The 280,409-nt window shown below is 43.5% G+C and overlaps 2 protein-coding genes across 2 annotated transcripts; both read right to left on the reverse strand.

The window, feature by feature from the left end:
• Positions 1 to 25,312: 25,312 nt before the first annotated feature.
• SHC4 (SHC adaptor protein 4) lies at positions 25,313 to 159,111 on the reverse strand. The gene is made up of 12 exons (XM_073568459.1): positions 158,010 to 159,111; positions 104,810 to 104,880; positions 90,639 to 90,702; positions 67,744 to 67,867; positions 61,768 to 61,817; positions 59,887 to 59,938; positions 41,824 to 41,941; positions 36,150 to 36,315; positions 31,349 to 31,409; positions 29,713 to 29,844; positions 27,346 to 27,578; positions 25,313 to 25,982 (listed from the first exon to the last, which is right to left on the reverse strand). Exons 1-12 carry the CDS (start codon positions 158,568 to 158,570, stop codon positions 25,836 to 25,838), a joined length of 1,779 nt encoding a protein of 592 aa, XP_073424560.1. The 5' UTR covers positions 158,571 to 159,111; the 3' UTR covers positions 25,313 to 25,835.
• Positions 159,112 to 184,372: 25,261 nt separating this feature from the next.
• On the reverse strand, positions 184,373 to 253,558 carry SECISBP2L (SECIS binding protein 2 like). Its single transcript, XM_073568460.1, has 18 exons — positions 253,033 to 253,558; positions 230,135 to 230,313; positions 228,796 to 229,120; positions 225,670 to 225,808; positions 224,484 to 224,713; positions 209,486 to 209,510; positions 205,539 to 205,651; positions 203,540 to 203,674; positions 202,145 to 202,225; positions 200,508 to 200,675; positions 195,797 to 195,938; positions 194,825 to 194,994; positions 191,995 to 192,127; positions 191,718 to 191,880; positions 190,368 to 190,588; positions 189,227 to 189,381; positions 188,519 to 188,738; positions 184,373 to 186,679 (listed from the first exon to the last, which is right to left on the reverse strand). The coding sequence occupies exons 1-18, from the start codon at positions 253,048 to 253,050 to the stop codon at positions 186,168 to 186,170; spliced, it is 3,129 nt and encodes a 1,042-aa protein (XP_073424561.1). The 5' UTR covers positions 253,051 to 253,558; the 3' UTR covers positions 184,373 to 186,167.
• Between the last annotated feature and the right edge of the window lie 26,851 nt (positions 253,559 to 280,409).

Raw genomic sequence — 280,409 nt, forward strand, 5'->3', positions numbered from 1 at the left:
ATTTGGGACCTGTGCTGCCTACTGGGGACCTGTGCTACCTTTTGGGGACCTGTGCTACGTATTGGGGACATGTTCCTGCCTATTTGGGACCTGTGCTACCTACTAGGGACATTTACCTGCCTATTGGGACCTGTGCTACCTGTTGGGGACCTGTACCTGCCTATTGGGGACCTGTGCTGCCTATTGGGGACCTATATCTGCCTATTGGGTACCTGTGCTGCCTATTGGCGACCTGTGCTACCTTTTGGGGACCTGTGCTACGTATTGGGGACATGTTCCTGCCTATTTGGGACCTGTGCTACCTACTGGGGACATTTACCTGCCTATTGGGGACCTGTGCTACCTGTTGGGGACATTTACCTGCCTATTGGGGACCTGTATCTGCCTATTGGGGACCTGTGCTGCCTATTGGGGACCTGTATCTGCCTATTGGGGACCTGTGCTGCCTATTGGGGAACTGTGCTGCCTTTTGGGGACCTGTACTACATATTGAGCACATTTTCCTGCCTATTGGGGACCTGTGCTGCCTATTGGGGAACTGTGCTGCCTATTGGGAACCTGTGCTGCCTATTGGGGACCTGTGCTACCTATTGGGGACATTTACCTGCCTATTAGGGACCTGTGCTGCCTATTGGGGATCTGTGCTACCTATTGGGGACCTGTACTTGCCTATTGGGGACTGTGCTGCCTATTGGGGACTGTGCTGCCTATTGGGGAACTGTGCTGCCTTTTGGGGAACTGTGCTACATATGGAGCACATTTTCCTGCCTATTGGGGACCTGTGCTGCCTATTGGGGACATTTACCTGCCTATTGGGGACCTGTGCTGCTTATTGGGGACATTTACCTGCCTTTTAGGGACCAATGCTGCCTATTGGAGATTCTTGCACCACACTAGTCTGAGCCTGTGGTAAAAGTGGAGTTCCACCAATATGGGCACTGGTGAGGCTGCATTGATGTGCACTGATCAGGCTGCATCGATGGGCGCTGATCAGGCCGCATTGATGGGCAGTGCAGTCTGTATGTCTCTGTGTGGGAAATTTTATTGCTGGTATATTGTTTTTGTAGCGCTGTATATATGTTGGTATTTTACTAATAGCAATTTTGAATCCCTAGGAAACAATGATATCAAGAAAGAGAAAAAATTGACTCGGTGTAGGATATTCGCAGAACCCCCAAAAATCTGTAAGTTTGATGATTTAACTACTTCTTCATTTTTAATATTGTATTTGTTCCTATTTTGTTTTATTATTTCTAAATAAGATATGTGCGGTGTGCATATGAATTTGGTCCTAATTTTTTTTAAACTATATTCTGGCCCTCCAGTGGTCCGAGGGACCATGATCTGGCCCTGTTTAACAAGTTTGAGGACCCCTGGTATATACTCATGTATAAGCCGAGTTTTTCAGCACATTTTTTGTGCTGAAAACGCCCACCTCGGCTTATACACAAGTCAGTTGTCCAGAAAACCGGTGGGGGAGCAGGGGTTCACAGGGGGCAGGAGCCGGCGACTGTAACTGTGCCCGCTGCTAAAGAGAAATAATAATTTCTCTTATAGTACACAGTGACAGCCACCAGCTTCCAGAAGACATCATACCCACCAGCGTGCCCTTGGAGCGTTTCGGTGGTTCCAGCATCTTTACAGCATCTACATGGTTCCGACTTCCAGCAGCTTTTCCGGCGTGATCATGTGGCGCCGCTCATTAAGGTAATGAATATGCACGTGTCTCCACTCCCATAGGCGTGGAGCGCATGCATACCAGGACGGGATGGGGGAGCCATGCATAGCAGGACAAGGAGTGGGGAGCCATGCATACAATGACAGGGACCGGGGAGCCATGCATACCAGGACAGGGATGTGGGAACAATGCATACCCGGCTTATACTCGAGTCAATAAGCTTACCCAGTTTTCTGTGGCAAAATTAGGTTCCTCGGCTCATACTCGAATATATATATATATATATATATATATGTATATATACGGTACTCATTGAACACCTAATCCCCGATGCCCGCATCTCCTGCAAACAATCAAAAATAATAAACCAACATATACTCCCTATCCGCCATAGACCATTTAATACCGAGTGTCCCATGGAGATCTCAGGTGTAGAACAGTCACGGTCAGCTGATGAACTCCGGTGAACTCTCACAGCAGCGCTGTGATACACTGCGGGAGTGATTACCTCCTGTCAGTGTATTGCCGGGTAGAGCAGTCACATCTCCTGATGTGACTGTTCTACATGTGAGATCGCTGTGGGACACTCGGTATTAAGTGGACTACATCGGACAGGATAATATATGTTGGTTTATTATTTTTTGATTGTTTGCAGGAGACGAGGGCATCAGGGATTAGGCGTTCAGTAAGGCTACTTTCACACTTGCTTTTTTTTGCAGCGCATTTTTCCCGCAAAAAAAGCATGGAAAAAACGTATACAAATGCTGCATTTTTTCCAAGCATTTTTATGCGCATGCATGAAAAAAACGCAGCGTTTTTATGCGTTTGTATGCGTTTTTAGTGCGTTTGCGGTTTTTTTCCAACATTAGTTGGCCTCACCAAAAAAATCAAGATAGGGTTAGGATTAACACTAACCCAAACCATGACTTTACTAACCCTTATCCAAACCATACTAACCCTTAACCAAACCATACTAACCCTAAACCCTAACTAACCCTAAATCCTAACCCTTAACCAAACCATACAAACCCTAACCCTAAACCCCCTTAACTAACCCTAACTCTAACCCAAACCCCTAATTTCCATTGTCTAACCAATGGTCAACAAAAAAACATGCGCAAAAAAACGCATACATGAGCATGCCAATGCGCACGTATGCGCACCCATAGACTTATAATGGGTGTCTTGCTGTGAAAAAACGCATTGTGCGCGCATGCGTTTTTTTGAGGCAAGTCGGATGCCCAAAAAATGCAACAGGATGCATTTTGTGCGCCCGAGCGCACACCACAAAAAAGCATGGCGTAAAAACGCATACAAACGCATGTCTATGCGCACATAAGCGCATCCCATGCAAAATATAGGAAAATAAAGCGCATGCGTTTTTTAGCGCTAAAATACAGCGCAAAAAAACGCAAGTGTGAAACCAGCCTAAGTATGGTGAATTTAGATTCACTAAAGGAGTCTGTGATTATTTCAAATAAAGGACTTTATTCTGGCTGTGTCTTTATTTACCATGTAACTATAGGATTAGTAATGGATAGGTGTCTTATAGATGCCTCTCCATTACTAACGTGTGGGCATGAGGTCACCTGACAATACAAAGGTGACATCAACCCCACAAATATGAACCCCACTTGCCACTGCTACAGCGCAAGTGGGAAGAGGGAGATTAAGTGCCATAATTGATGGATCTATAAGATGTGCCATTTCTGGGACGGCTGAGAGCTGATGTTTTTAGCCTGGGGGGTGCCAATATCCATGGCCCCCTCCAAGGCTATTAATATCAGCCCGCAGCTGTCTGCCTAGCCTTTGCTGGTTCGATTTTATAGGGGACCCTATGTCAATTTTTTTTCTGGGGTTCCCCTGTAAACTAGCCAGTAGAGGCTAAGGCCCCTTTCACACTTCCGTTTTTTACAATCAGTCACAATCCGCCAGGTTTTGAAAAAAACGGATCCTCAAATTTTTTTTGAGGATCCGTTTTTTTCCCCATCGACTTGCATTAATGGCGGATTGTGACGGATTGCTGTCCGTTGCATCCGTTTTTTTTGAGGATCCGCCAAAAATTGCTGTCCGTCACCATCCTCAAAATTTCAAAACGGAGCTTGTAACGTTTTTTTTCTGTGGCGGATCCTCCAGACACTCATTTTACCCGAAATTCTTTCTGGGTGCCGGACAAAACAAAAAAAAAATATTTTCTCTCTCTCTCTCCCTCTCTCTCTCTCTCTCTTTTCCTTTAAATTTCCGCATTTTCAGGATCCGTCTAAAAACGGATCCTGTGCCATCCGTTCACATCAGTTAACAACGGATCCGCTTGAATGACTTTTTGGCGGATTTGAACTGATGCAAAAAAACTGAAGTGTGAAAGAGGCCTAAGCAAGCAGCTGTGAGATGATATTAATAGCCTGGGAACCTTTGGCTCCTTCCCAAAATATTAACATCAGCCGTCAGCTTTCCCTCTGCTGGTTATGAAAATTATGTGGGAGCCCATGCAATTTTGTGTGTGTCTTTTTATTGAACTCTTTACCATTTTATTAATGAGGGTTTCTGGCTGACATGTGTTCATTACTAAACCTCAGGCTTGGTATTGCACATATACAGCTCTGGCAAAAAATTAAGAGACCACTGCAAAATTTTCAGTTTGTCTGATTTTTCTCTTTATAGGTATATTTTTGAGTAAAATGTAAACTGCTCTTTTCTATAAACTACTGACATGTCTTCGAATTTCCAAGCACTAAATTTTGTATTTATTTTCAGAAAATGAGAAATGGTCAAAATAACAAGAAAATGCAGTGCTTGCAGACCTCAAATAATGCTAAGAAAGCAAGTTCATAATCATTTAGAAACAACAATATTATTATTTATAATTATAGCGCCATTTATTCCATGGTGCTTTACATGTGAGGAGGGGTATACATAATACATACAAGTACAGTAATCGTAAACAATACAAGTCATGACTGGTACAGGATGAGAGAGGACCCTGCCCGCGAGGGCTCACAATCTACAACACTAATGTTTTAACTCAGGAAGAGTTCAGAGATCAATATTTTGTGGAATAACCATGATTTTTAATCACAGCTTTCATGCATCATGGCATACTTTCCACCAGCCTTTCACACTGCTTTTGGATGACCTTATGCCACACCTAGTACAAAAATTGAAGCAGTTCTTTGATGACTTGTGACTATCCATCTTCCTCTTGATTACATTACAGAGGCTTTCAGTGGTGTTCAGGTCTGGAGATTGGGCTGGCCATGACAGGGATTTGATGTAGTGATCCTTCATCCACACATTGATTGACCTAGCTGTGTGGCATGGCGCATTGTCCTGCTGGAAAAAACAGTCCTCAGAGTTGGGGAGCGTTGCCTGAGCAGAAGGAATCAACTGTTTTTCCAAGATAACCTTGTATGCAGCTTAATTCATACGTCCTTCGCAAAGATTAACCTGCCCAATTCCAGCCTTGCTGAAGCATCCCTAGAATTTCAATCTCTCGATGTACAAAACTGATACAGACATACCCCAAGCAACTTGCAGCTGTAAGGGTGGTTTCACATTAGCGTTTTTGTGCGCTGCGTTTCATGCGCACCGAAAAACGCGTGAAAAACGCATGACAACGCACACTTTTTCCGACGCATGCGCTTAAAAGCGCAGCGTTTACACACGTTCGTATGCGTTTTTTTGCATGCGTTTGCGTTTTTATGCACATGCGATCGGTAAAAAAAAGGACAGATGAAATTCAATGATAAAAACACAACCAATGGGACACAAGTGGGCGTGTCTCATGGGATTACTGTAAATATACCATTGCAGAGAAGAAATCCTCCCATTTTGCTCCTGTCTCCTGCATCAAGATGGATCTTCAAATGGACAGTTTGTACCGCAATCTTGATTTGGATCTTCGCTTGTTTTTTGCTTTTGTTGTAGCTTGTGATGAAGAACGGAAGAGAGAAAGACGGAGAAGCCGGCGTCGGCGATTTTGGCGACACCCTATTGTAGAAGTCCGGGAGAGCTTTGGAGCTTACCACTATTTATTCACCGAGCTAAATAACAATCCAGACAAATATTACGACTACACAAGGATGTGCCAAGACAGTTTTCGTTATTTGCTTCGACGCGTTGAAAGAGCCATCACCAGGCAGGATACCCAGCTCCGGAGAGCGATTCCTGCTGAGGAGCGTCTGTTGGTGACACTACGGTACGTAATATTTCAAACTGCCTCCGATAATTATTATTGTTTGGCAATGTACTTATTTTTTTTTTTTTTATTTATTTCTCTTTTTATTAGATTTCTGGCTACTGGAGAGACATTAACATCGCTCCATTTTCAGTACCGGATAGGAATTTCAACACTCTCTGGGATTGTTGCAGACACCTGCCGGGCTTTGTGGGACGTTCTTCGTGGTGAATTTTTACCAATACCCACCATGGAAATATGGAAGGACAAAGCTGCAAAATTCCAAGAATTTTGTGATTTTCCCAACTGTATTGGAGCAGTAGATGGCAAACATATCCGGATTACCAAACTCGCAAGAACTGGATCTCAGTACTTCAATTATAAAAAATATTTTTCAACAGTGCTCATGGCCATTGCCGGTGCGGACTGCAGCTTTGTGGCCGTGGACATCTGATCATTTGGACGTGCTAATGATTCGAGAACATTTAAAGACTCAGACATGGGCCAACGATTATATCTGAATAATTTCAATTTCCCTCAGCCACAACCTCTTCCCAACACTGAAGGACCTGCAATGCTGTTTGTTGTGGTTGGGGATGAGACCTTTCAGATGTGCGACAATCTCCTTAAACCATATTCCAGTCGTGACTTGGACCATACTAAAAGGATTTTTAACTACAGACTGTCCAGGGCAAGAAGAACTGTGGCGTGCACCTTTGGTATCCTTGTCTCAAAATGGCGCATTTTGCAAACATCAATTAATCTAAAAATTGAAACAGTGGTGAGGTGGTCAATGCGTGTGTGGTTCTCCACAACTGCATAATGGCTAAAGAGCGACCCAACGTTCAACTTGATGAACCTATTTCTAACCCATTGCCTGAATACCACTATACCCCCTGAGGTCAACAGTTGAAATAGGACAAATGAGGGATAGATTTTCGGCCTATTTTGTTTCCGATGTTGGGAATTTGTCATGGCAAGATCAAATGGTATAGTGTTTGGTGAAATTTACCTCCACATGTGAAATTTTGATAACATATTTAAAAAAAACTTTTGAAAAATGTACTATCCTGAGTGCAGTAGTGCCGACAACTGGCAAGGTGACCTGACCCCCCTCATCTTTGTGTTGTTTAGGACACCTCATAGCTCAATGAAAGATGCCTAAAGCTGCCGAGCTAAAAACAAAGAAAAGTAGAGGAGTATATTGTACATTGGAACTGACATTGAAATATGAGGTGTCAAAAATCTTTTGTCTATACGGCGCACGGTGTGTTGCCGGCGACGGGAGAGTCAGAGAACAGTCATTGGTTGGTGAAAAAAAAACCATTTATTTGTCAAAATTACTGATACTAAGGTGGATATTTACGGGAAAAAGGGGGATTGCTAATAAGTGGGAGATTCGTTTCGGCTTGGCGAAGGGGATGTGCCAAGTATGCTTGCTGGAACTTCAGGGATACTGGAGGTTGACACATTGGGAGGTGAAACATGGGAAGGTAAAGACAAAGGGGTAGGTGATGCTGGAGGGGGTGATGGTGTAGGAGGTGATGGTGGAGATACATGGACAGTTTTCCGTTTTCTGTTTTTTGAACGGTGGCTCTGCTGTGTTTGGGTACACGGCCTGGTGGTGGGTGTGGTCAATGTACCCTGTGTCTGCTCGGTGTGGTGGTCTGGCCTGGTGGTGGTGGTGGACCTCCGCGCATGACCTGGACCCAGTGTCTGCTCGGTATGGTGGGCTGGCCTGGCGGTGGTGGACCTCCTTGTATGACCATGACCCAGCGTCTGGTCTGTGTGGTGTGCTGGCCTGGTGGTGGTGGACATCCTTGCATGAGCAGCACTCGGCGGAGCGGTGTAGTGGGGTCCCCAGCACCTGGCATGGTGTAGTGGTGTTTGGCGGCTGTGGGCATGGTGGTGGACGCACAATGATATGCAGCAGAACTCGGTGTTAGACTTGACAGCTGTGGTACTGGTGGAAAGGCTGCAGCTGTTGGAAGCTGCATGAACCGAGTCTGCTGCATAGCATTCACATATGCTGCATTGCAGGCCTGCATCACAGTAAGCTGGAGTTCCGGCATTAGGTTTTCCAATATGCCCTTCTCTATGGCACTAAAGAAATGTCTTGTCGGTCTCTGGAGCTCGAATTCCAGTTGTTCAAGGCATCAGGTGACATTGGAAAAACCAGTTTGCACTGTGTCACCCAGTGCCTTAAAGCAATTCTGGAAGACCGTGCCCAAATGTACAAACTCAGGCATGAGTGGCCTGTCCGAGCCCCGCTGCCGCTGGCGGGAAGAGCCATAAAAAGGAGGGGCAGAGGACTAGGACAGGGGAAGACCGGATTGACCGGCTGCCGGTTCTCCAGACTGTGCTGCAGGCCTACTTACCCTTTCGCTGTGGGATGTCTGGGACGGGTCCGATGGCGTTTCATGAAGGACAGATCCTGATGCCGGTCCGGGTTCTAAGGTGCTGCTATGGGTTCTGTGAAAAGAAAAGGAAACATTACTATACAAAAATTTCAATTTTAAATTCGCCAGCTCCTGTGGAATATAAAAATTCTGATTAGGTAAACATAACACAATGGAATTCAGCAAGAAAATACTTACACTCTGCGAGCAAGGACCGGTCTCGGGAAGCTGAGGAGACGATGGTACATATACTTCCTGGTCCTTGCCCCAGCACCGCTTCGAACCTGGCCCTCCTGCCTCAGGTCCCTATTGAAGCGGTCCTTCATGGAACGACATCTAGTTTTGACTTTCTTCACTGTGAAAGGAACCAAAAAAAAATGTAACAATAGCAATTTTGGCTATGATAAAACAACCGTATGTGATGCAATAAACTCACAGGAGTTCATCACATCACACACGGTTGTGTGATCACGGCCAACTCTATCACTGCAGCGTTGTCATAATACTTACGAAAGTCCTTTTGACCCCTAGCTGAAGCATTGTCAACTCCATCCCACAGCGATTTGGCCACCTCGTTCCGCAGCCGCCGGATCACCACTGCGTCGGAATGCAGAGGATCACGGTTGTCCCACAACGGAATCCGTTCATGGACAGATGTGATGAGGAGGTCGTTATTCACCACCTCCTCCTCCTCATCCCGCTGTGGAATCTAGAATTGAAAGAAAGACATGAATGTTTGAATGATATAATATTTTAACCCATTTACTCGCAAGGGTGGTTTGCATGTAAATCACGGGGCCAATTTTTACAATTATGTCGAATGTCCCTTTATGAGGTAGAAAAATATTCAGGATTGAGAGTCCTCAGTAGTTGATACCTTTTAATGGCTAACTGAAAAGATGGTAATACATTGCAAGCTTTCGAGACTACTCAGGTCTCTTCATCAGGCTAGACTAATACAAAATCTGAAGTCACATATTTATGCACAATACAGCCTAGAAAAAATGCAATAGATAAGACAAGTGACGTGAAGCAGAACTATCAATATGGGAGAGGGAGAAACATAAATATAAACATTGGACCAGTTCATAGATAAGGAGTCTGGATGTTTTATGGTCCTCTGATTGGGGTCTAGTTCTGTGTTGCCCCGCAAGGTTTTAAAAGGAAATTCCTTAATTGATGTAAAAAGACATAAATCCATGCGACACATTCATTCCAGCACTGAGAGTGTCAAAGTTCGTCATAAATTTGTACTCCCAAACTCGTCTCTCTCTGAGATGTGAAGTTACCTTTCAATACCAGTAATTTCATATCCATGCTGCTGTGATCAGGGATACAGAAATGTTTTGCCACAGGTAGATCCATTCTTTTTTCTCTTATTGTGTGTACCTTTATGAGGTAATAACTCTGAAACGCTTCCATGGATACTGATGATTCTGACATTGTTTTCTCGTGACATATTGTACTTCATGAGTGGTAACATTTCATTCATTTCATTTTTCCTTAACAGGTGATAAGGGGGGGTTGGGTTTACTATTTAGAGCGGGTTTTTATTTTTGACAACTGTCGCACGATAAAAGACGCTTTTTATTGTAAAAATAGTTTCTGCATCACCATATTTTGACAGCTATAATTGTCACATATTTTGACCCACCGAGTCATGTGAGGTCTTATTTTCGGCTTGACCAGTTGACGGTTTTTTATTGGTAACATTTTCGGGCATGTGACATTTTTGATCGCTTTTTATGACAATTTTTGGGACGCAGAATGAACAAAAACCATCATTTCCAGAAATTCTTTTGTGGGGACAACGTTCCACGTGCTGTAAAATTGATATAGCAGTTTTAATGTTTGGGTCAGTACGGTTACAGCGATACCTGTTTATTTATGTAGTTTATGTTTTGCCGCTTTTATGCAATTAAAACAATTTGATATAAAAAATAATTATTTTGCATCACGAGATTCTGTGAGCTATAAGTTTTTCATTTTTTTTGCTGATGATGCTGTCGGCTCTTTTTTTGCAGGACAAGATGACGTTTTCATCGGTACCATCGTTATTTATATTCCTATTTCTATGATAATAAAGCATTATGGGTTTTTTTTATTTTTTTTATTTTTTACGGGGTTCGCTACAGGGATTAACTAACAGGACAATTAAATAAGGCGGGTCGTTACGGATGGGGCGATAATGGCAATTTCTTGTAAATTATTTATACCCTTTTTATAAACAATTTTTTTTTACATTGTCACATACAATGTCACAGGGGGGACATAACTGTCATGTGACAGATCGCTGATCTGTCATATCACACATCAATGTGACAGAGCAGCGATCTGTCACAGGCACTGCTGCAGACTTCATAATGGGGTTAAAAAAAAAAAATACTTACACGCCATGTTGCCACCGATGCTCGGCCCCGAGTTGGCTGCTCCTGTCTTTCCTTACCACTTGAAGACCTCTGTGAAGAAAAAGTAATTTTAGTGTTTTATGTTTTTTAAATGTTCAAAAAAAGAATTTATTGTGGAATAATTTTTTTTTAATTTCTTTTGCAATTTCTTTTAAATTATTTATACCCTTTTTATAAACGATTTTTTTTACATTGTCACATGCAATGTCACAGGGGGGACATATAATGTCATGTGACAGATCGCTGATCTGTCACATTACACATCAATGTGACAGAGCAGCGATCTGTCACAAGCACTGCTGCAGACTTCCTCATGGGGTTAAAAAGAAAAAAAAAAACTTTCACGCCGTGTTGCCACCGATGCTCGGCCCCGAGTTGGCTGCTCCTGTCCTTCCTCACCACTTGAAGAGCTCTGTGAAGAAAAAATAAAATTTTACACATGTGTAGAAGTGACAGTGAATACTTACAAACAGTTGATAATGTACTCACTTCACTTGGTTGTCCACTGTGGGAATTCTCACTGGTTGATGCCATGAGCCTCCTGCATTCTGCAAGAAAAATTGCACCAAAAAAAAAATTACAATATACTGCAGGGCAAAAAAACAAAAAAGAAAACATTAGCTGGTATACTTACATGTCCCAAAGCTGTGCTGTCCTTTCCAGAGTCAGTAGAATTGTGAAGTACAAACAATGCCCACCCACTATATTTATGTATCTTTTTTAGGGGGGTTGGTCTAGACAGTCCCTGCTCAGACAACGCAAGCGCACGCTAGCGCAGTCGTGCGCTAACGCAGTCGTGCGCATGTCACTGCGCACATAAGCGCTCCCATAGACTTTAATGCGGTTTTTTTGCGCAATCCGTGCGCAAGAGTGCGTATGCATTTTTTGACTGAAAATTGTCGCCAGAAAAATGCAGCATGTTGCGTTTGGCACCACACAACGCACTCGACCAGAAGACGCGCTGCAAAACGCATACGAGCGCATGCAAACGCAAGTCCATGCGCCCCAAATGTTAAAGATAGGGGCGCATGCACATGGATGCGCCACAAACGCAGCACACAAAAACTAATGTGAAACCACCCTAATCGCACCAAAAGGTGGCACAACAAAGTATTAAGTTAAAGGAGCCGAATAATATTGCACGCCCCACTTTTCAGTTTTTGAATTTCCACAAAAATGTAAAATAACCAATAAATTTTGTTCAACTTCACAATTTTGTTCCACTTGTTGATTCTTCACGAAAAATTTACATTTGGTATCTTTATGTTTGAAGCATGATATGTGGGAAAAGGTTGAAAAGTTCCAGGGAGCCAAATACTTAAGCAATGCACTGTATTCACTTATATTAGTTTTGAGTGTGTAAACATTTTAAATTTGAACATGATATGTAATGTTATTATGGTCTTCAATGGAGAATGAAAAAGAGGAGGATGAACAAGTAAATGACATCACAATTCTTTTTTTTTAATATCTTTATTTAGCTCTCTGGATTAGCAAATACGCATGAAAAAATGCATAAAAAGTGTATTTTCCACTGCGTTTTTCAGCCAAGAGATACAGAAACCTTGCACAAATTTCTGAAAGCAAATATACAACGTGCGCACATAGCCATAGGCAACTTTCACACTGCGTTCAGGCACTCGTTCAGTGGCTTAGTCGGGGCTTGCTTCTGAACCCCTCACAAAACGGGATTCAAATTTATGCGCAGACAGGGTCATAGACTATAATTGTACTGGCAAAGCGAGCGTGTGCTCTGCTGTGCATCAGTTTCGGGCGTATACGCCTACTGGAGACTGACACAGGCATGCAAGCTCGAAAATGAAGCACGGCAGAACACACATTCGCTCTGCCAACACTAGCATAGTCTATGGCAGGGTTCCCCAACTCCAGTCCTCAAGGCCCACCAACAGATCATGTTTTCAGGATTTCCTTTGTATTGCACAGGTGATGGAATTATCACCTGAGCAATACTAAGGAAATCCTGAAAACATGATCTGTTGGTGAGCCTTGAGGACTGGAGTTGGGGAACCCTGGTCTATGGTACCATCGGTGAATGCATCCAAATCCCGTTTTGCGGGAGGTTCAGACGTTAGTCGCTACGGGGCCACCGAACAGATGTCAGAACGCAATGTATAAGTACTGTGGCAGGGCTAAGGGTCGTGTAATTGATGGGAGATATGTGTCTCATAAATGGCTTATCTCCATAATGTAAGGCAGAAGTAAAGCATACCAGATATTGTTATTGTTTTTGTTTGAAGGACCTGTGGTGAGGTCACAGTCATGTGACCAGTCAGCTGCTGGGAACGTGGGTGTGGCTACAGCCTTATAATGTGACCTGCTCCTGAACCAGGGAGCTGTATGTGGGGAGGACTACACCTCCCAGCATGTGCTGAGACTCGCGGTCTGAGTCTGCAACCACGAAGGTTTATGTTTTGTTTGCCTAAGCTAGAGGCTATTTTTGGTGATACGCTGTTTTATGGTTTATGACAGAAATAAACCTCATGAACTTTGGAAGAACCGGTCTCCTGATTGTCTCCCGCTGCACCTGAGCGAGTCACATCCCCACAATTGGTGGTACACGTGCGGGCAGCGGTCCCAGCAGAGACTTGAGACAGTTGCTGCATGTCCTGGGTGAAGTTTGCAGCGGGGCAACAAGCATTGCCTGGAGGACCTCATGAAACACCTGGTCCAGTCCCAGGCACTGCAGCAGGAAACCAACAAGCTGTTGTTACAGCAGATCCAGCAAAGCCAGCAGGAGCAGCGGCAGCAGTTCCATCAGAGCCAGCAGGAACAACGGCAGCAGATGCAGCTTCTGGCAACCGCCATCCAGGAGGGCAGGACGAGCGCCCCAACCCCAGGTCGGGCTGATGCCACCGACGTCGAGAAGGCGGTAAGACGCGCATTACAAAAAATGACCCCTGAGGATGATGTGGAGGCCTTCCTGACGGTGTTTGAGAGGGTGGCTGAGAGGGAAAAACTTCAGCCAGAGCGGTGGGCGGAGGTACTGGCCCCTTACCTAACGGGGGAGCCCCAGAAGGCGTACTTTGACCTGACGGTACAAGATGCCAGAGAGTATCCCAAATTAAAAGCGGAAATTCTCGCACGCTTGGTGGTAACAATGACTACCAGGGCGCAGCGAGTTCATCGCTGGGCCTATCACCGGGACAAACCCCCGCGCTCCCAAATGTTTGATCTGTTGCACCTGGTCCAGAAATGGCTGCAGCCAGAGTCGGCTTCCCCTGCACAGATGGTAGAGCGAGTTGTGATGGATCAGTTTGTGCATTCTCTGCCGAGACCTCTACAGACTTGGGTTGCCCAGGGTGATCCCCAAAATGCTGATGAACTGGTTGGGCTGGTCGAGAGATACCAGGGGATGGAAGGTTCCTTGGGGAAGCAGCCCATTCCATATTGGGGGTCCCAGCAGGGGGCGGAGTCACAAAAAGGGGTGGTGCGTCCAAGGTCAAAAGGGGCGGGGGAGGCGGTGCCCAAGGTCCCCTCGGGTGTTATTTGCTGGAAGTGTCATGGGCCAGGACATATAGCGGCCCGTTGTCCCCAGACCACCGAGCAGATGGACTGCAGCATGGGACGCCGTAGTTCATACTACGCATATCCAGCTTGCAGTGTGAACTCGCTACCTAACAAGGAGCCACAAGCGTGTCCCGTGAAGGTGAACGGTCGAGCAGTAATGGCGCTTCTGGACTCCGGGAGCTTGGTGACCCTTGTGAGGGCCAGTTTTCCTCTAAACATACTCCCGGGTAAAAAGATTGGTGTTCGGTGCATACATGGCGATGCAAAGGACTACCCTATGGCTAGGGTGAAGATTGAAACGGCGCATGGCACCGAGTCGCATGAAGTTGGCGTTGTTCGAGACTTGTTGCATCCCATAATTATTGGCCGGGATTTCTGTCTGTTTTGGGATCTGTGGGGGATGGGTTCTGAGTGTGCTAGCAAGAGCAGGGAACCAATCCACCCCACTGAGGTATCGCCACCACCAGAGGCAGACGAGTTCCCTTTATGTGTCCTTGTTGGGGATGAAGAGGAAGGGTCCCCCTGTACCTGACATCCCGGAGTTAGGGGTGGCCGGGGAGAATTTTGGGACTGCCCAACATAGGGACCCCACACTAAGGGAAGCCTTTAACAATGTCACCGTCATTAATGGGGTTGCACAAGAGCCGGGAGCAGACACAAGGTTTCCCCATTTTATGTTGAGTGGGGAATTGTTGTACCGGGTCACGAAAATAAGGGACGAGGTGGCAGAGCAGTTAATAGTACCAGGCCCCTATAGACGAAAAGTGTTGGACATGGCCCATTCACACATCTTGGGGGGACACCTGGGGGTGGAAAAAACCCAGGAACGGATTGTACAGAGGTTCTATTGGCCTGGGTGTCACCGGGAAATAGTAAACTATTGCAGGTCCTGCCCGACATGTCAGTTAACTGCCCCCACATCTCATTTTCGGAACCCTCTTGTGCCACTGCCCATTATTGAGGTGCCATTTGAGAGAATTGCCATGGACTTGGTCGGTCCCTTAGTTAAATCAGCTCGGGGCCATCAGTATATATTAGTCATCCTGGACTATGCCACACGCTATCCTGAGGCCATTCCCCTGAGAAACTCCTCTGCGAAGAGTATAGCCCGTGAGCTGGTCCATGTGTTTTCCCGGACGGGTTTGCCAAAGGAGATCCTGACCGACCAGGGGACACCTTTTATGAGCAAGGTGATGAGAGAATTGTGCAGAGTCTTGCAAATTTCCCAGCTGAGGACTTCAGTGTACCATCCACAGTCAGATGGCCTTGTTGAGAGGTTTAACAAGACCCTGAAGAGCATGCTGAGAAAAGTCATAGAGGAAGATGGTAGAGACTGGGATTGTCTCTTACCGTATTTACTGTTTTCTATCCGTGAAGTTCCCTAGGCCTCCACGGGGTTCTCCCCCTTCGAGCTTCTGTACGGCCGGCATCTGCGAGGTCTCCTAGATATAGCCAAGGAAACCTGGGAAGCCGAAGTCACGCCCCACAGAAGCGTCATTGAGCATGTGGCACTGATGCAGCAGAGGGTTGCGAAGGTGATGCCCATTGTTAAAGAACATCTCCGCCAGGCACAAGAGGCTCAGGCCAGGGTCTACAACCGGTCAGCCAGAGTGAGGCAGTTCAATCCGGGAGACCGAGTTCTCGTGCTAATCCCGACGGTGGAAAGTAAGTTCTTGGCCAAGTGGCAAGGGCCATATGAGGTGGTGGAGAAACTGGGAGACGTAAACTACAAGATCCACCAACCCGGAAGACGGAAGCCATACCAGGTTTACCATGTTAACCTTATCAAGCCGTGGCAAGATAGAGAGCCAGCGGTAACTCCGTGCTTGCTGGGCAACCTAGAAGGGGAGTTTGGAGCCGTTACCATAGCGGAGACTCTGTCGAAGGCCCAGAAGCAGCAGTGCCGGGAGTTACTCCAGAAAAACCGCGACCTGTTCTCAGAGTTGCCGGGGTGCACGAAGGTGGTGTAGCACGAAATTCTGACCGAGCCACATGTGCGGGTGAACGTGAAACCATATCGTATTCCTGAGGCCCGGCGAGAGGTAATCTCCAAGGAGGTGCAGCGTATGTTGAAGCTCGGGGTCATTGAGGAATCCAAGAGCGGCTGGTCGAGCCCGATTGTCCTGGTCCCAAAACCTGATGGTGAATGGAGGTTCTGCAACGATTACCGGAAGCTGAATGAGGTCTCCAAGTTCGACGCTTATCCCATGCCACGCGTTGAGCTCATCGAGAGACTTGGACCTGCCAGGTACATAACCACTTTGGATCTGACCAAGGGATATTGGCAGATCCCCATGGCACAGGAAGCCATGGAGAAGACAGCATTCTCCACACCAGACGGGTGCTTCCAGTATGTCCGGATGCCGTTTGGCCTACAGGGAGCTCCAGCAACCTTCCAGAGGGGGATGGATAGAATCCTTGCACCTCATAAGCTATACGCTGCCGCATACCTGGATGATATCATCATCTTTACCCCGGACTGGGAGACTCACCTGGAAAAGGTCCAAGCAGTGTTTGACGCTCTAAGAGAGGCGGGGTTTACAATAAACCCGAAGAAGTGTGACTTGGGGAGAGAAGAAGCCAAGTACCTCGGATATGTAGTGGGGCGTGGCGAGATCAAACCCCAAATCAATAAAGTGGAGGCAATTCAAACATGGCCGAGACCTCTGTCAAAGAAGCAAGTTAAAGCCTTCCTGGGGATTGTGGGATATTACAGGAGGTTTATCCCAAACTTCGCCACAATGGCTGCACCTCTAACTGATCTGCTTAAAGGGACAAAGTCAGTGATGGTCAGCTGGTCCGAAGAAGCAGAGTCAGCCTTCCAAGAAATGAAGGGAGCTCTTTGTAAGCAGCCCGTTTTGGTGGCCCCAGACTTTAAACGTGAATTTGTCCTCCAGACAGATGCCTCAGATGTCGGGGTAGGAGCTGTCCTTTCCCAAGAGATACGTGGGGAGGAGCATCCTGTTCTCTACTTGAGTAGGAAGTTGACTTCTTGTGAGAGAAATTACTCAGTTGTAGAGAAGGAGTGTTTGGCCATAAAATGGGCAGTGGACACATTACGGTACTACCTGGTGGGACGGAAGTTTAGGTTAATATCCGACCATGCCCCACTCAGGTGGATGAGGGAAACCAAGGGCAAGAATGCTAGGGTCACCCGCTGGTTCTTAGCCCTACAAGACTTCAGTTTCCATGTAGAGCATAGGGCCGGGAAGCTACATGGGAATGCCGATGCCCTCTCCAGAATCCCTTGCCTGGTAGGTGAAAGTGCCAAGCCCCACGGCTTTAGGCAGAGGGGGGAGGTATGTGGCAGGGCTAAGGGTCGTGTAATTGATGGGAGATATGTGTCTCATAAATGGCTTATCTCCATAATGTAAGGCAGAAGTAAAGCATACCAGATATTGTTATTGTTTTTGTTTGAAGGACCTGTGGTGAGGTCACAGTCATGTGACCAGTCAGCTGCTGGGAACGTGGGTGTGGCTACAGCCTTATAATGTGACCTGCTCCTGAACCAGGGAGCTGTATGTGGGGAGGACTACACCTCCCAGCATGTGCTGAGACTCGCGGTCTGAGTCTGCATCCACGAAGGTTTATGTTTTGTTTGCCTAAGCTAGAGGCTATTTTTGGTGATACGCTGTTTTATGGTTTATGACAGAAATAAACCTCATGAACTTTGGAAGAACCGGTCTCCTGATTGTCTCCCGCTGCACCTGAGCGAGTCACATCCCCACAGTACCCATAGTCAGAATCATATTTTAACCTGACCTAAGTGTCTCATCCTCCTGTTTGATCATTATTTTCATCGTGCTGTCCTGTGATATTCATGTGTTAACTAGTGCTCTGCTAAGTGATCAGTATTATCCATGTGCAAATTGCCTCTTCAGAAAGAAAGAGGACTTTTACTCTACAGCGCCACCTATTGGTAGTCGCGATCCTACAAGTCACAATCAACCATTTAACGAGTCTTGTAATATGACTTAGGCCGGGATCAGACTTGCGATTTAAACGGCCGAGTCTCGCATGGTAATACACGGCGCTGCTGCCGGGACTCGGGAGCGGGGCGTGCAGCTCCATGTATTGCTATGCGGCCGCACGCCCCGCTCCTGAGTCCCGGCGGCAGCGCCGTGTATTACCATGCGAGACTCGGCCATTTAAATCGCAAGTGTGATCCCGGCCTTAGGATAAAAGCCAAATCAGAATCTCAATTTGCAGACACGGTGTTTCGAGCTATTGGCTCTCGTCAGTGCAAAGCATGAGAACTGATTTGGTTAGGTGAGAGGCTCTGGACTGAGGTCTAAGGGGTAAGTTTTCTCCTTGTGGAGAGTGACATGCCAGCTCTGGCTTGTCAAGGTAAGGGGGCTTATTCGCCGTGCAATGCTCCTCTGGGAAAATAATATGCCTTGACAAGCCAGAGCTGGCATGTCACTCTCCACAAGGAGAAACCTTACCCCTTAGACCTCAGTATTATCCATTAATCTTGTGCTAAAGTATATGTCATATAAGTTATGGTATTCTACTTATATACGGTATGTTTCCTGCTTTGCATTAATTAACAAAAGTAATGACATATTATCTATATAGAAATCTAATATTTATTGAAAATAATCATGTTTCATACAGGGAAAAAAAAACAGCAAAGACGGGTACATGTTTTTTTTAAATTTTTCAATTCCAAAGCTATGTGCACACGTATGCAGAAAATTTCTGCATGAAAACCTGACTCCTTCCCAGAAAACGTGCGGTTTTTTTCTGCAAGTTTTCCGCTCTGTTTTTGCGCAAAAAACGCACGTTTTTAATGCGTTATTTTCCTGAACGGTCCCAGCCTCATAGAAAATAGCTTGAAATACGGAATTTTCCGCGAAATTAATGAGCATGCTGCGTTTTTTCCACGATGCGTTTTTTCGCGGAAAAAAATGCATCAATATGCACAAAAACTGCGGAATTCATTAAAATGAATGGGATGCTTCTTCTAAGCGGTTTATTTGGTTAAAACGCATATGTGTGAACAAAGCCTTATAGTTATGTATTCGATCAAATAGACACAATTCATATTAAAATAATGGCCTATTACCGTATATTGTTTGGAAGGGAAAACTGAAACGCGCACACTGTTTTTCAGACAGTGTAGGTAAATAATTATTGTAAATGACTATTATAATCATGTAGCATGTTTCAGTGAGCTCAATCTGATGGTTTATAACTTTTTTTTTTGTTTTTAATCTTTCTGAACTCTCTGCTGACTTATGGCCAAACTAAATTAAAGTTGAATGTGTAAAGAAAAAAAGAGCCTGTGACAGCCAAACAGTTAAACATTTATAATGAAACCCAATTGTAAAAATTATTTTAGCCTAAGTGGTCGGCACACATAGCAAGTGAGTAATTCTGCGATATAGAAGCGATCTGATCATGGCCTCTATGTATCAGAGCCGATCGGGTTATGGCAGCTTCTAGTCTCCCATGGAGACTATTGAAGTAAAAAAAAATGTTTTTAAAATTTAAAAAAATAAAAGTTTAAATCACCCCCCTTTTGCCCCATTCAAAATAAAGCAATAAAAAAAATCACACATACACATATTTGGTATCGCCACGTTCAGAATTGCCCGATATATCAATAAAAAAAAGGATTAACCTGATAGCTAAACGGCGTAGCAAGAAAAAAGTTAAAAAGCCAGAATTACGTTTTTTTTGGTCTCTGCGACATTGCATTAAAATTCAATAACGGGTGATCTAAAAAACGTATCAGCATCAAAATAGTATCAATAAAAACATCTGCTCAGCATGCAAGAAATAAACCCTCACCCAACCCGAGATTTCCAAAAACGGAGAAGCTACAGGTCTTGGAAAATGGAGCAATATTTTTTTTTCCTTAGCAAACTTTGGATTTTTTTTCACCACTTAAATAAAAATGAACCAAGACATGTTTGGTGTCTATGAAGTCGTAATGACCTGGAGAATCATATTGGTAGGTCAGTTTTAGCATTTGGTGAACATGGTTAAAAAAAATTTTTTTTTAAAAAAACGTTGTGGAATTGCACTTTTTTTTTCAATTTCACTGCACTTGGAATTTTTTTCCCATTTTTGAGTACATGATATGGTAAAACCAATGATGTCGTTCAAAAGTACAACTTGTCCCGCAAAAAAACAAGCCCTCACATGGCCATATTGATGGAAAAATAAAAAAGTTATGGCTCTGGGAAGAAGGGGAGCGAAAACAAACGCAAAAACGAAAAAGGGCAGGGTCCTGAAGGGGTTAAGATCTGTTAATACTTGAATGCTCTATGCAAGGACACTTTTCCTCACATTATTATAATATTTCTTACTATGCATGTAATGAAATTATTTATCTAGTGGCGTTCCTATGTTGTAACATTATACTTAGTTCTCACAATTAGTCTTTGGTGCATTTTTCCACTACATATTTTTGTGTGCAAAATACGCAATATATTACAATTCCTGCAAAGTAAATGGGATTTAGATAAACCTCATGCCCACTGTACTTTTTTTGTGTTGCAGAAACTGACGAGGTTCGATTGCGAAATCTTCAACTTGTCAATTGTTCTTGTGGTAAATATGCGTTCTGTTTGCAGATTTTCCACACAGACTTGAATGAGATGGAAAAAAAAATCCACCGATAAGATACCTAGTGTTCTTATTCTGCACTGGGAACGTAACAAAAGCCACATGTAATCCACACATGGCTTCTTCAATAAAGGTTTATCAGAGCTAAATAAGAGGAAGTTTGCAAAACAGAAGTGTTATTTAAAGCATGACAAAAACTGTGCCTAGAAATAATGTGTTAAAAAAAAACGTACTCAAAAATGCAAAGAAAAACACAAGTAACTAATTTAGATAGCGGGGCAGAAATGCTTCAGAACATTTGCTACATCAAAAATGTACCAGATTCCCATTGTGGGAACTTAGCTTAAGGCTATATTCATATGTTGCATTCCTGCAGGGAAAACCTCTCTTGGCAGTAAAGAAGCTTCTTACCTAAAGCAGGTTTTGCTGCGTTTTTGTTGTCGCTTGTGCATGTTGATAAAGTTTAGTGGCCAAAAAAAGCATGATTTGCAAAACGGCAGCAGGTTGCAAAAACAGTAAGGAAAAAAATAAACAATGTGTGTGCATGAGATTTCTGAAATCTCATAGCATTACAGTTCTCCACATCAACATTAAACATTAACATTATTTCCTCATGAAAGTCTGTAGTGACTATGTGACTGCAGACTTCTAGGCTCCTTTCCTAGTTTTAGCTTACAAAGAATTTTGCAAAATTACTGACAAATAATACTGTATGTGTAAATAAGGCATATGAGTAAGTTTCTTGAGCCTTGGGCTATGGTTGAGTATCCAGAAGAATTCAGCATAGACATATAAAATGCAGGTTCTCATTTGATTTCATTCAAATACCACTGCCCAATATAAAGATATAAAGATATGTAATACCGTATTCGTTATTGAAATTACATTTCATGCATCCAGACATTTTGTTTATATTTATAAGTACATGAACAAAAAATGAAATCATGCAAATGAATGCCCAGCTGATGAACATTAGAATAGAGGCCATGAGTAGGATTGGTTTAAACTTACAAATTTCTATATTCAATTTGAGTCATTCCAAACAGATTAAATTGGTTATACAGGACTTTTTTTTTCTATGGCCAATGAACTAACAGGCAAGTAGTTGCTAACTACCTGCCTGGCAAAGATCTCTGCCACTTCAGAGTGGTCACAGACTACTCCTGCCAGCGCTTCAGCAGAGTTGCTTTGTTGATGTGATGCAGCAAAATGACCAAACAGGCAGGTAGTTAGCAAATACCTGCCTGCTAGTTGTTATGCCTATAGTAAAAAAAAGACTCGTTCCGGATAACCCCTTTAATGGGGTTACCCCAGATTTTTTTTCCTATGGGACTAAGGACTTATCGACAAGTAGTTGACGGATCAGTCCTAGCAATGAGTCTCTTCCTGTAACTTCACGTCTACAGAGCTGTTCCTTCTCTTCCACTCTGCTTTATCAATGGGGCATCACTGCCAATGTCATGCTGATGATAGCCAGCTCCCTGAAGTCAGGCAGCGAGGAGTCATTCAACATGTTGGTAGTGATGTCTCATCAACAGAGCAGAAGAGAAGGATCTGCTCTATCGCGATATGTCACAGGACGCAGGAGAATCGTTGCCAGGAGCGATCTTCGCACAGCAGAACAGGCAAGTAATTAGCAACTACCTACTGATAAGTGCTTAGCGCCATAGGTAAAAAAAAACTCCCAGATAAACTCTTTCAAGGGGGTTTGCCCTACTGGTTAAACCCCAGCCTAATCAATTGAGTAACAAAATAAAATAATAGCATATACTCACCTCCTACAGTAGCGCTTTCCATTTTCAGCATCGCTGTCCCCAGAGAGTAACATGGCTTGTTGTGCCACATGTAGGATGCAGCCAATGAGAGGCCGCTGTTCTTTGGCTGCACCTCATCTATACTCCCTAAGGTTGGATGTCTGCTCTGATGAAATAGTAAAGGCTGTAGGCTGATGAGTTGCTGACATGTGGCACAACAAGTCACGTCACTCTCTTGGAAACAGAGATGCTGACATCGCTGGAACGACGCTGTTTCGGGAGATGAGCAAACACTATTTACATTTTAATTCAGATCCTCAATTCATTAATATGCAATTGTCCAGTAGAGGATACCCCTTTAAAATTCTATGAGAAACATATTTTCTAAAGATAAAGTCTAGTAAGAGAAATAAGTCTTCCTATAACTTCAATATGTATTGCCCCCCCAATAAACATCTACTGTAAATGAATTCAAAGATACAGAACACTCTAGTATGAGCCCAGTTCTCCAATTTGGCACATCCAAACTGTGGATGAAATCCACCACATTTAGGGTGTGTGCACACGCTGTAGATTGGGGTGCGGATTTGGCCGCGCGGATTTTGGAAAATCCGCAGGTAAATCTGCAGGTCAAAAGACCTGCGGTTTTACCTGCGGATTAGCCTGCGGTTTTGCCCTGCGGTTTTTCATCTCCACAATGGAGGAGATAGCAAACCACAGCGGAATCCGCAGAAAGCTTTGACATGTCAATTCTTTCTGCGGTTTGGAAACCGCAGGAAAACCGCGCGGAAAACTCCGCACCGTCTGCACTGCGGTTTTTAATATCCATAGGATATTATAGTACTGTACACCGCAGCAGAATCCGCAGCGTGTGCACACACCCTTACTCTACATCTACAGTTCACTCATCCAGGGAAAAAATAATATTTAATGTTGCATTAAATAGGACTGTAATATACTGTAACTTATGCACTCGCATGATTGTTTTTGTCTTTGTGATCAATGCTGGGTAATGGATTCTGAATTGATGTAAGACGACTTTGAAAAGTGTAATTCAGACATTTTCCCAACTCACATTCCCACTGTTTCCTTAACAAATATAATTGATAAAGAGGCACAATAATTAAAGAATATGTACACTTTACCACAAATTTTTTTATAATTGTTCTTTTGCTTCTGAAATCCAAAGTTAGGTAAACTTTGTAAATAGGAAAAGGACTGCAGATAGAATCTTAGTGCAGTTTTATTATGTAAAGGTAACTACCATCATAAGTAAAAATCAATTTTCCGTGTCAGGTGTATTCATAGTCTTTAATTGACTTATACTGTATAAAGAACAAGAACTTCCCTTCTGCAAGTAATTAGAAATCAGAAGGTCCATCGTCTAGACTCCAAACATTGCTTTATTCTGCAATATTCTAGCAATTTATGTATTGGTTCACTGTTACATTGCCACTTATCACATATGGCGTCTTTCCCTTATATAAAAAAAATACAATTTTCTGAAGTGTAGCAATTGTTACCATAAGGGATCACAGAGAAATAGGAAATTTTATAATGATCCATATACACTCACTGGCCACTTTATTAGGTACACCATGCTAGTAACGGGTTGGACCCCTTTTGCCTTCAGAACTGCCTCAATTCTTCGTGGCAGAGATTCAACAAGGTGCTGGAAGCATTCCTCAGAGATTTTGGACCATATTGACATGATGGCATCACACAGTTGGCGCAGATTTGTCGGCTGCACATCCCTGATGCGAATCTCCCGTTCCACCACATCCCAAAGATGCTCTATTGGATTGAGATCTGGTGACTGAGGAGGCCATTTGAGTACAGTGAACTCATTGTCATGTTCAAGAAACCAATCTGAGATGATTCGAGCTTTATGACATGGCGCATTATCCTGCTGAAAGTAGCCATCAGATGTTGGGTACATTGTGGTCATAAAGGGATGGACATGGTCAGCAACAATACTCAGGTAGGCTGTGGCGTTGCAACGATGCTCAATTGGTACCAAGGGGCCCAAAGAGTGCCAAGAAAAAATTCCCCACACCATGACACCACCACCACCAGCCTGAACCGTTGATACAAGGCAGGATGGATCCATGCTTTCATGTTGTTTACGCCAAATTCTGACCCTACCATCCGAATGTCGCAGCAGAAATCGAGACTCATCAGACCAGGCAACGTTTTTCCAATCTTCTACTGTCCAATTTCGATGAGCTTGTGCAAATTGTAGCCTCAGTTTCCTGTTCTTAGCTGAGAGGAGTGGTACCCAGTGTGGTCTTCTGCTGCTGTAGCCCATCTGCCTCAAAGTTCGACGCACTGTGCGTTCAGAGATGCTCTTCTGCCTACCTTGGTTGTAACGGGTGGCAATTTGAGTCACTGTTGCCTTTTTATCAGCTCGAACCAGTCTGCCCATTCTCCTCTGACCTCTGGCATCAACAAGGCATTTCTGGCCACAGAACTGCCGCTCACTGGATTTTTTTTCTTTTTTGGACCATTCTCTGTAAACCCTAGAGATGGTTGTGCGTGAAAATCCCAGTAGATCAGCAGTTTCTGAAATACTCAGACCAGCCCTTCTGGCACCAACAATCATGCCACGTTCAAAGGCACTCAAATCACCTTTCTTCCCCATACTGATGCTCGGTTTGAACTGCAGGAGATTGTCTTGACCATGTCTACATGCTTAAATGCACTGAGTTGCCGCCATGTGATTGGCTGATTAGAAATTAAGTCTTAACACACAGTTGGACAGGTGTACCTAATAAAGTGGCCAGTGAGTGTATGTCTATTTACATTACGAAAGAAAGCTTACACTGTTAGTAAAAATATAAAGTTACTCAAATGTCATGTTGCGCTCATTAGATGGATGTATATACATGCCGGCTTTTCTTGTTTTCCATTATTTAATTTTAATATGTTCCATATTTTACAACTTCCAATAATATCATAAAGCTTTGCACAGGGTACTGAGTTTTGTAGCATGATTGTAATATATACAAAAACATTTACCCTGCTAACAGTTTTCCTTCCAAGGCACATACCTCTGATTTTAGCTGTCTCTGACGTACTATTGGGGGTTTGTGCTTTCAAGTATTATTTATATATTTTTACATAAAACCTTGTCAGTTTTTACAGCAGTTGTTTTGGAAAAAACTCTTCCTGAACACAAATTACATCTCCATATGAAAAAGAGTCCTTCATTTATCACGTCTCCTTATGTTTGCTTGAGGTCCATAAGTAATGTTTACATATGAAAAAATATGGTACCTATCCCATAATTTATATGCAGGCAATATAACTGCAGTTCTTTCATCCCTGGAGAGCACCAGCTTCTTGCCTCCTTACTGGCTGCTTCAGACTAAGCTCACTTCCAGATGAAGTAATCGGCAACTCGTTTTCCATGTGGTACTTTATTAGGTGGCTCACGTTGTTAAAAACACGATCTTTAGTTCTCACCTATTAGAAAAAGAGAGTGTTTCAATTACAGCATTGTAATATTCATTAAAATGTGTTTAATGTAACTTAATATTATGGAGAACTGCATGATGAAGACTATAGATAGGTCACATTGATATTATTCCAAAAATTCTGCAGTCAATAAAATCCCGGTTCACACAGTGCAGTTCACGATGCCTTTTTGTAGGAGAAGAAAAGTATCCATGTTTTTTCCCCATTTTTTTTTTTTAGAACCCCCATTCTTGGCTTTCTATAAATAAAATTAAAGGGGTTGTCCATTCCAAATCGATAAGTTCGCAGTCACTCTGTGTGACTCCAGACTTATGAATTCCCCCAGGGCGGGCAGTATATGCTGTGGGGATTCTCCGGTTTCTGTGTTGGGACCGGAGAGTGTGTATGCGTCATACATACTCCCAGCCAGGGCCCGTCAAACAGTATGGAGCAAGGCTGCGTCCACTGGACGGGCTCTAGCCGGGAGTATGTATAACGCATACCTACCATCCAGTCCTGGCTCAGAAACCGGTGAATCATTGTAGCACACAGTGCATGTGTTGGGGGGGTCATAAGTCTGCAGTCACAGAGAGTGGCTGCAGACTTATCAATTTGGATCTGACAGCCTCTTTAATCTAAAATCATACTGTTCTATGTTAACCTGACCTAAAGCTGTCCATATTGAAATCAGCCAAATTGATTGGGATTTTGACAGATCACAATCTACGTGTATTTTTTGCGTTTCCGTGCGGTCGCCACACACATCAAATCGCCGCATGCGGACAAATCCGCATACAACGCATGTCCCTGCATACCCAATGTTAAAGATAGGTATGCAGGGAAACGCTGGATGCATGTGGCAGTGGGCGGAGCTTCACGGAGGAAGAAAGGAGGAAGTAGGCTGCCATCCGCAGCCCTCCTGAACGCTAGTGTGAAACCAGCCTTATGCAGTCTTCTCCAGCTATTCCAAAAAGAAAAGCTTCTAGTTTCTCTGCTGGGTATTATAGAGAGCTTTGGCTCCATCTATTGGTCACTGCAGCTACATCTTTCCTGCATATTCTCCAGAAATCTCTTGATGTTGCAGTACGTTTGCCATGTTACAGGAGTTAACAATTATAAACCTGACCCTTTATGAAAACTGAAAAGCTTGCTAAAACTAATATGCATAACTATTTATAATGTATTTATGTCTACATTCCTCATTTTTTTTCCAAAAAATCCTTCCCATGAGATCTAAAAGGAAAATGGGTAATTAGGACAGAAGACAAAGTGCCCTCTATGATTATTTTAAAAGTATGACATTTCCTGTTCTGTTAATAGTAGCTGTCTTAACTTCATGGGAAAGTAGACAGCAAGCAAACACTTCACTTACTTTTCCCTCTGGGTCCACTAGCAGGAGATGCTTATGATGTCCACCATGAAATCCACTCAGTACATACTGGCCAACTGATGTCGTGCTTTCTCGAACTAAAAAGTCTCCATCATGAATGAGCATGCTCTCTGCAAGCTTTCGATTCATTTTCCCATGATACCATACTTCCCTCAGCAAAGAGTTGTTGATGGGTGATTTGCCTGCCTGGCAAAGCTTTTCAGGATCTTGAATTACTAAGACATGAAGAAAATGAAAATATATTCTGTTTCTATTTTTTATAAAGAGTAATACATTTGTGATCAATATAGTGTAACTACCCATCATGGCTATGACTATCCATATTACAGTGTCCATTACTTAGCACATATTGCATTCGTCAACATTGTTTGCTTTTTTCATTTCAATTATCATTATGTATTTATTTAAAAGGGGGCTTTTTCTCAACTGTTTACCTCTGTAAATATTCAAATGACTTACAGTTGAAACCAGAAGTTTACATACACTATATAAAAAGACACATAAGCATGTTATTCTCAATATTTGACATGAAATCAGAATAAATCTTTCCTGTTTTAGGTCAATTAGGATTACTATAATTATTAAAATTTGCCAAATGCCAGAATAATGAGAGAGAGCGAATGTATTAAGGCTTTTTTATAACTTACTGCAAAGTCAAAAGTTTATATACACTAAGATTACTATGCCTTTAAAGAAGTCTGGACAGCCCATATGATGATGTCATGTGTTTGGAAGCTTCTGGGGTTTTTTAAGCAAACTCTGAGTTAATTAGAGACACACTTGTGGATGTATTTTAACACACACCTGAAACACACTGCTTCTTTGTGTAGCATCATGGGAAAGTTAAAAAAAAATCAGCCAAGATATCAGGAAGAGAATTGTGGACTTACACATGTCTGGCTCATCCATGGGTACAATTTCAAGATACCTGAATGTGCCTCGTTCCTCTATACAAACAATTATATGCAAGTACAAACAAGATGAGAATGTCCAGCCATCATACCGCTCAGGAATGAGATTGGTTCTGTGAACTTGCTTTGGTCCGAGATGTGCATATCAACCCAAGAACAAAAGCAAAAGACCTTGTGAAGATGATGGCAGAAGCTGGTAAGGCGGTGTAAACTATTGTTTGGGCGCATGGCAGAGTTTGGAAGGGAAGGAGCACCGTTTGACTCTTTCAAAGCAGAATTGGCTGGGATTGAGATTGGACACCATGTCGCGTTTGGAAAGCCCCTGATGTGCCAAAACAGTGGAAACCCCCCAATTCTAACTCCAACCCTAACCCCAACACACCCCTAACCCTAACCCTAGAAAATGGAAATAAATACATTTTCTTAATTTTATTATTTTTCCCTAACTAAGGGGGTGATAACGGGGGGTTTGATTTACTATTTATGGCGGATTTTTATGTTTGGCAGCTGTCGCACGCTAAAAGACGCTTTTTATTGTAAAAATAGTTTTTGCATCACCACATATTGAGAGCTATAATTTTTCCATATTTTGACCCACCGAGTCATGTGAGGTCTTATTTTTTGTGGGACGAGTTGACGTTTTTTTATTGGTACCATTTTCGGGCATGTGACTTTTTTTATCGCTTTTTATTACAATTTTTGGGACGCAGAATGAACAAAAAACAGCGTTTCATGAATTTCTTTTGGAGGGTGTGTATACACCGTTCCGTGTGCAGTAAAATTGATAAGGTTGTTTTATTCTTCAGGTCAGTACGATTACAGCGATACCTCATTTATGTCTTTTTTTATGTTTTGGCGCTTTTATGCAATGAAAACAATTTTATATAAAAAAATAATTATTTTTGCGTCGCTTTATTCTGTGAGCTATAACTTTTTTAGAGTTGAGCAAATTTGTTCGGATTCGGTTCCGAATAAGATCGGCAGCGAATATTGTTTTGCAATGTTCTTCGAACACATCTGAAAATCATTAGAGTAAATGGGAATAGACATTACCGAATATGTTCGGAAACAATTATCAAACATACATTCAGCACAAATAGGGAACCAATATGGCAAATTCAGATTCGGCGAGCAAATCTGAACAAATTTGCTCATCTCTAGTTAAGATCATGGCTTCAAAAGGTTGATGTTGCTTTCATCCTCCTCCTAATTGCGAAAACAAATAGTGGTTCAGCAATGTCCGTATGTGCCACAGATGATGAAGACATTTCATTGTGTAGTTCATGTAACTCATGAAAAAAAAACAGGCAGTAATGCTTTGTCTCACTGGATATGCAGCTTTTCTGGAACACCTGGGAAGCATTGATTATAGTAATGAAACGTCACTACATATTGATGCAATAATGGAAAGTAAGCTTTATATATTTTGTTTGCATACTTGATTTTGCACACGCTTTCCCTGAAATCTTATCCTGATGTTCAGTTTTTGGCACTGTGTTCATATAACATGGATCATCCATGTCTCTGCTAGGAGGTATATCTTGCTTGTCTTCATTCTGTGTTGTGAGACCTGAAAATACAAGTTTGGTTTGATTTATTTAGTAACTGAACTAAAGTATGTATACTCCAGTCATATGAAGGTTTTATGAAGCCTATACAGGGGTCTAGAGGAAGCCTATGCGGCTGCTTCACCATACCTCACAACTTTACAGAATAGAAAAGGGAAAACTTATGCGGTAGTTGCAGTGCTACGGAAAATTTTTGGCCGTGTCCCTAGTCATACACAACCTAGCCCCCCACCCTTCACCATTTCCTTCTCCCCTGGCAGGAGGAGATGCCAGAGGAGGCATGGTGACAGTCAGTAACGTTCAGCAGATGTCCCGGACTGTAGGTTGTAGACCAAATCAGTTGAAACCTGTGTATTTTTTATTCATTTATTCATAGTTGTAACAACCATTAATTCACAATTTCTAAATAAGGTCTACTATATGAGGACTCGCTTTTGTGTGTCTGTTAGGTCGTGTTCACTCGTAGGGTAAATTCTGCTTTATATCTGCATGTTTTCTGCACCAAACTGCGCAATAACAATCTTCTGTGTTTCTGATGCTTTTTTTAAGTTTCTTATTTCTCCCTTAGTTGATGTGTTTTTGGTGCCGATTTGAACCTCATTTTTAATGTATATTTATAGTACTCAAAAGCTTTGATTTTGCATTTAAAAAAACAATAGCTTTTTTATGGGGTTTATTCAAGCTCTCTATAGAGATCAATAAAGAAAAGCACCATAACAGCATGGTTCAACAGCGTCTGTAGATGCACTGTCGGCATGACTTTATGGATTCGCTTCCAATTTGCGTGCACAGTTAAACGCAGCAGAAATTCTGTGCAAACAAAACGCAGTATTTACGCTGTGTGTGATCACAACCTCATAATTACATTTTTATAGGTTTAATGGGAAAAACAATTAACCTCGTTTTTTACACCATTTACTGATTACCGTAAACTGTTCACTGTATTATACGAATTCCTCCGATCACAGGCATAACAAATGTCTAATTTGCTTATTTGTGAATTTTTTTTTACTTTAAAGAGCGCCTGAAAATGTTGTAACTGTTTTTAATTATTTTTTTAGTAATTTAATAATAAGAAAAAAAATATTTTTCTTTTATATCTAGAATACAGGTGCATTGAAATGTACTGCTATGAGGAGGCAGAATACAATGCACACTGAAGTACAGAAAATTCTCCAATACTTGTCATGTGTCCGCTTTTTTACATACTTAATGGCATCGTTTTTTAAATTTTAGCAGTTAATTAAACTTAAAGACCAAATACAGTTTCTTATCTTAAAAGGTCCCTCATGGCTGATACTTGCTACCCCATCCATGGGCAGCATGTATCAGGCACTGGTGTATGATCTGATCCATGTATGTTTGACTCTGGAATGTCAAAATTGTAAGATTTCTGAATTGATTATGAATAGTGATATGGAAAATTGGACAAAATATGTTATTCATGTGTTTAGTGTAACTTTGTACTGTTACAAAGTAAGCTTTAAAATATAATGAACATCATACCTACTGTCTTCTGGTCCTCTAGACAATTCTCATATATATTGGCACTTTTGGAGCAACCCCCCTAAGACAGAAGACACCAGTTCAGAAAATGGAAATAGATGAAAAGTAACAACCTGCCTCTGGGATTTATTGTATACAATGCAATTTTTATTATACATTTTTCTATTCATTATTTAGTATTCAGCTGAAATTCTGTCCTGAAAATGTCAACTAAGACCTATTTTAATGCCACGACAACTGAGTCACTGGTATATCTTTTAATATGAGAAGAATCTGCAGTTGCCAAGGGAAACCCATATAATCTAAACTTTAGGGTCCCGTCTCACTTAGCGACACACCAGTGATCCCAACAACGATGCGACCTGGTCAAGATCGCTGGTGCGCCACTACATGATCGCTGGTGAGCTGTCAAACAGGCAGACTCACCAGCGATCAGGACCAGCGAGCACGCTGGTATCCAGGGTAAACAGTGGGTAACGAAGCGCACAGCCTTAGTTACCCGCTGTGTGTGTACCCTGGATACCAGCATGCTCACGCTGGGAGCTGGTATCCAGGGTAAACAGCGGGTAACTAAGCGCGCGCTGGAAGCTTGCTGATCGTTGGTCTCCCGCTGCCACACGCAGCACAGCGTGCTGGCCAGCAGGAGACCAATGATCAAAAAAAGGCCCAGGACAATCCTGCACGATCAGCGATACCTGGCGGGGGCGGTCGCTGATGCGAGCCACACAGCGAGATCCCTGGCGAGATCGCTGTTGCGTCACAAAATCGGTGACACATCATTGATCTCGCTTAGTGTGAAGTACCCATTTTTCTGTACACCAGTGGTGGCCAAATCTAGTTCTCAAGGTCAAACTACAAGATTTTACATTACCATGATCATTTACAGCAGTGTAAATGAGTAATCTGAGTGGGAGAACAGCACTAAGGAATAATTATATGCTGCACATTTGTTACTAGTATGAAAAAGTTGCAGAAATGTGTACATATTGTGAGAGTCACTGGCACAATGTTTGAGGGGAACCAGAGTGGATTTGCCTCCAGCATGCTAAGTGCTGAGAGGTCTAACATTAAAGTTACAATGGCTGATTTTATGTGAGCACCCATAAGAGACGGAGGGAGCTCACTGTATCCCCTCTTGCAGAGCCGGCATCGGTATGTGTACTAACAGGACCTGCGGTGATGTCACGATCATGTCATCATCGTCCTGGTTAAATACCTGGACATGATAGACAGTGGGGGTTGTGTCTTAGGAGAGCAGAATTTTCCACATAACTCACAAAGGAGCTAAGGACTGTGCGGGTTAACTGCAGGTGAATCCTGCAGGCAATGGACTGTGTTTTGTTTGTTTTACCTGTATGCAAGCAAGGCTCTGTTTATTTTGCTGAACCCTGCTTACCACCAGTACGGTTCCTGTGTCTACCTGGTAAAGCAGCTGAGTGTGTCAACCCCTCACAATATATATTTATATATATATATGTACACATATTCAGACATACACATTTCTGCAACTATACTCTGGTATACACACTCCTCAGCATTAATCGCTATACCAAGAAGGAAAAGTCATGACAGTCTATAAATTACAGGATGGACAGACATGTTAATCATATGCAAATGATTGGAAAATTCTAAGCAAGATTTTCAAAACATCTTGATTTATTCAGTATAGAGTATGAGAGTCACATGCAGAAATCTCCGCACTTACATGTCAGCTGCTGTCAGCAAGGTTATTAATGATTGTCTGAAAAATTGTTCTGACATGCTGAATGCACTTGGGCATGGAAATGATGAACATTCGCTGTTGATAGCTCTCTTTGCAATTGATGACCAAAATCTCAGATGTGCTCAATGAGAGAAAAATCCTAAGACGCGGTAGTCCACGGTGGCACATTTAGGTCACAGAGGCTGCTCACAGTAGCCAGGGAAATATTTGGCTCTGTGCTGTCGTGCTGAAAAATGGTTCCTGGGACACTTTAGAGAAATGTCCGCACCACTGGTTCAACCATCAAATCAATGGTAACGTAGAGACATTTTTCAACACAACAGTATCGGACCACGTGTTGTGCGTGCTATTGTGAGCAGCCTGTGTGGCCAAACAGTCCTACCATGGCCTGTAACATCTCCAGTCTTTTTTTCATATAAAGACATATAGAATGTCATGGGTCTGTAGTTTCATAGGGAGGTGCCAGCAGCGTATCTTGGTGATTTGTGTGCCCAACTGCATTCGGTGTGGCAGAACATTCCTCAAACTATTAACCCCTTCTCAACTTGAAAAGAGCCTATAGAAACAGGAGTAATTAGTCAACAAAAGGAGAGTGTCAGACATAGGCAAAGCCACCCAAGAAGCCTCCAGATACAGCCAATAATAGTCAATGAATAGTAGTAATAATAATCTTTATATAGCGCCAACATATTCCGCAGCGCTTTACAGTTTAACAGTTCCAAACACAAGTCATAAGTAGCAACGTTAACAATACAATAATTAAAGCAAAATAAGACGACCCTGCTCGTGAGAGCTTACAATCTACAATGAGGTGGGGAGATACAAAGTACAGGTGTGTATTTACAATGATGTATTTACAATGATGGTCCAGCCACCTTGAGGGAGTGAGGGATGGATGGAGATAGTGAATGGGCTACACATGCACACTTACACATAGAATGACTGATTAGTGAATGTGATAGGCCTCTGAACAAATGTGTTTTGAGGGAGTGCCTGAAACTATGCAAATTGTGGATAGTCCTAATTTCTTGGGGTAGAGCATTCTAGAGGATTGGCGCAGCACGGGAGAAGTCTTGGAGTTGGGAGTGGGAGGTACGGATTAGTGCAGAGGTTAGTCGAAAGTAAATGTACATACAGCAAGAATTTCATATATAATGTAATATTACACAAATTCAGCAATCACTGATCAGTCTTCAGAGGTATGCATCAGAGTGAAATGAAATAAAAACAAAGTGGAAAACAATTCTACAAGAAACTAAACAGATGTAAAGAAAAAACTCACTTGGAGTATGACAAGGATCCTTACTAAAAATAAATGGAAGTATCAACAAGGCAAATGTTTGCTGAAAAAGGTTGTGCATTAGCCACAGGAGTGTGGTCACTGGTTCAAAGGAAGGAACAATACATAAAATCAAGTGAATAGACAATCAGATGTAGGATAATGTATTATATCCCAATTATAGTCATAAAACAAATAGGGACCAGTATATTGTAAAGTGCACGCAATTCCGTGCTAGACTGAATAAGAGCTGTAAGGAAAGAATTAAATCAACAATGCTATAAAGTGAAAGAAGGTAAACCTGTGTGGAAGCTAAAGAAGCAACCCTAGCGCGTGTTTCGTATACAGCTTCCTCCAAGGGAGACAATATACTGGGACCTATTTATATAGTAAAAATCATGTTTTGACACCCAGCCGCAGGCTGGATTGCAAGTGAGCTGTGTGATGACAGGCACAGAGGTCTTCAACAGACCCCCGCCTGTCATAGCAACTCTTCTGTGACCCGCGATCAGGTCATGTGAGTATCAATAGCAGCATAGAATGAGGCACCCTCCCAAATCAGTGCACTGTTAATGCCTCTGTTAATGTGGCTGTTAGAAGCAGGTCCAGGCTGTAACACACAGCCATCACCTGACGATTAATAATAATAATTTTATTTCTATAGCACAAACATATTCCACAGCACTTTGCATTATAGAGGGGACTTCTACAGACAAAAGACATTACAGCATACCAATAAACACATAGATCAAAACAGATACCAAGAGGAATGAGGGCCCTGCTCGCAAGCTTACAGTCTAAAAGGAGAAAGGGGAGACACAAAAGGTGGATGGTAACAATTGCTTTTATTGTTCGGACTAGCCATAGTGTAAGAATTGGATGTTCCTGTGATGCATGAACCAGGTAACAGTCTAAATATGTAACAGTACAGACACAGAGGGCTATTAAATGCATAAAGCATGTGAGAACATGATGCAAGGAATCTGGCTATGGTAAAAAATTTTGAATGAGCCACACAGATATTTAGGTTAATGCGTTGAGGCAATAGGCCAGTCTGAACAAATGCGTTTCTAGGGCACGCTTAAAACTGGTGGGATGGGGGATTAAGCGTATTAACCTGGGTAGTGCATTTGGCGCAGAATTGGCGCAGCACGTGAAAAGTCTTGGAGACGGGAGTGGGAGGTTCTGATTATTTAGGATGTTAACCTCAGGTCATTAGCAGAACAGAGGGCACGGGGAGGGTGGTAGGCTGAGACGAGGGAGGAGATGTGGGGTGGTGCTGAGCCATGGGGTGCTTTGTGGTTGAGGGTAATAAGTTTATACTGAATTCTGGAGTGGATAGGTAACCAGTGTAAGGACTGGCACAAGGTAGCGGTATCGGTATAATGATTGTGGGGCAAGGTCACCCTGTCAGCCCACTCCATACACCAACTACCAACTTGTGCCGTACATGGTCGTCGGATGTTGATAAGAGGTTAATAACCTCATTGATAGCAGCCAGGCAGTGCAAATGCATTTTTTCTGCACATGGCTCTTATACTCAATGCTGAATAAATCGAGATATTTAAAATAAATTTTGTTTCTTTTTCATCATTTGAAAAACATTATTCTTTCTATCCAACCTGTGATTTCCATAATTGCACAAATTTTTGCTTTTGGTATTGCAATTTCAATGATGAATGTTGGGAGACTAGTGACAGAATGAATTTTTTAAAAAAATCACTGTACTGTTACTTTAAGAACAATAGAACTGAAATTCAAGGCATTAGATAAATGTCATTAGAAGTTGTGGGACCAACCTTAAGGCCTTTATTATCAGAATCCTTTCTAGTATCTGTGTTTTCCACCTGCATCCTTTGGTCTAGTAAACCACCAGCAGGGGGCTCTTTTCCTGGGACCTCGTTGTAGTATTCTTGGCCTTTTCTTTCCATTTTCTCAGCCATGTTATTAGAGCTTGATACTTCACTAAACACACAAAATGCACAGTCATATCAGTGTGATTATAGTAATGCATGTGAGGAAGCCATCATTGACGAGAAATGAAAACCTTGTGTCCATTAGTGATTATCAAGAGCTGACTAAAGGGACATGAATGCAAACAGTATTATTTATCGTGTATTAATGGGAACCTGTCAGCAGGATTGTGCTGAGTAACTTACAGTGTCAGGTCGGCGCAGTTATACTGATTAAAATGATACCTTGGTTGATGAAATCTGTGTTGTAAAATTTAGCCAGCAAAGGATAGTCAGACAGTTGCAGGCTGATATTAATAACTTAGGAAGGGGCCATGGATATTGGCCCCCTCTCAGACTAAAAACATCAGCAATCAGCCACCTCAGAAAGGGCACATCTATAAGATGTGCCAAATCTGGCGCTTAGCCTCGCTCTTCTCACTTGCCCTGTTGTGGTGGCAAGTGGGTAATGGTTGGGGTGTTGATGTCACCTTTGTATGGTCAGGTGACATCAAGCCCACAGGTTAGTAATAGAGGTGTCTATAAGACACCCCCATTACTAATTCCACAGTGATAAAAAACACACCAAGAATAAAGTTCTTTATTTGAAATAATGACAGACTCCTTTATTGAATCTAAATTAAACCATACTCACCGAACGTCTAATCCACTAATGCTAACATCTTCTGTAGCAAAAATAAACCACAATATTCCTCACCTGACCGCAGGGAAGATAATCCATAATGTCCTAAAATGATCCTGATTACTTCATAGACTGCTCTCAAGGACAGCCATCTGACACAGGAGCTCCTGTAGTGTATAGCACTGATCTGTGGTGAGAGAGTTCACCGGAGTTCATCAGCTGATCAGATCTGGTGATCTCCCTTATGGCACCACTGTTGCATGAGAAAGTTCTCACACAGCGGTGGTGCCGCAAGTGAGATCACTGGAGCTGATGAACTCTGGTGACCTCTCTCACCGCAGCTCAGCGCTATACACTGTGGACGCAATGACGCTCCTGTCAGTGTATCGCCGGTGGCCAGTTACAAGTGAGGTTGCCGTGGGAAACTCTGGATTACATGTTCTTCAGCGGACAGGAGAGAATATGGTGGTTTATTATTTTTGATTTTTTTTCTAGGAGACATGGGCATCAAGGATTGGGCATTAAGGTGAGTATATGTGTTGTTTTTTTATTTCACATTTTTTATAGGAGACAAGGGCATCGATGATTTGGTGTTAGGTGAGTATAATGTGATTTTTATTTGGATATGTATTCAATTTACATGTTTCTTTTTTTTTTTTTTTTTTTAAAGTTTGAGCACAGGTACCAGCTGCCGAGAGACTACTTCTCCCATCAGCAGCTTCTGCTATCACTGTTATCAGTGACAACAGATGTAGCCTGATGAGATAGCAGTCTCTTATCAGCTGACGCCTGTTCACCTGCTGTAAGCTTTTTACTGCGGATCACCGCTGCAGCTCACAGTATCTCTGTGGGGTCATGCAGACATTTGACAGCGTGACCCCGCAGAGCTCTGACGGTGTTAGTGAGCTTACCGGCAGTAATGTTACCGCCAATCAGTACCGCCGTGCTGGTGTTTCTCACACAGATGACAGCACGGAAAACACCATGGGATGCCGGTAAAACCGCAAACAAAAACTCAGTAAATCCGCAAACATTTTTATACCTGCGTTTTTTGTTGCAGATTTGACTGACTCAATTCAAGTCAATGGGTGAAAAATGCTAAAAGTCTACACAAAGAATTGACATGCTGAAGAAAAAAATGCACTGCAAATTCTCAAGGAAAATTACTGATCATGTGCACAGCACTTCAGGATTCTCATTGAATTAGCTGGCATAAGGAAATCATAGTGTTTTTGGCCCATTTCCACACAGAAAAAAACACTTTGAAAACGGACCGTGTGCACATAGCCTAAGACGTGTCAAACAGATATGTAAATGTGGCCATATCTGGCAAATCCACAAGATAAAAATGCATACATGTGACCAATAGAACTCTTCTCTGCATCATTCTAGTACATACAGTAGTTGGAGACAATGCAACAAAGAGTAAAAGGCCCATTTACAGCAGAATCGTTCCTGCAGTTTTGAGAGAATTCTATATGAGATGGTTATCTTTTAAGATGGATAAGCAACATGCTTGAAGAGACATAATTTGTCTGGAAAGATGACTGAAGGTCAGAGGATGACGAGTATGTATTTCAATGACACTGAAAAAAAGTCTGATAAATCTTGTTCTAGTTAGCGTATTTGATCGGCAAAGTCACTGTTGGTGGGATACTTCTTTCCCATTACATCTCTTTTATATGTTATTTTATCAAATATTTATTTCCGAGTTACAATGTCAATGTCATTTTTTTGTTAATTGCCACATCTGGAAGGTCTCATATAAAACCCCTTATCATCTTCCATTACAGCATTTTATAGCCTCAAAGGATTTCTCAGTTTCTCCGCTATTCTCCTTGGAAGATAAAGTCTTGTTTTATGTGATAAAATACAAACACAACTTATTTTAATTGGCAAACGCTCTGAAACTTCTCAGAGAAGCATTCAGCGGAAACATCTATATTTTATTTCCCAGAACTAAGAGGGGAGAAAAGGCATTTCCTTTCTCTTAACTTGTGGATGTTTTCAATTTCATCAAGTTCTGACATATTTTACACAATTGTTAAATTTGCTTTTAGGAAATTTACAAAAAAATTAACCCACAGAAATTAACAGTGTAATGGTTTTCATACTCTAAATTCTTTTTTCCTGCGATAAATTGTTAACTTCTACAAAACACGAGAGATGTTTTTTTACAGAAAGTAAGCCATGCTTTGAAGTTTTTATAGAGGACCAGTCACCGGATTCATGCTGCCTGAGCGGTAGCAAGAATCAAGCACTGGCTGGCTGGGCGATTGCTGTCAAGTATGTTTTATTCTGAAACTTTGTGGCATTTCTGAGTACATATAAATTGAAAAGCCAGTGGGGACTTGAGTCCCCAAGTCTACTCTGCGGACGTTCCCCAGCCAGCTTCTTCCAGCCGGTCTCCAGATGACTGACATATCTCTCAATATTAATATGGCAAGAGACGTTTCTATCAAGGGGGTCGATACGGGGAAAAGCCATATTTCCTTTACGGTTTTGCTTACTGTATATGTACTGAGATGCTGTACATTTTGCCTTGTTGCTTACACAGCAACTACTCCTGTGGGTATTATAATGGCCGCCATTAATAGATGAAAACTAGTGCTTTTATTTTCTTATATCTTCAAAGCAAGAAAAATGGGCCAGTGTAAGGAGCTGAGTGATTTTGACAGGACAAGTTATGATAGCTAGGTGACTGTGTCAGAGTAGCCTAAAATGTCTTTTCTAGCATCAATATAGCTGCAACATAGGCGCTGGGCTGCAGTTCTCGGCAAGAGCCATGACACAGGAAACAGCCATATTGTTCCAGCTATATTCAATTCTTGCATCCTAATGGCGCATGAGTTGAAAACAATTGATAGGAGTACAGGGTGTTGGACCTCCACCAGTCTGATGTTGGACACCTTTACTAAGGGCAGATGAAGACCCTGGATTCTCTCATCCAAGAGAACTAGGCTGATCATGTAACTCACTATGATCAGAGTGTGCTCGGATTCTCTCGAATGAGTAGAAGATTGAGAAAAAAAAATCTCAATCTTTTCCATTCTGTCAGTCTGTGGAAATCGAACTGCTCTCAGATGTCCCCAAGTGTGGTCCGATGTTTCCCATGCACATGCAAGGCCCAGTGCGATCCAAATATTGGATCAAACTGGGGTACGCAGAGAAAAAAGCGGACATGTGCACTGCCCCATTGACTTTATAGTAAACAGCATAAACCACATCCACTCTGTATAATAGTTTCCTTTATATTTATACTTCAATCTTTTACATTAACTTGAGAATATATTCATAGAATCAGTATTCAAATTCAAGGAATCAGTATTCATCATAATCACCATAGTGAAAAAAACGATATGGACTTCGATGCAATGGACTTCGATGCAACCAGTCCAGTTGCTCCAGAATGTGAAATCAGAGGCAGAGATGCTGTCTGATGATCCGATGTCTGCGACAACGTTTCGGAGTCATGCCCTATCAAGCATCTGCAGACCTCACATAGACCCCATAGACTAACATTAGTTTGAGTGCAATCCGAAGTTTTATCGGATTCTACTCGGACTGAAAGTACAGTGGTGTGCGCCTGTCCTAAGGATAGGTCATCAATAACAATAAACGAGAAAGCATGTATTAAAATTCATCTCATGTAGAAGAAATGGTTTCTGCACATTACGATAAATCTCACTGCGGTATGCACAACCATTTTCTGGATTGGTAGAGATGCTGCTTGTTTGTTCGCCTCTGATCATTTATAGTATATCAACATCATCTGTCATAAAAGTTAGGTTTTTTTACTATATATTGTCATGCTGGTGGAGAAAACAACTTTATATTATAGGCAGTTATGTGTGCTGCTAAGGCCAACCTCGACAATCATTATCATTAATGAAAGTGACAACATTTTTAATAAGACTGTCATGACTCTGTTGAGGGGTGTCCTGGGACTAGGGGCTCCTTCCCTCTCCCTAACGGTAGGGTGCGCCCTAGCTTGCCCTGTTTTCTGGGTTACTTCAGAAGGTGAAGATGCCAGGGCCACGTACCTTGCCTTAGCTCCTGAATGTCACCTCAGTCTATACCCTTCCCTGCACCCATGGGAGAAGGGAGTAGTAGTGCACCGTAGTACACTGACAAGACTTACAAGGTAATACAAACAGGGGTAACGGTAAATACTAAACACAATAATATATACTCACATATAACAGAGATATGCATCTGGGAGTGAAGGATGGGGTTAAACCAAAGTAGGAGAAGAAAGGGAATTATCACTCTCACAAAACCAAGCAACTGTCATGAATAAATCCACCACCTGAATACTCAACCACCAACATCTATCCTCCTAGCCATGCAGCATCAGCTAGCTCTGACAATGTGTCAGTCAGTACTCAGATTATATAAGGGATGGGAGTGGCTAACAGCTGCTCAGCTGAGAGTCTTAGCTCCAAGATCTCTCAACAGAGCAAATTAACCCCTGCTCTGCCAAAAGAAAATTACACTATTTAATTAGATGAAGTGGTTCTATTCAGCGCAGGAGTAGGAGAATTCAGACTACATTGTTGACTACATTGACATTATTGAAACCTTGCCAATCTCAGCAGCTTGATGGACACAACAGAATATAACATGTGGCATTGTTCTGCATCAAGAATAAAAAAGTAATGAGCAAATTTTTATTAATAATTTACAGTTACAAAGAGATAAAAAAAAGAAAAAAAGTGTGAAAATTGCAAGGGACTACTAGGATGAGGATTCCAACAAAATGGTTGTTAGATGGTATCCCCTACCAGTCACAAGGTCCTGCCTGACATGAATGGTTCCGAGGGCCACGTGTGAGGAGCAGCTTTATGTACTGGAAAATCAATGTAACTCAAACATTACCTCTCTTCTATGAAGGATGGACTCTTCAAAAACTGTTTAAAACGCAGTTCAAATGCCTGTCCAATAGTATTGATCACCTCTTGAGCTTTGCTGTTTGGACATTCCAAAATGTGACAAGCTAGAAAAATGCAAATTATAACGTGAGAGACATTATATTTCTGTTAGTAGACTGCATCATTTTTCTTGCTAAACATAAAGATATTTTTGTAACTGAACATAACAGCTCTTTAGCTCCTCATAACTGCTTGCCACAATATATAGACTGGCTCTCTTAGCTTACACCTGTTCACATTTGTCTTTTTCGGTTTGGAAGTGCCGGTCAATTTTTTGATAATTGCTTGCCACAATGATACCTCTATAAAGATCCTCTTAGCTATGTAGACACTTTGCAAAACGGGTTGAAGCACTACAATAGCTGAAACAAGTAATACATTTGGCTCACCCTATCTATTCTATTTTTTTGGTACAATTTTTGACAAAATGCTTGCACATTGTGTTTCTTAACCACTTAATGACCGTCAATACGTCTTTTAACTGACCTGAGATATAAGAGACTAGCATCCCCATACAGGTGACAATCCAGCAGCTGTCGGCTGTACACTATAGCTGACAACTTACTATATCACAAACGATCAGTGTTGTCACCGTCCATATCTGTTTAACCCCTTAGATTCTGATGTCAAGAGTGACTATATCATATGAATGTTTAAAAGAGTGTGGTTTCTCCCTCTTTACCCCCAGGCACCCTGAGATCATGATTGTGTGGTCTTGATGTTTCCCATGGCAATTCATGAGCAAATAGCGGCCTTAGAGTCTGCCAGCTACACTGACCTGTTCAAAAGTCAGCGACGTTTAGATGGTAAAAATCTACTTTTTCATTCCTATCATGCCACTTTGTCTTAATTCCTGAAAAGCACCTGAAGGGTTAATAAACTACCTGACAGCAGTTTTCAGTATGTCAGGGAGGGCGGTTTTTAAAATGGTATCACTTTTGGGGGTTTTCCAATATATAGGACCCCTAAAGTCACTTCAAACCTGGATAGATCCCTAGAAAATTAATTTTGTAAATTTCTTTGAAAAAGTAAAAAAATTGCTGCTACATTTTTAAACCACCTAAAATACAAACAAAATAAAATAGCATTTTACAAATGGTGATGATGTAAAGCAAACATGTGGGAAATATTATTTATTAATGTTTTGCTATGGTATGACAATCTGGATTAAAGGGATAATCATTCAAAGTTTGAAAATTGCTATTTTTTTACATTTTTGTAAAATTTCTGATAATTTTTATAAATAAACACAAAACATATTGACCTAAATTTACCATTATCATAAAGTATAATGTGTCATGAAAAAATAATCTCAAAATCACTTGAATTTGTCAAAGCATTAATAATAATAATAATAATAATAATCTTTATATAGCGCCAACATATTCCGCAGCGCTTTACAGTTTAACAGTTTCAAAACACAAGTCATAAGTAACAACGTTAACAATACAATAATTGAAGCAAAATAAGACGAAATGAGACGACCCTGCTCGTGAGAGCTTACAATCTACAATGAGGTGGGGGAGATACAAAGTACAGATGTGGATTTACAAATGTGTATTTACAATGAAGGTCCAGCCATCTTGAGGGAGTGAAGGATGGATGGAGAAAGTGAATGGGCTACACAAGCACACTTACACAGAGAATTACTTTGATCAGTGAACGTGATAGGCCGCTCTGAACAAGTGTGTTTTGAGGGAGCGCCTAAAACTATGCAAATTGTGGATAGTCCTGATTTCTTGGGGTAGAGCATTCCAGAGGATAGGAGCAGCACGGGAGAAGTCTTGGAGTCGGGAGTGGGAGGTACGGATTAGTGCAGAGGTTAGTCGAAAGTCGTTTGCAGAGCGCAGCGATCGGCTAGGCCGATAGACAGAAATGAGGGAAGAAATGTAAGGGGGTGCCGCACTGTGGAGAGCTTTGTGGGTGAGAACAAGTACTTTGAATTGGATCCTATAATGAATGGGCAGCCAATGTAAGGACTGGCGAAGAGCGGACGCGTCCGAGTACCGATTAGCCAGATGGATGATCCTGGCCGCTGCATTAAGTATGGACTGGAGGGGGGATAGTCGAGTGACGGGGAGGCCAATTAATAGAGCATTGCAGTAATCCAGGCGGGAGTGGATCAATGCAACAGTGAGGGTTTTTGTTGTTTCCATAGTGAGAAAAGGGCGGATTCTAGAGATGTTCTTTAGGTGTAAGCGGCAAGAGTGGGCAAGAGATTGTATATGGGATGTGAAGGAGAGATTGGTGTCAAACAAAACACCCAGACAGCGTGCCTGCTGCCGGGGTGTTATTGTGGTACCATCCACGGAGAGGGAAATGTCAGATTTAGGGAGGATGGTAGACGGAGGGAGCAGAAGAAGTTCAGTTTTAGAGGTTGAGTTTCAAATAGAGAGTGGACATGATATTGGAGACTGCGGACAGACAGTCACTGGCGTTCTGTAGTACAGCGGGGGTGAGGTCGGGGGAAGATGTGTATAGTTGTGTATAGTTGATTCCAGAGTTATCACCACATAAAGTGACACTGGTCAGATTTTTAAAATTTGGCTCCGTCACTAAGGGGTTAAATCTCCCAATATGTAACTGAATACTGACATTTTTAGGAAAACACATGCTATTCACACATGCTATTCACCAATAGATGTCACTGTTTCCCAAGTTTGCCCTTTATGTTTTCTACACTGCAGAGCCTTAGGCCTCTTTCACACATCCGTTTTTCAGCATCAGGCGCGATGCGGCGAAAAGTGTAAAAACCGGATCCGGCGCCGGTTGCCACCGGATCCGGTTTTTCCCCCATTCAGTTTCATTATTGCCGCATCGCGCCGGATACCTATGCGGCGTATCCGGTTTTTGCCTGATCCGGCAAAAACAGCCTGTCCGGCGTCTGGAAAAAACGTTCCATGTAACGTTTTTTTGCAGCGCCGGACCGGCTTTTTCCACAGCGCATGCCTGGACTCTGTGAATGTTAACCCCACAAGTGCCCGGCGAGAGAGAGATCTCTCTCTGTCACCCGGACACTTGTGAGAGATCTCTCTCGCCGGGCACTTGTGGGGTTAACACTCACAGTGTCTGGGTGAGAGAGAGAGATCTCTCTGTGGGGTTAACCCCACAAGTGCCCGGCAAGAGAGAGAGATTCTCTTGCCTGGACACTAAGTGTTAACCCCCCATGTCTCTCTCTCTCCACCCCCCTCCCCTCCCCTCTCCTATCCTCTCCTCCCCTCACCTCCCTTTCAGCAGCTGTCTCATTGGCTGCCTCTGTCCACCTCGTCCTGCGGCTCCTTTAATAATGTCCGAGCCGTATCGTCTCGCCGCACACACATCCGGTGTCACGGCTGCAGGCCGGATCCGGCGGCCCGGCTTTTCGCCGCACGCCGCCGGACCCCACACACCGGATGTGTGAAAGTAGCCTTATGCTGAGTCTTTATGGCAGTGCATGAAGTCTGAACAGCTCCGCAGTATATTGTATATATCCCTCTGTTTGCTACAAAATCAATGCACAGGGAATGTCCTCCCTAGAATTAATGAATCTAAGGAACAATACCGCACACCAAGAATTTCCTCCCAAGAAGTTATGAATATAAGAAACAATACCTGCACACCAAGTCGTCCCAGTTGGTATCAACACAAAATAAAGGTGTAGACTGCAGTGTCCATGAAACTTTATGTGAGTACTACACAAATGCTTACAAATGAAAGGAAAAAGCTCTTTTTTCAATACCTTCATTATTCAGTTACCCATAACTCATATTTCCCCTTATTACCCAGGACCAACAGGGGAGCACTGCGACGAGAAGGATCTTATGTTGACCCCGGCCTTCAGTTGGCTTATGTTCTGCTCTTCCTTTCTCAGAAATAGCCACTTGCTATAGCGCTTCATATAGAGTTTTGTCTTTGTATGGTGGAACATCAGAGGATTTATGATGATGAGAGTATGTAAATTCCAGATTTTAGAAATATTTATTTTTTCTAAAAATAATATCTCAGTTGGACCTTTTTGTAAGGATGATGTTCACACCGGACAGCTCTCCAAACAGTTCTAAGATACTATTTGCTGCTTGCACTCTGCTTCTGAGTAGAGGTCCGTTCACACTGCATGTTGATCGTGAACGAGCATTTCTTAGAATGCTTGCTTTATGATAAATGTACAGTCTAAATAGGCCTCTGATCACCATACAAACGAGCTCAAAACACTCATTTGATCGTCAGGTGAAATGATCTTTTGTGCTGCACAACAGATAATAATTCTCGGCAGCACATCATCCTTTTTGTACACAGGACCTGGATTGCCAAGAGTTTAGAAATTCCAGGACAGTCCAAAAAATGAGGCACTCCTTTTGCATCTGTGATTTTTTTTTAAGCTGAAGAAACTTATACAGAATTATTTTACTGTAATTATCATTTCACAGTTCATAGTGAATGCAGATAATATCTTCATTTTCCCCTTCTCCCATGACAGCACCACCTGAGAGAGGGTATCCTCCCATTAAGGACAGGAAACCTACTCAATAAAAAGGCGATACCTCTCCTCCACATCAGATGGATTCTTGTCCTTGAGGGAACTGAATAGAAAGAGCGGTACACGGTCTTACCAGGAAGGTGTCCAGGACGGGATGCATTCTGTGCAGGGATCATGACGCACCGGCCAGGAGGCTGGTGCAGCGCCATGCAGGCAGGGTCTTCAGGAAACGTCTCTGCCGACATGAGGTCCCAGGACTGTGCCCACCGGGGCTGCATAAGCAGAGTACGCAGGCAGAGTGCGCAGGGACATGCTTCCGGGCCTACGCATGCATGAGGTGTGCGACTGGAGCTTCCAGCGCACCCTGGTTGCGATCGCGCTGGAAACCATGGTCGCTGGGTCTGTGCCTGGGGTAGACCTGGTTTCCTAATGGAAGACACTGACAGGCTGGTGAAAGCCATTAGATCTACCATGGGTATTACTGACTCCAAAACCCCTAGGACAGTTCAAGATATCATGTTCAGGGGTTTAGAACAGAGGAAGAGATGCTCATTCCCAGTCAGTGAGAAAATTAAAACACTCATTGACAAAGAATGGAAAAGGCTGCTTAAGAAGGGTCCATTAACATTAGCGTCAAAAAGAAGGTACCCCTTAGACAAGGAGAAAACGGGTTTATGGGGAAAAAAAAACTATACTGATGTGGCTGTGGCAAAATCCTCTAAAAAGTCCACCTTACCCTTTGAAGATCTGGGAATTCTTAAAGACCCCCTAGACAAGAAGGCCAAGACATTCCTTAAAGAGACATGGGAATCTGCAACGGGAGCTCTGAAGCCTGCGATAGCGGCAACTTGCAAGGCCAGATCCATGATAGTCTTGTTGTAGCAACTAGAGGAGCAGATAAAAAATAACACCCCAAAACAGGAGTTGTTTGCAAATGTTTCCAGGGGAAGTGGAAAGATAGGAAGCCAAGGAGCAGTGGCTTTATGTTTGGAGGCCCTTCCTCTGAGGCTAGGAAGCTTTCCAGTGACAAGCTTTCCAGGTGGGAGGAAGGCTGTCCCACTTCCAGCCTGCCTGGGACAGAATATCATCCAATCCCTGGACTCTAAACATAATTCGGTCAGGGTCTAAAATTAGAGTTCAGGTCCACTCCCCGTCACACACTCAGAATATCCTCCCCTAGAAGTCCTGAGGAGCAATTAGACCTGGAAACAGAAGTACTAGGCTTAGTGTTGATAGAGGTGCCGGTACATAAGCTGGGGGAAGGATTTTATTCTCCTCTATTTCTTATATGAAAACTAGATGGGAGCTTCATGACTATAATCAACCTGAAAAGTCTGAACAAATTTCTGATACTCAGATCCTACAAGATGGAATCAATAAAATCGACCATCAAGATACTGTTCCCAGGTTGTTGCATGAGAGTCCTGGACTTGAAGGCACTTACTAACATGTCCCAATCTGGGTGGAGGATCAGCAGTACCTATGAGTAGCCGTTGTGGTAGACCGGCTCACTTGGCTGCATAGGGAGGTAGTCACAGGAACACTGCAGCTTTAAAGGTGCACAAACACTTTCTGGGAGTCCTTCCTCTCCAGGTACTCTGCACACACTCGGGCTATGCTCCAGGCGGAGGAATTTCTACGGGGTACCACCTCCGGGTATCGTGTTGCATAGTCCATCACCACTAGAATATATTGGTGCTGTCTCGCGGACTTAACCAGGGGCCCTACAAGGTCCATGGCAATCCGATCAAACGGGACCTCTATAATGGGAAAAGGCACTAGAGGACTTCGGGAATGGGACACCGGAGCAGTAAGCAGACAAGTAGGACCGGCACTAGTTAACAACCTCTCTGTGACACCCAGGCCAATAGAACCTCCTAAGGACCCGCTCTTGTGTTTTGTCTATCCCCATATGTCCACCCAAGAATGGGAATGAGCCAGGTCTAATACTCTATGTCTATAGGGACCCGTCACTAACAACTGCTCTACCAATTGCTCTCTCAGTTTAGTGACCTGATATAGCAGCTCCCCATTTAAAGCAAAATGTGGAAACCTGGTGTCAGCCCCCAGCTCTTGGGCAACCCCATTTATCACAGTCACATTTTCCAATGTCCCTTTTAGGGTAAGATCCCGTATTTGAACAGACACCAAATTTACACCAGAAACCCCCAGTTCAGGAATCTCGGCCTCACTAGTCACCGTCTCATCCTTGTCACTAGCCAGGACACACAAGGGGAGCTCATCCACCTTCGTCTGTGATGGGGTGTCATCAGGGTTGAGTTGGCTTCTGTCTGAGACACTTGGTATCCCTGCCTTCTCCCATAAGTCCCAGAACAGGGTAAAGTCCCGCCCTATTATCACCGGGTGTAGCAAGTCCTCAACCACCCCGACCTCATGCAATTCAACCCCACAGTTAGTTTTCATAGTCACTCTGGCAACGGGATAGTCCTTGGCGTCCCCGTGGATACAGTGGACGCCCACATGCTTCCTGGGGACCAACTGGTGAGGGAATGTGGCCCTTATCAGGGTCACAAACTCACTGAATCCAAGAGTCCTGACACAAGCACTCATTTATTGTCACGGGACACGCCTGCAGCAGCTCACCGGGCTGATAGTCCACACTGCAGGCGGGATAGGCATGCTAGGAGCAGCACCTGCCTAGGCTACAATCCCTCTGCTTGGAAAACAAAAAACAACGGGCCACTATGTGTACAGGACCGTGACTCCGCCAGCAGATCAGATCTTTACCAGCAGCCTTTTACAACCCCTCAACGGCTACTTGGGGCCTTGGACTTTCCCCAGTGGTGGCTTTGCTACCCCTCTTTTGGGACTCGGGCTCCCTCTGGGTACCCCAGTATGGGGATGCACCACCTGCTTGCTTTCTTAGGGTCCTCTCAACCACCTGGTACCGATCCACTAGGCCCACCAGTTCGTCCACATTCTGGGGATCTCACTGGGCAACCCAGTTCTGCACTGGCCTAGGAAGGGAATGCACGAACCTGTCCATGATAATCCGCTCGACCATCTGGGCTGCAGTGGAGGAGTCTGGCTGCAACCACTTTTGCACCAGATGCAACAAGTCAAACATTTGTGAGCGGGGAGGTTTGTCACCATAATACGCCCAGTAATTACCCCTTTGAGCTCTGACAGACATAGTGACCCCTGAGAGTGCCATTGTCTACGCTTTTAAGGCATCCTGTAAGGCCAAGTCAAAATAAGCTTTCTGGGGCTCACCTGTCAGATAGGGGGCCAGCACCTCCGCCCACTGCTCCAGGGGCAGACTTTCCCGCTCTGCAACCCATTTGAAAACAGTCAAAAACGCCTCTATATCATCCTCTGATGTCCTGTCAGACTCCTTGGTCCTATGAAATTATGGACATAATTACAACAGATGCAAGCTCGGAAGGTTGGGGAGCACATCTTCGAGATTGCATAGTCCAGAGAGTCTGGTTAGAAGCAGAAAGACATTATTCGTCAAGCATGAAGGAACTGCTAGCGGTAACGAATGCAGTGATAAGGCTTCTTCCCCAGCTGAAGGGATGTCATGTTTTGCATATGTCAGATAATCAGACAACAGTTGGTTATATCAAGCATCAAGGGGGCACAAGATCCCGCTCCTTGATGCTGGCTACAGAAGGGATCCTACATTTCGCAGAGTATCATCAGTTAGCACTAACAGCACTGCAAATAAAAGGGGAAGAAAAGGACGGAGCAGGCTTCCTAACAAAAATACTCTAAAATAGGAGGAATGGGAGCTGAATCCAGGAGTATTCCAGAAAATAGTGGATCAATATAGACACCCAGAGATAGATTTGTTTGTCAACAAGTGAAACAAAGAAACAGAAAAAATCTGCTCTCTAGAGCTGAGGGAAAGTCCTTATGCAGTAGACTAAATACACATTCCCTGGAACTTTGTCCTAGCCTACGTCTTCCCCCAGTTAGTGTTGATTCCCGTGGTGCTGAGGAAAATATGGGGAGAAAGAGCAAAATTTATTTTTATTGCTCCCTTTTGGCCCAAGAGGCCATGGTTCACATGGATGAGAATGATGTCTGTGTCGGATCCCTGGGTTCTTCCATATACTCCGGATCTCCTCAGGCAGGGCGCAGTCTATCACCCTCAGAGGTCGGCCTGCATTTAACGGCATGGCTTTTGAGAGGTCATTGTTAATCCAGAAAGGCTTTTTCTGGCATCAGTCTCTACTCTGCTTCAAAGAAGGAAGCAAGTGATAACTAAAATATATGGAAGAACTTGGGCAAAATTTTTGACTCGTTTGGAACAATCCTTGGAGGGGGATGTTCCGATTAAAGCCATTCTACAGTCATGGCCAAAAGTTTTGAGAATGACACAAATATTAATTTTTACAAAGTCTACTGCTTCATTTTTTCTAATGGCAATTTGCATATGCTCCAGAATGTTATAAAGAGTGATCAGCTTAACAGCAATTACATGCAAAGTCAATATTTGCCAAGAAAATTAACTTTATCCCCCAAAACACATTTCAACATCATTGCAGCCCTGTCTTAAAAGGACCAGCTAACATCGTTTCAGTGATTGCTCCATTAACACAGGTGTGGGTGTTGATGAGGACAGGGCTGGAGATCAATCTGTCATGATTAAGTAAGAATGACACCACTGGACACTTTAAAAGGAGGCTGGTGCTTGGCATCGTTGTTTCTCTTCTGTTAACCATGGTTATCTCTAAAGAAACACGTGCAGTCATCATTGCACTGCACAAAAATGGCCTAACAGGGAAGAGTATCACAGCTAGAAAGATTGCACCTCAGTCAACAATCTATCGCATCATCAAGAACTTCAAGGAGAGAGCTTCCCTTGTTGCCAAAAAGGTTCCAGGGCACCCAAGAAAGACCAGCAAGCGCCAGGACCGTCTCTTAAAAGTGTTTCAGCTGCGGATCGGGCTACCAGCAGTGCAGAGCTTGCTCAGGAATGGCAGCAGGCAGGTGTGAGTGCATCTGCACGCACTGTGAGGCGGAGACTCTTGGAGCAAGGCCTGGTCTCAAGGAGGGCAGCAAAGAAGCCACTTCTCTCCAGAAAAAACATCATGGACAGACTGATATTCTGCAAGAGGTACGGGGAGTGGACTGCTGAGGACTGGGGTAAAGTCATTTTCTCTGATGAATCCCCTTTTCGATTGTTTGGGACATCTGGAAAACGGCTTATTCGGAGAAGACCAGGTGAGCGCTACCACCAGTCTTGTCTCATGCCAACTGTCAAGCATCCTGAAACCATTCATATGTGGGGTTGCTTCTCAGCCAATGGAATGGGCTCTCTCTCAGTCTTGCCTAAAAACACAGCCATGAATAAAGAATGGCACCAGAATGTCCTCCAAGAGCAACTTCTCCCAACTGTCCAAGAGCAGTTTGGCGATCAACAATGCCTTTTTCAACATGATGGAGCACCTTGCCATAAAGCAAAGGTGATAACTAAATGGCTCAGGGAACAAAACATAGAGATTTTGGGACCATGGCCTGGAAACTCCCCAGATCTTAATCCCATTGAGAACTTGTGGTCAATCATCAAGAGACGGGTGGACAAACAAAAACCTTCAAATTCAGACAAAATAAAAGCATTGATTTTGCAAGAATGGACTGCTATCAGTCAGGATTTGATCCAGAAGTTGATTGAGAGCATGCCAGGGAGAATTGCTGAGGTCCTGAAGAAGAAGGGTCAACACTGCAAATATTGACTTGCTGCATTAACTCATTCTAACTGTCAATATAACCTTTTGTTACTCATAATATGATTGCAATTATATTTCTGTATGTGATAAAAACATCTGACAAACACACATAAAAACCAGAGGGCAGCAGATCATGTGAAAATATAATATTTGTGTCATTCTCAAAACTTTTGGCCATGACTGTAGAGTTCCTTCAGAAAGGACTGGAAATGGGCCTTGTCACTAGCAATCTTAAGGTGCAAGTGTTGGCTCTAGGAGCCTTATATAATTATAACCTAGCGGCAGATAGGTGGATAATTAGATTTATTTAGGCATGTGATAGGTCAAGACCAATTCCAGCCCCAAGAATGCCCTCTTGGGATCTAAATCTAGTCCTAGAGGTGTTAACAAGACCTCCCTTGAGCCTGTGAGCAAAGCACCAGTTAAGATACTCACTCTAAAGAAAGCTATATTGGTGACCGCAACATCGGCCCGTAGAGACAGTGACATGTAGGCCCTGTCAATCAACCACCCGTTTACCCAGATTTTAGAAGATAGGATTATTATGAGAACAGACCCAGCATATCTTCTGAAGGAGCCGTCAAAATTTCATAGGAACTAAAAAATTGTTCTCCCCTCCTTTTGTAGCAACCCTAAAATTGCAGAAGAGAGCAAGCTTCATACACTAGACGTTAAACAGGTTCTGGTTCAATATTTGGCTGTATCAAAAATATGGAGGAAGAGTGAGTCCTTATTTGTGTCATTTCAAGGGGTTAGGAAAGGCCTAAAAGTAACAAGGGGTACAATAGCTAGATGGATCAAGGATGTCATTAGCTTAGCCTACTCCACTAGTGATATACCAGTTCCAGAGAACTTGAGAGCTCATTCCACCAGGGCGATAACAACTTCCTGAGCTGAGTAGGTGGAGGTGTCAATCGACAAGCTATGTAAGGCAGTGACATGGTCTTCTTCATCTACATTCTATAAGAATTTCTGGCTTAATCTGTCTTCCCTTGATGACCTGTCCTTTGGGAAAATGGTGATACAAGCAGTGATTCCCTCCCTAAGGTGTTTTCGGCCTACATAAATCTCCAAGGTGTTGCTGTCATGGGAAAAGAGGAAAAATCTTAGTTACTTACTCGTAACAGGATTTCACAGAGCCCATAACAGCACCCTTATATTCCCTCCCTTCTTATCACTAATTGGTGTGCACTTTAACGCCTTTACTCCCAAGGGTGGTTTGCATGTTAATGCCGTGCCAATTTTTACAATTCTGACCACTGTCCCTTTATGAGGTAATAACTCTGGAACGCTTCCATGGATCCTGGTGATTCTGACACTGTTTTCTCATGACATATTGTACTTCATGTTAGTGGTAAAATTTCATTCATATAACTTGTGTTTATTTGTGAAAAAAATGAAAATTTTGAAAATGTTGCAATTTTCCAACTTTGAATTTTTATGCTCTTAAATCACAGAGATATGGCACTCAAAAAAACTTAATAAGTAACATTTCCCACATGTTTACTTTACATCAGCACAATTTGGGAACCGAAATTTTTTTTTGTTAGGAAGTTATAAGGGTTAAAAGTTGACCAGCGATTTCTCATTTTTGCAACACCATTTTATTTTTACGGACCACATCACATTTGAAGCCACTTTGAGGGGTCTATATGATTAGAAAATACCCAAAAGTGACACCATTCTAAAAACTACACCCCTTAAGGTGCTCAAAACCAGATTCAAGAAGTTTATTAACCCTTCAGGTGCTTCACAGGAATTTTTTGAATGTTTAAAAAAAATGAACATTTAACTTTTTTTCACAAAAAAAATTACTTCAGGTTCAATTTTTTTATTTTACCAAGGGTAACAGGAGAAATTAGACTGGAAAAGTTATTGTGCAATTTGTCCTGAGTACGCTGATCCCTAATATGTGGGAGGAACCACTGTTTGGGTGCATGGCAGAGCTCGGAAGGGAAGGAGTGCCGTTTGACTTTTTCACTGCAAAATTGGCTGGAATTCAGATAGGATGCCATGTCACGTTTGGAGAGCTCCTGATGTGCCTAAACAGTGGAAACCCCCACAAGTGACCCCATTTTGGAAACTAGACCCCTCAAGGAACTTATCTAGACATATGGTGAGCACTTTGAACCCCCAAGGGCTTCACAGAAGTTTATAACGTACAGCCGTACAATTAAAAAATCATATTTTTTTCCACAAAAATGATCTTTTCACCCCCAATTTTTATTTTCCCAAGGGTAACAGGTCCCCAATAATAGTTGTTGTGCAATTTGTCCTGAGTACACTGATACCCCATATGTGGAGGTAAACCACTATTTGGGCGCATGGCAGAGCTCGGAAGGGAAGCAGCACCATTTGACTTTTTTGGCTGGAATTGAGATCGGACGCCATGTCGCGTTTGGAAAGCCCCTGATGTGCCAACACAGTGGAAACCCCCCAATTCTAACTCCAACCCTAACCCTAGCCCTAACCCTAGCCCTAGCGGGAAAATGGAAATAAATACTTTTTTTAATTTATTATTTTTCCCTAACTAAGGGGGTGATAACGGGGGGTTTAATTTACTATTTATAGCTGGTTTTTATATTTGGCAGCTGTCGCACGCTAAAAGACGCTTTTTATTGTAAAAATAGTTTATGCATCACCACCTTTTGAGAGCTATAATTTTTCCATATGTTGACCCACCGAGTCATGTGAGGTCTTATTTTTTGCGGGACGAGTTGATGTTTCTATTGGTATCCTTTTTGGGCATGTGACATTGTTTGATCGCTTTTTATACTGATTTTTTGGGACGCAGAATGATCAAAAACCAGCATTTCAAGAATTTCTTTTGGGGGGTGCGTTTACACCGTTCCGCGTGCGGTAAAATTGATAAGATGGTATTATTCTTCGGGTCAGTATGGTTACAGCGATACCTCATTTATGTCTTTTTTTATGATTTGGCGCCTTTATGCTATGAAAACAATTTTATATAAACAATAATTATTTTTGCATTGCTTTATTCTGCGAGCTATAACTTTTTATCTTTTTGCTGATGATGCTGTGTGATGGCTCGTTTTTTGCGGGACAAGATGACGTTTTCAGCGGTACCATGTTTATTTATGTCAGTCTTTTTGATCATGCGTTATTGCACTTTTTGTTCGGCGGTATGATGATAAAGCATTATTTGTTGCTTCGTTTTTTATTTTTATTTTTTAAGGGGTTCACTAAAGGGGTTAACTAGTGGGACAGTTTTATAGGGCGGGTCGTTACAGATGCGGCATTACCAAATATGTGTACTTTTATTGTTTTGTTTTGTTTTTTATTTTCAAAAAATGAATTTATTAGGAATATTTTTTTTGTTTTAATTTATTTAGCGATTTTTTTTTAATAAATTATTTTTACACTTTTTTTTTTAAACTTTATTACACTGTCCCAGGGGGAACAAGATCACAGATCGCTGTGACAGATCAGCGATCTGACACAGGCGCTGCACAGGCTTCTTCATGCCTGCGCTCTGCAGGCAGTGAAGAAGCCAGCTCCCTGCAGGCCCCCGAAGGTCCCCGCCACCATATTGGATCCGGGGACCTGCAGGGAAGGAGGCACCCAGAGCAGCGCAGCACATCGTGCTGCTCCGGGGGTCTCAGGGAAGCACGTAGGGAGCCCCCTCCCTGCGCTCTTCTCTCCTATGACCCCGGTACACTGCGATCATGTTAGATCGCGGTGTGCCAGGGGTTAACGTGCCAGGGGCAGTCCGTGACCGCCCCTGACACATAGTGCCGAGTGCCCCTGATCGCTATGACGTACTATTCCATCCTTGGGACTTAGGTGCCAGGTCACATGGACGGAATAGTACATCTAATGTAGGAAAGGGGTTAAGGGTGAAGAAAAAGAAGAAAGAAAAAAACTGCGTGTATTTGTGATTGTTGTAATTCTAACTGTCTGGAGGTCCTCTTATTCTCTGAAAACCAACTGATATGGAGGGGAGGTACCACCTTTTTATTCAGTAGGTTTCCCTTCTTTGATGAGGGGATACCCTCTCTCAGGTGGTGCTGTCATGGGCTCTGTAAAATCCTGTTACCGGTAAGTAATTAAGATTATCAGAATTATGGGCTGTAGACATTTATCACTTAGAATCAGACTGATTTATTATGGTTTTCCAATGTATCTGTAAAAATTAGTCTTTCTGTAATTTTTATTTAAGCTGCACAGAGAAAAATAAAAAGTCAAGTTGGCATCTCTTAACAGGGCTCGGTCTGCCGAGAATAATGCAGCCTATGTACACTGAGAAATTTATCATAGCTCATTCAGTGAGCATTTGTGCTAGACCAGGCTATTAAATGACCACCACCATGCAACCATATTGCTGATCAGTGGTGGTTTACCACTGCACATCATGTAGTGCATCATTGACTTCCTTTTTATTTCTGAGGCTATTTTGAAGTGGCCATGTCACATACTTTAGATTTAGTGATCAAATCCATTTCTTGGATGAGGAACAATTTGACATTATGCAAGCTGCCCGAAAATGTAACTCGGATGTCCTGAACCAGTGGGAAAAGCTAAATCTGAGACCTTCACTTTGTATGTTGTTAGAGTTATTTGCAACATTTTCTGCAGGTTCAGCTCTCTCTTCCTAAAGTGATGTCTGCGACCATTCATCATGTACGGGTACATTTTCAGATTCAGTCCTGCCAACTCTATGAAGTCTATTTGGTCCGACATAATAATGAAGCAGCTTGTGTGCCTGATGGAGATAGGCAGCAGATGAGAAACCAAAGCTGTTGATAGCTGAGCAAAAAAAAAAACTCTGTTATGCTCTTTTCCTGTATCACTGCTGCTGGTAAATCAGATTTCCTGGAGGATACTGGAGACTCTGTTCAGCTTCAGTCTGACTCCTCCATGACTAATGCAGGCCATATAGCCACAAATAAATATTCTCTTTTTTTCCTCTCTTTCTTATCTGTCTAGTATACATTGCTTCATATGTAATGGAATGTGTGTCGCCCTTGAGAGTTCAGTCGCCACAGAGGTACTGCACCTTCTCCTGAGGTGTAGTATCCCACTCTTCAGGTAAGATGGGAACACCTGACCAGACTCCAGCACTTGCTCCCAGCACGGACACCTTAGAACAGCAGAGAACCCTTTATGGCAGCTGCTTTGGTTCATGAAGGGTGCTGGGAGGCAGGTGGAGCTTAGACTGCACTAAAAGAGGAAAGCCCACAGGAAGTTAGGTCAGAAGTCCCTTAGAGGGGGAAGCAGAGAAAGGACATAGATGCAGCAGTCTCCTGTGAGCTGGAGCTGCTGGCAAGGAAAGAGTAAGAAAGAAAAATCAGTTCTTCAGAAGAAAGATAGAAAAGTACGGAACGTGTGGAGGAGAGACTAGGGACTAGGGCTAGAGCAGAGCCCTTTCCTAAGTTTAATGCGCCAAAGGTCGGACGCCGGTATCCGAGGCTGTGTGTGATACTAATGATCCTACAGCAGAAACCGGAAGAATAGAAGTTGAGACTACTTTATTCCCACCTGAGACTCGACAACACAGCAGCAACGTGTGTGAGCCGGGACATGATCGTAACAAGTCCCCGAAGTTGGCTACAGCTGCCTGTCATGCGTGTGGAGTTCTAAGTAACAGCAAGAAAGAGGAACTTGAATGTAATTCATAACTGCAAGTACTTCAGATTAGCGCTAGTAAAGAGATGTTCAGAAAAGGCACATAAGGAAGTGAGTGCTGGAAGGGTGTATTCCATCTGCCTGGGAGTTGGCTGAGCCCCTGACCTGGAGGACACAGCACTGAAGCGGGCACCTGTCCATGCCAGAAACGTGAGTAAAGCATTGGAACTGCATTCAGCTGTGACATTGCCTTCTTCCCTCGCCAACATACTCAGCACTGCTACATCTCTGTGCCTAACACTACACCATGTACTTCAACATCTACTACTGCTGCCCTGGGACTACAGCTCTGCCTGTGGAGAGCTATTACACCTCTGCTGCATCCCACCATCTGTCCCAGAGGATCTGCACTGCAGTGCTGGTCCCCTTCTGACCAGATACCACAGGTGGCATCACAAACTTATCCATACATAAACTTTATTCATTTCCACCTATTTTACATGGACACCCAGGGCCACGGACTGGTTCACCGCCACACATCCCCTTTAAGACACCGGACCGGTACCGAGCAAGTGTGAAATCAACCCCTCCATTTGCCCTGGGGGTGATCCAAATGCCACACAGCAACATCACACCATTTAGTTGTATCTATCTGTATGTACACTTGATAAAATATGTTCCAATGTAAAGTCCCATACTAATGACATCTCGTTTATTTATCCTGTATGGTAATATGAGAAATTAAAAGAATTAGAAATCCAGACTACTGTGTAATGATTAATTTAATTGCACTTTTTGATTTTACCCCTGTAATATCCTTATTTTCACCTTTGATTTAAGTTTTAAAGGGAATCTGTCACCCGGTTTTCACTACCCCATCTGAGAGCAGCAAGGGGAAGAGACCCTGATTCCAGCGATGTGTCATTTTCTGAGCTGCTTGCTGTTATTTTGGTATAATTACTGTTTTATCTGCTGCTATTCTAGCAGTTCTCTGAATGTTGAGCTCTGTTTAACCCCGCCCACATCACTGATTGGCTGCTTTCTGCTCATGTACAGTGAACACAGAAAACTGACAAACTGTGGTGAGGCAGGGTTATACAGAGCTGCTCATATATATGCATAACTAGCTGGCAGCACATTTAATGGTCCTCAAATGATAATATCCTGCTGATAAAACAGTGATTGTTTCAAAACTACATATAAAACAACAGTCTAGCCCACACACAGGTCACTGTCTCACTTCTTGAACCCTAAATATCTGCTAAGGACAAATTATGGCTTCACTGAAGTTCCTCCACATCATTTTGGTTTTCACTGAATGCATTCAAGTCCCTTGGGATGTGAGACCATTTGCGACACCTACAGTGGGTACGGAAAGTTTTCAAAACTCTCTAAATTTTTCACTCTTTGTTTCATTGCAGCCATTTGGTAAATTCAAAAAAGTTCATTTTTTTCTCATTAATGTACACTCTGCACCCCATCTTGACGAAAAAAAAACAGAAATGTAGAAATTTTTGCAAATTTGTTGAAAAAGAAAAACTGAAATATCACATTGTCATAAGTATTCAGACCCTTTGCTCAGACACTCATGTAAGTCACATGCTGACTATTTCCTTGTGATCCTCCTTGAGATGGTTCTACTCCTTCATTGGAGTCCAGCTGTATTTAATTAAACAGATAGTACTTGATTTGTAAAGGCACCCACCTGTCTATATAAGGGGTCTGAATACTTTCCCTACCCTCTGTATATGTCTCTAACTGGTCCACAGTTGATCTACTTTCCGCAGGAAACAAACTGCATTTTCCTGCGTTGAGCTCTTCTACTGCAGCTGGCCGGAGATCTGTGTCATCCAGGTCCTTTTCGACTATATTTTTGGGTTACCCATGAAGTCTAAAACCCTTAGACCAGTTTCAAACAGATGTGATCTCCTGGCCCGAACTCAACAAACTCATAGGCATTTACGAGGCTTTAGAAATACAGTCAGGAGACCAACAGCTGGTCTGGAAATCATGGTCCATAGATGGACTGCAAAACTTGGATATGTGAAGCCGGTCTTATTGGTTCTTCTATAACTACGGTTGCAGTGCACATACCACTGCATTTTAGTTACAAGCTGTCCTGCTCTGCTCCTAGCTTACATTGAATCAGTACCAAGGATTTTTGATATTACAACTTTCTTGATGACCCTTGTGTATTGTATAGATCTAATAGAGTGAACAAAGGTAAATGTTCAAGTAGAGAAAAGGAAATATGTAATGTATATCATACCTCTTTGGTTAACTGGATCTTTAGCTACGTATGCAACATAGTCAGTTGTGTCCTAAAATAATAAATACGGTACATTTTCAATGTTAAAAATCCATAGATCATGCAACTGTTAACGGAACTCTAAATCTAAAGAACAAAGTATAAGGGAATGTCCACACGTTGCATTTTTTCCACTTTGTACTGTAGTGTTTTACTGTAATAGCAAAGTGGGTAAGATCTCTAAAATCTCATGCACATGCTGCTCATTTTTCTTTCCAGATTTAAAGCAGTTTCATGTCTGCTGCATGTCAATTCTGTCAGCATTTTGCAGTGTTTTACACAATGAATGAGAAAAAGCACAAACAAGTATACACAAATGTGCTTATTCTATGCAGCATTTTTTCTACCAACACTCCAGTATTTGCAGCAGATTTTCTCTGCATATACCCTAAGGGCCCCGTTACACGTATCAATGTCCCAGTGGTCCCACCAACGATCCGACGTGGATGGGATCGCTGGGAAATAGTTAGCTGATCGCTGGTGAGCTGTCACATAGACAGCCCCTCCAGCGATCAGGACCAGCGAGCAAGCTGGTTTCCAGTGTAAACAGCGGGTGTCTAAGAGCTGCGCGGCTCTTAGTTACCCGCTGTTTACCTTGGAAACCAGCGTGCATGCTGGTTTCCAAGGTAAACAGTGGGTAACTAAGAGCTGCGTGGCTCTTAGAGATACCTGCTGTTTACATTGGAAACCAGCTACCAGCGTCACTGATCGCTGGTCTCTCGCTGCCACACGCAGCAATGCACGCTGGCCAGCGGGAGACCAACAATCAAAAAACGGCCCAGGATGTTCGAACGTGATCAGCGATACCCGGCATGGGGGCCAGTCGCTGATTGATGTCACACACAGTGATATCGCTGGCGAGATCACTGTGGCGTCACAAAATCGGCGATCTCGCTGGCGATATCACTGTGTGTGACGGGGCCTTAAGAGAGTGGTTTAAAAAAGAGATCTTAATCTCCTTAACTCGCATGTAAATAGATGTATCAGAAGCTCAACATCCAGTACCGAGAGACATGAGATAAAGTAGTAATCACTGGGCCAGACGCTTTTTTGGACATTAAAGACCCCCATACACATGAGACAAATATGTGCTGAGGAACAGTCATTCATTGGTCAGAAAACATTAAAAAAAACATTTTGGACTTCATTGGCCGTGTTGGATTTTTCAAATGATGATACAGCCATTATCAAAAGTCTTCAAACAGAGGCCGGACAGACATCAGTCTGAGATGGTTTTGTGAATCCTGCTTTGACCCTGGAGGTCCCTTCCAACTTCTGTGATTCTATAAGTACTTATAATCAGCCCAAAAAAATCCAACATGCACAATTGGTCTTTTGAATGATGGCGAATGTTCATCAGTAGACCATCGGGTTCACATGAACAATTGTTCATTTCACCAAGGCAGCTGATGATCATTCATTATGGTCGGAATCAGACATTTCACCTGACTTTTCCCTGATGTGTTCGGGGGCTTATGTTAGTATTTCTGCTGGAGGAATTACAGTTGGCCTTTTTCCGGCCCCGAATAATTTCATACAAATAACATTTAACGCATAGAAAGGTGTGATTCGATAACATTTAGGATGTGTCCTGAAAGTAAACAGATCTAGACAGATGGAGTGGCTTCTCACATCGTTATGCAGTGTCTGTTCGCCGTCAAATATGTCAGACATATCCATAATCCTACAGTCACCTGACAGAAGACAAGAGTGCGCTTTTGGAGTCTGTCAGACTAGCACATTTTGTAGTCTGCTGTGCTATTCCATACAGAATCATTCTGTAAAAATATAGATAACGCTATAGTGTAAATTGTTTTAAAACAGAATAAATATAATACATACCGGATCTCCACCAGAAGCGAATGATATTGATTGCATATGGTGATTTGCAACTACCTAAGAAAATTACAAAGAGAAGGTAAAAACTATGCCGACTTCATACAAGACTTATACCTAATCCAATATATGGTAATAACCTGAAGGTGATAAATATTTTCACCCTCTCCTTATTAACCTCCATGCTTCACTGCACATTATATCCAGGACTAATTCAGACACCAGCTGAGAGAGGAGTTCATACAACTTTATTTATATTCCCATTCCCAAACCAAGAGTAGTCCCTCCAGCCAGAATTAGTATCCAGTACCTATTGTGTTATTCCTCCCATTCAATGATCAGTTTGCCTCATTATTCTTTTCTTTATTTGTTTTCAGAACTTGTCCTTTTGCTTGTCTATTACTTCCCCAGATTACTATTCCTGTGACATCATGAATTAACATCTACCCAGGAGCAGATACATTTTAAAAGGTTATAAGGTTTCAGGAAAATGCTGGTGTCCATGAATACAATGAATGGCATCTGATTTGAAGAGGTGGCTATTCAGTGGTTGAGAATGGTGACTACCGTATTTTTCAGACTATAAGACGCACTTTTTTCCCTAAAAATTTTTTGGCAAAATTGTATACTTACATATACTGTGGTGGCAGCAGGAGTCGGGTGATTCTGCGGCGGTCCCAGTTCAACACTGCCGAGTGATGATCACACTCCCTTCCAAGGCTGCTGCAGCTGGGGCAGCAAGTGCGGTAGGTTCGGTGGTGGTGCTCTGTGGTGTGGTGTGGTGATCTGCTGGCATTTTGTGAATGCCCAGAGGCCCCGCACATCCATTGCTGCGATGCGGTAGTCTCCATGAAAATGGCCACCAGGGGCAGCGCATGCTCAGATTGAGATCTCGGCAGCCATTTTCCAACAGGCCACCGCATCTTAGCAATGGATATGCGAGGCCTCCGGGCTTTCACAAGATGCTGGCGGAGCCCCCCGCACCACCGCCGCCGATCCTGCCGCACCAGCCTGGGTTGGGATTTCCTGGAGGCCACCGCATCGAAGCAATAGATATGCGGGGCCTCCAGGCTTTCACAAGATGCTGGCAGAGACCCGAGCACCAGGGCGGGCTGGACCGGGTGGCAGAGAGGCAAATGCCTGCCAGGCGGCTTCCCCCAGCAGCTGTACAGGGCCGGCCGCACAACAAATTGTGCGAGACCGTGTCTGCTGTACTGTGATGCAGCCAGCAGCAGACACAGCTGCCCGCATCACAGTCCTATCATGCCGGGGCCGGGAGCTCTACACGGCCGTCTAACCTTGACGGCTGCATAGCTCCTGCTCCCTCCATGTTCTCTGTACTTCCGGGTCAGGTGTTGGGCGTGCGCGATGACTCATCGCGCACGCACCAACATGTACTGGAGGCTGGAAGCAGAAAGGCGCTGCTGGGGAGCGACTGTGAGGTAAGTATGAAAACATATTTGTTTTCTTTATAAAATTAATTCAGTGGGTGAGTGGGTGAGGGTAACTACAAGTGATGAAGTGGGGGGCATAAGGGAGACTGCACATGATGGAGTTTGGGGGATAAAGGAGTCTGCACATGATGGAGAGCGGGGGTAAGTGGGGCTGCACATAGTGGGGGGCGTGGGGGGCGTTGAGGATGAAATGACTGGTAATGAATTGGGGTAAGAATACAGGTGTTAATTTATATATTAAATGGGGAAAATGGCTATTTATAGTTAGTGGGCGCACAAAGGTGGATTATAATTTATATTTGGAATGGTGGGTTGCATAATATCCAATTATATATTGATTGTGGTGCACCTCTGTATTCAGATGTGTAGTGTAGAAGAAAGGGAAAAAGTGGGGAATGTGCTCTGGAAGTGCTGCTGTAGGTAACTGTTATTTTATGCAGAGACGAGTACTGACTGGAAGAAGTGATGGTGGTCTGTGCTGGATGAAAAAGAAAAGAAAAGAAGAAGGACTTCAGCTAGAGACGTCACTGGTGAGTCAGTGTATTACCTGTACACTGACACTATATACTGTATACTATATACAGAGCTCCTGTGTATAATGTCACTGGCAGTGGTGATCACTGTATTACATGTACACTGACAGTAAATACAGAGTTCCTGTATACAATGGCACTTATTATTGTGCTTTTTTTAAATTAATGATCAGTATTGTAGTATTCCGACACTATGTGGTGGTAATATGTGGTCTGGTCATGGTGTGGCGCTATTTGTTCCTTGTATGTGGTATTATTAGGTCACTATGAGGTGGTAATATGTGGTCTGGTCAAGGTGTGGCAGCATGTGCTCCTTGTATGTGGTATTATTAGGTCACTATGTGGTGGTAATATGTGGTCTGGTCATGGTGTGACGATATTTGTCCCATGTATGTGGTATTAATGGTTGTTTAAAAAAAGTTAATGTATGTGACTCATTCCCTTAAAGAAAATACATAAATATATATTTATTTTTAATAGTTTAGAGTAGAGTAGGGCCCGGCTTAAAGAGTCTACCGCGTTGTGGTATCAGCTTAAAAATTATTTTGGCCAGAACAAAAGCTACTGGTTATGAATGTGATCTGGTGTTCGATGGGAACTTTTAATATCTGATCGGTGAGGTTGTGGTGGGGAAGTTGAGTTTTTCCAAGAGTGGGCGGTGGGACGGTGGAGGCGGAGCTGGTGTAGAACCTGGGAACCAGAAAAATTTTGCCAGTATGGGGCCCCGAAATTCCTAGTGGAAGCCCTGGCCTGTCCCATAACCTGCAGACCCCAGCTTTCTGAGACTTCAATGTGCTCACACAAGCGGCATGCTGACATTATTGTCTCATGCCGCTCTGTGGACCGGAAGAGAAAATGGAGGCTGCAGTGCCGGGAATCAGGATGAGGTGAGTATAACCTTCATTATTTTTAATATGGAGAATTATATACTATCTATGGGAAAACTGGAGCTATTATCTAATATATAAAGCTCAAAGTGTGTGTATGTATGTACAGTATGTATGTGTGTATGTGTGTGTGTGTGTGTGTGTGTGTATGTCCGGGATAGGCATCCGCACCGTTGCAGCTACAGCCACAAAAGAGAGCATCCTAGGCTATGTTGTAAAGCGAAATTTTAACCCCGCGCTTTCCAATTCACCAAACAATTTTGCCCCTGTCTACATAATGGGGAAAACGTGTGTGCACGTCAAGCCTCGCCCCTCATTATGATGTCATAATGCCCCTATCTACATAATGGGGAAAAGTGTGTGCGTATCAAGCCCCGCCCCTCATTATGATGTCATAATGGTTTCCATGGCGATGCTGATGTCATCATAGGTTGCAAGCCCCGCCGCTCATTATGATGTCATAACGGTTGACTATGGGATGGAGGATGTGTGATGGGTATATGGGCACTGGACTATGGGATGGAGGATATGTATGGTGGGTATATGGGCACGGGACTATGGGATGGAGGATGTGTGAAGGGAATATGGGCACTGGACTATGGGATGGAGGATATGTATGATGGGTATATGGGCACGGGACTATGGGATGGAGGATGTGTGATGGGTATATGGGCAATGGACTATGGGATGGAGGATATGTATGACGGGTATATGGGCACGGGACTATGGGATGGAGGATAATTATAATTTGCTATAACTCACCACAGTTAGTTACTATGCCCGGGCAGCGCCGTTCTCTTCAGCTAGTACTATATATATGGGGAGAACTGGGGCCACCATACTATACAGTATATATGGGCAACTGGGGCCATCGCACTATAATTATGGTGCAAACTGGGGCCATCGCACTATATTTATGGTGCAAACTGGGGCCATCGCACTATATATACTACATATATACACCATATCTCTATAGTAAGCTCGGTTCTGCTCCCATATCTCTGTGGTAAGCTCTGTTATGCACCCATATTTCTGGAGTAAGCTCAGTTCTGCTCCAAATCTCTGTAGTAAGCTCGGTTCTGCTCCCTTTTCTCTGTAGTAAGCTCAGTTCTGCTCCCTTATGTTTGTAGTAAGCTCGGTTCTGCTCCAATATCTCTGTAGTAAGCTTGGTTCTGTGCCCACATCTCTGTAGTAAGCTCCGTTCTGCTCCCATATCTCTGGAGTATTCTCCGTTCTGATACATATCGCTGTAGTAAGTTCGGTTCTGCTCTCATATCTTTGAAGTAAGCTTGATTCTGCTCCCTTATCTCTGTAGTAAGCTCGGTTCTGCTCCCATATCTCTGGAATAAGCTCCGTTCTGCTCCCAAATCTCTGGAGTAAGCTCCGTTCTGCTCCCAATTCTTTGGAGTAAGCTCTGTTCTGCTCCCATATCTCTGGAGTAAGCTCCGTTCTACCCCATATCTGTGGAGTTAGCTCTGTTCTGTTCCCATATTTCTGTAGTAAGCTCAGTTCTGCTCCCATATTTCTGTAGTAAGCTCAGTTCTACTCCCATATCTCTGGAGTAAGCTCAATTCTGCTACCATATCTCTGGAGTAAGCTTGGTTCTGCTCCCATATCTATGCAGCAAGCTCCTTAGGCTAAGTGCCCACGTTGCAGAAATGCTGCGTAAATGTCCGCAGCATTTCTGCAACTCCCTGCCGCGGGTAAAACGCATGCAGAATTCACATGCGTTTTCCCGCAAAACACAAGCGTTTTGCAAGAGTTTTTAGCTTGCAGAATGCTTGTGCTTTTCCAAGCATAGTGCTTGACAAGTGTGACCAACTTTTTACTATTGATGCTGCCTATGCAGCATCAATAGTAAAAGATAGAATGTTAAAAATAATAGAGAAAAAAAAATAGGGATATACTCACCTTCTGTCGGCCCTCCAGACCCTGGGTACCATCCACACATGAAGCACTCACTTTACGCATGGTGGGCTTAGCCACATGCGTAAAGTGAGTGTTTCAATGCAATCTTATGGCGGCGGAATCACCGCGATTCCGCAGAAATAATGGACATGCTGCGGATTTTACCGCTATGCGATTCTGCAGCCGTAAAATCCGCAGCATTGACAAAGCAACTGCGGAATCCCATAAGATTGCACCGGGATGCATTTTTTAATCCTTTTTTAATAAAACGCAACGCAGGCACACAGACTTACTGTTCCCATATCTACGTACCAGCCTGTTTTTAAAACCTGTTATCTCTGCTGCTTTAATGCAATGGCCAGAGATACGCAGGGAAAAGGAGGGCCACAGAAACTCAAGGGCCACTACCTTGTAATTCCCCCCAGGCTGGAAAGTGCCAGCCAGCCCCTGCCGAGCACCACCGCCGAACCTGCCGCACCAGTCACACCAGCCTGGGATGTGATTTCCCGGAAGCTGCCGCACCAGCCTGGGATGGGAGTCATGTTGCTGGACCACCAAACATCTTCTGTGACCCCGCTCCACCAGTGCTGCTGATCCACCACTGGGTAAGTTGAATTCTGACTGTAAGACAGACCCCCATTTGACACATTAATTTTTTTTCCCTATTTTCCTTCTGAAAATATGGGGTGCGTCTTATAGTCCGAAAAATACGGTATATGGATATATTCACAGATGGCAGATTTGTTGTAGAAATCTCAGGCTTCACATATATCTGCATAAAATGAAAGAAAAAACGCGGACAGCACCGCTATTACCGTATATCCTCAGCTGGTGTGCGGTATTCGAAGCGCTGATAACTGGCAGCTTCGGATGCTAGACCTGAGAATTCACAATGCTCTGTATATCCAAGTAGAGATGAGGTCGCACTCAACGAGCTGGTGAAGATATTGCTTGATTTATTGGCACATGTTACACATGTCGGGTCGGGGGAGTGACATCAGGAGTGCAGAGGGAGCTGACAACGATCGTTTTGCGCTATCTCCCGTCGAAGCGTTGAGTGCGACCTCATCTCTACTTGGATATACTTCACATATATCTGAATGTGGTGTGTAAAAATCAGTTGTATGCAATTCAATTGCAGCAATAAACCTACGTTTGTATCATAGTATACTATGGTGTACATTTGCACGGTCTTCACACCTACCTGCTGGGTGTCAATATTAGTCAGCATAAGGCTGTTGGTGGAGATGGTCAACTTGACGTTAACTCCAGAAAACTGGAGATTGCTCTTCCCCAGAATAGAGAAGAGAAATTTTACAGGAGGCTGAAAAAAAAAATAAGAAAGAAAATTATTTGTGGTGCCAATGGAAATGCTGGTTTTATGCTGCTTATATTTTGACTTGATATATAAGCTCTAAATCTTCTTAAGCGTTTGCTATTCCCTCCTTATCATAATCCAAAAAAACACACAATTAAAATATGGATACATAGATGATTTTCAGCAGACATCCAAGGTAGCTACATGAGGATTCATAAGGTCTCCTGTTGATGGGACCTACATCAATCAGTTGTCTGTGGGATAACATGGCAGCAAGTTTTTAATTTCCATACAGCCCAATCAAAGGAGTAATGAGGAGTAATGAAGCATTACAATGGATCCATTGAAATCAGTTGCCTGTTCGTGCAGTGGTTAGATGTGCCCGCTATTCTTTAGAATGAGACCTTCTTTGTAACATCTTGAATGCATTTTCTGAAGTGCAGCTTTTAAGTGCACATTAGAAACATAACAGAAATGTCTCAGAAGTGACCAGAAGGTAAGAACTATCACTGTTAACTGAGCTTGCTGCTTTATCTCCCACAATTACTTTTCACCATACTAACTTATGCCATTACAGTTTTTGCTCCACTAATCCTTACTCTCCTTCACTACCTCAAAAACTCAGCACTCTCCAAACAAATGTTTACCTCACTTTCCGTCTTACCTCCCCACATGACTTCATCTGCAGACCTGCTCCTTAACTTTAGATCCCTCCTACTAAAACACAAAACAAACCAGCTACTCTTCTTCTTCCATCTCCTGTCCCTCTCTCTGCTTCTCCTCACTCCCAATCTGGAACCTCCACAGGTGTTACTCCACCTTATGAAGTTCCCCTGGCATTGGGCCGCCACCAGGTTCGCATCGTTATCACACACAGCCTTCCCTGGCTCCAGGTTCAGTGGATACAACCATTGCTCAAACTCCGCCTGGATATCTGTTCACAACTCTTGAACTGTGTGACTGCGATCTCCAAGGCATATTAATTTAAACACCGCCTAAGGGCGGTGATCCCTGGCTGCGCAGTACAGAAGTGGGGGGGATTCTCTCTGCACTGTTGGAACATGTGTCTCGTTGAGGGTGCAGGTGGAGGCCCTATAGCAGGTGGAGGAGGCAGAAGCAGTGGAGGAAGTGTTAGATACAGAAGTTTGTCCCACAAGCCTTTTGGATTCCAAGACTTGTTGAGCAGCCCCTTACCCCCTTGCCTACAAAGCCACCAGAGTCATCCAGTCAGCAAGATGTAATGCCCCTGGCCATGTTTGCTTGTCCAGGTGTCAGTGTTGAAATGCACCTTGGCAGGCACAGCTTTCTTAGAGAAGTAATGGCGACTGGGAAACTGGTACTGGGAGATTGTGACGGCCATGAGTTTTTGGAAACCGTCAAAAGCAGCATTTCCAGCAGAATTTCCATTCCCAACAGATTGGAGATGGTGGAATTCAAGCCTTTAGCTTTGGCATGTGTAGGAGAAAACATTCTTTTACATGACCACAACTGCGGGACAGAGTGCTGGCTGCTGTGCTGAGAGAGGGTGGAGTAGGGTGAACACGACAAACTGCTGGACTGTGAGTGAGGTGCAGGTGGAGATGTTATGGTGAATTGAGAAAAATGTGGTGTGCTCGGTGAAGCAAGAACAGCAGGCATCTCCACTTCCATAACAGCTGGCAGGCTCTCACTCACCCCGAGTGCAGGGAGTAAACTAGTGGAGGTTCTGCGCTGGAGACTTATGTGAGAACACTTATCATGGTGATGGAGAACTAAGAAGCAGCAGATGCTGCCAATGGTTGGCAAGGCCCACTAGTCTGCCTTTTAGCACAGTGAGATTCCCAGACTAACGCATGTTGATCATGCATGTACTGGTTCATGCATGTTATAGTCAATTTATTACAATTTTTGCCTCTACTGAGTAGTTTATTGCAAAGTTGGCAGATCATGTTAGTTGGGTCATCCCTTGCGGTCTCAAAAAAGACCCAAGCTAGGCAACTGTTGCTTCCCCCTGTGAACTGTGGGACCCAAGACCACTGCTGGCCATAGCCACATTTGTGGTTGAGGATGCAGTGCTTGTCGTGGTTGCATCACTTCATGTCTGTGCAGGATGATGGATTGTAACCTCCTCGTCTTCCTCCTCCTCCACCTCCTCTGCTGAGCCACTCAGCTGCTTGCCTCTGGATTCTTACCAAGTGGGATCTACAACGTCATTGTCATCTTCTGTTCTCCCACTCCTCACCCTGAGTGTCACTCTCCTCCTCTTCCTGCCCTGACAGCACAGTACAGTCCGTGTGCACCTCAGGTATCTGGTGTTCATCAGGATCACCTCCTCCCCCAGGGGGTTAATGTCTCGTGATGAGGGTCTGGATACTGCTTGAATCCTACTTCTTCAGGCCCCGGAACCAAAAGGAAAAAAATTTGGGCATCGGTGCAGATGCTTTCCTCATCTGGATTCTGTGTGGAACAGACCTCTGATGCTTAAGGAATAGAATGTGTGTACAGCTCTGCAGTCTCACCCACCTGTGGTTACCCACAGTCAGTTGGGCTATTTGAAGAGTTGTGATGCGGGGGGAAACAAGGGTAATTGGGGTACCACATCTGAGGATTGTACTGTGTGTGATGTTAAGCTGGGGGAAGAAGAGGAGAGGATACTTGATGCAGCTTTTGCCATTCACATTCTCTTTCTGGCCCTCATCTACAAGGCGTAACGCTGTATGGCTGCCAAAGAAAGGGAGTCGAGTAGCTCATCCAGTAACAAATGTTGTCAGTTGTGTTTGGATAGGATGACACGGTGTTTGTTCAGTAGAGCTTTCAGTAACTTTACCACCTAACCCACGTACACATCAAACACCAAGCCTGTTCCCACTTCCACTACGACCTCGCTTTTTCCCACTTATGTTGGATGTACTCTTACCCACTTTTAACCAGTTATTTCACAACCCTAAGCCCAGGCCTTTCAGCCACCTCTCACTAAATTAATAGTCAGTATTTATTTGCTGAGATAGTGTGCCTCCAACACAAAATTAGCCCTAATAATTTAGATTAGGAAAGTGGCCTTTTGCCTGCACAGCAATATTAGCACAATATTAGCACTAACGATTTTTATTAGTAAATGTGATCTCGTGCCTGCATCACAATGTTAGCCCAAATGATTTTGTTTAGGAAATGTGGCCTCCTGACTGCAACACAGTATTAGCCCAAACAATTTTGATTAGGAAATTTGGCCTGGTGTCTGCACAACAATATTAGTCCAAATGATTTTAATTTAGAAATGTAGCCTCTTGAGTCCTGACTGCAACTCAGTATTAGCCTAAACAATTTTGACTAAGAAATGTAGCCTGACGATTGCAAAAATATTAGCCCACACAATTTTGAATATGAAATGTGGCTGTTACACCGCTCCGCCATACTCACCCAGCCTCCGCTCCCACGTCGCAGCCGGCCTCCGCTCCCACGCCGCAGCCTCTCTCCACCCGACGGCCGCAGCGGTCACCTGAGATGGGCTCACGACCGATGCCCTCCCTGCATTCTATGCGCATGCGCCATAGGCCGCGGCCGCACCTCCTTCCTGCTTCTTATGCTCCGGCTGTGCCCTGACCCGGAAGCACCTTTTGACCAATGGCTGATCAGACGGGGCCATATCAGGCCGCTTCCCCCTGAGGGAGGCGCCTGATCGTTGTGTTTCCTAGCACTCTGGCCTCGCTTCATCGTGTGCTCTCTGCTCCTGCAGTTCCGTTCTCGGCTGCTCTCTGCAGCAGCCTCTCAGTCCTGCTACCCGTGTTCCTGGTTCTCTTCCGTAGTTCTGCCTCCTGTGTTCCTGTCATCTTGCTCCAGTCCTGTCTCCAGTGTTCCTGCCGTCCTACTCCAGTCCTGTCTTCAGTGTTCCTGCTGTCCTACTCCAGTCCTGTCTCCAGTGTTCCTGCCGTCCCACTCCAGTCCTGCCTTCAGCGTTCCTGCCATTCTACTCCATTCCTGTCTCCAGTGTTCCTGCCATCCTACTCCAGTCCTGCCTTCAGCGTTCCTGCCGTCCTACTCCAGTCCTGTCTCCAGTGTTCCTGCTGTCCTACTCCAGTCCTGTCTCCAGTGTTCCTACTCCTGTCATTCCTTCTCGTTCCAGTCTTCTGTCTCACTTCTTTCCGGCCTCCTGGTTCCAGTCTTGTATTGTCATTCTTTACTGCAGTCTCACAGTCTTACTCCGGTCCATCCTGAGCCGCCCCTTTCGGTACCGGCTACAGTGGTACTCGAACCCCTGGGCCTGCTCCTAACGGTCCCTGTATAGGGGTCGGTTCCACCTGGCAGCTCGACCGGGGCCCCTCGGTGCCACGGCCCAGAGGGTCCACTCCCGGGGTTTCCTGCTCCAGGCCACCCACAATAACAGTGGCCTCCTGACTGCAACAGAGTATTAGCCCAAACGATTTAAATTAGGAAATGTGGCCCTCTGCCTGCGCAAAATTAATAGCACAAATTAGTTAGATGCTGGAAGGTCAATTTCACACAGGATCCTATCTAGCTGAAGTATCTGATAATAAACAGCCTATCTATCTGACAACTTGCTGCAGCAGCAGGAGCAGCCTCTCTGCGCTGTTACACTGACAAAATGGCACCACCAAAATAACATGTCCATTTTTTTATATGGAAAGGGACATGTCACTTTGGCAGGCAATGACAGAAGCCCTTGTGTCTGGACACTGTGGATGGTTTCTGCACACTGATCGGCTGCAGGAATCTCCACACATTAAGTTAATAAAAAAAAAAAAAACAGTCCACCGCTCCTCTGACCTCATCCCACCTCCTCCCCTCATAAAACATGTCCTCCTGCTCACCAAACAGCACCACTATTCTAGCCAAAGTCCTAACTAAAGCATTCGTGGAAACACGGACATTTACCTAACTGTGCCCGAATTTTGCCGATTTTGAGGGAAAATGCTCTGGAAGCCAAACACGTATCTGAATGAGCTACATTCGTGCCGAATTTGAGATTGACGAACTTTTTCTGAACAAGTTCACACATCTCTACTAACGACTTACCTCTAAAGTTAACAGACAATTCTCTCTTTCTAGACCGGTCCACTGCTTTCTACACCATCAACCACTCCCGTCTACTATAATCTTCTTTTCCCTTAGCGTCAAGGACCTTGCTATCTCCTGGATCTCCTCATACCTCTCTAACCGCAAATTTAGGGTCTTCTATTCCTATACTACCTCCTCACAAAGCTGTCTCTCTCTGTTGTTGTGTGTTAAGGCTCTGTTATGGAACCCCTACCTTTCTCAATCTATACCATTGGGTTAGGACAGCACAAAAAGCCCATGGCTTCCGTAACCAACTATACACTGATGACACTCAGTTCTACCTCTCTGACCCAAATGTCACCTCTCTGCTGTCCAGAAGCCTAAAGTGTCCTTAAGCCATATCATCTTTCATCGCTTACTTCGTAAAGTCAATGTGGACAAAGCAGAACTCATCATCTTTCCTCCATCTAGCCTACCCCCCACCCAATCCATCTATATATCAAAATTAACAACACTTCCCTTTCCACGGTACCGCAAGTCTGCTGCCTCGGAGTTAACCTTGACTGTGCCTTGTCCTTCAAGCTGCACATCCAAGCTCTTGCCATCTCCAACTCAAAAATATTTCCAGAATCTGTCCTTTCCTCAACCCTGAATCTACTAAAATGTTAGTACATGCCCTCATCATCTCCCACCTCAACTACTGTAATATCCTCCTCTGTGGCCTTCCTGCTAACACTCTCGCACCTCTCCAGTCCATCATTAACTCTACTGCCCAACTAGTCAACCCCTCTCCAAGTTACTCCTCTGCAAATCCCTTAATTGGCCCCCAATTCCCCAATGTATGCAGTTCAAACTGTTAACACTGACCTACAAAGCCATTCATAATCTGTCTACTCCATATCAATCTCCAAACTAATCTAATATCTTCCAACACACAACCTTTGGTCCTCCTAAGACCTCATTCTCTCTTCTACACTCATACATTCCTCACCCAATCACCTCCAAGACTTATCCTGAGTGTTCCTCATCCTCTGGAATTCTGTGCATCAACGCATCTGACTATCTGCCACAATTGGAGCCTTCTGGCGAACTAGAAACCCCAATATTTCAGGAAGGCTTACAGCCTGCAATCACCCTGCTGCCACCTCACCACGATTGAAGCTGCCGCAACCCCCTATTCTACTCTCTCCTTCCCCATTATCCTTGAGCCTGCAAGGCTTCAAGGGCAGGGACTTTTCCTTTCCACACCAGTCTGTCATTGTTTGTTTGCTAATTGTTTGTTATATTTGTATCCTATATGTAACCCCTTCTCATGTACAGCATTATGGAATCAAACGTGCTCTAAAAATAAATAAAAATAACAACTCTCTCCAAATAAGAGACTCCCTCCTACCTACTCTGAATTCCCTGATAGGGTATTTAAAAGTGGGTTAACATTATCTAGGCTATATCTCTAAGGTTGCCAAAAATTCTGCAGGACAGCCATAGTTTGTTTTGATGTGGTTTTAAAGGAGTTGTCCAACCTTAGGGCACACTAGTATACCTGTAGGGTACACTTAGACTTGTAAATCCTCACAGTGCACTGACTGACAGCGCGTCTGACCCTGCTCAATACACTTTCATTCAGTGAGGCTGCGCCCATAAAGTTGGTATGTGACAGCATGAATGCAAATCACATATATTCGGTCACGTGCCTGCAGCTCTTAGTACAGCAGAATCCTGGCTGCATGCAGTGCACACACTTTGAGGATTCACAAGTTTGCGGTCACATAGGTTGACAGAAGACTTATAGCCTGAGGCTGGACAATCCCAGACAAAATTATACATATCGATTCATCCACAATTTAATGACACCTTCAAAAACCATAAATATGGGCACTTTTGCATATATTTTTGTCTATTTAGGGAAGGAAATGATGCACTGAGCAATTAATAATTTGCCCCTTCCTTAATTGTTTTGTACAAGTCAGCATGTAGCGTCTTTTTATCATACTCTATATATAATGATTATATGTATCATATGCTTGTGCTGTATGTGATTAATTAATTGTATGCATTTTTTGCATCTATATATTGTTTTTATGAGGTGCTATAGAAATTTTCATGCATTATATGTACATGGTTGCAATTAATATATTATATACTAAATCTTGCTATCATTGATTTTTCATGATCAGAACTGAGTGCTCCATGTGAATATATTATTGTTGAGAGCCCTAAATTTGTTCTGTAGAAATTGCACTACATTGCTATTGAGATATTTTTTTTCTGGTGTAAGCACTTACCTTGGCATGTTCTTTGGAAATTTTCTTGCTTTACTACAATTTTTAAATAATAATTTTATTAATTTTTGGCTTATTCCTTCTTTTTTCTTGCATGATTTTTGTGTAAGAATTGGTTATATTAATCCCAGACAAAAGCCTGAAAACAACTTGAAAACATCTAGCCAAGAAATGTGGTACCAATGCTGATTTATGTTCAGCACAACCCACCTGTACCTGGTAGTAGATTTACTCCCAAAGGGCATCATGAATTCTCTATGCAATATATTAATTACGACACTCATTTTTCTGCTGTAGATTACATGATTGCCATGTAAGCAGTGCCATGTAAACACATATGTGCAAAGTCACGTATGGTCAAAATCATTTTAGATATTCAGTTCTTGATTATTAAGTGGAGAAACTGTTCTTGCCTGAAATTATAGATAACTTTGTAAAAATAAAAAGCATTCCATATAAAATTTCATTTTAGATGCAAATGTCTCCATTTACGCAACTATAAATCAAGTTCTCAGTTCTCTATTTTTTACTTAAAGTATTGCTGCTCTTCAGTGTGCGTCATAAATGCAGACATTATGTCACCCAAAACACTTTATCAACCTTTGTACCTTAATATAAATGTCCCAGCTACTAATGTGCATATTGGAAAATGTGTTTTTATTTATTATCTCTGACCGCTCCTTCAGTGTTTTGTTCGCTGGCTCCACGTCATCTCCTCTTCCTCTCGCTGTCGGGGTACCTCAGGGCTCAGTCCTTGGCCCCCTTCTCTTCTCTCTCTACACGGCCCCAATTGGACAGACCATCAGCAGATTTGGCTTTCAGTACCATCTTTATGCTGATGACACACAACTATACATGTCTTCCCCCGACCTTACCCCCACTGTACTACAGAACGCCAGTGTCTGTCCGCAGTCTCCAACGTCATGTCCGCTCTCTATCTGAAACTTAACGTCTCAAAAACTGAACTTCTTCTGCTCCCGCCATCTACTCCTCCCTAAAGCTGACATTTCCCTCTCCGTGGGTGGCACCATAATAACACCCCGGCAGCAGGCACACTGTCTGGGTGTTATGTTTGACACCAACCTCTCCTTCACATCCCATATACAATATCTTGCCCGCTCTTGCCGCCTAAACCTAAAGAACATCTCCAGAATTCACCCTTTTCTCACCATGGAAACAACAAAAACCCTCACTGTAGCATTGATCCACTCCCGTCTGGATTACTGCAACGCTCTATTAATTGGCCTCCCCGCTACTCGACTTTCCCCTCTCCAGTCCATACTTAATGCAGCAGCCAGGGTCATCTACCTGGCTAATCGGTACTCGGACGCGTCCGCACTTCGCCAGTCCTTACATTGGCTGCCCATTCATTATAGGATCCAATTCAAAGTACTTGTTCTCACCCACAAAGCTCTCCACAGTGCAGCATCCCCCAATATCTCCTCCCTCATTTCTGTCTATCTAGCCGACCGCTGCGCTCTGCAAAAGACTTTCGACTAACCTCTGCACTAATCCGCACCTCCCGAAATTAGGACTATCCACACTTTGCACAGTTTAGGCGCTCTCTCAAAACACATCTATTCAGAGCAGCCCATCACGTTCACTAATCAGTCATTATATGTGCAAGTGTGTGTGTGTAGCCCATTCACTATCTCTGCCCCCCACCTTCTCAAGATGGCTGGACCATCATTGTAAATACATCATTGTAAATACACACCTGTACTTTGTATCTCCCACACCTCATTGTAGATTGTAAGCTCTCACAAGCAGGGTCGTCTTATTTTACTTTAATTACTGTATTTTTAATGTTGTGTTTTTAAACTGTTAAACTGTAAAGCGCTGCGGAATATGATGGCACTATATAAATAAAGATTATTATTATTATTATGCACCCCTTACATAAGTATATTTTATGACGTTTATGTGTCATTGAGTCTTATCTGTTTCATTTTGTAACATTTGGTGACATCCTTTATTATAAAACCAGACAAATTTCTTGGATGGTGAATTATACGCCAATTTGCTAATTAAAAGACTGTGCACTTCCCGCTAAAGATTCCTCCCCTGCTCTGGTCATGGAGAGGATAACTTTGCTAAAACCATTGCGAACAAAGAAGCCTTAGATAACAGTCTGAAGATCACATGTTTGAGATATTATGTTTCATTTCTTGCTGAAAAACTTTACAGACTTGTTAACTGACCTTGTAAACCTTGTTCTTGGTAAAATGGCAGCAATGGAACTAACTGGGTTTTCAATTTCTAATGAGCTCATTATCGCAAAATGGAAAAGTTTTTCTGGACAAGTTAGCAAAGCATTATTCCGCAGCCAGTGCCAAACAAGTGTAAAATGCTCCTTTAGGGTATGTTCACACAATGTCTTATTTAAGCAGATTTGGAGTCTGTCCACTCCGAAAATTGCCCCAAAAAGCTATTAAGAATGCCCAAAAGAATGAATATATTCATGTCTATGTAAAAAAAACACTTGCTGTTCATACAGTCAGGCTTTTAACTTAGTTTTCTTAAAACGTAATTCTGGCGTTATGTTGACTTTTTTTCTCGTTATGCCGTTTAGCGATCAAGTTAATTTTTTTTTTTATACTGATAGATCGGGCTATTTTGAACACTGCAATACCAAATATTTGTATATTTGATTTTTTTTCTAGTGTTTTATTTTGAATGGGGCGAAAGGGAGGTAATTTGAAATGTTATGTTTTTTAATGTTTTTAAAACTTTTTTTTTACTTTCTGCATGCTGCCAATAGTCTCCATGGGAGACTAGAAGCTGCAGTACTTCGATCGCCTCTGCTACACACAGGTGATGATCAGATCGCCTGTGTGTAGCAGAAATGATCTCTTGCTATGAGCGCCAACCACCCGGCGGTGCTCATAGCAATCCGGCAATGACAACCATAGAGGTCTGCTGCAGACCTCTGGTTGTCATGCTGACCATTCGGTGACCCGCAATCATGTGACGGGGTCACTGATGGGTGGGATTTCCGACACGTTTCCGGTAAGCGCGAGTTAAATGCCCCTGTCAGAGATTGACAGTGGTATTTAACTACTTAACAGCTGCGGGTGGATCACAACACATGTCAGCTGTATATTTCAGCTGTCATGTGTCCGTAAAGGTGCGGGCTCAGTGCCAGAGCCCGTACCAAACAGGGTTAAGATAAAAACACTTATACTCACCTCCGGTGTCACCGCCATCCCAGCTGAAACAGCGCTAGCATGTGAGGTTACTAAATGGATATATTCACACTGTCAGTATTTGGTCTGTGTTTTACATTAGTATTTCTAAGCTAAAATCAGGGGTGGAACAATCAGAGGAAATCTACAATAGAAACATGTCACCATTTTTGTATTTATCACCCACTCCTGGTTTTGGCTTACAAATACTGAGGTAAAATACTGACCAAATTCTGAATGTGTGAACATGGCCTGAGTGTTTTTATTTTAATGGGGGCAAACATTCAGGATGATAAGGTGTTGTCCTAGTAGTGGACAATCCCTTTAATTATAATTATAATTTATTTTTTAATTCATTTTTAGGTGAGGTGGACATTGGACCCACCATTAAAAGAAATAGGGAATGCATCACATTATCTTTCTATGTGTGATTTCACTCTTTTGATCTCTGTTACTGCTGATTCTTATGCAAAAGCATAGAAGAGCCCTCACTAATCATCATCAATATATGTTTATCAATTTAAAGTGTAGAAAAGCTCTACACACAGAAATTAAGTACTATATACAAAAACACATAATTAAACTAACATGTTTCCCTTATTCTCTGTGTCCTTCCAGGTCCGTGCATTATTTTTTACACTCACTGCTGGGTCAATTTGTACATTTATTTGGGACACAGCCAATGTCAAAGCTCAAAACATGTTAGTGTCTTCTTAGAAAGCCCAAATGAAAATGCTTCTCACAAGCAAACTCTATTAGATTGTCTTCTCCCATGTGTCCTACTACCTAATCAGATTCTCAATAAACCACCACTACTCACTCTTTGCCTCTTTTATTTTTGCAAGGGGCAGCAAGTTGGTGGTAACAGTGAGGAGTGTTTAAGACAAAAAAAATAAAGATATCCAGTTGTGTGAAAAAGTGTTTGCCCCCTACCTGATTTTCTATTCTTTTGCATGTTGGTCACACTTAAATGTTTCAGATAACCAAACAAATTTACATATTAGACAAAGACAACACAAGTAAACACAAAATACAGTTTTTAAATGAAGGTCTTCATTATTAAGGGAAAAAAATCCAAACCTACAGGGCTCTGTGTGAAAAAGTGATTGCCCCTAAATCTAATTACTGGTTGAGCCACTCTTAGCAGCAAAAACTGCAATCAAGTGTTTGCAATAATTGGCAATGAGTCTTTTACAATGTTCTGTAGGAATTTCGGCACCCTCATCTTTGCAGAATTGTTGAAATTCAGCCACAGCGGAGGGTTTCTGAGCATGAATCGCTTTTTTAAGGTCATGCCACAGTATCTGAATCGGATTAAGGTCAGGACTTTGACTTGGCCACTTCAAAGTCTTCATTTTGTTTTTCTTAAGCCATTCAGAGGTAGACTTGCTGGTGTGTTTTGGATCATTGTCCTGCTGCATAAACCAAGTGCGCTTCAGCTTGTAGTCACAAACAGATGGCCAAAAATTCGCCTTCAGGATTTTTTGGTAGACAGCAGAAATCATGGTTCTGTTTACCACAGCGAGTCTTCCAGGTCCTGAAGCAGTAAAACAGTCCCAGACATTCACACTACCACTACCATATTTTACAATTGGTATGATGTTCCTTTTCTGAAATGCTATGTTACTTCTACGCCATATGTAATGGGATATACACAATCTGAAAAGTTAAACTTTTGTCTCTTCGATCCACAAAATATTCTCCCAAAAGTTTTGGGGATTATCAAGATGTCTTCTGGAAAAACTGAGATGAGCCTTTATGTTCTTATCGCTCAGTAGTGGTTTTCGTCTTGGAACTCTGGCCAAGCAGGCCATTTTTGCCCAGTCTCTTTCTTATGGTGGAGTCATGAACACTGACCTTAACAGAGGCAAGTGAGGCCTGAAGACGTTCTTTGTATGTTGTTATGGAGTCTTTTGTGATCTCTTGGATAACTACTTTATTTTTCATTTGTTCCAGAATTTATTTGTATTTACTTTGAAAATACTTGTCAGAATGGCCATATGATCCTGATATTAAATTAAGCATTTTATGAGTCCAGTTAAAAAATTAAATGGCTCATGGGCCATATGTATTCAAGCTCTAAGCATTCAGCTTGACTGAAAACTGTAGCTTGTACTGAGCAATATGAGCTCTCAGCAGCAGGAGGGACACTGAGGAGCTGTCAATCAGGCTAGGTGGGCAGAGATTGAGCTAAATTTTTGAAAAGGGTTATGCAGCCATTCTGACACGGATATTCAAAGTAAATGCATCATCCTCATCAGGTCTAAAAAATCTATTTAGTAATATATGCAGTGTGTATTGTGATATTAGGTATCAGGTTCTTTATAATAAGGATTCATAGAATCATAGAATCGTAGAGTTGGAATGGACCTCCTGGGACATCTGGTCCAACCCCCTGCTCAAAGCAGGATTCGCTAAATCATCCCAGACAGATGTCTGTCCAGCCTCTGTTTGAAGACTTCCAATGAAGGAGAACTCACCACTTCTTGTGGCAGCCTGTTCCACTCATTGATCACTCTAACTGTCAAAAAGTTTTTTCTAATATCTAATCTGTGTTGTGAATTCACTTTCTGGCCTACCTCTGGTTGCTGGTGAGGGTGGTGGAGCTGGTTGTATTGACAGAGGAGTCGTGAGTTCTCTTTCCGGGCTCCCTCTGGTGGTTGCAGGAGGTAATGAAGCTGATCTAATTAATAGAGACCTGCCACCTGATAATGAGGACGACGATTGGACATCTGGAGTCTCGGACTGAATTTAAGACAGCAGACTCCCTCTAGCCCCTGCTGGTGATTTTTCCTGCCTCCTGAGGTCTTAGTTTCCAGTTCAGTCCCTGCCTTCTCAAGCTAAGTGTTCTTTGCTATTGCTCACATTTGATTTTGTTTTGTCTATTCAGTTTTGTGTGGTCAGCCAGCCCCGGCTGGGGCTGTGCTGAATTTCCATTCTTATGTTACTGTTTGTGCCAGTTTGCTTTTTGTCCCTTATTAGATTGGCCTCTTTTTGCTCTGTTTTCAGAATATGCCAGAGTGCTGATATAGTGGGTGAAGTCTAGTGACTTCAGGTTTTTTTTGCTGTCAGAAGTGTTGGACATTTTTGCAGGGGTTTTTTTGGCATGATTGCAGACAGTATCTTTCCTTTCCTGTCCTTTCTAGTTAGTGTAGGCCCCATTGTTTGCTCAGCCTATTTTCCTACCTGTGTTTGTGTTTTCATCTTGTCTCACTGACAATACATGTTTGGGGGCTATCTATTCCTTTGGGGTCTGCTCTGGGGCAGTTTAGATTTCCCCTTTTCTTGCTTTAGGCTTATTTAGTCCTCCGGCTGTGTCGAGGCGTCTAGAATCATTGTAGGTAGGCTCCACGGCTACTGCTAGTTGTGTGGATAGGATCAGGGGTCTTCAATCCGCTTTGTTACCAACCTCTCCAGTTTTCTGTGGCTTAGATTGGTCTTGTTTTCCTCCTCGGTGACCCAATCATAACAAATCTGTGTCTCCTCCCATTCAGTTTCATCCCATTGCTTCTAGTCTTTCCTTGTGCAAATGAGAATAAAGATGATCCTTCTACAATGTGACAGCCATTGAGATATTTGAAGACAGCTATTAAGTCTCCTCTCAGTCTTCTCTTTTGCAGTCTAAACATTCCCAAATCATGCAACCTTTCATAGGACAGGGTTTGCAAACCGGTCACCATTCTGGTCGCTCTTTTCTGAACTTGCTCCAGTTTGTTGATGTCTTTTTTAAAATGTGGTGCCCAAAACTGGACACAGTATTCCAGATGAGGTCTGACCAAAGAGGAGTAGAGGGCAATAATGACTTCACGTGATCTAGACTGTATGCTTCTGTTAATACATCCTAGAGTTGCATTTGCCTTTTTTGCTGCAGCATCACACTGTTGACTCAGATTCAGTCTGTGATCTATTAGTATACCCAAGTCTTTTTCACATGTGCTGTTGCTTAGCCCTATTCCTCCCTGTTATGAATGAGTCACAGTAGGAGGCAAAAACAGAAATACTAGTTAAGTCCAGAAAACCAGAGAAGTTGGCAGCTATCGGATTGCAGACCCCTGAACCTATCAACAACAACTAGCAGTAGCCGTGGGGGGTTCCTACGGTGCCCTAGACCCTTCGATCACAGCCGGAGAACTGAACAGCCTAAAGACAGAAAGGGAAAACTAAACTGCCCCAGAGCAGACCCCAAAGCAATAGGCAGCCCCCAACATATAATGACGGTGAAGCAAGATGAAAAAACACTAGCACAGATAGAAAGATAGGCTGAGCAAATGATTCTGCCCAAGCTAACTAAATAGGATAGGATAGAAAAGCTGATGTCTGCAATCTGCCAAAACCCTATCAAAACATGAGCCAACAGACTGATAGGGAAAAAAGGCCCTGAAGACGCTAGGCTTCAAAAAGACTATATCAGTACTCAGGTATTTTCTGAAGACAGAGCAAAAGACAAAACGGAATTCAGCTCACCCCCAGCAGGGAATGGCAGAAATCCAGAAAAACAAGGCAAAACAAAACCAAAACACAAATGCAAAAAACAGAGCAGAAAACTTAACTTTTGAGGAGCAGGAATCAGACTGGTCTCCTAGAATCCATCAGAGAAATCACCAGCAAGGCAGAAGGGCGACGGCTGCCTTATATCCAGTCAGCAATTCCAGTCACCCAGTCATCATCTATCTGCTCAGGTGCTTGGTAATCAGCCTCACTACCTTCCTTCACCAGAAGAGGGAGTTCCTCAGACCTCAATGGTGAAGGGGAAAATGAACTCACAACACCTCCCATTCTGTATATGCTTTTTCCATTTTTATTGCCCAGATGTAGTTGTCATGATCCATGCTGGATCAGGATATAAAAAGCACAGGTAACCTTTTTTTCTGTGCTTAGGTTTGGTTTTTGTCCCCGGTGGCCATTAGGATTATTGCACTGTGGGGTCGTTTGTTCTAAGTTTGCCCCCGGTGGTGGTGAGCGTCATTGCACTCTGGTTTCTTTAGTTTAGTGCACATGATTTAATGCAGGTGTGATTGCTGGCTCTTAGTTACTGGCCTGCGGGCCGCGTCACACAGGACCGTATCACGTGCCGCGTCTTGTTGTTTTAGTTACCGACCTGCTGGTTGCATCACACAGGACGGGTCCACGTGACATTATCACCAACCGTAACTTTTTTTCTGCTGAGCCATGGACCCAGTTCAGACCTTTGCCCAAATGCTGCAGACCCTTACTGATGAGATTAGGGGGCTGCGCGGTGAGTTGGTGCAGCAACTGCAGCAGTTGGTGGGCTTTAGGGGCTTGGTTCAGAGAAAGGCTCAGCCAGAACCCAAGATATCACTCCCTGACAGGTTTTCTGGAGGCAGAGATCAATTCTTAGTATTCCAGCAAGCCTGCAAATTATATTTCAGGCTGCGCTCTCGTTCATCAGGGAGTGAAGAGCAATAGGTGGGAATCATTATGTCCCTTCTTAAAGGGGATCCTGTTATGAATGGGTCACCAAGGAGGAAAAAAGCAAAACACGCTAAGTCTCTGAAAAAGAGAGAGGTTGGTAACTATGCAGACTGCACAGCCCTGATCTTAACAGACAACTAGAAGCAGTCGTGGAGCGTGCCTACGGTGGTCCTGGACGCCTCGTCACAACCGGAAAGCTAAATAAGCCTAAAGTAAGAAAAGAGGAAAACTAACTCCCCAGAGCAGACTCCAAAGGAAAGACAGCCCCCCACATGTATTGACGGTGAAGCAAGATGAAAACACAAACAAAGGCAGAAAAATAGGCTGAGCAAACGATGGGGCCAAACTAACTTGAAAGGACAGGAAAGGAAAGATACTGTCTGCAATCTGCCAAAAAACCCTACCAAAAATAATGTCCAACGCTTCTGATAACAAAATTAACCCTGAAGTCACTAGACTTCTCCCACTCTATCAGCACTCTGGAATATTGTGAGACAGAGCAAAAAGAGGCCATTCTAATAAAGGACAAAAAGGCAAATTGGCAAATACAGATAAAGAAGAGTGGAAATTCAGCACAGCCCAGCCGGGCTGGCTGACCACACAAAAACTGAGTTGACCAACAAGAGCAAGTGTGAACATTAGCAAAAAACAAACTTAACTTGAGATGACTGGAGCAGACCTGAAGTCCAAGACCTGAGAAACAGACTGAATCACCAGCAACAGGATAGGGCGTTGGCTGTCTTATATCCAGTCTGATACTCCGGAGATCCAATCACTATCCTCCTCGTCAGGTGGCATTTAAACTAACCTCACTACCTCCTGTCACTACCAGAGGGAGAACGGAAGGAGAACTCCCAGCTGGTGGAGCAGAAAATGAGCTCATAACAGGATCCCCAATCCTGGGCCTTCTCCCTACCGGATGATTCACCATCATTGGTGTCCGTGGATGAGTTTTTTGCGGCTTTGGCGCTTGTGTATGGGGATCCTGATGGCGTCGCCCTGGCGGAATCCCGACTCCGTAGGTGTAAACATGGAGCCTGGGTTGCTGAGGAGTACTGCTCTGAGTTTAGGAGGTGGGCCACTAACACTCAGTGGAATGACCCTGCACTTAGGAGTCAATTTGTGCAGGGTTTGTCTCCAAAGTTGCAGGATACTCTGGTACAGTACGCCGCCCCCAGGTCAATGGAGGCCGCCATGTCCCTTGCCATCCGGGTGGATAGACGCCTCAGGGAAAGACATATACAAAAAGTGCCCCCTGAAGTCCTCGATAGGGAGGAGGACCCACCAGTGCGGACGGAGGAACCCAGACAGCCCGGTGTTGTTGATACAAAAAAAGGGGGTGTCTGAGGCTCGTCATGGTGGGGGGGGTATGCTTTTCCTGTGGGAAGCCTGGCCATTTTATGAGAGCCTGCCCAGTTCATACCAAGCCTCCAGACAAACCTATGCATGCAGGAGTAGCTAGTTTGTATTCGGAGCTGCCTACGGTTCGGCATGTTTGTACTATGGGCAGACTGGTCATGTCATGAGGGCTTGCCCATTGCGCACCAAATTGTCTGTGCCATCTGAGAAGCAGCATTCCCTTGGTCGCTTGGAGGGAGGCGACCAGGGAGTATACATTTCCTCCATTTTGCCCTCCCAAGGTACCATGTCAGCAGAGGTCTTGGCTGGCAGGGTACCGGAGGTTATACCAGTGCTTGTGGACAGTGGAGCAGGAGTCAGTCTGGTGGATGCTCGCTTTGTCCAGACTCATGGTCTGAGGTGTAGGACGTTAGCCCAACCTATTAGCGTCCAGGCTATAAACTCTGTTCCACTGAGTCAGGGGAGCTTGACCCAAGTCGTAGAGAATATCTATCTGCGTATAGGACATCATGAGGAGTCCTTGTCATGCTACGTCTTGGAGGGAATGCCAGTACCTATTGCTTTAGGCCTCCCTTGGCTGAAAAAAAAAACCCGGTAATAGATTGGTGGGCGAGGGAAGTGGTCAGCTGGGGGCACTCGTGTGAGGGCTGCTGCCTAGGAACTACTGTCTCTGCTGTCTCTCTTCAATGGACCCCTTCCTCTCCGGTGAGAGCAGCAGATGTGCTGCAGGAGAGTAGGGGCAAGTCTCAACCCTCGCCATTGGCCAACCCTGGGAGACACAGACCTCGTGGTGGAAGGGGTTGGAGGGTGGTGTACCCCTTGGTGAAGTGCGGGGGTGTGAGTGTGGTGACACAGGGGGGACACCTCTGTTGTCAATTCCAGAAAGAGTTCTCCAAATGGTGACAAATGAATGAGTGGCAATAAACGTTCAGGTCTGGACCTGTGTGTGAACGAGCGTGTATGGGTGGCCACCAAAAAACATCCAGTGGAAGTGTGTTGTGGAGTGTTACCAGCTCATACAAAACATACACATACACAACCCGCTCCCCAGGTCAGTGCTTCGGAGATGTGTGTTGCCTCCAGAACATACGTTGCCAATACCAGCGGGCTCGTTTGTCATCAACCTGACATGCAGGTAGTTGCTGGGGTGAACTCTGGGTCTGGGCGTCCCCTCTGTAGGTGGTTCCCTGATGAGGAGCGGTCTTGAGGGTCCAGAGGCCCCTTATTAAGGGCAGGGTACTGTCATGATCCATGCTGGATCAGGATTTAAAAAGCACAGGTAACCTTTTTTTCCGTGCTTAGGTTTAGTTTTTGCCCCCGGTGGCCATTAGGATTATTGCACTGTGGTGTCGTTTGTTCTAAGTTTTCCCCCGGTGGTGGTGAGCGTCATTGCACTCTGGTTTCTTTAGTTTAGTGCACATGATTTAATGCAGGTGTGATTGCTGGCTCTTACCTATTAAAGAGTCACAGGTGTTGCAATCAGAGTTGGTGATAGTGTTCATTTCAACCATCCTTGGTGGAAGAAGGAGCTGGAGAGCGTTCCTTGCAGCACTGTCTTAGCCCTGGTGTGGAAGGAGTCAGAGGGGATTTCCTTGTCGCTCTGACAGTGCTTGGTGGCAGCTATTCAGGAGGAGAGCTGCATTCTGGTGGTGGACTCTGTAGCCAGGAGCAAGTGCAACAGAGTAAAGCTAAGTGGTGTTCCCCTGTTTGTGTTTTTCCCTTAGTGTGTATTAGTACAGCAGTGGGGTCAGTGCCTGCGCCATCCAGCTCCCTAGTAAGGGATAGGTGTAGGGTGTACTAGGGCGACAGGTTCCTGAGCGGCGCCCAGTGCGGAACCGGCATAGGGAACGTTAGGAGCGTTAGGGACACTGACTCAGGGGAGTGCAGAAGGTCTCCACGCCCCCTTTCCCTATCGCAGGGCCCACCATTGTAACTGTTTCCCCTTTCCCAGTGTCTTGTTGTTTTAGTTACCGGCCTGCGGGCCGCGTCACATAGGACCGTATCACGTGCCGCGTCTTGTTGCTTTAGTTACCGGCCTGCTGGTCGCGTCACACAGGACGGGTCCACGTGACAGTAGTACTTTGCATTTTTCCCTGTTAAAAACCATTCTGTTGCTGTCCACTGCTTCAGTTTATTTATATCTTTTTGAATCCTCTCTCTCTTCTCTTGTGTTAGCTATCCCTCCTAGCTTTGTGTCATCAGCAAATTTAATCAGTTTACCCTCAATTCCTTCATCAAAATCGTTGATAAATATGTTGAACAATACAGGGCCCAAGACAGAGCCCTGTGGTACCCCACTTGAGACATTCTTTCAACTGGATGTGCAGCCATTTACGACCACTCTTTGGGTCCGATCACTAAGCCAGTTATGAATCCACCTAACAGTTGCCTTGTCCATTCCATACCTAGTCATTTTTTCAATAAGGATTGTGTGAGATACTTTGTCAAATACTTTGCTGAAGTCAAGATATACTATATCTACAGCATTTCCCTGATCCACCCAATCCGTGATTCCATCATAGAAGGAAATTAAGTTAGTCTGACATGGCTTATTAGTTACAAACCCATGCTGACTCTGTTTAATCACTTCATTCTTATCCAGGTACTGACATATATGTTGTTTAATAATTTGTTCAAAGATCTTTCCTGGTACAGAAGTCAGACACACCGAACTATAGTTGCCTGGGTCCACCTTCTTCCCCTTTTTGAAGATAGGAACAACATTTGCTCTTCTCCAGTCTTCTGGGACTTCTCCTGTTCTCCAAGAATTTTCAAAGATTATGGAGAGGGGTTCAAAAATTTCTTCTGCTATCTCCTTCAGTACTCTGGGGTGTAATTCATCTGGACCTGGAGACTTGAATTCATTTAGGTTAGCTAAGTGTTTCCTCACTATCTTTCTGTTTATAGATATCCTGAATTCTTCTATTCCCTTAATAGGACAGTGAAGAACAGTTGATGTTACATTTCCTTTCTGAGAGAAAACAGATGCAAAATAGGAATTTAAAAGTTCGGCCTTCTCAACATCCTGTCTTACCATTTCATCATTTCATCCTGTAAAAATCCTATAGCATCTTTGACTTTTCTTTTACTTTTGACATATCCCCAAAATCCTTTATTATTGCTTTTGACGTCTCTTGCAAGCCTCAATTCATTGTCAGCTTTAATAATCTGATTTGTGCCCAGTACTGTAGGTTCTGCAGGCAGCATTATATTCTTCTTTTTTAGATATGCCTCCCTCTTTCCATTTTATAAACATTTCTTTCTTCCTTTTTAGCATGTGCTTAAGTTCTGTGTTCATCCATCCTGGTTTCCTTAAATGCTTCCTATTCTTCCATCTTTTCGGAATTGTTAACAATTGTGCTTTGAGAATTAGAATCATAGAATCATAGAATCGTAGAGTTGGAAGGGACCTCCTGGGCCATCTGGTCCAACCCCCTGCTCAAAGCAGGATTCGCTAAATCATCCCAGTCCAGCCTCTGTTTGAAGACTTCCATTGAAGGAGAACTCACCACTTCTCGTGGCAGCCTGCTCCACTCATTGATCACTCTAACTGTCAAAAAGATTTTTCTAATATCTAATCTGTGTCTCCTCCCATTCAGTTTCATCCCATTGCTTCTAGTCTTTCCTTGTGCAAATCAGAATAAAGTTGATCCTTCTACAATGTGACAGCCCTTTAAATATTTGTAGACAGCTATTAAGTCTCCTCTCAGTCTTCTCTTTTGCAAACTAAACATTCCCAAATCCTGCAACCTTTCCTCACAAGAGAGGGTTTGCAGACCGGTCACCATTCTGGTCGCTCTTTTCTGAACTTGCTCGTTTGTTGATGTCTTTTTTAAAATGTTGTGCCCAAAACTGGACACAATATTCCAGATGAGGTCTGACCAAAGAGAAGTAGAGGGAAATAATGACTTCACGTGATCTAGACTGTATGCTTCTGTTAATACATCCTAGAATTGCATTTGCCTTTTTTGCTGCTGCATCACACTGTTGACTCATATTCAGTCTGTGATCTATTAGTATACCCAAGTCTTTTTCACATGTGCTGCCACTTAGCCCTATTCCTCCCATTCTGTATATGCTTTTTTCATTTTTATTGCCCATATGTAGTACTTTGCATTTCTCCCTGTTAAAAACCATTCTGTTAGTTGCTGCCCACTTCTCCAGTTTATTTATATCTTTTTGAATCCTCTCTCTCTATTCTCTAGTATTAGCTATCCCTCCTAGCTTTGTGTCATCAGCAAATTTAATCAGTTTACCCTCAATTCCTTCATCTAAATCGTTGATAAAGATGTTGAACAATACAGGGCCCAGGACAGAGCCCTGTGGTACCCCCACTTGAGACATTCTTCCAACTGGATGTGCAGCCATTTACGACCACTCTTTGGGTCCGATCACTAAGCCAGTTATGAATCCACCTAACAGTTGCCTTGTCCATTCCATACTTAGTCATTTTTTCAATAAGGATTGTATGAGAGACTTTGTCAAATGCTTTGCTGAAGTCAAGATATACTATATCTACAGCATTTCCTTGATCCACCCAATCAGTGATTCCATCATAGAAGGAAATTAAGTTAGTCTGACATGACTTATTAGTTACAATTTCATTTTTCAAGATTTCCCATCCTTCCTGGACATTTTTGTCTTTAAGGATATCCAGCCATTGGATCCCTCCAATTCTCTTTCTGAATCCCATAAAATATGCCTTTCTGAAATCCAACTTTGACGTTTGAGTCTTCACATGTCTTCCTCCTGTAGTTATCGATTTGATGGTAGAGCAAAAATAGACATAGAAAAAGGTTGTGAGCTCCCAAGATATGCATGCACAAGGAGGAGATCCCAAAAGGGAAAAAAACACCAGATTCCCGCGCTGCCATATTTCAACCATCAAATAGAGGAAATCCAGTAGATTCCTGTACATTCGACCTGAAGAAGAGGTCACTGAATGGACCTCGAAACGCGTTGTCTCTGTATGTACCATAAATAAAGCACTGATATTGGAACCAATTTCTACAGTCTACTGGATTTCCTCTATTTGATGGTTGAAATATAGCAGCGCGGGAATCTGGTGTTTTTTTCCCTTTTGGGATCTCCTCCTTGAGTATTGGAAGCAGACGCTGTCTGTCTACACCATCCTGCTGCAGCTTCATTGCATGTGACTAAGCGCATACAGTAGTTGTGGCTTTACACAACTATTGAGGGTGAGTACCCTGCACCATTTAATTTATATTCATTATATTTACACTGGTAAGGCCCTATGGGCTCGCTTTTGTGGTTTTTTATCTTTAAGATATGCATACAATATTTTTAATATTGTGTTCATCTCCCCAAAAAATTAAGTAATGGATGTTTTAATAGAAGAATAAAATATAATGGTTAATAAGCCACAAATAAAAGTATTGCATTACTGAATCAGTGAATGTAATCTGTCAGGATTTTTGTACATATAACATTGTTACTCTCTCTTATGTGAACACTAGAGGCACTACTATATGAGCAAATAATATTTATGTACAAACTGATAATTACTTTTCGTTTCTTGGCAGCTCCTTTCGCACAAGGGACGGCCTCACAGAGACGACTTATTGCTTCCCTGTAAATAGACATAGACAATGTACATTAGGTCTCTGCAGTCACTTACATAATAATATTTATGACATTCGGTTTGCCTATCAGTTCTAAAGCCGACAGTGAAAGGGATCACTTGATGCTAGGGATTATCTCTTTCGGAGATTATTTCACTAAAATTCCCTCAGTTTTGATGTGGTCTACGAGTATAAAATTGCTATGCAGCGGTACAGTATAGGCCAGTTGACTTGTATGAGTGCATATCATGGATATGTAAAGCACGATTCTGTAAAGAAACACCAACACACAACCGCTAAAGCTCCTTCCGCTCCCAACAATTCTCTGATGGTCTCACGTTGTAGATGCATGTGATCACTGCTGCCACAGACTCTCCCCAACAGCCTTGTGCTGTGCATGGCAGCATCTCTCCCAGTGATGGGCTGCAGATGACTTGTGGCTGTACGGCACCTCATTGCTATTAGGGTTAAAGAGGTAATGGAATTAATAGATAAGTATTGGTTGTTTTTTTTATTTTATAGCATTTCCTGCTGTTGGCGAATAGGGAACCTGTCTTGTACATAAATGCGATTTTCCTGCACATTTAGTGCTAATCTGCCGGTAAATGGCATTTTAGTCAGGCTTTCCCGTATAAGGCCAGGTTATGACAAGCATGTGCAAAATCATCTGTTTTTCATCCAGGAAAAAACAAGGCGATTTTTCATCAGTACTGTCATCCGTATGTCCATTTTTTATATTCATATGGCATCCAGTTTTTACATACACAATTTAATAAAATGCAAAATACAGCTTCTTATGTTGATAATTGTACTGGATCCATACAAAACACATTACATGCGGATGATACCTTGTATCTAATCAAATTTTTACGCACCCATTGACTACTTATTATGGGTGAGTTTCATCTGAAATTTGGATCAAAGTAGAGCACGGTGAGATTTTTTTTGCTTGCAATGGTCAATGTGCAGTCCTCACTCTACCCGTTTTGCGTACAGACAAAACAAGGACCATTTATACGCTAATCTGAATGAGCCCTATCTGGAAGAGTGGCTAAAGGGAGAAAATTAAATTCTCCCTGCAGCTGCTTGCTGCCAGTCATCGGGGGGGGGGGGGGAAGGTGCTGGGAGTTGTAACAGTCATACAGTGAGCACACTGTAATCACTCACCCTGCACAATAACTGACAGCTGCAGAGTAAACTGTCGGTCGAGGTGTATAAGGGGCAGTGATAACTGTGCGCTCACAACAAACTGTGATTGTTACAGCCCCCTGCATCGTCATGATGACTGGAAGTGATCGGCTGCAGGGAAAATATAGCGTTATGTTTTCCCTGTTTCCTCTCCAAGTTACACAGCCAAACATGAGTAAAACACTTTTTAATGGCAGATTACCACTATATATGTTGGTAAATAGCATTTTTGTACATGTATGACTAACTTGGGGGAGCTATGACTAAACGGTTCTCACTCTTTTGCGTTATCCTTTTATGTAAACCTAATATTATCACAATAACAGGTTTTTTGTTACACTATTATTGATGCGGTATTTACTGGAGCATACTGTGTTCTTCTTTTCTACAAATAATCAGGGTTTCCAAACATTTCTAATAATGTGCAGATAATTCATTAGTTACAGGTGTAAGAAACACTCATACATCAGATCATATTCCTTGATTGACTGCAATGATCTATTTACACCATGGACTTTAAACTGAGCATAATCGGAGAAAAAACAAACATAGCAGCTTAAAAATTAGTGGTTGTCTCTGAAAAAAAAGACTGTCAAAAGATGGCCAACTGTTGGTAGATCCAGCTGAAATTGTTGATTTCAGCTTATAATGGCCTAATCTCTAAGATCGGCTTTAGTCTCTGGAGTGCTGTCACTCCTACGGTTCATGGTATTTGAAGATCTGTGAAGCGTATAATGTACCGTATATTTTCTACACTTTTAATGTTGATGTTGTAAATATACCGATGACACGTTCTCACGATACTCAAGGCCGTGTCCAATTTACTGTCTCAGTTATGACAAGCTAACTGACTCTTGGTTCTTTTTCTCTAATATTTTTTTCTCAAATCTTGAGGCTTCAAGAAAAAATTAATAACGATTTTGATTCCCCATATTCGCATTGAAATGGGGAAATGCTGTATGTCCATCCAGAGATAACTAACTGGATGATTTCTCTGAAATGATTCTTAATGTAAAATTTTATTTCTCACTTTCCTGTATTTTAGTTTTTCATGCATATCCATTTTTTTATCTCTTTTTTTACCCACTCAGTAATCACAATTACACTAGCCTTCTTTGTTCATTGTAACTTCCCGAGAGCAGAGGGATGATATAAGAGGTAAAAAATTCAACTGGGGAAAAAAAATTGCTTTTAAGCAGAAAAAAAGCACTGCTCGTCACCGAACAGAAAGCTTTATTGTTTGCAGAAAGCGGAAAGATCTTATGTGAACAAAGATAGTTATTCAGCAAAAATCTGTCCAACGTAAAATGCAGTGTGAGTAAAAAGACATTATTGTCCAGTTCTGGAAATGAGTATGGGGTAAAATGCGGCTCTGATCAAATTGCTTCAGTGCTTCAATTATGCTAGCTTGGTTCGTGCAAGTGCAAAAGTGGTGTAAAATTTGGGAACAGTCACTATAAACTAAGCAATTATTGGGTCAGAAGAATCCTTTGTAACTTGAGTGGGATAAGTTGGATAACAACATAACTAAAGTTCACAAAGTATAAAAATACCTTATGCAGTGATACTAGTTACATTCTAATGTTTCTAATCTTCATATAGGGATATGATATATCAATATGGACTTGTTAATATCTGAGGCTACATGAATTTATGAAGTGAAAATAGGGACAGTTTGATCCTGATGGAGCACATGCTGCTATATGTTTGGTGCATTTTGCTAGAAAACACATAAAATAAAAATTGGCACATACATTGTATTACATTTTTATGGCATTTTTTTTCTCTTGCCTGATCCCTTCCATTGTGCCTAATGTATAAAAAGTAACCCAGTGATTAAATGGATCAGTTGAATATCCAAACAGTCGGACTATAGCATTCATTTTTCTAGTGTAGCATTTTTCCCAAGGACAAACTACACTTAAATCAATAGATTTTGGAATAAAAATAATTTATTTTTCCTCCTTTTGAGTCATCCCCTGCCCAGGAGCTGTAATATGATCAGACCATGTTCCTGCACAGTCAGACACAGCCATGTTCTGTTTTGGACTATGATGTTCCCCTATTTTGCTTTTCCTCCTTATTAGATCTACTTGTATTGATGATGAATGTTTATCATTTAACTAATAAAAAATGATTTTTAGCTTAAATCTTTGGCTTGTTGGTCTTGTTACTCCAATTTTTTGATGCTCTTGTTTGTCTTCACGGCCATTACACAGTTCACAACAGGGGCACTTTGATAAGATTATCTCCGCACAGGAATATTTTTTTTAACACATCCAATCCTGGAACTTTTTTTATTATTCCAAGATCTATGAATTAAAATTTAATTTGTTCATGGGGAAAACCCTTTTCCAATAATCATCAGTGATTACATTAGGTAGGACCTTTAGGTTCACCAACTGTGTACTATAGACCTATACAATTATATTCACATCAAGTTACAAATGTCTGCCTTTGCACCACAGAAATGGGATTAATTAAGAAGTAGGATATGAAGAAGGTGATTTAATTTGGAATTTTGTGCAATTGATGATTTTTTTTTGTACAACACGTGAGGACTATGCAAACCTTGACAGGTTGTGGTCTATCTGAAAAAATGTTCATTTTTAATTTACTGAGTAAAGTAAGTGAACGTAAGAGTTGTTTTTTCACCCATAGCTTTGTCTTCTAGAGCCTTAAAGTATCAGATTCATCAGGTGTCACAAAGGGAATTTTTAGACCATGGTATACAAATAAATTTCCCACATGTTTTGCATTTCTGCGCATATTTCTGTAACAAAACCAGTACTACAAGTTACAGGAAACTGATCAGTTTTGTCAGGTATACACAGACAAACATAGAAACTTCTGAAAGAGCCCTGAGTTCACATGAAAACCTCTTGACAGAATGCTGATCACATGATGGAGGTTGGTAATGATATCTAGGGCAAATTTTCCAGGTCTGTCTAGTTTGGGTAAACAAGACAATCTGCCTCATATATGTTAGAGAAAGAAAGTCAATTGAAAATGAAGGACAGTGAGAATGAAAATCAAAACATAATAATAGTAAAATCATAGCACACAAAAGTCAGAATGAGCATGAATTTCAGTTTCCTGTTTTATTGTAGAGGTCGTTTGTACAAAGGTGTCAATAGACAGCACAGAAACACAAGATAATGTACTCATTTTTTCCATTGTATGGAACTGTTTGGTTGGGCAAGATTGCCCACTCCAGCCTTAAGAAAGTTGCATTTGGAAGCCACTCCTAGGTGATGACACACAGCCTCAGAAAGTGGATGAGCAAGTTTACAATTTTTGGTAAAGGCATTCTATATTAGTAACTGGGGAAATCCTTTTTGTATTTCTATTTATTTTCATTTTAGAAGGAAACGTCTTGTTTTAAGCAGAGCCAACCCTGTGACTTGTATTCAGATCATCCTGCTGTCATGTGTTTCTATCATAGTCAAATTTGAATCAACTTCAAAGAAACTTACAATCAGTTCATTTGTCGTGAGATGGTGGTTTAACCCCTTTATCGGGAGCCAGCTTTCGTAAGCAACCCACATTTTTGAAATCTGACGTGACCTTTTATGTACATCACAAATCCCAGAGATTTGAAGATTGTTTTTTTATTCATGACACATTGTACTTTGTTAGTGCCTTCGAGGTGCCAGAAGAGTGGAACCTCCCCCATGAGTGATTCCATTTTACAAACTGCACCCTCTAATGTATTCTTCTAGTGGTGCAGTGAGCATGTTGACACCACATGTGCCTCACCGATTATTATATCATTGGGCGGTGAAGAACAAATAATTACATTTTTACCACTAAAATGTTGTTTTAGCCCCCAATTTAGCTTTTGTGCATGATTAAAAAAGACGGACACTGCCGGGTCATAGGCCAGACAGACCTTAAAGTGCCTCCCATTTGCCTCATTATAGAGAATCTTCTGCCTGAGGTTCCGTCTGAATCATATATTTCAGAGATTTACATGGAAACCCAGGTGTAAGCGCTCAGCATAGAGCGCAGGATAAATGTGAGCTGAACCTTACTGCAATCTTTGGGAGGCAGAATGAACAATTGAACAGCAGGTCAAGAATTGTTTTTATTTATTTTTATGCTGTTACTTGTGCGGCATGAGACTACTTTATTCTTCTGGTTGGTGAGATTTCAGCGATACCAAGTTTACATCAGGTTTTTTTGTTTGGTTGCTGTCACACACTAAAAGACACTTTTTTTGCAAAACAAGTTTTGCTTCACCATATTTTGAGAGCTATAATTGTTCTATATTTCTGGTGACAGAGTCATTTGGCAACATGTTTTTTGTGGGATGAGTTCACGTTTATATTGGTACAATTTTTGGGCACATGATGTTTTTGATCGCTTTCTATTCCAATTTTTGGGAGGCAGAATGAACAAAAACCAGCAATTCAGGATTTTTTTAAAATTTTTTATGCCGTTTACTGTGTAGTAAAATTGATAAGGCGGTGTTAATCTTTGGGTCAGTACGATTACAGTGATACCACATTTATATCTTTTATATATATATATTTTATGGAAAAAATAATTGTTTTTGTATTGCTGTATTTTAAGAGCTATAACTTTTTTATTTCTCCACTCATGTAGCTTTCTTATAATGTTTCATTCCACTTTTTGTTCAGGGATATGATGAAGAGTCATAGTTTTTCTCCATGTTTTTAATTTTTTTTTGCGGTGCTCACTGAAGGAGTTAACTAGTGTGACAGTTTTATAGATTAGGTCATTCCATATGCAGCAATATCAAATATGTGTACTTTTTTCTTACATTAATATATGTATTTATGGGTATAACATTTTTTTTCGTTATTTTTTGTTATTCTGTTCTGTTTTTTGTTTTTTTAATATTTTTACATTTTTCTTTACTTTTTTTATTTAGTTCCTCTATGGGACTTTCACTTTCATTACTCTGATCCCTGGAAAAATGCAATATACAGAGGGTACAGAAAGTATTCAGACGCCCCTTTAAATTTTTCACTCTTTGTTTGATTGCAGCCATTTGGTAAATTCAAAAAAGTTCATTTTTTTCTCATTAATGTACACTCTGCACCCCATCTTGACTGGAAAAAAAAACAGAAATGTAGAAATTTTTGCAAATTTATTTAAAAAGAAAAACTGAAATATCACATAAGTATTTAGACCAGTTGCTCAGACACTCTTATTTTTCACATACTGTCCATTTCCTTGTGATCTTCCTTGATATGGTCCTACTTCTTCATTGGAGTCCAGCTGTGTTTAATTAAACTGATAGGACTTAATTTGTAAAGGCACACACCTGTCTATATAAGACTTAACAGCTTACAGTGCATCTCAGACCAAATGAGAATCATGAGGTCAAAGGAACTGGCCAAGGAGCTCAGAGACAGAATTGTGGCAAGGCACACATCTGGCCAAAGCTACAAAAGAATTTCTGCAGTATTCAAGGTTCCTAAGAGCACAGTGGCCTCCATAATCCTTAAATGGAAGAAGTTTGGGACCACCAGAAGTCTTCCTAGACCTGGCCGTCCTGCCAAACTGAGCAATCGTGGGAGACGAGCCTTGGTGAGAAAGGTAAAGAAGAACCCCAAGATCACTGTGGCTGAGCTCCACAGATGCAGTAGGTAGATGGGAGAAAGTTTCATAAAATCAACTATCACTGCAGCCCTCCACCAGTTGGGGCTTTATGGCAGAGTGGCCTGAAGGAAGCCTCTCCTCAATGGAAGACAATTGAAAGCCCACACTCATCAACTGCCCAATACAATCCTAACAGTGAAACATGGTGGTGGCAGCATCATGCTATGGGGGTGTTTTTCAGCTGCAGGGACAGGACGACTGGTTGCAATTGAAGGAAACATGAATGCGGCCAAGTACAGAGATATCCTGGATGAAAACCTCTTCCAGAGTGCTCTGGACCTCAGACTTGGCCGAAGGTTCACCTTCCAACAAGACAATGACCCTAAGCACACAGCTAAAATAACAAAGGAGTGGCTTCAGAACAACTCTGTGACCATTCTTGACTGTCCCAGCCTGTTAGGAACGACAGAACGCACTAAAATAAAAATAATAATAAAGTGCGTTCGCCACTCGGGGTCCACCGTGCAGTAGGTGATATAACCGTTGCTAAGTGGTGGCAGGAGCAATATGGCGCCCTCTGTTCACACACAGAGGTGCTGCAACAAAAAACACACAAACCTGTCACCTCTTAGTGACACAGGCTTCAGGTAGATGCACACATGGTATCTGGTCACAGGAGCAGGACCCAAGAGAGAGGAGCTGCGTCCCTCGAGACCTACCATGTGTGCGACATCGCTGCTGCGAACGCCTAGAAGGGCTGCAACTTCAGCGCGGCGTAGGACACTGCCGCTCGACGACAAAGCCAGATAGCAAGCGCGATGTCGGATGCTAGCGTAGCGGTGCGGTGAGCACAGTGGCTTAAGGCTTGCCACTGACTGGCGCTGACTACTAAACTAATTCCCTATCACCATGCGTAATATCAGAGGGAAGGGGTTTCAAATGAGTCAGTCACCAGAGTCATACATCCATCACCATTCAAACATAGCAAGTATAGTCTATACTAGCGCATGGCGGAACAGCCATGCGCGCCTTTCATAGCAGCCAGGACCTTCTGGAAGCTTCCAGATCTCTGAGATGGACCAATGAGAACTGGAGCGGGACCTGAGCACATGACTCCCAATCTCCAATGGGAGATCGTCCCATGAGCATGCCCAGTAAGAGGACAGAAGGACTTAGCCTCAGGAGAGATTTGCTGCAAGGCAATCTCCTCTGCAATCTCCTCTGCAGTGGAAAAATGGGAGGAGAGTTCAGAATGTGAGGATCTGGATCCCTGCTGAGTAAACGCAGAAATCCGACTCCTAACACAGCCAGAGCACTGACCTAAACCCAATTGAGCATCTCTGGAGAGACCTGAAAATGGCTGTCCACTAACATTCACCATCCAACCTGATGGAACTGGAGAGGATCTGCAAGGAAGAATGGCAGAGGATATCCAAATCCAGGTGTGAAAAATTTGTTGCATCATTCCCAAGAAAACTCATGGCTGTACTAGCTCAAAAGAGTGCTTCTATTCAATACTGAGCAAAGGTCCTGAATACTGATGACCATGTGATATTTCAGTTTTCCTTTTTAATAAATTTGCAAAAATTTCTACATTTCTGTTTTTTTTTTAGACAGGATGGGGTGCAGAGTGTACATTAATGAGAAAAAAATGAATTTGCCAAATGGCTGCAATGAAACAAATAGTGAAAACTGTAAAGGGGTCTGAATACTTTCCATACCCACTGTAAATGTCAGTATTGCACAGACAGAAACCTCTTAGACCATGCTCATGGCATACTATATGCATGCCACAGACGCTGGCAGACCTGGAGGTCATCATGACGACACTGAGTTGCCATGACGACCATCGGGCCCTCGCGATGATGTTGGGGGGGTGCCGATCAGACAGGAGAGGGTGCCCTCTCCTAGCCTCATAAATGTTACGATATCAATCACAGCATTTAGGGGGTTAAACAGCCAGGGTTCGTCGGGCATCGTTCCTGGCTGTGAAAGCCGGGGCTCGGCTATCATGTAAGCAGAACTCCCAGCAACAATTGCGCTGGTACAGCTATATCTGACCATGACATATAGGTACGTCCAATGTCATGAAGGGGTGAAATAGGTCCTTCCCATTATTACCATATATGTGGAGGATAACTGCAGTTTAGGCACACTTGTGGGGCTCAGAATAGAGGGGGCAATTTGGATTTGGAAGAGTAGATTTCAATGGATTTTATATAGGGAGTAGCCATGTTGCTTTTCTAATGCCTTTGAGCTTCTTATTTGTAGAATGATTTGAAGTTTTTATTGTAGTACATGAGGTTCATAATATTTTTTAATCACTTTTAAGGCTAGTTTTAGGTTCAACATGTACTCTATATGGAACACTTCTGTCTGTGCTCTTGGTATATCAACTGATATAATCAGTTGTCTAAATGTAGATATGGTTCAAGCTAAGTATTAGGAATACCTGCCGTGGATGCAACCATGGATGCAACCATCCTCCTCCGGTTTCCAGACTGCTCCACCGGTCTGACTGTACTGGGGCAGAATTATTGCACACTTGGATGAGGCAATTATACATGGTGGTTTCTCGTGTGTGGAAATGGTCTGTGATGTGGGAACGCGGGATGCTGCGCTTGTTACTTGTGGGAGACATGGGACACTGTGTCTCCCAGTTGCCAGGCAACGCAGGATGATGCCGTGTCTTGTGTTAGCCAATAGTGGGAATGTGTTCACCCTGCTGTTCAGGTGAGCAGGGAGTGGCTCCCTGGACGTGAGTGAGAGGAATGCATCACCTGATTTTTATCTTTAGCATTGGGCTGGCTATTTAAAGCCTGCACCTATCTGGTCCAGTGCTGTTTATTAAGTTCCCTTGTGTAGTGTTGGGTGAGTGCTTTCTGGTAGAACTTCAGGTTACTTCTCAGAAGTTGCTTATGTTCTTTTCCATTTTGCTTGCCTAGCTTTTGTCTTTGGGTTTCTTTTTTTCTTTTTTGTTTAATGCTGCTAGCTTAGGATTTACTCTGGTATCCTGACTCTAACATCGTCCACGTCACCAGATGCCAGCGATCCAGTGGCAGCAGACTGGGAGGAGCTCTGTAAAGCCCCCCTCCTTATCGGGAGGGAGTGAAGAATTTCCCAGCCCTTAAGGAGTTACTTCACAGTGGTGACTCGCGTTCAGAATCGGCGTCACCAACCGGTGAACCTGGACAAGTGCTGGGGTCCTGGACGGACAGGGGGCCCTCTCGTCATTGGGGGCATAGGCATGCTATGGCATCCGTGAGTCGGGGAGATCATCACTGCCCCCCCTCAAATATTCTTCTCTCCCGTTCCCCACTGCTCCTTTTTTTCAGCGTCTACTGACTCTCTGTGACGTACAAATGGCAGAGGCAATGATGGAAAGATTTAGAAGATGCTGAAGAGACCAGAGCAGCAAGGAATGGAGAGAGGTGAGTATTTGATTATTTATTTATTATGTATAGAGTTTTATATCAGACCCATTGTACTGTATGGAGCATTATATGGGGCCATTATACTGTATGGAGCAATATATTGGGCCCATTATATTGTATGGAGCAATATATGGGGCCATTATTTTGTATGGAGTTATATATGGGGCCCATTATACTGAATGAAGCATTATATGGGGCCCATTATACGTACTGTATGGAGAAATATATGGAGTCATTATACCATATGGAGCAATATATTGGGCCATTATATACTGTATGGAGCAACATATGTGGCCATTATACTGTATGGAGCATTTCATTGGGCCCATTATATTGTATGAAGAACTATGTAGTGCCCATAATACTGAATGTAGGACTATGTCGTGCCCAAAATACTGTATGGAGCACTATATGGTGGCCATAATACTATATGGAGCACTATGTGGTGCCCATAATACTGCATGGAGCACTCTGTGGTGCCCATAATACTGCATGAAGCACTATCTAGTGCCCATAATACTGTATGGAGGACTATGTGGGGCCCATTATACTGTATGAAGGACTATGTGGTGCCCATAATACTGTATGGAGGATTATTTGGTGCCCATAATACTGTATGGAGGACTATGTGGTTCCCATAATACTGTATGGACCACTATGTGGTGCCCATAATACTGCATGGAGCACTATGTAGTGCCCATAATACTGAACGAAGGAATATGTAGTGCCCATGATACTGTATGGAGGACACTGTGGTGCCCATGATACTGTATGGAGGACTATGTGGTGCCCATATTACTGTATGGACCACTATGTGGTGCCCATAATACTGCAAGGAGCACTATGTAGTGCCCATAATACTATATGGAGGACTATGTGGGGCCCATTATACTGTATGAAGGACTATGTGGTGCCCATAATACTGGATGGAGGACTATTTGGTGCCCATAATACTGCATGGAGGACTATTTGGTTCCCATAATACTGTACGGACCACTATGTGGTGCCCATAATACTGCATGGAGCACTATGTAGTGCCCATAATACTGTACGGAGGACTATGTGGGGCCCATTATACTGTATGGAGCACTATGTGGTGGCCATAATACTGTATGAAGCACTATGTGGTGTCCATAATACTGTGCACTATGTGATGCCCATAATACTGCATGGAGCACTATGCAGTGCTTATGATACTGTATGGAGGACTATGTAGTGCCCATAATATTGTATGGAGGACCATGTGGTGCTAATAATACCTTAAGGAGGACTATGTGGTGTCGATAATACTCTATGGAGTACTATTTGGTGCCCATAGTACTGTATGGAGGACTATGTGATGCCCATAATACTTTATGGAGGACTGTGTAGTGCCAATAATACTGTATGGATAACTATGTGGTGTCAATAATACTGTTTGGAGTACTACTTGGTGCCCATAATACTTTATGGAGGACTATGTGGGGGGCCATAATATTGTATGGAGGACTATGTGGGGGCCATAATACTGCATGGAGGAATTTACTGTCTGGTCTAAAATGAAAAGCCTGCAGTCACTCTGTGCGACTGCAGACTTTTGAATCCCCACAGAGCACGCACTGAGCGCTGCAAGGATTCACCGGTTTCTGATCTATTGTAAAACTTATTATACATATCACTGTAAGAAGTAGGTGAAATCTTTGGAAGTGTACTATACCTATATTTCTTATCTGTGCATCATGAATCATGGTATGTGTTAAAGGGGCCTACTGATACTCTTTCACCTGGGACTTACGAAAACCTGGATTTTGGATAAGTTTTTTTTGATCAAATACTGTCTCAAAGACCGCACCCAGAGAGTTGTGGTGAATGATTACCACTCGGAATGGTCACTGGTTGTAAGCGGTGTACTCAAAGGTTCAGTGCTAAGTCTTAGTATTAATGACAAAGAAGATGTGATTATTAGTCTTGATTCTATTTTTGCAGATGACACCAAACTATGTAATTTAATGCAGTCGTTAGAAAATGTTGATAAATTATCAGCTGAGTTGGAAAAATTGAGTGTCTGGGCATGCATTTGATAAATGAAATTCAATGTGAAGAAATGTAAAGTTGTGCGTGTGGGCATTAATAACCAGAGGGCAATATATGTTCTAGGGGTAGCAAAACTAGGAGAGTCACTTGTAGAGAAGGATCTGAGTGTACTTCTAAATAAAAAAAAATGCAATTCAATTAGTGGCTTCTAATGCCAGCAACGTATTGTCATGTATGGACATGGACTCACGGTGCCAAGGATGTAATGCAACAAATTTCCAAATGGTTAGTACAACTAATCTGGGATCAGTTCTGGGCACCAGTTCATAGAAAGAATTCTCTGGAGTTAGAAAAAGTACAAAGCAGACCCACAAAACTGATAAGGGGCAAGGAGGATCTTGGCTATGGGGATAGATTAAAGGAAGCACATAAATAGCCCATACAAAAATATGGTCAAAAGCTGTTTCATTATTACCCTCTCTTCAAAAGACGAGAGTACTCCCTCCACCAGGAGAAAGAAAGGTTCAATCTTCTTAGGAGGCAAGGCTTCTTTACTGTGAGAACTATGGTATTCATCTGTGGAACAGCCGACCCCAAGAGCTGGTCACAGCAGGAACCATTGATGGTTTCAAAAAGGGCTTAGATGTTTTTTAGAAGAGAAAAAAAAACAAATTCTTAAATATGTAAATGTATAAAATTCTTATTCTGAATGATGATCCAGTCAACTGACTCTCGGGATCAGGAGGGAATATCTTACTATTTAAGGCACACAGGACCATGCACTCTGTGGATGTACCTATACGGCTTCCCTTTGCTTTAGCTATATTATGTAAGAATATGGACATGATTAAAGAAGAGTCGTGACTGCTCATTGTGAAGCAGGGCACATTGTGATTATAATGGTGTTTTCATCTTTCACAACTTGGTGTTAGATATGACATGGACATGCTCAGGATGCTAATTATACCCCCTAGCCTGTTTCGTCTTTTTTTCTATGGGGAATGCTGATCTTGACAGGTTCCCTTTAAAGTAATGATCTCCAAACTGTGGCTCTGCGCATTCGGGGAAGAGCCAATATGATTGGGAATCCAAATGGATTTTCATAAGTACAAGCATTCATTTATTTCATCATATATTGCTAGCTTTCTTTGTACAATACATATTTTGTCACCTTAAAGGCAACCTGTCATGTAAAGAAACACTAACCTGTAGCTACGGGGTTAATATGAAGGTTAATAGCATTCTGAACCTGCCCAGCACCCGCACTTAGAGCCCCACTGCGTGAAGAAATGAACTTTATTCCTTCCGACAGTCTCTGACTTTCAGTTGTAAGTTATTGGTGTATTTTTGTATGATAGGTTCCCTTTAATCTATGTTATAGGTAGTTCTGATATAAGTATATTGAACTAGCACTGAGGTGCAAAACGGTTTCATTCTTTCATGGAAGGCATAAGAGGTTTCATTAATATTTTGTTTAAGATGCTTTAAATATTATCACCCATGAGTGATTAGTAATTTATGAAATTAACAATGTACATGACTTTTTTTATACATTGTCTGGTATACAAATGTTTATTTATACACACTTTCTGTTTAGTACTTACTTTTCTTACTATTTTCTTGTATTCTTGTAACAGCTGAAAAATCATAGTTAGGACATTACCCTACTTAAAGGGTCTTGCACCCCTCCTACTGATGATCAACATGGGTCCCAGCAATTGGACCCCCCTCCTCCTCATTCTACCATTTATCACCTCTCCAATCTATAGGTAATAAAATATTCAGGCTGGAATACTTCTTTTGAAGGTAAAACAGCATAATAAGAAAACTATTATCAGTGCTTACTAAAGATAACAATTATATAACAATAATGAACGTACAATCTATAATGTTTAGGCATCCATTTTACCTTGTAACTTGTGTTCTAGTGCCAAAATCAAGAGACCTCATGGACTGCAACACTTCAATGCAACCCATGTACTGCAAAATACAAAGACAGGTTCAATGAATATACAGTTATTCATGTAATTCTAAGGGCAAAACAGGGTTAATACATTTTCATATGCATGGAGTAATGGGATTATACATTATGTAGCAAAGAATTGAGCTACTGTTTAACTGTAACCTTTTTGGTTAAGCAAATGTCTTCCTCCCACTCAGAATTACTTAAAAAATGAGTCTTTGACCAGGCTCTAGATTAGGATGTATAACAAATGCCCAATTGGCATACTATATGACTGCCTAACGGGCTAAATAAACCCTTCACATATATGATTGTAATGATATCTCTTCTGGTCAATCAACAGTTTAAAAACACGGAACACTGTGCATATATGAGTAAGGAAGGTAAGCTGCTCACTTGTTTAGGTGAGTGCAAAGTATCCTCAATACAAGGCAATAGAGCAATCATAAAATCAGCAGATACAGCACCTTGATAAAACCGTAAACTTTATTTTTCGTCCAGTAAAAACACAGTAAGAAATATTATACTTCAAAATGAGTCAACCAGGATTAATATGTTTTCCAATGGACTTTTTCTCCCTCTGATTTTGGGCATACCGGTTATGAACATAACACGCTCATCCTCTGGTAAATGAAAAAGGGAAGATCTACTACAGGGAGAAGCCAGACTCACACACAACTGGTCCCTGTACAGACTGGAAAGACCGTAGCTCAACTCAAAAACACCACCTTGCCCTAAAAGGCCATCAAGGGGTTTCTTGTACCTCCTGAAGAATCAGAGGGGAGGCTGCACACACTGCCAACAAGAGGAGAGGAAAGTGAGGTAGATACAAAACCCAAGGTGAGGAAATGAATACATGTTCATATAAGGCAGATGGAAAGCAAGGAGAGCCAGTAGCCAACATGACAAGTATAACCTCCCAGAAACCGAAAAATGTGAAAGGAAGAGGAACTAGGAATGAAGACTCACTGCAGGAATTCAACTTGTGTTTAATATGCAAGGTAAATCCTTTAGCTGAAGTGCTGTAACTCCTAAACCCAAGTGCACATTGAGGTACAGCCAGCAAGGAAGTGCAGTGAAGGGTGAACATATAAAACCCAACCCAGAATGTGATAGAGCAAACCAAAACATGAAAATAGAACAAACCAAGAAGAGGGAATAAAGACAATTGGAACCATCAGCATTTGGACAGGGAAGAAAAAGCAATAGCTCAATAGACAGAGGAACAGACCATGCAGCAAACAAATCAACAGATCGAATCCCCAAACTGAGCCATGACAATACCCCCCTTCTATGAGGGGCCACTTGATCCTCAGAAGCCCCTTTCGTCTAACATGGCTAAGTGAACTGCCTCACCAGGCGATCCGGCTGAAGATCCTCCGAATCAACCCAGTAATTATCTTCAGGACCATATCCTTTCCACTTAATAAGTTAATTCAGATGGCGCCTGACCAAGAACTCACTCTACCTCATACTTCTGATCCCTTCCTAAATACACCTCAATTGTGACTTGTGGACTAGGTGTCCCCTCAATTTTTTTAAAAAGGGGAAAAATGGAAACTATTAATCCTCCTGGCAATAGAAAGCTGCAACTTAACCATCACAGGTTTAAAATTTTAATAATTTTATAAGGACCTACAAATTTAGGTGCACATGTCCTAGACGTGATCATTAACAATAGATTTTTTGAGGACAACCACAAAAAATCCCCCAATCTGAAGACAGAAGCTTTCCTATGCCTGCTGTTAACACCTTTTTTGACCCGGTCACTACCAAGTTAGCCAGAAATTGATCCCTTCTATCAGAAATAATGTTTTTGGGAACACCATGTAATTTAACAATATGAGAAATTAACAAATTTGCTGAGCTCTTAGCAGTTGGCAACTTTTGAAGTGGGACTAAATGATCCATTTTCCTAAAACAGTCCCCCCACATCCACACAACTGAGTTAGGCAAATTGGTGACAAAGTCCATGGACAAGTGGGTCCCTAAGGTAAATCTCTTAGCTGAAGGGCTGGAACTCCTAAACCCAAGCACACCTTGAGGTATAGCTAGCAATGAAGGGTGAACATATAAAATCCAACTCAGAATGTGATAGGGCAGACCAAAACGAGAAAATGGAAAACACCTAGAGAGGAGCAAACCAAGAAGGGGGAACAAATACAACAGGAACCATCAGCATTTGGACAGGAAAAAAAAGCCAATAGCTCAGCAGACAGGGGAACAGACCACACAGCAATGCGTAAGGGTGCTTTCACATTTTGTTGGGTCCCCGTCAGGGCATACATCTGAAATCCTCCACAAAACGGGGTCTGGACGCATGCACCAAGAGACTGCAATGATGATGGCAGAGCAAACGTGCGGTCTGCCATGCACTTTTTTCAGGAGTGTACATCTACAGGAGGCGAACACTCATTCGCAGTCTACTATGTCTGCTTGTGCGCATCCTGTAGGCGTACACTCCTAAAAAAAGTGCACGACTGAGCTTATGTTTGCTCTGCCGTCACCATTGCTGTCTATTGACCCCATTGACACATGCATCCGGATCCCATTTTGCAGGGGATTTCGGACATATGCCCTAATTGGGACACAATGTGAAATGACCCTAAGCAGATCAGCTCCCCAAACCGAGCCATGACAAAGCCATCCTGTACTATGTTTTAACTGGATGGAAAGTAAAGTTTTCAGCTTTATCGAGATGCTGGATCTCCTGAATTTTGGATAGCTTTAAAAACACGGAACAAGTCATAACTTGTTAGCTTGGTGTTGGTATGATCATTTTTCACAGCCCGAAAAGTGGAAGTAATGAAGTAAACCTGCTGAATCGGTTGTGTTTGCCTGATCTACAGACCTAACTGCTATGAATGCTATTATAGGAAGTTAAACCACACAATGGCCCAATCATATACTTTTAATTTCACTGGAAAGTTTCCCATCATGTGATGGGTAGTGCACAAACTAATTATCATTGACGTCTAGACTCACATTTCCAAGAACATATTGTAAATACTAGATATTAGAAGTCGAATCGTGATACAGTTTAGTTGAACTCTTCATTTTATCTCCATTTTGAAAACAAATGTTTGGATTGGTTTGTTGTTGGCTAAAAAAATCTTATTAAATCAGGAATAAATCATAAACAATGGTAGATACAGAAATCTGATCAAGTTTCCTACAAGGATCACCTTTCTACACAATGTTTTATGTCAGTTTAGATAGTAATAGTGTATGTAGTGGTGTATAGTATGTGAATATAACCAAGGCAGTAGATTCATGACCATAGAATGATGCAATATGCATACTTAATCAATATTATGCCACATAGGCAGTTTGTTTATCAATTATCAATTATGATCCAGGTTGGATATGACAGGTTTTGAATAAGTAACCTTTTTTTTCCTTTGAGCTGGTTGCTTGGAGTTGGTTTTGCCCCCGGTGGCCATTGGGGTTATTGCACGGTGGTGTCTTTTGTTCTAGTTTGCCCCCGATGGTGGTTAGTGTTATTGCACATGATAATGAAGCAGGTGTGATTCCTTGGGTCCTGCCTATAAAGGTGTAGCAGGTGAGGTGGTTTCACTCACTGTTGGTGATATTGGTCTTTTCCAACCATCCTTGGTGAAGGAAGGAACTTGAGAAGAGTCCCGGGCAGCTCAGTCAGAATCCTGGAGTGGCAGCTATGGTGTCAGCAAGGAGTTCTTGCAAAGCTTGGAGGAGTAGCAGCTATGGTGTCAGTGTGGAGTTCTTGCAAAGCTTGGTGGAATGGCAGCTATGGTGTCAGCGAGGAGTTCTTGCAAAGCTTGGTGGAGTGGCAGCTATGGTGAAAGATGCACTCAGATGCTGGACTCTGTTGCTGGAAGAGAGCTGCACTCAGATGCTGGACTCTGTTGCTGGAAAGCTGCACTCGGATGCTGGACTCTGTTGCTGTAAAGCTGCACTCACATGCGGGACTCTGTTGCTGGAAAGCTGCACTCAGGTGTTGGATCCGGTTGGAGGAAAAGATGCACTCAGGTGTCGGACTCTGTTGCTGGGAGCATTAGCAACAGAGCAAAGCTAAGTGGTGTTTCCCTGTTTGTCACTTTCCTCAGTGTGTGTTTTAGTGCAGTGGTGGGATTAGTTTCTGCACCATCCACTTCACTAGTAAGGGATTGGTTCAGGGCGAGCTAGGGATTTCAGGTATCCTGATCAGCGCCCGTGCGGAAACCGGCCTAGGGATCGTTAGGAGTATAGAGACACTGACTCAGGGGAGTGAAGGAGGTCTCCACGTCCCCGTTCCCTATCGCAGGGCCACCATTGTAATTGTTTTCCTGGTTTTCCCCTTTATTCTGAAATTCGCCCTGCTGGAGGCGGTGTATCCAGACATGCGTGTACTACTGAAATTCGCCTGCTGGAGGCGGTGTATCCGGCTGCATGTTCTATTATTTAAATTCGCCCTGCTGGAGGCGGTGTATCCAGGGTCACGCGTGTCATATAAATTCGCCCTGCTGGAGGCGGTGAGTCCCGTCACACGTTGACCATGGCAAGCTCCAGTAGGAGGTTTAAGGAAGTCTGAGAAACACCCCTGCGTCATTATTGGTTCAGACAGCTGCTATCTCCTTCTTCCTCCATCTCCATCTCCTGAGAGGAGACTTAATAGCTGTCTACAAATATCTAAAGGGCTGTCACATTGTAGAAGGATCAACTTTATTCTCATTTGCACAAGGAAAGACTAGAAGCAATGGGATGAAACTGAAAGGGAGGAGACACAGATTAGATATTAGAAAAAACTTTTTGACAGTTAGAGTGACCAATGAGTGGAACAAGCTGCCACAAGAAGTGGTGAGTTCTCCTTCAATGGAAGTCTTCAAACAGAGGCTGGACAGACATCTGACTGGGATGATTTAGCGAATCCTGCTTTGAGCAAGGGGTTGGACCAGATGGCCCAGGAGGTCCCTTCCAACTCTATGATTCTATGATCCTATGATTCCCCTTTGTTAGAGGGGTGTAAGGAGGTGACCGAGGTCGTCGTATGCCTTCCCTTCCTTGAACACTGTTCACATGATGACGTGTGGTACCTTGTTGTTTGCTATTGTTTATGTACTGTAATGTGATGTATTTGATGCGTGTTATGTATAGAAGTAGGGATACAATAGAATATAGCATAGGGCAATAGTGGGATTAGATTAGTGGGGCACAATAGAGATAGGGAATAGTAGTGTTAGCTATAGGTTTGGTTAGAATAGGGGTTTTCCGGTAGGGAGGGGCTACAGAGCAATGCAGCATAGAGCAGGGGATATAGAGAGTGACCTCCTGGTTAGGGCTCAGTGCAGAGTCAGGATGCAGCAGTGAACAGTGATAGTCTGCCAGCCATGGGGATAAAGCTGCTATGGCAGGAAGGGACCCAGGCTGAGGAACGTGAAAGCGGTCACCACCTTCAACGGAAACCAACCCCAAGAGGATCCGGGGCCTATGGTCGGGAATAGGCACAGCTGAGATGGCGAGCCTTCCACCTTCTCCTACTGGGAACGGATGAGGGGAGTGGGAAGAAGCTGGTGGACCCAAAGGCACGGATGGTGCAGACGGGACAGGGACTGTACAGTGAGGCAGTGATGGCCAGACAAGACAGAGATTGCCAGGTGGGACAGGGATTGTCCAGATGGGCGGAGATGGCTGGGAGAAACGGAGACTGCCAGGGAAAGCTTCAGGACTGCCATTGCAAAGGAACTGTGCTGCACTTGTAACGAAAACCCAGTCATTAAGTAAAGTTGATTTGTTGAGCATGGATATTTTGGAGTGATTTGTGAGATCCAATGATCTGAAGCCAGAGTGACAGATGATGAGAGGACTCCAGCAACTGAAGTGAGTGTTCTGCTGCGTACACAGCAGAAGGGACATTGTATCTCATTTTTGGGGTGCCAGGGTTTAGGGACACTACAGCTTGTTGCGAGACTACCACCCTGGCTGTCTTTAAGAGGCTGCAGATCGTATGTCTATTACAAGCTTACCAGGAAGCGAGGTCTATCTTTATTATAACAAGGGCAGGATCATACACTACAATCAAATAAACAACAGTAAGAAAATAAGGCTTATCAGATACTTACATTAACTTCCCTCTCCCCTCTTTCTCCACAATCCCCACTCCACAAACTTGCACACCCTCGCAGAAATCTTAAACACCTCGATCTTCATTCACTGTCTGAATCCCTTCTCCCTCTTACAGACATAAGTTCCCTACACAATGCGGATGCCGCTGACACTCTATATAACACAACAATAGCTGTAGCTCTGGAATCGGTCGCCCCTCTCACACATCCCAAAGCTCGCAAAATCAACAGAGAGCCCTGGCACACCAGCCTGACCAAAGAACTGAGAAGGGCTACAAGAGTTGCTGAGCGGAGATGGAAAAGATCCCACTCCAACGAGGACTTCACTACATTCAAACAGTCCCTCACAACATTCAAGGTCACACTCGCTGCAGCAAAACAAACCTACTTCTCATCTCTCATATCCTCCATATCTCACAATCCTAAACAGTTATTCAACACTTTCGATTCTCTCCTCCATCCCCCAGCACCCCCTCCCTCTCCACTCATCTCGGCTGAAGACTTTGCCTCATTTTTTAAGCAGAAGATTGATAACATCAGCGACAGTTTTGGTTCGACAACCCCCAGAGCCCTTCTTCCAACTGCTCAGCCCTCCTCTTCCAAAACCAACTTCTCCACCATTACAGAAGATCGACTCTCCCCTCTACTCTCAAGATCACATCTCAGCACCTGTGCACTTGACCCGATCCCTTCCCACTTCATCCCAAACTTCACCACAGTCTTCATCCCAACCCTAACCCATCTCTTCAACCTATCACTAACAACTGGTGTTTTCCCCTCAAGCTTTAAACATGCCTCAATCACACCTATCCTCAAAAAGCCTTCTCTTGACCCATCCTCTATATCTACCTATTGCCCCATATCACTTATCCCTTATGCCTCAAAACTACTGGAACAACGCGTCCATCTTGAACTGTCCTCCCACCTCTCATGTTGTTCCCTCTTTGATCGCTTGCAATCTGGCTTCCGGCTGCATCTCACCACTGAAAGTGCCCTAACGAAAGTCACCAATGACCTATTAACTGCCAAAGCCAAGCGATACTACTCTGTCCTCCTCCTTCTGGACCTGTTCTCTGCCTTTGAAACAGTGGATCATTCCCTATTACCACAGACCCTCTCATCTCTTGGCATCACAGACTTGGCCCTATCTTGGATTTCGTCATACCTAACAGACCAGACATTCAGAGTCTCCCATTCACACACCACCTCCTCATCTTGCCCCCTACCTGTCGGAGTCTCGCAAGGTTCAGTCCTAGCGCCCCTGCTATTTTCCATTAACACCTTGGGCCTGGGACAGCTCATAGAATCTCACAGCTTTCAGTATCACTTCTATGCTGATGACACACAGATCTACATCTCTGGACCAGATATCACCTCCCTACTAACCAGAATTCCACAATGTCTGTCCGCTATTTCATCCTTCTTCTCCGCTAGATTTCTAAAACTTAATACGGACACAACAGAATTCATCATCTTTCCCCCATCTCACTCGACCCCCCCCAACGGACCTATCCATTAAAGTAAACGGCTAGTCACTCTCCCCAGTCCCACAAGCTCGCTGCCTTGGTGTAATCCTTGACTCTGATCTCTCCTTCAAACCACATATCCAAGCCCTTTCCACTTCCTGCCGACTTCAACTCAAAAATATTTCCTGGATTTGTACATTCCTCAACCAAGAATCTGAAAAAACCCTATTCGATGCCCTCATCACCTCCCGTCTTGACTACTGCAACCTCCTGCTCTATGGCCTACCCTCTAACACTCTCGCGCCCCTCCAATCTATTCTAAACTCTGCTGCCCGACTAATCCACCTGTCCCCCCCAACTTTTCCTCAGCCTCTCCCCTCTGTCAATCCCTGCACTGGCTGCGCATTACCCAAAGACTCCAGTTCAAAACCCTAACCATGGCATACAAAGCCATCCACAACCTGTGTCCTTCATACATCTGTGACCTTGTCTCCCGGTGCTTATCTTCACGCAACATCCTCCCCTTTTATCTCCTCTTCCCTCAATCGCATACAAGATTTCTCCCATGCATCACCCTTACTCCGGAACTCTCTACCACAGCATATCAGACTCTCGCCTACCCTGAAAACCTTCAAAAAGAACCTGAAAACCTACCTCTTCTGACAAGCCTACAACCTGCAGTAACCACTGATCCACCAAACTGCTGCATGACCAGCTCTGCCCTCACCTTTTGTATCCTCATCCATCCCTTGTAGATTGTGAGCCCTCATCGGCAGGGTCCTCCTGTACCAGTCGTGACTTGTATTGTTTAAGATTATTGTACTTATTTTTTATTATATATATGTATACCCCTCCTCACATGTAAAGCGCCATGGAATAATTGGCGCTATAATAATAATAATAATACACTGGAGTTAATGAGCCCAACTATGGGGAACTGGAGGGTCCCCTGAACAAAGAGTAATCAAGTATTAAGCTATTAATGTACAATGAAATATACATGTGTCATAAGCAAGAGGTATGGCATATTATAGTATACATATTATAGTTTCATAGTTTTTAAGGCTGAAGGGAAACATAAGTCCATTGAGTTCAACCTATAAACAACCATGTTGATCCACATGGAAGCAACAACTCCATAGGGCAGACACTAATTGCTACATATTAAGGGAAAAATTCCTTCCAGACTCCACTTACATCAATCAATGTCCCATCACACAATTCATTCTCCATAACCTGTAGTATTAGATTTTGCAAGAATAATATTACAATTTGAGGGTCCTCATTGGTTGATGCCTTGTAATTGGTAACTGAAAAGATGGAAGCAAATAGCAGCTTTTGAGACTACTCAGGTCTCTTCATCAGGCATAGAGTAACACAAAATCTAACGAGTCACATATTTATATACCACAGTTCACATAAATAATACAATAGATAATTGCATATGTGACTCTTCAGATTTTGTTTATTCTATGCCTGATGAAGAGACCCGAGTAGTCTCAAAAGCTTGCCATTTCTTGCCATCTTTTCATTTGCAAATTAAAATGTATCAACCACTTAGGACTGTGATATTTTGATATTTTTATATCTACTGGCTAACATGGTGCAAAGATATATATTTTTCAATTTTGCAAGTAAGACATTCTGACCCTGCTTGAACTTTTGTGGTGAATCAAGCATTACAATATCATGTGGCAGAGAGTTCCATAATCTCACTGCTTTTACAGTAAAGAATCACTGTCTATGAATAATAAACCTTTCCCCACTGAGGAACTACCTAAAGCTGTGGTGGCCCTATACTAATCTGTGTTCAACAGCATAAATATGAAAACACTTGTATCTATCTATCTATCTACAATATATACAGTGGGTACAGAAAGTATTCAGACCCCTTTAAATTTTTCACTCTTTGTTTCATTGCAGCCATTTGGTAAATTCAAAAAAGTTCATTTTCTTCTCATTAATGTACACTCTGCACCCCATCTTGACTGAAAAAAAAACAGAAATGTAGAAATTTTTGCAAATTTATTGAAAAAGAAAAACTGAAATATCACATGGTCATCAGTATTCAGACCCTTTGCTCATATTTAAGTCACATGCTGTCCATTTCCTTGTGATCCTCCTTGAGATGGTTCTACGTCTTCATTGGAGTCCAGCTGTAGTTAATTAAAATGATAGGACTTGATTTGTAAAGGCACCCACCTGTCTATATAAGACCTCACAGCTCACAGTGCATGTCAGACCAAATGAGAATCATGAGGTCAAAGGAACTGGACAAGGAGCGCAAAGACAGAATTGTGACAAGGCACAGATCTGGCCAAGGTTACAAAAGAATTTCTGCAGTACTCAAGGTTCCTAAGAGCACAGTGGCCTCCACAATCCTTAAATGTAAGAAGTTTGGGACCATCAGAAGTCTTCCTAGACCTGGCCATCCAGCCAAATGAGCAATCGTGAGAGAAGCCATGTGATATTTCAGTTTTTCTTTTTTAATAAATTTGCAAAAATTTCTACATTTCTACATTACTAATGAGAAAAAAATGAGTATTTGATCCCTTGCTGATTTTGTAAGTTTGCCCACTAACAAAGACATGAACAGTCCATAATTTTAAGGGTAGTGTGACAAAGTCACTGGTAAGGTAATAGAGGGGAGATATGTGTCACTGCGCTTAATGGCATCAGTGATATGAAACCAGAGTATGTTCTTCCAGCACACTGCATGTTGTGAGGGTTAAGTTAATGTTGCATAATGGGCTGGTTTCATGTGGCCCTTCAAAGAGCGGGTGGGATGAGGTCCACTTTATCTCCTCCTGCAGAGTTTCCAGGACCTGTGATGACATGATCATGTGGTCAGTCACATGACGGAAAGAGTCACAAGTCTGGGGTTTAAATATATCGGCTCTACAGGCAGTCTGGGTTCATCAAGAGTGGTGAAAGGAGTCTCCAGTAATTTGGTGTCTTAGATAGACTGAACTGGAATTGTTCAAGAGCGGGGTGCCACCCGCAACATATGGACTGTGTTGCAGTTTTTTGTTTTCTTTGTTGTTTTCCTGTTTTAGCCGGAAAGGCTGATTTTATTTTCCTCTCATGTTGGTTTATGCTACCTTATAATAAACCAATGAGTATTTAAAGAGACAGTGTTCCCATTTTTTCTACCTCCGAATACCACCACGTGAGTTGAACTACCACAAGTGGCGTTTCGAATGCGGGCAACGATCTGGGATCACCAGTAGCAGCTGTGGTCAATCCGCATGTCCTGGGTAAAGGAGGCCATAAACCAGCGGATGACGTCAGGCAAAATGGAGGACCTACTCAAGCATCTGATGAGTGCGCAGCAGCAACAACAGCTGGCGCATCAGATGACAAGTAAGTTGCTTATCCAGCAACTGCAACAGCATCAGGACCAGTTCAGACTACAGCAGCAGCAGATTGAGTTGCTTGCCGAGGCGATTCGTGGGAGACCGGAAGCCCAGCCCACAAGTCCAGGTGACGACACGCACGTCCAGAAGGCGGTAAAACAAGTGATGATATAGAGGCCTTTCTGACTGTTTTTGAGCGGGTTAGCGGAGAGAGAGAGACTGCCGCCAGACCAGTGGGTGGAGGTGCTGGCCTCCTTTCTAACCGGCGAGCCCCAGAAAGCTTATTATGACCTGGCCTTACAAGATGCCCAGGAATTTTTCAAACTAAAAACTGAGATTCTGGCATGCTTAGGGGTGACTATGTCTGTCTGACGAGAAAGGGTTCCTCACTGGGCGTATTGCAGTGATAAACCTCCTTGCTCCCAAATGTTCGACTTGCTGCATCTGGTGCAGAAATGGTTGCAGCCGGAGTCCTCCACACCAGCACAGATGGTGGAGCGGGTTGTAATGGACAGGTTTATCCATTCCCTTTCAAGGCCGTTACAGACGTGGATTGCCAACGGGGATCCCCGGAATGCAGATGACCTGATCAGCATAGTAGAGAGGTACCAGGTGGTCGAGAGATTCCTAAGGAAGCCGGGGGGGGGTGCATCTCCATACTGGGGTACCCAGCCGGAGCCCGAGTCCCAAAAGAGGGGTAGCAGAGCCACCACTGGTGGAAGTCCGAGGTTTCAAGGAACGGTTGAAGGGTTGCAGAAGACTGCTGGTAAAGACCTGATCTGTTGGCGGTGTCACGATCCTTGACACATCGCTGCCTGTTGTCCAATGTCTTCTGAGCAGATGGATTGCAGCCTAGGCAGGCGCTGCTCATATTTTGCTTATCCTGCTTGCAGTGTGGACCATCAGCCCGGAGATGGGCCTCAGTCATGTCCCATGACCATAACTGGGGTGCTGGTGTCATGGACTATTGGATTTGGGGAGTTTGGTGACCGTGATAAGGGCCACAATTCCCCACAACTTGATCCCAGGGAAACACATGGGCGTCCGCTGTATACACGGTGATGTCAAGGACTACACCGTTGCCAGAGTGTATATAAAAACAAACTGTGGCAGTGAGTCCCATGAGGTCGGGGTTGTGAGAGACTTGCTACACCCCGTGATAATCGAACGGGTCTGCTGAAGGAGATTTTGACAGATGAGGGGACCCCTTTCATGAGCAAGGTAATGAGGGAGTTGTGTAAGGTCCTTCAGATTGCCTAGCTGCGAACCACAGTCTACCATCCACAGACAGATGGCCTAGTAGAGTGCTTCAATAAGACCTTGAAGGTGATGCTCAAGAAGGTCATTGAGAAGGACGGTCGAGACTGGGACTATCTGCTTCCGTTCCTGCTCTTCTCAGTCAGAGAAATTCCACAAGCTTCTACTGGCTTCTTACCATTCTAGCTCCTGTATGGGCTCCTGGACATTGTCAAGGAAACCTGGGAAGCCAAGGTCACGTCACATTGGAGCGTCATAGAGCATGTCGCCCAGTTACAGGAGAGGATGGAGAAAGTGATGCCAATCATGAAGGAGCATCTTCTGCAGGCACAGGCAAGGGTTTATAACCATTCAGCAAAAGTGAGGCAGTTCCAGCCCAGGGACCACGTGCTAGTGCTTATCCCCACAGTGGAGATCAAGTTCCTAGCCAAGTGGCAAGGCCCATACGAGGTGGTGGAGAAACTGGGTGAGGTGAATTACAAGGTACACCAGCCAACCCAAAGGAAGCCGCACCAAATGTACCATGTGAACTTGCTCAAACCATGACGAGATCAGGAATCACTGGAAACCCCTTGCTTGGAAGCTAGTTGCAAAGCCACAGTGGATGTCACCGTTGCAGAGACTCTCACGCCGGCCCAGAGACAACAGTGTCGGGAACTGTTCGAGCAGAACCGTGACCTTTTCTCAGAGTTGACAGGGCATATGCAGGTGATCGAGCATGACGTGTTGACAGAGCCACATATAAGGGAGAATCTCAGGCCCTATAGAATCTCCTATAGAATTTCCAAAGCATGTGAGGAGGTAATAGCCAATGAGGTGAAGAGGATGTTAGACCTTGGGGTGATTGAGGAGTCGAAAAGTGAATGGTCGAGTCACATCGTCCTCATGCCGGAGCCCGACAGTGAGTGGCGATTTTGCAATGATTACTGCAAACTGAATGAGGTTTCCAACATTACAACCCTCGACCTGGCGAAGGGCTACTGACAGATCCCCATGTCTCAGAGTGCTAAGGAGAAGGCGACCTTCTCTACGCCTGATGGGTGTTTCCAATCAACCAGAATGCATTTTGGTCTACAGGGGGCTTCAGCAACCTTTCAGAGGGCTATGGATCGGGTCCTGACTCGGCATAAGAAGTATGCCACTGCCTACCTAGATGACATTGTGGTCTTCAGCCCTGACTGGGGTAGTCATCTACCAAAGGTACAGGCAGTTCTGGATACGTTGAGTAATGTGGGATTCACCATAAACTGAAAAAAATATGTGCCATAGGAAAGGAAGAGGCCAAATACCTAGACTAAGTTGTTGGAAGGGGAGAGATCAAGCCCCAGATAACCAAGATTGAGGTGATCCAGAAATGGTCACAATCACTTTCCAAGAAGCAAGTGAGAACGTTTCTTGGAATTGTGGGTTACTACATGTTATGGTCGGCGGAACGCACCAGATATAACATAATAAGAGGTGCGTTCGCCGCCCGGGGTCCACCGTGCGGTAGTTGGTAAGACCGCTGCTGGGCAATGGCAGATGCACCAGAAGGTGACGTAGTGCGCACGGGTTAACGTCACCCGAACGCTAGGAGTGGCTCTGTTCAGACACAGAGTCGCTTGCCAGAAATATATGTAAAGGTGCTGGCCCTGTTATCGTCACAGGAGTCAGCGTGTGGTGTCGCAGCCGCGAACACCAATAGCTGCTGTTAATGCAGCGCAGCGGCAACTATAGCCGCAAGCGTCGGCGCCGAGGACTGGGCACCGACGGACGCTAGTGTAGGCGAAGGAGCACTGTGGTGTAGCTTGCCTCTACCTGGTGCTGACCTAAGAACACACTCTGTCACCAATCGTATTATCCGAGGGAAGGGGTTTCATAATGAGTCAGCCACCAGTCCATGCATCCGTCACCATTCACACACATAGCAAGATAAGTCTACACTAGCGCATCGCCGAGCCGCCCTGCAGGCTTTTTATAGCGATGCACTTCCGGAACCTTCCATTAGCTTGGGAAGGACCAATCAGATCCGACGCAGGACCTGAGCATGTGACCCCTGCTCTCCAGTGAGAGGTCAAGTTGCGGGCATGCCCAGTAGCACGGCATGAGGACTTAGCCTCAGGAGCGGTTCCCTGCAAAGCAGGTTGCGCTGCCATTGCTGCACCAGAGGTGGCAGCAACATCCAGGCTGTCAGAGCGAGTCTGAGCAGCAAGCCTGGCTCGCCGTGTTTGCTGAGCAACACCTGGAGCGGTCGAGGAAGAATGGGAGACCGCAGGATGTCTGGCTCTGGATTCCTGCTGTGCAGTGCCAGGAATCTGATGCCTAACATTACCCCCCCTCCTAGGGCCCCCTCCCCTCTGAGCTTCACTGCGCTCAAAAGCCACAATCAGGAGCGGTGCATGAATGTTCTCCACCGGCTCCCAGGTCCGAGCCTCAGGACCATGACCCTTCCAGTCCACCAAATAAAACTTTTTGCCACGGACAAACCTGCGCCCCACGATGGCGTTAACCTCAAACTCGTCAGACGATAAGTCTGATGACCCGGTGGATGGTTCAGAAAACCGGACCATGTGAACTGGTTTGAGGAGGGACACATGAAACACGTCCGATATGGCCACCTAGCCTGGAGGCATGTGCCCAGGCAAGAACCTCCGGCCGTAGCCGAGGGGCCACTAAGGTCTTGACTGGCGGTACCGACTCGAGAGCGATAGGAGCCACGGTCGTAAAACTCTCCGGAGGGAGAATTAACCGAGGCTCCGCTTCTCCCTCCTCCGCTGAGACCACCGAGCGTGAGAGGGCATCTGCTCGGACGTTCTTCTCCCCGGAGAGGTAGTGTAGGGTGAAGCGGAAGCGAGAAAAGAAGAGCGACCACCTGGCCTGACGGGAATTCAGGCATTGGGCCGTCTGAAGATAGACCAGGTTTTTATGGTCCGTGAAGACCTGAAAGGGGAAAAGGGCTCCCTCCAGGAGATGTCTCCACTCGGAAAAAGCCAATTTCATGGCCAGCAGCTCCTTGTCACCGATGGAGTAATTTTTCTCCGCCGGTGAGAAGGTCTTAGAATAGAAGAAGCAGGGATGCTTCAGACCTTGAGTATCCTTTTGGTAAAGGACTGCTCCTGCACCGACGGAAGAAGCGTCTACCTCAAGGATAAACGGCTTATCCACATCGGGACGGTGTAAAATGGGAGCGCCTGCAAAGTGGGACTTTATGGAGGAAAAGGCCTTAGAAACCTGTTCAGTCCACGCCTTAGGATTAGCTCCTTTTTTCGTGAGAGCAACCAAAGGAGCTACCAGGGTGGAAAAGTGGGGTATAAACTGGCGATAATAGTTAACGAACCCTAAAAAGCGTTGCACCGCTTTAAGAGAATGGGGTTCCTGCCAGTCCATAACCGCTTGCAGTTTGGCCGGATCCATAGCCAACCCCTGGGCCGAGATGACGTAGCCCAGAAATGGCAAGGACTCCTGCTCGAACTGACACTTCTCCAGCTTGGCGAACAGGGAATTCGCCCGTGGGTGGTCAAATACCCTGCAGACATCTTTCCAGTGGGTGGGCAAATCTGGCGAAAAGATGAGGATGTCATCCAGATAGACCACCACCGAGGTAGAAAGCATGTCATGGAAGACGTCATTGACGAAGTCCTGGAAGACAGCGGGCGCATTACAAAGGCCGAAGGGCATGACCAGATATTCACAATGGCCATCCCGAGTATTAAAAGCTGTCTTCCACTTGTCTCCCTCGCGAATACGGATCAGGTTGTATGCCCCTCGTAGATCTAGCTTAGTAAAGAGTCGCGCCCCACGCAACCTGTCGAACAACTCGGAGATCAACGGGAAAGGGTACTTATTCTTTACCATGATGGCATTGAGACCCCGGTAGTCGATGCAAGGGCGTAACTCTCCGCTCTTCTTCTGAACGAAGAAGAAGCCTGCCCCGGCCGGTGACACCGACTTCCTGATAAAACCCCGTGCCAGGTTCTCCCGGATGTATTGGGACATTGCCTCCGTCTCCGGGAGAGATAATAGGTAAACACAACCTCGAGGAGGTTCTGTGCCTGGCAGGAGGTCAATCGGGCAGTCATAGGGACGGTGCGGCGGGAGTGTCTCCGCGGACTTCTTAGAGAAGACATCCGCATATTGATGGTAAGGTTCAGGGAGCGTGGAGAGGTCTGTAGGCAGCTCCGTAGATGCTACCTGAAGACTGTCCCTGAGACACCTACCCTCGCAGTCCTTGCTCCAGCCCAATATTCTCCCCGAAGCCCAATCAATGTGAGGGGAGTGACAACGAAGCCAGGGAACCCCAAGGAGTACCTGATCGATGCCATGAGGCATAATAAGCAAGGACAGGGTCTCCCGATGTGAGGGGGACATGGCGAGACCGAGTGGGACCGTCTGATGGGTCACTCGAGACAGCAATGGTGCCCCATCCACCACCCTGATGGTCAGAGGTTGTGGGAGTAATGCCAGAGGGATAGTGTGACTCTGGGCAAAACTCGAGGACATAAAGTTCCCCTCGGCCCCGGAATCCAGAGTGACCTCTGCCTCCCAGGTGGAGGAACCGTTATCTAGGGTACCCCGGAATACTGGCTTAGGCAAAAAGGACTCCATCTGGGACTGGCCACCACCTACAACCATGGAACGGGGTCGTCCCTTCGGCCGCTGAGGACATGTGCCAGCCGAGTGGCCAAAGTGTTGGCAGTGATAACAGCGCACGGAGCCCCGCACCTGACGTGGCTTAGTGCCGGTGCGAGATACCTCCATGGGCTCGGTGGAGGGAGACTCCTGTGCGGAATGGCTCAGCGGTTCGGTAAAGGTGGGAGCCAGGTTAATTTTACGTCTGGATTGAGTCCTCTCCAACCCGCGCTCCGTGAACCGGAGATCAATACGGGTGGAGACGGCGATCAATTCCTCCAGAGTTGTGGGAATATCTCGGGTAGCTACAGCATCCTTGACGTGCTCAGCTAGGCTTCTCCAGAACACTGGGACTAATACTTTGTCCGGCCACTCCAGTTTGGAAGCCAATGTCCGAAACCAGACAGCATAATGGCTAACCGAGAGTGACCCTTGTGTTAACGACAACAGTTGGAGAGCCGTATCGTGCGTGACCCGTGGTCCTAAGAAGACCTGCTTCAGAGCCGCGAGGAACTGAGCAGGCCCCTGAACCACGGGATCATCACGTTCCCACAATGGCGTGGCCCACTGCAATGCCCGGCCAGACAATAAGGAGACAATGAAGCCCACCTTAGCCCACTCTGTAGGAAACCGTGCAGCTAGCAACTCCAGGTGAATGGAGCACTGACTGACGAATCCCCTACAAGTGGCGCTTTCACCCGAAAACTTATCGGGGAGCGGGAGGGAAGAGATTGTCGGCGAGGGCAAGAGTGTGGGTACACGTGAGACGGCCTCAGCGACCGTCTGGGCGGCAGCTAGCGCAGCATTCGCAGCTGAGTTGCTGCTCTCGATAGCCGCCAACCTGCTCTCCAGCTGCCGAATGTAGCGCTGCAGCTGCTGCACGCCTGCCATTGCCAGCCAGACCCTGGCGCTAGTGTAATGCTATGGTCAATGGAACGCACCAAATATAAAATAATAAGAGGTGCGTTCGCCGCCCGGGGTCCACCGTGCGGTAGTTGGTAAGACCGCTGCTGGGCAATGGCAGATGCACCAGAAGGTGACGTAGTGCGCACGGGTTAACGTCACCTGAACGCTAGGAGCGGCTCTGTTCAGACACAGAGTCGCTTGCCAGAAATATATGCAAAGGTGCTGGCCCTGTTATCGTCACAGGAGTCAGCGTGTGGCGTCGCAGCCGCGAACACCAATAGCTGCTGTTAATGCAGCGCAGCGGCAACTATAGCCGCAAGCGTCGGCGCCGAGGACCGGGCACCGACGGACGCTAGTGTAGGCGAAGGAGCACTGTGGCGTAGCTTGCCTCTACCTGGTGCTGACCTAAGAACACACTCTGTCACCAATCGTATTATCCGAGGGAAGGGGTTTCATAATGAGTCAGCCACCAGTCCATGCATCCGTCACCATTCACACACATAGCAAGATAAGTTTACAATAGCGCATCGCCGAGCCGCCCTGCTGGCTTTTTATAGCGATGCACTTCCGGAACCTTCCATTAGCTTGGGAAGGACCAATCAGATCCGACGCAGGACCTGAGCATGTGACCCCTGCTCTCCAGTGAGAGGTCAAGTTGCGGGCATGCCCAGTAGCACGGCATGAGGACTTAGCCTCAGGAGCGGTTCCCTGCAAAGCAGGTTGCACTGCCATTGCTGCACCAGAGGTGGCAGCAACATCCAGGCTGTCAGAGCGAGTCTGAGCAGCAAGCCTGGCTCGCTGTGTTTGATGAGCAACACCTGGAGCGGTCGAGGAAGAATGGGAGACTGCAGGATGTCTGGCTCTGGATTCCCGCTATGCAGTGCCAGGAATCCGACGCCTAACACTACCAGTGGTTTATCAAAGGATTGCCGTGCCGTTGAGGGACCTACTTCAAAGCACAAGATCATCGCTGATAAAATGGTCTGCTGAGACTGAGATGGCTTTCCAGGAGCTGAAGCAGGCTCTGTGTAAACATCCGGTTATGGTCGCACCAGACTTCAGCAAGGAGACTGTGGTCCACACAGATACATCAGAGGTCAGCTTGGGAGCCACGCTGTCGCAGGAAGTGAATGGGGAGGAGTATCTGAGCCGGAAGCTCTCTTCATGAGAGAGAAACTATGCCATCGTTGAAAAGAAATGCTTGGCCATAAAATGGGCTGTAGATACCCTGAGGTACTACCTGCTAGGAAAGTTGCACATGAACACAGATGCCCTGTCCAGACTCCCCTATTTAGCAAGTGAAGGTGCCAAAACTTCTGGCTTTGGGCAGAGGGGGAATATGTGACAATGTCACTGGTAAGGTAATAGAGGGGAGATATGTGTCACTGCCCTTAATGGCGTCAGTGATGAAACCAGAGCATGTTCCTCCAGCACACTACGTGTTGTGAGGGATAAGTTAATGTTGCATAATGGGCTGGTTTCACGTGGCCCTTCAAAGAGAGGGTGGGAGGAGGTACACTTTATCTCCTCCTGCAGAGTTTCCAGGACCTGTGTGATGACATCACCTCAACACATTAACCTAATCTATCCCTGTGTGGCACAGCCAAAAGTTTTACCATAACTAGGTTCCCCGCATCATGTTCCCACATGCTTTATGCATCCATTAGCCCTCTGTGTCTGTACTGTTACACACTTAACATTATGGCTGGTCCATACAATCAGGGCAACTGTTACCACCCACCTTTCGTGTCTCCCCTTTTTTCCTCATAGATTGTAAGCTTGCGAGCAGGGCCCTCATTCCTCTTGGTATTTGTTATAATCTATGAGATTGTTGTTATGCTGTAATGTCTATTGTCTGTACAAATCCCCTCTGAAATGTAAAGTGCTGCGGAATATGTCGGCGCTATAGAAATAAAATGTATTATTATTATTATTATTATATTATGTGGTCAGTCACATAATGGAAAGAGTCACAAGACTGGGGTTTAAGTAAAAAGGTTCTACAGGCAGTCTGGATTCATCAAGTGTGGAGAAAGGAGTCTCCAGTGATTTGGTGTCTTGTGTGGAAGAAAGACTGAACTGGAATTGTTCAAGAGCGGGGTGCCACCCGCAACATATGGACTGTGTTGCAGTGTTTTGTTTTCTTTGTTGTTTTCCTGTTTCAGCCGGAAAGGCTGATTTTATTTTCCTCTCATGTTAGTTTATGCTACCTTATAATAAACCAATGAGGATTTAAAGAGACAGTGTTCCCATTGTTTATACCTCCGAATACCGCCACGTGGGTTGACCTACCACAGTAGGTTAATTTTAACATTGAGAAATAGAATATCAAAAATAAAATCTAAAAAATGACATTGTATAAATTATATAAATTTATTTGCATTTTGCAGTGAGAAATAAGTATTTGATCCCTCTGGCAAACAAGACCTAATACTTGGTGGCAAAACCCTTGTTGGCAAACACAGCAGTCAGACTTTTTTACTTTTTTGTAGTTGATGATGAGGTTTGCGCACATGTCAGGAGGAATTTTGGTCCACTCCTCTTTGCAGATCATCTCTAAATCATTAAGATTTAGAGGCTGTCGCTTGACAACGCGAAGCTTCAACTCCCTCCATAAGTTTTCTATGGGATTAAGGTCTGGAGACTGGTTAGGCTACTCCATGACCTTAATGTGCTTCATTTTGAGCCACTCCTTTGTTGCCTTGGCTGTATGTTTTGGGTCATTGTCTTGCTGCAAGACCCAGCCACGATAACATTTTTAATGTCCTGGCGAAGGGAACGAGATTGTCACTCAGGATTTTACAGTACATGACTCCATCCATTCTCCCATTGATGAGGTGAAGTAGTCCCGTGCCCTTAGCAGAGAAATACCCCCAAAACATAATATTTTCACCTCCATGCTTGACAATGGGGACAGTGTTCTTTGGGTCAAAGGCAGCATTTCTCTTCCTCCAAACATGGTGAGTTGAGTTAATGCCAAAAAACACAATTTTTGTCTCATCTGACCTCAGCACCTTCTCCCATTTTCTCACAAAATCATCCAAGTGTTCACTGGCAAACTTCAGATGGGCCTGCCCATGTGCCTTCTTGAGCAGGGGGACCTTGCGGGCACTGCAGGATTTTAAAGCTTTACGGCGTAATGTGTTACCAATGGTTTTCTTGGTGACTATGGTCCCAGCTGCCTTGAGATCATTAACAAGTTCCCCCCGTGTAGTTTTAGACTGATCTCTCATCTTCCTCATGATCAAGGATACCCCACGAGGTGAGATTTTGCATGGTACCCCAGATCGATGTTGATTGATAATCATTTTGTATGTCTTCCATTTTTTTACTATTGCACCTACAGTTGTCTCTTAATAATCTTAATAGTTGAAAATATCAGCGCAGCCTGTTCCTCAGTAATCAAATGGTCAGAATGCTGCTGCTGTAACGCAGGATAATCTTAATAGTTGAAAATATCAGCGCAGCCTGTTCCTCAGTAATCAAATGGTCAGAATGCTGCTGTAACGCTCCAGGAGGAACAGGCTGTGCTGATATTTTCAACTATTAAGATTATCCTGCGTTACAGCAGCATTCTGACCATTTGATTACTGAGGAACAGGCTGCGCTGATATTTTCAACTATTAAGATTATCCTGCGTTACAGCAGCATTCTGACCATTTGATTACTGGCGTTATCAGTGAATAACATAAAAAGCGCCCTCCTTCAAGCTACTTTCAAACATACTAGCACGTAACTGATGAAGGTCTATATCGACCGAAACGTTTTCTGGTACTACAATAAACTGCCTCACCAAGCATTAAGTTGAGTGCCAGGTTTTCATTTTATCATATATGATTTGGGAACCTAACTTGGCACCACTACAGTAGTGCACACGGTGTTTTCTACTTTGTCAGTGGGCAAACTTACAAAATCAGCAAGGGATCAAATAATTATTTCCCCCACTGTATATATTTATAATATGAGAGCATGCCTCATAGCTGATGGGAATATGAGCTTATTACTTTTCTTGTGCAGCCTTTGCTGGGCTTTGTAGTTGCACACATATCCTGCAGTGCTCTGTCTGCAGCTCTTCATTATGTATTCTCCCTGTGTTACGCGCAGAGATGCTCTTAGCCAGCGCCTCTCCCCTGTCATTGATAAAATGAAATATTCAGTGGAGTAGGTGAGTCATGCACTGAGATCATATGATGATGAGTAAGTGTTCACTTGCCTCTGTGCCCTGTGCGTGGGAAGCTACTCTAAACTAAGATGAGAAAATCAATATCAGAATTACTCAGAGGAGAATACAGGCCGATGTTATCTTTTATTTACAGATGAAGAATTGTGCCTGGAATTGAAATACAGATCCTTTTAATTCCCAAGTAATTGAGTGGCTTGAAACCGCTATAAAAATGTTTAATAAAATGCTCATTATGGATTTTGCTACAAAACCCCCCACCTCACATCTCATGGGGTTTCTCTGTAAGTAATAGACTGTTAAATACACAGACCAAAAAAACAATTTGACCTTTTAGCAAATGATTTTCCTAGTGTTCTACGTAAGTCCAATGTGAAGTTTGCAATGCTTTTTGCTTTGTTCACTTCTGCCTCATGAACATCGGAATCTCTTGCAGCTCCACGCAATGTCCAAGTTGTACAAAACTGATGATCATTAGGGGTACAATTTCTGGTACTCCCACTGATCACAAGACTGACAGAGAGAAAGCTGAGAATTGTCTCCATCAGTCTGAAAAAAGTGAACAAAAAAAGTGGACACATAGGGAATATGGGATCCCCTGTACACGTGATCAGTGGGGTTCTCGGCTATTTACACCATGATCTGTTTGATAATCCCTTTAATAGGAATTCCATCTGAATTGTTTAATAGAAACAGGGGCATTTATACGGTAAGATAATTTTGAACAAGTATTGTTAAAAACGCTTATTTCACGATTACCTTGCTATGTAAACAAGATGCTGATCACCCTATGAACAAGTAAAACGCTCCTTTATCAGTAGAATTGGTGTTTTATGCAGCACTATAGATCATCTTTCTCATTGGTGGATCATACTGTGTCATACTTGCACTGCCAAAAACTATGGCATCATATGCGCACTGAGCGATCTAGATCTCGTTTACTTTGATACGCCGGCTATTAAGCTATCACTACCAATTGGCAGTCACACCATGCCACTGGTCGGTCTGTGTAAACGGCCCCTTAGCATCTGTGTCAGTCTGTCAAATTGACACAGGGGCATTCCAAAGTACCATCAACTTTCCCCCCACTAGTGAATTCACATACTATCAATTGTTATAGCATAATCCTAATAATTATACCAGTCTAGAATTGTAGAATTGTTGGAATATGTTTGGTGCAACAACTCCATTCCTGTCTCAGTGTTTAGTTGCTAGATTTGTATGCTGTTCATAAAGTTAGAACAAAAAAAACCTCCCAGAGGCTCACACAGGCAGAGCATGTGACTGTATTTCCTGTTGTGTCTGTGTATGAGAGAAGCAGCCTGCTGTAGATGCTGTACAGATAGAGACACACAAATGATTTATTGGAGAGTATCCTGAATAATCCGCTGCCAACAAGAATTCACTGTGCAGAACTGTGTTTTCTTCAAGACAATAATCTATTGCAATCTATTGTATTCTCTTTACCATTAAGTGTTTTCTTCAGGATCACTTCATCCATTTTAAGTAAATTATTTCTTAATCTAACCTAGTTTTTTCCATTTTTTATTTCAGTCTCACAATTGCTTTAAAAAAAAGAATACTCTCTTTTTGAAGATGATAACACAAACTCTAGTGAGGTACTTAACAGATGTTTTATCAGAGATGAGGGAACCTTTCACAGATTGGCGCATTTCAATCTCTGAGAGGGTGGTCTGGAACTAAAATTTATTTAATCCTAAATGCCTATTTAATATCAGAATCTAATCTGTTTTCTAATATACTATAATTAAAATGTCCCTCACTACTCTATCTCACTGCTTTATTTTTTATTTCACTACTTCCTCTTTTGCTGGGATACTCAAATGAGTCGTCACCAGGGGGCAGAGACTGCAGTCACTGCCGCTACCCCTGCACTCTCCCCCTGAAACAAAGCGTCCTAAGTGACTTAGTGTGTATGGGAGACCCATCCAAGATGGCTGCCAGCCTAATGATCAGCCAAATCATTGTTTGACCTACAGCATCTCAAGTGTGTAATGGGCTTTACTACATCTCATTTGTGTGGTGGGGCTTTACTAGGTCATTCAAAAATAAAACCCTGGATCAATTAGTTCACATGGACTAAATAATCTTGTCTATGTGGCCAAAAGGTGACCAATATCTCTGAACATAGGCTGAAAATATAAGTAGTAAAGAATAGAAGTAGTACACATGACATCACATCAGGCCTACCAATCAGAAGTGCTGGGGATGACAGCAGATAGGAGGCAGTTCACATGATTCTTGTCTGGCAGTCATGGCCTACTAATGTGGCCCCTGGTGCCCTGTACCAAGGTGCTGTGATTCGATTTGCTCATCTCTAACGTCTACCCATGTGTATGGAAATTGCACATATTAAAATTTCCACTGAAATCTCTTTAAAGGTGTAAAAAAACAATATTTTTATCTTCTCTGACAATTCATTAAAATATATAGGCTGTTTTACTGCCAACAGCCCCGTAATCATCTTTCCAGTTGCGCATCCTGCGTTATGTCAGTGAAGAACAGAGCAACAGTGGATAATGAATTCTTCATCCCCTATGTTAATTAGTTCTAGCTGTAAATGACAATCGTTATGTTCACAGGTGGGAAAAGGAGTCTACATCAGAACTAAAGATACAGTTGTGGCCAAAAGTATTGACACCCCTGTAATTCTGTCAGATAATACTCAGTTTCTTCCTGAAAATGATTGCAAACACAAATTCTTTGGTATTATTATCTTCATTTAATTTGTTTTAAATGAAAAAACACAAAAGAGAATGAAGCAAAAAGCAAAACATTGATCATTTCACACAAAACTCCAAAAATGGGCCAGACAAAAGTATTGGCACCCTCAGCCTAATACTTGGTTGCACAACCTTTAGCCAAAATAACTGCGACCAACCGCTTCCGGTAACCATCAATGAGTTTCTTACAATGCTCTGCTGGAATTTTAGACCATTCTTCTTTGGCAAACTGCTCCAGGTCCCTGATATTTGAAGGGTACCTTCTCCAAACTGCCATTTTTAGATCTCTCCACAGGTGTTCTATGGGATTCAGGTCTGGACTCATTGCTGGCCACCTTAGAAGTCTCCAGTGCTTTCTCTCAAACCATTTTCTAGTGCTTTTTGAAGTGTGTTTTGGGTCATTGTCCTGCTGGAAGACCCATGACCTCTGAGGGAGACCTAACTTTCTCACACTGGGCCCTACATTATGCTGCAAAATTTGTTGGTAGTCTTCTGACTTCATAATGCCATGCACACGGTCAAGCAGTAGAGTGCCAGAGGCAGCAAAGCAATCCCAAAACATCAGGGAACCTCCGCCATGTTTGACTGTAGGGATCGTGTTCTTTTCTTTGAATGCCTCTTTTTTTCTCCAGTAAACTCTATGTTGATGCCTTTGCCCAAAAAGCTCTACTTTTGTCTCATCTGACCAGAGAACATTCTTCCAAAACGTTTTAGGCTTTTTCAGGTAAGTTTTGGCAAACTCCAGCCTGGCTTTTTTATGTCTCGGGGTAAGAAGTGGGGTCTTCCTGGGTCTCCTACCATACAGTCCCTTTTCATTCAGACGCCGATGGATAGTACGAGTTGACACTGTTGTACCCTTGGACTGCAGGGCAGCTTGAACTTGTTTGGATGTTAGTCGAGGTTCTTTATCCAACATCCGCACAATCTTGCGTTGAAATCTCTTGTCAATTTTTCTTTTCCACCCACATCTAGGGAGGTTAGCCACAGTGCCATGGGCTTTAAACTTCTTGATGACACTGCGCACGGTAGACACAGGAACATTCAGGTCTTTGGAGATGAACTTGTAGCCTTGAGATTGCTCATGCTTCCTCACAATTTGGTTTCTCAAGTTCTCAGACAGTTCTTTGGTCTTCTTTCTTTTCTCCATGCTCAATGTGGTACACCCAAGGACACAGGACAGAGGTTGAGTCAACTTTAATCCATGTCAACTGGCTGCAAGTGTGATTTAGTTATTGCCAACACCTGTTAGGTGCCACAGGTAAGTTACAGGTGCTGTTAATTACACAAATTAGAGAAGCATCACATGATTTTTCGAACAGTGCCAATACTTTTGTCCACCCTCTTTTTTATGTTTGGTGTGGAATTATATCCAATTTGGCTTTAGGACAATTCTTTTTGTGTTTTTTCATTTAAGACAAATTAAATGAAGATAATAATAGCAAAGAATTTGTGTTTGCAATCATTTTCAGGAAGAAACTGAGTATTATCTGACAGAATGGCAGGGGTGTGAATACTTTTGGCCACAACTGTATATTACTTTTTCAAGGCAATTTTATTTGCAATCATATTTGCAGACAGGACTTCCTTTAGTATTTCCACACTCTTTTCCAGTATTATGGATGCCAGAATAGTCTTCATCAGCGCCATTCTTGCACTCGACAATACTAGAACTTGACAGAATGCGAAAACCTATAATAATAATAATAATAATGTGTTTACATCTGAGTCTCACACACATTGATGCATCCGGCATATCCTGCATACAACGGTGAGCTATTTCTATGCTACAGTTCATATCACGTAACATCCGCTTGAACTTCCTTGCTCAGAGCAGATATTTTAGCATTGACAATTACACTGGCTTGTACGTGCCATGTGCATTAGGTTACTATGAACATAACATTAATGTATTTTCCTTTAATTTCATAATGAAATGGGCAAGTACACTGCTGCACAAGGCTGTGCCCAGGAAAGAAAATATCTGAATCACTGATGAGATTGAATCATGCATGAGTCACCCATGTTAATTCAACTTCCGACAGGGTCGGTCTGCTTTTTATTTAATGGTAAAGATAAGTGCCAGGAAGATCTGGTATACATACAGTGTCTTGGTGACTCATACTTGCTCCACACAGTAACATGGAGCAGTTTGGCCTGTGTTAAATCCAGTGTCTAATTCACTTAGACATTCAGTTGATCTGAATAACACGATCTAGAAATGGCAGTGAAATCTAGAAATCATTGCAAAATCTAGAGCTTATTCCATCCAGTAGGTGCATTTGAGTCATAAACAATGAGCAAAATAGAACTGTTTCAAAGCATACTTTTGTGTTTCAGCTTAGAGTGCCTTGAAAAAGTATTCATACCCCATGAACTTTTCCACATTTTTGTTTATTGGAATTTTATGTGATATACAGTACCAACACAAGGTAGCAAGAATTTGTGTAGTGTAAAGGAAGTGGTTTTCTAAAAATTTTAAAAAATATAAATCTGAAAATTATTATGTGCATTTGAATTCAGCCCCCTGTAGTCTGATACCCCTAAATAAAATCTTGAGTGACCATTAGCCTATGGAAGTCACATGATTAGTAAATTGAGTCCCCCTGTGTGTAATTTATTCTCAGTGTACTTGCAGCTGCACTGTCAAGGTCTCAAAGGTTTGTTTGAGAACATTAGGATGAAACTGTATCCTGAAAACCAAGGAACACAGCAGACAGGTCAGGGATAAAGTTGTGGAGAAAAGTAAAGCAGGGTTAGGTTATAAAACATAGCTCAAGCTCTGAACATCTAACAGAGCACTGTGCAATCCATCGTTCAAAAATAGAAGGAGTATGGCACAAATGCAAACATACCACAACATGGCCATCCAGCTAAACTGACATCCCAAGCAAGGAGTGCACTAATTAGAGCAGCAGCTAAGAAGCCCATGGCAACTCTGGAGCTGTTGCAGAGATCCACAGCTCAGGTGGTAAAATCTGTAAACAGTTCAACTAATAGGGCTCGCACTCATCAGCGTAAATAAAATCGCTTCGATGTTGGTCCTGAAAAGTAGGACAAGTTGCATGTGAATGTAAGGAGGTGGCGGGGACCCTCACGTGCCTCCTTTCCCCTGGTAGTTGCTCACAGGATTACGCGCAGCACCTCATTGTTTATTATTGTGAAATGTAATGCTTATGTACTGTAATGTTATGTACTGTGTATAGGCTTAGGGCTAGGATAGGATCTTAGATAGTATAGGACCGTAGGGGGATAAGAATATAATAGAATAGATAAGAGTGTTAGTTTAGGTACAGGCAGCAAGTGGTTATTCAGCTGGGAGGAGCTACAGGGCAGGGCAGTACAGAGACAGAGATATAGGAGATGGACTTCCTGGATAGGCAGCCGAGCCTGGGCAGCCTTGCCCAGGGCAAGGTGCATGCAGCAGTGAGTCCAGATAGTCTGTCGGCCATGGGGATACAGCTACTATGGCAGGAAGGGGCCCCAGGAGGAGAATCATGCAGGTGGGCACCAGCTTAGGAAAGACCGTCCCAAGGAGGATCCGGGGTCTGTGACCAGAGCAGGAGAAGATGAGATGGCTTTCCTGGCACCTTTCCCAATTAGAACCGGATGAGGGAAGGGCAAAGAGCTGGTGACACGAGAAGCGCGGATGGGACAGAGAAAGTGCAGAGATACAGCAGGGAGTTCCAGAAGGAAAGAGAGAGAGTTTACAGGAAGAATGGAGGCTTCCCGGAAGGCAGGGAAAGTAGAGAAAACATTGCCCTGTGTGAACTGTGCTGCCTATGTGATGAATGCACTGCTGTCCAGTAAAGGGTAAAGTTAACCTGTTGGAAAAAGACCTCAACTCCGAAGTGGTTTATGGGGCTCATGGATGTGGAGCCAGTGTGACAGCAGCCGATGGGAACCCGACAGTGACTGTGAGTGCACTGCTGCGTGTGCTGCACATCCAGCAAAAGGGACATTGTATTTTATCTGTGGGGTGCCAGGGTGTGGGAACAGTACAGCCCATTGACACGACTACCACCCTGGCCATCTTACATGAGTACAATGCAATTTTTCTCACATACCATCCATATAACATTCATATGACATGAGTATGCTATCCATATGCAATGTGTTTTTAACATCAGCTTTTACATATAGTAATTCTCTAACTATCAAAACAATCTTATATACAAATATAGATAGATGATACATGGTGTGGTGTAGTAACCACTGTGTCCGCTAGGGGGCGCTGTGTGGATGTCCCAGGAGAAGGGATGAATGGCAAAATGCGGAATGACCGTTATGTATCTCAAGGTGGGTGGCCTTGAGATGGAGATTTATGTGTGTGTTAATCAGCAGTGATACTGCTGAGGTGCTGGTTCAATGTGTCAGGAACTAGTTAACTCCAAACCCACCCTGGGGGTGCGTTTATTAACGCAATTGTAAAGTGTATATGTGAGTGGTTGAAGGATCTGTGATGAGGTCATAGTCATGTGACCTGGTGGGCGTGGCTATGGACCATATAATGTGGCCAGGGTGAGTCACATGGAGTGAATGCAGGGACCTGGCTGGTCCAGAGCGGAAGGTACCGTGAGGAGAGTTGTCTCCTGGCTAACAGCCTGTGTGTGACTGGGTGTAATTGCTGCCAGCCTCTGAGAGTCCCAGAGGAGAGAGTGGATGTCTGCAGCGTGGAGCAACAGCCATGAGAGAACCCTGACGTGGGTGAGATAACTATGAGGCTGAAGAGTCTGAGTGTGCCGGACATTGCTACCAGAGTGAAGCTATAATGAACGCTATGCTGTTATATGCCATATATGTTGCTTCTATGGGTTCATGATGGAGGAATAAACAGCATGGACTATGTTATGATTTATGAAAACACGGTGCCGGATGTGTTTTGTTCGCTGCTTAGCGAGGATCCCCTACTTAAATGACAGCGCTACCTCACAATGGATAGAAAAAATAAAGCGAAAAACAGCAAAGGCAGATAGCGTTTCTGGGTGTCGTACCTCCAAGACAACAACCAAACCTCCATACATGGATTAAAAACGAAGGTGGCACACCAGTGGCGACATTTTGACTCAGTATTGTGAGTCTTTCTCAAGATGGATAGATAGGTAGAAATATGTAATTGAGATATATAATCAGTGCTTTGAGTGTGTACTTTCTGTACTTGTATTTAGCTAATAAAAGAAAAAAATGGTGTGGGGTCCCCACTATTTTTATTAGCCAGCTGAGGGAAAGCAGACAGCTGAGAGCTGGTCTTAACAGTCTGGGAAGGGGGTAATAAATATGGAGTTTTCCTAGGCTCTCTGCTTAGCCTTTACATGTTTTTAAACAGGGAAGAGCCCCCAAAAATGACTTGAGGTCCCCCTATTTGTAATAACCAGCAAAGGCTAATCAGACAGCTGTGGGCTGATATTAGTAGGCTGAGAAGGGGCTATAAATATTGGCCCCCTCCCAGACTAATAACACCAGCCCTCAGTCAACCCAGAAATGGCATATCCATTAGATGCACCAATTCTGGCCCTTAGACTCAGCTCTTCCCTCTTGCACTGGTGTGTTGGCAAGTGGGTAATGGTTTTGATGTCAGTATTGTAATGTCAGCATTGTAATGTCAGCTGACATCAAGCCCACTGCTAAGTCATGGAGAGGCGTCTATAAGACACCCCTATTACTAACCCTATAAGTTTAAAGCAAAAAACACACACAGCAAAGTTCTTTATTTGTACAAAGCACTCACTGACCCGCTTTTACCCATTTATTACCTTTAACTAATCAAATATTCCAAAGGGGTCTGTTGTAAATCCATCCCATGTCTCACGATGATCTCCAACTCTGCTATATCCAGATGGTGTGTTGTGACATGAGCGACTGCTTAAGACGCCAGCCGGAACACACTGACAGTAGAGTGAGAACACGCCTGCTGTGACGAGTGGCGACGACGGTAAGGTGACCGAAGTTCAACGGCTATGAACTGAGGTAACCTTACTGATGTCACCACTTCCATAATGAGAAATTTCAGAATATAATAGATAGACAGGTGTCATTGATATATATAATTAGTGCAGTGCATATGTATTTTACTTTACATGTATTTAGCTACTAAATAAATTAAAGAAAAAAATGGGTTGGGATTCCCTAGCCTTTTTATTATCCAGTAAAGGCTACACAGACAGCTGTGAGCTGATATTAACCCCTTCACAACCTTGGGGTTTCCTGTTTTTTGAGTTTCTGTTTTTTGCTCCCTCTCTTCCCAGAGCCATAACTTTTTTATTTTTACATTAATATGGCCGTGTAAGGGCTTGTTTTTTGCTGAATAAGTTTTACTTTTGAACAACACCATTGGTTTCACCATATTGTGTACTGTAAAAAGGGAAAAAAATTCAAAGCGCACTAAATGCTAAAACTGACCTGCCATTATGATTCTCCAGATCGTTACGAGTTCACAGAAGCCAAACACATCTAGGTTCTTTTTTATTTAAATGGTGAAAAAATCCAAAGTTTGCAACAACAAAAAAAGGCGGCGCCATTTTCCGAGACCGGTAACGTATCCATTTTTCGTGATCTGGGGCTGGGTAGGGGCTAATTTTTTTGTACGCCACACTGATGTTTTTATTGATACCATTTTGGGATAGATATGATCTTTAGATTGCCTGTTATTGCATTTTATTGCAATATTGAGTCAACGGAAAAGAAACATAATTCTGGCATTTTGATTTCTTTTATTGTCTTATTTTGAATGGGGTGAAAGGAGGGTGATTTAAACTTTTATAATTTTTTTTTTAAAGAGAAACACCGAACATGTGGTCCTAAAAAGTCAGAACAAGGAAGATCATAAAAGTAAAAAACCTTTATTTAACAAACAATTGGTTACAAGGTGGCACTGAAGAAGAGGGGTGCCCACATATTAATCAAAACAAAAGTGATGCATACAGATAAAATGAGACAAAGGTACAATTGAAACAAAAAACGCTCTGACCCACAAGGAAAGCTTCTGAAAAAGGAATTAGCAAAGTATCTTAAATATGTGTATATTATAGGGTATATGCCATGTCCAAGTAATAGCCAAAAAACAAAATAAATAAATAGTGGAGTGAGGTTTACGATTGGGTAAGACAATGTTGATCAAAATATGGAAGGTAGAACACAAGGCTATTATGATGTTGTATAAAACATACCGTTTGAATCCACAAATGAGAACTAAATGAAAAGAAATGTATATACAAATACTAAACCCTGCAAACATATGAGCTGAATGCCAATTAGAAAAGGGAAAATTAATTGACCTTATAAATAAATATGAGCAAGTGTAAACAACTATAAAAGTCAGGGGCCAAAGCAATCGTCGATAGAATGATAGAACGAGAGTGTAATAAAAGGAGTGTCATAAAAAGAACACTCATGGAGGGCAAGACATGGTCAGTATGTATATAGACCTATAGATATTACCTTGTGGTCCAGGGAACCAAGTGTGGCGCACACCCCGACGTGCATTTCGGAATTTTCCTTCATCAGTTAGTGAGGAAGAAAAACGAAAAAAGTGGTTTGGTACCGTGTCCATAGATGTACGGTACATTCTGGTATCCTCCATTGAGTAAAACGAAAAAAGTGGTTTGGTACCATGTCCATAGATGTACGGTACATTCTGGTATCCTCTATTGAGTAAAACAAAAAAAGTGGTTTGGTTTGAGAGCACTTTATATATTTTTAGTGAGGAAGGGTACGGACAAAGGATAATTCCAAAACGCGCAATCCGGAAGGAAAACCTGTTAGAGGCTGAAAAATACATGAGACTGGTTCACCTACCAGCAGGACAGCAACCCTAAACATACTGCCAGAGCTACAATGGAATGGTTTAGATCAAAGTATATTCATGTGTTTGAATGGCCGAGTCACAGTCCAGACCTAAATTCCATTGAGAATCTGTGACAAGACTTGACAATTTCTGTTCACAAACACTCTCCATGTAAAAATTTCAGCCTGTAAATGTGCAAACCCGCTACATTTATTACATTCAAGTTTGTGGATGTAATGTGAAAAATGTGGAAAATTTCACGGGGTATGAATACTTTCTCTAAGCACTGTACATTTGATGTCACTAATGCAATACAAATGTATCTCTAACATTTTGTAGATGGGCAACTTTTCTATTACTTTTTCCCCACTATGGGGCCAAAATACGGAGTCGTTTATCATTGTTTTATATGTAATAAAATACAGTTCTGCAATTGGAAGTGTGCCAAAACTAAATGCCAACATGGCAAATTGTCATAGATTTGCTCATCTCCTATTGCAATTTTTTCTTGATTTGCATATCCAAAAAAACATGTCCTGTGTAATAATTGTTAGTTCTACATTTTTTTTAGTTTAAGTAAAATTAATATGAACAAACGTAATTTACATAATCCTTTTTGCTAGGTCTCATTGAGATCATAGTGACAATTACTTCATGCCTTCACTAAATAGCTAATTTTATGAGTGTCTGCCCAAATAAATGTTTAAACTATTTCACTATCTATTCTAATTGGAGTAATTTAAAGAAAAATAACTTTTATTATTATTTTTAAAAGTCAAGAGATTCACAAAAACATTTTTTAATTGATTTTTACATAAAATATAAAAGATTTTGAAACCTCACAGCACTCAAGTTTTTAAATGGTATGTTAGGGTTTTTTTTTAGCCCTTTATTCATGAGATGAGAGGCTTCACTCTGAAATGGTATCCTAGCTCAAACCCTCGCTCAATGTTTTGTTCAGTCTTTTTCTCTTTTAGCTGCTATTGTTATAAGCAGTTTATATTAGGTTAAGCTATTGCTAGTTTTACTCTTTTAAGTAGGGTTTGATTTATTAGGATGATGATGACAGGTAATAACAAATAAGAAAGGATAGAGTTGTCTAATGCTTTAAATATCTATCATCTTTAAAGAATAAAACAAGTAAAAGCTTAACCTAATATAAACTGCTTATAACAATAGCAGCTATATTAAAAGACTGAACAAACCATTCAGTGAGGGTTTGAGTTAGGATAACATTTCAAAGTAAAGCATCTCATGAATACAGGGCTAAAAAAAAAACCCTAACATACCATTTATAAACTGGAGTGCTGTGAGGTTTCAAAATGTTTTATATTTTATACACAAATGTATTAGAAAAATGTTTTTGTACAAGTCTGGACTTTTAAAAATATTAAAAAAAATTATTTTTTTAATTACTCCAACTGGAATAGACAGTGAAATAGTTTACCAATAACTTCTTTTTTCAATGTAACAAATATGGAAAAGTCTGACCTCAGGGAGTCTATCAGTCCCACCACTTCTCTGTACTGAGGTGGTGGAGGTACATAGACGACATCTTTCTCTTCTGGACTGGTGACTTTTTATATTTGTACTGGTTTACTATTTTGATTTCATAATATTTTTTGCATGCAAACATGTATATTTCAGATGAGGTTTGTTGATAATCCCCTAACTATTAAAAAATTACTAAAATGGGACAGACATTTCTTTCTTAAGGCTGTGATAAATATTTTAATAGTAATCATGTATGTAAAGCCCCCTTCACACATAGCGAGATCGTTAGCGATATCGCTAAAGCATCACCGATTTTGTGGCGCAACAGCGATATCGCTAGCGATCTCGCTACATGTGACACTTAGCGTCGTGCGACGGCCGTCGCCCTGCGTCGGGGCGACATACCGTCGCACGCTGTGAAAGGCGTGCACAACGAGGGCAGCGGATGCAGTTTTTCATCGCATCCGCTGCCCCATTGTCATGTCCCGGAATGAAGGGGCAGAGTTTCGGCCGCGCATGCGCGGTTGAAAATGGCAGAGACGACGCACAAAAAAACGTTACATGTAACGTTTTTGTGTGCGTCGCGGCCACCAAAACATGATGCATCCGTCGCACGACGGATGCAACGTGTGGCAATGCGTCGCAATGCGTCGGTAATGAAAGTCAATGGAGAAAAAACGCATCCTGCGGGCATCTTTGCAGGATGCGTTTTTTCCCCAAAACGACGCATTACGACGTGTGTCGCACGACGCTAGTGTGAAAGTAGCCTTACCTCCGACCCGGATCGCGCAAGATCGGCCTGGTCCATTTCTTGTCATCGACTTCCTGCTGGTGCCGATGAGTGACTCCATGGACGAGGGAGGAAGACGTCCCCCTCACTGTGTGTGACAGGTAAGTGACGACCGCCGACCGCTGCTGCATCGCTGGTGAGATCTGCCTGTTTGGCAGCTCACTAGCGACCATTTAACGATGCACCAGCGATCCTGACCGGGTCGTATCGTTGTCAGGATCGCTGGTGCATCGCTAAATGTAACAGGACCTTTAGGTTAAAAACAATGACAGCTCTATTTTGTTCAGTGGGCCTGTCATTGTTTTTAAACTTGTGTACATACTCACTAGTTTCAAAGTTAAACAAATGTAATTTGTGGCGACCAACAACTGCCTGCCGTGAGTCTGTAGCCAAAATAGACAGTAGACATTGGGCTATTCTGCGTAATGTCAGGAAAACGATTTTCTATTCCTCATTTATTTTCACATTAAAGACCTAATAATATTATGGATAAACTTGCAATGCCTAATATTGCATATTCTGTTTACCCTAGATACCAGACCCTGATGTCTATTAATGAGAAATTGTCATATTGATGTCTAATTTGTTGAAATTGTCCCATAATGATTATACATCATCAGTGCACTCACCCAGGTCCAGGGTAGAGTTTTAAGAGTAAACTATATTTGGTATTTAAATTTAAATATATGTTTTAGCGTCTGTGGCACTTAATATGTAGTGGGAGACTACAAATCATATAAATGTTGCCTTAACTAACAAAAGTTTTTGTTACTTATTGTACATTGATATTGGATTTATGTGTTCTAAAACATTTTAATGAGATCATAAAATAAAGGATTTGTGCTCAAAACAACATTCAAGAAGTTTATTAACTCTTCAGGTGCTTCACAGGTATTTTTTGAATGTTTTAAAAAAATGAACATTTAACTTTGTCACAAAAAAATGACTTCAGGTCAGATTTTTTTTATTTTCCCAAGGGTAACAGGAGAAACTAGACCCCAAAAGTTATTGTGCAATTTGTCCTGAGTACGCTGATACTCCATATGTGGGGGGAACCACTGTTTGGGCGCATGGCAGAGCTTGGAAGGGAAGGAGCGCCGTTTGACTTTTTCAATGCAAAATTGGCTGGAATTGAGATCAGACGCCATGTCACATTTGGAGAGCCCCCTGATGTGCTTAAACAGTAGAAACCCCACACAAGTGACCCCATTTTCGAAACTGAACCCCCCCAAGAAACTTATCTAGATGTGTGGTGAGAACTTTGAACCCCCATATGCTGCCCAATAGAATATGCCCCCATATGCTGCCCCATAGAATATGCCCCCATATGCTGCTCCATAAAATATGCCCCTATATTCTGCCCCCATATGCTGCTACATAGAATATGCCCCATATGTTGCTCCATAGACTATGCCCCCATATGCTGCCCCATAAAATATGCCCCATATGCTGCTCTATAGAATATACTGCCCCCATAAGATGCTCCATATAGTATACCCCCATATGCTGCTGCAAAAAAAAAAATGCCATACTCACTCTCCTGCTCAGGACCCGGCACCTGAGATATTCACCTGTCCGGGGTCCATCGCTGCTCACCGCTGTCGGCCGCATCCTGTGTCAGTGACTGTTCAGCCAGCAGAGGGCGCAGCGGGCACTAACCACGTTACTGCGTCCTCTGCTGCCTAAACGTCATTGACACGGGACACAGCAGACAGCGGTGAGCAGTGATGGAACCCGGACAGGTGAATATCGCTGTACTTACCACCTCCTGGCGTGGTCTCTGCAGCCCCGCTTCTCCACGGTCTCTCTTCCTGCCTTCAGCGTTCACGTTATACCGCTCATTACACTCATGAATATGCGCATTTTCATGAGTTTAATGAGCGGTACCACTTGACCGCTGAAGTCAGGAAGAGACCGTGGAGAAGCGGGGGGACTGCAGAGACCGCACCAGGGGGGGTAAGTATGATCTGTGACACCCCCGCCGACCCCCAGGTATATGACTCGTGTATAAGCCGAGAGGGGGACTTTCAGCCCAAAAAATGGACTTGCATTTACGTTTTGTTATACATGTTTATTTTCTTTGTATATATTGGAACAGCACAACAAACTGAGAAAAAAAAGGCAAATTGGACAGAATTTAACACAAGACCCCCAAAATGGTCAGGACAAAATTGTACTCTCAACTTAACATTTTGTTGCACACTCTTTGGAATAAATAACTGCAATCAGTCACTTCCTATAACCATCACCAAGCTTCTTACAGCACTCAACTGGAATTTTAGACCACTCTTCTTTTGAAAACTGCTCAAGATCTCTCAAATTTGAAGGGTGCAATTTTAAGATCTCTCCAGAGGTGTAAAATGGATTCAGATCCAGCCTCATTGTTGGCCACTTCAGAACTCTCCAGTGCTTTGTTTCCATCCATTTCTGGGTGTTTCCTGAAGAATATTTGGTATCATTGTCCTGTTGGAAGACCCATGACCTAAGACACAAACCCAGCTTTCTGACACTGAGCACTACATTGCGACCCAAAATGCTTTGGTATTCTTCAGATTTCAAGATGCCTCGCACACAGTTAAGGCACCCAGTGCCAGAGGAAGCAAAACAACCTCAAAACATCTTTGAACCTCCACCATATTTGACTGTAGGTACTGTTATTTCTTTGTAGGCCTAATTCCACTTTTGGTAAACAGTAGAATGATGTGCTTTCCCAAAAAGCTGTCTATCTTGGTATCATCTGTCCACAATACCCTTTCCTAGAAAGATTTTGGCTTACTCACGTACATTTTGGCAAACTGCAGTCTAGCTATTTTATGTCTCTGTGTCATCAGTGGGGTCCTCCTAGGTCTCCTGTCACAGCATTAACTTCTTACCTTTTTATCTGGTTTCAAGTGTGATTTTAATATTGCCCACACCTATTACTTGCCACAGTTGAGATTGAATGGGCATCACGTGCTTGAAACAAAGTTTTTTACCCACAATTTTGGAAAGGTGTCCAACAATTTTGTCTGCCCATTTTGGGGGTTTTGTGTGAAATGATGTCCAATTTTTTATTTTTCTCTGTTTCTTTGTGTTGTGCCAATACACATAAAGGAAATAAACGTGTATAACAAAACATGTGTAATTGCAGTAACTTTCTGGGGGAAATACTTCATTTTCTGGATCAATTTCAAGAATGTCAAGACTTCTGGCCATGGCTTTATAATATATATATATATTGTGGTGTAGTAACCACTGTGTCCGCTAGGGGGCGCTGTGTGGAGGTCCCAGGAGAAGGGATGAATGGCAGAGTGTTGAGTGGCCGTTATTTATCTCAAAGTGGGTGGCTTTGAGATGGAGACTTATGTATGTGTGATCAGCAAGGACATTGCTGAGGTGCTGCGTTAATATATGAGGGAGAAGTCTCCAGGTAACTAGAGAGTTGGGGGGGTCTGGTTACCTACAAATCCACCCGGGGGGTATGTTTAAAGCACGTTTGTAAAGAGTGTGAAGATGCCTGAAGGACCTGTGATGAGGTCAGAGTCATGTGACCCAGTGGGCGTGGCTATGAACGATATAATGTGGCCGGGGTGAGTCACAAGGGGTGAATGGAAGGACCTGGTTGGTCCAGAGCGGAAGGTCCCATACGCAGCATTGCCTCCTGGCTAACAGCCTGTGTGTGGCTGTGTGTGTAATGGCTGCCAGAGCTTGAGAGTTCCCTGGAGGGATATGGACGTCTGCAGCCTGAATGAAGGAACCATGTGGAAACCCTGATGTGGGTGAGGTAAATGAGGCTAGAAAGCCTCCTAAGCATAACCTGTATGATCACAGGCTTAACAGAGGGAAGCTCTGTAATGGACGCTATGCTGTGATGAACTTTATGTTGATTGCTTTGGATTATGCTGGTGAAATGAGCTGTATAGTGCTGCTGTGGCTCTATGATGGTGAATAAACCGCAAGGACTATGTTTTGAGTTTATGGAAAACCTGTGCCGGATCTGGTTTTGTTCGCTGCCTAGCGAGGATCCCCTAAGTAAATGACAGTGCTACCTCACAATATATATATATATATATATATATATATATATATATATATATATATATATATATACATACACACACACACACACACACACACACTGGTATGAGAAAGTTTTGCCCCCCCCCCGATATCCTATTCTTTTGCATGTTTGTTCCACCTAAATGTGTTAGATCACCAAACAAATTTAAAGGGAATCTGTCACCCCTGAGATGCTTTTAAGCTATTACTACGGGCATACAGGTAATGGAATGGTTAAACTAGTCTTACCTGTATGCCTCATAAACTACAGTCTAGATGTTGAGAAATGCACTTTTAACCTTTTATGTTAATGATTTTTTCCAGGCTTCAGGGTGTGCGGCGCCTAGAAGAAATCTCTGCCTCATCTCTTCATTGCAATACCACCCACCTCCCATGCACGTCACACTGCCCTGTGATGTGCAGTTGCCGTGTTGTAATTCCGCACATGCGCCATGCACTCGCGCAGTTATGGGTACCTTATCAGCCCTCAAAACCAGGGGAAGAGTTTTGAGGAGATCATTTGCATATTCCCAGTGCCTTCTGGGATAAGTGAAGAGTCTCCGCGAGCTCAACGATCACTGGGTTTTGGCCGTTGCAGCTGAAAAGAGGAAATCGGAAAACCAGGGGAAGAGTTTTGAGGAGATCATTTGCATATTCCCAGTGCCTTCTGGGATAAGTGAAGAGTCTCCGCGAGCTCAACGATCACTGGGTTTTGGCCGTTGCAGCTGAAAAGAGGAAATCGGAAAACCAGGGGAAGAGTTTTGAGGAGATCATTTGCATATTCCCAGTGCCTTCTGGGATAAGTGAAGAGTCTCCGCGAGCTCAACGATCACTGGGTTTTGGCCGTTGCAGCTGAAAAGAGGAAATCGGAAAACCAGGGGAAGAGTTTTGAGGAGATCATTTGCATATTCCCAGTGCCTTCTGGGATAAGTGAAGAGTCTCCGCGAGCTCAACGATCACTGGGTTTTGGCCGTTGCAGCTGAAAAGAGGAAATCGGAAAACCAGGGGAAGAGTTTTGAGGAGATCATTTGCATATTCCCAGTGCCTTCTGGGATAAGTGAAGAGTCTCCGCGAGCTCAACGATCACTGGGTTTTGGCCGTTGCAGCTGAAAAGAGGAAATCGGAAAACCAGGGGAAGAGTTTTGAGGAGATCATTTGCATATTCCCAGTGCCTTCTGGGATAAGTGAAGAGTCTCCGCGAGCTCGGAAATCGGAAAACCAGGGGAAGAGTTTTGAGGAGATCATTTGCATATCGGCGCGCGAATTTGGGCTCATCTTTCATCGTTTTTAAGAAATCTCAAGATGGAAGAGGCCAGGAGCCATTTGGTGAGCTGCATTTCTTGCTACATGTTCACAGACTTACCAGTGGAAAAGCCAAACTTCACATGCCACAAATGCAAGCTTGTGTCCCTGTTGGAGGAAAAGTTGCAAAATCTCGAAGAGAGGTTAGCTACGTTGAAGATCATTAAGGAAGGTGAAGAGTTCTTGGACAGAGCAGAATTATCTCTTCATGTTACAGAAAGAGAAGAAATTCGAAGTGCACCTGAAGAAACAGAGGAATGGAGACATGTGACCCAGAGAAGCAGGAGGATCAGGAGGCAGTCAGCACCCATACTGCTCAGAAACCAGTACCAGGCTCTCACGCAGGAAAACAATGAAGAAATACATCAGGATAAGACTTTGCCAACAAGCAGCAACCTTGTACGCCTTCAGAGTCCTCCTGGATGGAGAAAGAAAAATGTTGTGAAGAAGAAACGGAGAGTGGTGGTCATGGGGGATTCCCTGTTGAGAGGAACAGAGGCCGCTATCTGCAGACCGGATATAACTTCAAGAGAAATGTGTTGTCTTCCAGGTGTAAAAATTAAAGATGTGTCTGACAGGATATCAGGACTCTTCAGACATACAGATGACTACCCATTCCTGCTACTACATGTGGGGACAAATGACACTGCAAGAAACGACCTGGAAACCATCTGCAGAGACTTTGAAGACTTAGGCAAGAAAGTGAAAGAACTGGGAGCGCAGGTGGTCTTCTCTTCCATCCTCCCAGTGGATGGCCATGGAACAAGGAGGTGGAATAAGATTCTGCAGGTGAACAACTGGCTACGTCGATGGTGCCGTCAGCAACGATTTGGATTTCTGGATCACGGAGTGAACTACTTATACGATGGACTACTTGCTAGAGATGGGGTGCACCTTACGAAGACTGGTAAGCATGTATTTGGAAGTCGCCTTGCTACACTTGTAAGGAGAGCTTTAAACTAGAACAACATGGGAAGGGAAGCAAAAGACCAGAAAAAGCCATACACCTGACAAATGCTATTGAGAACTCTGCTATTAGAAGTGGAAAGGAAGAACAAAGACGAAAGAATCTAATTAATAAAAATATTGGAGAAAGAGAAACCAATCACAAACTAAAATGTTTCTATACTAATGCACAAAGCATGGGCAACAAACAAGGAGAATTGGAACTACTAACACAGGAAAAGAAATATGATGTCATTGGAATCACTGAAACTTGGTGGGACAATACACATGATTGGAATACAAGACTAGAAGGATACAACTTATTTGCAAGAAACAGACTTGATAAACGAGGAGGGGGTGTCGCATTGTATGTTAGAAACGCGTATATCTGTACAGAGATTGAAGCTTCAGAGACTGGGAGTTCTGTGGAAACTGTTTGGGTAAGAATACAAGGATAGAACAATGGAAAGGACACCATTGTAGGCATTTACTACAGGCCGCCTGTGCAAGCTGAAGCTATGGATGAACTCTTTATGCATCAAATGGCCAAGTTCTCCAAAAAATATGACATAGTTGTCATGGGAGATTTCAACTATCCAGACATTTGTTGGGAATCTCTCTCAGGCAAAACTAACAGGTCAAGGAAATTCTTATCCTCTCTTGCTGACAACTTTATCTTCCAAAAGGTAAGGGAGAAAACAAGGGGAACTGCTACCTTGGATCTAATCCTTATAAACAGGGAGGAAATGGTTGAGGAGGTAAAAGTGGCTGGGACCCTAGGAGGTAGCGACCATGCTATTTTAGAATTTTGGATAACTAGAGGCGGAAGACCTGTGAAGACTCAGACGTCAAGGTTAGATTTCAGAAAGGCAGATTTTAAGGGATTCAGAAAGAGAATTGGAGGGATCCAATGGCTGGATATCCATAAAGACAAAAATGTCCAGGAAGGATGGGAAATCTTGAAAAATGAAATTCTCAAAGCACAGTTGTTAACAATTCCGAAAAGAGGGAAGAATAGGAAGCAGTTAAGGAAACCAGGATGGATGAACACAGAACTTAAGCACATGCTAAAAAGGAAGAAAAAAATGTTTATAAAATGGAAAGAGGGAGGCATATCTAAAGAAGAATATAATGCTGTCTGCAGAACCTGCAGGGCACAAATCAGATTATCTAAAGCTGAAAATGAATTGAGGCTTGCAAGAGATGTCAAAAGCAATAATAAAGGATTTTGGGGATATGTCAAAAGTAAAAGAAAAGTCAAAGATGCTATAGGATTTTTACAGGATGAAAATGATGAAATGGTAAGACAGGATGTTGAGAAGGCTGAACTTTTAAATTCCTATTTTGCATCTGTTTTCTCTCAGAAACGAAATGTAACATCAACTGTTATTCACTGTCCTATTAAGGGAATAGAAGAATCCAGGATATCTATAAACAGAAAGATAGTGAGGAAACACTTAGCTAACCTAAATGAATTCAAGTCTCCAGGTCCAGATGAATTACACCCCAGAGTACTGAAGGAGATAGCAGAAGAAATTTTTGAACCCCTCTCTATAATCTTTGAAAATTCTTGGAGAACAGGAGAAGTGCCAGAAGACTGGAGAAGAGCAAATGTTGTTCCTATCTTCAAAAAGGGGAAGAAGGTGGACCCAGGCAACTATAGGCCGGTGAGTCTGACTTCTATACCAGGAAAGATCTTTGAACAAATTATTAAACAACATGTATGTCAATACCTGGATAAGAATGAAGTGATTAAACAGAGTCAGCATGGGTTTGTAACTAATAAGTCATGTCAGACTAACTTAATTTCCTTCTATGATGGTATCACTGATTGGGTGGATCAAGGAAATGCTGTAGATATAGTATATCTTGACTTCAGCAAAGCATTTGACAAAGTCTCTCATACAATCCTTATTGAAAAAATGATTAAGTATGGAATGGACAAGGCAACTGTTAGGTGGATTCATAACTGGCTTAGTGATCGGACCCAAAGAGTGGTCGTAAATGGCTGCACATCCAGTTGGAAGAATGTCTCAAGTGGGGTACCACAGGGCTCTGTCCTGGGCCCTGTATTGTTCAACATCTTTATCAACGATTTAGATGAAGGAATTGAGGGTAAACTGATTAAATTTGCTGATGACACAAAGCTAGGAGGGATAGCTAATACTAGAGAAGAGAGAGAGAGGATTCAAAAAGATTTAAATAAACTGGAGAAGTGGGCAGCAACTAACAGAATGGTTTTTAACAGGGAGAAATGCAAAGTACTACATCTGGGCAATAAAAATGGAAAAAGCATATATAGAATGGGAGGAATAGGGCTAAGTGACAGCACATGTGAAAAAGACTTGGGTATACTAATAGATCACAGACTGAATATGAGTCAACAGTGTGATGCAGCAGCAAAAAAGGCAAATGCAATTCTAGGATGTATTAACAGAAGCATACAGTCTAGATCACGTGAAGTCATTATTTCCCTCTACTCCTCTTTGGTCAGACCTCATCTGGAATATTGTGTCCAGTTTTGGGCACCACATTTTAAAAAAGACATCAACAAACTGGAGCAAGTTCAGAAAAGAGCGACCAGAATGGTGACCGGTCTGCAAACCCTGTCTTATGAGGAAAGGTTGCAGGATTTGGGAATGTTTAGTTTGCAGAAGAGAAGACTGAGAGGAGACTTAATAGCTGTCTACAAATATCTAAAGGGCTGTCACATTGTAGAAGGATCAACTTTATTCTCATTTGCACAAGGAAAGACTAGAAGCAATGGGATGAAACTGAATGGGAGGAGACACAGATTAGATATTAGAAAAAACTTTTTGACAGTTAGCGTGATCAATGAGTGGAACAGGCTGCCACGAGAAGTGGTGAGTTCTCCTTCAATGGAAGTCTTCAAACAGAGGCTGGACAGACATCTGACTGGGATGATTTAGCGAATCCTGCTTTGAGCAGGGGGTTGGACCAGATGGCCCAGGAGGTCCCTTCCAACTCTACGATTCTATGATTCTATGATTCTATGATTCTATGATTCTAGTGACAGTGTCTTCATCCTGCTTCTGCGCACGGGCTCACGAGTCACTTTGCATAAATGACTATAATTTGTTCAGTGAGCCTGCACTGACATACAGTTGTGCTCAAAACTTTACATATCCCAGCAGAATTTTTGCTTTCTTGGCCTTTTTTCCAAGAATATGAATGATAACAACAAAACTTTTTCTCCACTGATGGTTAGTGGTTGGGTGAAGCCATTTATTGTCAAACCACTGTTCTCTCATTTTAAATCATAATGACAACCCAAAACATACAAATGACCCTGATCAAAAGTTCACATACCCTGGTGATTTTCACAAGATAACATGCACAGAAGTTGACACAAATGGGTTTGAATGGGTACTAAAGATAATATCCTCACCTGTGGCCTGTTTGCTTGTAATCAGTGTGTGTGTGAATAAAAGCTGAATGAGTTTCTGGGATCCAGACAAACTCTTTCATCCCGCCACTAACGTTTCTGGATTGTGAGTCATGGGGAAACCAAAAGAATTGTCAACGGATCTATTGGAAAAAGTAGTTGAGCTGTATAAAACAGGAAAGGGATACAAAAAGAAATCCAAGGAATTGATAATGCCAGTCAGCAGCATTAAAACTATGATTAACAAACTGAAAATCAGGGGCTCTGTAAAAACAAAACGATGGTCAGGTGGACCACCAAAAATTTTGTCTATAACTGCCAGGAAAATTGTTCGGGAAGCAAAGAAAAACCTATAAATAACATCACCTGAAATACTGGACTCTCTGAAAACTAGCGGTGTGGCTGTTTAAAGATGCACAATAAGGAGGCACTTAAAGAAAAATGGGCTGCATGGTCGAGTCGCCAAAATAAAGCCATTACCGCACAAATGCCACAAAGTATTTCACCTAAAATACACAAAACAGCACAGAGACAAACCTCAAAACTTCTGGAACAAGGTAATTTGGAGTGAAGAGACCAAAATTGAACTTTTTGGCCACAACTATAAACGTTACATTTGGAGAGAGGTGAACAAGGCCTATGATGAAAGGAACACCATTCCTGCTGTAAAGCACGGAGGTGGATCGCTAATGTTTTGGGGATGTATGAGCTGCAAAGGCACAGGAAACCCGGTCAAAGTTGAAGGAAAGATGAATGCAGCAAGTTATCAGCAAACACTGAAGGCAAATTTGCAATCATGAGCCCAGAAGCTGTGAATGGGACGTACTTGGACGTTCCAATATGACAACAATCCAAAACACAAGGCCAAGTCGACCTGTCATTGTCTACAGCAGAATAAAGTGAAGGTTCTGGAGTGGCCATCTTAGTCTCCTGACCTCATCATTGAGCCACTCTGGGGAGATCTCAAGCGCGCAGTTCATCCTAGACAGCCCAGGAATTTACAGGAACTGGAGGCTTTTTGCCAAGAAGAGTGGGCAGCTTTACCATCTGAGAAAATAAAGAACCTCATCCACAACTACCACAAATGACTTCAAGCTGTCATTGAGGTTAGAGGGGGCAATACACGGTATTAAGAAATTGGGTATGTGAACTTTTGATCAGGGTCATTTGGATGTTTTGGGTTGCCATTATGATTTAAAAAGAGAAAACACAGTAGTTTGACAATAAATGGCTTCACCCAACCACTAATCATGAGTGCGGAAAAAGTTTTGGTGTTATCATTCATATTCTCAGAAAAAGGCCAAGAAAGCAAAAATTCTGCCGGGGTGTGTACATTTTTTAGCACAACTGTATATGTGTATGCTGAATGAACTGTTTATTTGCTGTTACACCTTTGTGTCCGGAAGAGGATGTTTTAGTTTTGACTCCTTTGGAGTTTTATGAAAGCAATAAAGCTGCACGTGTTTGGGGCAAACCACGTTGCCTGTGTGAACTCCTACCTGAGAGTGTGAAGCCATACAATATTCAGTATATGTCACACAGATGAACATTTTTGAGATTTGTAGACAAAATGTTTCAATTATTGTCTTCATGATGTGGGTATTTAAGATCACTTATACTAAGACACAGTGCTGGAAAATGGGTCTAAAGTAGAGCAGAAACGTCTACATAACTAGGGTAAATAAACTGCACATGCGATATTGTGCTGCTGTGTTCCCTTTTCTAGACACAGGTGTGATATATTTAATGACCTTATGACTATAATCCAGTACAATAAAACCTAGGAATGACAGTTATATATTTTCTGCGTTTCACTATACCACTATATGACTTTATAGCTGACTGAGACACTGATTTTATCGGAATGTTTCAGAACAAATCTATTTACAATGTGATGAATTTATGCTAAGTTTCCTTATTTCACTACAATCATCCTATTAAATATCCACACTCTTAGTTTACATGAAATTCCAGTAAAATATCTCCAATTATACAGAACAAAATGTAGGCGGGCATGGATAGGGTACATGTTCTATAAGGATTATAAATACGAAATAAACTAATAAACTGGAAAAGGTATTAAGGTACAATTGTAGCCGAGTTGTTTGGCTAGTCCGTACTCAAACCTTTTATGCATGAAGCTCCAAAAATCAAAACTATACTATTTAAAAAATCCAGTGGTTAAAGAGTGAGGACTGGCAGCCATGTTACCAACAGAAATACTGGGACTAGATCCAGAATATAGGATTTCCCAATGCTCCAGTAACTTTTATACATTACCTACCAGTAAGCTTTGTTAGTTATAAAGCGGTTGCCCGTTCTATGTATCTTAGGTGTATGCAAACACATAACTGTAACTGTAAATTGAGGTCTGATCGTTCTCCATTATGAAGTCTATTCCTTCTGGATTTCCCTCCTGATCAGTTTTTTCTGCCAATAACTGGTAGTTGTTTCCAACATCTTACTTCAATTTTTAAATTTACCCAAAAATGAATCTTAAGAAGTAAAATAAATATCTAATTAAAGGAATATTAAAAATCCATAATGTCTTTGTTAGAGTGTTAGCGACTCCTGGAGTGGACCCTCTGGGTCGCGGCACCAACCCTCCCAGGGCGAGCTAGCCTAGTGAGGACCACCCCCTATACAGGGAGTGTCAGGAGCAAGCCCCAGGGGATACGATACCACGACTGCTGGCACCAGGCGGCCGGCTCACAGGAGATACGAGACTGTGTGACTGGAGGGCGCAGGATACTAGGGAACACAGGAGAGTACACGGGAGTGCGTTGAGTACAGGGTAGTGCTAGACGGGTACACGTGGGCACATAAGGCGTGTAGCAAGTAACAGAACACAGGAATAGAGTGAATGCCAGGAGGCACGGCGGAGCAAGAAACAAGGGACAGGATACGAGAGGATGTGCCAGGAGGCACAACTGAGCATGAAGCAACAAGGGTTCAGAGCAAGTGCTAGGAGCACCACAGAATAGCAGACAGAGCAGAGGACCTGAGAACAGCGCACAGCCAGGCTGGGACACAGCTGACCCAGCCAGGAAGCACAACAATAATCAGGCACCTCCCCTAGGGGGAGGTCGTCTGATATAGCACATGACTACTACTGGTTCCGGGTCAGGACCTAGCCAGAAAGCACATGACCTCCAATGGTCCTCCAATACCATAGAGAGGACCGAGCCCTATACAGCACTGACAGGAGCGCGCAAGCGCAAACGTGGCATGGAGGAGGAGACCCGGGGACGAGAGTTGCGCGTGCGCACCCGACGGGGACCCCTGAGGGACCGCCGTACCGGAGGGAGTGACGTCGGGGCCGAAGCCCCGCCTCCTGGTGAGCGCGGCATAACAGTCTTCTTTACTTAATTTTGTAAGGCCCCTTCCGGGACCCTCCAAACCATTTGTGAACATATGTATGGATTGATACAGGAAAGATGTATATCTTTGTACCGTGTTAGCCAGTAGATAGAAAAATATTCAGAATTGAGAGTCCTCAGTGGTTGATACCTTTTAATGGCTAACTGAAAAGATGGTGAGACATTCTGCTTCACGTCACTTGTCTTATCTATTGCATTTTTTCTGTGCTGTGTTGTGCATAAATATGTGATTCTTCAGATGTTGTATTAGTCTATGCCTGATGAAGAGACCTGAGTAGTCTGGAAAGCTTGCAATGTGTTACCATCTTTTCAGTTAGCCATTAAAAGGTATCAACCACTGAGGACTCTCAATTCTGAATATTTTTCTATATACGAATTGACATTTTAAAAACTAAAGTGATTTTTTCATTCCATGACCAAATTAGAAATTTAGTGTCAGAAAAACCTCCTATGTTTGCAGTGTTGGAGAAAGAATTTGAGAATACTCTTGAGGATTTTACCTGGCCTCAGATATGGAGTAAAGCACACACTTGCACATGCTAAGGTAGCATAAAATAAATAGCCCATAATATCTTAAGTAGGTGGTATCTACTTCCTGACAGGTAAGCCAAACGTCGGACTGGAGCACCTTGGGCCCACCAAAGAAAATCATTCTTCCAGCCTCTGGACACTACGCTGACAGACACTGCAAACCTTCTTGACACAGCTCGCATTGATGTGCCATCCTGGATGAGCTGCACTACCTGAGCAACTTGTGTGGGTGGTAGAGTCCGTCTCCTGTACCACTAGTGTCAAGGCACAACCAACATTCAAAAGTGACCAAAACATCAGCCAGAAAGCATTGGTACTGAGATGTGGTCTGTTGTCCCCCACCTGCAGAACCACTCCTTTATTGAGGGTGATAATTGCCAATAATTTCCATCTGCTGTCTATTTCATTTGCACAACAGCATGTGAAATTAATTACGGTAAGGTAACACGGGCGCTACCTATCCAAAAAACTCAGATGCAGCTGGTGAAGAGCCAAGCTACAGTTCGCTCAGCATGTGAAATTAATTGCCAATCAGTGTTGCTTCCTAAGTGGACAGTTTGATTTCACAGAAGTTTGATTTACTTGGCGTTATATTCTGCTGTTTAAGTGTTCCCTTTATTTTTTTGAGCAGTGTATACTGTATATTCCATGCGTTGGAATCGGTGGTGTATAAATCATATGCTCGCTGTGAGTTCTCCACAACTACCCTAGCAAGGAAAACAGCCGTGCACTCGTCCATCACTTGCCAGAAAATTGAGTAATTGTCCTGATGATTGGAGGCAGCGGAGTTGCGTCCCCTGACACAATTCATGAAGGCTTTGTTGAGTACCTTATGCCACAAATCTTACTTCAGTCCCTGACTGGGGTAGATTTGTGGCGGGGCACATGCCACTTTTAATATGCTCCTAATTCATTAAGCGGAGAATGTGAATCAGGACCAAAGTTCTCAGCCGACTTCAAAGTATGTTTTCTCTGAAATGCTAAAAAATTTCACAGTAAAACATACATGGTTACAATTAAACCAGTGTATGATTCGAGATACCTGTTTTTTTGGCAGCATGAATCTGCTGATAGGTTCCCTTTAAAGGGAATCTGTCACCAGGTTTTTGTCCCCCACTCTCAGAGCAGCATAATGCAGGGCCAGAGACCCGGATTCCAGTGATGTATCACTTACAGGGCTGTTTGATATAGTTTCAATAAAATCACTGTTTTACCAGCAGAGGATTATTACTAGAGAACTAGTAAACCTGCTGCCATGTAGTCTTCCGTCTTCATGAGCTCTTTATAACCCCGCCCCCACCACTGATTGGCTGCTTTTTGTCTATGCACAGTACACACAGACATTTACCAATCAATGGTGTTAGTAGGGTTATACAGATGTCAGTATTCAGAGATCTGGAAGATGTGCAGCAGATAAAACTGTGATTTAATCAAAATTACAGTAAGCAGCCCAGTAACTGATACATCACTGGAGTCAGGGTGCCTTCCCCAAAATCATGCTGCTCTCAGATGAAAGCAGAACCCTGGCGACAGATTCCTTTTAATAATAGCTTATGCTGTAATATATAGGCTAAATAAAGTCTTCTGGATCACAGCTTTAATAAAAAGTTAACCCCTTAATGTCCAATGACGGACGCAGTCCGTCATTGGACTTCTCCCCTGCTTTGATGAGGGCTCCGGGGCTGAGCCTGTATCAAAGCCGGGACCTGTCAACTGTTTTGAACAGCTGACATGTGCCCGCAATAGGCACAGGTGGAATCGAGATCCACCTGCACCTATTAACCCGTTAAACGTCGCTGTCAAAAGCTGACATTGGCGTTTAACCAGCGCTTCCGGCCGCCGGGCCGGAAATGAGGTCATTGCTAACCCCCATCACGTGATCGGGGGTCAGTGATGCGTTGGCATAACAACCAGAGGTCTCTTGGAGACCTCTATGATTGTTGATGCCGCTTTGCTATGAGCGCCACCCGTCGGTCGGCGCTCATAACTATGCAGTAATTCTGCTACATATGGGCGATCTGCTCATCGCCTATATGTAGCAGATCTGATCAAGTATGGCATGCTTCTAGCCTCTCATGGAGGCTATTGAAGCATCACAAAATAAAAAAAAGTATTTTAAAAAATATGAAAAAAATAAAAAAAAATAAAAGTTCAAATCACCCCCCTTTCGCCCTATTCAAAATAAAACAATTAAAAAAAATTACACATACACATATTTGGAATCACCTCGTTCAGAATCGCCCGATCTATCAATAAAAAAAGCATTAACCCGATCGCAAAACGGCGTAGCGAGAAAAAAAATCAAAACCCCAGAATTACGCTTTTTTATCTCTGTGACAATGCATTAAAATGCAATAACGGGTGATCAAAAGAACGTGTCTGCATAAACGTGGTATCATTAAAAATGTCAGCTCGGCATGCAAAAAATAAGCCCTCACCCGACCCCAGATCATGAAAAATGGAGACGCTACGGGTCTCGGAAAATGGTGTTGTTGTTTTTTTAGCAAACTTTGGATTTTTTTTTCACCACTTAGATAAAAAAGAACCTAGACATGTTTGGTGTCTATGAACTCGTAATGACCTGGCGAATCATAATGGTGGGTCAGTTTTAGTATTTAGTGAACCTAGCAAAAAAGCCAAGCAAAAAACAAGTGTGGGATTGCACTTTTTTGCAATTTCACCGCACTTGGAATTTTTTTCCCGTTTTGTAGTACACGACATGGTAAAATCAATGGTGTTGTTCAAAAGTACAACTCGTCCCGCAAAAAATAAGCCCACACATGGCGATATTGACGGAAAAATAAAAAAGTTATGGCTCTGGGAAGAAAGGGAGCGAAAAACAAATGCAAAAACGAAAATAACCACGGTCCTTAAGGGGTTATGTTCACAACTCCTGTGATTAATAAGTAGCTGTCAATCGTCAACTGAGGTCCCTTGAACAGTGGTATTAATTATTCATCGTTTTTCTGAGACATCAGGTGTGTTAAATGGAAATATAATATTAAGCCTGATTTACAGATGCACTGAATTCTCTGAGACTTAGCATTACGCGTTGATATCCTAGCCCTGAGTATGAACCTTGAGAATTGCATGATCAAAGGGAATTCCCTGTGTATGTATTGCCTACATAGCAGTGTACATAGACTCCGTGCACACAGACATTATTGTATGTGTCATGCCTACAATGCACAGATATGTGTCTGTATGTTAGTGAATACTCCTACTCCGGCTCTGACAGTCAACATAAAATGCTTCGGTGAAAAAAATCATTTTTGCAGATATCCAAAATATTCCCGCAGTATCACTTTGTGTACCATTCGGCCTTTGATCAGCATCACTGGAGATACATGACACAGTACTTTAAAGCAAGTCCGTATATCGGAGCTGAATGGGCAGGACGACAAACATTAGCGATAAGTCACCCAATAACTCACAGCGTAATTGCACAGGCAGATTTGTAGGGCCATTTACAGGCTGGATTTTTAACACCTATTGTGATATTACAAGTCACTGCCGTCATTCTCAGGTTCCAGTGAAGGTGTTGACGGGTAGAAACTTTTTCACGCCAACCGTATTAGAGAATTTATTGGTTTGATGAGACGGGTGCCTGCATTTCATGGCCTATGTGATTGGTGTTATGAAGCAAAGTTAGTCACAGAGAGGAGATGAGCTGCATTTTACAGCCAGAATTCACCATCGCCCCTATGTTCTTATTATGACAATATATTACTGTACAGGTAGGTATTATTAATCTGTTATTAAAGGTGTATTCTCAAGTTTGGAAGTTATCCTTTATTCATAGCATAGGGAATAACTTCCTGCTCACTGGGGGTATGACTGATAGTGCTGAAACTGATTCCAAGAGCCGGAACAGACCATGTGACTGGAGCGGTGATCGATCATGCACACTGTTACGCCATTCATTCTTCTGGGAGAACCAGCTGAGCACATAGCTGGGCTACCTCCTGGGGTCGCATCAGTGTGCATGATCGACCACTGCTCCATAAACATGGGACCCTTCAGGGCCTGTTTTATTAGGAATTGGTGGGGGTCCCAGCAGTTGGACTGCCATGGATAGGAGAAAACTTGAGAATACTACTTTAAGCAATACTTCTAAACAGCTTTGACATTTCCACCTGTATCTATCTGGGAGAGGGAACCTCTCATGTGAAAAACTGCTATTAACATGTACATATGGGGTTAATCTGAAGGTTACTAGCATTACTAACCTGGTCGGCTCTGGCACTTAGAGACCCTCTGCTCTGCGGGAGGAAATTAACTTTATTCTCCCCCGACAATGTTCGGGTCTCAGTCTCAGGGGTGGCACCAATGCTGGTTCAATGAAAAACCATTCTTTGTATAGAAAGCAAGAGGCTGTAAATGCATCCGTGGTGCTGACTGAAAGCCGGATCTAATGCTGAGCTGCTGTCAGTCAGTGCAGGGGCGCGGTTACAGCCACCGCTCTTTATTCCTCCGGGTAGTGTTCCTTTTTCAGTCACCGCTATGTGTATAAAGTTCATTTCTTCCCGTCAGCGTGGGTTAAAGTCCGGGCACCGGGCAGGTTCAGAACGCTATAATCTGCAGGTTAACCCCATGTCTGCAGGTTAATAATGTTTTTTCATGTGAAAGGTTCCCTCTAAGCCTTCTCATTATCTATCACTAGGAAAGCATGGCTGACAATGAATGTACCCAACATTACAAAGTCCACACATGTTCCCAACAGCTGCCTAATTATATATACCTGTGCCTACTAGCGGACTTGATTTTTAGCAAACTAGAAAAGTTGGGTGATGGTAATCAAGCATGTCACCTAAATATGGTACGCAGCCCCATGCTAGACTTTATACACTAACCCATATTTATACAGTATGTAGGCTACTCACTTTTACATGGTAGGAGAAGATGGGTCCCATGTTGACGTGCTGTATGTAGCTGTTCTTCTGATCAGGGGGAGACTTCTCACTTTCTGGCAGCACACAATCCTCTTGGGGTTTTGCATTTACCTCCACATCCTGCCTTACTTGAGAAGAGCTCATGTAGCTGTTGAAAGTGTTTTCTGCAGATGTTGGGCTATTTGGAGCAGTGGGACTATCTGTCAGTTTTAATCTAGGCACTTGCTTAGTCCCCAGAGAGAAATGTCTCAACTTCATCAGGCTTGCTGAGCTGGACAGTTTAAAATGTGGCATTTTGGGCATAAAAGTGCATAGAGTAGTTGCATTGTCCTGTGCCACCAAGGTGAGGTCTTCTACTGGTATATAGGACATAGCGTTGGTATGAGAGTTGGCACGAGCTTTGGCATTTAAAGTTGGGGTCGGTGAACATTCTTCTGTAGTTGTTATAGAGTCATTCCTGAATCGACTGTACTTGGCCCTTTGAAGCATTACTGGGTATCCACAAAAGAACTGATGCAAAACGTGTCCCCTGGGCTGACTGTGGTCTTTCATAGCCTAATGATAATACTCACGGACATTTTATAATAGACACCGCCGTCATCAGTCCTCAATCCACCTGAAGAGTTGTATTTTCGGAGCATAATTTCATATTAAGAAATGTATACAAATCTATTCAGGATTGAGAGTCCTCAGTAGTTGATACCTTTTAATGGCTAACTGAAAAGATGGTAACACATTGCAAGCTTTCGAGACTACTCAGGTCTCTTCACCAGGCTAGACTGGCTAACACGGTACAAAGATATATATCTTTCCTGTATACAAATCTATACACCATAACAATAAAGTAATGTTCCTACAAAGTACAATACAGATGTATGTTGCATGCAGCTATAGATCCAGAAGCCTAAATAGATACATTAACTAGCTACTGTCCAGGGAGTGTAGTATATCCATGTGATCCTGCTGTCCATATGTTAAGAAATTAGAATCCAGGGTAGGAGCTGCCGTACAACAGCTTGCTTCTTGCACAGAAAGTGAGGCATCAGAAAGTCCTTATATCCTATGAAATGAGCCCTCCTTCAACCCATGCATCAGCCAGAAGTCACCCAGGCATCAGTCTCTAGTTAAGGATGTTGGGGGCGTTGCAGATTTTTCATGAATGAACTCTACTGAATGAAATGCTCCCTAGGTTTGCACGCTAGCAATCTGTGAATGGAGCCAGGAATGGCTGGAATTGACTCATAATCCCGAGGGAGCTCAGCTCACATCCAATAAGAGACGGACAGAATGACTCACACAGGACAAAAACAGAAAGCTACTAGTTACAGACAGCTCGGATGTGTGCTTGTACTGACAATGTGGAGGACGTGGATGATAAATAGACACATAGATATACCGTATAGTTAGATAGATAGATGATGGATGGATGGATGGATGGATAGCTAGATAAGATAGTCACTGTGAGGGGTTGACTCACTCAGCTACTTTAACAGGTAGACACAGGAACTGTACTGGTAGTAGTTACCTGCTACTTTATTATGGACAGCATAAACTTCAGCAGGGTTCAGAAAAATTAAACAGAGCCTTTCTGGCATGACGGTAAAATAAAAAACAAAGGTAAAGTTTAAACAGAGTCCTTGCCCTGCAGGCAACACACACAGCATCCTTAGCTCCTCCAGGAGCTACGTGGGAGTTCCACCTCTCCCAACACACCACACCCACTGACTCTCAAGGCCAGATTTTTAACACCCCATGTGATGATCACATGACCCTGAGATCACACATTTATTGTCAGGACTCTACTGGTGGATATAAGGTGGACCTCCTCCCAGCCACTCTATGGAGGTCCTCTAAACCCAGCCCATAACATAGCTTAACCTTCAACACATAGCATGCTGGAGGAAAACTATTCTGGTTTCATATCACTGAAGCCACTATGCGCAGTGACACATACTGTATCTCCCTTCATACATCGCCCCAGTGACCCTGTCACAACACAGATAGATAGACACAGATGATAGATGAAATAATAGATGATAAATGCATAGAGAGATGGATAGATAGGTAATAGATACTAGATAGACACAGATGATAGATGGATACTAGATGATAGATGGATAGAGAGATAAAGAGATGATAGAGAGATGGATAGGTAGACAGATAATGGATAGCTATATACTAGATAGATAAACAGATAGATATATAATAGATAGACACAGATGATAGATGGATAAATAGATGATAGATGGATAGAGAGCTAGACAGATCGATCAATCGATAGATAAGATAGATAGATAGATAGATAGATAGATAGATAGATAGATCACAGATGACAGATAAACAGATAGACAGACCAGATTATAGATGGATAAATAGATGATATAAGTTCAGGCTGTGGAGCCTGCTGACAAATCAGGACCCAGAAACCCCATGTCGAGTGATCAAGTCGTGTACAAGGAAGTTATTTCTCAACAAGAGCATCAAGAACAGCTGATGCAGACAATTAATTTGGTGGCAACTCAGCTGCAGGATTTTTCCACCTCAGTTTCCACCTGCCTCTACTTTGTCAGCTCATGCTTAGTGAGGACTGGCAGCCTTTCCAGAGGAACCACCTAAGGCTCAAGTTTCTGGAGGAGCAGCTAAGCTCCAGTTTCCACTCCGGTCATGCTTGTTGGAGACCCCAAGGAGAAGGAGGCTTTATAAACCAGTACCAAATCTACTTCACTCTCATCTCTTTCCATCGGACCAAACCAAGACTGCATTTATGGTCACTCTCCTGTCTGGACAAGCCTTGGTTTGGGCAAATCCAATTTGGGAACGTGGAAGTCCACAGACCCGCGATTTAGGAAAGTTCCTGGAAATGTTCCGAGTGGTGTTTGAAATATGAGGGCGAACCTCCTCAGGCACCTTGTCTCTTTTTATTCTGAGACCAGACATGGACACAGTGGCTCAGTATGCTTTAAGCTTCTGTACCTTGGATGCAGAGCTAGCTTGGAATGAAGAAATCCTGATGACAACCTTCTGGCAGAGTTTGTCTGGTTGTAGTAAGAATAAATTGGCAGGCAAAGACCTACCATTTTCCCTGGATACCCTTATACACCTGGCTACTAGAATCGATCTCCACTTCCATAAGCGAGCTCTGAAACAAGCTCAAGTATCAACAGCCTATCAAGGTTGGCTCCAATCTTCTTGTACTCCTTGTTGCCTCAAGCCACACTTCCTGCTATAGAGCCGTTGCAAGTAGAGTGGGCCAAACTTTCTGTACAAGAGCAACAGATAAGATATAGAGAGTGCAGGAACTTTGGAGGCAAATAAAATTTTGTTTGCCAGTTCACAGTAAGATCAGGAAACTCCAGCATCTATGGTTGGCCGGAGAGATGACCCTAGGTGAGAAAGATCCAAAACTATTGACTGAGTTTCATCCTGATCTGGGGAGAGAGGTCTCTCTCTCTGCGGCAGCCCATTTAGACTCTGGCTCCTCGGCCAACTTCATCCATAAAAACCTGGTTCTTCAACTTTACCTTACTGTACAAAAGATGTATCATTCCCTGGCTATAGCCTCTTTTTACGGATATTAGTGGTGGAGCATATCTGATATATCCTGCTGCCAATCATGTTGCAAAATGGAGTCTTGGATTCCTAAAAAAAATTCTTTCTATGTGCTACTTAAGTCTGTGAACTCTGTTCTTCTTTGCCTACCATGGTTGCACTTATATGTGCTGGTTCTTGACTGGTCCACAGGTCAAGTGCTTCAGTGGGGACTGTTTCGTGCTATAAATTACCTTGCCAAGGTCTTGCCTAAGTCTCCATCTTCTATGTCTTTGAAACTTTCTTCTCTGCTCTCCTGTTACCTTGATTTTGCAGATATTTTTCGTGAGAAGGCAGAAGTCTTGACACCCCATAGACCTTGCCAATTGTCCCTTTGATCTTCAGTCTGAGTATCTTGTCATGCCCTTTGGTCTGTACAATGTGCTCGTCGTGTTTCAGGAATTCATTATCAACATCTTAGGGGGCCTACTCTATGTTTCTATGGTTGTGCATTTGGGTGGCATTCTGATTTTCTCCCCTGATTTATTTACCCATAGAAGACATGTCCATCAGGTCCTGCAGCGCCTACGGGAAAATATTTTGTTTGACACGTTGTCCAACTGTGTTTTTGAAAGATTCTCTTTGTCATTCCTCAGCTACATTTTTTCCGGCCAGGGACTTGAAATGGATTCTGAGAAGATTTCTGCTGGTCCCTCTTGGCCTCCTCAATGCTTGTGTGCCATCCAGTGGTTCATGGGTGTCGCCAACTTCTACAAGCAATGTATTGGTCACTTCTCATCACGCCTATCTCCGCCTTAACCAAGAAGGGGGGCTAATACCAAGTTCTGTTCTGAACCGGCCATGTTGGCCTTCCAGCACTTGAAAGAGGTCTTTGCGAGAGCTCTGGCACTGCAGCACCCTGATCCTAATAAGCAGTTTCTCCTGGAGGTGGCTGCCTTCTCTATCGGTGCTGGGCATTCCTTCTGCAACAGACCGCTTCTGGGAAGTCTGTCACCTATCATTTTTTCTCTAAGCCATTTTCACAAGCAGAGCAAAACTATACTTCTGGGGATTGTGAACTACGGTCATTTAGATGGCGCTTGAGGACTGGCAACATCTACTGGAAGGTGCCAACTCTTCTGTAATAATAAACATGAATCATAAGAATTTATCCTTTCTGCAGTCCACCGAATGGTTAAATTCTCATCAAGTCAGGTGGGCACTCTTCTTTTAAAAGACATTCCTCCTGGTAGGACCTTTTGTTTCTATTGCTAGGCAAATTTTGTCCTGGGAACATGAATCAATGCTGGCCAATTATGTGGGCATACGTAAGTATACTGAGCTGATTGCTCACCACTTATGGTGGCCCTCCCTGACCAAGAATGTTTGAAGACATTGTAACTGCCTGTTCACTATGTGCCAGAAACAAGCCTTCCAGAAACCAGCCTGCTGGTCTCTTTCAGCCTCTGCCGGTTCCTACTGTCCCCTGTCAACATTTTGCCATGGACTTCATCATGGACCTGGCCCTTTCAGAGGGTTACAACACCATCAGGGTTGTTATGGTTTGGTTCTCCAAGTTGGCTCACTTCTAATAATAATAATAAATTTTATTTCTATAGCGCCGACATATTCCGCAGCACTTTACATTTCAGAGGGGATTTGTACAGACAATAGACATTACAGCATAACACTAATCACATAGATTATAACAAATACCAAGAGGAATGAGGGCCCTGCTCGCAAGCTTACAATCTATGAGGGAAAAAAAGGGAGACACGAAAGGAGGGTGGTAACAGTTGCCCTGATTGTATGGACCAGCCATAATGTTAAGTGTGTATCAGTACAGACACAGAGGGCTAATGGATACATAAAGCATGTGAGAACATGATGCAGGGGAACCTGGTTATGGTAAAACTTTTGGCTGTGCCACACCGGGATAGATTAGGTTAATATGTTGAGTCGATAGGCCAGTCTGAATAAATGCGTTTTTAGGGCACGCTTAAAAATGTGGAGATTGGGGACTAATCGTATTGACCTGGGAAGTGCATTCCAAAGAATTGGCGCAGCACGTGTAAAGTCTTGGAGACGGGAGTGGGAGGTTCTGATTATTGAGGATGCTAACCTCAGGTCATCAGCAGAACGGAGGGCGCAGGTAGGGTGGTATAATGAAACAAGGGAGGAGATGTAGGGTGGTGCTGAGCCATGGAGGGCTTTGTGGGTGAGGGTAATAAGTTTATACTGAATTCTGGAGTGGATGGGTAACCAGTGTAATGACTGGCACAAGGTAGAGACATCGGTGTAACTTCTTTCCTTTGGTCAGCCTTCCCTCCACTCCCACACTCACTACTCAGTTCTTTCAGAATGTGTATCATCTCCTTTGTCTTCCTCTCCACATGACTGTGGGGTCCAGTTCACATCGAAATTTTGGAGAGCTCTTTGCAAGCTGCTGAATGTACATTCTCAGACCAATGGGCAAGTGGAACAGGTCAATCAGGTTCTAGAAAACTACCTACGCCACTCTGCCTGTCAGGATGATTGGGTGCAGTTACTTTGCCTGGGCAGAGTTTTCTTATAACAACCAAATTGGGTAGTTTTCTGGAGAATCTCCATTTTTCATCGTATACTCCCAGCATCTTCAAGTGCCCTCTCCCATGTCTGCTTCCTATGGGGAACCAGCAGCAGATTCCTCTTATGGAAAGTTCTTCCAGATCTGGCAGCAAATTCATGCCTTCCTTCTTAACCCATGTGGGAAATGATATTTATTAACTATTTTGTGTGACATAACTCTCTGGTTTATGGGTATAAAAATTAAAAGTTTGAAAATTGCAACATTTTCCTTTTCTTTTTTTTGCAAATAAACACAATTCATATTGAACAAGTTTTACCACGGTCATGAAGTACAATATGTCACGAAAAAACATTCTCAGAATCAGTGAGATCTGTTGAAACGTTCCAGAGTTATTAGCGCATAAAGTGACACTGGTCAGAATTGTAAAATCTGGCCTGCTCATGAAGGTGAAAACTGACTTGGGGGTGAAGGGGTTAAGAAAGTTTCTCAAATAAAATCTCATGCAGACAAGAAAAGAAGTTCTGCACAACTTTACCAATCTGGAGGTAAAGTTTGGATATCACTCAATCCAGCTCTCAACCTCTGTTTTAGGCTATAAAGTGAGCATAAATCACACCCCGACACATTACTTTACACTGCCACCATTCAACCACCACATGAGGTGATGATTCCCAAATATGTTTCTGCCAAACAATCAAAAGGTCACACATTCACTGAGGGTAAAGTGCAGTCAGCCGTGGGGCTGGAAACCAGAGGCCCACTTGCCGCACTGTGCCCGCCCGCTCACTGTCTGCATCTGCGCTGACTGCATTGGTGGAGGAGGGGCCTCCGACCACTTTTTGCACCAGTCAGCGTCTGAAACAGCTGGCGCGATGATGTCATTTCATCGTGTCAGCCAGCGTCGGACTGGAGCACTTTGGGCCCACCAGAAAAAATCATTCTTGGGGCCCACTATGTAGCTACATAGAAATAAATACAAGACCACCAATTGTGTGGTAAAACAAGCTAATATCAGGGTATAATATAAGGTAGTACACGTCTTAATTATGTAGCAGGGGTTGGGGTAGGCGTATCATAGAGGGGTAGCCCCCTCATAGAATATAGGGTAACCACCTCATAAAATATAATGCAGCCCCCTCTCATAGAATATAATGCAGCACCCCACAAAATATAATACAACCCCATCATAAGGTATAATGCAGTCCGTGCCATAGAATATAATGTAGCACCCTCATAGGGTATAATGCAGCCCCCCCATATAGTAATTTGTAGCCCCCAGAATATAATGTAGTTCCCTGAGAGAAAAATGCAGCCCCCCATAGAGTATACTGTTGTCCCCCAGAATATAATGTAGTCCCGAGAATAATGCAGTCCCCCCACAGAATATAATGTAGCCCCCTCATAAAGTATAATGCAGCCCCTCTCCACCGCCATCATTGCCTTCTCCCCCAGCACCCCATCATTCTCCCCCACTACCCCATCACTGCCCATTCCACCACCTCAAACATTGCCTCCTCCCCACCACCATCATTGTCCATTTCATCACCTCCATCATTGCCTCCCCCCAACATCATTGTCCATCACCTCCATCATTGCCTCCCCCCACCACCGACTCCCCCCACCAATATCACACACAAAACACCGCATCACTCTTTCACACTCACACACAAAGCACCGCACCACATACACACACACGCAGGCACACAGCGCAGCTCACCTCCCCGTAGCACATCCCGGCAGCATCTTCCTCGCCAGCAGCTTTCTGTCTGAGACAGCGCGCTGGATGAAGATGTCATCCAGCTTGGCTGTCTCAGACAAATTGCTGGGCAGAAAGCCAGGATGTGCTGCGCTGTGTGCCTGCGTGTGTGTATGTGATGCGGTGCTTTATGTGTGTGTTTAGTGCAGTGGTGGGGCTTTACATGCGGGCAGTGTTAGCTGCAAACTGCGGCTAATGCTGCCCGCTATTAAAGAGAAATGGTATTCACGCCTCTCCATGCCTATAGGATCCTGTCTCCAGCTGCTGCTACGCTGGCAAAGGGCAGGTCCCCTTGACACAGAAGGGGCTGTGCTCTGGTTCAAATGATATATAGGGGGGTGTCAGCACATTTAATTCTGTTCAATATTAAGTGATACAATTAATATAATTATCAATATGATTAATCAATTTTAATATTGAATAGAATTAACTTCAGCCTATTGGTTCGGCCTCCACATCTGTCATGATCTCTCATGTGGCCCCTCGGGAAAATTAATTGCCCACCCCTGGTTTAGAGCATACAAGATCAAACTTAAAGATATTAAGCTTTAATATTTACATTGCTCACAATAAATATATAAAACGGTAAAAATAACGACACACAAATATGTAAAACAGTTAAAAAATAAAAAGGGAGAAATAGCAGAAAAAGCTAAACATTTCTGTCTACAGCTATCTCTTTTCCTGAGGGAAGGAGAAGGTTATTAATAGCTTCATCTTTTTATAGTCCTGACCATAGGCTTATATTTCCAGGAATGGCCCATTCAAAGGCTGCTGTCTGTGAATGGACGATGAGCCAAGTTGGGGCATTCGGCATTTCAAATATCCGGTGTGCTCTTTGAGGCGGCCATATTTGACACCTCTAGCATTCTCCTTGGAGACACCCCCCCCCCCCATGGCAGAGATCCTGCAATTTCATGATTCATATTTCATCATATTTCATAATTTCAATGTCAGGCAGATGTGACATCCTTTCTGTAGAGATAATATTTGGATGTAGCCTTAACCATTGTTTTACCTTCCAATTATATACTTCTTTCACACCCTCTACTCCTCCTTAGTCAGACCTCATCTGGAATACTGTGTCCAGTATTGTGCACCACATTTAAAAAAAAAAAAAAAGACAGAAAAATTGGAGCAAGTTTAGAGAAGAGCAATGTGTAAAGGATCTGGGAATGTTTAGCTTGCAAAAAAGAAGGCTAAGAGGAGACTTAATAGCTGTCTAAAAATATCTGAAGGGCTGTCACAGTGTAGAGGGATCATCCTTATTCTCATTTGCACATGGATACTTGAGAAGCAATGGAATGAAACTGAAAGGGAGAAGATACAGATCAGATATTAGAAAAAACTTTTTGATAGTGCGGGTGGAACAAGCTGCCACGAGGTGATGAGTTCTCCTGCAATGGAAGTCTTCAGAGGCTGGACAGACATCAGTCTGAGATGGTTTAGTGAATCCTGCATTAAGGGTGTTTGACACAATGACCCTGGATGTCCATCCCTTCCATCTCTAACATTCTTTGATTCTATATAATCAGAGGGCAGCATGAGGTAGGGGCTGAGAAACAGATTTCAGGGATATGTCACTTATTAGGCCGTTTGCTGCTGTTGCAATGCAATGAATGTTTTACCACCAAGAGATTATTGCTGCCTGGACCACAGTGCACATGAGCCCTGGTCCCACCACACCCTCCTCCTCTGAAAAACAGCTCAATGTCAATAGACAATGTACACAGAGAGAGCTGTGGTGTGGGCCGGGGCAGCTATCTGAACTCTACTACATGCTACATCTAAGGCTATGTGCACATGTGCGGAGTTCCCGCGGATTTTATGCGTTTTTGCCGCGTTTTTTCGCCGCGAAAATGCATAAAATAAGCAACCCATTGTATTCAATGGCATTCTGCACATGCTGTGCTAATGCTGCATATCTTTCTGCAGCGGAATCGCATCGCGGAAAAATACGCAGCATGCTCATTCTTTTTGCGGAATCGCAGGAATTCAGCACACATAGGAATGCATTGTTCCGCTTACTTTCCGCATGTGGCTATGCCCAACATGCGCAAAGTAAGCGGAAAATGTGCGGATGGTACCCTGGGACTGGAGGAGAGGAGACTGTCCTCCGGGCCCTGGGTACCATATCCCTGTAAAAAAAAAAAAAAGAATTAAAATAAAAAATTGTGATATTCTCACCTTCCAGCGTCCCAGGTCTCAGCGATGCTCCCTGCGAGTCCCATTCCCAGTGATGCCTTGCGACAATGACCCCAGATGATGTAGCATCTCGGGAGACCTCTACGTCATCGTAGGGAACCGGACTTGCCGGGAGCGTGGCTGAGAGGCGGGAACGCTGCAGGGGACGCTGGAAGGTGAGAATTACACGATTTTTTTTTTTTATTATTAGTTTTAATATTATATCTTTTTACTATTGATGCATGCATAGGCAGCCTCAATAGTAAAATGTTGGTCACACTTGTCAAACACTATGTTTGAAGGACAAGAACCGGGTGCAGATCTGAAATCAGATCTGTAATATTACGTATCACTTGCAACACTTTTTTTTCCAAAAAGGAGAAAGAAATCTGCAGGACCAGGAAATGTGTAACAAATCACCTTCCTCCCCACATCTCCAACACATGGGACTATCTTCCAGAAAGATAGAGTGTAATTGAGTTGGGACCCTATACCACAGGGAATGCAATTTGCAACTGGCCTCCTGGAAAATGGAGCAGATAGATGATTCGTGTGCTAAGTGAAGATACTCCTTCACTGCTCCTTCAATAGAAAGGCCCAAATGGTCTTCACATTATGTTTGAAAACTGGTGTTGGATAAAGGTTAAAGTGTGTCTTAATGCTCACGCGACTTCAAAAGTTGTCATTATTCTAAAAGGTTTATGAGGGAGTGAGTGGAAGAAGTGTGAAAACTGCCTAACAAATCCGCAGTGCATTGTGCACATAATGTTAACCCCTTTCCTACAATGGACGTACTATTCCGTCCATGTGACCCGGGACCTAAGTCGCAAGGACCGAATAGTACGTCTAGTGAGCGCCACTGATCGCGGCCGGGTGTCAGCTAATTATCACAGCTGACACCCGGCACAATGTGTCAGGGGCGGTCACGGACCGCCCCCGACACGTTAACCTCTGGCACACCGCGATCAAACATGATCGCGGTGTACCGGGGGTTAAAGGGAAGCATCGGCAGGGAGGGGGCTCCCTCCATGCTTCCCTGAGCCCCACACAGCAGCGCAATGTGCAGCGCTGCTGCGGGGGTCTCCATCCCTGCAGGTCCCCGGATCCAAGATGGCGGCGGGGACCTTCGGGGGCCTGCAGGGAGCTGGCTTCCTCATGCCTGCAAAGCGCAGGCAAGGAGGAAGTCTGTGCAGTGCCTGTGACAGATTGCTGATCTGTCACAGCAATCTGTGATGTGACAGATCAGCGATCTGTCACAGGACAGTGATGTCCCACCTGGGACAATGTAATAAAGTAAAAAAAAAAAAGAGTGTAAAAATAATTTAAAAAAAAATCGCTAAATAAATTAAAAAAAAAATATTCCCTAATAAATTAATTTTTTGGAAATAAAAAAAAAAACAAACAAAAGTACACATATTTGGTATCGCCGGGTCCGTAACGACCCGCCCTATAAAACTGTCCCTTTAGTTAACCCCTTTAGCGAACCCCTTAAAAAATAAAAATAAAAAACGAAGCAAAAAATAATGATTTATTATCATACTGCCGAACAAAAAGTGCAATAACGCGCGATCAAAAAGACGCATATAAATATCCATGGTACCGCTGAAAACGTCATCTTGTCCCGTAAAAAACGAGCCACCACACAGCGTCATCAGCGAAAAAATTAAAAAGTTATAGCTCACAGAATAAAGCGATGCAAAAATAATTATTTTTTATATAAAATTGTTTTAGTTGCATAAAAGCGCCAAAACATAAAAAAGACATAAATGTGGTATCGCTGTAACCGTACTGACCAGAAGAATAAAACTGCCTTAACAATTTTACCGCACGCAGAATGGTGTAAACGCACCCCCCAAAATAAATTCATGAAACGCTGGTTTTTGTTCACTCTGCGTCCCAAAAATCGGAATAAAAAGCGATCAAAAGTTGTCACGTGCCCGAAAATGGTACCAATAAAAACGTCAACTTGTCACGCAAAAAATAAGACCTCACATGACTCGGTGGGTCAAAATATGGAAAAATTATAGCTCTCAAAATGTGGTGATGCAAAAAATATTTTTACAATAAAAAGCGTCTTTTAGCGTGTGACAGCTGCCAAAAATAAAAACCCGCCATAAATAGTAAATCAAACCCCCCGTTATCACCCCCTTAGTTAGGGGAAAATAATAAAATTAAAAGAAAATGTATTTATTTCCATTTTCCCATTAGGGTTAGGGCTAGGGCTGAGATTAGGGTTAGGGGTGTGTTGGGGTTAGGGTTGGAGTTAGAATGGGGGGTTTCCACTGTTTGGGCACATCAGGTGCTCTCCAAACGCAACATGGCGTCTGATCTCAATTCTGCGTTGAAAAAGTCAAATGGTGCTCCTTCCCTTCCAAGCTCTGCCATGCGCCCAAACAGTGTTTTACCCCCACATATAGGTTATCAGCCTACTCAGGACAAATTGCAAAGCAACTTTTGGGGTCCAATTTCTCCTGTTACCCTTAGGAAAATAAAAAATTGGCGGCAAAAATATCATTTTTGTGGAAAAAAATATGATTCTTTTATTTTCACGCCCGGGTGTTATAAACTTCTGTGAAGCACTTGGGGGTTCAAAGTGCTCACCACACATCTAGATAAGTTCCGTGGGGGTCTAGTTTCCAAAATGGGGTAACTTGTTGGAAGTTTGAATAGTTTAGGCACATCAGAGGCTCTCCAAACGCACATGACACCCGTAGACCATTCCATCAAAGTCTGCATTCCAAAACATCACTACTTCCCTTCCGAGCCCCAACGTGTGCCCATACAGTAGGTTTCTCCCACATATGAGGTATCAGCGTACTCAGGATAAATTGGACAACAACTTTTGGGGTCCAATTTCTCCTGGTACCCTTGGGAAAATAAAAAAAAGGGACTAAATGATCATGTTTGTGGAAAAAATACGATTTTTTTATTTTCACGCCCGGGCATTATAAACTTCTGTGAAGCCCTTGGGGGTTCAAAGTGCTCACCACACATCTAGATAAGTTCCGCAGGGGGTCTAGTTTCCAAAATGGTGTCATTTGTGGGGGGTTTCCACTGTTTTGGTACATCAGGGGCTTTCCAAACGCGACATGGTGTCCGATCTTAATTCCAGCCAAAAACGTCAAATGGCGCCGCTTCCCTTCCAAGCTCTGCCATGCGCCCAAATAGTCGTTTACACCTACATATGGGGTATCAGCACACTCAGGACAAATTGCACAATAACTTTTTTGGTCCTGTTACCCTTGGAAAAATAAGAATTGAGGGTGAAAAGATAATTTTTGTGGAAAAAATATGATCTAATTGTACGGCTGTACGTTATAAACTTCTGTGAAGCCCTTGTGGGTTCAAAGTTCTCACCACATATCTAGATAAGTTCCTTGGGGGGTCTGGTTTCCAAAATGGGGTCACTTGTGGGGGGTTATCACTGTTTAGGTACATCAGGGGCGCTCCAAACGTGACAAGGCGTCCGATCTGAATTACAGCCAATTTTGCATTGAAAAAGTCAAACGGCGCTCCTTCCCTTCTGAGCTCTGCCATGCACCGAAACAGTGGTTCCCCCCCACATATCAGGTATCAGCGTACTCAGGACAAATTGCACAATAAGTTTTGCAGTCCAATTTCTCCTGTTACCCTTGGTAAAATAAAAAAATTGAACTTTAAGTATTTTTTTTGTGAAAAAAGTTAGATGTTCATTTTTTTTTTTAAATATTCAAAAAATTCCTGTGAAGCACCTGAAGGGTTAATAAACTACTTGAATATGGTTTTGAGCACCTTAAGGGGTGCAGTTTTTAGAATGGTGTCATTTTTGGGTATTTTCTATCATATAGACCCCTCAAAGTGGCTTCAAATGTGATGTGGTTCGTAAAAATAAAATGGTGTTGCAAAAATGAGAAATCGCTGGTCAACTTTTAACCCTTATAACTTCCTAACAAAAAAAGTTTGGTTCCAAAATTGTGCTGATGTAAAGAAAACATGTGGGAAATGTTACTTATTAAGTTTTTTGTGTGCTGTATATCTGTGATTTAAGGGCATAAAAATTCAAAGTTGGAAAATTGTGAAATTTTCAAAATTTTCGCCAAATTTCTGTTTTTTTCACAAATAAACACAAGTTATTTGAATGAAATTTTACTACTAACATGAAGTACAATATGTCACGAGAAAACAATGTTAGAATCACCGAGATCCATGGAAACGTTTCATAGTTATTACCTCATAAAGGGGCAGTGGTCAGAATTGTAAAAATTGGCCCGGGAGTTAACGTGCAAACCACCCTTGGTAGTGAAGGGGTTAATGAATGGGAAATGCAAAAATGCAGTGCACATGCTGCGGAAAATTGCACGCGGAAACGGAGCGGTTTATTTTCCGCAGCATGTCAATTCTTTTTGCAGATCCGCAGCTGCGGTTTCCATTCTGGCACATAGAAATTCTCTCTCTCTCTCACAAGGTCGAGAGTTCAAAAAACAAATCCGTGCAGCAAAAATGCAATGGAATCCGCAGGAAAACTGCAAGGAAGCCGCATCAATTGTGCAGGAAAACAGCAAGTGTTTTAGCCTGCGTTTTCTGCTAAGAGATGCGGATTCTCAGCAGAAAATTCCACAGGCTAATCCGCAACGTGTGCACATACCCTAAAACAGCTCCTTCTTAGCCAGTTGCAAAAGACTTTATCCTCTATCCCCTGGGGAAACAGAGGAAGATAGTCTTAAGATATGAGAACAGATGGTTGGATGAGTAGAATAGGCAACGGTAGCCCCAATAGTGGGATGAGATTTAGACGATTTAACCAAGTATATGTCCAGCCTTAGTGTAGCCGTCAAAGGGGTATTTGTAAAGCTTTGCTCGACGCCACGCTATGCTTTCCCCTTACCATTCCAAGATTCTAGAAAGGTGGGCGACTATATAATAAAATCTGAAATTGGGCAATGTTGTACCCCCTGAGGACTTAGAACGATTTAATATGGTTCTGCTGATATGGGGGAGTGGGGATGGTACCAGACCATATGAACTTGGTTTAAACCAAAACCATATCCTGAAGGACGAGGAGACACCAATCGGAAGGGTTTAAATTACATATAAAATCCGAGAGGATGTTCATTTTAATGACTGCTCTTCTACCAAACCTTGTAAAAGCATTCCTCGTCCAAATTGAGCAGTTCTCTTGTACCAATTGGAGGAGCTTATAGAAATTAAGAGAATATGTCAAGCTTATGTCTCTTGGTAATATTATCCCTAGGTTTTTCTTCAGCTGAATTAGCCCAATTGAAGCTTTAAGGGGCACTAAGATAGAGGGGAAGGTGTTGATGTTCAGGGCCTCTGATTTGGAGGTTGATTTGAAAATTAGATAGGCCATTGTATAAGTGGAAATATGTAATCAAATTTGGAAGTGAAGAGGCTGGATTATTAATATAAAAAAAAACCCAGAGCATCTGCGTAGGCAGCAATCTTGAAAGGAGACCAGTGAATACAAGGGCCGATGATGTTCCTGTTGGACTAAATCCTTCTGAGGAAAAGCTTCAGCCAGTGCAAGTATGAAAATGAAAGGAGATAGCAGGCACCCGTGACGTGTATTTTTGGATATAACGAACTTCTGAGATAAGACCCCATTCACCTTTACCCTATCGACTTTGTGAATATGGCGGATAACCAGCATAGAATGTTAGATTTTAGGTCTAAACCATGGAGTGTCTCATTCGTGAAGATCCAGTTTACTCTATTAAAGGACTCTTCTGTATCAGTAGATAAAAGGATAAGGGACTGAAATTTCACATTGGCTCTATGTATGAGGTTCAATGCTTTAGTTGTATGGTCTCTAGCCTCGCTACCTCTCATGAAGCCTGCCTGGTTTGAGTGGATAATATCCGTTAAAAGCGGGCATTTTGGCAATTTAAAAGCCACATTGAGGAGTGAGATAGGCCTATAACTTGCACATTGGGATGGGTCCTTCCCTTCCATATGAATGACTCATATTTGAGCTCATAAGGAATCCCTTGGGAAAGGGGAGCTGTTGGATATCAACATTGAAGCTAGAGATCAGATGGGGGAGAAAGATATTCCAAGAACTGTTTTAATAGGGTAAGGAAAATCCATCCCGTTCAGGAGCTTTCCCTGAAGGCTCATTCACACGTCAGTAATTTGGTCAGTATTTTGCATCAGTGTTTGTATGCCAAAGCCAGGAATGGAACTTACCGTGAAAAAAATATAATTGAAAGACTGACTCCTGTTCCTTATTTTGGAGACATTCCTGGTTTTGGCATACAAATACTGATGAAATACTGATTAAAAATACTGATGTGTGAAAGAGGCCTGAGTTGGACTCTTTTATGATTGTCTGTAGTTCCTCTTCAGTAAAGGGAAACGCAATCGGTTCTGTGTCGGTGTTAGAGTGGGCAGACCAGACTTTTATGTATGTTTAAATTCGAGACTTAAAGTCCACATTTTGTGTTACTGGATTAGTTGAATCCACAGAGAATAGAGAAGTAGAAGTTTATAAACGAGTCAGCAATGTCAGGAATGTGCATCATCGCGTCTGGTCCATGATAAAAGGGACATAAGTTTTAGATTTCTGTACCCATGTTCATGGTAATGGAGGCGATATTTACAGAGAACAGCTTTCGTTTTATGTATGAGTAGCGGTTAACTACTAGTGACTTTCTTACATCACCTGATTGGGAATGTTTATGTGATCTTTTCAGGCTGCCAATCTCCTGAGCTTGTTCACGTTTTGTACGGGCCACACGCTTACATAAGAGTTGAGAGCAAAGCATGTGTCAAAAGACTGCTGTAGGTCTGGCTTTCGGAGAGGACATGTTCGAGCACTAGTGGCATTGCTTGTTTCTAATTGCAGGTAAGGCAATGGAGACACTGACAAGGGTGTTATCCGAGAAGAGGATATTGTCAATATTGGCTCTTTGGAGTACTGTAATGTCGTGATATTTTGATAATAATCAATCCTAGTATAGACATCATGAGTTAAGCCCCCTTCTCACATAGCGATATCGCTAAAGCGTCACCGATTTTGTGACGCAACAGCGATATCGCTACATGTGACGTACCTGCGACCGGCCCCCCGTTGGATATCGCTGATCGCGGTCGAATGTCCTGGGCCATTTTTTCCTAGTTGGCGTCCAGCTGGCACCGACTAGCAACGCATGGACGTGGATGGAAGTCGTCATCATCACTGCGGTGTGACAGGTAAGAGCGACCACCGATGGATCGCTTATCGCTGCTGCGTCGCTGGTGAGATCATAGAATCATAGAATCGTAGAGTTGGAAGGGACCTCCTGGGCCATCTGGTCCAACCCCCTGCTCAAAGCAGGATTCGCTAAATCATCCCAGTCAGATGTCTGTCCAGCCTCTGTTTGAAGACTTCCATTGAAGGAGAACTCACCACTTCTCGTGGCAGCCTGTTCCACTCATTGATCACTCTGTCAAAAAGTTATTTCTAATATCTAATCTGTGTCTCCTCCCATTCAGTTTCATCCCATTGCTTCTAGTCTTTCCTTGTGCAAATGAGAATAAAGTTGATCCTTCTACAATGTGACAGCCCTTTAGATATTTGTAGACAGCTATTAAGTCTCCTCTCAGTCTTCTCTTTTGCAAACTAAACATTCCCAAATCCTGCAACCTTTCCTCATAAGACAGGGTTTGCAGACCGGTCACCATTCTGGTCGCTCTTTTCTGAACTTGCTCCAGTTTGTTGATGTCTTTTTTAAAATGTGGTGCCTGTAAAATGTGGTGCCTGTTTGGCAGCTCACTAGCGACCATTTAGCGATGCACCAGCGATCCTGACCAGGTCATATCGTTGTCGGGATCGCTTGTGCATCGCTAAATGTAACGGGACCCTTAGAGTAGAAAGAGAACTCCCTGTGTTGGGTGGAGCAGGTGCCAAGCATCAATCAATTGATGATCCTGCAGATATTTTAATATCGCCTTTGTGAGGGGGTGAAAGGGAAGAAACTCCCTTGGGGTTGTCCACAGAGGGGTTGAAGGCTGTGTTAAAGTCACGTCTAAGGGTATGTGCACACGTTGCGGATTCTGCTGCGGTGTACAGTACCATTATATTCAATGCAAAACAAAAAACGCTGTGCACATGCTGCGGATTTTCTGCGGTTTTTAATCCGCAGCATGTCACTTCTTTGTGCTGATTCCGCAGCGGTTTGACTCCTGCTCCATGATCAGGCGTCAAACCGCAGGCTAAGCCGAAGGTAAAACGCAGGTCTTTTGACCTGCAGATTTAGGCAAATCTGCGCGGAAAAATCTGCAGCAGAATCCGCAACGTGTGCACACACCCTTAAGATCAGTATTCCTTCTGCGAATACTGCTAGTTGATCTAGGTAGGTGTAAAGTGCTTTGTCTTGACCTGAACTGGGAGGATACAGGGAGGTGATGAGACTTTACCATGAGCAGAGATCTGTCTCCATCAGTGCAAGACACATAAAACACCCAAGGTATCCGGCTGTGATCGAGGGGTCTAGGGCATCGTAGGAACCCCCCACGGCTACTGCTAGTTGTGTTGATAGGTTCAGGGGTCTGCAATCTGATAGCTGCCAACTTCTCTGGTTTTCTGGACTTAGCTTGCATTTCTGTTTTTGCCTCCTACGGTGACTCATTCATAACAGCACACCATGGACAAAGGAACATCAAGATCTCTGGAGATGGACTTGTAACCTTGAGATTGTTGATATTTTAGAACAATTCTCAAGTCCTCAGACAGTGCTCTTCTTTCTGTTCAGCATGCTTTGTGTAGCACACAGACACACGATGCAAAGTTTGAATCAACTTTTACCCTTTTTAATTGGATTTTAGGTGTGATTTTCATATTGCCCACACCTATTGCTTGCTACACGTGAGTTTGAATGAACATCACTTGCTGGAAACAAAGTTGTTTACCCACATTTTGGGAGAGGTATTATCTATTTTGTCCAGTCCCTTTTTGGTGTTTTGTGTGAAATGTCCAACTTGCCTTTCTTCCCTATTTTTTTGTGTTCCAATACAGAGGAAATAAAACGTGCAATTGCAATAATTTTTAATTAGAAATACTTCATATTCTGGGACAATTTCAAAGGTGCCAACACTTTTGGCCATAACTATGTATACAGGAGCCTCTGGATTTTCAGTCAGGTGAAGGGCTACAGAAAGCGTTGGGAAACCTGTAAAGCTGTCATCACCAACAAAGGTTTTTGCACGAAGTATTAAATTAATTTCAGTAAATGTGTTTAATACTTTTTCCGTGTCATTTCTCATTGTTAGGCTAGTTTCACATTAGTGTTTAGCGCTGCGCTTCGTACGCAATGGAAACGCATGATGCGTTTTGCATGCGTTTACGTTTTTTAGGGGCATGCGTTTTAACCAGTTTGTAGTCATGTTAACTCTTAAAACACATGCGATTTAAAGTGCACGCCTGCACTCCCATAAACTGTAATGTTATTTTTGCGCATTCCGTGCACATGCGATTTTTTTACTCTGTTTGACAGACCCAAAAATGCAACAGGTTACGTTGGGCGCGCCTAGGCGCACACTACAAAAAAAACACGTGCGCACGAAAACACACGTGCAAATTCTAGACCATGCGCCTGCCATGCTAAATATAGGGGCGCATGGACGCGCACGATGCGCTGCGCTAAAAAAATGCTAATGTGAAACCAGCCTTACACAACTTAATTAATGGACATTTATGGCTTAATTCCTTTGCCTGTGTGGATGGGATGGGTTGTTACTGACATCTGGTGAGACTTTCATGTCAGTAGTACCTTTATAAATATGTTTACTTATTCAATACTTCTATCACTCGCTGTATAGTCTCACCTTGTTGTTCCCATTCTACTAACCTTGTGGACTTCAGGACTCCATGATGATGCATATACATTGTAACTACACACTACCGCGGGATATTACATTCCTATGGATCAGATATGACAAGATTGTCACTGATCCCTAGCTAGTACACCAGAGCATATGGGATATTGTTGGGCAATGTCTGATAGTGGTTATGGACAAGTAGAACAAGTACTTGGGCAACAGTGCTAGGAAAGCACTCTGCCACCTAGTCCAGTCACACTTGCCTTATTTCATGAAGTCACCACTAGAGTTGAGCGAAACGGGTTGGTCAAATTCAAAAGTGGCCGACTTTCGGTAAAGTCAGGTTTCGCCGAGCGAAACCCGACTATAGCATGAGGTTGGCCATGCGGTCGCCGACCCGAGTGCCAGAGTTGGATTTCCCAGAATGCTCGCACGTGACTTTTTTCAGCCACTGAGCAAGAACGTACACTGTGGGCAACGAGACGACATGTGCAGTGTAGAGAGAGATTTTGCGCACTTTAAAAAAGCGGTCCAGCATGTAGGTGTGTTTACTGTCCTCCACTCCCTGCCGACTTTGCTTCCCCATTGACTTGCATTGCGTTTAGTGTTTCAGTCGGACCTTAGACTTTTCACGATAGTCGGCCGATTTCCTACGGACCTTCGACTTTTGAGAAGGTTGGGTTTCATGAAACCCGACTCGACCCTAAAAAAGGCATAGTCGCTCATCTCTAGTCACCACAGAATGCCAGTGAAGGTCACAAAGTTAAGAAGGTAAATTGGCACAGAGATATCAGCGCTGTTACATCATTCTAATGTTTGGAGGGGGTCACTGATCACAATATGGGTGGCATATTCTATGTATATGCAAAGAAGGCGTGCAAAGTCAGGCAGCCTTTGTTATAATACCATTTTACACTGGCATCATGGAGAATACAGATACCGCACTATTCTGATATTTCTTTCCATGTCAAGTTTGAATAGACACTACAAATACCCACCAAAACATCACTCTGATGTGCACAGCTCTTGTTTTCAGATGAACACAGAGTGGTGTTCGTGCTCAATAGTCCATTCATCGCGCAGTTAGACTGAGTGCACAGATCCATAGACTTTCTTCTGAGTTCGTACACCGCACTATGCGCCACATACAAGAGTAATGAACTACAGAGTAGTATTGTAAGAGAACGATGGAGGTCTCAGGGTCCGGACGCCAACCGATAGACAATGGCTGTCTATTATATCTATTTTGCATGCATTACAAGTACATACAGTAATAAGGAGACATGTCTAAAATCATTCATTTATTAGGTAAGGAGGAAAATTAACTAGTATTTACATAGTGCAAAAAAGCTGTTATTTCTCCAAAATGAACAATAAAAATATAATTATCCTTCATACAGAAAAAAATTCTTCATTTTTTTTCCTTTTCAATATGAGAAAGATGTTAAATACAAGGATACATGCCATAAAGACTAGAAGGGGGGAAAAAAAAAAAAAAAAAGCAAAAAACAGTACAGAACAATGAAAAACACCTGCTGGCCTATTATAAATTAAAAAAAATTTATATATATATATATATATATATATATATATATATATATATATATATATATAAAGAAAAAAGTACACGCGGAACTGTGGAAAACAAGTAGCAGTTAGAATATACGGCTTTCAGAAACTTTAGTGAAGCAAACAGTTATAAATGAACCATATTCCACAATGAAAGGGGCATTGGCACTGTCAAAGATGCTGCACAAGTATTGTACCTTGTGTGGCAACAATTAAACATATGTATATAATGATTAAAGAAAACACTGGTGCAGATTTCATGTTATAGATAAGAGTTCAACTTTAATGTAAAAATAGAAAAATAGTTATTAAACTGGGAATGGTCTGAATGAGCGCTGTCTTGTATAGTAAGAGTTGATGAACAGGCAGGAGGGCAGCTCCAGTTCTGACCAGTCGTACATGTGCTGCTTTTCTAAGACTGTTCACAGGAGATACACTTTTGTTGCAGAAAAAGATGCTTTGGGTTTTTTTTTACGATCTACATTGTTCACCTTGAGAAGTTTAGATTAGTCTATTTTAGCTGATTTATGGTATAGGTTCCCATGGCATGGTCTCACTGTGGGACTACAAGCTCCAGACTCCATGTAAAGCAAAAAGCTATTTCCAGGGTTGTTCAGAATTACAAACATTACTACATTCTTGCAAAAACTAACATTTATCCACAGTTGTGTCTTCATTAAAGTGAAGAGAGCGGGTCTGTAGTACCACCAACCTATGGCCAGAAGTTTAATTCCTGAACAATATTTCCTTTTAAGCTTTCTTTTCTTTATGTTCTCACCCATGTTTTCAATCACACAGACAGGTTTGTAAAAGTTGCGATTTAAGGAGTGTGGTAAACGGATGGATTGGAGACTCAGGGAAAAATCGGCACCGAAGTGGCAGGGGATCAGTAAGGTCATTATTTGCCATTTTGGACAATTGTAAATAGTTTGTTACAGAAAAAAAATCACGTGCTTAGGTAAGGGAACCTGGTGGTGTAAGCTGTGATTTCTTCCTTTGACAGTTTTGCAAGTACAACTCCAAGCATTCCTGTTCATATTTAGGTGACGAAGTGAAAGCAACAGTTCTACAGCTGTACCACACCAAGAACCCTGCACCAACAAGTCACAGGAACACATGGAATTGAGAGAAGGTCGGATTTGGATACAATAAAATGCCAGCTATATCTGTACATAAAATACAATTCAAGATTACATATTGGTAAAAAAAAAAAAAAAAAATTAAAAAAAAAGACAAGTAACACTTTAATGCGCCAGGGATCAGGGAAGCTTTACTTCATTGGCTTTACCCTTAATTAAACTGAAACTGTTCGAGTTGGGTAAGGTTACATTTCCATTAAATACTTTATATGTAGACCAATTCTCATTCACAGTCTTTAATTTATACTTCTTACAAGTACTTCATCATTATTTTGTGCCATAACATCCAATGGCAACTGTTAACGGAAAAACAGAAGATCGCACAAAACAAAAATAATTAATTTAACTATATACATAGATCATGTAGAAGAGATCAGTTAATCAACAAATGCATTATTTACAGAAATATTTAAAGGGACATTTTTAGGAAACTTTCCTATGTCAAAGTTAAATGGAAATCAGCCCTTAACATGTACCATCATGGTGTTCTCTCCACTGTAGCCTGCCCTTACAATTTTGGTTTACCTGTCTGAAATTTGCATGACAGCCATAGACTTGTATGAATATGGAGTGGAAAAAAAAATATGGATATAATATAGGGGTAGATGAGCATTTACTCACTTGACTTTTCAAAGACAAAATTTCCTTTAAGCTTATCTTATTCAGCACAAAATTAAAGACTTGCTGAAGTGGAACTGAACATGGGAAAAGAAAATCACAAGGCAGGAGCATGTAGAATAGGCACTCTCAGAGGAAACGATCATCCAAGTGCGGCTGGAGAACAGAGCCACCAACAATGCAGGTCAAGTTTCCCAAACAGCGGGCAGTGTTCAGTGCAGTCCTCCAAATAACAGGGCCACATCTGTTTGAGCGACTCAGGCCGAGCTGAAATACACACAACCTGGGCAAAGCTATAGAGCCTGATTCATTACTGCATTTGCACCGTTTTGGGGGGAGTTTTTAAAGTCTAGTTTACAAGTGTTCGATTGATTTTGTTTAGTTCACCATTGGGGGCAGACGGGGCTTCCAGAGGTTTTGGGCTGATTCAACCTGTTAAGTCACAAAATTTGCCTCAAAGTCCCCCCCACCCAGAGTGATTTTATATATGCCAGCTATCTTGGCACAAATTTTACTACCATTTTGAGAAACGTGCAACTTTTTACTATAAGATGTTGTAAAACCTGTCAAAGATGAAAAAAAGCCCCTTATCTTCTAATTGGCGCATTTGATTAATACATTTTGGCTAACTTTGTAGAATTTGGTTAACAAAAAAAAAAGCAACAAATACTACGAGACAGAAAGGTAACAAAAAACAAGCACCAAACAAATGATAAATAGGGCCATAGTACTGTTTTTTTAATAAATTAGCCATGACTTTAAGAAAGTGTCAAGGGGGGTTGTACAAGATTATAAAAAAGAGTTTATCATCTGTCCCATGGCAGGTGCTTTTAATAACTATGCTGGGAATCAGCCCTCTCCAGGTTCGTTCCTCTAACTTACATTGTAAGTAGTCTCAGATTCTTTCCTTTTTCAAGATACATAGGACATTTGGTTGAAAGCCAACTGTGAAAACATTCCCTAGCTAAGAATTCCTGCCTACCAGGATCAAGAATTTGGTGAGCACATAGGCAAACTTACAGAAAACTTAATGTTCTGTTCCAAACCCTGTCATTTCCACAGGCGAGGCAACGCTTGAAATGTAAAGGCCAAGGTCTGTCATGTACCACAAATGAGTAAAACGACCTCACTCCTCACCCTTTATACACTCAAGACTCTCTTTCTAGACATGCAAATACATTTACTGTAGTTTAACTGTACAAGTTGCCAATTCCATGTAGGCAAAGAATGCTAACAACCTAGAAACTTCCTTCAAATCTAAAATACAAATTCGCTATGAATGCATGAAATTACAAGAACTACCAAAAGACTCTATTAGTAGAACCATATACCCACATCCTATATACATGTATTAAATATTGTCCCTTTAATGGACAGATGTTATCACTAAGTGTGGTCTAAGGAACAGTTACTCCCAATGTTAACATGTATTGTATAAGAAAAATAGAAAATTAAAATAGAGCAAAGATTTTGTAGGCCCTTGATCCAGCAGAAATATTGGTAATTGGTGGCCACCAGACCAGAACCCTGGCAACGTTACGCCAGGACTTCTAGTCAGAAGAGGCATTTGGGTTGCTGCCTGTGCTCTGGTCCAGCGGCCAAGGACTACAGACTTGTCCTCCGTACCAGGAACCTGTGAGGCCAGAAGTCCACGATCCGGAAGTAGCAGTATATGTTCGCTGCGTCCAAAGTGCTGCAGTCTATTGAACACAGGTGAATCCGCATGTGTTCACTGAACCATGCGGATTCACTGCGTCCAATACATTCTATTGGTGAAATTTCTCTTGCGGAGACTAGTGTCTCCACTAGAGAAATTGACATGCTGCGGTCTGGAGAGACATGGCGCATGTCCATCTCCATGGGCGAGTTGCAGGTGTCTGTGCACGCATAGTGGGCATGGGATTTCTTGACATCCCATCCACTATGCTGCAACATCTGACTTCTGCGGGCACAAGTATACAGTGTCCAACCAACAGCATTTACTGATCATGTGCACATGCCCTGAATCTTTTTTTAACAATATTAACCAATGCTATAGATCTTAAAAGAGAACCAGTCATCTGATTCATATTGCCCAAAAGGCAGGCAGTATTAATCAGAGTCTGGCTGCACCATTTGAGCAAGTTACATATTTCTCCAAAATGCTGATGCGTTTCAGAGAAATATATACCTGGCTACAAACACACAACCAGCCTCAGATTTATGCATGTCCACAGCATGAATTTGGTGACAGGCTCCCTTTTAGGGCTTGTCTCAATTGTCCTTCAAGAGCACCACTCTGCTGCCTCCTGCTTGGCAGTGTGCTCTTGTGTGATTTGAAAGTTCAGACCAGGGGAATGGTTGCACCAGTGGTCCATAAGGTTGGTTCACCGATGATGCAAGCAGAGGCAGCCTTGATTCTGCTGCACCGGTGGAGTGCTGCAATCCAGCCAGCTGCACAAAAGTGCTTGCAAGTTCTGATAAATTACAGAGTGGCCAATAACCTTGGCAGCAAGCCTTAAAAGGGTTATCTGTGATTCAGAGTTTGTTAGGCTTTGAGGCCAAGAACTTACAGGGAAGTAGATACATTTACCTGCCTGTTCTGCGGTGATCTATTATAGCTCAGGCGGTCATTTTCCAGCTTCAGCTGACCTCACATCAAAAGAGCAGCTCTTTCACTTCCGTCTGCTTTCTCACCGAGTTGTCACTGCAGATGTCTTGACGATTAAAAATTGGTTCAACCTAACACCGCAGAGATGGCGGGCACTTGGCATAACATCGGCAGTGAAGCCCTGTCGAAAAAGCAGAGCTAAAAAGAAGCTGCTCTGGTAACGTGACGTCAGCAGAAGAATCACCAAAAGCAGCAGTCTGTGACCACTCTTAAATGGAACAGATAGATGGTCGTTAGCAACTGGGCTCTGACAAAGAACACATGTAGTGTTCGAAACGCGTAGCTGCGTTACCGCTAATTGTCTGCGGGATGCTGATCTTAACTTGAATTTTTCAATAAATAGCTTTTTTTTTTTTTTTTTTTATTAAATCGGCTGGACTTTTCCTTTTTCTACATTGCTTCCAAGCGGTCTCCTTGCAGTCCGTGCTGACAACACGCCACAACAGGTGAGCTGGCTTTATTCTACTTCTTTCTTGTTAGCAACTACCTGCCAGTAAGTTCTAAGCCCCATAGCCAAAAAAATAAGAAACAATTACAGATAACCACTTTATAAAATCAATTAAAAATCTTTAATTTTTTTTTTTTGTTTAGAAGAGAGCGAATTTTTAATAAGAGGTACATTGAAAAATTGCTTGTTTTACAAACATTTTGCAATTACAGCCACTTACGATCTTGAGAAAACTACTGTAATTGAGAAACAATGACCACATAAAGGGACTTTACGTTTTACTAAATAAGTTTAATAACATAACTAGAAGTGTCTAAAGGCCCAACTTGCAATATAAAGTTCCTGAAATCTCTGAACAAGGGGCAAAAGTTACTTTTTTGTAGAGATACTGAATTATGTTAACTCTGGACAGCTGCAGTCCACATGAGATAACTTGATGTGCACCTTTGTACTGCAGACTTGTTGACAGTGCAGCATAAAGCCTTCAGGCCTTACACCACTTAGCATTGGTAATGAACTAGACTTGCCTGCAGTAAAGCCATAGCTGATAAATCTGCATCAGACACGATCATCTATCACAGGATACATGGGGCCCTTCACTGTACCAGTGGATCTGATCCTACGCCTTTTCTATGAGAAAAGCTTACTAGCAGCCCCTATATGACCTCCAATTGCTTCAATTGTTATTTTGGGCCAAAAACATCAGGAAATGCTATATTACAATCAATTCAGCTACACCACGTGACATGGTTGCAAATGATTCTTTTTTTACCCAATCGTGTATTATCGCATTTCTTCAGTCTATTTTTATCTGTATCTTTTTCAACGGACCAATAACTTAGTTGCCATTGCACATCCCAAAAAAAACACTACTACGTTCTAAAGCTCCTTTACATTGAGCATTAACAATTTCATTCAAGTTGAAAAAAAAAACCTGACAACTAGATCAGAATGGGATTGCTATTCTTAAAATGGAATTTTCGAAAACTTAAAAAAAACAAAAAAAACACAAACAAAAAAGCAGAAAATTTAAACCGACAAAACTCTTTAAAAGTAAATGCAAAACAAAATGATTTTCAAAGTGTGTGAAATGCTATTTTAACAGATATGTACAATAAATTAATAGTCAGTGTACACATAAAACGACAATACTTTTTGAAATGTTTCTTTCCAAGACTATTGGGTTCATTATGACTTTCTGCACAGATGTAAGAAAACCTCTGCCTGGATCAACGGTTCAACACTAAACTCAGCGGATGATAACATTGTCCTGACGGAAAGCTATAGGAATAAGACAACCTATCTCTTCTGAGGATCCATTCTAAATCTGGTTATAAATATGAAAGTTTAAGTGGTCAATGGAAATGTCTACTTTTCGTCAGAACAGAGCGACAATATAATGTAAACATGGCTACCGTAAGACACAAACCCACAACAATAGTGTCATGTGTAAAATGGATTCCATTAAACCAGATGTAATCAATGTGATATCCAGCATGTCAGATACCAACAATTATCTACAGGTATCTTACCATATGGAAAGATGATAGTTTTACTTTTTTTGTGTATATCCATTGTTGAAGGAAGGCAAAGAGCTGGAAAATCCAAAAAAACACCCCCTAATGCTGAAGTGGAGGAAAAGCAGCAATTCAGCTGGTCATTAAAACAAGAAAACATCATTTGTAGGAAATCAGGTATAGATTAACATTTATGCAGTGCAAAACATTGAGATGAACAAGGTATGGAAATGGCTGCAACTCTCCCAAAAGCAAAGTTCTGTGAGTGGACTGATTCCTGAGTTTGTTTCAATTACATAAAAGCAGTTAGAGCTTGCTTGTAATAAAGACTTTGCACCACTTTGTGTATGTGCGCCATTTCTGACCAGCTATATTTCTAGATATTCTCCACGGTGTCCTCTTCACTTTGTTCAATGTTATCTTCCTCTGGACTATTCACAAGCTGCAGAGTCTCCATAGTTCGCTGGGTTTCTGAAACCCAAGACTCTATTCTACTGACTGAAATAGGTTCCTGGGGATACTCATCATCATCTTCCTCCTCATCATCATCTTCATCCAGCATTTCGGGCACCAGAGTACTTGTTGTGCTTGTCATGGAGGAATTGAGGACATCTCTGCCACTACCATCCCATGATCCAGTTTCTGTGCTCTGCTGAGAAGCCCATTCCAGATTGTCATCTGGTTTTGCTTCTTCTTTGTCAACCGGAGCCATCTTGCCAAGTTTAGAAACTGAGGTAGTGTTACCAGGACCCAAAAGTGGTTTGTGTGCATTTTTATCAGACTGAACATTAATCGTGTGATGTGAAGCGGTTGTTCGTACTGATGAATCTTCATGTTCAGAAGCCTCAAGTCCATCAGATGTTTCTACCATACTTCTCCAATTGGTTTCTGCAAAAATAAAATGCTTATGCTTATATTTGCTAGGTGCTAATACCACTGACATTATCTGCAAGCCACTTAACTATGTATAAAAGGACTGGTCCAATGGAGGCATGACAGGGTAAAAGCCGCTACATAGAAATACCGTATTTTTCACTTTATAAGACGCACCCCCAAATTTGGTGAAGAAAAAGAGAAAAAATTTTTTTTATGTTAAATGGAGGTGTCTTATAATGTCAGTGTCCGTCTTTCAAATCATATACCGTATATGTCCCTCATCCTGGTATCTATATAACCCCCATCCTGGCACATTGCCCCCTTGTGCTGGCACAAAGCTCCCCATCCCATCCTAGATATGGCCCCCACGGTCACTATATGCTCCCCTGCTGGCACTCACATGGCCCCCCTCTCTCTATATGCCCCCCTGTTAGCACGCCCATGGCCCCCCTCTCTCTATATGCCTCCCTGCTGGTACGCACACGGCCCCCGCGTCCCTATATTCCCCCTGCTGGCATTCACACGGCCCCCCTGTCCCTATATTCCCCCCTGCTGGCACACATTGTCCCCCCCCACCCTATATTCTCCCCTGCTGGCACACAATGTCCCCCTTATCCCTATATTCCCCCCTGCTGGCACACATTGTCCCCACCGTCCATATATTCCCCCCTGCTGGCACATTGTCCCCCCGTCCATATATTCCCTCCTGCTGGCACACATTGTCCCCCCATCCATATATTCCCTCCTGCTGGCACACATTGTCCCCCCGTCCATATATTACCCCCTGCTGCCACACATGGCCCCCGTCCCTATATTCTCTCCTGCTGGCATTCACACGGCCCCCCGTCCCTATATTCCCCTCTGCTGGCACACATTGTCCCCCCCGTCCCTATATTCCCCCCTCCTGGCACACATTGTCCCCCTGTCCATATATTCCCCTGCTGGCACACATGGCCCCTCATTCATATATTCCCCCCTGCTGGCACACATTGTCCCCCCATCCATACATTCCCCCCCTGCTGGCACACATTGTCCCCCCATCCATACATTCCCCCCTGCTGGCACACATTGTCACTCCTATCCATATATTCCCCCCTGCTGGCACACATGGTCCTTGCCCCTATATTTCCCCCCTTGCTGCAAACACATGATAAAATAATAAACAGTTAACTCACCTTCTGATGATGGCTCCTGCTCCCAGCTCCCCCTGTGGCTTTCCTGTGTCTGCTGAGATCCTCCTCCTGCAAGGGGTGCGGCAGCAGCTGCTCATGCAGGCAGCTCATTGTAGCTACAGGACCTTCCATGATGTGACCAATAGGACCTATGGTCACGTGACTCCCAGTGTGCACTGGGAGTCACGTGACCGCAGGTCCTATTGGTCACATCATGAAAGGTCCTGAAGCGATGAACTGCCTGAATGAGCAGCTGCTGCCGCACCCCTTGCAGGAGGAGGATCACAGCAGACACAGGAAAGCCACAGGGGGAGCTGGGAGCAGGAGCCATCATCAGAAGGTGATTATAGTGATGGGGGAAAGAGTGCAGGCACATGTAATATGCACCGCTCCCCTGTCTAGCAACTCGGCGCGGCTTCAGCACTGAGGTGATGGACAGCGGGTGCAGTGAATATTACATGAGCCTAATGAGCGGGAGCACAGGACCTCCCATTGTCTCTGCAGCCCACCCCAGCCCCCTGACACCACCCCAGAGCCGCCCACCCCAACCTATAGCACAGCAGCACACAGATTCGTATTATAAGACGCACCCCCCACTTTCAACAAAAAAGTGCGTCTTATAATCCAAAAAATACGGAATATCCCTGAATGAACTCTCATTACATGCCTATAATCTTACCATAATCCTTCTCGTTGACTTCGGAGATAGGTTCAGAGATGACGCTGCAGAATGAAATTGCACTGGCGGCAGAGGGGTTACGCGAATGACCCATATGGTGTGGGACCTTTTTAACATTTTTCAAAGCTTCTTCAGCTTGCTCCTGCTCCATTGAAGATACCATATCTTTGTAGGCCTTTCTAGCTTCTTCCGTCAGAGAGACCAAATTGTTAAATAAACTCTGGGTTGGAAGAAAAAAAAAGGTCAAAAGATTTTGTTCATAAAAAAAATTGTAGACGTTAAACTACAATCTTTTCAAGAAAATAAAATGCTATATTTGATTACTTGCAGTATATGGTGAAATTAATGACCTCCTTACTTAAGCCTGTGGATGAGCTTCAGAGATCTGTCACCTATGAATGCATTTTTGGGGGGGGGGGGGGGGGCAGGTGACTTAAAGGCTCACCCTACCCCCATGATCTAACCACTTAAATTCTTCTGTCAAAGATTGACAGAGACATCTATGGGGTTAAATAACAGCAGCAATGGCAGCTAGCTAGATCGCACAGTTGAAATCCACACTGAAAATCTGTAGCAATTGCACATCTTGTGAATCCCCCCTCATTGATATCCCAATATTTTAACTGGAGACTTTTGATTGAAAAATATAAAATGAAAAACAAAACAAAACAAAAAAAAACAAACAAACAGTATTTTATTGTAACTCACCTCCGCTCCAGAGTAACTGAAGATACCTACAACACTGACAGGCACCAACTTGTTCACACATCGCCCTAGAGCTTTTCGTCCCAGGGCAAAAACAAATGGAATTTCTTGCTCTCTTGCCATGGCTATTACATTATAGAGCGCCTCATCCAATCCACCTAAGTAAAAGCACAAAAGACCCTCAGTCCACTACACAGTCAGTAATAATGCTCATCATGAAGTACAATAAAGCAAAAAATACTTGATATTTGGTCACTCCAGTGCAACACCCGTTAAACATAATGAAAGGACGGCTGCTGTGTCTGGTTCTGTAGCTCATCCCTGAGGAACCTATGTGGTAGTGATACACACGAGGTCTCCAGTGGAAGCACTTCTGAACTAGCCTATTACCGTACCTTATTCTGGGACATGTGATTATTGATTTATGTGCGGCTCTATAATTTTTGTGGGATATCACATTATATTATATATGTTAGCTTATAGAAAGAAAAACAAAGAGGTTGCCTATCTTCAGAAAAAAAAGTCTGCAGTCACTGACTGCCGAACTGCATTCAATTTACGAGAATTGAGAAACGCAGAAGTCTAGTTGGTACATGACCGCAAGTATGCAAATCTTATACATGCTTTCACGCTGGTGATTTTTAAGTGTTTATTTTGTGATGTAGTACTGTCTTTTCAATGCACTTCCAAAAAGTTAATGACTTTTTTATCTCTATAAGACAATGTGCATACTAGAGAGGACCGTGGTCCAGTGGCCACGTCGGCAGTCCATGGCGGTCAGACCAGAGCCCTACGAACTTCCTCCTACCTGCCATCATTCCTATAGCTTGTTCTGATGTTCATGTCACATTGCAAAGATGGCATTGCACCAGGCCTACTAATCAGTGAGGTACTGTGGATGCCAACAGGTAGAAGATTCACCGGGCTCTAGTCCAGCAACAAACAATTCAGCCACTGGACCAACTCCAGGCCAAGGCCCATTCATTGTGCTGGAAGTTTGGGGATCCAAGGGCAGCACCCCAGGTTCAAACATGTGTGGCTTATTTTGGGATCAATGTTTGCCTCCTGATACAAATGTAATTCCATATTCTGCAGTTCACACTTTAGGCTGAAAGCATTACGATTCCTGTAACAGACATCATACCTTTAGACTGAATTTTCTCACAATTGGGAGAGATAATGACACACTTTATTTTATTCAACTTCATGTGCTTGGTGACTTCTCGCAATCCCATCACAAGTCTCCTCTTTGATTTAGCTTTGACAGGATCTTTCTGGTATACACGTTCTTGGAAGCTGACCAGTTCTTGCAGTAATACGGTCACACATTCATCTATTTCTTTACTCAGTACTTGATTGCAGTATCTGTAGTACAAAAAGTGCAATTTAATGATAAAATAAAAAACTCTAGGCTTAACTAAAATCTTACTAAAAAATTCAGCTACTGCTAAACAATATAAATGGCAGTAACATTACCTACATGCATCACATTTAAATCCAAATGAAGAACACGCTGTATTCATTCACTTGACATGAAGAAATACTTCTATATCAACGTTTAGATGAACTTTCAGCTCAAATGTTGGAACTGTTCTCAAGCCTTGAGAAAAGCCCTGACATTTGAGGTAAAACTGTTGAACTCTTTTTCCCGCCCCCACCTCTCCTCAACTCAAACTGAGCAGCTGAGTGTTGCGATTCCTTTGTCTCTTTATGTTTTAAGTTGTACAAGTCCCAGGACCAACTACCTTGATTTCAGATCCTTTTCACCAAAGTGCTGGTTAAAGGCAATCTTTCAGCAGAATTTCAAACCCATACTATTTATATGTGGATGTACTTCTTTGAAAGAAAAGTCCAGCCATACATTTACATGGCCAGTCCCTTCCTCCACTACTGAGAAATCAGAGTTTGAATTGATATGCAAATGAGGCTGCAGATCTGAAGCCTGTGTCACTCCAGCTCTATTCCCCGCCCAGCAGTGCCTCCTCCTACTGGACTGACAGCTTCTATGCTTCAGATCTACAGCCTAATTTATATATCAATCCAAACACAGATTTCTCAGTAACTGAGGAATGAACTGCTTGCTGGAGTTGACTCTGAAAGAATTACATGCACATATATACAATTTGGGGACTGAAATCTTGCTGACAGATTCCATTTAAACTATGTACAATAAGTCAGAGAGGCATAAACATTGAACTGTATATCAGATAAAAAAAACTTGTTTGCTTTCTTTCAGAATACCACACCTGTCCACAGATAGCTGGAATGCTGCACCCTGAGGCCCATTCTCTTCCATAGAGAAGAGCTGTAATACAAGGCACCACCACGGACAGACGTGGATGACATCGAGATTATAAGTGTTATTGTTTTTTTCAACATTCACCAGAGATTAGATTTGCAGGTCCTGGAAGATTTCCACCTGCCAATGGCTTTAGAATGCCATTTGTAAAGATACAATTAATAATTCAAAATGAATTGATTGCTCTCCACTTACTCTCTGAACCTTTTGCTGTGAATTTTGGTGATTGCAGAAGAGGCCATGGGGCTACCGATGCCAGAACTTGCTGGTGATCCTTGAGATACAGGCGTCATGCAGTAAGGAGAGTTCTGACTTGCTGGAGACAATGAAGTATCGCTTGGTGCACTCAGACCAGCTTCTAATCAGGAGATAAAAGTAATATTTTTAAGAGGAGCAGATTTGAATATAGACGCTTTTGTAAACTAGGCATGCCATCTACTAAGAAGGTGGCTTAGATGCTATTCTGAGTTACCATCTTGAGATGCCAGCTCTTCAGACTGATCCTCAGTGAAACTTAAAGACATGTCCTTCTGTTCATCTGAACTAAGTACATTCAGATCCACTGTCAAACATCCTTTCTTTTCTTCTCTTTCTTTCAAGATTATCTAAAAGAAACACAAGTGATCACTTAGAAAACCATTAATTGAATATACACCAAAGCTACAACCCTACTGCACAGCTGCCGAGAATGTGCATCTGAGAGCACACTTTAAAAAAAAAAATACATAAAAGATGTATAAAATATAAATATGCAAAACATACCTCCTGTGATCATGCATAATATATCAAATAAGCCAGATGAAAGAAAAACTGAAAAATAGCTCTGATGTCATAGGCTATGAGCCAAATTGTGCAAAAATCCACCCGCAGCAATATAAACAGAGCTGCAGAATGAGAGCGACTGCAGACCGGGCACTTCATGCTGTGATTAGGTGATGGATGGGGACATGGATTATATTATAATATATACACCTCCCCTGATACAGCATTTGTTCTTAGAAAAGTCATTATGAGGATGATCAGAACTGATAATATTCAGAATATCCAGTCCAATGCACTTAGAGTGCCCCAACCGGTAGTGACGCTGAAGTTACATCAAATTTCACAAGTAGAGCTACCCGTTTTTCTGCACAATCCAACTCACAATGTTTACGAGGATATCACAGGCTATGTGTATAGGGTAATGCAGCTGACATACATTTACGCGGTCCAGACTTTACCCTGTGCTGACGTTCTAAAACATCAATGCAGAGTAAGCAGCTTGCACAAGATTGTGTAGCTGCACTGGGGGGGAAAGGGCAGGCAGCTGGCAGTCAGGCATAGCCAAGCTTCCCATAGAGAAGGCAGACCATGGTTCTTTACCATCTGTCTTCTTTATCGCAGAGTATACCATGTTGAACAAGCAATGTGTACACAGTATAGGAAGCGTTTCCTCCTCCAGACTCAGGGATGCACTTGCTGAGTATGTAGTGAGCAGGAGCTGCTGGATTTTAAGGCCATGTGCACACGATGCAGATTTCCAGCGGATCCGCAGCGGATTTTACCGCGCAGGAACACTGCATACCCGCATTGTGATGTGCAGTAGCATGTTAATCAATAGAAAAGAAAAAAAACGCTGTGCAGACGCTGCGGATTTTTCCATGCGGTTTTCTTGTGGTTCAAAATATGCAGCCTTAGAAACCCAGTCAACTGAATTTCCTCTATAACTGGGGTTAACCTATCAGCACAATTACAAAGGAAATCCGACCACAATAAATAGAATGTATTAATATGTTAAAATGCCCCAAACATTTGAAAGATTGACGTGTTATACCATAACAAAAAAAAAAAAAAAAAAGTGACACAAAAATTAGGCCCCGTGCACCACAAAAAATAAAGAGCCAAAATTATTTGAATCTCCGAATGAAAAAATATTTTTTGAGTCATTAAATGTATATATAAGAAACCACCATCTAGTAAGAAATGGAGAAAGATGGCCTTCTCCTGAACTGGTTAATAGGCATTAGCACAGCAGGTATAGGTTTCACACATATATTTCACAGATTAGTGTTTGGTTTGTAATTCATAAGGAGAGACAACGGTAACTCCACTTCATAATTTCTTGAAAGCGTTACATTTTATAGCAAAAAAACATTTCTGTGGGTTCAGACAGGCAACATAACCCTAAGGCTATGTGCCCACATAGCGTTTTTCAAGCGTTTTTTCCTGAGCAGAAACGCATGCTCTTGCCAGGGAAAATGCATGTGCTTTTTGACACGCGTTTTTGACGCGATTGTCAAGCGTTTTGACATGCGTTTTTGCAATTACAGTGTATGTATGTGGAATCGCACGCGATTCCACACAATTAATGAACATGCTGCATTTTTTTCCGCTAAGCGTTTCCGCAGCGGAAAAAAACGCACCATTCGCACAACATGTGCATTTTCCATTCTATTACATTAGATGCTTTTCTTAAGCGTTTCCGCAGCAGAAAAGCTTGTCTAAAAGCGCTGCGGAAACGCTTAAAAAACGCAACATGGGCACACAGCTTAAGGCTATGTTCTCATGTTACTCTCTTGGCAGTAAAAAAGCAACATAAAAAAAGCAGGTTTTGCTGAGTGTTTGCTGCTTTTATTTATGGCTTTTTTTTTTTACTGTGTTTTTGTTGGGGTTCATTTGTCTCTTGTGCATGCTGATAAAGTTTAGTGCATAAAAATAAAAAAAAAAAATAAAAAAAAATCAGATTCATCTTCATCAGGTTTTGGCACCAAAACTACTCATTGCTTTCAATGGGTGAAAAACGCTACAAAAACACTGAAAGAAGGGACATGCAGCATTTTGACAAAATGCTCTGCTTTGACAACAGTGTCAGGAATAAAAAAAAAAAAAAAAAGAAAAAAAAAAAACAGGGTGTGTAGACTGTGTCTATGAGATTTCTGAAAACTCAGACTTTGCTGGTACTGTGAAACTCAGCTGAAAATTTGCAAAAAATAAAGCATAATAAAAAACCCGCAACATGTGAACATAGCATGTCAATTATTCTGATGAGTTTTTTCACGGCTAACATTCATACCTATGACAGACTATGGAGATGTTCACAAGTCCTTTTTTTTTTTTTTTTACCTCGGACCCAGTGGTCCGAACAAAAGCAAGGAAGCTTGTCAGATATAAATCTGGATCAGAAAGGCCAATGCAGGTCTATGGGTCCATTAAAGGGAGAAAAAAAAAAATCACTGAAGTCTGAATGAGTCCTAATCCATATTCTAGACATAGAAGAACAAAAAGTGCAAGTATGGCTTTGCTGCACATTCATAACGACTCACCTTCTTTAGAGGAGTGGGGCGTTTTAATTTCGGAATTTCTTTTTCTTTTCCCCTTTTCATGCGAGGTGCAGTAGAATCCAGTGGGTTAGGGGAAGCCATTAGTGCCTGGCTATTTGTGAAGAGATTTCGGTTTGTGTGCTCTTTGGTGTGGAATGGCACAGTGCTGCCAACTAAAGCAAACGTTTGTATTGAAAAGATTTGAAACATTTTCACAAGTTCTAAAAATAATCAGTAACATTCACTATTATCAGACAATATCTAAGTAGCACAGCAGACTTGTATTAGTTAAAAAAAAATATATATGCATTTCTTTAACTTGTTAACTTATGATGTATACTTTATTCTTACAGGGTTAAGCAAAGCATGAAGCTGGCTCAGGAGCGGAGCCTGCTGCAGATGCCAGCTGTGTAACACGCCTGTAACTAGAGACCAGAGTGCGCTCAAATCGCTGTAGTACAACTTCATTTCCGCAGTCAATCTCTAACAGTGGCATTTAAAAGGACAACATTGCAGGTTTAAGGTGATTGATCAAAAAAAAAAAAAAAAGCATATATTTAATTAATTAAAAATCACTACCACGTCAAAAAGGATACAAACAAATGTATTGGGTATTGGCATATCTGAAAATTCTGATCTGGTTTTTATTCCCCTTCACAATTACACTGCACTTTGAAACTGCTTTATGGCACATTATATGGTAAAACACATGGTTTAATTCAAAATTACAGCTAGTCCCACAAAATGAAGAAATAAAAAGAATATCATGTCTACTTCAACAAAAAAAAAAAGATGGCTTTCAGAACACAGGGAGGAAAAAAAACAAAAAGCAACAGTGTCACATATACATTATAAAACAGTTTTACGAATATCCAAATGTTGGCAAAAGTGAATGTTTAATGGGAAGAAGTACATAATTTACAGATTTTATGAAGATCACACCGAAACAGATCTACAGTAAGGCAGATAAGGTACCTGTGTATGATAATGGTCTGGTGTTGGTAATCTGGCGAGCTTTCATTGCTTGCTGTTGCCTCTCCAATTCTGCCAGCATGTCCCCTAAATCTAGCTGAACTGGTGTCTTGCTTTTCTTACCAGATGCTTTAGATAAAGCTTCCTGTAAAGCAGACACAGGCCATGGAATATGATACAAGGTTTCAGAATATAGTACTGGATCAGAACAGAAGTGGCACAATATTACTACCACAATTATTCAATTAAAAAGTTCTACACCACTAAAAATATTATAATAAGCTTATAATCACCAGATCAGCTTGATAATGACTTGTATGTCACAAGTCAAATAAACAATGATAATTCACTGCTGCTGGGAATTTGTGGTATTTCATTCTTTGATCAAGTAACATGGAGTGAGGCAGATGAGACCCCTTATCACATGTCCACCTGGATAATCTGCCTACAGTGCACACCCATTTGTATTTACTCTGATTGAGCCTGTTGCATAGAAGCATCTGTACATGAGGAACACCAAATTATACAGGCTACAGGGCAGAGAAGGGAAAAGTATACAGGGTGCTGGGACATATACACACGTGGTCAAAATTGCTGGTACCCCTCGTTTAATAACAGAAAAAACCACAACGGTCACAGGAATAACTTGAATCTGACAAACTTAATAAAAAATCAATGAAAATGAGCAAAATGAAGTCAGACATTGCATTTCAACCATGCTTCCACAGAATTAAAAAAAAATAAATAAATAAATAAAACTCATGAAATAGGCCCAGACAGAAATGATGGTACCCTTAACTTAATATTTTGTTGCACAACCTTTTGAGGCAATAACTGCAATCAAACGATTCCTGTAAAGGTACTATCACACTTAGCGATGTACCAGCGATCCCGACCAGCGATAGGACGCGGTCAGGATCGCTGGTGCATCGCTAAGTGGTCGCTAGTGAGCTGCCACACAGGCAGATCTCACCAGCGACATCGCTGGGGACGGGGGTCGCTACTTACCTGTCACACTAGGCGATCCTGCGTCCTCCCGCCCGGCGCTCATCTCTCCACAGGAAGCGCCGCAGGAAGCTGACAACGAGAAACAGTCCAGGACGTTCTCGCGCGATCAGCGATAACCAGCGGGGGAGCGGGTCGTTGGTAAGTATCAGACACAGCGATATCGCTAGCAATATCGCTGCTACGTCACAAGTTATAGCGATATTGCTAGCGATATCGCTTAGTGTGACAGGCCCTTAACTGCCAATAAGACTTCGGCACCTCTCCACAGGTATTTTGGCCCACTCCTCAAGAGCAAACTGCTCCAATTGTCTCGTTTTTGATGGTTGCCTTTTCCAGGCGGCATGTTTCAGCTCTTTCCAAAGATGCTCATTAGGATTTAGGTCAGGGCTCATAGAAGGCCACTTCAGAATAGTCCAATGTTTTCCTCTTAGCCATTCTTGGGTGTTTTTAGCTGTGTGTTTTGGGTCATTATCCTGTTGCAAGACCCATGACCTGCAACCGGGACCAAGCTTTGAACTGTACTTCACATTTCTCTCTAGAATCCCTTGATAGTCTTGAGATTTCATTATACCCTGCACAGATTCTACCATGTGACAGATGCAGCAAAGCAGCCCCACAAAATAACAGCCTCCTCCATCTTTCACAGTAGGGACAGTGTTCTTTTCTTGATATGCTTCATTTTTCCATCTGTGAACATAGAGCTGATTTGCCTTGCCAAAAAGTTCCATTTTTGTCTCATCTGTCCATAGAATATTCTCCCAGAAGTATTGTGGCTTGTCAACATGTAGTTTGGCAAATTCTAGTCTGGCTTCTTTATGATTTTTTTCAACAATGGTGTCCTCCTTGTTCGTCTCCCATGAAGTCCACTTTGACTCATACAACAACAGATGGTGCGATCTGACACTGATGCTCCTTGAGCTTGAAGTTCACCTTTAATCTGTTTATAAGTTATTCTGGGCTCTTTTGTTACCATTTGTATTATCCGTCTCTTTGATTTGTCATCAATTTTCCTCCTGCGACCACGTCCAGGGAGGTTGGCTACAGTCCCATGGGCCTTAAATTTCTGAATATGTGCAACTGTAGTCACAGGAACATCAAGCTGCTTGGAGATGGCCTTATAACTTTTACCTTTAACATGTTTGTCTATCATTTTCTTTCTAATCACCTAAGACAACTTTTTCCTTCGCTTCCTCTGGTCCATGTTGAGTGTGATACACACCATGTCACCAAACAGCACAGTGAGTATCTGTAGCCCTCTATACAGGCCCACTCACTGACTCCAAGATTGTAGACACTTGTGATGCTAATTAGTGGACACACCTTGATTTAACATGTCCCTTTTGTCACATTTTCAGGGGTACCATCATTTTTGTCCAGGCCTATTTCATGAGTTTTATTTATTTATTTTTTTTAAATTCTGTGGAAGCATGGATAAAAAGCAATGTCTGACTTTTATTTGTTTATTTTCATAGATTTTTTATTTATTATTAGTTTTGTCAGCTTGAAGCTATTTCTGTGGCCATTGTGAGTTTTTCAGTATTTAAATGAGGGGTACCAACAATTTTCACCACGTGTGTAGCTGCCCCCACCCACAAGCTGAAAGGATGAAAATAAACACTATGATGATATTAGCATATCAAATTGCTGGAAAATGAGATTATTCAATTCATACTGATGAGAGATCTCTTGTAGACAAGTGTACAGCATAAATAGGGTTTTATTTTTCTATAAAGCTCAGAAAACCCCTCTAAACGCCCATGTTTTATATGCAGAGCAAAGCTGGGATTTCCTCCCACACTCCAAAAGACATACTGAGTGGAAATTTAGATTGTGAGCCCCATGGAGATAGTGATGATAATATATTTAAAGCTTTGCAGAATAAGATAGCGCTGTATAAGCAAAGCATAATCTATAATAATAAATGCCCTAAGCAGCTTCCGGTTGTAACAACTTCCGTCCAGTTGTAACCGGTGACGTCACCGCACACCTCTTTCCATGTTAACCCTCAACACACCACTCCTCCTCAACACACACACTCCTCTCACCTTTCACCATCTCCACTCACTCTTTCACTCCACATACGACCCTTTCTCTCACTCCGTCTCTAATACTCACGCCGTCATCGCCGCTGATCCACGATCCCCGACATCTTCTTCCGCCGGCGCCATCCTGGATCCAGACGTCCTCCACGCCGGCGACATGTTCTTGCGGCGACGCCATTTTGGATCGGCGAAATCCCGCGATAGTCAAGATGGCGTCGCCGCAAGAACATGTCGCCGGCGTGGAGGACGTCGGGATCCAAAATGGCGTCGGCGAAATCTCGCGAGATTTCGCCGACGCCATTTTGGATCCCGGCGTCGTCCACGCCAGCGACATGTTCTTCCGGCGACACCATCTTGAGTATCGCGGGATTTCACGATACTCAAGATGGCGTCGCCGCAAGAACATGTCGCCGGCGTGGACGTCTGGATCCAGGATGGCGCCGGCGGAAGATGATGTTGGGGATCGTGGAGCAGCGGCGATGACGGCGTGAGTATGAGAGACGGAGTGAGAGAAGGGGTCGTATGTGGAGTGAAAGAGTGAGTGGTGATGGTGAAAGGTGTGTGTGTAGTGACGTGTTTCTTTGATACTTTTCCTCTGATTGTGCCACTCCTGGTTTTGACAAATACTGATGTCAAATCTATAATAATAAATGCCCTAAGCAGCTTCCGGTTGTAACAACTTCCGTCCAGTTGTAACCGGTGACGTCACCGCACACCTCTTTCCATGTTAACCCTCAACACACCACTCCTCCTCAACACACACACTCCTCTCACCTTTCACCATCTCCACTCACGTCCACTCACTCTTTCACTCCACATACGACCCTTTCTCTCACTCCGTCTCTCATACTCACGCCGTCATCGCCGCTGATCCACGATCCCCGACATCATCTTTCGCCGGCGCCATCCTGGATCCAGACATCCTCCACGCCGGCGACATGTTCTTGCGGCGACGCCATTTTGGATCGGCAAAATCCCGCGATAGTCAAAATGGCGTCGCCGCAAGAACATGTCGCCGGCGTGGAGGACGTCGGGATCCAAAATGGCGTCGGCGAAATCTCGCGAGATTTCGCCGACGCCATTTTGGATCCCGACGGCATCCACGCCGGCGACGCTATTTTGGATCGGCGAAATCCCGCGATACTCAAGATGGTGTCGCCGCAAGAGCATGTCGCCGGCGAGGACGACGTCGGGATCCAAAATGGCGTCGGCGAAAACTCGCGAGATTTCGCCGACGCCATTTTGGATCCCGACGTCGTCCACGCCGGCGACATGTTCTTCCGGCGACGCCATCTTGAGTATCACGGGATTACACGATACTCAAGATGGCGTCGCCGCAAGAACATGTCGCCGGCGTGGACAACGTCTGGATCCAGGATGGCGCCGGCGGAAGATGATGTCGGGGATCGTGGAGCAGCGGCGATGACGGCGTGAGTATGAGAGACGGAGTGAGAGAAGGGGTCGTATGTGGAGTGAAAGAGTGAGTGGAGATGGTGAAAGGTGAGAGGAGTGTGTGTGTTGAGGGTTAACATGGCAAGAGGTATGATGCTATCGCATCCTCCCGATGCAATAGCATCGGGCCATAATCTAGTACTGAATAAATACTAAGCGTGTGAACGTAGCCTAAAATTGATGCATTTTCCTAAGAGGAATGATTCACAAACCTGGAGCTTTTTCTGTTCCATGCTTATTTCAGAATATTCCTGGGCGGTGGCTAAAGCAGCGGCAAGAGCTTTCTTTTTTTGACTTTTTGCCCGTTTTGGTACAGACGTTGTAATGGGTATTGGAGTTTGCACAATATTAATGGGGGAGTTTTCTGGTAAACCATCCAACTGGAAATAATAATGAGAAAGACAACAAATGTTGGGAGGGGGAGAAAAAGGCACAGTCAATAGTTTAAATAGTAACACTTTGAAACTTTGTCCAGCTTGTAAAATAATGAAACTTTGCAAATCAGTTTAATTATGGAATTTGTCTTAAAACCTGTAAAAAATATAGCATGCAAGTGGCTTCCCTTACTCTGCCTTTTGCAGCATTTAAATCACAACAGAGTGATTTGGAGAAGGGTGATGGCAGTGAATCAGTCAGCTCAACACCATTGTCTTCATGCTATACATCCGATCTTGGACTGCAATACCCGGACTGGCTGCGAATCACCCGACTGAAGCATGACAGCTACATGTATTGCTACAAGGCTGTATAGCTCTGAACGGAAAACCTGCGACCAGTCTGCATTTGTCAGATATCAGCCGTCTGAATGAACCCCCAACTCTGGGAATAATCTACTCAAAAAGATTGTTGTGATGGGTATAACATGCACAGAATGAGCATCAGTACTGCAAATGAGTATGCTCTGATAGTAATTCATTTAAAGTCAGGCAAAATAGACTAGGGAAAAACAGGTTTGGACACTTTTTTTTCCTCACGGAAATGAAAATAAATCTCCTAATAAAGGAATTTGAAAAGATTTTTAAGTTTGTCTATAAAAAGTTACTTAGAAAAAAAGGAGTTCAGTTACTCTTTAAGCATCATATTTCTACATACTGAGATTCATATATAAAAATAAAATTTAAATTACCAAGATCTCTCACATTATGTAAATTCTCGACAAGGGAAATTATGACCCCCCCAATCTATCAGAAGTTAGAGTGAACCTGACAGCTGACTAAGGCTAGTTTCACACTAGCGTTTCCTGCAGCTGCGTCGGGCTGCGCACGGCCGCCGCTAAGCTCCGCCCACAGCCACGCCTCCTCCTGTCAGCTCCGCCTATGGGCGCATGACGCTGCATGAGACCTGCGTAGCCCATCTTTAGCATTGGGTACGCAGGCCGTGCACAGGTATTCGTTTGCCGATGCACCGACCTGTGCCAAATGCACCGTGTTGCATTTTGGTACGCTCGGCGCACCTTCAAAAAGACGCATGCGCTGGCAAACGCATACCTGTGCATAGCCTGCGTACTCCGTGGGCGGAGCTTAGCGGTGGCCGTGCGCAGCCCAACGCAGCTCCACGAAACGCTAGTGTGAAACTAGCCTTAGACACATGCAGCATAATTCAACAAAGGAGATTTTACTCTGAAACATATGAAGCCAGCAGGGGACTGCAGCTCAGGGGACTAGTTCAAGAGGCTGGTGAAAGACACACATTAAGGAGAGACCAGTCACACAAGAAGAGCAGGGCGGAGAGATGTGCCACAAAGGTTTCAGGGTAAAACATACCTGGCTGAAATTACAGTGCCAGACTGATTCGTGTTGCCCATGGAATCAGCTGTCAGGGTCACTCTAACTACTGAGCTTCCACCTACCACTTTAGCTGCCATCTTTGGTTGGGTTTCATTTCTTGAAGCCATAGAGCTGCTGTTTAAATCTGGAAACTCATCTTCATCCTTAGATTAATACAAATATGCAAATCAACAAAGTTTTAATAGAAAAAAAAAAATCACTCAGAATACATTTTTTTGGATGCAATGTTTTAATCTATTCTTCCTGTAACTAAATCTACATGAAATCAGAGAGAGAGTACGCAAGATGTCTTGAGAACCACCGTCATTTTCAGGCGCTATAGAAAAATGTAATTTTAACAGTTATGCTGCAAATAATTTCTAAAACTTAATATGGACAAAACAGAATTAATCATCTTTCCCCCATCTCATGTGACCACCCCCCAACGAACCTATCCATTAAAGTAAATGGCTGCCCACTCTCTCCAGTCGCACAAGCTCGCTGCCTCGGGGATATCCTTGACACTGGTCTCTCTTTGAAACCACAAATCAAAGCCCTTTCCACTTCCTGCCGACTTCAACTCAAAAATATTTCACGGATCCATACATTCCTCAACCAAGAATCTGCAAAAACCCTAGTCCATGCCCTCATCATCTCCCGCCTTGACTACTGCAACCTCCTGCTCTGTGGCCTCCCCTCTAACACTCTCGCACCCCTCCAATCTATTCTAAACTCTGCTGCCCGACTAATCCACCTGTCCCCCCAGCTATTCCCCAGCCTCTCCCCTCTGTCAATCCCTGCACTGGCTCCCCATTACCCAAAGACTCCAGTTCAAAACCCTAACCATGACATACAAAGCCATCCACAACCTGAGTCCTCCATACATCTGTGACCTCGTCTCCCGGTACTTACCTGCACGAAACCTCCGATGCTCACAAGATCTCCTCCTATACTCCCCTCTTATCTCCTCTTCCCACAATCGCATACAAGATTTCTCCCACGCATCACCCCTACTCTGGAACTCTCTACCACAACATATCAGACTTTCGCCTACCATGGAAACCTTCAAAAAGAACCTGAAGACCTACCTCTTCCGACAAGCCTACAACCAGCAGTAAGCACCGATCCACCAAACCGCTGCACAACCAGCTCTACCCTCGCCTACTGTATCCTAACCCATCCCCTGTAGTTTGTGAGCCCTCGCAGGCAGGGTCCTCTCTCATCCTGTACCAGTCGTGACTTGTATTGTTTAAGATTATTGTACTTGTATGTATTATGTATACCCTTCCTCACATGTAAAGCACCATGGAATAAATGGCGCTATAATAAATAATAATAAACTAAAAATCATGACAGGTCTCCTGTCTTTGCATGTTAGCAGCTCTGCAGGGTCAAAACGGTCGACAGGTTCGCTTCAACTGAAAATGCTATTAGACCATGTGGACAACAGGAGGACCAAAGCTATCAAAATACATTACCTCAAAGTAGAGCTGCTCATGGCTTTGATCAGATCTGCTTAATTGAGCCGTACTTCCACTTTTACTATCCTGTTTCCTATGGATATTCTGTCTTCTTTCAGATGACGTACTCTGCCCTCTCACACGATACCCAAGCTATGGTCATAACACAAAAATAGGAAATTAAAGTTGCTCTATAAGAGCACAAATTATCGGGGTTCTCTCATCAGAATGCAGTCAATAGAGTTATCAATTTGCCACCATCATAGATTATCAGAGGTTGTTTTCACGGCAAGGAGCTCACGCTTACAAGCCCCTTGTTAAATATAAAGCATGCAAACACTGCTCTGAAGCTGACCAGTCTGCTGGATCTGGCCAACTTTGGTGTGCTGGTGATCCTCCGATACTGCAGAGGCAAAGCTGCCTTTGCTACAGCATCTAAGAGCACAGGGTTCTGGCGCCATCCTGAACTGTCATTTGTCAAGAGAGCAAACAGGAAGCGGGAAGGCAGGGGGAGCAGTGCGCTCCTCAAGACAGAAGGCAATACATATTGTAACACTATATATTAAATGGAAAGAGCCATCTTAACATTCTAGCAGTAAATTAAGATGACAATACCATCCAGAGTACAAAATATTTTGATTTTTCTTCATTATTTACCGTATTTTCCGCTTTGTAAGACGCACTTTTTTTCCCCCAAAATTGAGGGGAAAAAGGGGGTGCGTCTTACAAAGAGGATATACATTTGCGCTGCCACTGAGGGTACTTGCCGCGGCACTCTGTGCCCTGATGCTGCCGCTGCGCTGTCCGCCACCGCCGCGCTCCTGTCCCCCGGTGGTTTTCCGCCCCACCGCCGCCGCCGCGCTCTGTCCCGTTCAGCGTGGGGGGGTCTCTGTCGCTCCATGCCTGCTTTCTTCCTGGAAAATGGCCGCCGCGCATGCGCAGACGGACATCTCGGCACTGAAATCTCGGGAGATGAGATTTCAGCGCTGAAATCTCATCTCCCGAGATTTCAGTGCCGAGATGTCCGTCTGCGCATGCGCGGCGGCCATTTTCCAGGAAGAAAGCAGGCATGGAGCGACAGAGACCCCCCCACGCTGAACGGGACAGAGCGCGGCGGCGGCGGTGGGGCGGAAGAAACCACCGGGGGACAGGAGCGCGGCGGAAGAAACCACCGGGGAACAGGAGCGCGGCGGTGGCGGACAGCGCAGCATCAGGGCACAGAGTGCCACGGCAAGTACCCTCAGAACGGGACAGAGCGCGGCGATGGCGGCAAACACCGGGGGATAGGAGCGTGGCGGTAAGAACCGGGGGAGAGCGCGGCGGTGGTGGCAAGCAGGCACCGGGGGACAGAGCGTGGCGGTGGTGGCAAGCATCAGGGGACAGAGGGCGGCGGCAGTAACAGACACCGGCAGCGGCACGCTGCACATCAAAACACCCCCTCATCCCAGCAGCAATGTTCCACTCCGGCCTCCTCCATCACCACCCCTGGTAAGCAATAAGACGCATGGATTATAAGATGCACCACCATTTTATTAAAAATAAAGTTTTTTTCCTATTTTTCTCCTCAAAATTTGGGGTGCGTCTTATAATCCGGAGCGTCTTATAAAGCGAAAAATACGGTATTTACAATTACTGGGAGACAGCAACACTTAAACCCTAACAAACAGTGTGAAAAGACCCATCAGATCGTCAGGGTCAATGCACCGTCTTCTTGCATTGGTGGTGAAATAATAAAAAGGAGCCTTTAGTACTCTGGATACGGTCACCATCTACATTTACTGCTTGGATTTCTTGAGGACTGGGGATTGTTCCTCTTTTGTAGTACCTGCATTCCTGACATTGTACGGTTGTCAATTAATCATTGATGCTGTCCAATTACATTTTGTTTGCCATTTTAACATACTAGCTTCTAGGAACAAAAATTAGAAATTCAGCTTTACTACTGCTGTGCTAATGTAAAGTATAAAAGAAAAATTAAAATATTTTTATGCATCTGTATTGTTACACAATATGTTACCTGAGCATTATTACGAGATTCAGCTGGTCTCCCACCTCTTGAGAAAGCTTGACTTTTTTCATTCCAGGGTCTTTTCTGAGTACCCTGGGAAGCTACATTGGCCCAACTCCCTCCTGCATTTAGATACAAAAAAGTCAAATATCTTCTTTATTGTGACCACAAGTGCTATATAATAGACTCCTGTTGACATTTTCCACCCAAAACATAAATGTCATTCAGATATGAAATAAATATACACTGGCGCTTCCTAGTGTGGAAAGGTTGGATATATATATATAAGGTAACCGCTGCTGGTATATATATTGGGTCTGTGCACACCCAAAAGAACAAACAATAGGCAATAGAACAAAATACCTGCGCTGGTTAACTATATCCAAATATAGGAATACTAAACGAATCCCTTTAAGGGACAAAAAGAGCATAAATGAAGAATCAAAAATCAAATGCAGCATAAAATAACCTTGATAAATATGTATAATAAGAGCCACCAATTAGGTGAATGTGGGTTAATGGCCACTTACTTCATATTGGTTGAAGAGCTGCAAATAGATCCAGCGTGTGCTGCATGGAATGATGGCTGTATCGCGGTAATGGGAGCAGAGACGGGACAACAAGGAGGCGTCCCTCCTATAGATGGTGGTGTACACACGTCTCTGGGGGTAACAGCCGCTGGATGTAAAAAACAATGGCGGCGCACTCCGGCCAAGAGGCACCACCGGCGTGCAGCGGCTGGAGCAAGGGCGGGGAGGTCAGGTGACGTCACCGGAGAGAAAGGATGGGAGCGCGTGCAGGCCAAAATAGATGCCAATGCGTTTCTAAGGTCTACGGACCTTCTTCATCAGGGCTATCAAACCCTGCTGCGTCCATCCTTATATATGGCATAAACCACACCTCCCCCCACCTGTCAGCATAAAAACCTATCACACTACGGTGATTGCTTCACAAACTACTAACTGCAGTATGGGACCAGATACACCAGAAACAACTGTCATACAAAATTCAGAACATTAAAAAAGAAATATTTTATTTTAATTAAATTAAAAGTGTATGTAGATAAAAAATCTTAAAAATAAAAACTTTCCCTCCGGTGACGACACCTGACCTCCCCGCCCTTGCTCCAGCCGCTGCACAGCCATCATTCCATGCGGCACACGCTGGATCTATTTGCAGCTCTACAACCAATATGAAGTAAGTGGCACATTAACCCACATTCACCTAATTGGTGGCTCTTATTATACATATTTATCAAGGTTATTTTATGCTGCATTTGATTTTTGATTCTTCATTTATGCTCTTTTTGTCCCTTAAAGGGATTCATTTAGTATTCCTATATTTGGATATAGTTAACCAGCGCAGGTATTTTGTTCTATTGCCTAATAAATGTCATTCATTTGAAGGGCTGCATCCCATTTTTATTCTGCATTTATGGAATATTTGTTTGTGGCAACTTACAGAGATTTTGGCATTTTTAGCTGTGATGTCTATGGTTGCAAAAATGATAACAGAAAAGTGATAATTACTGTACATGCTTGTAACTTCATTTTCCCGAAACCCATACAGCACCTGAAAGAGCCAGGATCTGTCCTATTACTGGACAGGAAGCCAAGAGCAAAAAATAAAAAGGCAACTCCCACCTCCTCCTTTAACCCCTTCACCACAAAGCCTGTTTTCACCTTCATGACCAGGCCAAATTTTTCAATTCTGAACAAAGCCACTTTATGAGGTAATAACTCTGGAACGCTTCAAAATATCCCAGTGATTCAGACACTGTTTTTTCGTGACATATTGTACTTCATGTTAGGCTGCTTGCCTACGATCAGTAATAGTAGCGTTCTGGACACAGCATATGTCCGCTGCATCCAAAACGTTGCATTGTACAGTACAAGGGAACACTTAGGAAGGAGGGGGATGAACCATCAGAGTATAATCTGTAAAGTTTAATCTTTATTAGATAAATATCATACAACAGAAATACATAAAAGAGGGCTTTTAGGCCCCAAGATTGCTCTGCACTTTACATGGTAACCTGCGCCCCAGCAATCTTGGTGCCTAGCAGCCCTCTTATCTATTTCTATTATACGAGATGTATCTAATAAAGATTACATTTTACGGATTATAATCTGTGGTGGCAGTTCATCTCCCTCCTTCCTAAGTGTTTCCTATATGCATGAGTTTTTGTCCTGTCCTTCTCTAATTGACCTTTGGGACTTTTGCGGTAAATTGTACAGTACAAGCACAGGTGATGGGATTAATTGAAATCCCACACACTGTACTTTTTTTAGGCTACTTTCACACTTGCGTTTTTTTGCTGCGCGTTTTTTGCACACACAAACGCATGAAAAAAACGCATCATGCGTTTCTGTGCGTTTTTTGCGGGTTTTGGTGCATATTTTTTTTTAAAAAAAATGCATGCTTTTTTTGCGCATACGTGCGCATTACAATGCGCACGTATGCGCACCCATAGACTTTAATGGGTGTTTTGCTGTAAAAAAAAAAAAAACGCATTGCGTGCGCATGCGTTTTTTTGGGGGCAAGTCGGACGCACAAAATATGCAACAGGATGCATTTTGTGCGCCCGAGCGCACACTGCAAAAAAACGCATGCGCATACAAACACGTACAAACGCATATGTATGCGCACCCATGTTAAAGTATAGGGGAAAGCAGCGCAAAAAAACTCAAGTGTGAAACCAACCTTACACTGCTTAAATTCGCCAGCGGTGTGGGATTCAGAGCGGCGGAATGTCAATTTCTCTTGCGGAAACACTGAGTCGTTAGAATTTTATCCCTTTTGCAGATTTACTTGAGCGAGGAAAAAAAAAGTAAATTTTAAAAATGCACCCGCCACGCCTTCACAGTAGCGGCTATCGATTTATATAGAGATCGATAGCCGATGTTTCGCAGGCACCAGTGGCGCCATCTTGCTGGAGAAGAAAAAAAAAAAATGTCCTCCACCAAAATGGTGCCACCTGCGCATGCACAATAGCAGCTGTCGGCAATCTCCGAGAGCTGCCACTGTGCAGATGCGGGCAGGGCTATTTTAGAGGAAGACTTTTCTCTTCTGCAGCAAGATGGCGCCGCCGGCACCTGCCCAACATCAGCTATCGATCTCTATACAAACCGATATGTGCTACTACGCAGGCGCCATTTTCAAAATAACTTTATTTTTTCCTCGCTCAAGTAAATCCGCAAAAGGATGTGATTATGCTGCAGTGCAGGTACTACGGCTGTCACCTGCCTGCAGAAGCGTTTTTTTTTATTCAGCATGTGATGTTATTCATTATGCCTGTCAGCAGCCTGCATTATGAATATCTAATCAGAGCACCACATACATCAACCCCGCCTCAGGACACGAGCATATGATTAACACAAAACTGAAAATAAAGATTAAGAAACAGTCACAAGACAGATTTCATCAACCAAGGTATCATTGTAATCAGTATAACAGCGCTGACCTCACACTGTCTGTAGGTTACTGTGCACAATCCTGCTGACAGGTTCCCTTTAAGCAGTTTAAACCTTGACATAGAAATGCTGGGGTCCCCTGAGAGTTTGCCCACCCCCAAAACATCGGTCCTAATGTAATGAGGGCTTATTTTTGGAGTATGTCTTATTTTTCAACCATACTCAAAAAATCCTGTAAAATCAAGCTAGGTCTCATTTTTGGGAAAACACCATTCATTTTCAGATACCCTGAAGACAGCCAATATGGCTGCACTTCTTGTTGTCACTTTCGTAAAATGCCCATCACAACAAAAAAGAAAAATTCCAATATCTCCAAGAGTAAACAACCAAACTTTTGGCTGCTGCTCTAGCTGCTGATATATTAATGTATGACACGTCTGGAGACTGAACATTTCAAAAAGGAGTTTTAGGACAGTAAATTCAATTATATGCAAGAGGTCTAAACTGTGTAACTTATGTGAATCTAAGAAAAATGAGTGTTACCTGTACATACAGCCACTTCAGCAACCTGTAACAAAAAAAAATTAAATAATTTTTTTTTACATAAATGTAAAAGTCAACAATATTTCATGGGTGATTTAGTTAATGTCTTATAGGTGTATACACTTCCCTTTCTAAACACCCACCACCATTTTGGGGACTGTAAAGACCCAAAAACTGATTTTTCTGTAGCTTACCGGGGGAGGCTCCTGTGGTGGAGTGGGGTTCAAAGAGCCCGGGTCGCTGCTGCAGGAAGCCAATGGCAGCAGGAGTGGGGTGATGATTCCAGGCTGGTAGGAGGGAGGTTTTCGGCTGTATAAGGCTAAGGCGGGCCACAGGATTTAAGAAAACGTTGGCGTAGTCCACTTCCTACTGTTTTCAATGCAGTGGACTTCGGGAAAAAGGCCACCTGAGGCGGAACATGTGCAGATTGAGAGCACTTGGATCTTAGTAGCAGAGATCTCAATCTGCGCTGCGTCCAGCACCCATTTTCCCGAACTGAAAACTATAGGAAGTGAACTCAGCCGACATTTTCGTAAAGCCCGGAGCCCGACGCAGCCTCGCACTGCCGAACACCAGCCACCTCCAGCTTCCTGCAGCAGCGACCTGGCCTCCTGAGACCCCACTTCACCACAGCCACCACCCCTGGTAAACTACATTTGGATTATAAGACGCACTCCCATTCCCTCCTCCCTTCAAAAAAAATAATGGGGGGAAAAGTGTGTTTAATAATCCTAAAATTATGGTATATAAATAATTATAATTTTAAAAAAACACATTGTAATAATCATAATTTTGCTGTACATAGTATGCAAATTAGTGCATGCAACTGAAAAAGTCACCACCAGGCTGTCAAACTAGAAATTTATGGCATGCATGGCAGTGCTAAGGGTTAATCCAGATGTATGTTCTTCACATATGAGTTTATCTGCCTTTATAAAGGATAGAACTTATACCTTTCTTAGTCAATGGGGCTGTTACATAGGTTGAAAAAAAAAAAAAAAAAAAAGACCTAGGTCCATCAAGTTCATCCTTTCTCCACTAAGTGTACATTTTGTCACTACATTATCTATAACCCGCAATGTTATGCGTACATAGGAAGTCATCCAGCCCTCTTTTAAAAGCTGTTACAGTGTCTGCCATTACTACCTTCTGTGGGTAGGGCATTCCACAGTCTGACTGCTCTAACTGTAAAGAACCCTTTCCTATTTAGATGCCGAAATTGCCTTTCTTCCACCCGTAATGAGTGCCCCGGTTCTAAGTATGGCCCTTGGAAGGAATAAGTCATGTGCCAGTCCTTTGTATTGACCACACATGTATTTATAGATGTGAATATCTCCTCTGACACCTCTTCTTTCTAAGCTAAACATGCCTTTCACAATCATCTAGTTGCCCGCCTTTGAAATGACTAACTTCTGACTATCCTTTTTAAAATGTGGATTCCAAAACTGGATGCCATATTCTAGATATGGCCTCACAAGTGAGTTAGAGGGGTGACAATACGCTGGGATTACAGGATTTTCTCTCTCTTTTAATAAATCCTAAAATCTTATTTGCTTTTGCGGCTGCTGCTTGAAATGGAGTACTGCTGCTCAGCTTGCTTACAACCAGAATACCCAAGTTCTTCTCCTGTTCTGTAGTCCCAAGTATATGCAGCAGTAGGATTACTCCGTCCCAGGTGCATTACTCTACATTTATCCTCGTTTGCCAAGCGTTTGCTCATTGATACATCTTACCCAGATGATTTTGTAATGTCAAGTTCAGATTTTAATTATCCTACATAGTTTGGTGTCATCACCAAAAACTGACAGTTTACTCTCAATCCTATCCACTAGGTGAATAATAAAGAGATTAAGATGTATTGATCCTAGCACAAATCCCCGAGGTACCCCACTGCTGATTATATCCCATTTAAAAAATGTACCATTCACAATTATTGATTTTTTAGTGGAGACTGAGTAACCCATGCAACAGCACAGAGATAAGCATGATACTGATCTGAGTGTTGGAACAAAAATCAACAATGCAAGTCTATGGGTCCATGGAAAAAAAAAAATAAAATAGACTGCACTCGAATGCAATTTGAGTGATGACCGTTTTTCATGGTCTGTTAGATAGAGGAATGGGCGAAAACTTTTTTCTCATAAAACTACGGCCAAGCTGATAAAACTCTAAACAACACCACTGGAAGTCAGGATAGTTTTCTTGTATATATGAGAGAAAAAAAACCCAAAGGGAGCCTGAATGGCACGCTTTCCACAGTCTCCTGCATTATAGGACTATTTGGTACACTGTTTAAACTGCACATGCACTTGGCTATTGCTGTGAAAAAAAAAAGTAGGAGCGCTAAGGAGTAGTCCGAAAATGGTCTATCCACACGATGCAGCTCCACCCCAGATACATCCAATAGACACCATTTAGAAGGACCAAGTTGTCAGTACACTGCATTCCAAATTATTATGCAAATTGGATTTAAGTGTCATAAAGATGTAGTTTTTGTTTTCAAATAAACTCATGGATGGTATTGTGTCTCAGGTTCTTTAGATCACTGAAATTAATTAACTACTGCGATAAGAAGTTTTCTACGTGAGCCCAATTAAAGGACTGCTGGTGCTACTTCCACTACAAAGACGCTCCACGTTATTAAGCAGAACACAGGTTTCAAACAATATGGGAAATAAAAAGGATCTCTGTGGCTGAAAAGCATCAAACAGTACAATGCCTTGTGAAAAGTATGAAAAGAGCACAGATGAGTTCAAGGAGATAAAGGCATAATGAGGAAGGTTTCTACCAGACAAATTCATTCGCTTAAAGGGTATGTCACACTAAGAGATATCGCTAGCAATATCGCTATAACTAGTGACGTTATAGCGATATTGCTAGCGATATCTCTGTGTCTGATACTTACCAGCGACCGGCTCCCCCGCTGCTTATCGCTGATCGCGCGAGAACGTTCAGGACTGTTTCTCGTCGTCAGCTTCCTGCGGCGCTTCCTGCTGTGAGGACGAGCGACGCGTGGAGCCGGGCGGGAGGACGCAGGATCGCCTAGTGTGACAGGTAAGTAGCGATCCCCGTCCCCAGCGATGTCGCTAGTGAGATCTGCCTATGTGGCAGCTCACTAGCGACCACTTAGCGATGTACCAGCGATCCTGACCGCGTCATATCGCTGGTCGGGATCGCTGGTACATCGCTAAGTGTGACAGTACCTTAAGAGAGCAGCTGCTAAAATACCATTACAAAGCAGCTAACGGGTATTTGAAGCTGCTGGTATCTCTGGAATCCTGCAAACCTCAAGGTGTAGGGTCCTCCAGAAGTTTGCAGTTGTGCAGAAACTTAATATATGGCCACCCCTAAACAGTACTCAAGCAGAAACGGTTGCAGTGGACCCAGAGATACATTAAGACTCATTGTAAAACAATCTTGTTTACTGATGAGTGTCACACAACTCTGGATGGTCCAGATGGATGGCATAGTAGATGGACACCACCTCCCAACAAGGCTGCAACGTCAGCAAGGAAGTAGCAGAGTCATGTTTTCGGCCAGAGTCATGCATTGGCTACGTTGTCACGATGAGCTTTTGGAGATTTTCTGCACCCACTGAGTAATATAAGTTACTTGATTTAAAAAAAAAAAAAAAAAAAAATAATGCAAAAACTCATCGTGGAAACACGGTCTTAGGGTCCCCGACGGTGTGAAAATTAACTTTGGCAAGGTATACAGTCTCTGGCTGACCACTTTCTTCCATCATACAAAAATAAGAGCCACGTCATCTGTAGAAAACACCAAGGTTACGTACCGGTAGTCGGTTTTTCCGGAGTCCATGATGGCACACGAGAGGGGATCCGCCCAGCCAGGACAGGAACCCTACTGAAGATAAAAGGGGCGGTACCTCTCCCTCGCTTCAGTTGGTTTACAGAGCATGAGAGGCCCCCGGGTTAGTACACATGGTAAAACTATCACATTATATCTTACTAAAAAAAGCACGCAAACTATAGTGCACACCAAAAGAAGTGATAAGGGGGGGAATATACAGGTGCCATCATGGGCTCCGAAAAAAACGGCTACCGGTAAGTAACCTTGGTGTTTTCCCGTCTCCCATGATGGCACACGAGAGACTTTTGTACAATAAGACACCCTAGGGAGGGACCACCGCTTGCAGCGCCCTTCTACCAAAGGTTAGGTTAGTAGAGGAAGATAGATCAAGTCGGTAGTGCTTAAGAAAAGGTGAGGACCAAGTAGCGGCTTTACAAATCTGCTCAATCGATAACTCAGCCTTCTCTGCCCAGGAGGCAGCCACGGCTCTGGTGGAGCGAGCCTTGATGCCTTCTGGAACCGGAGCGCCACTTGCTGAGTAGGATAACATAATGGCCTCCCTGATCCATCTGGCAATGTTACTCTTCGCTACCCCGTAGCCTTTTCTACTACCCAGAAAAGCTACAAACAGGGACTGATCTTTCCTCCACTGACTAGTTATTGACATTTATTGTAATATGGCTCTCTTTACGTCCAATGTATGGAACTTTTGTTCCCCAGGGTTTTTAGGATTATTGCAGAAAAATGGCAAGGAGATCTCTTGAGTCCTATGAAAGTTTTGGACCACCTTGGGGAGACAGTGTGGTTCTAAGACCAGACCCGGCCTGTCATCCAAGATCTGCGTATATGGAGGGCATATAGATAAAGCTTGTTGGTCACTCACTAAACGGGCCAATGTTAAGACTACCAATAATACAGTTTTAAATGGGAGTAGTTTTGGTGACAGTTCATGTAATGGTTCAAAGGGATCTTTGGTTAAAGCCTCTAAGACTAAATTCAGGTCCCAGGGAGTTATATTTGGGATAATGGCCGGCCTCGATCTGCCACAGGACTATATAAACCGGGACACCCACCTATTGGCCGCTAGGCCGCAGCCATGCAGGGCCCCCAGAGCTGAGACCTGGACCCTGAGGGTGCCAGTGGCCAACCCAAGTTGCAGCCCCGACTGAAGGAACTCTAGGATAGGTCCCACTGGAGCTACATCCCCCAAAGGCTCCCCCAGGAAGCCTAGGAACTTTTTCCACATTCTACCGTAGATTTGGGATGTTATAGGTTTTCTACTTTTCAACAGGGTGGAGACTAACCCTGGTGAGAATCCCTGGCGACTCAGTAGCGCCCTCTCAAAATCCAGGCTGCCAGATGGAAGCCCCCACCTGAGAGTGGACCACCGGTCCCTGGGAGAGTAGGTCTGGAACCTCTGGTAAGATCCATGGATCCGTCACTGACATGAGTCCCTGAAGGGAGAACCAAGGTCTCCTTGGCCAAAACGGAGCTATAAGAATTATTCTTGCTCGATCCTCCCTGATTTTCCGGACTACTACGGGGATCTTTGTTATCAAGGGGGAACTTATAGGCCAGGGAGAACTTCTAGGGTATTTGTAGGGCATCTACTGCGAAGGGATTATCTTTTGAATTCAGTGAGCAGAACTTCCTGACCCCGCTGTTGCGTGAGGTGGCGAACAGGTCTATTTCTGGTTTGCCCCAAGCCTGAACTATTTGTTGGAAAACTTGGGGGTTTAGGAACCATTCCCACTGTCTTAGGTGTCTGCGACTCAGGAATTCTGCTTGTGTATTTTCGACACCCCTTATATGCAGTGCCGTGATGGACAACAGATGTTGTTCAGCTAACTGGAAAAGTAGATTTGGTATTTTCATGAGGCCCCGAGATCTCTTTCCCCTCCCCCGGTGGTTGATGTAAGCTACCACTGCACGATTGGCCGTCATGACTCGGGTGTGGCGCCCCCGAAGCAAGGGGAGAAAAAGTTTCACGGCTTTCTCTACTGCCCATAGTTCTTTTACATTTGAACCGTGATCCTTTTCTAGCGAGGACCAGATTCCCTGTATCGAGTGGGATCTCAGGTGTGCTCCCCACCCTGTGGCACTTGCGTCGGTTGTAATGAGGTCCTCGATTGGTTTCTGCCACGGGACACCGGCTGTTAGATGCTCTTCTATAGTCCACCAGAGTAGGGAGTTCCTTACCTCCATGGAGGGACATAGTTTGCCCTCTAAAAGCCATTTCAAGTTTTTCTGCGCTGACAGAACTTCCCACTGCAGTTGTCTTAAGTGGTACTGTGCCCACGCTACCGCGGGTATGCATGATGTCAACGAGCCTAAAAGGGACACTGCGTTCCTCAATGTTATAGCTAGCCTTTGTATTGCTGTGCGAGCTAGGCCCCTTATTCTGGTCACATTGTTTCCTGGTAGGAGGCAGCGCTGTCGCTCGGAGTCCAGTATTAGCCCTAGGAAGGATTGCACCTTTACTGGCGTTAGTCTCGACTTGGGGATGTTTACTATCCATCCTAGCCTTAGTAACGTTAATATCAATTCCTTCACTTGGTGTGTGCAATGGGTCTCTTACCTCCCTATGACAAGAAAGTCGTCCAGGTGTGGGACGATCACCATGTCCTGGAAACGAAGAAATGACATTACCTCAGCCATCACCTTGGTGAAGACTCTGGGGGCTGTACACAGGCCGAACGGAAGAGCTGCGTATTGGTAGTGTTTGACCTGACCTTGGACATAGAGCACTACTCTCAAGTACTTTTGATACCCCCGGTGGATTGGGATATGATAGTAGGCATCTTTTAAGTCTATCACTGCCATGAGGCAGTGCTGGAACAGGATTTTTGTGGCCGTATTGATTGACTCCATTTTGAAGGAGCAATTGTCTACCCACTAATTGAGCCTCCTCAGATTAACTATGGTCCTCCAAGAGCCGTCTGGTTTTTGTATTAAAAAGAGGGGGGAGTAGAAGCCCCTTTCCTTCTTCTTGAACTGGGACCCCCTGTAGGACTCGGTTTTGCACTAGTCCCAAGACTTCCGTCTCCAGGGTCAGTTGTTGCTCTTGGGCTTTCCTTTGGGGTGTCATTATAAAGGATCGCCTGGGCAGACGGGTGAATTTTATTTATTTTTAAACCGTCCTTGATTATGCTCAGGACCCATGTACTGGGGGAGATATTTTGCCCAGGCGGGAAGGAAGAGGAAAAGTCCTCCCCCTACCTCCGACCTGATGTCATTGGGGAGATTTTTTGGAGGAAGTAGAGGGCCCTTTAAACATATAGCCCGATCCTCTCCTTTTACGAAGAGGAACTGGTCGTCACATGGAATGGAACACAGTCTATGTTTTGATGGCAAATCCCCCGGACACCCTTTAAGCCACAGGGTTTGCCTTGTTGCATTTGATAAGCTTGCCGCTCTAGCTGTCAACCTCGCGGCATCTGCTGAGGTATCTGCTAGGAAAGCCACTGCTCCGTGTACCAGTGTCAGATTAGACAGTATTTCGTCCCTAGGAATTTTATCCCTGATCTGGTCCTCTATTTGTTGTAGCCAGGCCATGAGGGCACGAGCGGTACAAGTACCAGCTATTGCTGGTTTTTATCCACCTGCCGATGCTTCCTGGATATGCTTCAGGAAATCATCTGTTTTTTTATCAAGCGGGTCTTTCAGCACGCCAGAGTCCTCTAATGGTAGAAATACCTTTTTTGAGGATTTAGCTACGGCACCATCAATCTTTGGGATTTTTTCCCAGGTTTCTGAGTCTTTTTAAATGGGTACCACCTTTTTGATGTAGAAGGTAAGGCACCCGACCTCTCAGGGTTTTGCCCATTCCCTGTCAATTAAGGCCTTTATCTTATCATTTACAGGAAAGGTGCGTTTTTTTTTCCTTTTTCCTTTTCCTCCAGTCCTCCCTTAAGGCCCATTGTAGACCTGACAGTTTTGACCAGCTTTTCCACATCCTCTGTTTTGGAAACACGGACGGCCCCCTATATCTCTGTCTGAGGAGGCTTCTGAGGACTGAGTAGAGGAAGAGGAGGTGGAGGGGCACAGGGATTTTTCACGGCCTTTTTGCACTAGCGAGGCCTCTGAGTCCCTTGTACGGCTTCTTTTATTCGCCCTTTTAAGGGCTGCCTTTAGGGAGCCTTTCACCTCCTCTTGTATTATAGCCCTAAGGCTAGTCACCAAATCAGGGATTTCATCCCATATGGCTTTGTTTATACAGTCAGCGCAGAGATCTTTCTGCCACTGACCTGCCAGCGGGTGTCTGCATAGGGTGCATGCTCTATTTTTGCCTCTAGCAACCCCTAGTGATCAAACAGAAAAATTGGAACCCAGTTACCATAAGGGTGACATTCACGTAGATCACTCACCACCGCTGTCAATCAAGGGTACCGATCTCGGAGGCTCCTCAGATGCACTCGTGATGCTTTTTCTGGACGTCTCAGTCATGCCGGTCGTGTTTACAACTGCCGCTCCCACCACTTGAGCGGCTACTTCTGGTATGCTGGCGGCTCAGCACTGCATCTGGCGAGAGCTTTTGCTGCTGCTGCTGCTCTCTTGCCCCACTTCCCTTGTGAAGTTTTCTGGGCATGAGTGCGTCTTCTGTGATCATCCCTCTATCCGAGAGGGATCCACTGCACTCTTAAGCTTCCTTCGGTGCCCATTCACAGCCCCTCACCCCTCCTGCCACGCCGCCGGGATGATCTTTTGCCGGCCAGCGTTTTCCCCATGGGCGCCGCCATCTTGGATCCCGGCGCCGCCCCCTACGTCACACGGGCACGCCCATTCCCAGCGTGCCTTCCACGTGACGTCAGAGGGGCGCGACCCAAGAGCGGCCGCCCTTCCTGGAGCTCCTGGACATCGGCAGAGGGGGGAGGGCGGCGCGGCAGCCTCGGAAGAGCCCCTGGACCCCTGACCGTGCTGCGCTGACGCCCGCTCGGACGCTGAGCCCCCGGGGGACCCGCGGACGGCGCTTCCACCCCCGACGCCCAGCGCACAGGCTCTGCCTGATCTTCCATGCTGGCACGGGGGTGGGCAGGTACATGAATCTTGACACGCCGTCTTCAGCACACGGGTCCCTGTCAGGACAGGAAACCCAACTGAAGCGAGGGAGAGGTACCGCCCCTTTTATCTTCAGTAGGGTTCCTGTACTGGCTGGGCGGATCCCCTCTCTCATGTGTGCCGTCATGGGAGACGGGAAAAATTATCTTCATGTTGACAATGCAACATCTCATGTTGCAAAGAATACCTCCGCGTTATTGGCTACAATGGGCAAAAAAGGAGAGAAACTCATGTTGCGGCCACTATCCTCCCCTGACCACAACCCTATTGAAAACCTTTGGAGTATGACCTAGGAAAATATCGATGAGGATGGGAGGCAGTTCACATCAAAACAGCAGCTCTGGGAGGCTATGCTGACATCTAAAAACTCAATTTCAATGGATGCTAGAGTTGTGAAGGTGATATCTATGCGACTTCTTAATGCTGCAAATTCAACAAAAGACCATTTTCAGTCCTTTGCAAACTATAAAATGTTGAGAACCTCTGTCGTACAGAATAATTTGTAACAATATTGATTTTTTTTACGTTTTGAAAAAAAGGCTGTTGTCACTGGGAGGTTTGTCCAATAAAACTTTGATTTATTCTCTAACAGTTGAGGATTTCAACATCATACTGACTCATTTGCATCAACCATTTAGGAAAATCATTGAAAAATAGCATCTGCGTAATAATGTGGAATGCAGTGTATAACACCCCTCGCCGACGAAGCCTGTTTTCAGCTTCCCCACCAAACCAAAATTTTCAAATCCATCCACTTCTTTATGAGGTAACTCTGAAATGCTTGAACGTACCCAGGCAATTCTTACTGTTTTTTATCTTGACACATTTTACTTCATGTTGGTGGTAAACTTGATATTATTTGCGGTTATTTATGAAACTATCAAAAGTTTGACAAATTTTAAAAAACTCACTTTTCAAAACTTTGAATTTTTATGACTTTAACCCCTTCTGTAATAGTACGCCGATGTCGGACTCCCTCTCTTTGATGTTGGCTCTAGAGCGGAACCCGCATCTTTCGTGGCACGTCAGCTGTTTTGAACAGCTGAAATGTGTCTCTAAACAGCCGCAGATGGAATCGCGATCCACCCACGGCTGTTAACCTGTTGAAAGCCGCTGTCAAACTGACAGCGGCATTTAACTTGCGCTTCCAGCAAGCAAGCCGGAAAGCCCGCCCATTGGTGACCCCTGTCACGTAATTGTGGGTCACCGATGTGTTGGCATGACAACCAGAGGTCTCCAGCAGACCTCTATGGTTGTCACTGCTACCAGATTGCTGACCACCAGGCGGCGCTCATAGCAAGTGAGAAATTCTGCTACATACAGGTGATCTGATCATCACCTGTATCTAGCAGAGCCGATCAGACAAGTGCAACTTGTCTCCCATGGAGGCTACTGAAGCATGCAAAAAGTAAAAAAAAAATAAACAAAAGTTCAAATCACCTCTCTTTTGACCCATTCAAAACTAAAAGAAAAATCAAACATACACATTTGGTATCGCTGTGTTCAGAATTGCCCTAGCAATATAAGAAAAGAATTAACCCGATTGCTAAATGGCGTAACGAGGAGAAAAGTCAAAACGTCAGAATTACATTTTTTGGTCGCCGCAACATTGCATTAAAATGCAATAACGGTCGATCAAAAGAATGTATCTGCACCAAAATGGTATTAATAACAAACACCCAGCACACACAAAATAAGCCCTCACCCAACCCGAGATCACGAAAAATGGAGACGCTTTGGGTATCGGAAAATGGCTTCTGTTTTTTTGTGTTTATTTTTAAACAAACTTTGGAATTTTTTTTCACCATTTAAATAAAAAAGAAGCTAGACATGTTTGGTGTCTAGAACTCATAATGAACTGGACAATAATGGCAGGTCAATTTTAGCATTTAGGAACATGGTAAAAAAAAACAAAAAAACCTGTGGGATTGCACTTTATTTTTGCAATTTCACCACACTTGGAATTTTTTGCCCGTTTTCAAGTACACAACATGGTAAAACCAATCGTGTCAATCAAAAGTACAAATCGTTCTGCAAAACAAGCCCTCAAATGGCCATTTTGACAAAGAAAAAAAAAAAAAAGTTATGGCTCTGGGAAGAAGGGGAGCAAAAAAGGAAAAGGCAAAATCAAAAATACCTCTGGTTTTTAAGGGGTTAACCCCCTTCTCGACATGGGCCGTACAGCGCTACTACAACTGCATTCTCGCAAACCGCAGTACATGTACGATGCCGCAATTGTACGGGCTCACACTGAGAGCCGCTGCGGGTGTCAGCTCTATGAGAGAGCCGACACCCTGCAGCAACGTCCACGATTAATCGCGGATGTTTAACCCCTCTGATGTCACTGTCAATAGTGATAGCGACATCCAGGAGCATTGTACAGGGAGTGAGCTTTCCGTGTGCTTCAACTGGCAAGCGTGATGTGCTGATGGTCTCCATTGTTACCCCGGCCCGCAAGATGGCCACAGGGTCCTTCAGGGTCCTGTGGTGATGGTGGTTTGTGAGTGCCTGCAAAGAGCAGGAGCAGACACGCCTCCCTCCCTGCCTGTCAGACGCTGCTCTGATGCCCTGCAGTGCAGAAGCATTGCAGAGTATCAGATCAGCAATCTGTCAATGTAAAGATAATGTCCCATCCTGGGACAATGTAAAAAAAAAAAAAAAGTTATTAAAAAGTGTAAATATATTTATAAAAAATAATCGCAAAATAAACAAAAAAAAAAAAAAATTACTCCAATAAATGTATACATGCAAAATCAATTCTTTTTTCTAAAAAGAAAAAAAAAAAAATATTGTTTTTGTTGTGTAAAAGCAGCAAAACATTAAAAAAATTATATAAAACGTGGTATTGCTGCAATCGTGCAGACCTGAAGAATAACGCAGCCTTATCAGTTTTACCACATGGTGAACTGCATTAAAAAAAACAAAAAAAAAAACAGTTCCCGAATTGCTGGTTTTTGTTCATTCTGCCTCCCAAAAATCTGAATAGGAAGCAATAAAAAAAAGAAAAGAAAAAAATAATATGTCGTGCTCGAAAATGGTACGAATAACAACGTCCACTCGTGCTGCAAAACAATCCTTCACATGACTGTCATACATAAGGAAAAATTAATTCTAGCGCTTAGAATATGGCAATTTATTTTTTTTCTTTACACAAAAAAAAAAAAAAAAAGTGTAAAGTTTAGTGTGACAGCAGCCAAATAGGAGAAAAAAAAAATAATCAAATCTGGCATTGCTATAATCGCACCGATCCAAAGAATAAAATCGCCTAATCAATTATACTGCTCGAAGAACATTGTAAAAGATAAATAAAACCAATTATTCACCTGCTGTTGGTTTTTTCATTTTGCCTCCCAAAGATCGTAGTAAGGGTCGGCGCACATTTATCCTGTGCTGAGAGCTTGTACCGGGGTTTCCATGTAAATCTCTGAAATATGCGATTCACACTGAACCTCTTGCGGAAGATTCCCTATAATGAGGCAGATGGAGGCACTGTGGGCGCCATGTTTTCAGGATTTCCTTTGTATTGCACAGAGGTGATGCAATTATCACCTTGGCAATACTAAGGAAATCCCGAAAACATGACCTGTTGGTGGGCTATAAGGACTAGAGTTGGGGATCACTGGATTAAATGGAAAAATGTTTGTTTCTTTGCCTTTTGACAGGAAAAATACGAACAAGAGAAGTTATGAACTACCAAGAAAAAATACCAGATGGGTGAGGAAGTTCAATTCACCGCGCCCCGGCTAGTGACGTGGGATTCGTTACATCGTTAGGTGTGACGTCAAAGTGTCTGGCTGGTCAAAATTCTTCCAATGCGTTTTGGAGAAAGACGATCTCCATCATGGACTGCAGCAAGCTACACTGATGTGGTTTATAAAGGTCCCTAACTAGCAATCATCCTTAGACCCTTATGATCCCTAAAGTGACAATAAGGGGAGTATTATCCATCCATAATTGCAAATAGTTCAATCTCACTGTTTAATTCAGCTGGTATCACTGTAGTTAAATGAAAGACACGTTTAAATCTTTGACGTTTGTATAATTGCCTCCTCTCAAATGTTTAACTCTTTTCATTCCCCAAAAGCTAGATCATTTGAGGCTACCATTGTGTTACTCTTTAAAATGATTAAAAGAATGACAATACAATAAACGGAACTGGCTGGGACGCAGTGATTATAAGTTCCTTATCCATCAGATACATTACATTACTTGGTGGTTCAGACCTTCAACTACTCAATTTACCAGTCAAAAGGCTATGAAAGGTAGTAGCACATTTCGCCTATATAACATTCATTTTACCGTAAGAACAACTTTATTAGATGGATACGTGATGGATGATGTGATTAACATGAAAGCCTCTTTCATACAACATCTTAAGGGTATCTAAAATGTCATTTGGTATAGGATTATTTTGCTTTGAAAAGTTTTTATTAGCGCACTCATTTCTGTATATACTGTATTTAATCTATTTTGGAGCAAAAACCCAGTAATTTTTTTTTTTTTTTTAAAGAGCGGCTTTATTAATTTTAATTGGGAGTGCTGACGTTTCATACACAGCTCAGTCAGCATGTTTAGAAAGTTTGTTAATTATTTAGGTGCTTCACAGAAATTTAAAAGGAAGCAAAAAAAAAAAAAAGAATTAGTTTTTTCGGGTACATCAGATATGGGTCACTCTTCAGGTTTGGTTCACATTTATCCTGTGCTCTACACTGAGCACATACATTGGTGTTTTCCCATCTCAATCTCTGAAATACATGATTCATTTAAAACCCCCTATGTATCCATTTACTACAATGAGGCAGCAGTTACTTTGGACTCTGTCTAGCTTCTGTTCAGTGGTATCCGTCTTTTCAGAGGCACACAGAACTGTGGTCGACTGCAGGGGGGGGTTGTCTTATTTCAGATAGTTACACGGCAACCTCAATGTAAGTACGCTGCTTACAACACATGATAAATGTGAGCCAAGCATTATTGCGAGTTTAGGGAGGCAGACTGAACAAATCAACAGCAGTTTAAGAATTGTATTTTTTTTCTTTTTTTAATGCCATTTATTGAGCAGTATAAGTGATAAGGCTGATTTATTCTTCAGGTCAGTACAATTACAGTGATACCACATTGATGTGGGGTTTTTTTACGTTTTGCCACTTTTACACAAAAAAAGTTTCTAGAAAAAACTACATTATTGCATTCTGAGAGCTATAGCATTAATATTTTTCCACTGACAGAGCAGAGTGGGTTTTTTTTTGGCGGGACAAGATGATGTTTTCAGGGACACCATTTTTATTTACCTACAACTTTTTGATCGCATTTTATTGCACTTTTTTGTTTGGTGATGTGATGATTTTTTTTTGTTAAATAGTGTGACCGTTTTATAGATCAGGTTCTTCTGGATGCTGCAATATCAAATATGTGTACTTATTTTGTTTATTTTAAAATATTGGCATAATATTTTTTCACATTCTTTGTGCTTCTTTTTTTATATTTTTTAAACTTTTTTTTTTTAGCTTTTACTTAGTCCCTCTATGGGACTTTAACATATTTCTGTGATCACTGTTCTATTGCATTAGAGCTGTCAGGTTCACACTGACAAAACGCCTTTTACACCATGCTTAATAGGCCACCGTAGCTAACTGACAAGGAGGTCATTCATTATTTGACCTTCTGCTGCAATGGCAGCTAACTGCAGCCTGCAATTGCATCACAGAAGTACCAATACAGTGAAGGAGAGTACCCTCTTCCTCTCCTAACTTTCTAAATACTGCAATCACTACTGATTGTGTCATTTAGAGGGTTAAACAGACAAGGTGGATGCGGGAAATGACCCTGGTTATTACAGCAGGATCTTGGCTGTCAGTTAAGCTGAACGGCTGAGCTCCCAGCTGCGATAATTTGTGCACAGCTCTTGTGCCCACATAATTGCCAGGATGTACAGGTACATCCATTTGAGGGACCACATTTCAAAATTGAACATACTGGTAAGTTCTATGTCCAGAAAAGGCTATATTAAACTCAAAAGTAATATTCAGGCAATACTTTTATGACAGTCATCATTTGGTGAGTGGTTCACTACTGAATATAAATTCATGCACGTTAACACAATCATACTATGAGATGCTACATAAAAACCTACATTGACAGCAGACGCTGTACAGTCTGTATGCCTTGAGCACATTGCAGCTCCTTGGCAGTGCTTCGGACTGCAGTACCCGCTGTCACTATCAATATCTGCTTCACTCGCACCCTGTTCACTAGATGACTCTGCGGTAGGGTGAGAGGACCGCCTCCTTCTTGCTTTTGTTTTCCAAGGTGTTGAACCCACGCTTTCAGAGAGTGATTTGTTGGCTATTTCATTTGGAAAATCTGAAAACAGAGGAAGGGACAAGTCAAAATTATAGAAGCATCAGCTGTGAAGGCGATTTAGACAGAATGCAAAATTGTAGACTGATTCAGAGTTTTCTCACATGGTTTTTGGAGTACAAACTTGCATTTTCTGTGTGAAAACCCAAGCAATTTTTTTTATTTTTGCTTACATATAAAAAAAATATCATATTCTGCAGCACTTTACAGACATCATCATCACGGCCCGCATAGGGGGTCTCACAATCTAAAATTTCTTACCTGTATGTCTTTGGAGTGTGGGAGGAAACCCACGCAAACACCGGGAGAACATACAAACTCCTTGCAGATGTTGTCCTTGGTGGGATTTAAATACAGGACACTAGAGCTGCAAAGAAACAGTGCTAACCACTGAGCCACCGTGCTGCCTGTACATTTGCAAAAAAGGTTTTGTTTTGAATGAAATCATCATAGAGGGGGAGTGAATAAAGTCCAGGCATCATGTCAGTAGTCCAAGCCTGCCAGATGAGAGCCTCTTCTCATTTGTATTCCCACCGAGACTTCATTGTATCACTATGATGCACATATGATGTTGCACTGAACTGAAGTGGCATTGTGTATGCTGGGAGGAAAGTTAATTTGCGTGCAGTGGTCACAGATTACTGACATGGCTCATGAACAGGGTACTGGGAACCGAATCACTCCGCGCTATATAATCACAATGGTGTTCATAAAGTGACAATTTTTACTGGTGCAAAACTAAATAAGTGACACGTCAGACTGATTCTGCACCAAAAGTGAAGCATGCAGGACACCTGACATCCCCATGTAGATCTGCGGCTGATTAAATCACAAATATGGGTCAGTTTCTGCCTCGGATTTCTGCAGTGGATTCCGGAGTCAATGGAGTGCAGATTTTGTTGACATGTAATTATTCTGCAAATGTATTGTTATATTCTAGCAGTAAAAGTAATAGTTACCAGTTTGCTGACAAGCATCAACCAACAGAATAATTTTGGAGCGAGCATCAGGGCCTGCTGCACAGGTTTCCTTCTGTACTGCCACACTTTTCATGGGCGGTCTCTTGCATTTTATCTGTGGCATTAGTGGCTGGGGCTGCTACAAATGAAAAGTTTAAACAGTTAGATTTGATGCCATTTATTTATTGCGTTGGGAAATAAACTGTTGCCCAGCATGAAGTCAAAATTATATAGTATAAACTGCTTAAATTCAAGATTATAAAAAATCATTTCTACAACCCTGGCATCAAGATTACTAGCCAAACAATAAGAACTAGTTGTAAAAAAATGAAAAAATATTGGTACTTTCTACAGTACAAAACTGCATACATGTAGGATAACGGGAGTTCATTATTAGTACAGTATGCAGAACTATTTTACAACAGAACATGGGCCCTAGATAACATTGTATGATCGCAATCAATTAGGAATGGAGACTTATCCAGTCTTAAGGGGGGTTTACACATAGCGATATCGCTAGCAATATCGCTAAAACGTCACCGATTTTGTGACGTTATAGCGATATCGCTATGTGTGATACTTACCTCCGACCGGCTCCCCCGCTGTCCATCGCTGATCGGGCAGCTCCATTTCTCGTCGTCTGCTTCCTGCTGGGCGAGACGAGCGACGCTGGACGCGAGCAGGAGGACGTCAGGATCGCTGTGTGTGAAAGGTGAGTATCGTGCGCTGTGTCATCGCTGTGAGATCTTTCTGTATGAAAGCTCACTAGCGATCATTTAGCGATGCACCAGCAATCCTGACCGGGTCGGATCGCTGGTGCATCGCTAAATGTAAAAGGGCCTTTAGGCTACGCTCAGATGCTCAATTGAATGGGTTTAAAAAAAAAAAAAAAGTTCCTGTGCCGAGATAATCATAAGGCTATATTCACACGTGGCATTTTCGCAGTGTTTTTTTCTGCAGCAAAACCTGCTCACTTGGCAGTAAAGAAGCTGCAGGGAAAAAAAAGCAGGTCTTGTGGAGTTTTTTTGCTGAGCTTTTTGAAATGCTACATTTGTCTCTTGTGCATGCTGATAAAGTTTAGTAACAAAAAAAATATATATACTCTAATTCATTTGGCACAAAAACCGCAGCAAAACCTGAGTCCTGCTTTTTTTTCAGCGTTTTTTTTAACACCCATTACTTTCAATGGGTTAAAAAAAAAAAAAACAACACTAAAAGAAGTAACATGCTCTATTCTGCAAAGAGCTGTATACTGTGTAATGGCTGTGTCTGACCCTGCAGGAACATGGTCTGATCATACCACAGCTCCTGGGCAGGGGAAGAAGCAAAAGGCTACGTGCACACGTGTCCGCAGCATTTCCGCAACTCCCTGCCGCGGGTAAAACGCATGCGGAATTCACAAGTGTTTTTAGCTTGCAGAATACTTGCGTTCTCCAAGCGATTTGACGCATCGCTTGGAAAAGTGATTGACAGGTTGGCCACAATTGTCAAGCATAGTGCTTGACAAGTGTGACCAACTTTTTACTATTGATACTGCCTATGCAGCATCAGTAGTAAAAGATAGGATGGCAAAAATAATAAATAAAAAAAAATAGGGATATACTCACCTTCTGGCAGCCCCCGGAGTCATCCCGCCCCTCAGCGACGCTGACAAACTTCCGTTCGCAGGGATGCCTTGCGACAATGACCTCTGATGACGTCGCATCATGTGAGACTGCTACGTCATCAGAGGTCATTCACGCAATGCATCCCTGGAAACGGAAGATGCTGGCAGCGTGGCTGAGAGGCGGGAAGGCTCCAGGGGCCATCAAAGGGTAAGTATAGCCCTATTTTTTATTTTAATTCTATTTTTTACAGGGATATGGTACCCAGGGCATGGAGGAGAGTGTCCTCTCCTCCAGACCCTGGGTACCATCCGCACATGAAGCGCTCTCTTTACGCATGGTGGGCATAGCCACATGTGTAAAGTGAGCGTTTCAATGCAATCCTATGGCGGTGGAATCACTGCGATTCCGCAGTAAGAATGGACATGCTGTGGATTTTACCGCTATGCGATTCCGCAGCGGTAAAATATGCAGCATTGACACAGCAACTGCGGAATTCCACAGGATTGCAAGGGGATGCATTTTTGAAGCGTTTAAGCATTTCTGTGGCAGCAAAAAATGCAGCGGAAACGCTTAAAAAACGCAACGTGGGCACACAGCCAAAGAGTATAAAGAGAGGACAGAACAGGTTCGTAAATAATTCTTTGAAGTAAATCATTGTTTAAAAACAGACAGGGAAATGCTCTCACAAAAAGAACCAGCTGTGATCCCGTGCTGTAATGTCTATATACTCTTTCCCCCACCGCACCCAGGAGATGTGCTATGATCAGACCATGTTCCTGTACGGTCAGACACAACCATTACACAGTACACAGCAGGGGCACATTTATAAGATAATCTCAGCACAGGTACATTTTTTTATACACATTCAATTGTGGAACTTATTACTATTCCAAGATCTATCTTTGCTCGTGTGAAAACCCCTTTAAGCATTCAAAAAAAGAAAAAAATCTGTCAGCTCCAATGACAAGTCAGTTTTATTTGTATTCCAAAAGAAATAGCAATGCTGGTGCATCTTAAAAGGGTATTCCGGCTCTGCTCACCTCTACATCAAGAGATGAGCAGGATCGGTGGTGCCACATCTGTAGGTACAGGTGGGTGATGTGCCAATTGGCGGGTAGTGGGCACCTGTCCTATTCGTTAGAATATAATAAAGGCACATATGCATGTGATCGCACAGCCAAAGGAGACGAAGTTGAACACGATAAGTCACTTGTATGTTCAGTGTCTGAAACCTTCCAATTCAACTGAAGCAACAAAACAATAGAGATCTTGGAAACTTTCACACCAGCAAAGAGGAAATGACAGAAACGGACATCCTCCCCACAGCTAGTAGTATACGTGACAACAATTACGTGACACACTGTAGTAACTCATCATAGCACTGACACTATAGATTACATGTATAGAAATCATTCTTACACTTAGTACTCCCATCCGTTTCATTATGTACCCTAATAATGATCCCTGACAACTAAAATGTAGCTAAAATATTTCTGTTAGGGAAGAATAATATACCGACCTTGTGGCCAATAGGTGGTCTGGTGGCATTTCTGTTCCTCTGGCTTGGTAACACATTAACTTGTGACTGTGGGTTTGTGCGGTCATTGCAATCTATAGAAATTGCACTGATAGGATTAGTTGCTTGGAGGGGTGCGGTGTAGGAAGCGGGGAAAGGATGGTAGAATCCCATGACCTGAGCACATGGCGCGGGCATTAGCTGGTAGTACATGTACTCTGTGGACACAGGTGGTTGAGCAGGTACGATGGGATAGGCAAGGTACGGTCCTGGAGGATTTGAGCTTGACTGTTGCCATCTAATATCATTTATATACAGGGGAAATTGCCTAAAAGAAGAAATCAGTACAAAGTATATTACAAATAATAACATTTGCAAATTTTAGCTAAAATTATAAGGGAAAGACACGATCCATACTTCCTGAACAATTGGAAACTTAAAAGAGGAGAAAGAAATTAACAGATAACATACGGAAAAAATGAAACATGCTGAAGTCCGGATAAATAGAGAGAAGGGGGAAAGTAAAAGGTGGTGAGTGGGAAATACAGAGCAAGTGAGAGGCAGAGATAGGCATTTCAAGGGATGGATTAATATCATTTTCTTCCTTCCCACGACTAATTTAGTAAGATTCCATATGCTCTGCCCTATATAACTTTGCCATAGAGAGGTGTATTTTATAAATAAGGAAAAACATTCACAAAATAGCAGCTTTATGTGGTTTCCCATTATAAATGGTTTCCTTAAAGAAGAAAAAAAAAAGGAAGAAAAAGGTATGGAAACATAAACCCATCAGGTCCCTGGATAGGGTACAGCATACGTCCAGATACAGGTATACTGTCACTGTATGGAGAAATGGAGTGTAAACCGAGCTTCATAATTCTTAATGCCTTTCAGCTCAGAGGTCATTTCCACATCTATTTTTGCACCAACTTCTTGTTTTTATTCACTTGTTTCCTAAAAGGTCACCAGAAGTTCCTTATTGCTCCGGCTTATAAGCAATGAGATGACTGTGTGCCCCGTCCAGGCTCTCCGCCAGCCGAGTGTGCACTATAATAGATGGCATATACTCACCACCAAGTGTCCTGTATGGGTATACTGTAAAGGTGACATTGAATGGAGGCAACCTATACACTCCTGTATGTTACCATGACTAAGCAAACATTACCACATCTAAACTGAAGGCTCGCAGGATAATATTTATACAGAGCAGAAGGCAAAGTTCACTTAGCAGATACTGGCTATAAATAGAGCCCGTCACGGAGCGCTGTAAGTGCCCTAAAATCAGAACAGCGGGCGAGAGTTTGCATAAAGTTGATAAATCACAGAGAAGAAGGCAAGTTACCTATTGGATTGGTTTTCCTGCACAAAAGGGTAGCAGGTTATCAGATAGCTGGGAATGGGAGTAGATTCCAGGCCGCCAACATTTCCACCGTCACCTGGAAGAGACATTGGGATTGCGATGGCCTCATTGCCTTTCTTCTGAGGAACAAATGGCTCGACCTCAGCAGACAGCTTTCCATTCTAAAAAGAAGAAAAAAAAATGAGCACACAATTTAGGCAAGCAAAACCTGATGCGCTAGGAAAATGGGATGCAACTTCACTAGTGATGAGCCAATCCATTAGTCCATCAGTCATGTCAGTTTTCTGTGCCACACGACCGAAGCTCTGAAATCCCCTCCTACACGCCAAACTCCCTGAAAGTGCAAATTCATTTATCATGGCACAACGATGACATTGGGCTGAGCCTAAATATCATTTGAGGTACTGAGGAGTACATCAGTAAGGAGGAGATTTGCAGGGCCCCAGTCTAGAGGCAGGGGACCACTGATGTGGCCGCTGGACCAGTGTCTTGCAAGTCGATTTGCTCATCTCTATTAGTTACCAAAAGGTCACTTTGTTGTGGTCAATTTCAGCTGCAACAACTGGGTCTAAAGGGGCTGTCTCAAGATATTTCTTCAGCAGCGCACCACTCCTGAGCCTAGCGACTTCCTGAGTGATTGACTGTTAGACCAGCCACATGGTTTAGTCACTGGCCTAAACTCTGAAATCTGATGATGCAAGCAGGGGTTTGCAAGGGTAATGTAGCTGGACAGAGCCGAAAAATTTCAGAACAGCGCTTACAAGTTGTATAGCAGAGAGCTTGTATGTGCTGCACTCCTTGCATAGGAGACTGGCCAACTCTGATAGACATTAGAGGGGGCTGGTGACCTAAGCAATGAGCAGTAAAATTACAGAATGAGAATTTCTGTGCCTGTAGAAGCTTTATATGAGACCAGTCTGACCATGTGTAATCTAATGCAATATTTTCGTTTTTATATCCAAGCTGAATATTGCACCAAGAAGTTATTGTACTCATAGACTGTAAGCTTGTGAGCAGGGCCCTCACTCCTCTTGGTATTTGTTATAATCTACTGTATGTGATTATTGTTATGCTGTAATGTCTATTGTCTGTACAAATCCCCTCTGAAATGTAAAGTGCTGCGGAATATGTCGGCGCTATAAAAAATAAAATTTATTATTATTATTATTATTGTAAGCGGCCCATGCAGTGCTTTTTCTATATGGCACCAGAACCTTTAAGCAGTTTGTCCTAATCATACTGAACACATGCAAGGCCTTTGTCGTCACACTGTAATGGGCTCTACATGTGGATCAGACACATTTTGGCTGGGATATCTTAAAACAAACAGTGATGTGAAGTGTAGGAAAATCCAGGTATAATCCATTCTTATACATGAGCACACCTTCTATTATTTCTATTAACAAGATTATCTCCATGACATCAGTGTAATCCATGCAAGGGTAAAAATAGCCACTCTAAGCCTGTCCTGGGTGTATAGGAGGCAAGACACACGTGCCAGGGAGTCAGCATTTACTATGGGCGCCATTACACAATGTTCTGTTTAAAGGGACAGGGGACTAGAAGGCATTAAGGAACAATGCAGTGTCTCCTACAGACGGGATAAGGATATGACAGATTTGTAGTGTACTGTACAATATGTAGATCTTACAGCACTCTGGTCTGTAGGTTTACACATTTTACACTGTATCAATCTGTCACCACGTTTTGCTATTTCGTCTGAGGGCGCCATGATGTAGGGGCTGAAACCCTGATTCCAGCTATTTATCATTTGCTGGTCCGTCTGCTGTCATTTTGACACAAATTTTTTTTTTTTTTTTTTTTACGGCTGCTGATCTAGCAGTGCTCTGAATCCAGGGATCAGTACAGCCCGATTTGCAGCTTTCTGTGTACATTATACCGTACACTGCCAGCAGGCTGCCAATTGGTAGGGTCACGAAACACCTAGTTCTGTGTGATAACCTCCTGCTGATAAATCACTGATTGCATTGAAACAGCAACATAGAGTCTGGTAAGTGCCATAATAGCACTTACTGCTGGTGCTGCTGCTGGTGATATCTCTCCAAATCCTGGTCCTCCTCACCACATTCCCACAGTCATTTCTACCTCCCATCCACGCTCTATCACAACCTTCCGTAACCTCTCCAACCTTATACCCATTCACCCAGCCCCCGCTTCCCCAGTCCCACTAACAGGAGCTCTGTGGAACGCTCGCTCTGTCTGCAACAAGCTTTCCTACATCCATGATCTTTTTGTTACTACCAAACTCTCCTTCCTCGCCATCACCGAAACCTGGCTCACCCCTTCTGACACAGCCTCTCCTGCTGCACTTTCATATGGCGGCTTCCACCTTTCTCACACCCCCCGCCCCAGCAGCAAACATGGTGGAGGAGTTGGTTTTCTCCTGTCAGATACCTGCTCCTTCACCCCAATCCCACTGCCACCCTCTGTTACCCTCCCTTCCTTTGAGGTGCACTCTGTGCGCATCTACTCCCCCTCCAACCTCCAACTGGCTGTCATCTACCGCCCCCCAGGGCCAGCCACCACCTTCTTTGACCACTTCACCACCTGGTTACTTCATTTCCTTTCCGCGGACATCCCTACTATCATCATGGGCGACTTCAACATCCCCATTGACACTTCCCTCTCAGCTGCCACTAAACTTCTATCTCTCACTTCCTCCTTCGGCCTCACTCAATGGTCTTCTACAGCCACCCACAAAGATGGCCACACACTGGACCTCATCTTCACCTGCCTCTGCTCCCTATCTAACCTCTCTAACTCACCTCTTCCTCTCTCTGACCACAACCTGCTCACATTCTCTTCCCTCTTCACTCCATGTCTACAATCCCCACCCCACAAACTTTCACACCCTCGCAGGAATCTTAAACACCTTGACCTACACTCATTCTCCGAATCCCTCCTCCCTCTTACAGATATAAGTTCCTTACACAATGCGGATGACGCTGCCGCTCTATATAACACCACAATAGCTGTAGCTTTGGAATCCGCTGCCCCACTTACACATACCAAAACTCGCAAAATCAACAGACAGCCCTGGCACACCAGCCTGACCAAAGAGCTGAGGCGAGCTTCCAGGGCTGCTGAGCGCAGATGGAAAAGATCCCACTCCAACGAGCATTTCATCGCATTCAAACAGTCCCTCACTACTTTCAAGACCACACTCGCCACAGCTAAACAAACCTACTTCTCATCTCTCATATCCTCCCTGTCTCACAACCCTAAACAGTTATTCAACACCTTCAATTCTCTCCTCCGCCCCCAGCACCTCCTCCCTCCCCACTCATCTCAGCTGAAGACTTTGCCTCATTTTTCAAGCAGAAAATTGATAACATCAGGGACAGTTTTGGTCAACAACCCCCAGAGCCCTTCCTCCCGACTTCCCAGCCCTCCACCTTCAAAACCAACTTCTCCACCATTACAGAAGATCGACTCTCCACTCTACTCTCAAGATCACATCTCACCACCTGTGCACTCGACCCGATCCCATCCCACTTCATCCCAAACCTCACCACAGTCTTCATCCCAACCCTAACCCATCTCTTCAACCTATCACTAACAACTGGTGTTTTCCCCTCAAGCTTTAAACATGCCTCCATCACACCTATCCTCAAAAAGCCCTCTCTTGACCCATCCTCTGCATCTAGCTATCGCCCTATATCACTTCTCCCATACGCCTCCAAGCTACTGGAACAACACGTCTACCTTGAACTGTCCTCCCATCTCTCTTCTTGCTCCCTCTTCGACCGCTTACAATCTGGCTTCCGGTCACACCACTCCACTGAAACTGCCCTTACTAAGGTCACCAATGACCTCTTAACTGCCAAGAGCAAGCGACACTACTCTGTCCTCCTCCTCCTGGACCTGTCGGCTGCCTTTGACACAGTGGACCATTCCCTATTATTACAGACCCTCTCATCCCTCGGCATCACAGACTTGGCCCTCTCCTGGATCTCATCATACCTAACAGACCGGACATTCAGCGTCTCCCACTCACACACCACCTCCTCACCTCGCCCCCTATCTGTCGGAGTCCCACAAGGTTCAGTCCTAGGGCCCCTGCTGTTCTCTATTTACACCTTTGGCCTGGGACAGCTCATAGAATCTCATGGCTTTCAGTATCATCTTTATGCTGATGACACACAGATCTACATCTCTGGACCAGATATCACCTCCCTACTAACCAGAATCCCTCAATGTCTGTCCACTATTTCATCCTTCTTCTCCACTAGATATCTGAAACTCAACATGGACAAAACAGAATTCATCATCTTTCCCCCATCTCACGTGACCCCCCCTACGAACCTATCAATTACAGTAAATGACTGCCCACTCTCCCCAGTCCCACAAGCTCGCTGCCTCGGAGTAATCCTTGATGCTGATCTCTCCTTCAAACCACATATCCAAACCCTTTCCACTTCCTGCCGACTTCAACTCAAAAATATTTCACGCATCCGTTCATGCCTCACCCAAGAATCTGCAAAAACCCTAGTCCATGCCCTCATCATCTCTCGCCTTGACTACTGCAACCTCATGCTCTGCGGCCTCCCCTCAAACACTCTCGCACCCCTCCAATCTATTCTAAACTCTGCTGCCCGACTAATCCACCTGTCCCCCCGCTATTCCCCAGCTTCTCCCCACTGTCAATCCCTTCACTGGCTCCCAATTGCCCAGAGACTCCATTACAAAACCCTAACCATGACATACAAAGCCATCCACAACTTGTCTCCTCCATACATCTGTGACCTCGTCTCCCGGTACTTTCCTGCACGCAACCTCCGATCCTCACAAGATCTCCTTCTCTACTCCCCTCTTATCTCCTCTTCCCACAATCGCATACAAGATTTCTCTCGCGCATCACCCCTACTCTGGAACTCTCTACCACAACATATCAGACTCTCACCTACCATCGAAACCTTCAAAAAGAGCCTGAAGACCCACCTCTTCCGACAAGCCTATAACCTGCAGTAACCACCGATCGACCAAACCGCTGCACGACCAGCTCTACCCTCGCCTACTGTATTATCACCCATCCCTTGAAGATTGTGAGCCCTCGCGGGCAGGGTCCTCTCTCCTCCTGTACCAGTTATGACTTGTATTGTTTAAGATTATTGTACTTGTTTTTATGTATACCCCCCTCACATGTAAAGCGCCATGGAATAAATGGCGCTATAACAATAAATAATAATAATAATAATAGCAGTAATCAGGCTCTCAGTCCCTACCGTATACTGCTTTCAGATTACACAGCAATAAGCTGCTGACAGATTCCGTTTGCGCTCCATTTTTATAATAACTTTATGTTACACTTTAGATCTTGGACAACTTATTTAATTTGAATGAAAATGTTTTAATTACTATAGTTGTATTATTAATCAATTGACTAAAAGAAAGTTCTTAAAGCCTCAATTCAAAAAAAAAAAAAAACAAAAAAAAAAAAAACACATTACATTAGCTTCATTACTAAAACAACAAGCTGGTGAGACACAATGGATCTGTCAGATAAGATCCCAGGGACTAGAATGGGATTAAAGGTTTCTATTATTTTACTGGAAAAAATAGTGCAGAACGTTGCTCTCCTAAGGAATTTACAACTGAAGCCCTAAAAAGAAGCCCAAGAGGAGGCAGGTGTAAAGGGGCCTAGGACATACACTGCACCCACTGCTTACAGCATGGATTAGCGTCAGTTCTGCAGCCCTCATTTTGTTGACAGACACATCTGCAATTGCTTAGGGGAGTCTGGATGCTAATCTGCTATTTGCTGCCCTGCATTCTGGAAGTAGTGTGACCTGATGTAGCAGTGACTTGTGGATGATTCAGCCTGACAGAATGTGAATAGCCGCTCTAGATGACAATATGACCTGTAATATGGATGGAACTGTTCATTACTCAACTTGTAGCGCTCCTAAAAATTGCAGCTCCAAGTATCAGCTGATTACATAAGCAGCTTTCATCTCAAAAGCGGGCATCCTTTGTAGGGGTCTCTTAAGGGCTCATTCACACTTCAGTGATCTTTCTCTCATGCAAAAAAACACTCAGCATTTCATTTCAGTAGTGTTCTTAATCAGCGTTTGCAGTTTTGCAAATGTGTAGCATCAAGCTTTCGATAGCTTTCTCAGAGGGTCTCCTATCAAACAATCCGGTTAAACAGACCACACAAATGGCATTTGAGACTTTTTTGGCTTTTTTTTTTTTTTTTTTAATCTGACCCATAAACTTTCAATGGTGCATAAATACCACAACACCTCATTAGATTAGTCCAGGTGAAGCTTTTGTATAAAACAAACATTATTTGAATGCAGGGATAAGCGGCAGTCATTTTCCCGAAGCCTACCGGAGGTATATCATAGGGAAAATGGACTTCCCTCACTGTCACCTTCTGAGAGCCCAGGCACCGCAGCATTGCCCGGTTCCTACTTCCGCCAGCCTTCTGAAGCAGCGACCCTACTTCCTGTGGCCCCGCCCCACTGCCGCCACCCACCGGTAAGCTCACTTTGAATTATAAGACGCACCTCCATTTCATCCCACATTTGAAAGAAAAAAAATTCGAAAAATACGGTAGGTATATTGGTGAACAACAAAGTCAACTTTACTGACCAGTGTCAGGCAGATACTGCCAATGTAAATAAAATCATGGGATGCATTAAAAAATTTATATCGATGCCCATGAAAATAACAGTTTTGCCAATATACAAGTCACTACTGCGGCCATACATACACTGGAGCCCTAAATTATACGCAGTATGCTAAGAAGGATACAGCTGGACTACAGCAGAGAAGAGCAACCAAGGTTAAGAGAGTAGGTGGATCTCAATACCAAGACTGGTTATCAGACTTGCAGATATTCAGGTTGGAAAACCACAGGTCTAGGGGCGATGGGACAATACAGAGATCTTGCTAATGAGCTTTTACACCCAAGCCTGCAATGATAAACAAGGGGGCATGGTCTCCACCTAGAGGAAAGACAGTTTAATCATAATCACAGATGCGGATTCTTTACTGTAAGAGCAGTGAGATTGTAGAACTCTCTGACACATGTTGCTGTAATGGTTGATTCGCTATAAAAAGTACAAGGAGGGCCTGGAAGCCTTTCTTGCAAAAATATAATATAATAGGTTATGGACACGAGATTCTGTGATGGGACACTGATCCAGGGAACTAGTCTGATTGCTGCATGTGGAGTCAGGGAGGAAATTTTTCCTTAATATGGGGTTTGTGCCTTCCTCTGAACATGTTCATTTATAAGTTAAACATGACAGACTGGTTTTCTTTTAAAGGGAATCTGTCACCCCTTTTTTGAGATATCATATAATGATATCATTCAATTGTGTGTCACATAAGGAGTCTCTTAGTACTTTTGCTTCCCCCTGACCCCGCACCTTTCATGCATAAATACCTTTTTATATCAGTTCCGATGTATGTAAATTGCTGCGGTCCGGTCCGATGAGCGGGGCTTATTCGCCTGACAGGCCAGGAGCTATCTGGGGATCTGCTAGTTGAATCCCAACAGAGAAGCTGTATCCTTAAGGTGGTCTATAAAGAGCACGTACGTTACATGTATCCTTTCCTTCACCGCTCCGTATAGAAGCTGGAATGCACTACAGGAAAATGGCATATGGCTACAAGATGAGAGCTATGAATTCTCTTGCACAATATGGCATGCAGAGAAGCAATGACTGTGCCAAGCCTCTTCAAAGTAACATTCATTAAAGAAGCAATTCAAAAACAATTCAGTGAACAACACAATCGTAAGCAAACAACTCAACCTCAATAAGGAAAAAGGATCTGTGGGAGGTCAACAGCTGAGAACCAAAACAGAGCAGAGAGCCATTTCATTTCACTAACATCCTTCTTCAACTTCAATTAAAGAGTTTGTTATCTCAGACTACACTGTGTGCACAATTATTAGAAAAGTGAGAATTTTGACAGCATCACCATTTTTAATGTATATTTTCCAACTCCATGCTCTATAAACGGAAATGCTTATTGGTCACAAAACCATCAGAAGTTTTGTTGCAAACAGTAAATAGGATCAAAAAAAAAAAATGTATGGAGAAAGAAAAATTACACGCATTAAGACCCCTTTCACACGTCAGTGTCTCCGGTATGTGTGGTGACAGTTTTCTCACACAGACTAGTGATGAGCGAGTAGCATGCTTGGGTGACCTCCAAGTATTTTGGCGTGCTCAGAAATTTAGTTTTCCTCCTCTTAGCTGCATGATTTGCGACTTGTAGACAGGCTGAATACATGTGGGAATTCCCTAACAAACAGGCATTCCACACTTGTATTCAAGTTGTCTAGCAGTCCGCAAATCATGTAGTTCAGGCGCCGAAAACAATCTCCGAGCACGCCAAAATACTCGGAGACCACCCGAGCATGATCAGAAAAACCCGAGCAACAAGTATACTCGCTCATCACTAACACAGACCCATTCAAATGAATGGGTCTATGTACATGTCAGTGTGTTTTGACGGACCATGTGTCTGTGTGCAAAACACACAGACATGTCCGTTTTCACACAGACTGCAAAACATGCCGCATATGGGCACACAGAGAACAATGTACACTGTCCTCCGTGTGCACGGATGGCTGCCGAGGAATAGGTGGCTAATGTAAGCTGCTGTCCCCCGGCGGCTGTCATTCTGAGGAGAAGGTGGCCGGCTCCACTACCAGCAGAGAAGCCCTCAGCAGCCTGCGCCATGAGGAGCCAGGACACACCCGCCTGGGCCGAGGACAGCAATACGTAGCTGGCCCACAGGAGGCGCGATAACGAGGCAGCGCGGCAGGTGCCGGGAGCGGCGCAGGATGGAGGAGCTGCTGCAGGAACTGGGCATCATGGAGCTGCTCCAGGAGAACCAGCGCCTGCGGGTCGCTCCGGAACACCCTCTACCCGGGACCACGTGTGGTGGACTGGCTGGTAGGAAGTTTCCACGTACAGCCTGGAGTCCCGTACACGGCATGGAGTGCAGCCCCGGTGTGTCTGCCACCGGCCACTAGTATCGAGCCTGTAACCCCGCCATGTGTTACACCCTGTGCGGGCAATGCCTGCCCCCTCACCTGCCGGGGGGAGTCCTAACAGGGTGGCCAGTGCTGCATCACCTGCCCGGACCCTGTGCCACCTGCCCCAAAAGCTGAAGCTGATGTTTGTCGCGTCCTGAGCTTTGAGGACAGCGCCGGGAAGTTGATCCTATTGTGCAACGTTTTCCTGGATAGGTTGCAGGGCAGAGATCTTCCAACCTCACAGGAGACCTCTGTTCCACATGTGGAGTCTTGGAGAATGGCCAGGAATACAACCCCTGGCAAAAATTATGGCATCACCGGCCTTGGAGGATGTTCACTCAGTTGTTTAATTTTGTAGAAAAAAAAGCAGATCACAGACATGGCACAAAACTAAAGTCAATTCAAATGGCAACTTTCTGGCTTTAAGAAACACTAAAAGAAACCAGAACAAAAATATGGTCGTCAGTAATGGTTACTTTTTTAAACCAAGCATAGGGAAAAAATTATGGACTCACTCAATTCTGAGGAAAAAATTATGGAATCATGAAAAACAAAACAAAAAAAAAAACAAAAAAACACTCCAACACATCACTAGTATTTTGTTGCACCACCTCTGGCTTTTATAACAGCTTGTAGTCTCTGACGCATGGACTTAATGAGTGTCAAACAGTACTCTTCATCAATCTGACTCCAACTTTCTGTGATTGCTGCTGCCGGATCAGCTTCGCAGGTTTTGGAGCCTTGTCATGGACCATTTTCTACAACTTCCACCAAAGATTTTCAATTGGATTGAGATCCGGACTATTTGCAGGCCATGACATTGACCTTATGTGTCTTTTTTCAAGGAATGCAGTCTGTGCGGCACACGGGTGGCACACGCTTGCTGCACGTAGTACACACACGGACACTGATATCTCTGATATCACTGAAATATTAGGATGTGTGAAACGGGCCAAACATTTGAGAAGAATCAAACATGAAGAGACCAGGAAGCAATTACCCTCCAGTGCTGGTATACTCCAGAACTGCAACCACCTTGGGAGTGCCCACACGTACAAGGTATTCAGTGCTCAGAGACATGGCCTACGTAAGGAAGGTGGTAACCCAACCACTACTGAACAGAACAAATAAGATGAAATGTCAAGACTGGGCCAAGAAATACTTGAAGACAGTTTTCAAAGCTTTTATGGATTGATGAGATGAGAGTGACTTTTGACAGACCAGGTGGATGGACCCGTGGCTGCATCACTAATGGTCACAGACCTCAACATTGTTTCAGATACCAATAAGGTGGTATTGCTCAGGGCTTTGGAGTCGGTAAGCCAAACTTACAATGCACAGTCATCTCAACTAAAAGCAGAGATCCTTAGATCAGGAACAGAACAGACATTTATAGGATATTTTATAACTTTCCTAAATTATGATGGCAAAATTTACAGCACATCCTGCACTGTACTACTGTACTCAATATATTATATATTTTAGGAGTTGGAGTCGGACCACTTTATCTGGACTACACAGCCCTGGTACCGCTATGAGCTGGTATTAAAGATGATCCAGTTGGACATTTTCAGGCTGAAGATGGACTCAAAATCAACTCCCAAACCTGGTGCCAGTCTTTATAAGACAATTCATTAAAAAATTGGAAAGTCTCCATCTTACAAAAAAAAACATGATTTTTCTGCAGGACAATGCTCCACACAAAATCAAAGTCTCCACTGCTTGGCTGCCAGTAAAGGCCTTAAAGGGAATGTCACCCATTTTTAGTGATATCATGTAAAGACATCACCCAATTGTGTGTCCCATAAGGATTCTATTAGGACTTTTGATTCCCCCAACCCCACACCTTTGATGCATAAATACCTTTTTTATCTTGGTGGAGATGTATGGAAATTGCCGCGGTAAGGTTCGATGGGCGGGGTTTATTCGCCTTCTCCCCCCCCCCTCCTCGGCATGCTGAACGTAATCTCCATCTGTGAAAATCACAGATTCCGTTGTTTTCTGTGCTTGCACATTGAAAAGGCCTCCGGCGCTTGCGCAGTATGCTTTGCCCAACTGTGGGCGAAGCATATAATCGGTACTGCGCATGCGTCGGTAGTTTTCAGCGCGGTCTATGCCCCGGAAGTGTGTCCTGCATGTGAACATTTTGGGGCATAGACCGCGCTGAAAAATACTGGCGCATGCGCAGTACCGATTATATGCTTTGCCCACAATTGGGCAAAGCATACTGCGCAAGCGCCGGAGGCCTATTTAGGGAATGCATAGCTGACACTGAATAAAATGATATTTTTAGATGATCGGACAGAAAAGTGGTGACAGGTTCCCTTTAAATTGGAGATTTGCAGTGATGGAAAATAGTCATCTCTCTGGACAGTATCTCTGAGGCTGTGGTTGCTGCTGCCCAAAACATTGATCAACAGATTAAGAAACTGACAAACTCCATAAATAGAAGTCTTATGACTTATTTTGTAGAAGAGTACGGTAACTTATATTGGTGAGTAATCTTTTTTAAAAAATATCATAAGTGTATTTTTTTTTGTACATTTTGAGTTGTTTGGTTAGCATTCTCACTTTGACAGGTGAATACAAAAAAAAATGAGATGGGAAAAATTAAGTTTTTTACTTTGTGGGATGATAATTCTGCAAACTAATAGTTGCCCAATAATTATCCACACAGATATTATTCTGCTAAGAAAAACAAAACCTCACTTACTTTCTTAAAGGGGTTATCCATTATTTTCACAATCCCCAGCATTCCCCTTGTAAAATAACACTTCCAGTGTCGGTGCTGTTCCAGCACCAGCTCGCCCGGGATCTTGTTACATTGTTATGTGACGCGATCACTGCCGCCAATCGATACTGGCTTCACTCTCACCGCATTTGGGCAAATCAAATACATCTGGAGTAAGTGAGAGCTAATGCTCTCTTACATCCTCGAGATATATGTGATAAGTCCAAAGGCGGCGAGAGTGAAGCCAGCACCGAATGAGTGCCAACAACGCTGGAGTGGTGCTGGCACCGGAGGGGAGTATTGGTGTTACTATTTTACAAAAAGGAAATATAAGGATTGAGAAGGGGTTGTCCGAGCCACTTTAAATATTCAGGTTAATTAACCTTTTGGATTGACCAACAGTGCTGTAGTTGCTCAGTAATATAAATGCAAAGAATGTCATTTATGTTGATAAGTAATGTTTAAAAGGTGTAGCTATGTAAATAAGAATAAAAGGCACAGAGCGGACTGCCGGCATTTCATAAAGGTCATGGAGTCTACATAGTTATATAACCAGTGACATAACTGAGAAGTTAAGGAAGAAAACACAAATGTCAAATTTTAATGACTGTTCCTTCTTTTTACATTCCAGACTGAAACACTCAGCATTACTTTACTTTATCGGGAATGCTGGGGATTGTCAAAGTAATGGATAACCCCTTTAAGAAAGTAAGAGTGAGGTTTTGTTTTTCTTAGCAGAATAATATCTGTGTGGATAATTATTGGGCAACTATTAGTTTGCAGAATTATCATCCCACAAAGTCAAAAACTTAATTTTTCCCATCTCATTTTTTTTTTTGTATTCACCTGTCAAAGTGAGAATGCTAACCAAACAACTCAAAATGTACAAAAAAAATACACTTCTGACATTTTTAAAAAGAGATTACTCACCAATATAAGTTACCGTACTCTTCCACAAAATAAGTCCTCTCTGCGTTCTTGGGGTCCCGTTACATTTAGCGATGCACCAGCGATCCCGACAACGATACGACCCAGTCAGGATCGCTGGTGCATCGCTAAATGGTCGCTAGTGACCTGCCAAACAGGCAGATCTCACCAGCGACGCAGCAGCCTGCCGGCGGTCGTTACTTACCTGTCACATGCAGCGATAATGACGACTTCCGCCTGCGTCCACGCGTCGCTCGTCCAGTAGGATGCCAGCGGGACGCCAGCGATAAGAAAATGGCTAAGGACGTTCGAGCGCGATCAGCGATATCCAGCGGGGGGGCCGGGTCGCAGGTACGTGTCACATGTAAGCGAGATCGCTGTTGCATCACAAAATCGCTAGCGATCTCACTATGTGTGAAGGAGGCTTTAGACTAATTTCACATGTAGTGTTTTTCAGCCGCAAAACCTGCTCTCTTGGCAGTAAAGAAGCTGCAGAATAGCAGGTTTTGCTTAGTTTTTCTTATATTTTTCAGTACTTTTGTCTTGTACATGCTGATAAAGTTTAGTGCCAAAAAAAAAAAAGCAATCAACTTCATAAGGTTTTGGCACAAAAAAAAAAAAAAAAAAAAAAAAAAAAAAAAAAAACACTGCAAGACCTGATACCTGCGTTTTTTTAACCACCCATTACTTTCACTCACTATGAAAGTAAGTGAATATGCCGAGCCGTGAGGTCTGTGTTTTTCTTTAGTCACTGATTAACCATCAGGGGATGAGTTGTGGGTATATTGTCTGTATTGTTTTTTAGGTATTGAATAAAAGTTTCGTTTTACCCTTTTGTCAGCGAGTTGTCTAATTGAGGGATATCTTGATCTAGATTTTCAGTGAATTCAGGTACCCAAAAGAGACATTAATTTGTAAGGGACATACTGCTGACAATCGTGTTCTTTTGAGGATATGTAGACTTCATGCACAGATAAGTTCTGTCCACCAGCACAACAGCAGTAAATGAAGCCCAGCCTTTGTCTTTTGTGTAGCTGCACACAGAAGATGTCACCAGCAGGAACGGCTGGTAAAGCTGCCCCCATGGTCAAGGTACTGTATAGACCTAGATAAAAAAGGCTTTTGTCTATTGTCATTTACATTCAGCTGGGTGCTAATGAATGTAAAGCATTGTATGACCCACAATGCAAATATCAGTTTAGAAGCAAAGGCTTTGGAGCGGTCACACCAGAAATTCTGAAATCCAGGCACAGGGGTGAAACAAATCATGTGTCTTCCAGAGAAAATCAATTACACTCAATCAAATGTAAAATTCTATTTAAAGGCCCTCAGTATAATGCACTTCCTTAAGTGACATACGCTGAAGGAATGCTAGTCATGTCGTCAATCAGGAAATCAGCACGCGCTGAAAAGCAGACCGCGGATCAAACCAGTACAGCCACCTATTGGCTGGAACCCTATGGGATCCGCGGAAACGTTACGGAAGGGAACTTGCAGCAATTACATACATACTTCCAAAATCATTTTCCAACAAGTATGTCAGGTATTCCTGGATGATTTGTCAGAGTGAGCTATATACCTGGTATAAATATTTGCCACATAATGCAGAACAGTCATCAGGTCTGTGTCACAGATAAGTTCCAGTTACACAAGACACTAATTAGGAGCGCACAATGTACTCCCCTGCTAAACTGGCAAGGTCTAGAAAAGTCCTTGTTACTAATGTGGTCCACAACATCTTCAGCTTCTTCTAACACACTGCTGGCCTGTGGCCGACCACTGGGATAGATGAAGTGATGGTTACGGTATGTTTCCACATGGCGGAAACACAGCAAAGCCGGATGGAAAACCCAGCTCGTGTACGAGGTGCAGCATGCTGATTAACATTTCACATAATGGGAAAACCTCATTCAGACGTCAGTCACACAGTCTGTATACTGACAGTTCAGTACGGACTAGCCGCGGGTCTCCTGACATGAACTTGACAGCCTAATATATTCCACTGGAGCGATCACGTTCAGATCAGGACACCCGAGACTGCACTGTGTTACATAGGTTATGTCTGAAATCTCCTGCCTTACCAATGCTGTGAAATAGGAGCCGAGGAGGCAAACGGACTATCCTGATGCATGAATTATCACTTTTCAGTTCCAAGATGAAGGGTTTTACATAAAATAACCAGGCTAGGGCCTTCCATACACATTAGATGGCTGCTGACTGTTCAGTCAGCAGCCATCACGCATGGCTCATACACAGGAGCTCGCTCGGCCGAGTGCCCATTTGTTTTTCTGAACTGTTGATTTTTAAGATTTTCATGTTTTCAGGATTTCCTATTGCTCAGGTGATAATTGCTTCACCTGTGCAATACAAAGGAAATCCTGAAAACATGATCTGTTGGTGGGCCTTGAGGACTGGAGTTGGGGAACACTGCTTTACACTGTCGAAAGGTTCGGCCTCCAGACTCGTGTGGGGGGACTAAAGGGTACATCCGAGACTTTACAAAAAAAGAAAAAGAAAAAGTACCTAAGCACTAACAAGTAGGAAATTGCAACGTACCTGCTTGTTATGCACGCCACCGTTCTTCCCTGGTACAGAGCGGTCACTTAAAGGGAATCTGTCACCCTTTTTTTGGCTTTGCAGCTGCTGGCATAGACATCGGGGGCTTATCTACAGCATTCTGTAATGCTGTAGCTAAGCCTCCGATATAACCTGAAAGAAAAGAAAAACACGTTATATTATACTCACCGAGGTGGGCGGTCAGGTCCGATGGGTGTCGCCGTCCCGTCCGGCGCCTCCCTTCTTCATGCGATGACGTCCTCATCTCCCATCCTGTAATGGCGCAGGCGCACTGCTCTGCCCTGTTGAGGGCAGAGCAGAGTCCTGCAGTGCGCAGGCGTCGGGAGAGGTCTGGCGCCTGCGCACTGCAGAATTCTGCTCTGCCCTCAACAGGGCAGAGCAATGCGCCTGCGCCATTTCAAGACGGGAGAAGAGGACGTCATCGCATGAAGAAGGGAGGCGCCGGACCGGACTGCAACACCCATCGGACCGGACTGCAACACCCATCGGACCGGACCGCCCACCTCGGTAAGTATAATATAACGTGTTTTTCTTCTCTTTCAGGTTACATCGGAGGCTTAGCTACAGCATTACAGAATGCTGTAGATAAGCCCCCGATGTCTATGCCGGCAGCTAATAGGGAATAAAAAGGGTGACAGATTCCCTTTAATGCTTCTGCCAGGGATTCAGCTGCCTCTGCTGAATGGGCGGGCGTGACTTCCGACATCATTCTGACTGATAGCCGGCTCCCCCAGTTAGGCCGCAGGATTCAACTGTCAATCAGAATAACCTCGGAAGTTTTGCCCCGTCGACAAAGTGGAGCAGAAAAGGAGCCTCCGCTCTGTAGATGTGACATCAGCGGCGGCTTCTGATTTCCTGGCAAGATCTGCGCTGGGGAAGAATAGCGCTGTGCACAATAGGCAAGTTTGTTGCAATTGTCAGCCTGTTAGTGCTTAGGTACATTTTTTTTTTTTTTTAAATAAAGTCCCACATATACCTTATAAAGATCGCCATCCAAATTACATAAGAATTATCTGTTACTAACCTGCTCATTTGTTTTGCTCTAAATGTGAATAAAGACTACTGACATTTTAGCTGCCATCTGAGATTTTTTGCACAGGCCAATACCAAGTAATTGTATTATTCGTACATGAGTATCTTTTCAGTAGCCATTTAAAAAAAGGTATCAATCACTGAATGCTCATAATTTGTATCATTCCATACAAATTCTCTAGTACAGGGGTGGGGAACGTACGGCCCGCGGGCCGTATACGGCCCACCATGTCAATTTGTGCGGCCCGCAGCCGCTTTCCCCACTTTCCCTTTTTTTGGCCGCAGGCCCCTTAAGAATTGCACACGGTATCTTGCCGCGCTTTTCCCATCAGTGGGGACTCGGGAGACTCCTGCTGTGCGGCTCCAAGTTAAGGAGTGAGTCAGTGGGGAGACTCCAGGTGAGGGACTGAGTCAGTGGGGAGACTCTTGCTGTGCGGCTCCAGGTGAGGGACTGAGTCAGTGGGGAGACTCCTGCGGTGCGGCTCCAGGTGAGGGACTGAGTCAGTGGGGAGACTCCTGCGGTGCGGCTCCAGGTGAGGGACTGAGTCAGTGGGGAGACTCCTGCGGTGCGGCTCCAGGTGAGGGACTGAGTCAGTGGGGAGACTCCTGCGGTGCCGGTCCTGCTGCAGCAATAGACAAGGGGGCTGCATTGTCAGCGAGCCTGCACCAGGGAGACGCCGTACTCCGCGCACAGGAACCAATCCTGACAGGAGTCGCTGCCCTCCCCCGCTCCATCCACTGCTGAGCGAGATAGCAGAGCTGAAAGTGTCACGCCCTCCTGTGCGGCTGCAGTGTGCAAGGTAATCACGATACCTCAGGCCCCATGTACCCCCCCCCCCCCATGTGCTGTAAACCTCAGGCTCCATGTACCCCCCCTCCATGTGCTGTAAACCTCAGGCTCCATGTACCCCCCCTCCATGTGCTGTAAACCTCAGGCTCCATGTACCCCCCCCCCCATGTGCTGTAAACCTCAGGCTCCATGTACCCCCCCCATGTGCAGTAAACCTCAGGCTCCATGTACCCCCCCCCCATGTGCAGTAAACCTCAGGCTCCATGTACCCCCCCCCCCCATGTGCAGTAAACCTCAGGCTCCATGTACCCCCCCCCCCCCATGTGCAGTAAACCTCAGGCTCCATGTACCCCCCCCCCATGTGCAGTAAACCTCAGGCTCCATGCACCCCCCCCCCCCATGTGCTGTAAACCTCAGGCTCCATGTACCCCCCCCCCATGTGCTGTAAGCCCCAGGCTCCATGTACCCCCCCCCATGTGCTGTAAACCCCAGGCTCCATGTACCCCCCCCATGTGCTGTAAACCTCAGGCTCCATGTACCCCCCCCCCCATGTGCTGTAAACCTCAGGCTCCATGTAACCCCCCCCCCATGTGCTGTAAACCTCAGGCTCCATGTACCCCCCCCCCCCATGTGCTGTAAACCTCAGGCTCCATGTACCCCCCCCCCCCGTGTGCTGTAAACCTCAGGCTCCATGTACCCCCCCCCCCGTGTGCTGTAAACCTCAGGCTCCATGTACCCCCCCCGTGTGCTGTAAACCTCAGGCTCCATGTACCCCCCCCAGGTGTGCTGTAAACCTCAGGCTCCATGTACCCCCCCCAGGTGTGCTGTAAACCTCAGGCTCCATGTACCCCCCCCGGGTGTGCTGTAAACCTCAGGCTCCATGTACCCCCCCCCCATGTGCTGTATACCTCAGGCTCCATGTACCCCCCCCCCCATGTGCTGTATACCTCAGGCTCCATGTACCCCCCCCCCCCATGTGCTGTATACCTCAGGCTCCATGTACCCCCCCCCCCCATGTGCTGTATACCTCAGGCTCCATGTACCCCCCCCCATGTGCTGTATACCTCAGGCTCCATGTACCCCCCCCCCATGTGCTGTATACCTCAGGCTCCATGTACCCCCCCCCCCCCATGTGCTGTATACCTCAGGCTCCATGTACCCCCCCATGTGCTGTATACCTCAGGCTCCATGTACCCCCCCATGTGCTGTATACCTCAGGCTCCATGTACCCCCCCATGTGCTGTATACCTCAGGCTCCATGTACCCCCCCATGTGCTGTATACCTCAGGCTCCATGTACCCCCCCCCCCCCATGTGCTGTATACCTCAGGCTCCATGTACCCCCCCCCCCCCCATGTGCTGTATACCTCAGGCTCCATGTACCCCCCCCATGTGCTGTATACCTCAGGCTCCATGTACCCCCCCCCATGTGCTGTATACGTCAGGCTCCATGTACCCCCCCCCATGTGCTGTATACGTCAGGCTCCATGTACCCCCCCCCCATGTGCTGTATACGTCAGGCTCCATGTACCCCCCCCATGTGCTGTATACGTCAGGCTCCATGTACCCCCCCATGTGCTGTATACCTCAGGCACCAGAAATGGGGTTACCGTAATCAGCAGGTTAGTAGCGTTCTGAACCTGCCTGGCTCCTGCATATAAAACCCCACTGCTGGGAGGAAATGAACTCTAAAGGCCCCATCACACACAGCGAGATCGCTGATTTTGTGACGCCACAGAGATCTCGCCTGCGACATCGCTGTGTGTGTGACATGCATCAGCGACCAGCCCCCCCCCCGCCAGGTATCGCTGATCGTGCTCAAATGTCCTGGGCCATTTTTTGATCTTTAGTCTCCTGCTGGCCATGTGACAGCGAGAGACCAACGATCAGCGACACTGGGAGCTGGTATCCAAGATATATAGATACCCGCTGTTTACCTTGGATACCAGCTTACTGTTTAAGACAGTTATTAATGAGTGATGAGCGAGTATACTCGTTGCTCGAGCTTTCCTGAGCATGCTCGGGTGTCCTCCGAGTATTTTGGCGTGCTCGGAGATTAAGTTTTCGTAGCCTCAGCTGCATGATTTATGGCTGCTGGACAGCCTGAATACATGTGCGGAATGCCTGTTTGTTAAGGAATCCCCACATGTACTCAGGCTGTCCAGCAGCCGCAAATCATGCAAATGCGTTGACAGAAACTAAATTTCCAAGCACGCCAAAATATTCAGCGGACACCCGAGCATGCTCGGGAAAACCCGAGCAACAAGTATACTTGTTCATCATTATTAATAATTTTATACGGCTCCCGAACGCTATTATAAAATTCCAAAGGCCCTTGGCACAAAAAAGGTTCCCCATCCCTGCTCTAGTATATCTACCAAGAAATCTGCAATGTTGGTGACAACATTGATTTTTACAGAACAGAGGGAGAATCAAGAGGACATTTTTTCTTTCTAGTGTCACCTAATGTGTATGGTGATTTGTCTGTTTGCGAAGACAAGAATGACAGATAGAGATAGATTATAAAGAAAAGACTTCTCTATCGTCAATCCATATAGACGTATTTATGAGCTATAAATGGACTATATTATGCCTGTAAATAAAGTTAGTTGCAACACAGGGAACAAATTCAGTACATACGGAATTCTAACTAAAGTATTTAACAACTAATTTCCCTTCCATAAAGGACATATTACTTCCTTATCTGTACATGAAAATCTCAGAAATAAAAAACATGACTTGTGTTGTCACCATCTGTTAAAGCTGTATCACCAATACCCCAGAGACTGACAGTTCTAAAACTACAACTTCCAGCAAGTCCTGACAGCCTTCAGATTTGTAGCTAGAGATTATTTGCTAGTTGGTGCTCCCACTCTAATAGTTTCTTAGGTGAGAGGCTCACCCCATTCTCACCAGGTGACAGATGTCAGAAGTGACACTACAAGGCAGAATGTAAATGCTACCGGTGAGCACATCGGAGCACCATGAGATCAGCCAGGCCACATTTTTATAGTCTTGTATATCAGCAGATTAGTCACAGAAAGGTGATTCTGATGCAGGTCACCAGTCACCGACGATCCATCATATTAACCTGACACATTCAGAAATATCGATCCCAGCACTACAGCCGGAGAGCCGCCAGCGCTGCTGACACTCGCCTTCAGGACTGATACTTCATCAGTGTACAAGAGTTTATAATTGTGCCCCATAAACAGAGGTAGATGATCCAGACATGAAAATCTCACACCATGTCCCATCACACCCACTTGTATGAGGAATACACTGTACACAGGTCACAGCTACACATCAAACACAAGGAGCACAGGCAGGGGTAATGGCAGCAGGTACAGCATGGGGCCGAGAGGCGAGGCAGGCCGTCCTGTGTAGTGCAGGGGGCGAGTGGCGAGGCAGGCCGCCAAGTGTAGTGCAGGAGTGAGAAAATGACGAGGGCAGACTGCTGGGTAGGCAAGCAATCGGGTGTAGCATGGGTGAGAATCGAGGAAAGCAGTTGAGTGTAGTGTGGGGTAGGAGGGTTTCAGGCTGCCAGGTGTAGTGTGGGTGAGAGGGGGGGGGCAAGCAGTCAGGTAAAATGTTGATTGAGAGGAAAGGTAGGCAGTCTGGTGTAGTATCGGTAAGAGGGGAGGCAAGCAGTCGGGTGGGTTGAAAGGGGCAGTCGGGTCTAGTGTGGTGTAGGCAGGCAGCCGGGTGTAGTGTGGAGTAGGGGGGGGGGGGGAGGCAGCCAGCCGGGTGAAGTGTGGCGTAGAAAGCGGGGCAGCCAGCCGGATGTAATGTTAGGTAAGAGGGGAGGCAAGCAGCCGGGTGTAGTGTGGGGTAGGAGGGTGGCAGGCTGCTGCTGGGTGTAGTGTGGGTGAGAGGGGAGGCAGGCAGTCAGGTTTAATCTTGGGTGAGGGGGTCAGGCAAAGGCAATCGGGTGTAGTGTGGGGTAGGAGGGTGGCAGGCTGCAGCCAGCCGGGTGTGGTGTGGCGTAGAAAGGGGGGCAGCCAGCCGGATGTAATGTTAGGTAAGAGGTGTGGCAAGCAGCCAGGTGTAGTGTGGGGTAGGCAGCCGGGTGTAGTGTGGGGTAGGAGGGGGGCAGCCAGCCGGGTGTAGTGTGGGGTAGGAAGGGGGCAGCCAGCCGGGTGTAGTGTGGGGTAGGAAGGGGGGGGTGATAGCCTGCTGGGTGTAGTGTGGGGTAGGAAAGGGGGGGTGATAGCCTGCTGGGTGTAATGATGGGTGGGTGAGAGGGAAGGCAGGCAGTTGGGTGTAATGATGGGTGAGGGGGGTCAGGCAGTCGGGTGTAATGATGGGTGAGAGGGAAGGCAAGCAGTCGGGTGTAATGATGGGTGAGAGGGAAGGCAGGCAGTCGGGTGTAATGATGGGTGACATGGAAGGCAGGCAGTCGGGTGTAATGATGGGTGACATGGAAGGCAGGCAGTCGGGTGTAATGATGGGTGACATGGAAGGCAGGCAGTCGGGTGTAATGATGGGTGAGAGGGAAGGCAGGCAGTCGGGTGTAATGATGGGTGAGAGGGAAGGCAGGCAGTCGGGTGTAATGATGGGTGAGAGGGAAGGCAGGCAGTCGGGTGTAATGATGGGTGAGAGGGAAGGCAGGCAGTCGGGTGTAATGATGGGTGAGAGGGAAGGCAGGCAGTCGGGTGTAATGATGGGTGAGAAGGAAGGCAAGCAGTCGGGTGTAATGATGGGTGAGGGGGGTCAGGCAGTCGGGTGTAATGATGGGTGAGAGGGAAGGCAGGCAGTCGGGTGTAATGATGGGTGAGAAGGAAGGCAAGCAGTCGGGTGTAATGATGGGTGAGGGGGTCAGGCAGTCGGGTGTAATGATGGGTGAGAGGGGTCAGGCAGTCGGGTGTAATGATGGGTCAGAGGGGTCAGGCAGTCGGGTGTAATGATGGGTGAGAGGGAAGGCAGGCAGTCGGGTGTAATGATGGGTGAGAGGGAAGGCAGGCAGTCGGGTGTAATGATGGGTGAGAGGGAAGGCAGGCAGTCGGGTGTAATGATGGGTGAGAGGGAAGGCAGGCAGTCGGGTGTAATGATGGGTGAGAGGGAAGGCAGGCAGTCGGGTGTAATGATGGGTGAGAGGGAAGGCAGGCAGTCGGGTGTAATGATGGGTGAGAGGGAAGGCAGGCAGTCGGGTGTAATGATGGGTGAGAGGGAAGGCAGGCAGTCGGGTGTAATGATGGGTGAGAGGGAAGGCAGGCAGTCGGGTGTAATGATGGGTGAGAGGGAAGGCAGGCAGTCGGGTGTAATGATGGGTGAGAGGGAAGGCAGGCAGTCGGGTGTAATGATGGGTGAGAGGGAAGGCAGGCAGTCGGGTGTAATGATGGGTGAGAGGGAAGGCAGGCAGTCGGGTGTAATGATGGGTGAGAGGGAAGGCAGGCAGTCGGGTGTAATGATGGGTGAGAGGGAAGGCAGGCAGTCGGGTGTAATGATGGGTGAGAGGGAAGGCAGGCAGTCGGGTGTAATGATGGGTGAGAGGGAAGGCAGGCAGTCGGGTGTAATGATGGGTGAGAAGGAAGGCAGGCAGTCGGGTGTAATGATGGGTGAGGGGGGGTCAGGCAGTCGGGTGTAATGATGGGTGAGGGGGGTCAGGCAGTCGGGTGTAATGATCGGTGAGAGGGGTCAGGCAGTCGGGTGTAATGATGGGTGAGGGGGGTCAGGCAGTCGGGTGTAATATTGGGTGAGGGGTGTCAGGCTGCAGCCGGGTTAGTGTGGGAGAGAGGGGAGGCAGCCAGGCGTAGAGGTGTGAGGGACAGACAGCGGTTGTGTGGAGGACGCAGCCTGTACCTGCTCGTTGATCTCCATGGTCGCTGGGCCTGGCTGGTGGCGGGCAGGCAGCGGGTCCCTCCGGGATCTTCTCGGCCTATGAGGGGGACCTAGCTGTCTCGGCGTCTCCCATCTTATCTCTGCAGCTGTTCCTCCTCACTGTATCAGGATTGTTGCTCCCTCCGCTCGGCCTCAGTTCACACCCCACCCCGAGACGCCCAGCTACGTAACACCCGCCGACCCGCAGCCTGGGCGGAGCGGAGAGCTGTGTGACAGGGAGTCAGCTGTGACGGAAGCCGGCCGGGTCCTGATTCCGCAGAACGCGAAGTCGCTGTCATCAGTCGGGACTCGCCGCCAGCTGTTCTCCCGGGCTTGGCACTAGGTCACACTGTGCCGCACACATACACACCGACTTTTGTGACATTTGCACCTTTTCATGTCTTGCGCCTCGCCAGAGAAATGGAAACTTTAATCATCCTGTTATAAAATAATGAAAAGTCGCTCATGGCGTCAGCCGGATCTCTGCGGGCTCCTAAGCCTGGCACAGAGGCAGCTGAGTCCGTGGTGCTGAGGCTGTCCGGGAGTACCTTCATAAGGAATGCGCTGGTGGGCTCTGCGCATGTGCGGCCGCTGCTGCTGGCCTCACTGCAGAGGGCTTCAGTCTTCACAGGTAGTAGGGGCCATCGGCGGTACTCCTGACCCCAAGGTGACAGCTTCGCTTATACCTCTGAGGCTGTCGAGATGGGGTCTGGAGACCTGCGAAATACGTCTGTGATTCCGAATCCGGCTTTAAAGGAGTTGTCCGGACTGAACCGGCAAGTCTGTAGACATTCTATGTAACTGCAGACTTGTGAACCTTCACATCGCGCACACTGCACGCTGTGAGGATTCTCCGGTGTCAGAATCCGAGTAGACTGTTTCCGGCCTGGTATAAGACACATTTGCTTTGAGGACACTGGAAGCAGTGTTGTGCGATTGTAGGCAGGAGTGTATATAGCGTATACATGCAGTCACATGACCTCCCGATACCGGCTCTGTGCACTGTAAGGATTCACAGGTCTCCAGTCACATAGAGTGACTTCAGACTTGTCGTTTTAGACCAGACAACCCCTTTAATATTACATGAAAGGTGTTTTAAATATGTTGATCAATTGCACTCCTTCTATATTGCGGTAGGACATTGCACATTCTGACTGCTCTAACTGTAAAGAACCCTTTCCTGTTTAGCTGCCAGAATCACCTTTCTTCTGCCTGCAGTGAGTGCTCCTTGGTCCTTACTATGGTCCTTGGTAGGAATAAGTCATGTGCCAGTCCTTTGTACTGTAGATCTACTCTGAGACGTCCTTTTTCTAAGCTAAACACACCCAACTTCCCAACCTCTCCTCATATGAGAGGCCTTCCATCCCTTGTAATAATCTAGTCGCCGCCTTTGAACTGGCTGTAACTTTCCAGCATCCTTTTAAAATTTGATGCCCAAAGCTGGATCCCATATTCTTTACCAGTGATCTATAGAGGATGTCAACAGCCAGGGAGATCCCACAGATCCCACCACTGCTACCAGTTGTCAGGAGAATACAACTCCACTGTTTCCAATCATCAGGACAATTACGCAACTGACTGACAAGGGATGGACGCGGCCACTGCTGCTTCCACTACCAAGCCGGTTATTGGGGAACTCACAGTGAGCGTACGGTATATACACCGCCGATTCTAAGGCATGGAATACATACATATAAATACATTCACTGACAGCGCCGCATTAACAAAAAAAGTCATCACTACTAGCTGCCACCACCAATCGTTTATACAGGCAGATTGGACACCCGTTGCGGGTAGCATATGGGGTGCGGTTTACAGAGGAAGAGAAACAGAACTTTTAAATTTATATATTTAATTCAGAAAGGTAGGCAGTGTTAAACAAAAAAAAATACAAAGACAATGGAAAAATGGAAACAAAACAATGCTGTCATGGATTTACCACGGCAGAAAGGGGCCAGGAGACCACAGCATCTGATTTCATGTACGCCTTCACGGATTAGAAGCACTTCACTATCATATTAAACTGTGCAGGTTTCAGCCAGCAGTGCAGGGGTTAATCTTTTCAGCTGAAAGCTCCTGGAGCTTTCCTGCTTTGATGGTCTCAGTTGTTCAGTGTTGGCCATTCACCTCTGCTATATATACTCGCCTCTAGCAATCAGGGATTGCCAGTGTTAGTTTCATACTGCTTGGTTCCTGAGTTGAAGGTGCTGGTTGTTTGAGGAGGTGTTTGGAGTATTATTCAGAAGACTGTTGATTGGTGATTTGTCTGTGTGCATGTCCTCATACTCTCCTATTTGTTTTTTACTTCCAGGTGTTCCATGCTGTAGCTTTTGAGTGCATATTTGTATGATTGGTATTTTCATTTATCCCTGTACATCTTCCCTTGTTAGTTTGGATTGTGTATTCTTATACACTACTCCTCATTTCCCTGGGTGGGGGAAGGGATTACTAAGGGATGATGTAAGAGCTCAGCAAGCACGTGTTCCCGGTGTCTTCACCATCGGAAATAATCCGGGGAGCAGGGATATCTAGGGCGCCCTAGCTTTAGGGATAGAGAAGGAGTCCCTAACCCTGGGATATCCTGCAACAGTGCCATGAGAAATACAGGTATATACAATTACATAAAAGGGATAATAAAAGAAAATTACTAAACCAGATGTCACGGAAATGGCTCCGAATTTAGCGGAAGAAGGTACTCCTTAGGAAACGGACAGAACCCACAGAAAGCTGTACATTCCAGGACTGACAAATGACCCAAACCCAACTTCTTTTTTTTCCACGCCGATTTGCAGGTAAAGATGCAGGTATAGTGACCTGTGGTTTTCCTGCGGATTTGCCAGCGGTTTTCCCCTGCAGTTTGACACCTGGATAGTGGAACAGGTGGCAAACTGCTGCGGAATCCGCAGAAAGAATTGACATGCTGCGGATTTAAAACCGCAGCAAATCCTTGCGGACAAATCCGCACCTTGGGCACTGCGGTTTTGAAATCCCATTGGCTAACATGGTACTATGCATTGCTTGCGGATCGGATTCTGCTGCGGATCCGCAGTGGTTTTGGCCCTGCGGCTCCGCAGCAGTTTCTGCTGCGTTGTACAGTACCCTTTTATCCTATGGAAAACAAAAACCGCAGTGCAGACTGTGCATATTTTTCCGCGCGGATTTGCTGCAGTTTCAAATCCGCAGAAAGAATTGACATGTCAATTCTTTCTGCGGATTCCGCTGCGGTTTGCCACCTGCTCCATTGTAGAGGTGATAAACCGCAGGCTAATCTGCAGATAAACCGCAGGTCTTTTGACCTGCGGATTTACCTGCGGATTTTGCTAAATCCACGTGGAAGAATCCGCAGAGCATTCCGCAGCGTGTGCACACACCCTTATGCTCACATACCTTCTTTTGGTGAGCTCATTTGGGGGTTGGCTGTGGTCTGTGCTGGGTCTTTCAGAATTTTATGAAATCCCCAACTTCTGGAAGATCCCAGGTGGGAGATATTGTCGTCATGTTTCTTATCGTGATTTTATCATTATATTGAGAGGAAACATTATTTAGATAGCACCAATCATCATCCTTTAAGTTAGAGGGGTTAGAATGGACTTATAGTGATTTAAGTGAATTCGCTATGTTCGTCCCTTCGCTACGACGTGGAAAATATATCTCCCTCACGGCCATATGAAGCATGGCCCTCCTGCTAATTTTTGCGGGCCAATTTTGAGGCCCCGTAGAAAAATACGGCAAGTGTAAAACCAGCCTTAGGGATCCTAACAGACCAAGTGAACCCGTTTATGTCAAAGGTGATGAGGGAGTTGTATAAAACTCTGCAAATGACACAACTCCGGACCTCAGTCTACCATCTACAGACAGACAGCTTGGTGGAAAGGTTTAATAAAACCTTAAAGGCCGTGTTGAAAAAGGTTGTAGAGAAGGACGGCCGAGACTGAGACTGTCTACCTCTGTTCGCTCTCAGAGAACTCCCACAAGCCTCTTCTGAATTCTCCCGTTTTAAACTGTTGTATGGCCAAAACCTCCATTGACTCCTGGAGGTAGCGAAGGAGGTGGAGTCTACATCCTACAGGAGTGTAATCGAATATGTGGCCCAGATACAAGAAAGAATTGCCGAAGTTATGCCCATTGTGTAAGAACACCTCCTGAAAGCACAAGCGGCACAGTCGAGAGTGTACAATAGATCAGCGAGGGACAGTTCAACCCTGGAGATCGGGTACTAGTGCTGGTACCTGCGGTGGAGAGCAAATTTCTGGCCAAGTGGCAGGGCCCCTATGAAGTAGTTCATAAGGTCAGCGATGTCAACTATAAAGTCCACCAACCAGGAAGAAAGAAACTCTACCAGGTGTACCATGCCAACCTGATTAAGCCATGGTGAGATAGGGATCCTGTTAAATCTCCGTGTTTGCTGGCTAAGTCTGAAGCAGATATGAAAGAGGTCAAGATGGCAGAGACGCTGTCACGGGCACAAAAGCAACATTGCAAGAGTTGCTACATCAGAACAGAGACCTGTTCTCAGATCTACCAGGTTGTACCCAGATCATAGAGCATGAGGTTCTGACGGAGCCTCATGTCCGGGTAAATTTGAAACCGTATCGGACTCCTGAAGCACGCCAATATGTAATCTCGAAAGAGGTGAAGCGGATGCTGAGCCTGGGAGTCATTGAAGAGTTCAAGAGTGGCTGGTCCAGTCCCATAGTCTTAATGCCGAAACCAGATGGAGAATGGCAGTTTTGCCATGACTATAGGAAGCTGAATGATATGTACCCTATGGCCCTGTGTTGATGAATTGCTTTAAAGGGAAGGGCCAGCCAGGTACATTACCACCCTTGCTCTCACAAAAGGGTATTGGCAAATCCCCATGTCTCAAGACACCAACCTGCCTTCTAAACGCCAGACCAATGATTCCAGTACACAAGGATGCCGTTTGGGTTACAAGGAGCTCCAACCACCTTCCAAAAAGCCATGGACGGGATCACAGAGGTTTCCCTGGATGACATCATGATTTTCAGCCAGGATTGGGGAAACCATCTGAGCAAAGTCCAGGTGATACTTGATGCTCTATAGAAGGCAGGGTTTTCCATAAGGCTGTGTGCCCACACAAACTTTTTTTCTCATTTTTTAAGCGTTTTTTCCATGCAAAAACGCTTTAAAAATGCATACATTAAGCATCCCATTCTTATAATGCATTCTGCAAGTTTTGTGCACATGATGCGTTTCTTTCCGCAAAAAAACGCATCGTAGTAAAAAAACGCAGCATGTTCATTAATTTTGCGGAAAAAAACGCATTTCCAACTACATTCTATGAGAATGTGAATGCTCCGGAAAAAAAAAAACGCATAAAAAACGCGCAAATAACACGCAAAAAAAAATGCGTTTTCCCTGGGAAGGAGTCCGGTTTTTAGTCAGGAAATGACTAAAAAGAAGAAATGTGCCATGGGAATGGAGGAAGGTAGATACTTGGGTTGTGTCATAGGCAGGGGCGAAATAAAGCCCCAAATAAAGTTGATGCAATCCAGAGCTGGCCACAACCACTCTCAATGAAGCAGGTCAGAGCATTCCTAAGCATAGTGGGCTATTACCGCTGGTTTATCTCTAACTTTGCCATGATAGCCACCACTCTGATGAACCTCCTTAAAGTGACAAAGTCGGCTATGACTAAGTGGTTTCCAGAAGCTGAGACGACCTTTAAGGAACTGAAGCTTTCCCTGTGTAAACAGCAGTGCTGGTGGCACTGAATTTCTCTAAGGAGTTTGTTGTACAGATGGATGTGTCAGATGTCTGGCTGGGCGGTGTCTTATCACAAAATGTGGATGGGGAAGAGAACCCCATAATGTGTCTAAGTTGGGACCCGTTGAAGCGCAGTTGGCGTGAAACGGCCGTTGTCCACAGTTCAGACATCTCTCCCGAGCCTATGCTTTTTATCCTATAATAAATTCCCTACTTCACAACGGTGAGTGCCATCCCTTTTGTTCTTCTTTATACAACGTGTATATACTAAAACATACTCTAAGTACATACAGTGGGGAAAAAAAGTATTTAGTCAGTCAGCAATAGTGCAAGTTCCACCACTTAAAACGATGAGAGGCGTCTGTAATTTACATCATAGGTAGACCTCAACTATGGGAGACAAACTGAGAAAAAAAAATCCAGAAAATCACATTGTCTGTTTTTTTTTTCCTTTTATTTGCATATTATGGTGGAAAATAAGTATTTGGTCAGAAACAAAATTTCATCTCAATACTTTGTGATATATCCTTTGTTGGCAATGACAGAGGTCAAACGTTTTCTGTAAGTCTTCACAAGGTTGCCACACACTGTTGTTGGTATGTTGGCCCATTCCTCCATGCAGATCTCCTCTAGAGCAGTGATGTTTTTGGCTTTTCGCTTGGCAACACGGACTTTCAACTCCCTCCAAAGGTTTTCTATAGGGTTGAGATCTGGAGACTGGCTAGGCCACTCCAGGACCTTGAAATGCTTCTTACGAAGCCACTCCTTCGTTGCCCTGGCGGTGTGCTTTGGATCATTGTCATGTTGAAAGACCCAGCCACGTTTCATCTTCAATGCCCTTGTTGATGGAAGGAGGTTTGCACTCAAAATCTCACGATACATGGCCCCATTCATTCTTTCATGTACCCGGATCAGTCGTCCTGGCCCCTTTGCAGAGAAACAGCCCCAAAGCATGATGTTTCCACCACCATGCTTTACAGTAGGTATAATAATAATAATAATAATTTTTATTTATATAGCGCCAACATATTCCGCAGCACTTTACAATTAAGCGGGGACATGTACAGACAATAAATTCAATACAAGTTAAGACAATTCAAACAATGACATTAGGAGTGAGGTCCCTGCTCGCAAGCTTACAATCTACAAGGAAATGGGGGGACACAGTAGGTGAGAAATGCTTGTTAATTCAGGTCTGGCAATTATAATAGGGATTTTCATATAAAGCTGCATGATCCGGTCATCAGCCCGTGTGTTTAAGCGCAATAGACAAGTATCAAGTGCAGTTATCATGTGCATGAAGGGTGTGGAGACAGATGAATAGTAGGGTGCAGATTCAGAATAATATTTGGAAGGAGGGAACAGGGCAAAGTTAGCTTGCTGAGTAGTTGATGTGATAGGCTTCTTTGAAGAGATGGGTTTTCAAAGCGCGCTTGAATAGGTCAGGGCTAGGTATCAGTCTGATCGTCTGGGGAAGTGCATTCCAGAGAGCTGGAGCAGCACGAGAGAAGTCTTGGAGACGGAGGTGCGAGGTTCGGATTACGGGGGATGTTAGTCTTAGGTCATTTGTAGAACGGAGGGCACGTGTAGGGCGATAGACAGAGATGAGAGAGGAGATATAAGGCGGTGCAGAACAGTGGAGAGCTTTGTGGGTGAGAGAGATGAGTTTATACTGGACCCTGTAGCGAATAGGTAGCCAGTGTAATGACTGGCACAAGATGGAGGCATCGGTGAAGCGGCTGGACAGAAATATGACCCTGGCTGCCGCATTCAAGATGGATTGGAGAGGAGAAAGTTTGGTAAGAGGGAGACCGATCAGAAGAGAGTTGCAGTAGTCCAGACGAGAATGAATAAGAGCGACAGTAAGAGTCTTAGCAGTTTCAAAGGTGAGAAAAGGTCGGATTCTGGAGATGTTTTTAAGATGCAGGTGACAAGAGCGACTGAGTGATCGGATGTACGGAGTAAAGGAAAGTTCAGTGTCGAATATGACCCCAAGACAGCGGGCATGCTGCTTGGGAGTTATGGTTGAACCCTCCAGGGTTATTTCGATGTTAGGTAGTGTGAGGTTAGTAGAGGGGAGAAACACAAGAAGTTCAGTTTTAGAGAGATTTAGTTTCAGATAGAGGGAGGACATGATGCTAGAGACAGCAGACAGACAATCCTTGGTATTTTGAATTAGGGTAGGGGTGATGTCAGGGGAAGAAGTGTATAATTGGGTGTCATCAGCATAGAGATGATACTGGAACCCAAATCTGCTGATTGTTTGTCCAATAGGGGCAGTGTATAAAGAGAAGAGGAGGGGGCCTAGGACTGAGCCCTGCGGGACCCCGATAGTAAGGGGACGAGAAGAGGAAGAGGAGCCAGAAAAAGATACAGTGAAGGAGCGGTCAGAGAGGTAGGAGGAGAACCAGGAGAGGGCTGTGTCCTTGAGGCCTATAGAGCGGAGCATAGTGAGGAGGAGCTGGTGATCGACAGTGTCAAATGCGGCAGAGAGATCCAGGAGAATCAGCAGGGAGCAATGACCTTTCGATTTAGCTGTTATTAAATCATTAGAGACTTTAGTGAGGGCAGTTTCAGTAGAGTGTAAAGAGCGGAAACCAGATTGTAAGGGGTCGAGAAGAGAGTTATCCGAGAGATAGCGGATTAGACGGGAGTGGACCAGGCGTTCCAGGAGTTTAGAGATGAAGGGAAGGTTAGAGACAGGTCTGTAGTTAGCAGTGCAGTTCTGGTCCAGGGATGGCTTTTTAAGTAAAGGGGTTATGATGGCATGTTTAAATGAGGAGGGAAATATACCTGAAGAAAGAGAGAGGTTAAATATTTTAGTCAGGTGAGTGGTGACCACTGGTGAGAGAGACTGCAGGAGCTGTGAAGGAATGGGGTCACTGTTGCAGGTTGTAGGCCGAGCAGAAGCGAGGAGCTTGGAAACTTCTTCTTCTGAAACAGGCTCAAAGATGTCTAGTGAGCTTGAGGTGCGGCAGGGAAGGGGATCCAGGCACTGAGGAGATAGGGCTGAGATATCCTGATGGATGTGGTTGATTTTTTCTAGGAAATAAGTGGCCAGATCCTCACCGCTGAGGTTGGTGATGGGGGCCTGTACTTTAGGTTTCAGGAGGGAGTTTAAGGTTTCAAAAAGTCGTCTTGGGTTGTTGGATAGTGAGGTGATGAGGGTGGTGAAGTAGGATTGTTTGGCCAGATGAAGGGCAGAGTTATAGGTTTTGAGCATGAACTTATAGTGGATGAAGTCTTCTGCTAAGAGAGATTTTCTCCACTGCCGCTCTGCACACCTCGAGCAGCGCTGAAGAGAGCGTGTTTGCGTTGTGTGCCAGGGCTGCTTTTGTCTGTGTCGGGTCTTTCTGCGTATAGAAGGTGCTGCTTCATCTAGGGCATTCTTCAGTGTATTATTGAAGTGTGACAATGCTATGTCTGGACAGGAGAGGGTGGAGATGGGGGCTAAAGATGTGTGGAGATTGTCCCTAAGCTGTTGGGTATTAATGGTACGTGTATTCCGATAAGTGTGGTAAGTGGGGGTGTCCCGGGTGAGGAGACAATTCTTGACAGAGAAGGAAAGAAGGTTGTGGTCCGAGAGCGGGAGAGGTGAATTAGTAAAGTTGTGCAGCGAGCCGGGACGGGAGAAAACCAGGTCCAGAGTATTCCCGTCCTCATGTGTAGGAGAATTAGTAAACTGTGAGAGGCCGAATGAAGAAGTTAGAGAAAGAAGATGAGAGGCAGACTGGGAGAGCGGATCATTGATGGGGATGTTAAAGTCTCCCATGATGAGGGTGGGGATGTCACAGGACAGAAAGTGAGTAAGCCAGGTGGTGAAGTGGTCTAGAAACTGGCGGGAGGAGCCTGGAGGGCGATAAACGACCACCACTCGTAAGGAGAAGGGCTTAAAGAGTCTGACGGCGTGGACTTCAAAGGAAGGAAATGTAAGTGATGGAACCGGGGGGATGACCTGGAAAGCACATTGTGATGAAAGGAGCAAACCAACACCTCCACCCTGTCTGTTCTCAGGTCTGGGGGTATGTGAAAATTTCAGCCCACCAAACGAGAGAGCGGCAGCAGCGGTGGTGTCTGAATGCTGGATCCAGGTTTCTGTAATAGCCAGAAGGTTAAGGGAATTAGAGAGAAAAAGATCGTGAATGTAAGTCAGTTTGTTACACACAGACCGTGCATTCCAGAGAGCACATTGGAAAGTGAGAGGAGAAGGCATGCACTGAATGTTAATAAGATTAGCAGGGTTTCTATATGCAGCTGGAGGAGAGTAATGTATGCTGGTGGAGGGAGGCCCAGGGTTGGGGGAGATGTCACCTGCAACTATTAAAAGGAGAAAAAACAGAAAAAGCAGGTGGTGGGATGATTTGTATGAACGTTTTGAGTGCTGCATGGAGGTTTTGGATGGTTTGGTGTGGGTAAGAAATGTCAATAGAGCCTCAGAGTTAAACATGGGAGAGGGGAAAAGGGAGGGGTGGATATGCAGAGAGTGCACAGAATGTGTAAAAGGGCAGGCGAGTTGTTAAAAAGCAGAAGTGAAGACAAATAAGCAGCAGGTTGATATGATCAATGAATATTTAGTACAACTGACCAAGAAGCAATCGTGCATGAAAAACTTATGCACCTTACCCGTCTCCTGCCCTGTCCAACTGCATTGTCTAACTGCAAAACACTTTATCCTGTTGCACTTAATCTGTTGCACGCGTAAGCCCACACGCGTGCTATCCCAGCCAGAGCTAAATATATATGAAATGAAATGTCTGCTAGCTTCAGCCACCAAAAGGCCACAATCAGTAATTAACCAATTAGCACAAGGCCAGAGCAGGCATTACTATGCAGGGTAAATAACTAACGCTGGACAAGGCCATCAAACTGAGAAAGGGAAAAAAAAACAAAAAAAAAAAACACCTTTCTACACTTCAAAGCAGAAACCAAATAGATAAAAAATAAAGACCCACCACGGGAGTGATGGAATGAAATACCATAAAAATATCTGGCACTATATGATGCAGTTCACACTTGTCAGACAGCACACATGGATGATGGAATGAAATACCATAAAAATATCTGGCACTATATGATGCAGTTCACACTTGTCAGACAGCACACATGGATGATGGAATGAAATACCATAAAAATATCTGGCACTATATGATGCAGTTCACACTTGTCAGACAGCACACATGGATGATGGAATGAAATACCTGTGTGAAGAAGAGAAGAGAGGAACATCAGCTTCAATGCATTGTCTAACTGCAAAACACTTTATCCTGTTGCACTTAATCTGTTGCACGCGTAAGCCCACACGCGTGCTATCCCAGCCAGAGCTAAATATATATGAAATGAAATGTCTGCTAGCTTCAGCCACCAAAAGGCCACAATCAGTAATTAACCAATTAGCACAAGGCCAGAGCAGGCATTACTATGCAGGGTAAATAACTAACGCTGGACAAGGCCATCAAACTGAGAAAGGGAAAAAAAAACAAAAAAAAAAAACACCTTTCTACACTTCAAAGCAGAAACCAAATAGATAAAAAATAAAGACCCACCACGGGAGTGATGGAATGAAATACCATAAAAATATCTGGCACTATATGATGCAGTTCACACTTGTCAGACAGCACACATGGATGATGGAATGAAATACCATAAAAATATCTGGCACTATATGATGCAGTTCACACTTGTCAGACAGCACACATGGATGATGGAATGAAATACCATAAAAATATCTGGCACTATATGATGCAGTTCACACTTGTCAGACAGCACACATGGATGATGGAATGAAATACCTGTGTGAAGAAGAGAAGAGAGGAACATCAGCTTCAATGCATTGTCTAACTGCAAAACACTTTATCCTGTTGCACTTAATCTGTTGCACGCGTAAGCCCACACGCGTGCTATCCCAGCCAGAGCTAAATATATATGAAATGAAATGTCTGCTAGCTTCAGCCACCAAAAGGCCACAATCAGTAATTAACCAATTAGCACAAGGCCAGAGCAGGCATTACTATGCAGGGTAAATAACTAACGCTGGACAAGGCCATCAAACTGAGAAAGGGAAAAAAAAACAAAAAAAAAAAACACCTTTCTACACTTCAAAGCAGAAACCAAATAGATAAAAAATAAAGACCCACCACGGGAGTGATGGAATGAAATACCATAAAAATATCTGGCACTATATGATGCAGTTCACACTTGTCAGACAGCACACATGGATGATGGAATGAAATACCATAAAAATATCTGGCACTATATGATGCAGTTCACACTTGTCAGACAGCACACATGGATGATGGAATGAAATACCATAAAAATATCTGGCACTATATGATGCAGTTCACACTTGTCAGACAGCACACATGGATGATGGAATGAAATACCTGTGTGAAGAAGAGAAGAGAGGAACATCAGCTTCAATGCATTGTCTAACTGCAAAACACTTTATCCTGTTGCACTTAATCTGTTGCACGCGTAAGCCCACACGCGTGCTATCCCAGCCAGAGCTAAATATATATGAAATGAAATGTCTGCTAGCTTCAGCCACCAAAAGGCCACAATCAGTAATTAACCAATTAGCACAAGGCCAGAGCAGGCATTACTATGCAGGGTAAATAACTAACGCTGGACAAGGCCATCAAACTGAGAAAGGGAAAAAAAAACAAAAAAAAAAAACACCTTTCTACACTTCAAAGCAGAAACCAAATAGATAAAAAATAAAGACCCACCACGGGAGTGATGGAATGAAATACCATAAAAATATCTGGCACTATATGATGCAGTTCACACTTGTCAGACAGCACACATGGATGATGGAATGAAATACCATAAAAATATCTGGCACTATATGATGCAGTTCACACTTGTCAGACAGCACACATGGATGATGGAATGAAATACCATAAAAATATCTGGCACTATATGATGCAGTTCACACTTGTCAGACAGCACACATGGATGATGGAATGAAATACCATAAAAATATCTGGCACTATATGATGCAGTTCACACTTGTCAGACAGCACACATGGATGATGGAATGAAATACCATAAAAATATCTGGCACTATATGATGCAGTTCACACTTGTCAGACAGCACACATGGATGATGGAATGAAATACCATAAAAATATCTGGCACTATATGATGCAGTTCACACTTGTCAGACAGCACACATGGATGATGGAATGAAATACCTGTGTGAAGAAGAGAAGAGAGGAACATCAGCTTCAATGCATTGTCTAACTGCAAAACACTTTATCCTGTTGCACTTAATCTGTTGCACGCGTAAGCCCACACGCGTGCTATCCCAGCCAGAGCTAAATATATATGAAATGAAATGTCTGCTAGCTTCAGCCACCAAAAGGCCACAATCAGTAATTAACCAATTAGCACAAGGCCAGAGCAGGCATTACTATGCAGGGTAAATAACTAACGCTGGACAAGGCCATCAAACTGAGAAAGGGAAAAAAAAACAAAAAAAAAAAACACCTTTCTACACTTCAAAGCAGAAACCAAATAGATAAAAAATAAAGACCCACCACGGGAGTGATGGAATGAAATACCATAAAAATATCTGGCACTATATGATGCAGTTCACACTTGTCAGACAGCACACATGGATGATGGAATGAAATACCATAAAAATATCTGGCACTATATGATGCAGTTCACACTTGTCAGACAGCACACATGGATGATGGAATGAAATACCATAAAAATATCTGGCACTATATGATGCAGTTCACACTTGTCAGACAGCACACATGGATGATGGAATGAAATACCATAAAAATATCTGGCACTATATGATGCAGTTCACACTTGTCAGACAGCACACATGGATGATGGAATGAAATACCATAAAAATATCTGGCACTATATGATGCAGTTCACACTTGTCAGACAGCACACATGGATGATGGAATGAAATACCATAAAAATATCTGGCACTATATGATGCAGTTCACACTTGTCAGACAGCACACATGGATGATGGAATGAAATACCTGTGTGAAGAAGAGAAGAGAGGAACATCAGCTTCAATGCATTGTCTAACTGCAAAACACTTTATCCTGTTGCACTTAATCTGTTGCACGCGTAAGCCCGCACGCGTGCTATCCCAGCCAGAGCTAAATATATATATAGGTATGGTGTTTGATGAATGCAACTCAGTATTCTTTTTCCTCCAAACACGACAAGTTGTGTTTCTACCAAACAGTTCCAGTTTGGTTTCATCAGACCATAGGACATTCTCCCAAAACTCCTCTGGATCATCCAAATGCTCTCTAGCAAACTTCAGACTGGCCCGGACATGTACAGGCTTAAGCAGTGGGACACCTCTGGCACTGCAGGATCTGAGTCCATGGTGGCGTAGTGTGTTACTTATGGTAGGCCTTGTTACATTGGTCCCTGCTCTCTGCAGTTCATTCACTAGGTCCCCCCGCGTGGTTCTGGGATTTTTGCTCACCGTTCTTGTGATCATTCTGACCCCACGGGGTGGGATTTTGCGTGGAGCACCAGATCGAGGGAGATTATCAGTGGTCTTGTATGTCTTCCATTTTCTAATTATTGCTCCCACAGTTGATTTCTTCACTCCAAGCTGGTTGGCTATTGCAGATTCAGTCTTCCCAGCCTGGTGCAGGGCTACAATTTTGTTTCTGGTGTCCTTTGACAGCTCTTTGGTCTTCACCATAGTGGAGTTTGGAGTCAGACTGTTTGAGGGTGTGCACAGGTGTCTTTTTATACTGATAACAAGTTTAAACAGGTGCCATTACTACAGATAATGAGTGGAGGAAAGAGGAGACTCTTAAAGAAGAAGTTACAGGTCTGTGAGAGCCAGAAATCTTGATTGCTTGTTTCTGACCAAATACTTATTTTCCACCATAATATGCAAATAAAATGAAAAAAAACAGACAATGTGATTTTCTGGATTTTTTTTTCTCAGTTTGTCTCCCATAGTTGAGGTCTACCTATGATGTAAATTACAGACACCTCTCATCTTTTTAAGTGGTGGAACTTGCACTATTGCTGACTGACTAAATACTTTTTTTCCCCACTGTACATGTGCTGAGGGCCCCTCCACTAATGTCCTTCATTGAAAGAGAAGAATTTTCAAGGTGGAAAGGCAGAACAATCATAGCCGTGTCCTGACTGAGACACATGCAGTGAGTTTGGGACCCTGTTTGCTGGATTGGCTGCACATTCAGGTATGTCTGCCATTGATGCTGCTGCTTCTGAGCTGGTGCTACATGGTGAGCAGGAGTCCATGTGTGTGTGTAGTGTGTATGGGACACATCATAGCAGCAAATCTCCTCCCACCAGCTCAGAGGAGACAGAAAAATTGGAGTTAGAGCCTGCAAAGGGTAAAACTGGTGAAAAACGCAGAAAACATATGGCCAATAATAGTGTTATTCTTCATGTTGAAACATATGTCAGTTGATTATGAAGCAACCAAAAAGGAGAATAAATATTTAATGGTGCCATCCTGTAAAGTCAAAATCTGTTTACACAGACAAATAGTGGTAAAATAGCAAATAAACCAGGTCAATAAAAATGTATAATATAACGGAATAGAGTTTTAGTGCCACGCACAGCCCTCTGTTTTCAGTGGGGGTTTTTTCTGAGAAAATAAGCAAACTGATTTTTGAACCATGTACAACAAGTTACAATACTCTTGCATTTTTTCCCCCTTCCTGATAAGCTAACTACACTTTACCATATTTTCGGTCCAAGTGCTGACCGAGAAAAAACTAACATCACTCGGACAGCACTAAGAACAATGTGTTATTCAGTTGTCCTATTCAGATGAGCATTTTTTGTAGGAACGAACCAACGCTTTAAAAAAATTGCCACATGCAGTAGTGTCTTCTGTATGTCAAATGAAACTAGTCTATGGGTGCTCCCATAGTTCACTGAATCAACCTTATAGTTCACCGGATCATCATATAGTTCAATGCCCAAGTTCAACCAATGTTCATCCGGTCAACTAGTTCACCAGATCAACCTTACAGCATCCGTTTTTTTACAAACATATTGCCATTATTAACCTAGAAAACTGTATTTGATGTCTCTTCGACGTAAAAATCGGACACATGATGGCACACATATCGCATACGGATGACAATCGCCTGAGTTTTTTGGATGAAACTCTGACAATTTTTTGATATGCTGGTGTGAACCTAGCCTCACTGTAAGGAAACCTTCATGTCTGTGGTATATATAAAGCAAACACTTCATCTTGAAATATTTTAATGGAAGTCACAATGAGTGTGGGATCTGTATGTAGAACTCTAGATCTATAGCTCTTTGTCCTAGCTCTAAAAACAAACGTCCATTGTGCAAGAGTAGAGATGGAGTATGAAGGAATGCATTAAAACTTGTTTAACGTTCTGCGCCAAACGCAACCTCTGTGCTTTGACATTCTGTAGGACTTTCAGTGGCAAAAGAAAATGTCACTTTTCTGCAACGAAATGGCATATGTACATTGTTTATTTAAATGATGAGTACAATGGACATGTATCCTTTCAGATCCTATTGGTGAATGTGCTGTACGTGGATTGTTATTTGACTGGAGTTGTTTCTAATTTCCACTTGTATCTGTTAGGAAAAACTTTCCATACAAAATATTTCTAGTCATCTTTTTCAAATATACAGTAAATGCCACATTAAAAATACATTGCGTTATGTCATGAAATATGAAAATATCGGCTACACCAACATTCACTAGGATTCATACATGTCAAGATTTGGTGGAGTTGAAAAAGGGCAGACATCAATTCAGTGTGTTTAGAGAGGCAACATGATTTTCACGTTAATGCTGAGTTCACACGTGGCTTTTTTTTGCGTTTCCGCGGCGGTTTTAACAGCGCGATTTTGCCACGAAAAATAAGCATCCCATGCATTCCTATGGGATTCCGCAATGCTGTGCTAATGCTGCGGTTTTTACCGCAGCGGAATTGCTTCGCGGTAAAAAACGCAGCATGCTCATTAATTTCACGGAATCGCGGTGATTCCGTACCCATAGGAATGCATTGTTCTGCTTACTTTCCGCATGTGGCTGTGCACACCATGCGGAAAGTAAGCAGAATATTTGCGGATGGTACCCACGGTCCGAAGGAGAGGAGACTGTCCTCCGGGCTTTGGGTACCATATCCCTGTAAAAAATAGAATTTAAAATAAAAAATATTGCTTTTCTCACCTTCCGACGTCCCACGCAGCCTTCCCGCCTCTCTCCACGCTCCCGGTCCCAGTAAGCCTTTGAGAGCGATGACGTCCGTTCTCGCGGGATCGCGACGTCTCGCGGTCATTCGCGCGACGTCATCGCGAATGGCCGCGAGAACAGACGTCATCGCGGTAATTGTCGCAAAGGATTACTGGGACCGGGAGCGTGGAGAAAGGCAGGAAGGCTGCGCGGGACATCAGAAGGTGAGAATAACAATATATATATTTTTTATTATTATTATTTACATTCTATCTTTTACTATTGATGCCGCATAGGCGGCCTCAATAGTAAAAAGTTGGTCACACTCGTCAAACACTATGTTTAACGAGTGTGACCAACCTGTCAATCAGTTCTCCAAGCGATGCTACAGATCACTTGGAAAACGCTAGCAATTCTGCAAGCTAATTACGCTTGCAAAATGCTAGTTTTTCCGCAGGAAAATTGCGGGAATTTAAAATGCGATTTTCCCGCGGAATGGAATTCCGGAACTCTCGCGGTAATTTCGGCGAGAGTTCCGCTACGTGTGAACCCAGCCTAATCGTTACTCACAAAAAGTTAAAGATATTTGGCTTTTAGTGAAATTTATGGAAAATGTAAAAAGTTCAAGTTACAGTGATATTTTACCATGTAGGGCATTTAAGTAGAAGAATGAAACAAAATAATTTCCTCATCTCAAACAATTAATTGAAACAAAATCCAATAACACTGGTGGGTATACCCCCCAAGAAATATCAATGTCTCAATAACTTAATGTGTGACCATGACCATTAATTACAGCTTGAAAATAAGGTCTTGTGCTGTTCACAAGTAGAGATTTTGTCTGCTGAGGCATGGCATCTCACCCTTCTTGAAGGGCGGCCCTCATGTCATTGAGGTTGTGGGGTATAAAGTGACAAGCTTCTTCATGGTGACTCAGCTAATCCCATAGGATTTCTATGGGATTAAGTTCTGGAAAAAGTGCAGGCCATTCCATTTGAGATACATCAGTCTCCAGCAGCCGTGATACTCGGACGAGTAACGAGTAGTGGCGAGCATGTTCGCTCATCACTACCCACAACCAAATTGAGGATGGGGAATTCTAATAGAGGTTCTTTTCCATGCGGTGAGTGTTCAGTCTGCCCCCTGATGATTTCCAGTCTTGGTATTTAATTGATTTATTCACACAGGTCCGGTCCAGAGCGTATTTCAATTGCCGCTCACGCAATCTTGTCTGCGCCCAGATCTGTGGATGTGATAAAGTATATGTAGGACAGACCACCCAGGAGTTACGTCGGAGAATACAACAACACCTTTCTAATATTGCTACTACAAGAAAGGATAGATCAAAAGGTAAATCCATTACCTCGGTGGCTGCACACTTTTTGGATTTTCATAATGGCTCACGTGACACCTTGAGGGTCATGGGATTGGAGGGTGTACGTATTAACATCAGAGGGGGGAGAGTAACAGATGAGCTCCTCAGGCGAGAGGCTAGGTGGATCTTTGACCTTGGCAGCCTCTCACCGGGGGGTCTAAATGAGGAGTTACTGTACACAGAGTTCTGCGGGAAAGCATAATCTATGTCTTGACTATTGCTTCCCTGTCCAGCCCTCTGTATACATCACTTATTTTATACTTCTTTTATTTCCTTATTTTCTCTCTTTTCAGGGTTTCAAGCTTTGTGAACATGAATTGCATAAAGAATTACATCTGTTTTGAAAGCTCAAGCACATCTGCACTTTTTTGGGGATTTTTTGCAATAACATATGCTGTTTCCCCAGAATGTGCGCTGTACACATGCTGTCATTATAGTGGTGCATTATCTTATAATATTACCTTGTATTTTAACATGTTGCTATATAGGTCAACTCATTTGTTTTTTAAGCACATCTGTATTTTGCTTAAAAACTCACAAAATTTTTGTTCTAACACATACTGTTTTTCGTATTGTGCTTTGCATATATAAGCTTTATACTCCAACATGTTGTTACATAAGTTTCCACTTTCTTTTGTTGATTTATTCAATTGATTTGGAACCTGGATAAACAAATGCGCTTTTCATATATACAGTGGGGCAAAAAAGTATTTAGTCAGTCAGCAATAGTGCAAGTTCCACCACTTAAAAAGATGAGAGGCGTCTGTAATTTACATCATAGGTAGACCTCAACTATGGGAGACAAACTGAGAAAAAAAAATCCAGAAAATCACATTGTCTGTTTTTTTTTCATTTTATTTGCATATTATGGTGGAAAATAAGTATTTGGTCAGAAACAAGCAATCAAGATTTCTGGCTCTCACAGACCTGTAACTTCTTCTTTAAGAGTCTCCTCTTTCCTCCACTCATTATCTGTAGTAATGGCACCTGTTTAAACTTGTTATCAGTATAAAAAGACACCTGTGCACACCCTCAAACAGTCTGACTCCAAACTCCACTATGGTGAAGACCAAAGAGCTGTCAAAGGACACCAGAAACAAAATTGTAGCCCTGCACCAGGCTGGGAAGACTGAATCTGCAATAGCCAACCAGCTTGGAGTGAAGAAATCAACTGTGGGAGCAATAATTAGAAAATGGAAGACATACAAGACCACTGATAATCTCCCTCGATCTGGTGCTCCACGCAAAATCCCACCCCGTGGGGTAAGAATGATCACAAGAACGGTGAGCAAAAATCCCAGAACCACGCGGGGGGACCTAGTGAATGAACTGCAGAGAGCTGGGACCAATGTAACAAGGCCTACCATAAGTAACACACTACGCCACCATGGACTCAGATCCTGCAGTGCCAGACGTGTCCCACTGCTTAAGCCTGTACATGTCCGGGCCCGTCTGAAGTTTGCTAGAGAGCATTTGGATGATCCAGAGGAGTTTTGGGAGAATGTCCTATGGTCTGATGAAACCAAACTGGAACTGTTTGGTAGAAACACAACTTGTCGTGTTTGGAGGAAAAAGAATATTGAGTTGCATCCATCAAACACCATACCTACTGTAAAGCATGGTGGTGGAAACATCATGCTTTGGGGCTGTTTCTCTGCAAAGGGGCCAGGACGACTGATCCGGGTACATGAAAGAATGATTGGGGCCATGTATCGTGAGATTTTGAGTGCAAACCTCCTTCCATCAGCAAGGGCATTGATGATGAAACGTGGCTGGGTCTTTCAACATGACAATGATCCAAAGCACACCGCCAGGGCAATGAAGGAGTGGCTTCGTAAGAAGCATTTCAAGGTCCTGGAGTGGCCTAGCCAGTCTCCAGATCTCAACCCTATAGAAAACCTTTGGAGGGAGTTGAAAGTCCGTGTTGCCAAGCGAAAAGCCAAAAACATCACTGCACTAGAGGAGATCTGCATGGAGGAATGGGCCAACATACCAACAACAGTGTGTGGCAACCTTGTGAAGACTTACAGAAAACGTTTGACCTCTGTCATTGCCAACAAAGGATATATAACAAAGTATTGAGATGAAATTTTGTTTCTGACCAAATACTTATTTTCCACCATAATATGCAAATAAAAGGAAAAAAAACCAGACAATGTGATTTTCTGGATTTTTTTTTCTCAGTTTGTCTCCCATAGTTGAGGTCTACCTATGATGTAAATTACAGACGCCTCTCATCTTTTTAAGTGGTGGAACTTGCACTATTGCTGACTGACTAAATACTTTTTTGCCCCACTGTATTTGTATCTCTTTAATATATTATCTAAGAGGTTGTCACTTGCTTGCGCGTGCGCACTTTACCTGTTGCGTATCTATCGATACAGCGCATGCGTGTTTCTGTTTTCATCTGAAGGTTAATACAGATTTGTGACTTCCACCTTATCCATGGCTTGCACATGCGCTCTATTGATCTCAACCTCTGTCCGTTATTTCCGGGTCACTGCTCACCGCACACCTCGTGCAGTATCGCTGTCTAACCAGGATGTCTACCGTGCCGCCGCCACTAACCAGCTGGTATGATTTTCTGTTGATTTATTACATATACAGTTGTGACCAAAAGTATTAACACCCCTGCAATTCTGTCAGATAATACTCAGTTTCTTCCTGAAAATGATTGCAAACACAAATTCTTTGGTATTATTATCTTCATTTAATTTGTCTTAAATGAAAAAACAAAAAAGAGAATGAAGCAAAAAGCAAAACATTGATCATTTCACACAAAACTCCAAAAATGGGCCAGACAAAAGTATTGGCACCCTCAGCCTAATACTTGGTTGCGCAACCTTTAGCAACCATAACTGCGACCAACCGCTTCCGGTAACCATCAATGAGTTTCTTACAATGCTCTGCTGGAATTTTAGACCATTCTTCTTTGGCAAACTGCTCCAGGTCCCTTATATTTGAAGGGTGCCTTCTCCAAACTGCCATTTTTAGATCTCTCCACAGGTGTTCTATGGGATTCAGGTCTGGACTCATTGCTGGCCACCTTAGAAGTCTCCAGTGCTTTCTCTCAAACCATTTGCTAGTGCTTTTTGAAGTGTGTTTTGGGTCATTGTCCTGCTGGAAGACTCGTGACCTCTGAGGGAGACCCAGCTTTCTCACACTGGGCCCTACATTAAGCTGCAAAAAATTTGTTGGTAGTCTTCAGACTTCATAATGCCATGCACACGGTCAAGCAGTCCAGTGCCAGAGGCAGCAAAGTAACCCCAAAACATCAGGGAACCTCCGCCATGTTTGACTGAAGGGACCGTGTTCTTTTCTTTGAATGCCTCTTTTTTTCTCCTGTAAACTCTATGTTGATGCCTTTGCCCAAAAAGCTCTACTTTTGTCTCATCTGACCAGAGAACATTCTTCCAAAACGTTTTAGGCTTTTTCAGGTAAGTTTTGGCAAACTCCAGCATGGCTTTTTAATGTCTCGGGGTAAGAAGTGGGGTCTTCCTGGGTCTCCTACCATACAGTCCCTTTTCATTCAGATGCCGACGGATAGTAAGGGTTGACACTGTTGTACCTTCGGACTGCAAGGCAGCTTGAACTTGTTTGGATGTTAGTCGAGGTTCTTTATCCAACATCCGCACAATCTTGCGTTGAAATCTCTTGTCAATTTTTCTTTTCCGTCCACATCTAGGGAGGTTAGCCACAGTGCCATGGGCTTTAAACTTCTTGATGACACTGTGCACGGTAGACACAGGAACATTCAGGTCTTTGGAGATGAACTTGTAGCCTTGAGATTGCTCATTCTTCCTCACAATTTGATTTCTCAAGTCCTCAGACAGTTCTTTGGTCTTCTTTCTTTTCTCTATGCTCAATGTGGTACACACAAGGACATAGGACAGAGATTGAGTCAACTTTAATCCATGTCAACTGGCTGCAAGTGTGATTTAGTTATTGTCAACACCTGTTAGGTGCCACAGGTAAGTTACAGGTGCTGTTAATTACACAAATTAGAGAACAGTGCCAATACTTTTGTCCACCCTCTTTTTTATGTTTGGTGTGGAATTATATCCAATTTGGCTTTTGGACAATTATTTTTGTGTTTTTTAATTTAAGACAAATTAAATGAAGTTAATAATACCAAAGAATTTATGTTTGCAATCATTTTCAGGAAGAAACTGAGTATTATCTGACAGAATTGCAGGGGTGTCAATACTTTTGGCCACAACTGTATAAGGTCTAATAACAAGACTGATATACACCTACCTTGAAAAAGTCAGAATGCGTGGGTCCATGTACCCTGAAGGCCGGAATATTCTTTTTATTGGGGTGACTATCTGACTGTGTCAGGACTGAGTATTGACTTTACCTCACACTACATTGCTCCTATCATATTTGCCTTTATCTTAGACGTATAGTTTTTGTAATCTCATGCACTCTTGGTTGGGACCTTAATGCATTAGGACTTTATTCTAACTAGTCCTCAATGGGGGGGATAAATAGTGCTAGTTTTTGCATGTTTATTACAGTTGTATATGTTTAGAGGTGGTTCATGTATGACATACTGACTACTCTCATATGCATTATTGTGTTGGCAGCATGAGAACAGTGCACAGTCTCTAGAGTTGTATATTGCACAGTCTCTAGATTTGTTGAATCTGTCACTTAAAATCTATTTATATTTGGCCTAAGGGTTTTTGTGAGTATTAGACTCTTTATTATGGATCTTCCTTTGTGTGAATTATCCCAAGAGGATTTTTAATTGTTTTTATTTGTGTGTATTTTTTGGTCTTGTAATAATAAAATTTTGCTCTTTTATTCAAATATTTTTGTGATCCCTGTTTTTATGCATGTACCTTTTCTTTGTTGGTATCATGTTCCTTTTTTGACATGTATTAGGTGATCCTTATACATATATTGTCAGGTGATGGTGCCCGCTCACATTTTTTCATTCGGTTATGGTTAGGGTTGGGATTAGGGTTAGGGGTGTGTTGGAGTTAGGTTTGGAGTTAAAATTGAGGGGTTTCCACTGTTTAGGCACATCAGGGAGTCTCCAAAAGCAACACCACTATTGATTCCAGCCAATTTTGCGTTCAAAAAGTCAAACAGTGCTCCCTGCCTTCCAAGCCCCGACGTGTGCCCAAACAGTGGTTTACCCCAACATATGGGGCAACAGCGTACTCAGGACAAATTGTACAACAAATTTGGGGGTCTAATTTCTCCTGTTACTCTTGGGAAAATAAAAAGTTGGGGGCTAAAAAATCATTTTTGTGAAAAAAGGATTTTTTATTTTCACGGCTCTGCATTATAAACTTCTGTGAAGCACTTAGGGGTTCAAAGTGCTCCCCACACATCTAGATAAGCTCCATGGGGGGTCTAGCTTCCAAAATGGGGTCACATGTGGGGGGTTTCTGCTGTTTAGGCACAACAAGGGCTCTGCAAATGCAACATGACGCCCGCAGACCATTCCATCAGAGTCTGTATTTTAAAACGTCACTACTTCCCTTTCGAGCCCCGATGTGTGCCCAAACAGTGGTTTTCCCCCACATATGGGGTACCAGGGTACTCAGGACAAATTGGAAAACAACTTTTGGGGTCTAATTTCTCCTGTTACCCTTGGGAAAATAAAAAAAAATTGGGGGCTATATAATCATTTTTTTGGAGAAAAAAAAAAGATTTTTTATTTTCACTGCTCTGCGTTATAAACTTATGTGAAACACTTGGGGTTTCAAAATTCTCACAACACATCTAGATAAGCTCCTTGGGGGGTCTAGTTCCCAAAATGGGGTCACTTGTGGGGGATTTCTACTGTTTAGGCACATCAGAGGCTCTGCAAACGCAACATGACACCTGCAGACCATTCCATCAGCCTGCATTCCAAAACGATGCTCCTTCCCTTCCAAGCTCTGCCATGTGCTCAAACAGTGGTTCCCCCCACATATGGGGTATCAGCGTACTCAGGACAAATTGCACAACAACGTTGGGTATCTAATTTCTCCTGTTACCCTTGTGAAAATAAAAATTTGGGGGCGAAAAGATCATTTTTGTGGAAAAAATATGAATTTTTATTTTCACGGCTCTACGTTATAAACTTCTGTTAAGTACTTGGAGGTTCAAAGTGCTCACCACACATCTAGATAAGTTCCTTAAGGGGTCTAGTTTCCAAAATGGTGTCACTTGTTGGGGGTTTCCACTGTTTAGGCCATCAGGGGCTCTCCAAACGCGACATGGTGTCCGATCTCAATTCCAGCCAATTCTGCATTGAAAAAGTCAAACGGCGCTCCTTCTGTTCCAAGCCCTGCCGTGCGCCCAAACAGTGTTTACCCCCACATGTGGGGTATCGGCGTATTCAGGAGAAGTTGCACTACAAATTTTGTGGTTCATTTTCTCTTTTTACACTTGTGAAAGTAAAAAAAATTGGTTCTGAAGTAAATTGTTTGTTAAAAAAAAAGTTAAATGTTAATTTTTTCCTTCCATGTTGCTTTAGTTCCTGTGAAGCACATAAAGGGTTAATAAACTTCTTGAATGTGGTTTTGTGCACCTTGATGGGTGTAGTTTTTAGAATGGTGTCACTTTTGGGTATTTTCTGGCATATTGACTCCTCAAAGTGACTTCAAATGTGAGGGGGTCCCTAAAAAAATGGTTTTGTAAATTTTGTTGTAAAAATGAGAAATTGCTGGTCAACTTTTAACCCTTATAACTTCCTAACAAAAAAAAATTTTGTTCCAAAATTGTGCTGGTGTAAAGTAGACATGTGTGAAATAGTAACATAGTAACAGTTTTGAAGGCTGAAGGAAGACCTTATGTCCATTTAGTTCAGCCTATTTTTAGTGCAGCTGTTCTGCATTGTTGATCCTGGGGAAGGCAAAAAACCCACAGAGTAGAAGCCAATTTTCTCCATAGGAAAAAAAAATTCCTTCCCCTAAGCTGGGTCAATCATCTACCTATAATATTATGTTATTTTATTTATTAAATATTTTGTGTGACATATCTCTTTGATTTTAGGCGAAAAAAACTAAAATTTGAAAATTGCAAAATTTTAAAAATTTTCACCATATTTCCATTTTTTTTTCCCATAAAGAAACGCAAGTCATATCGAAGAAATTTTACCACTAACATGAAGTAAAATATGTCACAAAAAAAACAGTCTCAGAATCAGCGGGATCCGTTAAAGCGTTCCATAACCTCATAATGTGACAGTGGTCAGAATTGTAAAAATTGGCTTGGTCATTAAGCTGCAAATTGGCTCCGTCACTAAGGGGGTTAAGGACAGCACCAAGCCTTCTAAGCATGAAATGAACAAGTTGGTGACATATTTCAACATCTTTTTCCATTCTTGAAGAACAACCTGTTTTAGAGGCTAGTGCTGGATGGAGAGTGAGGCTCAATCTGTCTCTTCAGAATTCTCATAAGTGTTGGATTGGGTTTAGATCAGGAGACCTACTTGGCCACTGAATCACTTTCACCCTGTTCTTCTTTAGAAATGCAACAATAGCTTTAGATGTGTAGTTTGGATCATATTGGAAAAGTGCTGGTCTACCAAGGGCACAGAGTGATGGTAGCATCTTCTCTTTCAATATAGATCAGCACTTCTGTGAATTCATGACACCATCACTGAAATGTAGCTCCCCGACACCAGCAGTACTCATACACTCCCACATAAGGACCCTAATTTTTCTTTGTACTCCTCAAAGTTTGCAACGCCATAACGTTTTGAGCCATCAGTTCCCCAAAAAATTATCTTGGTTTCATCACTTCAGAGTATAGAGTCCCAGTAATCTTTCATATTTTTCAGCATGGGTCCTGGCAAAGTGATGGCGAGCTTTTCTGTGTATGGGCTTTAGAAGAGGCTTATGTCATGGACAACACAAATGCATGCCATTCCTGACTCCTGTATAGAGAACATTCATCACCATATGGCTGATACAGAAAAAAATGTCATGGACAAGAGCATCTGTGAGTTAATACAGTATAATGTAGAAAACCTACAGAAACTGAACAAAGCACAAAGTGTAGTTAGAGTACACATTTAAACCATGTGTTGTTTGTTTTTGATTTGTACAGTAGCTTGATGTTCAATTCTACCGCATAATATTTGCTTTTGTGACTGTGTCATGGTTAAAGTGACACCCACAATTTTATTCCTAGGTTTTGCAGTTTCAGCTATTCATTCCAGAGCTGTTGCCTGTACAGCTGCATCCACATTTACAATTTTCCCACTTTCCTCCCTATCTCTATATCCTAGAAATGCCAATGAAATAGAGCTTTGTTTCCGACACAATAAGCCTTTTTTCTTTCTCTTCAGTGTTGCATTTATGTAGCTTTTATGTAAAAAGAGATACAATTCACATTACCTAAAAAGAAAATTCTATACATTTCAATGCAATTTATAAAAAAACTTCCATTCTTTAACCCCTTCATGACATTTGATGTACGTTTATGTCATGGTAGGCAAGGGGTTCCCCAAAATGACATATATTTATATCAAGGCCATAATCACAGTCAGGAGTTCAGCGTAAGTTATAGTCGATCTCTGGCTGTGACTGCCAGGAGTGGTGCCTGCACCTCCCTGGCCATTTAACCCCCTAAATGCTGCAATCTATATCATTCACAGCATTTAGCAGGCAAGGAGAGGGAGGGTGCCCCCTCTCCCATCAGATCGGCGCACCCGTGACATCATTGCAAGTACTCAATCAATCCCATGGCAACCAGGGGTCATCATGAGGACCTCCGGGTCAGCCAGCTATGGCAAGCCTGTTAGACCATGCACGGTAAGCTGAAATATAGAAGTATTATAGCTCTTAAAATATGGGAATGCAAAAACTTTATTTTGCAAAAAAAAAAAGCGTCTTTTAGTGTGTGACAGCAGGAAAACATAAAAAAAAATATAAATGGGGCATTGCTGTAATTGCACCGATCTAAAGAATAAAGTTGTTTAATCACTTATACCTCACAAGGAACAGCATAAAGATAAATAGAACAAATTTTTTACCTGCTGTTGAATTGTTTATTCTGCCTCTCAAATGTCACAGTAAGGCTCTACTCACATTTATCCTGCGCTCTATG

This window comes from Dendrobates tinctorius, unplaced genomic scaffold (assembly GCF_039654945.1).
Source record: "Dendrobates tinctorius isolate UK_male_01 unplaced genomic scaffold, ASM3965494v1 ptg000022l, whole genome shotgun sequence".
NCBI lineage: Eukaryota > Metazoa > Chordata > Amphibia > Anura > Dendrobatidae > Dendrobates > Dendrobates tinctorius.

What these genes read in the sequence shown, in the direction of transcription:
- SHC4 (XM_073568459.1), bottom strand. Translation starts at nt 158,570, where the DNA reads ATGAAAGACCACAGTCAGCCCAGGGGACACGTTTTGCATCAGTTCTTT. An exon ending in ACTAGAACACAAGTTACAAG is followed by an intron (nt 90,703 to 104,809) that starts GTAAAATGGATG and finishes GTCTATTTACAG; the next exon opens with GGAAGCAATAAGTCGTCTCT. An exon ending in GAGCTGCCAAGAAACGAAAA is followed by an intron (nt 67,868 to 90,638) that starts GTAATTATCAGT and finishes TTTTTTTTTCAG; the next exon opens with CCTCCTGTAAAATTTCTCTT.
- SECISBP2L (XM_073568460.1), bottom strand. An exon ending in AATCTCGTAATAATGCTCAG is followed by an intron (nt 203,675 to 205,538) that starts GTAACATATTGT and finishes TTATGACCATAG; the next exon opens with CTTGGGTATCGTGTGAGAGG. An exon ending in AGTCAACGAGAAGGATTATG is followed by an intron (nt 186,680 to 188,518) that starts GTAAGATTATAG and finishes TTATTTTTGCAG; the next exon opens with AAACCAATTGGAGAAGTATG.